Source organism: Pseudonaja textilis, chromosome 2 (assembly GCF_049901715.1).
Source record: "Pseudonaja textilis isolate UNSWEBS1 chromosome 2, rPseTex1.2, whole genome shotgun sequence".
NCBI lineage: Eukaryota > Metazoa > Chordata > Lepidosauria > Squamata > Elapidae > Pseudonaja > Pseudonaja textilis.
The window spans coordinates 171941600-172158862 of NC_141991.1; the positions used below are offsets into that span (position 1 = coordinate 171941600).

Sequence of the window (217263 nt, forward strand, 5' to 3'; positions counted from 1 at the left end):
GTTTCTAGGAGCACATACTTTTCTTGAGAGACACTTAAAGGTTCTGCTAGAATCCTTGAGGCCACTATGCAGATAAAAGAGAATAATCCTGAGGAAAGAATGCCAGTGAGAACACGGGCTGGTTTTTCAGCAGTCCAAACAAATAGCGTGGAAAGGAAGTTGGAAAGCGGGCAAAGTTTGCTTCTCATCCATTTTTAGCATTCAGTTAAATCACTATTTGGAAACCAAAAGTCTCTTGAAAGTAGAGGGACACAAAGAACAGGAAACCCACAGCTTGTTCAACCAAGCTCTGTTGTCTAGAACATCCTTGATGTTTTCACCAACTTGAATGTTTTTGTTCAATTGTACTCTATGCTCTGTGAGATTAAAAAAAATACGTAAAGAAAACCTTAAAGAATGTTTGCTTAGAACCCCAGCAAATTCATTATTTTCTTTAAATAAAGCTGGTTCTGTCCTATCATTGAAGGACAACAATTTTTCCTCAGTACATTTTGCTAGAAAGAGTTGTTTCCAGTAGCTGTGAGAGAACAATGGAATGTGATGTATAAAAACCTGGTGATCCATTAGTAAATAATATTTCTTAGCAACAGTTGTTATCTAATTAAATGGCTTTACTTTACTTTAAGGCTTTACTAAAGGTTTCAATAACCTTCCGTTCCTGCTTAATGGCATGGAAATCTAGTGAATTATATTTTTTATTCAACTCGAAATTCTAATTGGATATTAACCAATTATGGAGACATCCAATGGATAGCAAAGATCTTTGAATGTGGAAATAACATTTAAGCAAGATACTTCGTGAATCAATCCAACCGTTGCTGCAGAAATCTGAATCTTTCCACTAGCTTGTACTGGATTTTACAAAACAAAACCTGCTATAGAAGCTTGGTCAACAAATTGTTTTTCAATCAGAACTCTCAGATGGACAATCCCACTTGGATCAAACCATAGCACAAACATGTCCTGGAAACTTCCTTTCCTGTCCTTTTCTTTCCTTTCTTTTCATTTCATTTCCTTTCCTTTCATACCTGACACATGAATAAGAGTCATACTTTTGATAATGTAGTATCTTCCTTCTTATTCCAACACCAAAGGCAACCTCAAATGGTTTTAACTTGACTAGGTTTTCACTCCCAAGTTCTCAGAGGAAATGAGATGATTGGATTGACAGATCGCAACAGAGGCAGGATAGGGATCAGCCAGGGGGCAGCAATTTTTCATGCTGGTACTTTTCTGTCAAGTCATGGATGGGTAGTACTTCAACTCACCAGTGGGGAAAGGCGTAGAGTAGCTTACTAGATGAAACAGAAAAGTACCTACAATATTCATCATTGACAAAAATACATGATGGCAGGCCCTTAAAATCCCACATGAATTGAATGAAACACTAAAAGCTCTATGAATGATTTTCAATTAACAGCAAAAGCAAAATAAAGAAATCACTAGGAAAACCTCTCTAGGTGAAGAATTCTGCAAGAAGAAAAATGCATTACTGAAGGTCATGTAGCTATCATGATTAGTAACCATTATTGCTTTATTTTCTACAAATTGGTATCATCTCCTTTTAAAGAGGAGGGGGTCCAGTGGTGGGATTCAATTTTTTTTACTACCGGTCCTGTGGCGTGGCTTGGTGGGCATGGCAGAGGAAGGATAGTGTAAAATCTCTGGTCAGAGGTGGTATTTGCCGGTTCTCCAAACTACTCAAAATTTCTGCTACTGGTTCTCCAGAACTGGTCAGAACCTGCTGAATACCACCTCTAAGGGGGTCAACTGTTTTCCAAAGCACCTGAAGGCCAGACAAGGAACAATGGATGGGAAACTGATCAAGGAGAGATTCAACCTAGAAATAAGGAAGAATTTTCTGACAATGAGAACAATCAACCAATAGAAGAGCTTGCCTTCGGACATTGTAAGAGCTTTATCCCTGGAGGCTTTCAAGAAGAGACTGGACTGCCATCTATCAGACCACCATCTGCTTGTGCGGGGGGTTGGACTAGATGACCTACAAGGTCCCTTCCAACTCTGTTAATCTGTTAAAGCATCCATGGTGGCAATAACGTCTGTATTTTGTGGTAGCATATTCTACAACTTAATTATGTATTGGGCAATATTATTGAAGTCATGTCCTTACAGGCATCCAATAAGAATGCAGCAGTAACCTAAATATTTATTTATTTATTTTAGGAAATTTGTATTGCCGCATATTCGCACATGGCGACTGAAGGAGGCTTACATGAATATAAAGACCTCATATATAAAACAATAAAATTAATAAGAGAATAATCACATATTAATAAAATAATAAAGTAATATAATAACATAAAGAGTACCCTTTTGGTATCGTGTCAAAGTGTCAGGCTAGAAACTGGGTGACTGGGAGTTCTAGTCTTGCCTTAGGCCCAAAGCCAGCTGGGTGACTTTGGGCCAGTCCCTCTTTCTCAGCCCTGGGAAGGAGGCAATGGCAAAACACTTCAGAAATTTTGCCAAGAAAACAACACTGACTTTAAAAGGCAACAACCACCCTATTACATAAATAATAAGCTGTTTAATAACATAAGTAGCAATCCCTATTAAAAACAATACAGTTGAATAATAATAACTGTTCAAAGTTATTTGATCTGAGGATGGGCTCCAGCATCACTTCAAAAGCTCGGTAGACTAAACCTTTGGTCTCATTGACTGACCCCGATTGAATCCTGATCAAAGTCTTCCTTACAGCAATTACTATTCAACCAAATTTAGCCATCTTCTTCAGTATTTCAGGAGAGTGGTCTGCTAAAAAAGAAATAAACATTTTCCTCATCCATCTGATAAAGTCAGGCAGCTAACAGGGTTGTATTAGTGTAGAGCACCAAGACTGATATCTGCAACAACGCAACAAGACATGTGGAACTGAGTCTATTGATCCTTCCAAAGAGGAACAGAGATGATCACGCAGAGGGATGTTATTATACCTGCCCTCAGAATCATAGGTGGCGCAGCCTTAACTCTAGCCTGGGGAAAAGCTATTCTGTGCAGAACAAACACAATATTAATAAAATAATTGGCTAGCAGATAGAGTCCCCTGTGCAAATGACTTATTATATTAGGAAGTTATACTTGAGTCTCCCTGTAGATCACAATCAGGCACCCTGTTTTATCTCCAGTCATGCTTTGTTATATTTCTGTTGGAGCAAAAATGGAATGAGTAACCAAAGCAATTTGAGTGTGTGTGTGTGTGTGTGTGCATGTGTAATTTTCCCCTCAAATGTCTTCATAAGAATTAGAATTATGTCCTTGTCAGTATCTTAATCTACAAGGTCTTACACTTGTCTCTATAGGAAGGAGACCTGTTTTCAAATTCAGAGGAGATTTTGGGTCACTGCAACGAATAAAAAGCATTGTTAGTATAAATTTAATCCGGATGACCTTTGATGCTCCTAAGCCCTTATTCAGACAAAATGGTTTACATAACGCACAATCGTCATTCATACTTTACGGAAGATGTGGTTGAGGGCCACTATTTGAGGTGGCTTTTTAGAAACTACTTTAGGCAAACGTAGAACTACAGCTTTCCAGCCAGAGGACGGCAGGTTGGAGAAAGCTGGAAGAAAATTATTTTATGGGGTTAATATGGAGAATCTCTTCCCTTTGATGTGGGCAGTAGACGGTAAAAGTGGATGATTGCACTATGCTTTCTCTTTCATGGACTACTTTTCTCTCTCTCTCTCTCTCTCTCTTTCTTTTTTTCTTCACACAGCATATTGCTAGGGAAGGGATACATTATCTGAATTAAGTATTTGCAAGAGAGACTTGAATTAGATGAGAGTGTCTTGCAATTAGGCCAAAGGTGGTATACGGTATTAGGGCTGCAAAATTGCCCATGCCTGTTTCAAGTATATTAATGGTTATAACCTGGTAGCCTTTTTTTTTTTTTTTACTGACACTGGGCAAAATTAACAAAAGTAAGTTAACATCTTCTTGCCCTGTACATGGCAACTGGTCTGAATGAAACTGATCCAGCAACATAATCCTTAAATCCTATGTTTCAAGTCAAGCCGAAGGCAGACTGGTCATTGGGATCCTTCCCTAGTTGATTGTACACACTGATAAAAGCTCTCCTGAATGAAAGCTTCATAGTACATATAGTCCCATTGCTTAATTCTTCTCTATTTTAAGGGTTAGTGATCCACTGATGGGGGAAGGCCTATATTACCATTGTTGATATCAGGGTTTAGAACACTGCTTGTAATGTTGAAAAGTTAGATGAAATACAGGATTATAGGAATCAATTGAGCAGGTGTGTTAGGAAGCTGGCAGAAAGGCTTGGTTTGAGTCCAGTGCCACTGAGCTGGTCTGAAAGTCTTCTGTGTTGCTCTGCAGATGGCTAGAGCGTGACAGAAGAAGAGGAAAGAAAATCAGGATCAAAAACAGGAACTATTGGGTCACTAGGACATTCTTTCAACATTGAGCATCCTAATAAAACTGGCATCTGCAAACAACTGATCGATCAAAGAATATCTGTTTCGGTAAATTAACCCAATATCCGTTTTGGACTGTCAGGGAAAAATAATTAAGGATTTGATATGTTAAAAACATTTCACTGGGAATTAAAGTATGCCTGCCACCTTCCTTCCCTCTCTCCTTCCCTCCCTCCCTCCCTCTCTCTCTCTCTCTCTCTCTCTCCTTCCTTCCTTCCTTCCTTCCTTCCTTCCTTCCTTCCTTCCTTCCTTCCTTCCTTCCCTTCCCTTCCCTTCCCTTTCCTTTCCTTTCCTTTCCTTTCCTTCCCTCCAAAGATCTTAGGGCAAAGAAAATATGTGTAATTGCTTTCATCTTTTCATCTCTTTAACTATTCTAAGATTCATGACTGATCTGATATTTGAACTCAGGTCTCCTGCATATCCTGCCATCTGTAACTAATTAACAGAGGCTGTACGGGGCTACTTAGGCCCTCTAGACTGTCTCATTACTTTGGCATTGTGATTTATCTTCTTCCTAACCTGTTCTAGGATCTCCCTTGGTTTTGAATTAGACCAGACTTTTGTTCCTGCTCCCCTTTTTGAAGAATGGGGTGACCTTGGCAGATTGCCTCTTCTTTGATTCTCAAGGATTTCTCAGTTCACTCCAGGGACTCTAGAAATGCAGCTGCAAGTTCATTTAGTTCTGCGTTAAGTCCTAACCTCAACCCTGAAGGCTTAGACTCACTCAATGTCTTGTTTTAGCACTTTTGCCATGGCTGCTTTTTTTTGTTTTTTTAACTTTTCCAACACAAGATGATGTCTTTGGATTGAGGTTTTGGGTTTAGGTCTTTGGGTTGATCCATTCTGCTTGCTCCAGTGTGAAGTCAGGTAATCTACCTTTTGAGGAAGCAATGACAGCACCATCCTCAGCCCAATCCTGGGTGAGGTGGCCTCCCTGAAGTTTCCTTGCACCACATCAAACACAATATTCTCCCTCCACATCCCAGTCTCAGTGGTGTAAGCAGGGAAATCCAGTCCATCTGCTGTGCTTCCATTACACTAATGCCTCTGGGCCAATGGGCCAGACTGGGCTTTGCCTTCCATTGCCATTTGCTCCCCATGAAATAAAATGTGTGTTTATAGATTTCAGTAATCAAATAGTAAAATGCCAACCATTTCTTTGACATTGCTCTTTGAAAAGGTTCACCAAAAGAAGAGAAAAATATGGAGTTCCCTTTCCTTGTACTCTATTTCCTTCCTTCCTTTTTTCTTCCTTCCTTTCTTTCTTTCTTTCTTTCTTTCTTTCTTTCTTTCTTTCTTTCTTTCTTTCTTTCTTTCTTTCTTTCTTTCTTTCTGTCTTTTATTCTCTCTCTCTCCCTCCCTTCCTTCCTTTTTTCTTCCTTTCTTCCTTCCTTCCTTCCTTCCTTTCTTTCTTTCTTTCTCTTTCTTTCTTTTCTTTCTTTCTTTTTTCTTTTTTTTCTGTCTTTCATTTTCTCTCTCTCTCTCCCTCCCTCCCTTCCTTCTTTCCTTCCTTTTCCTTCCCTTCCTTCCTTCCTTCCTTCCTTCCTTCCTTCCTTCCTTCCTTCCTTCCTTCCTTCCTTTCTTCTTTCTTTCTTTCTTTTCTCTCTCTCTCTCTCCCTCCCTCCCTTCCTTCCTTCCTTCCTTCCTTTTTCTTCCTTTGTTTCTTTGTTTCTTTCTGTCTTTCATCTCTCTCTCTCTCTCTCCCTCCCTTCCTTCCTTTTTCTTCCTTTGTTTCTTTCTTTCTGTCTTTCATTCTCTCTCTCTCCCTCCCTCCCTCCCTCCCTCCCTCCTTCCTTCCTTCCTTCCTTCCTCCCTCCCTCCCTCCCTCCCTCTCTCTCTCTCTCCCTCCCTCCCTTCCTTCCTTCCTGAGTGAACTTGAAGAGTTCTGTCCAGTCTCCCCTTCAACCTCAAATAACAGAAAATCCACTAAACCTGTTGCCATTTTTTTTCCTACCAATCCTCAAAAGATATACATGAAACAGAAAACAGCTGGTCAGGATTGGAAGGGGAAAATCCTCAGCTGGGGGTTGGGTTAATGGTTATCTAGTCATCACTAGAGCAAAAGCTGAGAAAGGGCTTAAAATCTGGAAAAGGGATTTTTTTAAGCTGGTTTCATTATCAGCCAAGACAATTTCTCTGAAATTTTAAATATTTTTTCCATTTTAGTTTTCACAATTCCTCTTTCTATTCCCATGACTTTCATGTGTATTCATGTCCTTTGATCTTATAGTCTGACCAAATGCCCTTTAGTTAATTTTCAAGGGAAAACCTCATTTCTTTCATATTCTTAAATTTAAAATATATATATATTTGTTGCCAATAATCCATAGTCTGATCCACGGTTTCCACCTGGAAATGTTCTGGCAAATTGGATTGCATTTCTCCATCTTTTATCTTCTAATCACTAGTCGATGATATGTTAAAATTGTACATAAAGTGCTGTCCATGTCTTAAGTCGGTGCTTATATTGCTCAAAGAAGATATTGGCAATAACAAAACTCTATTCATTGTTTCTTGCATAATTGCAATTGTCAGCTGTTCCTAAAATACCCAATTAGAATATTGCATTTCTGTTTTTACAAATCCATTATTTTATTTGGTCCTCACATGGTGGGACTGCTCAGTGTCTTCAAGTAACCTTGAGAGTGATGCCAGTGGAGTGGCCATTCCTTGAATAAATAATCCATGCTGGTGAGGCAAAATTGAAAGAGACCTGCTAAAAGTAATCCATAAAGGGAGGGAGTAATCAAGTAAACTTTGTAGAGATGAGGGAAGTCAACCCACCCCAAAAATGGAACTCCAAAAATCAAACCAGAAGACAGCAAAGGATAGATCACTGAAAGGCATAATTTCAAAGGAAACATACTTAAAATATTTAGACAGGGTTTTGTGGAAGATGATGAGGCCTCATGTGGCAGGCTCTTCTGTAGCTATTGAGGAAGAACAATGAAACTTCATTAGCATATTTGGTGCTGAGGGCTGTGGTCAGATCCCAGCTGCAAGAACATCTGGTCACAGATGGTGCCAATACAGGTAGTCCTCGACTTACGACCCCAATTGAGCCCAGAATGTATGTTGCTAAGTGAAACACTTGTTCGGTGAGTTTTGCCCCATTTTACGACCTTTCCTGTGACAGTTCTGAAGTGAATCACTGCAGTTGTTAAGTTAGTAAGATGGTTGTTAAGTGAACCTGGCTTCCCGATTGACTTTGCTTGTCAGAAGGTCGCAAAAGGAGACCACATGACTCCAGGACATTGCAACCGTCATAAATAGGAACCAGTTGCAAAGTATCCGAATTTTGATCAGGTGGCCATGGGGATGCTGCAACGGTTGTAACTGAAAATCTCATAAGTCACTTTTTTCAGCGATGTTGAAACTTTGAATGGTCGCTAAATGAACTGTTTAAAGTCAAGGACTTACCTGTACTGCATTGGACAAGAAGTACCTGTTGACCCTGAGAGGCCTATAAGATAGTTCAAGTAAATATTTTCTAAGCTCAATATTTATTATATTTGGATGGGGGAAAAACCAGGCGCAGAGATTTTTATGAGTTTCCAAAGACAAAGCTGAGGTAACCACTCACCATAAGTGACCTAAAAACTGTCAAACCAACTGATTTAAATGGGAGACGGCCAGGTGTGTATGTTACCTTCCCACTAAGTGAGACATATGTGTGTTTGATTTGGAGGCACACTGTGCTGATCTCCCCAAACAGGACAGCAATATCAACATTTTTTAAAAAATAGTCAAAATCTAATGGGCAAAGCATTTTGTTTTCTCTGACAACTGTGTCTTTAAGAAATCTTTAAGCTTAGAAACTGGCAATGAACATTTCAGATATGGGTTTCCACAATGCCCAACTATTTTCTGAGCTGAAGTCTGGTTCCCCCACCCCCGCCCAACTCCTGTTATCTAAAGCAGCCTTCTCTAAGCTTAATGCCCTCCAGATGTGTTGGGAACAGTCTCTCCTTGCTCAACGTTTAGCTTCTCAACAGAAAAAAAGGTGGAGTGGGGGCTGGTTTCTCTTTGTTTTTCTACCAAGGGGCTCCTGACATCTCTGTAGAGGGCCCTCCCATTGGCATTTTCGGAATCGCCATACACAGGAAAGCATACGTCAAGCAGAAGCGATAGCCAAGCATATGATACAGCCATAAACGAGCCTGCTGCATAATATGGACACATTTTCTAGTTATGCTTGGCAACACCTCAAGCATTAAATTAAACAAGGGCCACTCTGATGGCTAGCAACACTGCTGGGGATGGGGAGAATCTCAAAGGGGAAGAGAACATGGATTCCATGCACAACCATCTGCTTGATTTAGTTGCCCACGTGGACAGTCCTACAAAGTTCAGTGGATCTAAGTCCAGGTAAGCAAAATACATGCAACACTAGTGATTCTGACTATTGTTTTGTTGCCGTCAGATGGTCAAGATTCTGATCACCAGAAGCCTGAGCAGGAATGTTTTCCTTTCTTTGACATCGTATTTTCTTCCTTCCTAAAAAAAGGTTGATTAGAAACATTGTTTACCTCCCAACCAATATTCCTGCTCAAGATCACAGTGGAAGTTCAGCAATCTGACATGTTCAAATGTAACGATTAACCCTGTGTCAGGATTCCAGCAATCACCCAAATTAAATCATGATTTTTGAGCCAAACTTCAACCAACTTCAAAGGATTTATTAGAGGCGACATACTGGCACTTCCTGTATGAAGCCAACTCTGGAATGCATATTTTATAGTCACCTGTGACCCTGTTTCTCCCCTCCCCACTGGGTGTCTCATAAATCAGATTCTCCAATTAAGCATGTTCATGGGCTGGGTGTCATCATTCACATTCTCCAATTAAATATATTTGCAGACAACAACTCTATTAGTTTAGTTACAATCTTTTAAAGGTAAGTGTTGGAATATACTTTTGGTTTCAAACAGCTGCACTACTCTTCCAGATTTCCTTCCTTTATGTATGTATTTCCTTCCTTCCTTCTTGTATGTATGTATGTATGTCTTTTCCATGGGTTATTTCTTGAGTTATATATGGCGTGTGGGTGTGAGTGTGTAATGTGTGTGTGTGCATGTGTATTTGTTTTCTTAAGTTGTCGCGGGTACTTACATATATGGTATTCAGCTTTGTTCGGGTATTTTCCCACGTCATTATAGTTGTGCTTTTAAAGTTGTAGCAACGTTTCGGCAGAATCTCATCTGCCATCATCAGGCTTCTGTATTGTGTTCATCTTTGAGTCAGACTTTTACAGTTGTTTCAGTTTTAAATTTGGGGCTAGCCTACTGCTGTGCCAGAATGGTTTTTTCTTCATCCTGATTGGTTGGGAGTCTTGGTCTGTGGTTATTGGTCTTGGAGTTTGCTGTGTTCTGCTTGATTGGTGTTTCTAATATCTTCTGTCTGTTTTGTGGCTTTTTTTGTGTCTTGATTGGCTGGCAACATTGTGTTCCTGTATTGGAGGCTTTAGGTGCAGCTTGGCTCCGAGTAAATGGACGGCTATCATTTGTTAGGAAGCTAGGTTTCATCTGGGTGCCTGGTCGGGGTGTGTTTGAGCTGGAGGTATCAGGGGGGATCTATTTGTGCCCAGGTGTTTGCCTGGCTTGTGGTGTGGAGATTTTTTTGTTTGTGAGTGCAGGCTTCCAAATAATTGACAGTATGGTGGAATCATCTCTTCTATTCATGCTTTCAGGTCTTTTTTCAATGTCTATGGCTTCTCTGATAATTCTGTGGCTGGGGTTTTCTATAGTGGCTAGGGTTTGGGTGCCATTGAAGTTGATGCTATGACCTGTGCCTTTCATGTGTTGGACTAGTGAGGAAGTGTATGCAGTAAAAAAGCTGGAACACACTTCCTCACTAGTCCAGCACATGAAATCAAGCAGAACACAGCAAACTACAAGACCAATAAACACAGACCAAGACTCCCAACCAATCAGGATGAAGAAAAAAACATTCTAGCACAGCAATAGGCTGCCCCAAATTTAAAACTGAAACAACTGTAAAAGTTGGACTCACAGACAAACACAATACAGAAGCCTGATGATGGCAGATGAGATTCTGCCAAAACGTTGCTACAACTTTAAAAGCACAACTACAATGACTTGGGAAAATACCCGAACAAAGCTGAATACCATACATCTAAGTACCTGCAAAAACTTAAGAAAACAAATATATATCTATATCTATAGAGAGAGAGAGATATAGATATAGATATAGATGTGTGTGTGTATGTGTATGTGTAAGTTTTTTTTCCTGCTTTTCTTCATTTGTAATGTGAAATAATGGCCTACTTTGTAGTGCTCTGGTACTACTTGTTGAAATCAATACAACCTGGAGATGTTATACAAATGCCACTGATTCCTTTTATCTGGCTGCCTTTTAGTTTTCTAACTAATTTTATGATTTCAGGATGCTTGGTGTAAATAAAGGTGCTACCTTGCTATAATTAGGATGATAAAAAGACACTAGGGGAGAAGAAAGGGAGCAAAAATGGGAGTTGCAGAGGGAAATCAATTTACCTTTCAGGTAAATGATAATGCTTAATTTGCAATCAGATCAGGGGAAACCTGAACTTAAACAATAATTTGCTTATTACATCTTGGCTTTTGTGACTTGGCAGTTAATTACCCCTAGGATTAGACAGCCATTTAGAATATGCTAAATTGCCAAATACATCATCTCAACCTTAGCTGGAGGTTTCTATTATTTGACAGGTGGCTTACGAAGCAGTTCAGGGAGGCTATGTATTCATTGGGTTGAGGAGATCTTTCTGAGCTGTTTTTCAGACCCGGAGTGCAGAAAAACATCCATTTGACTCCTGTCGGCTGGAAACAGGATTAATTGATAGGTCTCCTATGACCCTGGATGAGAAAACAACTTTATTACAATTTTGCAGTAAAGTATCAGTTTCAGGCGCTGGACCTACTGTGTGACAGCAGGCTTCCAGATCTTGACTGAGCTAACTTGTGCTTTTCGAAAAAAGAAAATGACTGACTTCTAAAAGGAAAAACAACAGTTTGAATGATCATAAACAGCCAACAGAGTTTTGGCTGGCTTGAAATCCGTAAGTCCATGGCGAAGAAATATTTTGATGTTAGATCAGTGATTTGGGGAGGGGGAAAGGCATGCTACATTTCTAAAGGAGGACAATAAGATCGAGCCATCACCAGGGGTGGGATTCAAATTTGTTAGCAACCAGTTCTGTGGGCGTGGCTTAGGTGGTGGGCATGGGTTGGTGGTCATGTGACTGGGTGGACGTGGCTTGGTGGTCATGTTATTGGCTGCGTGTGGCCAACTCAATATCAATCACATCGAGGCACGCGTCTCCTCGCCTGGCCTCTCATGACTGTGGGGATGCTGCAACAGTCGTAAGTGTGAAAAAAGGTCATAAGTCACTTTTTTCAGTGCCACTGTAACTTTGAATGGTCAGTCCACACAAGCAAAGTACCAGCAAAGGAGGAGAAAGAAAACTCCAGAGAAGTTCCTGAGACAGGAAGTCTAGTCCTGCCAAGAATGCAATAAGGGTTAACGGAGAGGCAGTTTCTGTAAGCAACACCAGAATGTTTCCTTCCTGCCTTCCTTACAGGATTAGGCCAGTAATTTCTTCTAACATCCGGTTCTCTGAACTGTTTAAAATGTTAACAACCGGTTCTAGCAAATAGGTGCGAACTGGTAAAATCCCACCCCTGGCATGACCCCAAACTAATAGAGTTGGGAGGGACCTTGGAGGTCTTCTAGTCCAACCCCCTGCTCAAGCAGGAGAACCCAGGGGTGGGTGACTACCTACCGGTTCACAATGGTTCGAGCGAACCATTATCTAATTACATGGTCAAATCCCACCCCCGCCAACCCCCCCCTCCCAGAAGTCCCCATGTGGCCTGTTTTGGATCACAGGTAGGCGTGGAGGCTCAGGGAGGGTGAAAAATAGGCCTCCCAGAAGTTCCCAGGGAGGCTGTTTTTGCCCTCCCGGAGGCTCAAGGAAAGCATCTGGAGCCCAGGGAGGGCAAAAAATGCCCCTCCATGGCCCGTTTTTGCTCCCAGGCCAGGGTGGTGCAGGAGACTGACTAGACCATGGCCACCATGGCCACGCCCACCCAGCAACCATGTGGAGAAGTGGTTGCTAAATTTTTTGAAACCCGCCCCCGGGAGAATCTATACCATTGGTGGCTAACCTTTTTGGGCTCCTGTGCCAAAAATTGTGTGTGTGCTTGCATGCTCGCGTTCATGTGCCAGCACTCAGAAGGCAATGCGCCCCCCTCCACACTCCCTCCACATGCACACACAATTACCCACCCACCCACCCAATGCCGTCCCCTTAACTGCGCAGCTGATTTTCGGCTGGTTTGAGGCCTTTTTCAGCCTCCCAAAAGCTTGAGGAAGGCTTCTGCAGGCTTTTCAGGTTGAAAACTAGCCCCGTTTCATCACTGCCGGTATTTTCAGGAAGACAGGAAGTGATGAAATGGGGCTAGTTTTCAGCCTGCAAAGCCTGCAGAAGCCTTCCTCACACCTTTAGGAGGCTGAGAAAGGCCTCAAACTGGCCGAAAATCAGCTGTGAGGCATACACATGCCCAGTGAGGTAAGTTTGCCTGCAGCTCGCATGCCGCACAAATTGTTCTGCATACCACCTGTGGCACACATGCCATAGGTTCGCCATCATGGATCTATACCATTCCAGACAAATGGCTATCCAGTCTCTTCTTAAAAACCTCCAGTCATAAAGCATCCACAATTTCTGAAGGCAAGCTTTTCCACAGGTTAATGTTCTCACTATTGAAGAAATTTCTTCTTAACTCCAGGTTGCTTCTCTTTTTGATTAGTTTCCATCCATTGTTTCTCATCTTGTCTTCTGGTGCTTTGGAAAATAAGTTGGCCTGCCTTTGGCCTTATCTTTGTGGCAGCAGTGGTGGTATTCTACTGGTTCAGCCCAGTTCTGCTGAGCTGGTAGTGGGGATGAGCAGCAGAGACCAAACCAGTTCTCTCCATTGCTCTGCTGTTGGGCCAACCCGCCTGCCCGGGCTCACATACTCACCTTTTTCCTCTGCTTTTGAAGCGCAGCTGCTTTGTGTGGCACAGCAGAGTGCTGCGCAGCAGCTGCTGAAGCGACCGGGAGAATGCAGGCTTGCAGGAGGTGAGTTAGAATTCCTCTGCGCCTGTGCAAACACCTCTGTGCCTGCACAGAGTGTGCATTTGGTATGGGTGCGCATGCAAAGTGTGTGCACACGCGCAAAGCACATCCACCAAGCCACACCCACCGAAGCAGCGGTAAAAATATTTGAATCCCACCACTGGTGGTCCTTTCAGTTCAATAACTGAACAGCCAGACCTATGATCAACATCATAATTCTCCCATCTCATTCTGTGTGCGGATTTCAGCAGTATGAAAATTTGATCTTTCTTTTATTTTTTGCTTCATTTCTATAGTGTGGTATGGAATAAAAAATACAGATGTTAAATACCTTCTTTTAGCTAATAGTGATTAAAGAAATGTCATAGAAGGGAGCCGTGAATAAAAACCATTTGAGAACTCCTGCATCAAATGACATGTGGTGGCTGCAAAAATTGCCTGGAGCACTATTCAGGCCAAGCTAGGAAAGATACTCCTCCCTTCAACTTATGAGCACAGTTGAGTCCAGCATTTCTGTTGCTAAGCGAGACATTTGTTAAGTGGGTTTTGCCCCATTTTATGATCTTTCTTGCCAAAGTTGTTATCACTGTAGTTGTTAAGTTAGTAAGATGGTTGTTAAGTAAATCCGGCTTCCCCATTTACCTCTGAAGATCACACAACCCTTGGGACACCACAACCATCATAACTGTGACTCAGTTGCCAAGCATCTGAATTTTGAGCACATGACCATTGGGATACTGCAAAGGTTGTAAGTGTGATGAACGATCGTAAGTTATTTGTTGTTGGGTTCTTCTGCACATCATTTTCCAGCATAAATAGTTCAGCCTCTGGAAATGTTGTGGGAGAGAGGAGCATTTTTCCAGAGGGAACTCACACCAAAGTTCACAATCCTTCCATATGCTACTATCATCTGCAAATAAAAGGTTGGGTGTTCAATACCAAGTTCAGCATCCACTGAAACTGAAAGCCAAGTGAATCTGTTGATAAGAGTAAGTGCATACAGCATCACTTAAGATTTTGAAGAACAGCTGCAAAAGTTTAATTTCTGGCAAAATATCTCAGCCTTAGTAAACAATATCAGAATCAGGAGAAAACCTGGGCTGTAGATTCCAACAGAAAGGCATGCCTTGAGATAAAATTCCAAAGAAAATTGAGACTAAATGTTCTTAAGGAGAATATTTGGAAAGAAAACATAATTCAGAAAATCAGAGACATATTTTGAACTCAATCAGAAGTTTAAGTCTTAGCCCTAGCAATAAATATGTGGAATAGAAAGTACTTTAAAACATATTGCCTTTTCTCCCTGACTGAGCATGGAATTAGAGGAGGAGGAAGAGGAGGAAGAAGAGTTCTGCTGCTGAGAAAAATGATTTATCTCCTGAAAAGGTAATCTGAGATATTCTGTGTGCTTACTCCTAAATAAATACTTTGCAAATGCTTCTTTTGAAAAGTAGAAATACTCCTTGCACGTATCAGGTCTTAATTGTTTTTCCACACTTTGAAAAAAAAAAAAGCTGGCACTTTCAGAGTGCATCTCTTATTGCTCCTAAAGTTCATCCGTCTAGAAATGGTAAAAGTTACCTAATACAGTATATCTCAAAACTGGGAGATAGCTCTGCATGAGGAAATTCCAGTGTATTTCCAACAAAGTACAAGTTGTTTGATACAAGGAGATGATGAATGTGTAGCTTCTGCTTATGTAACACAACTTTGGTTTCCTCAACTCCCAGTCTTATCCATACTCCAAACTATCATCAATCAGTCCAATACAGCACATGCTGACAACGATCAAGATTGCACTTGAGCACTAAGATGAACTAAGCCACAAAGAGAGAAAAACTCACGGAGAAAGAGCGTGATACTAGGTTCATACCACTGAGACCCATGCTGAGGAAATTATGGAAAACTTCAGTGAAAGAAAGAGGTGGAGAACAGTAGCAGTAAGTCTGGGACTGACAGAAAATGACCAGCTGGACAGCCCAAAGAAATAAGGAGAAATGGGATATACTTCATGGATAGCAATCCATGAAAGATAACATTATTAGGAGTGTTTTGAAACAATTGGACGTGTTGCTGTGGGCTAATTAAACCATCAGGTTGTTTGTTATATGTCCCTGACAAGTGAAGGCAGTCTTTCCTAGACTGTTCATCTAGACTCAAAAGAAAAACTAGGATTTTTTTTTTTGCTTGGAATATAGCTATAATTTATTCCAAATATGGGTTTTTCATCACAATGGATTGAAAGAGACTGCCCTCAAATAGTGCAAGTCATATCTGGATGGACAAAATAATAACATTAATGATAAGAGAAATAATAGCCATTAATATTCTCTTTTTTATGAAATTCAGGAAAATGAAGGCAAAAAGTAAGACTTGAAATAATAAAATAAATTGGTAGATATATTGGTTGTAAATAATTGAAAAATCACAATAAATGACGTGCTGAAAAAATTGTGTCAAATAATTAAAGATCAACATTTACTACACATTTTTGCAGTTGACATGTGGCAAAATTCTCCATATCCCTTGATAACAGGATAGAAAGACTTCCTATTTTATCACATATTTTATTAGATTTTGTTCCAGATCTACTCTGCAATTCTATCACGTTAGTAATTTCAAACCTGAAGTCTTCTGAGGAGGATTCATGGTGAACTAGACATCCTTGAAGGAATGAGGATGGTATTGCGGGGGAGATCAGTGGCCTGAGGGTGAATATTAGCCAGTGCAGTATCTCCACAAAACATGAGTGACCATGAGATTGCCCCCTGTGCTCTGGACAGCTACTCCTCATCACAAACCTGCAGAGATTGGGTTTTTGAGGTCAGTTTGTGAGTTGAGTAGCTGGAAGTCAAGGGAGTTCAGTCAAGCTTACAGCTGTAATGCAGCCCAGAAGGGGATAAGATTTTCATAAGCCTCATTTCTTAATTACTTTGGGTATAACTAACTTACAGATAAAGGGAAATTTTCTTTTTTCTACTTTGGCAATACTTTTATTTCAAGGTTTCAATTACAACAAGAAAAGTTAATGCAAACTTAAAAGAGAGAAAAGAATAAGAAGAGTTCATCAAAGCAAAAAAAATAAAAAGAATGTCCTCTCAAGAAGGCAAATTCTCATCACAAATATTAACAATTTCATAATTTCTTCACTTTCCTCTTAATTAACAAATATAAAACTTTTCATCCCATAATTCATCTCTTAACCATAGGCAAATCAAATACATAGCATCTTCCCCAATCAGTAAAAAGTCTGATCAGATCTTTAAAATAATATTAATTAACATATATTCAACATCTCAGCTCTTAGCAAAACCCCATTTAAAAGACATTAAATAGTTTCAATATCCTGGTATAAACACAAAACTAAATTTTAACATGACAAAGAGGAATGGTATCTCCTTTAAAAAAAAAAAAACCTCCAATACACAATATTTTTCCATTTCAAATGCCAACAGTTCCAAAGAAAACCATCCCAAATAGCAACATATCTCATTCAAATAAACATTCCCTATCTCAGCTCTAAACTATAAACAATTCTACATTTAGCAAATGTAAAGTAATCCCAGTATTTTAATATAAACAAAAGGTTAAAATTTAACATAAGGAAGAGGTATAATTTCTCCTTTAGGAAGAATAAGTTCACAAAATATCCTCACCTTAAGTAAAAAGGCAGTTAGATGTAGATCCAGTTTAGGTGCTGGATTCTGTGTGCAGATGCTTAAACATCGTATTAAATGTAAGCAAATCTAATAAACCACATTTTTCCATTTCAGATATCAGTGAATCTAAAGAGTACCAACCAAAATGACAATATAACCCATTTTAACCCTGGTCAAGTAAAACAACTTTATATTCCTTTGTTCCTTTTTATACAGAACAATCTTTGTCTGTAATCCATTTAGATCCTTGATATGAATTTCTTCAATGCTATAAAACAGCCTTGTTTTTGCTTTTGATAAGCCAAAGAAATTGATCCAATTGCTCTCTGGAATTGTCATATTTATTTCCTTCTTAATTTTTAAAACTTCATCCAATTGTTTCATTATATCTATGACAAATTCAAATTTTCATCCAGTTCTCAGGTAGATTTTGTTGTGTATATTTTTCTATAACATCTTCTTCTGAGAACAGACTGTGTTTCAAGAAGCAACAAGCTGACATAATTGATTCAAAGTTCCAATGCTGTTACCAGCGCAGTTCCTCAAAGATATCTCTGAATGCTATTATATATTACTTGTCTTGTTACTTGTCAAAAATAATTTCTTTTTCCCATAACATGCACTTATTCTTTAAAGTTAATTTCAAAGTCTTAATATTCAAATACAATATTCCAATGCTTTCTGAGTCCTTAATCCACTTAAAATTTTCTGTAGCCAAAATCTTGTCTTGATTTTGCTGTTTATTTTAAATTCCTAAAGATTATAAAGGTACATCTTCATTTTCTTATATTAAGGATTCAGGACAATCTCCTGGTATTTGCAATCTTGTCATTTGAAATTGTCTTTGAAGCAGTTATATTTCTGAAAATAGCTAACAAAGAACTTATTATCTTCTAAACAGGCTCCATATGTGGCTGGAGCAATCATGGTTAATATTTTCCCAATTCCCTCCCCCCCGCCCCACTCTTCTGGACACAGCTATTTTGCTATCTCCTTCTGACAATCAACCATAAGGTGAAGACTTGGGTGATCTCACATCCTCTCTTTATCCAGAGAAAACTAAAGGAACAAATTTACTCATTGGCTCCTATTCATGACCACAAATGCTGGCTCCATTTTTCATTAGTCTGCCATCTTCAGTCTGCCATCTTCCTGGAAATCCCTAAAAATTGGTGTAAAAAAGCTATAAAATTCTGCATTTATATATTGAGCCAGAGGATTGTAAAGATTAATATGCAATTGAGACCAGAATTTTTTCTTTTAGGATTGTTGGGCAATCAATTGGGAAAAAAAGTCATGGAATTTTGCTTTTGAACCTGATAACTGCATTGAGATTATTATATGCACAAAGATGAAAAGATAAATTCTACCAGTTGATGAAGATGATGGAACTTGCTCAAATGTTAACTTATTTAAACAGAGGCAAGACAACATCTACATTTATTACTGAAATGTAGTAATGTGTAGTAACGTGAAACAAAAAAATGAATTTATGATTCATGATTTTGAAGATTAGACAAGGTAGATTATAGAAATAAGAGAGTATGTTGTAACCATAGAGTAAAAGCTAAGTTTGTAATTGTACTTAGAATTTTTGTAAAGATGATTGGGATCTACTTCTTTGTATCTTTTTTCTTTTCTATTTCTTTTTTATTTATTTTTTCTTTCTTGCACTTTTATCTTCCTCTTCCTTTTTCATATATATATGAAAAAGAAAGGAATTGAAGAGGAATACATAAACATATACATATATATATATATGAGAGAGAGAGAGAATATGTTATATGTTAATCTGTGTGTGTGTGTGTGTGTGTAAACTGCCTAGAGAAAGGACACTCCCTATCAAAATAAAAATCACTGCATTGATTTCAATATAGATACTTTTATGAACACTGAAGTATTTGGATATAACTCCAGTGTAATAAACAAGAATCTCATGTAACTAAAAGGATAAACACTGCCAGTGTATTTGTAAATGGTTATTTTAAAAAAAGAATTCTCATACTGAAATAAATACTTTAGTTTGATTTGATTGTGACACAAACTGCCAAGAAAAAGGCCTTACATTCAAATATTAACATTATTTGTTTTTTATTCCAGAAATGAAACTGCCCTCTCATCAATCAACTTATTTTTACGTTGCTATAGCTACCAATTAAACCTGTTCACATTTTAAACTCTAGTTCTTTCCCTTTTTGAGCCTGTAGATTTATTCTTCAAGCCTGCGCAATTGAAGTTGAGAACTCATAAATAACTTTAATTTTCAGTAACATTTTTATTTAAAGGTGACATAGGTTGTTGTTTTTTTTAAAGGCAGTAGAAGAGTTTGGAGGATTAGATACTTCAGAATTAGGTGTTTTATTTATGGCTATTGATTGGGTGTTTGTTTTTTTTTAAGCAGAGTGCATTTCAAAATAATCTGTCCTCTATTTGTTAGAATCTGCAAGATTAGAAGTAATGACCAGAAGGAATGAAGAGCTTAAAACTGACAAAAGTTTAAAGAAGAGGTACCTGAGGATCAATAGAGTCCCTGCTAAAGGAATGAGTAGATAACTTTAAAGTAGGTAACTTTAGGCCAGGGTGTCAAGCTTACTTTCATTGAGGGCCACATCAGGGTTGTATTTGACCTTGGGGTGCCGGGATGGGCATGGCCAGCTCAACGTCACTCATGTCAGGGGTGCCTATGGTGGCCCCAGCGCTCTGCCAGCAAAAACAGGCTCCCGAACTCTGTTTTCGGCTACAGCGGCCTCCTGCAACCCTCTGCCAGTTAAAACAGAGCTCAGGAGGGCTAAACGTGGCCCTCCCAAGCTCCATTTTCACTGGCAGAGGCACCATGGGCTGGTCCCTCACTGTTTCCAGGATGACTCCGTGAGCCAGATCTAAGCACCATGCAATCCAGATCCGGCTCTTGAGTTTGACAACCCTGCTTTAGACCATTGTTGTTCAAATTTGGTGACTTTAAGTTGTGCGGACTTCAACTCCTAGAATGCCCCAGCCAGATTTAGGGTTTCCTCTTATTACATTGTGTGAGGTTGGCAAATGTCTCTTAACACAGATTTTGTGGTCTACTACGAATCAGAAAAATGCAGACCTAGACTAGAGCATCAGTCAAAGAAGAAATGAAAAATAGCAATCCTTCATTTTAACTTATGGCATTTTCACACCATCAGAATTTCCACCAGCATCCATTGCAAAGAACATGTTCAATGTTGACACTGAAATATAAGGAATATAAAAAATACAGTGTGAGACATGAGTTCTCCCCCTCCCTTTCCCCCAACTAATAAACAGGATATAACAAAAAGCAGTATTTAATCAATCGCCTGCCCCCTGACTTATCATCAGTTATAAAATAAAAACATCTACTCAGTCTCCATAAAATAAACTTTTCCCATCCTCACCGTGTACAGTGTTTCGATCTTTTTCAATACTGAATAGCTCTAGGCATTTGATGCGATGCTGCGAATTGAGGCAGAGAAGACTGGTTGTAATAAATAAACAAAAGCAGATTGAAATCTTCCAAAGGATTTAGATCCTCTTCTTTGCCAGCTTTCCTCAGTTGCTTTTAAAAGCCCCCATGAGTTGTCACAGTGAAATGCCACTGTGTGTTGGCAATCGTGATGCTCAGTGCTTTTCCCACTACTGTGACCAAAGTTGTATGTTACTACTGCGGCTAGATTAGTAAAGGAGGTGAGTGCTGAACAGCGTTTGCAGGAAGATTCAACCCCAGAAACTTCTGTTGACTTTCTGATGCGGATATGAGGACAGGAGTAAAAGTACCTGCTTCTGTTAGCCTCCTGGAGTAAACTGGCTAGGTTAGAGTAAACTGGTTTGCAATGAACTGAGCTAATTCTATTTTATGGTAAAGCTACATCAACAGAACCTTGAAAATATGAAAGCACAATTTTGTTCTCATCTCCTTTGTAACCCTAGAAATGAGGTAGAGTCCCTTCTGAGCCTCTTGCCTCACCCACTATCTGATTGTGGACTATGCCTGTCTCTTATCTGACCGTTCCTTGGCAGCATCTCCTTGCCCAATCACCCAAGGTCTTTCCTACATACCATTACAGTTTCTTGGAAAACTATTGAGCCAGAAGGTTCTAAGAAAGAATTTGTCAATTAACAAGGAAATTGCCAGAAAAAAAAACCTAACTAACTGATCATGATTGGCCTAAGGCTGTGATGGCAAACCTATGGCACATGTGCCACAGGTGGCACACAGAGCCATTTGTGTGGGCATGCAAGCCCCAGGCAAACTTACCTCACTGCACATGTGTGCACCTCCCAGCTGATTTTGGGCCCTTTTTCAGCCTCCCAGGGGCTCGATGGAAGCCTTTGCAGCCTTTGGAGGCTGAAAAAAGGCCATTTTCATCACTTCCTGTATTTCCAGAAATATCGGAAATGATGAAATGGGCCCATTTTTCGGTCTCCAAAGGCTGCAGAGGCTTCCCTTGAGCCTCTGGGAGGCCGAAAAAGGCCCGAAAATCAGCTGGGAGGCATGCTCATGCATAGTGCAGGTAAGGGGGCAGCGGGGGGGATCACGCATGCATGCACAGGTGGTGGTGGGGCCCACATTGCCTTCTGGGTGCTGGCACATGAGTGAGCATGTGCGAGCACGTGCACAAATTTTGGAACAGGAACCCAAAAAGGTTAGCCACCACTGGCCTAAGGAATTACAGAAATGTGTTTTTTTAAGAAGCATATTAAATGTAATACCTATTGTTTTGCCATTGAATAAAACACAAAATAGGACCCCAATCAGGGAAATTAGGTTGCCAGTCAAGTGAAATATGACCTGCATCAGATATTAGTGCCATTTTCAGTGCCAACAAGTGATAAAACGAAGTGGTATGGGCATTATTGCAATTTCATGCTTGTACCAAATCTGTTTCTCAGTGAAATTGGCATGATTCAGCTACCTTAAGGACTTGAGCCCACCTTCCCTGACATGGTGCTCTCTAGCTGTGGTGCAATGCCCATGATATTCAGTCATGAAATCATGAGGTTAGAATATCCCAGGTGTAGAAAACGCTGTCTACCAAACTTCTCTAGGGAGATGCTATCTTACTTAACAGAAATAAAATGGTTGTCTGGGTTGAGTATATTTTACTATGCATTGTGCTATATTTCTGTGCATGCAGGTCTAATTATGATTAAATTTCTTTACTAGTTGACAATACAAGGCAAATGATCAAGCTATATCAGATAGAAAAAAAATCAAGCCAGGGCAGATTGTTTATTATAAGGCCATCCATGAAGCCAAACAATTTGTGTTGTCAGATGTTTAAAATTCAAGCTTTATCTGCCCAAGAAGCAGAAGAAAATAAGCACCACTGATCTTAAAAGAAAAAAAACTTTGCAATTTCAGATTAGCAGCACATTTTGATTAATTTGTAGCTTTAATTGATATCGGATTCAGGAGCCAAAGGTCTAACCTCCCCAAAAAACAGCCCATCAATTTTACCTTCCTAAAAGCTATCTTAATAGCTTCCTAAAAGCTATCTTAAAAAGTATCCCCAATTTATTTATACTATATATGATCTTGTGCTTTCCCCGCCTCTTTAATCCTTTCTTCTTTCTATCCAGAAGATCTGCTTAATCTAACATTATACACCTCAAACTTGGAAAGTCTAAAATTAGTTGCCTTAATAACCATGTTGGGTTTATTATTAGTTCCGAATAATGTCATTTGTTTTTAAACTGAAGGCTCACATAGCTAATTTCTATTCAGAAATTTAAAAGAGAGAGATAGAGAGAAAGAGAGAGAAAGGAAGTGGGGGAGAGAGAATTACAAATTTTTAATGTAGTAGAATGACCAGTTGGAAAAGTTCCAAAAGGATTTATTCCTAACAACCTTTAAATACCATTTATTTAGTTAGCTGGTTGTTAGCCATCTATATAAAATTCATAGACCAATGTTCAGTTCTAAATATGTTCTTTTGAAATGTACCCAGAATTTCAAGTTATCTTTCTTTGAGATTTCAACACATTGTGTAAATGGGAATAATTTCTGTCCAGATAACTTTCCTTGAAGACATGTACTATATAACCTTTCTTATCTCTTCTTTCTCTCCAGTATTTCTTAAAGTGTTTATTATTTAAGAGGAACATTCAGACACTTAAAATCACAGAATTTTTGGTATGGCTACTCAGAAGTACATCTCGTTGAGCTCAGTGGGATTACTTCCATATAATTGTATGATTTTTAAAAATAGATTGCTGTAATTTCCAGAGGTAATGACATAATGAGGTCATCAGAGGATAAAGGCAAGATATGTGGACTATTTTGTCCTTTTTAAATTTTTGTTTGAAAGAGGTCAATTTATCATGGGTAGGTTAAACACTTTGGAGAACATAGTGTTTCTTTGTAGTAGATCTTTGATGCACATACTTAGTTACCAGTAATTTCCCCAACTTAGGATGTTTGAGCCACAAGTTACTCACCCTAATGAGTAGATAATTACCAAGAAGACAGATGCAGAAATAAAGCCATCAGGATTCTTGCATCAAGAAAAGGTCCTATAAGCATTCTTGAGATATAAAATGAGAGAGAAAGTGTCTACAACTTTGTGCCCAAGTTCTGGACTGCACTAATTCTGATTACTTTTAGATGGCAACAAACTCCTCACTGATTACAGCTATGTAATAGCTTTCTACATTTCCCCAATTCAGGTCTGGTAATCTTCCTCAAAATTCAAAATGGGTATATCTGTTTGAAAAGTGAAAAACTCTTTTAATGTTCAATGAAAAACTTTTCATTTTAAAATTAGATTTTGGGAAGAATAGTAGAAGCACCAGTTTCTTCAAATATCTGTCCTTTAGATATTTGAAGAATGCTATCGTCATTTTTTCTTTACCTTTATTTCTTCCTACTCCTTCCATTCCCTCAAATTACTTCCATCATTTCTCATACAATTTATTTTGCATATTCTTAATCACCTTCTTCTGAACTTTCCTCTGGTTTTTTTCTGTCTTTGTTAGCGTATCACCTGAAACGCTGACAATATTTCAAATGATGTATGATCCCTTACAATATCTAACAACCTGGAAATTATCCTAACTTCTGCCAATTCTTCTTAAAACCACATAAACATTTTTACAGTCACATTATCCTTCTGATTCATGTTTACCTCCTGAACATTCAAAATGTTTTTACACATATTAGTGCCATAAGAATTTTTGTCATTTTTATAGCGGCCATGTTTATTGAAAATGATAATAAAAATTTACCTCAACAAAAAAACTTTGCATTTGGTGGGATTATCATTTTGTTCATTTCAGGTAAGCTTTTCTGAATCATCAAGGTCGTTTTGAATTGTATTAGTAACTTCGTTTATATTAGGATCTTTGATCTTTATTTCACCAGCAGATATAATAAGGATTTTTAAAATATCAAACTGCATAACTGAGTCTAAAAAAATAAATCAAACAAAAGAAGGACACTGGATTTAGGACAGAACTACAGGATGAAAAAATCACCTTCAATAAAACTTTCTTCCATTATTCTTTTCTTTTTTCTGTTTTCCCCTTTGGCATGACTTGAGATTATGTTTAGTAATTTTCTTTTCAGGAACTCTTACTTACCTTTGCCTGCTGTCTCTATTATTTTATCTTGCCATGATATCCTACCTAGCATTTATCTGACAAATCACTTTTCCTGAAATCTAAGATAGAGGATTGATGTAAGCATTACACTCATACCTTTCTAAAACTCTGGTATCTCCTTGACCAATTCTTCCCTACTGATTAGGTCAAATAAAGAATGTAAACTGATCCTCTCTACTTTATGAAAGAGAAGCTTGTCAGCCAACTGTGCCAAGAATGTATTGCAGGTTCTATATTAGCAGAATTCTCTTTAGCAGATACCAGGTTCTATACATCATTATATGTACAGATAAGAATAGTCCATATTTTCTCCATATTAATGCTGTTAAAGGGAATATTCTTAATTCTTACTAAAAAAAAGAACTGGGAAAGGGGTCCCCCCCCCCTATTTTTTTCATTTATTTATTTACAGGCTGATCAGACCATGAGACCAGGTAACCATGGCTTCTCATCATATGACGGTAATTTTACTATATTTTTCAAGTTTCAATGCAGTACACTCTGCTCCAACTATTCAGAGATAACATGACAAATGTTTTCTAGAATGCACTCATTTTTGAAAATTTGATCTTGAATGTCTCAATGGGGGTGTACACTCACACATTTGCAACTTGTTGCCATAGGAGCTTTAAGAATGGAGCCCTCTTTATTTAACTATAGCAGTTCTTTGATTGCAACTGATCTCAAAAGACTGCATAGCTGATTCCCCCCACCCCCAAAAAATAATTTCCCATGCATCCCTTACAGGACATTTTAATAACTATTTTCGAACTGTATTAACATCTGACACAAACACGGGTGGGATGCTACTGGTTCTGCCCAGCTCTATAGAACCAGGAGCTCTGAAGAGCAGCAAAACTGAACCGGTTCTGTGTTTGCTGCTGTTTGGCCCACCCGCCCGCCTGGGCTCTTACCTGTCCTTTATTTCCTGATTTTTCAACCTCAGCTGCTTTGCACGGCACAACTGACGTTGAAAAAGCAGGAACAAAGAGGCTTTTCAAATGCTGTGCACCTGCGCGCAGTGCTTTTCAGCTGTCCGGGCGGCACAGCTTAAGGTGTTTTTACAAGCGCATGCAGCATGTGTCTGGCACACAAAGCGCAAAGCGCACATGCGTGCGCTAAACATAATAACCAAACCAATAGTAACGCTGGTTGAATCCCACCCCTGGACACAAACATTTGAACATTAAAAAAAGCCTTCTAGGGGTTTTGGTGTGTGTGTGTGTGTGTGTGTGTGTGTGTGTGTGTTTGTGTTTCATAGACTCCAGCTTTGCATTTCATATTTTACTCATTTCAGCTGAAATGCCTTCTGATCTTATAATAGGCATTTAGGAACTATCGAGTCCAATTTGACAGCCACGTCTTTATTTCAGCTGCAGGTGTCTCTCGAAGAACAGTCATTGGGCCATCTTCCATATGCAAAAACTATCAATTATATTCCCTTTTCTATAGTTCGGGGCTGTCAAATCACGGCCCGTGGGGCTGATGTGTCATGTGCTGACCCCACCCCTGCCCGGTTTAGCGAAAAGGGGGAAAAAAATCTCCCGTGATGCCGCCATGACGACATGAGTTGACACCTCTCCTGTAGTTCTACAGGGCTTCTTTTTTCCTGATAAGATTCTTTGAATCCTTCACTTCCTTGTTCTTTGGCATTGGATGGTGGATATAAACGATGAGGTTGTTAAAGCAGGGGTGGGGGGGAAATCCTGAATTCTAAATATTTTTTGCAAATATCCCAAAATCTACCACAATATTAAGAGAGATTACGATTTGCAATCCCTTTTGGCATGTTCTGCTTTGCCATCTAGAATTCTAATGTTGATTACTAATTTTACTTGTGACATTCTCAAGCAATTACTGCTTCTATGTATTTCAAATCATATTCAGCCAGAAGTTTCTTCCAAGCAGTTCGAAGCACTGAAATAATCTCCGTGAGGTGGGGATGGAAGAGGCATTATTTCTCACAAGCTAACTTCTGATGCATGATTATTCCAAGTAAATAGAGCCCTGCAGCTTGACACTTGGTTGGTCCAGAGACAACCCTAGCAGTCAAAGATGCTTATGACTATCATCTTGAGCACTCTTGCAAATGCCTTGGCTTGTCTTTTGCCTTAGAAACTCCAGAAATATGTTGTTTTTCTTTAACCTATTTCAGTTGTTATATGTTTGGAGCAATCTGATTTTCAATTGCTATGAACTTCAATTGCCTCATCTCACTTCCTAACTCTTGACTCCATCGTGACGAGAGATCAGCTATGAAAGAAACAAATAGAATTCAAGATATTCTTAAATGCGTTGAGGAATTTTATGGCTAATATTCAAAAGTGGACAAGGTTGCTTTCCTGCAATATGGATTCTAAGCTTGTATTTGGAGGAAGAGCAGGTGAGGCAAGAACCTGAAGCCAAATAGCAGAAGTCCCAAAGTAAACAAGAACAAATTCTACTGAGAGGACCTGTATGTAACAGTAAAGTTGGTCAGCATAATTTACTTTGTTACCTTCATTGTGTCTTCAGGTAGCTATTTAGCAGAGCTTCTTCAGCTGCTGAAAGGACTATTAAAAACAGTTCCAGTGATCAAAATGGTAGATGGCTCAAATGCTATTTTGTGACAAATTGGCAAAGCACCCTTTTGATCCAGGTTCTTCAGAAGATGGGAAGCTCCAGAAACACTTTGCAAATTATCTTGCCCTGTTTACACTGGTCCAGTCCCAGGTTCCATAACAAATGACCTTGATGAGTTTTGCCAGAAATGAGACAGTATCCTCCTGACTCCAGACAGACACACAGACAGGCAGATAGACAGACACTTTATTTCAGTCATTGACCAATCAAAGTACAATCAATAATGAACAACACAAAACTATCCCCTAACAATCAGAACAAATAGCAACCATTTGTGGGCGAAGCTTACACATCACATGGCAGAATTTTTGCTTCTTTTAGAGAAATACATTTTTCTTGATTTAACAGGTAGTGTACATAAAAGCTATTAGAGCACTCCTGAAATTTAAACAAAAGGTGGCAATTGTCCATGTTGAAATTGGCAATACAGCATTAGCAACAGCACTTTGACTACTATACCGCTTCACAGTGCTTTACAGCTCTCTCTAAGAGGTTTACAGAGTCAGCATACATATTATCCCCAACAATCTGGGTCCTCATTTTACTGACGTTAACCTTGAACTGGTGAAAATCAAACTGCCAAGCTGCTGGCAGCCAACAGTCAGCAGAAGTAGCCTGCACTACTGCATTCCAACCACTGCGCCACCATGGCTCATGTAGAAGAAGATGGGCTCTTGTCTACAGTACCTATATCACTGGGACTGTATCGGAATTCAAATGGGGTTTTCCTTCCAGGACAACTGTGGGAGAACATGAAATTGAAAGATAGAAATTGAAATTCCTAAATTTGGAGAGTCCGATATGTTATAAATATGGCATTTGCTTATTTGCAAGTGTATTATGAGAGAAAGAGGTTTTTGTTTGACCTTCTGTAGCTAAGATGCTTTGCTTTAGTATTGATCTAGCTTGATCTGAATCTAGGGTTAAAATGGCACCATTAAAGAAACCATTTTTCTTTTTTGGACTGCCATTTCACAGGAAGATTGTTAGATGTCCTGTTGAATTTCTTGACCTCACTTTGACTTAAAATGCCTGAGTATAAGATGCTTTGAATCAGACTGAGGAATTTCCAGTCCATCATATTATATCAGTGATTAACTAGATACATAGCTATTTATTTGACTTGGATTTCACCCTGCATTCAGGAACCCAAGCAGAGGTGGTATTCAGCAGGTTCTGACCAGTTCTGGAGAACCAGTAGTGGAAATTTCGAGTAGTTTGGAGAACCGGCAAACTGGCCCGCCCCCATCTATTCTCTGCCTCCTGAGTCCCAGCTGATCTGTTGCCCTGCACAGGAGAATGGAGCTGGAAAGCAGGTTAGTGGGGTGAGGAGGGAATGGGGATTTTACAGTATCCTTCTCCTGCCATGCCCCCCAAGCCACGCCCACAGAGCCATCAATAAAAAAATTTGAATCCCACCACTGAATATGAACAAGGAGGTCATAAATCCTGTTCCACCGGTATTCCCCAGTACCTGGGTTCTGAATGTGTGCCATCTGTAATTCAAGAATTGTAAGACACCAAGAGCTTATCGTATATATGAAACGAATTTGTCTGTTTCCTCTAGTTGCATTTTTAAAAACTAGAACGTCTTTACAATTTCTAACTTGGTGGTGCTGTCATAACTGAACACAATCCAGGGTTTAATGTTGTTAAATATAGGTAGTCCTTGACTTACAACACTTCATTTAGGGACCATTCAACATTACAATGGCACTGAAAAGAGTGAGTTATGACCGTTTTTCATACTGACAACCATTGCAACACCCCCATGGTGACTTGATGAAAATTCAGACGCTTGGCAACTGACTTGTGTTTATGATGGTTGCCGGGTCCCAAGGTCACGTAATCAGCTTTTGCGACCTTCTGACAAGCAAAGTCAATGGGGAAGCCAGATTCACTTAACAACCGTCTTACTAACTTAGCAACTGCAGTAATTCACTTACAGTGATTAACAACTGTGGGGCAAAACTCACTTAACAAATGTCTCACTTAGAAACAGAAATCCTGGCTTCAATTGTGGTCCTAAGTGGAATACAACCTGTAATTTTCTGTATCAGTTTCAATGGATGAGCTCAATTTCGAACAATATAATAGATCAAAGGAAAAAGCCTCTGGCCACAGTATGATTTTATAATCTTTTTGGGTCACATTTCCCTACACAGAACTTGCTTACAAACAAACCCGCAAAGAGCACCCATTGTAGTGTTTCCTTATAAAGGAGCTACTGTGGCCTATTTATCACATTGTTGGTCCTTTATTGCATCTTTTCCAGCATCGCTTTATTTGTACAGGTCAGATACTATCAATCCTGTTCTTTTGCTATTTTATTCTCATTTAATAGCAATAGCATTCAGACTTATATACCACTTCACAGAGCTTTACAGCCCTCTCTAAACGGTTTACAGAGTCAGCATATTGTTCCCAATAATCTGGATCCTCATTTTATCGACCTCAGAAGGTTGAAAGGCTGAGTCAACCTTGAGCCAGTCAGAATCGAACTGCTGGCAGTCAGCAGAGTCAGCCTGCAATACTGCATTCTAACTACTGGCTCACCATGGCTCTTTAACAACATTGACTTTATTTGAATGAATCCCCACGTGATCCTCCTTGCCTACTGATAATAAACTGGAGATAAAATTAATTCAGCCATTACAATTAAGCAATCATGCATAAGAAAAGCGTGAGTGGAGGGATTTTTATGTAACCCATTTGCTCCTCCTCCCTTTCTTTTTCCATTTTTTTCCAAATTTTTGCAACACTTCTCTGAGATTGTAGCTGGAGTGTTTTTTTCTCCATTGTTTCACTTTCTGTTTTGCCTTTTGACACTGCTACTGGAAAGCTTTATGAAAACAATGCCACTGGAGAAAGGGAAATTACTCCATGCTGTGGAACTTTTGCCACAACTTGATCTTAAGATATCAACTGTGAGTTTCATTTCTCTCCTCCTGTTTCCTATAGCCACTTCATTTCACCCACACGTTCACTGTGCATTTGTGCAGGGGTGGGATTCTACCAGTTCGGGCCAGTTCAGGTGAACTGGATTTTAAATTTACACCTGGTTCACCAAACCTGTAGTTGAACCTTCCAGCTCGCCTCCTCCCGTCCCATCCCGCCTCATCCAGGAGTCTCCACACGGCCCGTTTTGGATGCAGGTTAAGTGCAGGGTCTGTGCAGAAGGTCTGGGAGGGCAAAAAGTGCCCCTCGAAGTTCCAGATGTCCAGAAATGGGCCTGTTTCCAGCTTCTGGAGGGCCTCCAGAGCTCAGGGGAGGCTGTTTTCATCCTCCCAGAGGCCTGAGGAAAGCCTCCAGACCTTGGGAAAGGTGAAAAACGGCCCTCCCGGAATTTCTAGTAGGCCATGACCACCGTGGCCCCGCCCACTCAGCAACTGGGCAGCGAACTGGGATTGTTGAATCCCACCTCTGGGTTTGTGTTTCCTGCTATCATTGAGCCTTTGCGAGTTGCGAGTGCCTGCCTCTGCATTTTCCCACCTCAGAGAGCTGAAATATTGCTTCTGAATGGAACCAGGTAATTGTGTGTTATCCCGATGATGATAACGGAAGGAAGGCATGCTGGAATCCTGCTTGGAGTAATGTTACTGATTAGAGAGAGCAATTCAGGTTGATTAAGTGGCCTTTTCACTGAGGCAAAAACGGCTATCTACTTCTTTCTGCAAAGCTACCTTCAGGCTGTCTTAGATTCATGCATAGGAACTGCAGAAGTGGCCTAGGGTTAAAAAAAGAATATTAATAGCTCTGGATGACTATTGTTGGGTGAAAGAATGGGCTTAGCAAAGGAAGTTGCATTGACCGTCCTGCTTTTTGATCGAGGTTTCCAGCGATGCAGTGAGAGATCATTTTTAGATTTTGGACTGAATTATGTTAAAAGGTGGGTACGGACTTGAAAAGGCTCTGTGTATTGCATTACTTTTGTCTCAAAGTATATAAATAGCTTGGGAATAAGGACAGTTTTCTCACAGACAAGAACAGTACATTTAAAACAACAACAACAAAAGGCAGTGGACAGCTCCAACCAAGAGCACCTCCAGGTAGCTCACAATATATATATTTTAATAAGAATGAGGTAAAGGAAATCACCAGCACCAAATGAGCCTTTCTGCCTTTATGACAGTAGACTGTCTATGAATACCTCCAGGGTGGAAAAGATTGCTATCTTTCTAGTGATACCAATATGGAATTGTTCTTGCTATCATTAAGTCTCTTCTGATGTTCACGTGAAATATGGCCTCCTACCATGGCAGCTTGGAAGATCTGAATCTCCCCAGGGCAACAAAGAATATGTCTTTGCTTCAGGTAGTCAGAAACACAATCTTGTTTCCCATTACTTCCTCAAACTCTGTCACTAATGATAAAACAAAGTCTTGGTAAATATTTCCTGAACTTTCATTATGTCTGCTAGAAAAAAAACAAAACCCAAAAGCCCTACTGTAAGCATTCCCAAAACCAACTGGGAACACATGCCCTTAAATCACTGTTGATATGCCAGGCATTTTTTCCCCCTCATATTTTAGTGGTTTATATCCTTTATATTATCAAGAAAATACTGCAGCAGGCAGAAAATGTTTCATAAAAGACATCTTGCATATCAATAGTGAAAGGAATACAAATGTAATTTTATTACCTGCAGACTTTGCATTTGTTAAATATTTGAGGCTTTTCAGACCTATCAAAAGTGAGTGCGTAGAAAGAGAGACTGATCAAATAAATTCCTGAATATATCCCAACTTGAAATAGCGTAGGAACTACACAATGCAGGAGTTTTTAAGGATCCAAGGGCAGAAAAAAACATCTCAGCAAGAGATAAGTTTTTTGGACCTCAGATCTTGAAAGTAGAAATTAATCATCCACAAGGCTCGGATAGCATTGAACAAGCTCATTTCTGCCATCCAGCAATTTGCTGTGTTGTTGTATTCTTCTTCTTCTTCTTTTTTTTTTTGCATCAAAAGCATGTAACACTTTATAAAATGTACATCTGACAAGGAAATAAGCATATTTCTGAACCACACCACTTAGGCCTGTAAATACCTAATCAAATACTCTTGCACATAAGTAGACATACAAATAGTGTTTGGGAAGGCAAACGAGGTCAAGGCAGAAGAAGGACATCATGGCTTCGAAATCCATGCCCTGGGTGACCAAGGAAGTCCAGCACCTCTTGCGTGACAGGACCAAGGTCTTTAGGTCCGGTGATGGGACAAGATACAGTGTTGCCAGAGCTAATCTGAAGAAAGGCATTCGGAAGGCCAAGACTGAGTATAAGAGGAAGATTGAGGATAATTTTTATAGCAATAACATGAGGCAGGTATGGCGAGGGATTCGACAAATTACAAACTATCAACTGACCAATGTCATCCCTGCTGAGGGGGATGCTTCATTGGCAGAGAAACCGAATCATTGCTTTGCTCACTTTGAAGTGGAGACATCAGAGACAGATAAAATACAACCACCAGCCAATTGTAGCCCCCACGTCATTGTGGAGGAACAGGAGGTGAGGAGCATTCTGAGGGCTGTGGACCCTAGAAAGGCTGCCAGTCCTGACAGTATCTCTGGCCAAGTGCTTAAAGATTGTGCTGATCAGTTGGCTGGAGTCTTTACCGGAATCTTCAATTGATCTTTATCCCAGGCCACTATTCCATCTTGTTTGAAGGCTTCCAACATTTTTCTGCTGCCAAAGAAGTTCCCTATCAATAACCTCAACGATAACAGACCAGTGGCACTCACTCCTATCATCATGAAGTGCTTTGAGAAATTGGTCTGCTGGCACATCATTTCTGGTCTTCCGCATACATTTGATAAACACCAGTTTGCATACAGAAAAAATAGATCTACAGAGGACACTATAGCCATCACTCTTCACACTGCTGTGACTCATCTAGAACAGCAAGGGGGCTATGTGAGGATGCTTTTTGTGGATTTTAGTTCTGCGTTTAACACCATTCTTTTACATAGACTAGTGTCTAAACTTCTGGACCTTGGGCTTTCTAATTCAATCGGCTTTTGGATTATGGATTTCCTGTCTGGCCACTCACAGAGGGTCAGGTTAAGTAATCATATCCCTTCAGCCCTTATTCTTAACACTGGTACACCACAGGGTTATGTGTTGAGTCCCTTACTCTAAACTGTTTGTGTGCATGACTGCATTCCCACTCACTCTAGTAATATTGCTAAATTTGCAGATGATACAACAGTGGTGGGACTTATCCCTAGGGGAAATGAGTCTGCCTACCAAGATGAAGTGGACCAGTTGCTTTTGTGGTGTGGAGACAATAACAATAACACCAATAAGACCAAGGAGCTTATAGTGGATTATAGAAGGAACAGATCAGACATCCAGCCCTTGCTTATCAATGGAGACCGAGTGGAGCAAGTGGCCAGTTTTAACTTTCTGGGTGTTACCCTAAAAAAGGACCTGATCTGGGGTGCTCACATTGCAGCCCTGGCCAAAAGGGCCCAGCAGAGATTATACTACCTGAGACTTCTCAGAAAACAACAACTGAATGAAAAACTGCTGGTGACCTTCTACCACTGCACCATAGAGAGCATTTTAACTTACTGCACCTCTGTATGGTTTGCCAATTGCACAGTGGCAGATAGGAAAGCACTCCAGAGGGTTAATGTCATTGCCCAGAAGATCATTGGTTGCCCTCTCCCCTCTTTGGAAGAGCTTTATAGCTCCCCCTGCCTTAAAAAAGCTCAAAACATTCTCAAAGATCCATCTCATCCTGGGAACCCTTTTTTCGAACTATTACTACAGGGTATTTAAAAATTAAAATAATTAAAGTAACAATAATAATTATTATTATAAAACCTAGTCTAAAGCCTATTTAAACATATATTAAGTTAGATAGTTTAAAAATGCCACTTTATACATAGGTCTAAATCACAAATGTACTGTTTGATTTAATTCAAGACAATTGTTGCCTTGGAAAAGAAACTGTTTCTCAGTCTATTAGTCCTCCTTTTAAGACACCTGTAGCATCTCCCTGATGGTAACAGTTCAAAATACGAATGACCAGGATGAGAACGGTCTGTGGACATTTTTGGTGCTCTAGAGAGGAGTCTGGTCACCCCTCCCCACCCCATCCAGGAGTCCCCATGCAGCCTGCTTTGGATGCAGTAAGTGTAGGGCGCCTGTGGAGGCTCGAGGAGGGCAAAAAATGGGCCTCGTGGAAGTTTAAGAAGGTCAGAAATGGGCCCGTTTCTGGCTTCCAGAGAGCCTCCAGAGCCCAGGGAGGCCATTTTCGCCCCCCCGAGGCTCTAGAAAAGCCTCCAGAGCCCGGGGAAGACAAAAACGCCCCCCCCCGGCGTTAGTGCAGGAGGCTGACTAGACCATGCCCACTATGGCCACACCCACCCAACAACCAGGCAGAGAACCCTTTGCTAAAATTTTTGAAGCCCACCCCTGCCCCTAGTCCAGTCTAAGAATAAGCTGGTCTGATTCCAAAGTTCAGTCTTTCTGCAGTGCATATCAACCAATCTTTTGGTTGGGAAGATTTAATTGACAGCAGAGTTTTGCAAAGTAATCCACACTTCACTTGCAATTATCCTTGTGGGTAGGACAGCACCTTGTTAATACAAAAGTACTCCTGCTAGCAGTGGTGGAGGAAATAGTAGCAATAGCATCAGTGTCATTAAATAGTTTGATGATCTATTACTCAGGTCAAGGGTGTAGATATTTCATGACGTACATCTAGCTAATAAGTTTGCATTGCAACCTTGACCAGTTCCACAAGATATGGATGGAGCTTTGCACCACACAATTACGAGTAGTACTATTTTATTTTTGATCACAGTTGTCTCCTGCCCTTCTTTGCACAAAACCTGGATGGAATATAGAGAGGTGACTCATTTTAGCCACACAACAACCCTATGATTAAAACTAGGCTGAATGATGAAGGGGCAGAGGTGGTATTCAGCCAGTTCTGACAGGTTCTGGAGAACCAGTAGAGGAAATTTTGAGTACTTTGGAGAACCGGTAAATACCAGCTCTAGTTGACCCCACCCCATCTATTCCCTGCCTCCTGAGTCCCAGCTGATTGGAGTCCCAGCTGATCGGCTGGGTCTTCTTATGTTGCCCTACCCAGGAGAACGGAGCTGAAAAGCAGGTTAGTGGGGAGGGAATGGGGATTTTACAGTATCCTTTCCCTGCCACACCCACCAAGCCACGACCACCAAGCCACGCCACACCCACCAAGCCACATCATGCCTACCAAGCCACGCCCACAGAACCGGTAGCAAAAAAATTGAATACCACCCCTGTGAAGGGGTGAATCGAGACTTCATTAATATTGCCAGGTGGGACACGCCATCCAGTCAGAGCCAAAGAAGCTTCTTGGATGAGAAGCGAAACATTTTCAAAGAAAAACCAGAAAGTCCAGTTGCCTCTTGAAAAAAAGCACCTTTGGGACAACTATGACCTGGATGATTGAGAATCTGCATCGGCAAATGAGACACAACTCACTTAAAACCCTTTGCTTTCCCCTGGGACTAAACCAAACCAATTTCCACATAAGACACGGGCAACACACACACACACACACACACACACACACACACACACACAATCAGCTGTTCCAGTCTACAGGGATTGTCATCGCCTATCGCCATCTCTGCACACCCCATTTTTGGCCTCTGTGCACTTCGTTTTCAGCCTCCTCACACCCCACAGGATGTGCAGAGGCTGAAAACGGGGCACATAGAGGACGAAAATGGGGCGCGCAGAGATGGCGATAGGCGATGACAATCCTTGCAGACTGGAACAGCTGATTGTTGGTATTCCAGGAAGCCGATCCAACCACCAATCAGCTTCTCATGCTAAATCAGGCTGTGCTGAAGCTGCCCAGGCTGTTAGCTGCAAGGAAGCAAATTGCTGGGAGGCATTTTTTTTTCTTGTTTTGCTCCCCCAAAACTAAATGTGTCTTGTAGTTTGGAGTGCCTTATAGTCCGAAAAATCTGGTAATTGTCCTGGTTATATCCCCTGTCAATTCCAGTCAGTAAATACTAATGTTCTCAGAACCACATAGATGCAGACAAAAGGCCTTTGCTTAAGTGGTGATGGGGGAAGGAGAATTAAGCTAAATTGAAATGAACAGAATTCTTGTCATAAGTTGAAGCGGGATCTGTGGGCTGCTTCAAACCTTAGAGCAGAAATCTGCAGAGGAGCTCAAAATACCCTCTGAAATCTCTGCTATCTACGAGGAATTGCTGAATTGGAACCGATAATTCCATGACGTTGCATTTGTGACAGATCTGTGCTTGCAGGAACAAGTCTATGATTGCATACTAAAACTAAAGCGTGCCCTAGTCTTCATAGGTTAATTAAGTGAGGCAAGAAAAATTTTCTCCCTCTTTGCTCTACCAACATGCAACAGGATGTGGACATAAGACATGATTTCGCTTCTTGAGATATGCACTTAACTGCTCTAATTGTGTACATTTATAACATATACTCAGATGTAAAGATTACTACTAAATGAGTATAAATAAAGATGGCTATTTTATATGATACTACAGTACATTTCATTTCAGCCAGGATTTCAGAATTGGCTACCCTTGCTATTTCTGGTTATGTTTAAAAGCCAATATGTTTAAATTTTAGCAATAGCAATAGCACTTAAATCAGTGTTGGGGAAATTTTTGAGAACAGGAGTGCATGGGCGCAGGAAAGCACCAAAAACTGGAAGAGCAGCTCCCTGGCACACATGCTTGCACGCTGGCCACCTGGTCTTCCCATTTCTGACACACATGTGTGCACCGGGGAGCTGCTTTTCTGGCTTCCGGCGCTCCCACATGTGCGAAGACCAGCTGGGCAGTGCATCAGAACCTGGAAGAGCAATGGGTGATGGCTGGCATGCCTAGAGAGATGGCTCTGTGTGCCACTTCCGGCATGCATACCATAGGTTCGCCATCACAGACCAGTGGTGGTATGCTACTGGTTTGGACCAGTTCAGCCGAACTGGTAGTTAAAAATGCCTACGATCTGTTTAGAGGAGGGAAAAAAAACCCTCCAACAATTAGCTGATAGGAAACTGAAGATAAAAGCGCAGGATCAGCCGTCCCACCCGCCCCTGCGCTTTTCTCTTCTTTATCCTCTCAGCCGATTGGCGCTGCAGGCCTCAGCTGGTGTAGGGAAAACTGGGCGCCCACTAAGCCACACCCACTGAACCGGTGGTAAAACAATTTGAAACCCACCACTGTCACAGACTGATATACCACTTCATAGTGCTTTACAGCCCTCTCGAAGCAGTTTATAGAGTCAACATACTGGTCCCAACAATCTGGGTCATGTAAATCTGGATAGAAGTCTGACTCAACCTTTAGCCCTGTCAGGATCAAACTTCAGGCTGTGGGCAGAATTAGCCTGCAATACTCCATTCTAACCACTGGACCACCATGGCTTAAATTCAAAACTGTGTTTTAGCTCTTCTGTATTATTTGTCATAGATGACTGGGAAAGGCATGGGACAACTGAAATAGCAAGCAATGTAACTCAGTGCCATTGATTGTCACCTGTACATTTAAGCAGATGTTGAAAAGCCATGTAACTCAGTGCCATTGATTGTCACCTGTACATTTAAGCAGATGTTGAAAAGCCAGCAAACTATGTGAATTTTCCAAGTCATCTGCCATCTATTGGTCAACTGGATTTTTGCAGCCTAGATCTAGTAGCCTTCTCTATCGGAGCATTGGGCTTCATTCAAGTGTTTGGATTAACTGTGCATTCAACTTGAAGGAACCAAGTATTTTGGAGAGTGCCTATATCTTCCTCTCTTATGACATTCTCTAGTTCACGTATGTTAAAAAAATCACACAGAAAAGTCCTTTCTAAATATGGGGACACAACGGCAAAGATGGTAGAAAGTAGGAAATAATGATCAGATAAGAAGATGCACTAAGAGTATCTTTTCTTGACCCCTTTAGACTAGCTTGATGCCCTCAAGAGTGATGGAGAAGGATGCGCAATCCTCAAAGTTAAGGTAAGTATCAACTGTCAAGTGTGGTCAGTTGCTGTACCTGGATTTCTCAATCTGGGCATTCCTCAGAAAACAACATGTGATCTGATGTTGCATGTATCCAGCTTTTATGGTTCCAAACCATAGTTTATATAACTAAACTATATAAACCATAGTTTATTCAGATAAATGTGTTATGGGGTATCCTGAGTATAGTGTGCTTCTTGCCCTGCTAGTCCTAAATTGCTTTTTTTAAAAAGTAATTATATGTTCTTCATTTATGATAGTGCTTCAGAAAATACATTTTGAAGATTGGATGTTCTTGCATATTATGGTTGTTAGATATCATATTCCCATTAAGAAAAAAGGAAGGACGCAATGAAATGAACAACCCCAAATAACCTAAACTTAAAATGTAATACTGTCTGCAAGCTCAATGCTCACTGACATATATAGAGAGAGATCAAAGCTGTTTTCTTGGCATGATGTGATTTCTCATTGCCTTCTTCCAAAATATTGTTTCAATTTTCCAAATTAACCAACAGTCTTGAGCTTCTCGGAAAAAAACCACATCAAATGCTAAGCAAAGATGAACCTGTTTAGTTTCCAAACCAGCCATATACCTGAACAAAGATTGAGAAAGAATAAGTCTGCAATAATAGAAACATCCCTTGCATTTCATTTTCACAAAAAAGATTTCTAAGCTTCATGTTAACCCTCCAAATGTGAATAAATGCCTTACTGGCTTGGTGAATCCTCTCATCAGGAAAGCTGAAATGTCACTAAGTGATGTGCCAACTTTGCTTATTCATCCTAATGGGCTGTTAATTGCAGAGGTTCATTTAAAACACTTGGGTGTCAACTGGCTAACAAGAAACAAGAGTAATATGATTCCGTAATGAGGATGCTGAGATATGTCTGTTACTATAGGCAACTCTAATGCCTGTTACAGAACAATCGAGCTAAAGTTAGGATTTTTTTTTTTTGTTTAAAGCCCCAATGCCTTCAAGAGAAAGTTTGTATTTAAAACTTTTTCTTGAAAGCTGTGGGAATTAAATGAGCTCAACTTTAGCTGGCCATTTTTTTCACGTGTCTCTTCCCCTTTCATTAAACAACAGTACAATGAAACTGTAAGGAGAAGGAGTGGCATAACCTAGGGGTGGAATTAAAAGAGGGACCAGCCTAAAATCCCTATGTAGCCACAAGCAAACTAAGTCCACTTGTGGCTATGTAGGGATTCCAGGCTGATCCCTCCTTTATCTCTTCCCTCAGTTCCCCTCCTACAAAAACTTTTCTGCCTATATAGTGGTCTCTAAATATTGGGGGTTGGTGGACCCACATGCGATTTGTGGAGGTTGTTGGGGGTTGCTAAAATGTGGAGAGGGGTCTGCCCACTCACAAAATGGCTAATGGGACAGATATTAGAAGTTACAAAGCACTGATTTGCCAGAATGCAATCTACTGCAACATTTCCTTTTGTATGACATTTACATTTTTTTTCCTTTCTTTTTGCAAGTGGGCCTCAGAAAATTTCATTTGCTTTCCCTTCCTTTTGAGATGTGTATTACTTTATTTTAATTTTTATTTTGGGGCAAAGCTTTGAAAGCTCAAAGCATTCTCGCAAATGAAGATGATGTCAGAGACTAGGGCTGCGCATTGTGGCTGCGCCTCCATGAACAGAAAGCTTTTAAACTGGGAGGAACGAAAAGCAAGACGCAGTGCGAGGGGACAAACACATGGATGCCTTGAAAACTCCATCAGTTGCGGGAGCCAGAGTATTATACAAAGAAGATTAAGAGAAGAAAGGAAGCTTGGGAGAGAAAAGACAAAGATTGATAGCATCCTATGTAAAGCATCAGAGAGTTTTGATGTTGTTGTTTTTCAGTTGTGTTGCTGGAGAAAACAGATGAGAATAACTTGATCCCAGAAGAACAAGCCAGGCTGCTCATGGAAAGCACTACAGCTAAAGTTTAAAAATACTGGATACATAGTTCAAAGGCAAGAGGCACTGGAGGAGATTCTGGAGAAGTTCCTGGTGATACCAGGCTTTTATGTAATCTGAGCATTTCTGGGCTTCTTGATGGTTATTTTTTTTAAAGCACAGTCTTTTTTTTCTCCCCCTCCCCCACCAAATGCTTCACATAAGTGACATTACACTTAGAAATAAACTGTTCTGAATCAAGGAATTGTTTTTTAGGACCACAACTGGTGACACCATCCCTTTCAGACCAAAATCCAGACCTACCACACCTCTGCCTTAAAGTTTCTTTGAGTTTGTCTTTATGCTATTGCTAAAATAAAACCATTGAAACTCAGTAACCCACTATTTAATTAACTAAATACTCAGAAATCAATCTGTAGATTCCTAGAATGATGTGAGCCAGAAAGTGAAAAAGATCTTTTCAAAGCCGACATAATAGACTCTAAAAGATGGGACTGAATGACCCATTTGCAGTTAAGAATGTGTGTCAGCCAAAGTGTAAAAGTCCAAAGTTTAAAAATGTCCATCTGACTAGGAGAGAATTATGCATGATTCTGACTCTTCCTTCAGTCTCATTGGTGTGGCTCCAAAGTCTTCAGCACTGATTATTTCTTCTCCAAAGTATACAGAGCCAGGGAACAAGGCTATAAGAAGAGTAATCTTATCTGAGAATTCAACATTAGTTGATCAATGCTGAAGTAATCTCGGCAACTTAAATTTAGCTAAGACTTTTGATCTGTTTCCACTACTAGTTCTTCCATAAGGAATATGTCTACCAAATCAGTAATCCACAAGTAGACAGTTTGTAGACAGACTATTAACCAGACAACAGTCAGATCTGATTTTTAGATGTTGGGAAGAACTTTGCCCCCAATATTTTTTTTTCTTCTCACTTAAAAACATTCTTGTCCTGATGCTATTTGACCTGAAACTTTTAGGGATGGTTGACTATATCCCATCATCCCCACATAGTCATGTTATGCTGGGGGATGATGGAACAGATAGCCATGGCATGTGGGTAGCCAAAAAGTGGAAAAGATTGTCAGAAAATATATTTACCAAAACTTTCTTCTCAGAAACATTTGACAGCCTTGAGCCTGAATCTGTTCCTTGAAAGAAAACTCTACTATACATAGTAGTTTTATATACAGTATTGGACTGAAACATATATTATTACATCTCTCCGGGATCCAGATGATGTCAGCCTGCTGGACCTTCATGAACCTGATTTTCCCCTTGAGCATTGGACCTGGGGGTTAAGTAAATTTGTTTTTAAGGTGTTTAATTTTGGGGACAACTATATTCACTTTAATTCTCTCAACCAATAACTTGGACTTCATATAAAATGAACATGATCTTGGGATTATTCTGATTTGGTTACCCTTTCTACGTTTGAAATTATGCTTTCAGTTCTAGTTGCTTTTATACCTTATTTGGAAAGATAGTGGCCTTGAAAAAATGTGTGCTGTGGTTGTTAAACAATGTTTGTAGAAAGCACATCTTTGTAAAAAAAAGTTGAGGCATGGAAATTATGTGTTATCTACATCCAGCAAACCATTCTGAAAAATATGAAGAGGCCAAGGTTGAACTCTTTAGAAAGACAATGAAGAGGATCTTCGTAGTTGGATGAAAGAGGCCTTCTTTTCCATGGGGCAACAGTTGAGGCCTCCTTGGTGCAGAAGAAGAAGACTCTGCCACCTTCCAGGGGTCAAAAGAGCACAGTTTTACTCTTCTTGACTCTCTTTTCCCTCTTGCCAAGAGCTTCTTAGTTTGCCTGCTAACAATCACTTTGGAGAAGCACAATTTAAAGCTATCTATCAGTTTGTTTTATAAGGAATTTGGCAGGTACCAAAGCAGATGTCTACACAGATGTTGTGCATTTCAAACATGGTCAATTCTCTTTCATATACAAAAAGAAAAGGAAGGATGCTTATGGATATGTTGTCATTCCCAAACCCTTCCTTTGCTGGTACACTCTTTAGAAAGTTCAATCTCTTCCTCAGGACAGTTCAGCTCTGCTGAAGTTTGTAAAATGCAGTAAAATGTTCAGAACTCTTCCTTATGAAGCAATTATGTTTGTGAATGAGAAACCTGAGCTTGCACCACAAAAATTAGGGCAGAAGATGGAAATGAGGTTGAAAAAACTATATTTAATCTATTTATTTTATTTATATGATTTGTCAATCGCTTACAAGATAATAGGTATAAGTACATACATAGTTATGAATACATGAAATGGGTACATATAAGAAAAATAAAAGAAACAATAGGACAAGGACGGTAGGCACGTTGGTGCACTTATGCACGCCCCCTACAGACCTCTTAGGAAAGGGGTGAGGTCAATAGTAGACAGTCTAAGGTTAAAGTTTTTGGGGTTTGGGGAAGAAACCACCGAGTCAGGTAGAATATTCCAGACATTGACCATTCTGTTGCTGAAGTTGTATTTTCTTCAATCAAGTTTGGTGTGGTTTACCTTGAGTTTGTATCTATTGTGTGCTCTTGTGTTGTTATGGTTGAAGCTGAAGTATTCATTGACAGGTAAGTCATTGCAATGTATGATTTTATATACCATACTTAGATCAGACTGAAAACAGCATAATTCAAGGGTGTTCTAGGTCTAGAATTTCAAATCTGGTGGCATAAGGTATTCTACAACAAGTAGAGGAGTGGAGAACTCTTCTTGTGAAATATTTCTGGACTTTCTCAACTGTGCTAATATCAGATACGTAATGTGGGTTTGAGACTGATGAGCTGTATTTGAGTATTGGTCTAGCAAATGTTTTGTATGCTCTGGTTAGTAGTGTGATATTACCAGAGAAAAAGCTACGTAGGATTAGGTTAACAGCTCTTAATGCCTTTTTGGCTATGTAGTTACAGTGGGCTCTAGCATCTAGATCATTAGAGATGAGTATTCCAAGGTCCTTTACAGAGTTTGGATCATCAACAAGGTCTTGACTATTCAGCTTGTATTTTATTTTCTGATTTTTTTTTTGCCAATATGTAGGACAGAGCATTTATTTGTTGAGATTTGAAGTTGCCATTTGCTTGACCATTCTGATACATAGTCAAGGTCTTTTTGAAGGGTAACAGTATTGTCTGTGATGTTGAATAGCTTTACATCATCAGCGAAGAGAACGCAGTTGCTCTTAATATGATCACAGAGGTCATTTATGTAAAGTATGAAGAGAGTTGGTCCAAGAACACTGCCTTGGGGGACACCACTATTGACAGGTACAGAATTTTAATTTTAATCTAATGTTACCCTAACCACGTAATTCAGTTTGAATTGAATTGTTTTATTTTAAAGGTATTTAAATCTAAATCAATTTAATAAAACATTAAAGGTAATATATTAATTTTAACCTCCCGCTTCTGTATGTATGTATGTATGTATGTATATGTGTGTGTGTGTGTGTGTGTGTGTGTGTACACATAGATATATATGTATACCTATACTATACCTATACCTATATGTATGCATATAGATGAAATATAACTATTCTATTGTGTGAGGACCTTGTACTCTTTGAATTTGGTTGTTTGTTTGCAGACATTTCATTACCCAACTAGGTAACTATGTGAGTGTAGTGTTTGCTCCCTGTTTATATACAGTAGCTTGCCTTGCCAGTTTTGGTAAGGGTGTGTTTCTCCTTTGTAATTGCTTGACTAGAGTATTATTTTATGTTTAATTATTTATCTGGTTTTAATCCCTGCTTATCAGGGTGTTGGTTGCTGGAGGAGATGTATTCTGGCCTTTTGTTTCCTTCTTACATTGTATTTTTTTGTTATTCCATTCCGTTCCATTCCTTATTTAAAAATATTCCCCACTTTTATAAAGCAGAATTTTCAATTTTTAGGAAAGCTCCCGCAGCTGTCCTTAATAACTTCGGGAGGCATTTGTAAACCTGGAGCTTCCAATCCCTGCATTCCTGGTGCAAGGGAATGAGTGTTAATTTGCCAACGTAGGCAGTGTGGACCTCTGGCAGAGTCCAAGGAGGAATTTCCTGAATCAAAAGACTCTTGCCAGGAATTCAGTTTACTAGCTAATTCAGGAGGGTAAAGGGCGAAAAGCAATGGAATCAAAATGGACACGCTGAAATGTGAATAATTACAATGAAAAGAATGTTCTTTCAGATGCAGAAAAAGAAAAACCTTGCCCATTTCCAGATCTCTGAACTTAAGTGGGCCCTCTTTTTTTTCCAGGCCACACTTGTTCTCAAAGCAGACACGGAAGTGATGCTAGTCTCACTATTTGTACATGTCATTTACTTTCAGGAACCAATGTTTAATGACACCAGCCTTCTTCTGGAACCCTCTAGATGTATAAGATTACAGCTCTCAGAATTCTCAGCCCCACCTGTACGAATTTGCATCAGATGGCATGAGGTCATTACTTAAGTGCCCCATTTACCCAATGACATAAACATGCACAAGTCATGGTTTTGATATAATTTATGCTTTTTTTAAAAAAATTATTTTATCCAGGGGTGGGATTCTACCAGTTCGCACCTATTCGCTAGAACCGGTTGTTAACATTCTAAGAGTTTGGAGAACCGGTTGTTAGAAGAAATTACTGGTCTAATCCTGTAAGGAAGGCAGGAAGGAAACATTCTGGTGTTGCTTACAGAAACAGCCCGTTAACCCTTATTACATTCTTGGCAGGACTAGACTTCCTGTCTCAGGAATGTCTCTGGAGGTTTTTTTCCCCTCCTTTGCTGGTACTTTGCTTGTGTGGAGTGACCATTCAAAGTTACAATGGCACTGAAAAAAGTGACTTATGACCATTTTTCACACTTACGACTATTGCAGCATCCCCACAGTCACGAGAGGGCAGGCAAGGAGAAGTCTGCCTCAATGTGAGTGATATTGAGTTGGCCATGCCCAGCCAATAACATGACCACCAAGCCACGCCCACCAACTAAGCCACGCCCACAGAACCAGTTGTTAAAAAATTTGAATCCCACCTCTGATTTTATCATTTATAAAGCGGTGACTAAAAAGCAGAACAAAATGCAAAGAGGAAAATACAGGTAGCCCTTGAATTATGGCCAAAATTGAGCCCAAAATTTATGTTGCTAACGTGAGCTATAGGTTAAGTGAGTTCTGCCCCCCATTTTATGACCTTTCTTGCCACAGTTGTTAAGCGAATCCATCCATTTGTTAAATTAGTAACATGGTTTTTAAGTGACTCTGGCTTCACTTGTCAGAAGGCCGCAAAAGGTGTATCACAGGACCCTGGGACATTGCAACCGTCGTAAATATGAATCAGGTTTTTGGTTGCATGTCCATGAGGATGCTGCAAAGGTGGTAAGGGTGAAAAATGGCCATAAGCCACTTTTTTCAGCATCATTGTAACTTTGAATAGGCACAAAACAAACTGTTGTAAGTTGAGAGCTGCCTGAACCTACATTGTTAAAGAAAATCAAAAAATGCATAAAAATGTGATTGGTGTTTAATAAGGATACTGTTGACCCCAACCTTAGTAATGGATGCTGTTGACCCTGATCTGCATCTAATGTTATTTCATCATTTCTACATCATCAATTCCCTTCCCACAACTGTGCAGATTGAAGATTGCATATTTCACTTCTTGTACCAGAGGTGGCATTCAACAGGTTCTGACCAGTTCTGGAGAACCAGTAGAGGAAATTTTGAGCAGTTCGGAGAACCAGCAAATACCACATCTAACTAGAGATTTTACAGTATCCTTCCCCTGCCACGTCCACCAAGCCACGCCCACAGAACCGGTAGTAAAAAAAAAAATTGGAATCCCACTACTGCCTTATACCTATCTTCTATCCCAAAGGTGTCAAACTCAAGGCCCATGGTTCGAATCTGGCCTTCAGGGTCTGGCCCACGAGGTTGCCCTGGAAACAGCAAAGGACTGGCCCACAGGGCCTCTGCCAGCAAAAAGAGAGCTCAGGTGGACCATGTGCAGTTCCGTTTTTATTGGTAGAGGGCTTGGGCCACCACAGGCACCCGCAACATGAGTGATGTTGAGCTGGTCACGCCTCCTGGCCACGCCCCCCCAAGGTCAAACACAACCCTGATGTGGCCCGCAATGAAATAAAGTTTGACACCCCTGTTGTATCCCATTTATCATGTCAGACCTGTGATGGGTATTATTTTGTGTGAACCCTTCTACCCTGATTTTCCACAACATCACAAACCAACTGGCCACAATTATGACATGATGTGCATGACTCAGATGGTCCTTGACACTTGCTTTAATAATGGCAAAGAGATGAAGGGTTAGGCTGACGTTTGCAATATTAGATTGTGCTGAACCAGCTTCTCTCCCTAACTAAGAAAATCAGTTTCTGGGATCTAAAGACAGTGAAATAATTTTCCTGGCAAATGCTAGAGGAGCTAAAGACTACTCAGAAAAGCCAAAGGTTTTGATAAGGAACTTGTTTCATCTTTTAAAAGACTCAGTTTGGAAAACTAGTTCCCATGTTAACTATGTTAACTATAACTTCAACTTGAATGAGAAAATGACATTTTCTATTAGTTTGAAACAAGACTCGAACATCTGTATGTGTCCTTGAGATGAAGGCAGAAATAGACAGATAGACAGACATCACTTTATCCACTGATATTGATCCTTTCCAGGTTCACCTTTTGATTTTATATGGTATAGATACTTTTTGGACAGTTAGAGGTTTGGGGCATTTAGGTATAAATGGCAACCACATGGTAATTAGAGAGCCTTGTGGGATGTTAATCTTCTCATCACTCCTTATCACCCATCCCCTCCCACTTGTGATTATAGGACTGTAACTTTGTCGCTTGTATCCTTACAATTTATATTGACTGTTTCCTAGTATGATTTGATTGTTGATTGTACCCTATGACTATCATTAAGTGTTGTACGTTATGATTCTTGATTCTTAACGAATGTACCTTTTCTTTATGTATACTGAGAGTATTTACACCAAGACAAATTCCTTGTGTGTCCAATCACATTTGGCTGGCCAATAAAGTGTTCTATTCTATTCTATTCTATTCTATTCTATTCTATTCTATTCTATTCTATTCTATTCTATTCTATTCTATTCTATTCTATCCTAGTCTAGTCTAGTCTGTTTTGTTCTGTTCCTTAGCTGTTGTGTCTTGCAGTCTTTTTCAAGATAATATTCTGGTATATTGGCTATATACTGGCTGTCAATTCATATAAATTTCTTGTTGATGTGTATGGGAATTTAGATTCCACTCATAGGTGGGATGGGCATTAGACCAGTAGAATCTAATGAATAATGACCCTCAAGAACCATTTCAGTATCTAAATATCTATGGAGCTTCTCAGTCAACCAGGTCATGGTTGTCCCAAAAGTGCTTTTTCAAGAGGCAACTGGACTTTCTGGCTTTTTTTGTTTTTGTTTTTTTGAAGATGTTTCTCTTCTCATCCAAGAAGCTTTTTCAGCTTCTTCAGAGCTGAAGAAGCTTCTTGGATGAGAAGCAATATGTCTTCGAAGATAAAACCAGAAAATCCAGTTGCCTCTTGAAAACCACCTTTGGGACTTGGGTACCAAAGTAATTTAATACCAGCATAAGGACATTCTGGGCATTCTAATAAACATATTATAATCATTATCCTTCTGTCCTATACTACTATTTTCCTAGTTCAAAAAACTAACTTTAATGAAGCTGCCGAGGTTCTAGATCAATAAAACAGAAGCAGGTCACAGCTGTTGTAATGGAGAAGTGTTCACACTGAAAAAAATATGTCTACAGCTTAGTGGTGCTTTCTGAGATTCAGGCATGCCTCTGGATGGCCAGATGGCAAAGTATCCAGGAAAATCTTTGGCAGTTTAGATCGGTAAACCAACATACTTGCTTCTGAAGAAGCCAAGTAGCACACTGTTTAGTTACATCTAGATTTAATTACTGCAGCATGCTCTTCCTGGGGCTATTTCTGAAGTGTTTTGGGGAAGTTGCAGTTGTTCCAGGATGCCTCAGTAAAAATGTTACCGAGCACTTATCATGAAATCATTAGATTGGATCTCACAATGTCTGCACTCATCTATTGCTTCTAGGCCTAAATCAAAGTATTGGCAAGTATTTGAAGGACTAAATAGTTTGGGTTCAATTTGGTTGGCAGATCATCTCCAGACATGCTAGAGATAAGATAAGCAGCCAGTTCTCTGTCCTTCCTATAGCAGATACTGGTTAACCAAATCCCTTTAAAAATCTATGTGTGAAAAGAAAACTTGATACTATGCAAACATGGCTATTTAACCAACTTCTATAGATTGTCCGCTAAGCTACACACATGTTAAAAATGCGACTTAAAGGAACTAGTTCTTTTCCAACATTTCTTGCCCACTTTTTTCATTGCTACAGGCAGCTTACATTTCTGATCTTTACCGGATCTTTAATATTCTCCTTATTGGTATCTATTTGTTCTTCTTCTTGCTGCCTTTTAGGACTCAAAACAAGTAATGAAACAAATGGAAAATATGACTAAAGAATAAAATCCACAGTAGTAAAAACATAGGAAAATAGCAACAGTTAAAATTGTTAAATAAGAGAAAGGGCCACCTTCAGATTAATCAACTCCGTTTGGCAAAAATACAGGTTTTAGACCATATTCAAATTAGTCAAAAAGAAAATGAAGCTCTGTTGTTTTTTTCTGGGAGCAAGGGTGAATACGATCACGGAGAAGGGTGTTTCTCTTGGGCTTATTAGAGCATGTGCCTTAGGCAACCCTTAAAGAAAGTTAACTTTGCAATCTGCAGAATACCAGGTCAATGCTTCTTAAGTAAGATGCACCACCAAGCGTTTGTGCTAAGTCTACTGACTTCTAGTTGGCAGAAGGCATGATATGTCGCACGGAACTATGATATTCTGGAAGGATGAATCAGTATTTTAAAATAAAGGGTTATCCGTGACCTTCTTTGAAGATAAAAGTAATGCATTACCTAAGACAATCTGTATATAATTATGCAAGCTAAGGTTGAAGGAAGACAAAATCCTTATGGCCATCTCTATGGAAATGAGGTCAGCTAAAATATAATCTCTGGGAAGATCAGTTTTGATTTTTTCTTTAAAGAGAAAGGGAAAGAAGGATGTGATGAGTCTGAGTTTTCCCCATAGCTGAAGTTCCAAGCTTCCACCTTGCACCAGCCCAAGCGTTCTTATTTTCCAGGAGAACTGGCTGACAGGAAGAGTCAGGATTCATTATTAAAAGACAAAGAGACACATTATCTGCTCTTGTGCTGAAGGTATGTCAAAGACTTTCTGAAAAGTCCTGGCATTCCTTTCATGAGAAGGGATGATTTATTGAAAATTGCTGCCAGAACACATGCACATCCTGGCAGCGGCAAAGTCTACCCCCCCCATGCCCCCCTCTTCTCTAATAATGTTCTTTGATCAGCATCTTAGGTTGTGTCTGCTTTCTCTTGTCTGCATGGAACTATGAGAATCAATACAATATTTTCCAGATCTTCCCTCCCACCTTCCCCCGCCCCGCTTCAATTGATTTTCTAAAATAGGCAGTTTTCCATCTGCTCCCAACCCTCTCTTTCTCATCTTATTTAAATAGTACGGAGTAGAAGAGTTAATTCATGTAGAAGTACAGTGTGAACTGTATGGGAGAGGCAGTTTGGTATAGTGGTAAGGCTAGATACTGGGGGACGGTGAGTTCTCATCTCACCTTAGGCAAAAGCCAGCTGGGTGACCTTGCGCCAGTCCTTTCCCTCAGCCCTAGGAAGGAGGCAATAGCCAACCAACTTCTGAAAAGCTTTATTAAGAAAATCCCAAAGGAGGTGTTTTTCTTTTTGCTTTTTCAAAAAGCAACTGGATTTTGTTTTTCCTTGAAGACGTTTCGCTTCTCATCCAAGAAGCTTCTTCAGTTCTTCTTGGATGAGAAGCGAAACATCCTCAAGGAAAAACGAAGTCTAGTTGCCTTTTGAAAAAGCACCTTTTGGCACAATCCTGACCTGGAGGAATGAGACATTTACTAAGAAAACTGCAGAGATTAAAGGGACCTGCCTGGGATGGGGGGAGGAGGGGAATTGGATGTATTTTGGTGTTCCCTTCAGGCAGTCAAAGGGATGAGATCCAAAAATACGGCATATGATCTACATCAGCTAGCATGTAATGTCCAACCTTATAGGCAGATCTTTTCAGAAGCATATGCCGCTGGAATTTATTTTAATGTAAATACATTTATGATTGCAGAACTAAATACTGTTGCTCAATTGATTTGGCTTCAGTGGGAATTATTTGAATACATATTTTGATAACGTCTATTCATCAGGGATGAGCAACTTGTGACTCTCTTTATGTTTCATTACAAGATCCATCAACTCTTACCAGGATCAAGAAATAAAATTTTATTTTTTTAAAAAAAAAACTCTTACCAGAATCACAATGGTGAAGGATGATAGCCACCTGCAGTCTGCAGTTGTATTATCAACGCACCTAGACATCCTCTGCTTTACTGCCTACTGCACCCACAGCGTGTTCCTCCAGTTCAAGGCTGGTCAGCTGCCTGATCATCTGTCTGATGTTCTCTTCCATCTCCTCTCTTCCATGGCATTCTTATAGACTACCGCTTCCGTGACATGCTGCATGACACCAAACAGTACCAAAATGAGCAGGAACTAGATAACCAACCGTACGATAGTTCCAGGGGTGGGATGCTGGTGGTATAACAGCTGGTGATTACGTGCAGGTCAACACAATGCAAAGGTCCTTACCTACTATGTTACTTCAGGGGAGTAACACAGCTGAGGAGCGGCTATCCACTCTTCTGCGCTAATCAGCTGGGATGATAAAGGTCAGTACAGTGCATGGGCAGGCGGGCAGGCCCACATCATCGCACCAAACTGGTTCAGAGACAGCTGATCTTTGGAGCAAAGGGTTTGCCCAAACTAGTTCCAAACCAGCAGAATCCCACCTCTGGATAGCTCCAAAGGTGCTTTTTTTTCAAGAGGCAACTGGATTTTGTGGTTTTTCTTTGAAGATGTTTAGCTTCTCATGAAAGAAGCTTCTTCAATTCTCACTGGATGGTGGGAAATGGAAGGATCCAGTCAGACCTGAAAAAGCTTCTTGGATGAGAAGTGAATCATCTTCAAAGAAAAACTAGAAAGTCCAGCTGCCTCTTGCAAAAAGCACCTTTGGGACAACTGTTACCTGGATGACTGAGAATCTCCATAGACAGCCATATAATAATCAAATGCAAGATGAGCTTCTCCACTGTACTATGCAATATCACCATATTGCATAGTACAGTGGAGAAGCGTGAGGTGCTGCAACCAAGACTATTGCCATTGTCCTCCTGCAGCAGGGCCATCAACTAAGGAGAGTCACGCCTGCTTCTGGAAGTTAGCACAGTCATGGCCAATCTGCTCTTCCTTCAGCATCCATCTAACACGATTCTCTTTCTCTCATAGCACCCGTTGCTTGCAGCATTGTCCCTGGCTTTCCAATTAGTGGTGCCACACAAAGGTCTTGCACTGAGAACATAGGAGAGTGTCTCCTTCACCACTCCAAGTACAAACAAGTACTACTGTTAAGGAGATTTGCCTCTAAACATTCCAGGAAGGCTGTCTGTGCAGCAGCTGAAGGACCAGGCACACAAATGGCTTGCCCCATGAAAGCACAACTGTGACCTAGACACCACCATGAGGACAACCAGGCATATCATCAACCACTTACATCATGACATCTGGAACACAGCTGCAACATTGCACATTGCAGGATCATTATGCTTCCACTATTAGCCTTCAGATCACACCATTCTTTGTTATAGCGTAGCAGATAGAACAAGCAGGGGGGTAGCCTTATAATCAATGGTGGGATTCAGCTGGTTCACACCGGTTCATATGAATCGGCTGTTAAATTACACACACACCACTATCAAAGTGGATCCTGGGCGCTGTGCTGCAATGGAGTAATGGGCAATAAAGCAGCCGGCGTGAGGGAAGGAGGAAGCCGCTTTCCTTCTTTCTTCTCCCTGCTCCTCCTCCTTCCCTCATGCTGACCGCTCTGTTGCCCATTTCTCCGTTGCAGTGCAGTGCCCAGAATCCACTTTGATAGCAGGGGTTTGGTAATTTAACAACCGGTTCATCCAGGGTCAGGTTGGCCATTGCGGGAGGCTCATCCCACATGTGTGGCGGAGCTGGAAGACGGGGTTGGGCCATGTCTCCCATGACAGCCAACCTGAGCCTGGGTGAACCGGTTGTTAAATTATTTGAATCCCACCATTGCCTGTAATCTTGATGTCCCATACAAGATTTGGCCTGCAGTGGGTTCTTCTGTATCCATATGAGTGGTGTCCATAGGGAGTGTAGATTCAGGGAGTTCTCGACTTACAACAGTTTGTTTAATGACCTTTCAATGTTATAACGACACTGAAAAAAGGGACCTATGACCATTTTTCACACTCACAACTGTTGCAGCATCCCCATAATCATGTGATCAAAATTCGGATACTTGGGATCTGGCTCATATATATGACGGTTGTGGTGTCCCAGAGTCGTGTGATCCCTTTTGCGATCTTTTGACAAGCAAATCAATGGGAAAACCAGCTTCACTTAACAACTATGTTAGTAACTTAACAACAGCAGTGATTCAGTTTAAAACTATGGCAAGAAAGGTCATAAAGTTGGGCAAAATTCACTTAACTACATAAATTTCTGGCTCAATTGTGGTTGTAAGTCAAGGACTACCTATACCACTGCATGATATCTGTGAACAAGGGCCATAGTGTGCATTATTTAGTGCCAGGACTTGAGAGTGATGAACTGCCCAGAGAGTGGTGTAAAGCACTATGGAGCGGTATATAAGTCTAAGTGCTATTATTATTGAAGCCAAAGCATATTATGAGGTCCAAGCAGTGACAGGGCATTGATTAGTTTGGGTTGGTGCTGATTTTCCTACATGTCTGTGCTTGCTAACTTGTACAAAACTTACGTCAAACTTTGCATGTAGGATTATCTATTCCTCCATGTCTCCCCCAACAAACAGCAACTGTGAAATTATATCAGTTCTGTAGGCCCTGCATCTTTTGTTAACCCTACATCTACCACTCAGTATTTCCAAGTGCTATGCTCAGAAGGAGACTACAGGAGCCCATCAGACCCCCTGCACCACAAACATGCTCAACCCTTTGTCATTTATATATTCTACCTATAGTAGGAAAGGGAGGAGCCATGCAACCTGGTATTACATTTTGGAAATCTAGCCTTTATCATAATACCCTACATTGTGTTACAATCAGCACCTTTTACTTCTCAGTGGTAGACAATGGCAGGAGTTGTTCTGTGGGTATCTGTGGGTATACAATCATCCCACCACAACATAGTGCACAACAACACAACTTACCAGTAGTTAAGTTCAGCTTCAACAGAGGGAATCGAGGCAGGGATATAAGCAACTCAGTAATCAGAGAGTGAACTTTCAAAAATTGCCATTGCAAACTATTGTTCATGTTTCATGGCAGGAAGTTGGGAAAAGTTTTCAATTAGCAATATTCACGTCTCCGATTAACTTCATTAAATACCTATGATACTGCCACTGTGCAAAGATGCAATACTATCCAGGGGAAGAAGAGAAACAAAACTAGTGCAGTGCCATCAATGCAGTAGATTATGTCCCAGTGTCACCCCTACTCCTACACATGGAGCAACATTTTCTATATTCTTCTGATAAACTAGACTCCAGGAGTTTTAAGCTTTCAGCAGGAATATGTTGCTTCTGCAGGCTGGTAGATGTATCTGCATGGGAGACCAATATGGAAATTACGTTTCCGTGTACAGGAAAACAATTCTGCTATTAAGCTCACAGAGTCCACTCTTGTTGAAAGGGTCAGGATGACATTGCCTCTGGGAAATCAGCAAGGTAAGATGCCCATCACCCACCACTATACCAAGACGCTATCTTCTGAGATTTGCAACCTTACTGGTGAAAAATGAAACCAAGCCTTTGGGTTGGAATGCAGAGGCCTGAAGTGTGCGGTTGACTGGAGTGGATTGCACCATGTTGGCCTGTGGTGTCGTAGCAGATGGTGAAGACGGTGAAGGAAGTCACCCTGGTGGGTCTGTTTTCATTGCTTTGTCAGGAAAATGTTGGGTCAACTGTTAACCTTCCAAAAGACCCATCATTTCTCAGCTGCAGAATTGTCCGGCAATACCCCCACCCCCATATCTGGCAACTCACAGGACTGTCCAGCATGGTGTTAATGAGGAAGCAACCTCTGAGCTGATCACATGATGCTCATTAGAATAACCTACTGCAATCCTCACCTTCATGAGCAAAAAGGGAGCTCAGGATTACTCTTGGTCCCTGATGTGCTCAGTGTGGGGTATCTCCCAGGGAAAGAACGGAAAAGATAAGATGACCATCTCCTGTGCTATCTTGCCAACTCAATAACCCACCTACAGGGCCACTGTGTACTCTTTCCACTGCTCTCTGTGTGGTGTACAGGGAGGAAACCCTTAGCAGGAATAAAAATATATGGTAAGCAGAAGCAACGTTTGGGCTGTGGCACAAAACATGGTCAGGGTTTCCTCATACAGCAGTTGCTCACTGCTGTTAAAACTGGGAAAGCAACAGCAATGGTACTTAGACATATACTGCTTCACAATGCTTTACAGCCCCCTTCGAGTAGTTTAAAGCATATTGCCCCCAACAATCTGAGTCCTCATTTTACTGACCCCGGAAAAATAGAAAGCTGAGTCAACCTTGAGCCAGTGAATTGTACTGCTGAACTGCTGGCAGTCGGCAGTCAGGAGAGTTAGCCTGCAATAGTGCGTTCTTACTAGTGCACCATCATGGCTCATAAAGCAATACATAATCATGGAGAATGAGGCCAGGGGATACAAAATACATATCAGTTAAGTGACATTCTTTCCAATATGGTCTTCCAGCCTTCCTACCTTCCCTTACTTTATGGTACTTTATGAATAAATGGATGGCTGTTGGCTTTTCCTAATGTCCATGGACAACCAGTCCATCTTTAGCCTTTTAAAATTCATTTTGGGTGTGATATGATAGCCATTCAAAGCTGTCCTTTCCAGATACACACAAGGAAATGCTACCAAACTGTGGCTGGCAAACAGCTGTTGCTGCCAAATTAAAGACCTACCACAGAAGGATCTTGATTTCCTTACATTCCAGTTCTAGCAGCAATGCCATGAGAGAAGAAGAGGGCAGGAAGTCTGTGGGCCTCTCTTATAAACACTTTTGAGCACATAGAAATTGCTATGTTAGTGATGTGCCTGCCTAGAAAGCAGAGGATTCAATGTGAACAGATAGTCTGCAGTGATGATGTTGAGACGGACAGTGGCTTGTCGAGATGGCTGGTGTTAAGAATTTGCCTTCCAGCCTCATTGGATATGTGTGTATTAAATATAGAAGTTTATGTCTCTATCTTTGTCTCTGTCTCTCAGTATTATGTATATATGCATATATAAACAGAGAGAAGTAGATGGGGAGTAACCGCAAAATGACATTTGATGGGCAAAAAAAGGAGTTGGCATGTTAATTGGACACTGGAACATATTGGCATTTCATGCACATAAACAAGAACATACACAAAACAAAGAAACTGATTACATTGGGGAAAACTGACATCAAGTATGGGAATACTTGTCCAATAGTTGGTTACAGGATAAAAAGAAACTTTTTTTAAAAAAAGAAGCAGAAGCAGCAATGGTGTACCAACTAGAGTGGCCTGAGATGCTGACATGACAGCCCCTCACGGTTGGGGACACACACCATCTGGGTTCCTTATAGTACTGCAATGAACAAGAGACGGGGCTCAGAAACTGGGCATGAAGGCAAGTGCACCATAAAAGCCCAAATGCAAAATCGGCAGTGACACAATTACCATCAGCACTGCCTTGAGAATTTGATACGCAGATCTTCCCTAAATTCAGTAGAATTTATCTTATTTAACACTATAGCTGAAGAGTGATGCAATTCTGGTTGGATTTGCCTTTTTCCACACAAAGAAAAAGGCCTTACTTCTGGCATGTCACCTTGTTAGAAGAATTACTATCTCTGACGACAAAGTCAAAATTGGGGCGGTGAGAAGCATCAGCATAGACTGATAGATGTATTAGCTTCCAAAGTGTGCAAAAACAGTTCCCCCAATTATTGTAATATAATATGAAACATTAGAAGGGGTATTGTACTGGAAGCCATTGATCTCATTCAAGATCACATAAATCCTGACAATTTTAGAAGGACTAGGTTTTACTCATTATTAATCATCATAAATTAGGAAAGGAGAACAACATTGAGGACATGATGGAAAATTACAGACGGATATGCGTCCTCATTTTTACTTAATTGATGAATGTTTCTTCCATCTTCCCACTTTCGGGTTTATTCTGTAGCTCCTTAGGCTCAACTATTCTTTAAAGCTTGAGTTGAATTGTTTCTCTATCTTAATTAAATCCACATATTTAAAATAAAAGACTCAGCTTTTTTTTTTCCACAGAAGGTTTCTCATTCCATGGAAGGGGTTCCCTCCCCCATTTTTTAAAGTCCTACCCGCTCTTTGCTCCAGAGAGACTAGTTGAAGGACTAGAGAAACAGAAATATCAGGAGTGCCATGTCTTCCATTTCAAATTGCTTTCCTCTTCACTACAGTGTTTATTGATTTTTTTTTGCAATGTTAACTTCATTTCCCTTCCACCCTTCTCTCCCCAACCCCAGTACTAGATTAAAATCTGAAAGGTATTAAATTTGGCATGAAAGATGCAAGTAGAAGGGGGAGAAAAAGGAGAGAATCCTACGCACACATATTGTTTGCAGGAAGGGTTCAGAATGATTTCCTGGAAAAAATAAAGATCCATGGTTGTAATATCTTCATTTTTTCTCCCTCTCTCTCTTTTGTCTTCAAGGTGATGACACCTTATCATTGGAAATCTTGATTGTCACTTTCCATAGCTTGCGCCTATTATAGTCAGCCAGAGAAGTGCAGACAAGGAGAGGGAAGGGAGGGGGAAGATGGCACCAAAGTTTTATTTTTAATTTTAATTTTAAAGTAGGATCCTGTGGTAGTCAAAACACTGCACAGACCTTTCTAAGGAAGCAGGAGCATTTACCCCTGTGTGCTACAAGCTTTCTCCTTTTGTGTGTCTCTGTTGAGTATATCACACGCACATATACATGTATATACATACACACACGCACACACACACGCTAGGAGAAGAAATCAAACGACAAAGAGTCTTTATTTCCGGGAGAAGACTTCAAAATACGTGCTAGAAATGGACAATTTGAGTCCTTTTTCTCCCCTCAAACGCAAGCTAAAAGAGAAGGGAGGGGGATTAAAATCAACCACGTGGTAGATCTGAGCTTTTCTTTTCCTTTTTATTTATTTTTTTCTTTTAAGATACACTTTGCAACCTCCAGTTCCATTTGTGTTCTTTCACGCTTGCTGGGGGATGGGGGTGGGGGGTGGAAGAAGGAAGGAAAAAGACTAAGCCTCTTCTAGATGGGCGCATCTCAGGGATCAGCTTAGGGGACAGAGACAAGGCGCATCTCTGGAGGCGCTCAAGCCCGGTGGTAGAGATTTTATTAGAACTTGTCAGGTCTGGTGGCAAAGGCTCTGGTGACCCAGCAGCGTAGAGAAGGGGCTTTCTCTCAGCATCTCCAAGACTAACAAGGGTTGCAGTTTACAAGCAACAGTTTAGGATTGGGAAACCTCTCCAGGTCGCTTGGTTTTTTTTTTTTTTTTTTTCCAGCTCTCCCAACCTCAGGAAGCCGGGGAGTGCCTCAGAAATCATATCCCAAGAGGACTCAAGTTTGTAACCATCTTCCTCTTCTCTCATCTTCTTCAACACCACCACCTCCTCCTCCACCATCACCATCTCTAGCTTTCTTTCCCCCTCCTCTTATTCTCTTGCCTTCGGCCCCCTCTTCTTTCTCTCCCCCACGTTGTTGTTGTTAGAAAGCCTTCTTGCACCCCCTGGTGCTCTTGCGTTTTGTGTGGTAGGCAAGGAGATTGTCTTCTCTCTCTCCTTCTCTCGCTCCCTCTGGTTGCTCATTATTCAGAGAGAGACACACAGAAGATTGAGAGAGAGAGAGAGACAGAGAGGGAGAGAGAGAGAGAGAGAGACGGATATCTCAGGTCATCTGCAGCTGCAGCAAACCAGTAAGGGAGAGAGAGAGAGAGAGAGAGGAGGAGAGAGAGAGAGGGAGAGGGGGGAAAAAAAGCAGGGAAAAAGATGGCGATTCTCCATTGCTGAGACCTGGCAAGGAGCACATGAGTCTAGCAAAAACAACTTCCACAACAATTGCAAGCAGGAGAAGGAGAAAAAGGAGAGCCGTGGAAAGCGACCAACGCCAGCGCCAGGACCTTCCTGTTGTAAGTTCTCGCAATTAAAGCCCATCGCGGGTCTAAGCTATGGGAACGGGGAAGAAAAAGCCTTCTTTTGGCTGTCCCACCACCTTGGAAAAGACAGGGAGATAGACCTCCTCTCATAGCCCGTGATCCATTCATTCCGGCAAGCCAGAAGAAGAAGAAGCAGCAGCTGAAGAAACAGAAGAAAGGGTGTGTGTGTGTCTGTGTTTGTGTGCCGGGGGGGGGGGCGACCCGAAGAAGTGGTGAGAAACGATGGTTTTGTTAAAGAGAAGAAGTGTCTTGTCTCTTAATGGGGGAGGAGGAGAGGAGGAGGAGAAGGAGGTAGTGGAAGAGCCGGTGGTGGGAGGAGGAGGAGGAGGAAGGCAGTTAATTAATTTTTTGTTGTTCTTGCATTAAGGGTGGGGGGAGGGAGAGATAAGTGAGAGGAGCGGAGCTCAGAAGTGTGTGGGGGCAGTTGGGGGGTTGGATGTGGGGAAGTGATTGGATCACAGGCGGGAGAGGTGGGGAAAAAAAAAAAAGAGCTCCGAGCTCTGAGCTGACTCGACCCAGCTATGTGGTGACCTCTTTCTTTCTTTTTCTTTCTTTGCTTTCTCTTTCTTTCTCTCTCTGTTCCTTCACCTCTCCTTGCAAATCTGGTCCCTCTCTCTCTCTCTCTCTCAGGCAGGTATACTAGGTCTCCCTCCCCCTCCTACAACCGGTGTGGATATATATATATATGTATGTGTATATGTGTATATAGATATATATGCGTGTGTATGTGTGGGTACACACGAGAGCTCCCGCCTTTCCTGAAGTTGATATAGTGGGGGTCTTCCCTTTGGCTGCGGTTTCTGAAAGGGTTGGAGGAGAACAGCGGTTAAGCTGGAGAGAAGCCATTACACACGTCCTGCTCTTTCCTTTGAGAGACAGAAGGGGAGAGAAGAAAGAAGGGGAAAAAGGGGGGGTGGGAGGACAGAGACCTTCACTTTTTGTTCAGTTCTGTGGTGTCTATGGCTTTCTAGGGAACGAGAAGCAGCTGAGCTTCTCCCCCCCCCCCATCTTCATTCCCCCCTTTCTTTCTTTATCTCCTTGTCCTCCATTTGCAAGCTGTCTGCGTTGGTTCCAGTCCAGATTCCAAAATACAAAGCTACTTCTCTTTCCCGCGCACACACATACACACACACACACACAAACACCGCCTTTTTCCTTTCTTTCTTTTTTTCCCCCTCTCTTGGAGAGACCTCCTTTCTTTCTTAAGCTTGGTAGTTTCTGGGGGAGGGGAGCAGAGGTGTGTGTTGGGGGTGGGTGGGTGGGTGGGAGGAATCTCTTCTTGGAGATCCTTGAGATCTGTTCCTTTTGTACCCTGGAGAAAGTTTTCTCCTCTTGGTTTTTGAAGGACCTTCTGGTAAAGGGGAGGGAGGAAGGTGGCGAGATATGGAGTTGCTTTCTGCTGTTGCTTTGTATGCATGGCTGTTTGCCTCATGAAGCTACTTGCATGCCTAAGAGGAAATGAATAGTTGGACAGAGGGCTGTGATCTGAGTCAGGTAAGCCATGTCATGTTCTCTAGCTCCACCAGAAAATGGAGGAGAGGGAGAGCAAGGACAGGCTTTTAACCACCAGACAAAGCTGAGATGGGAAGTGCTCATGCAATTATGGATGTTTCTCCATTTTTTTTCCTCTGAAGGTTTGTTGGCAAAGCCTGGCTTTGACAAGATTTTTCCTTCAGCTAGCAACATTTTTTGATGTCTCTTCTCTTCCTGCCTCCAGGAAATGGATGATTTGAGGAAGTTTCATAGATTCTTTTCATAGAATCTCCAGAGACAGTCAGAGAAAGAGAGGGAGAAAGAAAGAAAGAAAGAAAGAGACCTGTCTTCTAAAAGGACATGTTTTCTGCCCTGTCTCTTACAGTTTCATTTTGCAACTAAGCCTTTTTATTCTTTCTTTTCTTTTCTTTCTTTTTGGTTGAACTTCATGGCATTCAAGTGAATGTGATTCAGTTGATCAAAGATATGTTTGGATTTTTAAAGAAAAGGAATAGTTTAGTGTATCTGATGAGGCAGTGTTCTTCCTCAGTTATATGACATGAAAATCAATGTCAATCAAATCTCGAGATGGTCTTGCGGTGGTCATTCCAATTTGGGAACCACGATAGTAGGCTGCCTTCTAGAACCATTGTAATTTGGGCCTGTATATCTTATTACAGCTACTCTTGGTATTGTTGCTGGGTTGTTGTTGTTTTTAATCTAAATGGGCCATTGTTAGGTCTCTTGGAATTCCATGAGGCACCTTATGGATTCATTTGTGATAAAGAGGCAAAACCTCAGTTCTGACTCTTACAAATGGTCACATTTCATGTGAATTTCCACTATGAACCACTATGTCTGAATATATTTAAATATGTTTGATTTGAAATCTGTATCCAGGATTAAATCCCACTGAATTGTATGGATCTAGGATAGGATTAATTTTTTACACTCATATCTACATTATTTAAAATGTCTTTAGATTATGAACACAGTTGATAAGTAATTATGGGTTTCTAAGGGTTTTTTAAAATAGTAAGTCAGTACAGACAAAACATGAAGTTTTTGCTCTCCATATTATATCACATGTCAAAGTTTTATTTGGACTACTTTAAGGTTTGTGTGGAAGAAAAATATGTAGCAGTATATATAACATTTAAGTTTACCTTTTAAATTTTCTAGAACTAATGACCATTAGAATTTCCTTATGAGGTTAATTTTCTCTTTCAAAAATCAATAAAATTTCAACAGTAAACTATTGAAAATAAGGTAACCAAAATATTTGACATGTTTAAAGGAGTTTGGGTTTCCATAATGAGCAGTAAAACTGGAAAACCAAACCAGGTAATGCTGCCAGATAGATTTCTGTGCATGCCACTGATAGCTGGGAGTCATGAGAAAATAATGGCTCATTCACCTTGTCAGTATAATTAATTGTAGCTAGTAAACTGACAAAACAATATTCTAAAAACTCTTGTACAGCTCTTGATTATAAATAGATAACTTTTGATGTTGTTTTCTTCCTAAGCTTATGAAAATCATGTTCATAGAGCCATCCTTGAAACAAAGCACAGTGTTATCTGGGCTTTATGCTTAAACTTTATGCTGGGGGTCTTATTCTTATGATGGGGTCTTTGGGAGGGCCTGTTCTGTGGATGCCCTTGAATTTACACCTGGTATAGTGGGCACCATAATTGACACCATTTATTTTAATCATAGTTTTTTAAAACATTTATAGTATTTGGGTTCACACACTGTGCCAAGTCAGAACAGATACTCTGGAGGGAATCTCTGCCAATTAATATATCTGTTCTTGATTTACTTAAAAATATTAAGTCCTGTTTTTTCTTTTCTTTCTGTGATGGCTTCTACTTTCATGCTCCGCTTCTACTTATAAGAAAATGTACCCTTTTAATATTACACAAAATTACATATACTTTTTATCGCACTTTAAGGTAAAGATAAATCAGACATCACTTAAAGGCATCCTTTGTAGACATTTAAGAAAATTGCTATAAAAAATGTAAAGGTCATTTGCATGACAGATTTTAAATGAAACACCATTTATAGTCAATGATGGGTGTTCTTTAAAAAAAGGAAAGAGAAAGACTCAAGTTTCTTCCCATTAAAACTACTTAAGACAACTTCTAGCAGGAATTTAGCAGTTTTCTTTGCTTATCCAAGCAAATATTCCAATTGTACTCTATTAGGAAACTGTGAAGTATTTAAGAGCTTTTACTCTTGACTTAAATTGAGTGTGGGTTTCTTTCCTTTGATGTCATATGATTAGGATGTTTCACCTATTTCCATCTTAAAGACATTGCAATCACCTAGATGAAAATAAATGCACACATTCATATATGTTGGAATTTATCTCTTCTAATTTTGTCCTTAGGCTATTTGGTGATTGAGTCCTTTGATTTTTGGTTTTATCTTCCAGACAGCTGTATTCTTTTTCTTTACCAATAATACGTTATCTTCTTTCTGATTTTTTTTTTTAAATTGTGGTGGCTCAGAGTAGCTGTGGAGTTGGATGGCCTCAAAACTGAACTAATAAAAACATAGATACATCACCTTTTTGGTCCTCTGAAAAAGTGGAGATGTTATTTCTTAATAACATGCTATTATAGAATGTTTTATTATTACAGAATGTTATTCTGTAGAAAAGAATTGTATATTTTGAGGAATTTGATATATGAATAATGAGTAAATATCAGCATGGATAAAAGTGTAGTTTCTTGAAGTTGTATTTTTTTTTAAAGTACAGTGAAGTTCAGTAGGAGGAATGACAGCAAAAAAGGTCATTCAGAATGTATGTGATTGTTATAAATTATATTCCCTTTCTCTTTGTTCTCGGAGTCAAAATAAAATATGGCAAATTCCCACTTAAATTGCAAGCTCCTACAATAAGCTTCTGTAGTTTTTCAACACCTGTCTATAGTATCTGTTTTTCTTAATGGTTCCATTAAAATGGAGTCCAGATAATCTCCTATATAAGCAACAGGAAACAAGGAGCTTTGCATATTTCATGCATTAGGGTGTAAATGATGGGGAAGATGATGAAAATAAAGATTTGAGGGCAAGATAATTTCTCTTAATGTTGAGTTAAAGAGGTGTTAAACATTTGTTGTTTATTCAGACCTTTGCAAGTTTTTGAAACAGAAAAAAATGTATAACAGTGTGAAGAATTCTTTAAAAATTAACAGAATTGCTCCCTAATTTCAATTCTTTATAATAGCCTCCCTGCATTATTAAAACAATTCTAATAAAATTTTATAATTTTATCCCCAGTTGGAATGATTTTAATTCAACTCTTGCCTTAATTTGTTAAAGTATGTTGCATTACCTTCTCATTTGACATTGCAATGTAGAAAAATAAATTATTTTTGATAGTTGAAGGGATGGAATCTTAGGGTGACCATTCATTATAAAATTTATTATATACACTGGAATGCATATATTCAGTTATTCCTTTGTAACACTTACTTGCAAACTATCAATACATTTAACTACCAGAAAGGCATAATTAAATAATAGTGATCCAAGTTTAAATTTTTAGCTAAGGCTGACAGGAAACAAAAATATTTTGTGGAACAGATATTCTTAGTGGGAGGGTGGAATAGATATTCTTAGTTGAGAGAAAAAGGATAGAGTTCTAGCACACTTTGAAAATTAGTAGGAGAAGAAAATACCTTAACCTCTTGTGGAAACATAGCATCTCTCCTGTTACTTAAACCACCATCTGTCCTTTAAGTGTTGCATATATATTTGGGGGATAGGAAGGAAGCTTACGTGATTTGTGAGGTCCAAAGCATTCACATCCTTTAAAAAGAGCAATACTAATTGACGCAAATTTCTATATTGTACAGTAGTATGTTTATACATGCTTTTCAAAAAACAGTTTTCTTTTGGGATAACATTTGTCTTGAGTTAAATTTCTACAGTTTAGGGTTCGGATGTTAATACTTTGCCTTTCTGTCCAACCAACACCATCAGTCGAACTGACAGCACAATATGAATTTTGATACATTGATTGATTGATTGATTTGATCAAACTTGGAGGAAGTGAATGGGCAGTCCTGTTTATGTACAGGTTAACAAAGAGTTGAAAACTCATACTAAAATAGTAGGAATATGTAGAACAGCCTTCCCTAGGAAATGTGAGTGTTGAATTCCAACACATCTAGATAACACTTTGTTGGGATAAGCTGCTAAGCAAGATCCTTTTGCACTGATACCCTAGGAAAGTCCTCCTTTGTTATGTTAATTTTGAAGATTTTGAAAAAATATGTTAATTAGCTGCATTTTCAGTCCATTTCTGGAAAATGTTTCAACAGTTGCAGGAATTGCTCTTGATTTGAAGGCTACCTTTTTCCTGAATCAGACTGTGCTACTGCTCAGATGCGGTAGTGTTGATTTCTGCCATAAGATTGAGTTGCAGAAAAGTATTTTCCAACTTCTGCTATCAGAGACACCGCTGTTGATATTTATATAAAGTATGAAAAAATATTCCACTTTTGCATATGAGGAGACAGAAAAATCAATCAAGTTCCATGGTATCCTTCCATGGTGGCGCAGTGGTTAAAATGTGATATTGCAGGCTAATTCTGTCAACTGCCAGGAGCTCAATTCTCTCTAGGTCAAGGTTGACTCAGCTTTCCATCCTTCCGAGGTGTGTAAAATGAGGACCCAGATTGTTGGGGGCAATAGGCTGACTCTATAAACCAGTTTAAAAAGGCTGTAAAACACTATGAAGTGCTTATGCTATACTTCTTGCTTTGGCAGGAGGTACTGCTGTTGGTGAATCCTGCCCAACTTCAGAACAGTTTCTCAATGACTACTTCCACCATGCTGCAAGGTTGTATACAGTAGTATTTAGAAAACTGCAGGATTATAACTTCTGGGATCTTCTTCACCTGTCAGATTAATAGAAGATACATTAAGGAATCCTGGTGCACTCTAGTAGCAGCCTTGGAATAATGTCACTGTGGACATACTAGTAGGATAAGGTACATATTAGATGAATAAGACCTTGTTTCATCACTTAATGGACATACTGGTTATGATGGCTTACTTTTTCAAGAAGTATTTCAGCCTCTTGTGTGAAAAAGAATAGCAATTTCTTATCTGTTTGGGCCTTTGTCAGTTAATCCTGAAGATCCTGAAATGAGATAGCATTTAAGAAATTCTTAATTGCAAGGGGTGGTAGCAATTGCACTTGGAAGATTTAGAGTGCAATAGAAATATATTACAATGAATTGCTTGGAAAGTCATTCTGCACAGATATGTATTTAAGAAGTAGAACATGCACAAATACTATCTATAGCAAAAGACTGCAACAACTTTAGATGATCTGCTTCTATAAATAACCAGAGGTGGCTTTTCAGACCATATGTTTTGGATGTTTTTGGAAATGTGGCCTTGAAGCTGTGTTTTTTGTATGTATGAGTACTAATGAATTTACTGATGCTCTGATATGAGTTATGAAAGTGGCCCTTTCTCTAAAAATTTGCAAGTTTTAACTTAAATATGAAATCATGCCTACATTGTTGCAATTGTTTATTGTGGTCTTATAGGTCTCTTGAATTTTAGAAAGATTTAAAAATATCTTCTTATGTCATAGAGGTGAACTTTTAGTCATTGTTGAAAAGTTAGAATTAAAACCGTACAGTTTCCCCCATTGTTTAAAAAAAAAAAAAGCTGTTTGGGACACCGAGAAATGTAAAGGTGTTGGGAAAGTCACAGTTAACATTGCAATGGATGAACCTCACCGTGGCAATATTCCAGATGAGTTTACTGTTGAAAGTAAAATGTTCCAGAAGAACTGGGAGAACAGGAAAGAAGTTAAAATAGCATAGTTTGTATGCCAATGCTGAGAGGAGGAGGAGGAGAAAGGGAGACAGAAGGTAATTATCACAACGTTGACAGTCGTGTTGCTTGAAAGAACACAATTTCAGAGGTGCATTTGAATGATTTCTTTCCTTCGCCTCTCAAAATGGTCTCTGAATCATTTTTATGCTACTGTCTTCACTTCCAAACGTAAGGAATTAGAAAAATAGGGGAGCTATGTTGCAATTTAGATCATAGCAAGTATGCTTTTTTGGGGGAGGGGGGACCCTCTTCAACATTCTTTATGATCTTAAGTGGAGCATGAAAAGGTGTAGCTGCACAAATTTATTTTGGGGTGGAAATTATTCCCAGTATTTTTCTTACTATAATTGGTATATTTTGTTCCCTGGCCAATAGAGATGATTCCGGCATTAATTTACTGAAAAGCATGTAATTATTCTTGTTCACCAAAGGATTTTTCTTCTTGGAGACATCAGAAAGTTTTCAAAGCACCATCTCCCAGAGGTTTCTCCCAGGAAATGGAGCGATCTGACTTTTGGCGTCTTATTGTTTGGCCTTTACTAGCTACCAAGCCCAGATGGACCACATGTGGCCCTCACAACCCTAACTAACGTGAGAACTTGTATGTTTCCTTTAACCTATGAAAAGCTGTCCTGTAAGCAATAGGAAACAGGACAGGTTGTCTTTAGAAGTTTGATTTAAAATAGGCTGGTTTGATTTATATGCTACTTTATAACAAGATGATCTGTTATAATTTCATAACACTTAAAAAGTTTCTTAAGCCAGGGAAATTTAAGAGCATTCTTTTCTATTCAAAAAAGTAGCCAACTAATTGATTCTGCTTCATTGCTCTCAGTCTACTGATTCAGCTGCACCTGAAATTTATTCTAGCTATATTGAAATTATACTCCATTCTCCAGATGGGATTCTGAGCCCTATTTCAAATCAACAAATCCTGGGCTCATTCCATTAGTACAGATTTCAGGTAAGCAGTCCTCGACTTACAATTGGACTAGAACTTTTGTTGCTAAGTGAGATGGTTGTTAATTCAGTCAGATCCAATTTCATGATTTTTTTTTGCCATGGTTGTTAAACAAATCAGTTGTTAAAAGATTCTGCAACCATCATAAAGCCATGCTAATTTATCAAGGCTCTGAATTTTATTCATGTGACTGCAGGGCTGCTGGAGATGGTCGTAAGTGCAAGAACTGGTTGTAAGACCACCTTTTAGTGCTGTTCTTAAGTTTGAATGACTGCTAAATAAATGATTGTAAGTTGAGGACTACTTGTGTAGAAAGAGTCCAATATTTTATTGGACTGGTACTATGACATATTCACCTAATAAGACATACTAATGAAACTGTATTAATTTTAATAGGGCACAATCAGAATTGGGGTTAATTGGGCCCCCTATGTTGGTCTAAATATAATTGAAGATTGGAGAATAATGTTAATTTTTTTCATATCTGTATATGATTGTTAAGCTTTTAAAGATGAAAAATAGGTTTGAAACAGCATTCAAGAATATCTATAATTGGCATTATTTACATGGGGTAGAAATGGTGGTATCCTATAGCAATGATGATGTGCGTAACAGATCACTGTTCAATTAACTTACATTTCGTGCAAAGAAGATGCTCCTAGATGGATTATTTATTTATTTATGGACCCTGTCATAATAAATTTTGAAATATTAACCCGCTGGTGTCCACGTATTATCTGCAGTTGAATCTCTCCATATATAAAACATCAGCTAGGTGCCACTTCTCTTGTTCACTGTCCTGTGCTATGGCATTCCGTTCATGTTAAGTGTTTGGGGGAAATGCTCCCGTTTGCTTGGCTGAATCTCATCAACAGTTCTGTAGCAGAGAGTAAGTAATTGTTTCCACTGGTTCCTGTATGTTTTTGGAGCAAACCAGATAAACATTGTTTTTTAATGCACAGCTTGGAGCCATGTGATAGAAGGGGGGGGAGGGTAAACCAAACATATATACACTGGAATGGAGGAGAGATTTTTATGAGGTGACCCAGTGGCTTTTGTACTCCAAGAAGAGAAAAACCTTTGCCAGAAGTTTTAAGTGTTCTAAGAAGCTCCAATTGTTTTTGAGGGAACGTGCAAGTGATTAGTAAAGGAACAAAACAATGTTTTTGATTAGGGGAATGAAATACTTCGCTACTGAAGAAGAATTCATCGGGGACGAAACTTGTGGACTAGTTAAAGTCAATTCTTTGAAACCTCACTAGTAATGAGTATATGGGAAATTACTCCTGAAATCATAATCATAAATATAAAGGCTTTGTAAGCAGTGTAAAATCAAGACAGTTGTGTTTATTACTTAATATTTTCCTTTAAAGCATTCAGAGTGATTTGCATACATTAAGAATTCTTACTGTGGGTTTGCCATGTAGCTCAGCATTAATATTCTTTTTTTTTTTAAATGGTAGATAGGGAATTAAGGCAATCTGCTCCATAAGGCTTCAGGGGAGCAAATGTCTAATACTGTCATAAAAAAGTGAAAGTGGACTAGACCAGCTTTAGCCAACAAACTCTTTGGTTCCTCAGTATTTCTCAGCACTAGGTTGGTCTGTGAAGTTTTTTGTTTAAATGCTCAATGGAAGGAAAAGCTGTCTATTTCCCATCTTGCTGCCTCCTTTTTTCTCTTTACCACTTTATATTACAGTTAATTACTTAGCAATTATCAAGGGAACGGAATTACCTGTGACATAACAGTCTTGTGAGACTGACATCCTGTAAAGCCATCTGACACCCGAAGCATCTAAACTGTCTTGAAAATGAAGATAGGTGATGTTTAAACCCACTGCATGACTATTATTAATGGAAAGTATTAGAAGGAACCTAAAAACTGGAATGTCAGCTTATAGGGTTGGCTTTCAAAGATGCAATGATCGCTGTCAGGAAGCGGAAACAGGAGACAGCGAAGCAGAAGGCAAGCAGAGCTCTTTAAGCAAGCACAAAGTAGGTTAAAACATTCCATAAGCAATATGTAGTGGAAAATCTCTGGTAACAAAGCTATCTGTGTTAGAGAAACAGAGACGGGGTAATTAATCATGGACTATAAAAGAAGGTAGACTTTTATGAAAGATTCTGCAGAAGTAGAATCAGTAGATTTCAAATGAGAAGACCATTTGGTACTAAAATTGGAAATGTCATATGTGGACACTGTCTGGTTCCATGATATTTTTGACAGCTGTTGGCAGTTGAACAGAAAAATAAGCTGTCTTGTTGGTAAAGAGTTAGGAGATTTAAGCTGTGAATGAAATTCTAAAGTTTGTGATTGTGGAAGAAGCTGTAATGTGAGTATAACTCTCATGCTTCCTGTGAAGTCATAATTATAGTAGTGGTATTAATAGGAAAAGAGTACCTATAAAAATGTTGTTCTGTGTCATATCTAGAGATTGTGGCCAAGATAGGTATGCCATTTGGGAACATCAAGATTTTGAGCTCTTACGCAACTGGTAAACAACTACATTTTCCTAGAGGTCTTTTCAAATACTGTTTGGATATGGTGTTCTGCTTTTCCCAAATGGCTTGTTGCCAGATCCACTTGGCTAGAGAGACCGATTATCTTTACCCATTTTATCTCCAATCAGCCAAATCATACAGATCAGCCAAATCATACTGTTTAGGGATGGATATTAGCCAATAGTCCATAACAGACATGAAAAGGCACTCTAACCTCAAGTGTGAATTTGAAGGCTTAGCTGCAGTAGTAGGCCAGAAAATAAAAATATTTCACCGCTTAAAATTAACCTACTTCATTGAAAGTGTTGCTTTAGTGTGTAATTGGAAAGTCCATTAATCATATGGTTTAGCATCCTGCAGGTGAAACGGCTCTACCCATAAAGCAAAAATGGAAGTAATAGACAAAGCTTTTCAAGCATCTTGTCTTCCAGATTTCTCTCTGAAATCCTTTAAAGTTATCTATTTAATTGATCACATTAACCCTATTTGGCAAGATCTTCATTTGTACATCTTAACATATGAGGGAAAATGAGCAATCCCACCTTTCTCCAAGGTGCATTGGTCACTGACGAGCTGTCTCTAAGGGCTTGATGTGATTATTTTTCAAGGAGCCTTTGCAATTTATGCAAAGATTTTTAAGTGAGCGGTAATTCTGAAAATGCAGTACATGTTCTGAAATGGGAAGGAAAGCGCTGTGAGTCTTCCTGGAAGCAATGTTGTCTTGTTTTAGAATGCAGACATAAGGAAATCATCAGATGTGAGCTAGAAAGTCTTTTATTTGATGCTTTTGAATCAGTGCTGATTTCTGGTGATTGCCTGGACTAGTCCTTGAAGTTTTCTTGGCAACATTGTTCAGAAGTGGCTTGTCCTTGCCTTCTCAGTAATTAATAGGAGTTCACGGTCTTTGGTTCAAATCTGTATTTGAGGTATACTTTTGGTGAAACAAGTCCAGGTAACAACATAAGATAACGTAAGATTACATATTATTGCCATTTCATAGCTTTCTCAGGTTGAGATGGCAATGTGGTTGTGCCGGTTGAGTGATTATGGAGATGGACAAGGTCAATATTATCTGAAAGGCAATGGGGTACGGAATTGATTGCATAATATGTATGGTTGATAGTTTCTTTTTCATGCTAAATCCTCATTTATTACTAATGGTATTTAGTTTTATGGCCCTCCCACTTTATTTTATGTGCTTGGTTTTTTTTTTCTTAAATATATTCTAAAATAGTTTTGACTAAAATTATTTGACTAAAATATGTTCTAAAATAGTTCTGACAAAATTATTTGGTACAAAGGAATGAGATAGAGAAGACAATGCGTTGTTCATGACTTGTAGATCATGACAGTGAAAAGTGAAAATCCATACCACAGAGAACACTGAATGCTATGACATTTCTGGCAAAGATGGGTTTGAATATGAGGAAATTTAACTTAATTGTTTCATTTAACTTATGCTACTAGTTTCATATTATTATATTTATCCTGATCACTTAAAAATTAAGAAGGTTTTACATAGAAAAGAGACTACTTTTGGTCTACCATTTCAATCTGTGACCCCCCCAACTGTTATGAGAGAGGAAATTTTCTAGATTACTGATATTTCTAGATATTTCAATAGCACCAATGTTTTCATCAAGTTGATGTTTGTTATATTTTCTTAGAATCTGGGATATTAAAATCATGATAACTCTACTGTTCTGTTAATCTGTAGTGCATATTATGAAAGCAGACGATGTTGGCCAATGCATAACTTAAATGCTGCTCTTGGTCTAAAATAGCTTCCTGTATGTTCCTTCAGGTGGTTCTCAAGTCATTTCATCTATTGTGATGTAGGGTGGGACAGACTCCTGGTCTTCACTGTAGAGTTGTTTATTTTAAGAGTTGATGTCTACTTGGCTTTGCTAATGCTACACTGCTATATCAAATGGTCTATTGAGGCTTCAAGGGGTTGGTAAGCTATTTTTATCATGTCAGTTTGGTAGATGAAGTTTCAGATTATCTAATGGTACTTTGGAGGTTCTGTTACCATATACAGAAGAACGTTGCCACTTTTTGTGTGTGTGTAAGTGCATCTATGGAGTATTGCCATGTTTTGATATTAGATAATCTTGAGCTAGTTTTTTCAAAGCTAAATCCCAACTCTGATGTTATAGACTTTATTTTGGTTTATCAATCTTAGCATTTTGTTAAGAAGTATAGAAAGGACAATGCATTGATTCTGGTGAAATAAGTTGATATTTTATCAAGTTAATTCTGGAGTTATTTTCATCATCATTTTTGAGAAGTACCTGAATGGGAGAAAGGAAGTTTACTATATGTTTGTTGATTTAGAGACAAGCATGATAAAATGAGTAGACTTGAAGTACAGGAAGTGTTGCATGATTATGGGGCTGAAAGTTGATTTCTGAATATGATAAGAGAAGATAAAGCATCTATAAGAATAAACAAAATGCTTAGAAATAGTTCAACACTGAGAACCTAGTAAGACAAGGATATATGACATCCTGGATTGTTTAGATATTTATAGATAAATATATAACAAATTCTTAGAAGTGTTTTGGTTATGGGTGTTTATATATCCTTTTTTACTGATCATGCCTTTCATTTATTTTGTTTCTTTTTACCCTTTTCTATACTTTATATAATATTGCTCATTCTGAAAGGAAATAGTATGATAGGTACTATTATTAGTACTACTGTTATTCTTGCCATCATCCTAGCTAACCTCATCAGTGTGCATTATCCTTTACAGAGTAATATTACTTTATAAAAGTTGTTCGTTCTGTATGTGTGTGTGTGTATAATAATTTTTAAAAATTAAAAAATAAGATTTTCAATTTTAAAAATAAAAATTTTATTTAAAATTTTAACAGTAAGAACTGATATATATTAAAGTAGAACAAAAAAGAAAAAAGCTGAAAGGGCAGAAAGAAAAAAAGAAGAAAAACAAAAAGTTATAACATAAAGTTATAAAGATGTGGCTCCTGATCTACATAGCAGTTATAAGTACAATTACTTGTTAAACTCTCTTTAAAGTTATATCATGCTTCTCTTTCTATAATCTCTCCTGTATAATTATCAAAATCACAAATCATAAGTTTATTCTTGTGTGGGTGTGTGTGGGTGTGCAAAAAGTCCATAAGAGATTTTTAGGCACCCCTAAATGTAGATATTGTCTTTTTTCTAACGAAACAAACCATTTTGACAAGTTCTATCTTCTTCACCAACCATTCCTACATTGTAGGTATTGCCAGATCTTTCCATTTGCGCTCATGGAATAATCTTGCTGCAGTTTTTATATATGAAAAAGAACCATGGCTCTGGAAATCTGTGCTGAGAACACTTCCTACCTTGCAAGAATCAAAAAAGAGGAAAATGGTCTATACTAGTATTCCGAACCCAGGGATTCAAGAAACGTATGGCAGCATTCTAATTTTCATCGTTGCCCTGGTTGGGAATTGTGTGTTAATGTGGGAAACAATTATTTTTTCTGACTATAATAAGTGTAACGTAAGTATGTTCTGACCTAACAGAGGCATTCCTTTTCTTTCATACCAATTACTTTAAGCAAATTAAATTTAAAATTAATTTGGAACTACGATTCTGAGAACATTGTAGTCTCAACTCACCACCATGGCTGATTTGTGCCATAATCTTTCAACTTCAGTTTTCAGATCTTGATACTTTATGATTGTCTCCAATTCTTTGTCTTCTATTCTACTATCCCCTGGTATTGTTATGAGTTATCCATATTTTCTTCTTTTCAACCACAGTAAATCTGATGTATTATGAGCCAAGACTTTGTCCATTTAAATTCAGTAATCCCACAATATTTTAACCTGCTCATTTTTTACTACTTTTTCAACTATCCTATTTTTTCATTACTGGCACGTGATAATTTTTACAGAAAGTACTGAATTACCAGTGAATCATTTTGATAAGTGTGTTATGTTTTTTTATAATCAATTTGTGCAATCCTCTTGCATAAGCTGAGTATAGGATTTACTGTTTCTTCTGCTTTGCAAAATTTGCACTTTGAATCATCTGATTATTTTTCAATTCTGGTCCTGATTGTATTCATTTGAATAGCTTGAGCAGCCAAAATCAAGCTTACAGTTTCTCTTTTTTAAAAGAATGGCTCCCAGTTGTAAACCATTGCCAGGTTTTATCTTTATCCATTTTCCCCTTGATCTTTTGTAGAAATTGAACATGTAAAGTTTCTCCTTTCCAGCATTCTGTCTGTGTTTCTATTACATTATTTCAATATTCATGTTTTGTTTTATGTACATTCAGGAAGTTTTCCAATTTTTAACTTGCACCAATGCTTCTTCTTGGCTGTGTTTTATATAATCAACCAAGGCACATTTTTCTTCTTCAACAGTTTGACCTGAAGTAAACCTCTTCCTCCATTTCTCTGGAGCAGGTATATAACCTATTGATATCACTACAGGCATATAATGCATAATGAATATTCCATCAGTTTTCTTGTTTTTCAGTCCAAACTGTTAAGTTTATTGGAGCTTGTGTCCAGTTAAATAATTCCAGCAGTGCCTTGTATCACAGGTATGAGCCAGGTATTCATGGTTTTGATGGTGTTACTACTATTCAATTTTGTCTTTAGCAGATTTTTCACTCTATATGTATTCTTTATTAATCACACTTTTAACTTGTCCATGATGATTGTTATTCATCTGTAATATGCTTAGGCACTTATTAGTTTCATCCTAATGGCTCCTAATGATTTGGCCATGTGGTATTTAATTCCATCACTGTTTGTGATTTTTAATTGTATGTATGGTATTGCTCCTGTAGCATATTTCCCTAGGCCAAATTCCATTGCTGTTGAAATTCTTGCAATGTTTCTTATTGGCTGAATTTCAATTTCTGATTTCTCATTATATCATGATTGGTTGCACAGTCAGCCAGATGTTTAAACTTGATTTGGCATTTTTATCCACATATCAAGGCCTTCACAAGGACCTGGGATAAGCAAATGTTGTTATTATCTGTTCACAACAATGTGAAGTCACAGCTGCCAGTTCTTTAGCTGGTGTTGGCCTTCATACACATTGAATTCTTTCCAAGAAACTAGGATGTCGTAATATATTGGCGTGTGGATCCAAGCGATATAACCTTTTGTTGTTGTTTTTATTATTATTATGGGTTTGTGTGTGTTTCTTTTGATGAACTTGCTTCCTTTTTCCCTTAACAGAAAACTACGTTGTGTTTTTTAAAAGATATTTCCCCCCCTAAAAAGTTAATCCTAGAGTATAGCAAGATTTAGCATGGTTAGCAATAGGAGAGATTAAACTCCCCCCCCCCAACCGTGTGTGTATGTATATACATATGTATATGCTTTTCAGTTATTTAAATGTATATGTATATATATATATGCTTTTCAGTTATTTAAATGTATATGTATATATATATGCTTTTCAGTTATTTAAATGTATGTGTATATATGTATGCTTTTCAGTTATTTAAATGAACTGTATTATTAAATTGAATTGTAAGCCAGCAAGTGTTAGGATTTGATACCTAAATCCTAATCATATCTATTGAGAAACCCAGATTTTGTGATTACCTGAAGATTCACACCTTTTGCTTAAGATAAATATTTTTGATACCCGGAACAGAACAATTGAGCATTTGCCTAATTTGAAACAGTTGGTGAGAATCGGTGTATATTGTAGCAGCAGAAGTTGTGAGGGCTGGACCTTTTCTCTCATTCCATTCACACTCAACCATATTCTTTTCTTTCATCACCCTTGTTTATATTGATCACTTGGGTAGCAAGGGAATATTACAAAGAGCTTTTGTAAACATGTACTTTGGGTTTTAAAGACTACTTCAGAGGTAGTTCCCTGGGTTTGCAATTAAAATACTGGATATTAGATAAAAGAGAAGTGTTTCCATGGCCTTTTAAAAGAGAAATATGCAGTTGTTCAAAATGTATGTTGTCCGGGTGCTCAATCTGGCACACCACTTCATTTTCATTTGTGTCTCTCTCTGTGTGTGTTTTCCCTGCTAGTGTGAATTACAGCTTCTAGTTATTCTTTGAGGTCATGTTCTTCTCAGCAGTCCAGTTGGAGATAGACCAGGTGCACTGTCCCACGCAGACTCTTAAGTTAGGACTATAGTTTAGATGCTTGGGTTTTTTTTTTTAAGAGATTGCTTTAATGAAGTGAAGTTTAAATGGGGTTTTAGTGGAAAAGAGACCATCTGGCTAACAGAAGGTTAGGGCAGGTAATGTCTTGCTGAGAGTGCCCCACAGATTAACTCGGTGTTTCTGAAAAATGCGCTCTGTGGCTGCTTATGTTCGAGTTTTGAAATAGTGCCTTTCGAATTTGCAGAGCCAGCAGATCTATTACCACTGCTGTGACACAGGAGATAATTCTGTTGGGCAAGCAGTAACATGGGGGTGGTTCTACAGCAGAGGATGTGTAATGTCAACATGAAGCCCTGGAGTTGGCACTAGGAAGGAAAGCAGCCATTTTATGCCAGTGCAGGAAGTCTAAACAGATTCTCCTTACTCCAGGCTCTGCCTCTTCTCCTTTACAGCCTTCCCATTTTGTAATAAAGCTGCACCTTTGTGTTTTATCATCTGAGAAGTTCAGCCCAGGCGCACATTTCTTGGCTCTCCCCCTTTCCCGTCTCTCTCTTTCCCCCTCCTTTCCCCCCTCATCTTTCTTTTTTATTTCTCCTGAAGGAACTGAAGAATATTCCAAAAGCTTTGTATAAATGGAGGCTGGGAAGGGTTGTTGGAAGAGGTTCACAAAATCTGGAGAAAAGGAAGCATTCAGTCATGTGAAAAGTCCTAAGCTTCTGATGAAGCTCCATTGTAATGTGTCGATTCCTTCCTTTGTCTCCAGCCCATAGACACTTTTGTTCCATAGCTGCAATCATCTGAGAACACTGTGTGATGACTATGAAGTGGGGAAGGGTATAGAACACTGCAAATGATATAGAATAGACTGTGCAATTATGCAATTGCCATGTTATAGTAAAAATCCATCACAATTGTCTCTTAATAAGACATTACCATAGATCTGGGGAGCATTTCTTCCTTTTCTGTACATTCGTTGCCATTCATTTAGCTGCTGTGACACCAGTAGGTTCGGTGCTGTTAATTAAGGAGTCTGTAAAAATGGCATATAGGGTGCAGCAGTTTTGTAGGCAAAGTTCTGGGAATGTTCAGAACATTTTCTTTGAGTTCTTCAGAATTTATTGACCAGCAGAGCATTACGGTACACTAAAAATTGGGTTGCTTTTAAGAATAATAATCAGGCTTCTGCTTTGCTAATAAAGGTAATCCTTAACTTACAACAGTTCTTTTAGTGACTGTTCAAAGTTACAACAGCACTGAAAAAAGTGACTTATGACTGTTTCACAGTTACAACCTTTGCAGCATCTCCATGATCATGGGATCAAAATTCAGATGCTTGGCATCTGGTTCATATTTATGACCGTTGCTGTGTTCCAAGTTTATGTGTTCCCTTTTGCGACCTTCTGACAAGCAAAGTCAATGGGGAAGCCAGATTCACTTAATAACTGGGTTACTAATTTATCAGCTGCAGTGATTTGCTTAACAACTGTGGCAAGAAAGGTTGTAAAATGAGCAGAACTCATTTAACAAATATCTCACTAAACAACAGAAATGTTGGGCTCATTTGGGTTGTAAGTCGAGGACTGACTGTATAGCATAGATATTTCTGTGTTTACTAAGCTGAAAGCAGGTTTCCCAAGAATAAGATGTTATCGAGCTTTCCCAAGGAATGATTAAATTGAAATATTATTGAGACCTCAATGTGAAATGTAGCTTGCATTTCTTGGCACCATCTGGGATGGGAGGGCACGCATTAAACTGAAATTACATAGCAAGAACCTTCTGTTGCTTGCCCTGCGCTTATTAATAAGCGCAAGGAAATTGGGGGAGGAGTAATAAAACTGAGTTTTTAATCTAATCTTTTGGTAATTGTTCAAGGTTTACATTTAGGTACCATGAGATAATGGTCACCTTGCAAAAAACTGTTCTGTCATTTTACCTCCCTTCTAAGAGTTGGCACTTCCATTCATACTAACAACAAAGTAGAACTTAACACCTGTGTGTGTTCAAAGGGGATTGCAGTGTATTAATTAGGTTTTTACATGGCTTTTTCTGTCCAGGTTCTTCTGTTTCTTTGTCTCCCAGAAATACTTTGAATAAACAGTGCCTGTGCAGGTAACTTTATAAAGATGTTGCTTATGGCTAATCTTTCCTGTGTAATAAGGAATGGGCCCCAATTTACAATTAGGGATGACTCACAGTTACAGTCAATGAATTATATCACCGGGATCTTTCCTCCTGCTCACCAGAATAAACAGAAGTAGCTCAGGGCTAGTGGAGCCTCCTTATTCCCAAGAAATTAGTTTGGCAACATCTAAAGCAGCGTTCTAATCTTAGTGTTACCCAAATATCCTGTGCTACAACTCCCATAATTCCCCAATCAGAGATGAAATCACATTATGCATGCTGATTAAAAAGATAACCTTCAGTTCCTGTCTTGGTATTTGTATACTTGGGTACTTAGATAATTGGGTGTTTAGAATCGATAATTCTTTAAAACAATAGTCTGATCAAGGTGCCTGTTTTGTCATCTCTTTTTTTAAAAGGTTTTTTTGGGGGGAGGGGTAACAACAAATATGCAAATAGCTTGATTGAATGGGCTGTTTGTGTCTTCCTGAGAAAGCTGATGGTTTCATTCAGCAATATAGCTTTTTTAATTCCCAAGCCTGCGTGATAAGATGTGAGATATTATTCCAGCCTAGTTAAGGGAACAAAGGCAATAGGGTGCATTTAGTGTTCGGTGCAGGAAAATAATACTGCTTTTTTTGGTCAGGCTCCGTTACCCGGATTGATTTTGGCTTCTTGACCTTCGAAACTGGAATCTACTAAAAGTGCCAGTCCTGACCATCCAGATAAAGATTTGGATTATAGAGCTATATTGTATAGATTCAAAACCCTTGCATGGCCACAGAATGGCATACGGCCATTTATATTTTCCATATAACTAATCTCAAGAGGTACTAGAGGGTAGAATAGGATAATCCCATGCAAACTATTCCAAGGAAGGGGGGGGGGGAGATACAATTTTTGACCGTCCTTTGTGTCTGCTGCATAAGAATGCAGTGGTGATACTGATTCCTATAACCGAACTAATATTCATCGCTAAGAGGTGTTGGTGGGAGATATCGTTGAATTAATTACAACCCATTAGACAAAAAGAAGTGCCTAAATATAAAGACTTAGTGCCTGTTTGGAGATACCACAAATCTAAGACTGGTTCTTGTCCATTCCATTTGAGTCACTACCTTGTTGGTGTCTCCAGTTTCAGGTCAATGCTACATCTCATAATTGTCAGTTTTTCTCTGCTTGAAGAAGTTTCTGTACCTTGGAGCTATTTGCAGTACAAGTACACCACACCTGTAGGAATAGGCTGCCATGACATGCTTTGTATTCGTCTGGTTGCCTTTCTTGTGTGAAACAGTACTATGTAAATTTACACCTTATCAGCAATTGGTACATGTGTGTATGGGTAGATATAATCCTCAATAACACCTAGATTGGCCCTGAAGTGATGGTTGCAGAGGAAGTAGCGGTTGAAGCTTCTCTGCTGGCATAATGTTTAAACTAACACTTGCAAAGTTAGATAATGTAGGGACTACTTAGTCATTCCAAAAAAAAAATGTTCCCTGTGTATTCTGCTACCAAATAAGTATTCTACTACTTTGGGGGAAAATGTGATGCTTATGACCACACTTTTTCTTTCAAGATGGAATGCATCATCTATCAAATTTTCAAGAAGCCTCTCCATTTTTAAATGCAAATCTCTGCAACTTCACAGGGTTTTTTTTTTAAATAGAAGTTTTATCCAAAAGCATTACAATAAAACGAATAGAAAGTAAAAGAATAAAGAAGGTGCAGAGAAGAAACAAGAAAAGAAATCAACAAATAAAAAGGAAAAGAAAAAATAAGAAATATTACAGAAAAAATATATAAAGAAATGTCTTCCCCCTTATCACATGTATAATTTTTTTTAATAACTTACGACCTTCTCTTAAAATATATTATATAATCACTTTTCCCCTTATCTGATCTATAAACAAATACTTAAACTCTCATCATTTCAATCCTGATGTCAGCAAAAATCCATTAAGAAACTTAAGACATCAGTCGATTCCTTTTGTGTGTCCAGTTTAACTTCTTTTTCTTTTACTCTTGTAGCCTCTAATTTTTAAACCCAACTTCAAATCAGTTTCAATCTTGTCAACTCTTTCTTTTGAATAACATATTTTAAACATTATCTATAGAGGCACAAATAATTCCAAAATCTTATTTCAAATTTATCTGGACTTTTTACTCCATTTATCATTTTATTTATCCTTTTGCTATTAATTTTAAAAAATTAAGTCCTTAAACATGTGTTTAAAACTCCTTTTGCTAAGGAATTGTGAAAAGCTGGTTTCCTCACCAGATCCTCATTATGTTGTAGTCCTTGGGTCTGGTTTCCGTAGAAGCATCTTGTCCACCATTTTTCCTCTGGAAGTCCCATAATTTCACAGTTTTTGTCTTTGCTCTTTCACGTCCCTTTTCCTTCTAGTCTTTTTCTTTTTGGTCTTTCACTATTGATTAAAAAGCTGGTATATACTGTGATGTTTAACACACTATAATTCCTACACATAGTCATTCATGGGCAGGAGGGAAAATGATGACACATGTTAATGAAGTAATCATAAAAATGCTGTGAATTATGTATTACCAGATGTCTTGCTTTTGCTCTGATTATTTTGTAATAAACAGTCATGCTTTAAGGTATCCGTTTCAGTTTTGATTCATACTATTTTGTTGAGCAAAATAACAGTACATAGTTAATCTCCAAACAAAGAAATGCTTCTCTTCCTAGATGCATAAATTGCACTTCAGTTTCTTTCTGACAGCATAAATAAAGTTAGGGAATGCATGACTATTATGGATCTTTGAATTTAAGAAACCATAGCTAGCTGTGGCTTCTAAATTCACTTTGTTTCTTCAGTGAAATGTTATAGTTTATTATATAAGATTTTGGTTGTCTGAATGGCACTTATTTTTCTACCTATGGCCCTCTGTGGGAGCTCTGCAGTTTTTATTATCTTTATGGCTCAAATTTCATGCTGGGCTGTGTTCGACTTGGCCTAGAGTCTATACTTTTTAATAAAAACTTGATATTATTTAGTTTCTGTTCATGAAAAAGGGAAGGAAGGAAGAAGAGGAGGAGAGGATAAGAAAGGAAAGAAAAAGATTAGTTGACAAGAATATACAATTTTGGGATACTTAATAGCCAGATACGATAGTCACTGAAAAGTATGTATAGATTTGTCCTGCTCACCCATAAAGCTTATCATTTTGGATAAACATTATCTCTGTCATGCACCATCTTCTTAGGAAACCATTATGAAAACATTAGATAATGGATTCCTTGAATGTGATCAGAGTATAAATACCAGTCTCTAAGTTGATTCCTAGATCTACCGTTTGCATGTTTATTCTGAATAGATCATCAGGACAGCAAGCCTATATGCAATTGCCTGGGAATACACATGTTTAAGAATAAAGAACATTTGAATAGCTAAGTATAGAGTTATAGTGCTTGTTTCATTTATTCCATGGATTTATTATTTACTTTTACTGTGATTTATAAATATCAGTATTTATGCTTATAAGATTTATGAGGTAGCAGATACTGGGAAACCATATGGAAATTTAAAAAAACTAGATCTGCCTTATCCCACATTCCGATTTTTTTTTTATTTGCCAACATTTGAATTAAGCCTAAAGGGAGACACCTATGAAGGATCACACTAAATGACTTTCTAATCCAGTTGTTAATGGTTAATTCAGTACCTTGAGGAAATTTGCATGTGAAACATAACCATAATAACTCTTATTCTGACTTTGACAACTCCAACTTTTTGAAAATTATGCTTCCTCCCTATCTCTTTCTACTGCAGAGAAATACTAAATAATAGATACGTATTAAATTTTGTAATATGAAAGTGTTAATTTTTCTGTCAAAATGAATAGTGAAAATCTTTTGCCTGGTGGCAAAACTGGAGTTAGGAAATTTCTCATTTGTAGTTATCCCAGGGTCTGTAGTGCCAGTGACAAGCAACAAAGGAATAAAACTTCTCAAAAGTCTGATAAAACTATATAGTGACTAGTGGTTTTAGCTCCTCCCACTCCAGTGATGTCTAGGAAAGCTATCAAAGAGAAATGTAGGTGAAGCTATAATGTTTGAGCTAGTTGAGTCTTATTGCTCTGATATAAAAAACCTTAGTATTAACTTCTTTTCTTTCATGTTTTAAGCAGGGGTGGGATTCTACCAGTTCGCACCTATTCGCTAGAACCGGTTGTTAACATTCTAAGCAGTTTGGAGAACCGGTTGCTAGAAGAAATTACTGGCCTAATCCTGTAAGGAAGGCAGGAAGGAAACGTTCTGGTGTTGCTCACAGAAACTGCCTCTCCATTAACCCTTATTACATTCTTGGCAGGACTAGACTTCCTGTCTCAGGAACTTCTCTGGAGTTTTCTTTCCCTCCTTTGCTGGTGCTTTGCTTGTGTGGAGTGACCATTCAAAGTTGCAGTGGCACTGAAAAAAGTGACTTATGACCATTTTTCACACTTACGACTGTTGCAGCATCCCCACAGTCATGAGAGGCCAGGCGAGGAGATGCATGCCTCGATGTGAGTGATATTGAGTTGGCTACGCCCAGCCAATAACATGACCACCAAGCCATGCCCACCAACTAAGCCACGCCCACAGAACCGGTTGTTAAAAAAATTGAATCCCACAGCTGGTTTTAAGGGAATATCATCATTTTAACTTGTGGTACCTGATTTTTTTTTTTAACTTTGGATGAATCAGACAACCTTAAAGAAAATCCTTAGATGCTACCAATTTTAACCTGACTGAAGGACATGTTCTAAAGAACTAATTCATTAAGCAGACTTTTGAAGGACATCCTTTATAGAACAACTACCCATTTTATTTGGTTAATGGTTGACCTAATTCCTGGAATGTATTTTAACATAAAGAATGCACCAAACAAGATGGGGATTAAAGCTGCAGAAGTCAACTCCATCATTGAATTAAAATCAATGCCATGCTCAAAGAATGTTGCAGAGTTTGTTACAGTTTTTAAATGGCAAGAACATGTTGTAGAAAATTTTAAAAACAAATATTGTTTGAATATCAGTTAGCAATCCAGCTGCTGTATTTTGAAACAAGTTGCAGTTCCAAAGTCAGCTTTGATATTTAAATTGAAGTAAATTATAACAGGGAAATTTTAGCCTTTACCTTTTTGAACATATCCTAAATAAATAATATAAGAAAAAAATTCTTAAAAAGTATGTTATCTGGAAATAACTTTTTCTTGTGTGCCTTGGCTGGGGATGACTTTAATTACAGAATTTTGATAAACACATTCACAGGTTGTCTCTGTGTTAGCATCTACATTGAACATTAGTTTCTGTGTAGACAGTGGCATTTAAATGTTTGTGAACTGTTTTAAATGTTTCAGCGTAAATATGACCTAAAGTGTTATTTGCTTTCTACACCAGTCGTAAACTAACTAAAGAATCCAAATAAACAAATGAATCAAAAACAACATACTTCTTTATTGATTTATTGAGGAAAACCATCCAAAGCTGCATATTTGCATGTGGAAAAAGTATTGATTGAAACATCTGACTCTTATTTTCTCCATTAAATGAATGGATGATCCTAGAGATTCACATATGTTTGCTACACACAAATATATAGCTTGGGATTATTTTACTCAATAAATCAATGAACATATATATTTAAATCAAATCTTGATTATGGTCATAGATTATGGCATAGGAACAAGTATAATGTTTTGATTCAAATGTTTAATTTTCTTTATATAGTTTTAGGTCTTGTAGGGAGAGCAGATCACTTTTTAAGCCATACTAATACAGAAATATTGAATATTCAGAAAAGTTCTACAAATTTTTAAACTCAGTTGTTTAATAGTCTTATACTGCTTTAATTTTGTTGGAAATGCTGTTTTTCTTTTCTTCAAAAGAAGGTTTTCCTTGTGTGATTGTAGCAAGGTTTTTTTTTCCTGTTTACAGTATAAAAACTTCTAGATATTGATTGCCCTCTATCTTATAAGCAGGAATATTTGTTTTTCCACTAGAATCTACATTATCTACCACTTTTAAAGTGATATTAAGGTGTGGCTTGTGATAGGCCTGTGCTTTATAAAATAAGATGACTCATTCTATAATTCTTTCTAGTATTGAGATTGAATTCCAGAAATTCCTTGAAGTATTGAACTTGGAGCTTGCTTCCATATAATCCTTTCATTTTGAAACTACGCTGAGAGCTGGCTCTCAGATTAATAACTTTAGTTACTGGTTGATCAACAGGTAACTATCTCCTGAAAAGAGATAAGCCGTCTTTCCTTTATTTACACAGTTCTTCTCATTTAAAAATAGATTAATTCCTGGGATTCTTTTTTTTTTTTTTAAATTCCTGAATAAATATTATTCATCAGAGTTCTAAGAAGCATGACCTTTGGGTTAATTTTACAATGCAAGTCGTTGTGAGAGAAATGCAACATATTCATAACATTTTATATGGGCCTATCTAAGTAGTTTTCATTTGTATTCCTTTCCTCACTTTCCTCACTGTTCTTTAAGGATGGAAAAATGGTATAGTATTCAGTTTTTTCAGACTGGAAATTCTAGAAGTAAGTTTGGAAACCCAGTAAGTCTCCTCAGTCCTTTCACAGAAAAATTAGTAACTCCTGATCTCTGCCTCCTTGTTATTTTTGGAATTTAGTTTAGGTTAATGTTGAATGCACATTTTATTTCTGTTGATATACCCTTACTTATCCTCTTTGATTCTTAAAATATCACAGAATAAATTCATATTCTGCCTATACCTTCTGCCTAAGCCTGACTTAAACAATTAACAAGTCTTTTAAGTTTCCTTGAATTTATCTAATTGGACTTTTGAAACAGAATATTCAAAATGCCTAATTGAGAAGCATAAGATAATTCATTAAAAAGTTTATTCCCTCCCTGTTCTGCTGTCCACATACAACATGGCTTTCTAGTCGCTTTCTAAATAGCAGCGTATTTAAGATAATATATTGTTAACTAGAGTTTTAGCAATATATGATTTGCAATTAAGAGATGTAACATACCATGACACACAATAGACTCTCCTCCTCTGTGTTATCCGGATCAGATGGCATAATAACCTTGCATGCAAAAATCTGGACTTCAGGTACTTTTAAATTTGCTGTCTAGTAAGCAATAAAGATAATTTACCTCTGTATGAACAAATTCAATCATATCCAGCTAATGTAATGTAGTTTTCTTTATAGAAAACAAATGTTTATCAGGAAAAAAATGCACATTAAAAATATGTACAAGTAATCCTCGATTTACAACTGGATACTTAGCGACCATTCAGAATCATGATAGACCTCCCCACCAAAAGATACTTATGACCCAGTTCCAAAGTTCCAATTGGCTGCATGTGATTCCATTATTGGGACTTGGCAATTGGCCTTCATTTACAGCTCTTTGCCTTATCCCACATGAATGCAATTTACAACTTTTTTTTGCCAAAAAACCACCCAGTATATACTTCCTTTTTTGTCAAAAATGCCCCAAACAAGCAAACAATGGGCGGCATTTCCTTAACAACTACCATGTTTGCTTACAATTTCATAACATTTTGGTTGGCAGACTCAATTATGGTTTTAAGTTCAAGGAGTTTGTACATAACCCAGAGATCATGTATATTGTGTAATAAAGATTTATTTGGTTGATTTTTTTTCTAATAAAGCTGAGGATGACTGTATGAGTAGGATACAGAAAAATTAACAGTTCATAATACATATTTAAGGATCTGTAGCTGTAAAGCAACTGTTCTAAAATAGATATTGATAGATGGAATTCTAGGACAGTAGGAAAGAATTTTTTACTCTAGCCATGATATAAACCAGGCATATCCAACTCGCAGTCCATAAGCCTTGTGTGGCCCTGGACAGCTAATAATGTGGCCCCATAATTTCATAATAAACATATACAAAAATAAATGTAGTTTGTTGTTTGTATACATTATATTATACTATATATTTTATATATGGCTCCAAATAATTCCACTTCATTCAGTGCGGCCTAGGCAAGTCAAAAAGTTGAACATGCTGATATAGGTTGTGTGATGCCGTCCTCTATCACTGTTAAAGTGCAAAAAATGGCTGTGAAATAGTTCCCAATACATAGTGTTTATAAACATTGAGGTGGCATTTCCTGTCTCTATTTTATCTATCAGTATTGTTGTTTGTGTTAACAGTTTCCCTAGCAATAAAATTCATGGGTTAATTGCTCTGTAAATTGTGTAAAAAAGTATACTATTTCCCTATTTTTATTTTACCCTAAGCCTATTTCAAATTTATACTATGTGAATTCTTCGATTAACTTCTTAAGAGCTGCATTTTTCTGTGGTAAATCCTCATTTATTTTATCTATTTATGATACCTTTAAGTTTTACATCTCTCAGAGGCACTTTTGTACTCCTGTGTAAAACCATTTTATAATATTCTCATTTGTTGGGTTTATTATTATATCTTACCCTGAAGGGTCAAGTGCCTCTAGAGTATTTTTTTGCCCCTGTAGAAAATGTGAATTGATATAAATAGACACAAATTTCCAATGGTGAAGTTGACTTAAACAAAATTCTATGTTTTTAAGGGAAAAATAAAGTTGTCGGCTACCTGAATATAGTCACCTTGTACTGAATAGTAGCATATTACTTATTTAAGTATTACGAACAGATTATATGAGAGACTCCAAAATATAATTCTAGACATGGACATCAAGGTGGATGGGTCTGGTTTGCACCCATCAAGCAGTGACTCCCTGGGTTCTGAGGCTGAGAGCAAGGTAAAAACTTGCAATGTCCTTTAAAAAACCCAATATGTTGAATATTTCACATTGGGAAAGAAGTGATCCTTCCTTCCTTCCCTGCGTGTATAGAAATTTAGCTTAGAAAAATTGAAGAACATAAATATGAGGGGGAAATTGTGGCATTCTTTACTTTCTTTCGAATTCCCAATAAAGCGCACATTTTTTTCTAAGCCTAGCTTAGAATGGAATCTTCACAGCTTCTCGTCACTTTTCTCTCAGTGAAATGTACTAATCTATTGTCAGGCAGACAATAGTTATTGTACAGAGATGGGGAGATCAACCAGCTTGTGTTCCTGAATAAAACACAATGGAAATCTTGACTAAAGTTCGCATAGTGTCGAAGTCATAAACTTTTTGCAGAACAGACAAAGCAAGATGGATCCAATGAGTTGCTTCTGAGGCAAAAGAACTGATTTTTTTTAAAGGTTATTTGCAATTTGCCATCTTTTAAGGGCTTCACAAAGCTGGGAGTTAGTGTTATTTGTTCCTGAAACCTGGGTTCTTTTTTTAAAGTAACCCTAAAACCTTAGAAGATTACTTTAATTCTTAAGAAATAGTTCTTAGGAAAGCAAGGACTATTACTGAATAGATGCTGGACCTAATTGGTTGAGATGTTATAAGGAGAAATACTGTAATAAGAGTCAAGATACAGTGCCTTGCTAAATATGAAAAAGAATTCCTAAGGAAGGCTTCAATATTTCTAGTGGGAATATAACTAATTTTGAGATAAATCTGTTGAACAGTTTCTGCCATAAGGATGTATGCTTATCAAAATGTAGAATTATCTATGAAACACAAGTTTCTGATACAGCATGATAAGCATTTTGATCTTTGGAAGGAAGTGAGTGCAATATCTTTTTGAACAGTGAAGAAGCACCCGTAGACTATTTGACAAGTGAGTCATTAATATTTTCATATATGCATTTCTGATTTTTTAAAAATATTGTAATGTATAGCCTTGAGCACTTGGCTTCTCTGAATCCTGATTTGTGCTTGGATCAACATCAGGCAAAAATTAATTTCCTCTATGTAAATATCCATGGTAAATGACTGGAGACATTAGGAATGTCAGAACTGAGAGTCAAGAAAATATTGAATCATTTCACCAAGTGCTTTCCTATTCTAGTTAATTTAGGGTTTGGGAACAGGTTAAAGTGCAATAAAAAGTTACATTTTCCTGCAGAGAACCTAAATAAGTTTCAGCCAGGGTGGGATTCAATTTTTTAAACAACTGGTTCTGTGGGCATGGCTTAGGTGGTGGGCGTGGCTTGGTGGTCATGTGACTGGCTGGGTGTGGCCAGTTCAACATCACTCACATCGAGGCATGCATCTCCTTGCCTGGCCTCTCATGACTGGGGATGCTGCAATAGTCATAAGTGTGAAAAATGGTTATAAGTCACTTGTTTCAGTGCCATTGTAACTTTGAATGGTCACTTCGCACAAGCAAAGTACCAGCAAAGGAGGGGGGAAAAAACTCCAGATAAGTTCCAGAGGAAGGAAGTCTAGTCCTGCCAAGAATGTAATAAGGGTTAATGGAGAGGCAGTTTCTGTAAGCAACACCAGAATGTTTCCTTCCTGCCTTCCTTACAGGATTAGGCCAGTAATTTCTTCTAACAACCTGTTCTCTGAACTGCTTGGAATGTTAACAACCAATTCTAGCGAATAGGTGTGAACCGGTAGAATCCCACCCCTGGTTTCATCCTGGAGCAAACCAGCAAAATTATAGGCAAGTTCTCATAGCATCTGAAGAAATGGAGGAAATCCTTCACTAGAATATATTAGCATTAGTTCTACTAGAGAGATTGATTTATTTACTGAAAGAAGACAAATTGGAGCCCAAATATAAATTGAACATGGATAACTTTAGCTAACTCTCATTGCCTGATCTCACCAGAAGTTGGAGAAAATGTGTCAAATTCTTCTCTTGTCTAAAAATTAATTTCTTGTGATTAAAGATGAAACATTGGCATATGCCAGACTGCCTGACCTGATAAAAGACAATATCAGAACAAATAAAACTTAAGATTTGGAAGCATATTCTTCTGCTTAATTTGTTGGCTCAGCAACTTCTTTTCTAACTGCGTTTATAGTAAGTGCTACAATAATACTAAACCTGTAAGAGACTGCTATCAAACTCTCAAGAGACTTAACAGATAGCGAACCAACATGTTTTAACTGCACAAATGTTTTAAAAATTGGATGACTTCAGCAGTTTTTTTCCCTGATTACATACTATATATATATATTTAAAATGTTGGATGAGGCATTTTTTTTCTATAAAATTTTAGTTATTGTAAATAGGAATGCTCCCCAAATCCAAATAAGGCTGCAAGTAAGCAGATTGACAGATTGACACAGACGTTCAGTTAAGTTAGTCATTCAGTTAAGTTATAAAGAGATAACCTGAGGAGCTTTCTTTGTCATATTTGCTGTGACAAAATTATTCCGAATCCCATTTCTAGAATCCCATTTCTAGATTTTTGTCAAAATCGATAAAGCAAAGCACTAGGAAAATGAGACCAAAAGCTTGCCCCTCCTACTCTTTTTAACTTTTTGCAGGCTGGTCTTAGCAAAGAATCCAAGAACTAAAGCCAACCTACTTCTGGGACATTAAAAACAGAAATATTTTAACTACAATACATAGTGGCTCCTCTACCTTGACTTTCTACATTTGCTTGACTTCACTCAGGCTAGGAGAGTTATTAGAAAAAGGCTTTTAAAGATTGAAGGACAGAATGAAAAAGGACTCATCCCAAATTTGGTCCAAAACTCAGCTTAATCATTGTTAGGTAGAAACCAGCCAACTATATCAACTCATTCATCTCTCCAGTCCAACAAAGGTTCTTCTTCAGAGACAGATATAATAGTCTACCCTTAGTGCTTTTATACAGTAGATTCAATAAAACCCCCATGATTAAATGAACCTGCCCTTGTGGTAATGGTTCAGTTGAATCTATTCTCTACATGCTGTAGTGCTGCTCCTTTTATGGTTGTATTTAAAGAAGATTTATCTTTCTTCTCAAGCTACATGCACCAAATTCTTCCAAAAAACATCTTGTTAATGTTCTCTTAGCAGATAAGAAAACTGCTACCCCGCCATAACTTAGTAAAATTCTGTATAGTGTTGTGAATGTGCACAAAAAAATTGACTGACTGATGTACAGGACTGACATCTTCATATCTGATTGATTTGTCTTACGGCCATGTGGATACTTTGTTTTTCTCCCTTTTTTCGACTGAAATTTATGTTTTCTTTTATCTTGTTATTGACCGAAATAAATATAGGTAGACCTCGACTTAACAACATTGGTTTAGTGATGGTTTGAAGTAACAATGGCATTGAAAAGAGTGACTTATGACCACTTTTCACATGACCATTGCAGCATCCCCCATGGTCACATGATCAACATTTAGATGCTTAGCATCTGGCATATATTTATGATGGTTGGCGTGCTCCGGGATCACCTTTTGCGACCCTTTGACAAGCAGAATTAATGGGGAATCCAGATTCACTTAACAATTGTGGCAAAAAAGGTTGCAAAATGGGGCAAAACTCACTTAACACAACTGTCTTGCTTTACAGTGGAAATTTTGGACTCAGTTGTGGTCATAAGTCAAGGACTTACCTGTATTGTATTACATGTAGAAGGCCATTTTTCTCCCACCTTTTTGTTTTGCTCTATAACCAAAATATTTTTTCTGAAATGTTTATAAGCCAGGCTAGAGGAAGCATCTAACCAATCTTTGCAGATCTTGATGAGTAAGTATCTGGTGAGTGCTCAGACCACAGGAAGTCCAAGGCAGCAGGCTTTTCTGGGGAATTGGGGGGGAAAAACATTCTGGAAGAAGGCAACAACAACCCTCTTCCTAATTGTTGCCAAGAAAGCTATCTCGATATGTCGTGAAATCACCAGGAGGAATCTAAAGTGAGTTTACATTAGCAGTTTATAAATCTCAGTAATGAGACATCCTTTGCCCTCTGAATTACTGTCTATAAGGAATCCCACATAAAGAAAAAGGAAAGGAGGAGGAGGAAAAAAAAGAAAGTTCAGTCATTCTTTTTGAAAATTATCAGTCTTCTACCATAATGACCTGCTGGGAGAAACAGTTCAGATAACTTAGATGACATTGAAGTATGCACAACACGTGATCGCTTAGCAGACGAGATATCTAATTACCTATGAGAGGGTGTTGGAAAGGTGATATGAAAGGATTGGAAGGACAGGGGGAAAATTGCCTTGATAAAATAAATAATTTTGGGAAGAAATCTTGCCCAGCTTCTGTTGCCTCTTTTAATCATGATTTGGCTCTTTCTGATAGGTCCAGGCTTGGATATGGGTATGGCAATCAAAATGTGTCAAGAAAATTCTGAATATACTAAGGTTAGATATCTAGATGTAAAATATAAAAATTAAAATTTGGATGACTTTTCAGAGATTATAGAGATAATCTTTAGTCTATAAGATGCTCCTTTGCAAGACTACTTTTGAAAAATAGGTTGAAATTTTTGTTTTTTCTCAATAAAGGAACATATATGTACATACTTACATAATACAGTGACAATATTATTTTTAATAAAAAATTATAAATCACAGCCAGTTACTAATACATTCGTTTTAATTTTGTTTAAACTTGCTTAAGTATAACGTTTATTCTAATGTAGCTTCTTGGAAGTTGTATTGCATATGTGTGTATGTATGTATGCATGCATGCAAGTATGTAGTATAAATATATATTTACAAATCAATGAAATGCTCTGGTGCAGATTTGTATTTATTATCTTCTCCTTTCTGAAAATAAACATAAAAGTTAGCTAATCATTAATTCTGCTAAATATGTTTTAAAATCTCTTTTCTTCATGGTCACATGCCTTCCATACTTTGACCTGAATGATCATTTGGATTGGGATAAAATACAGTTGGGACTTTCCCCATGAATATCACTTCTGTAGAAATACACCGTTTTTAGGATGTCTAGGAAAATCAAGAGCATCATGTATATATGCAAAGGTAACCTATCCAAGTCAGGCCTTTCCCTTGAAATTCCAGGTTTTTATCACATATCAGCACACGTAATGCGACTTTTCTGCCAGTTCTGATTAAGAGTTTATGGATCATAATAAATGTCAATGGAAGTGGCCAAATGTGGCCTGCAAAATTAATCATTACATATCTTTTTTGGTTATTTAAGAACAGTCTGGCATAGTCTGATGTTGTTCAGCAGTTGGTAGTGTTGGCCGGGAATAGTAATCATGGGAATTGTATAAGTAGAGGACACCCGTTTGGGAAAAGTGGTTCCATTGCAAACCGCCTTGCTGAAGAAAACTTTGTGTCTGGGGAATCTTATTTAGACAAGCAATAAGGTAATAAAAGAACCAAGCTGTTAAAAAAGTCGTGGATATTAACAACCCACTGAGCCACACTCCAGCATATTCCTAGAATAAAAAAAAAACGAATGAAAGGGAACTTAAAATTGCAAATACTCCCCCCACCCCCATGTGTAGGAGAGAACTGTTTTGTTGTAAAAACTTTGGATTTCAGCTCAACTTTCATCTTATTAAACCAGCTTTCTTACAGTTTCTTTTCACTTCAGTATTTTTAAGGATGGCCATTGTTTGCAACACAATTGCAAAGGCCTGTAAAAGTCCAAGAATGGTCTAACACTTTCTTAATGATAAACCTAGCAAGTTGGTGCTAAAATCGAGTTACCTACAAAGGGGAGAGAAGGCTGTAGGCAAAAATCTCTGAACAGGCTGAAAAAGCTATTTCTGAGAAAATTATATTCTGAGCGATTTGGCCTAGATCTAATTAAATCTTTTGTGGCATCGATGTGGCATCTATTCTGCTGTGAGATTCTCTGGCAGACCTTGACCTGTATTGACCTATTCTTGAATAGGTGAACTTAATTTCTTCTGAGAGCTCGCTAGCTAGGTAGCTACTAAGTGACTTTGGAAATATCACAGCATCAGATTTTGCGTATGTGTTGGTTTCTCACATGTGTATTCTGTTCTGCTATTAGAAACTGAAATATCTTGTTGATTTAAAAAGGGAGGTCTAAAACTACACATCATGACAAAATGGTTATTAGGGTAGTCAGTGGCACAAAGCTAACCATCTTGCTTTTTCCCTACCTGCAGCTGAACTTAGACTGAATGGCATCTGTGTCTTCCCATATCTGTTCATCTGTATTTTTTTAGAAACTTTTTTTTACCAAAGTTGCATGAAACTGAACATAATATTGAAGGCATGGGATTTCCTTGCAAGATCCCTCCCAATCTTAAACATTATAATCCCATGAAAACTTCAAAGATTTTTAGAAGACCCAATTATGTTCTTTATTTTTTATTTTTTTAAAAAGGTCCTTAAAAATAAATAAAACTACTTAGGTTTTACTTTCCGTCATTTTTGTTTCAAGCTCATTAATTTATTGGTTTACAGTATTGTAATATAAGTGTGCCATGAAATAAGGTCTTAGATAGGTCATAATATTAAAACAATTGGAAGTCAGTAATTAATTTAAAACAGCAGTAAAAAATAATTGGAGGGTAAAAATGCAAGACAGGGGAAGTAAAATTAGCATATTGCTGAGGCTGCAGAAATTGGGATGGTCACGAGATGGCAGCAAAGAGTTTGGGTTTTCTGTGTCTTTTAAAAAGACCATTATCAGTCTTCCACTCTGTGTGTGAGATAGATAGATAGATAGATAGATAGATAGATAGATAGATAGATAGATAGATAGATATTTTCTTAAGTTTTCGCGGGTACTTACATGTATGGCATTCAGCTTTGTTCAGGTATTTTCCCACATCATTGTAGTTGTGCTTTTAAAGTTGTAGCAATGTTTCGGCAGAATCTCATCTGCCATCATCAGGCTTCTGTATTGTATCAGTCTGTGACAGACAAACACAATACAGAAGCCTGATGATGGCAGATGAGATTCTGCCGAAACATTGCTACAACTTTAAAAGCACAACTACAATGATGTGGGAAAATACCCGAACAAAGCTGAATACCATACATGTAAGTACCTGTGAAAACCTAAGAAAAAATATGTATGTATGTATGTAAAATATACATTTATTAATATATTAATAAATATTAACAGATCAAATAAAGTGAAGATATGATTTAGGGAGGTGGTAAGATGGGGGTGATTGGAACATAAAAGCAGGTTGAGATGAAAGTATGGATTTAGGGAAAAGAAGTGCAGGGTTATCTAGACTGCAAAGATCTGAGTGACCACTAGTTAACAGCAAGAATTTGGCAAGTTATAGTTCTTTGCTGCTTTCTGGTGCTTTTATGTTTTTGCAACCCCCCAAAATGACTTCAAAGTTACTGCAAAAGAGGTGTTAGGCAAGTCTCCTTGAGGAGAGCAGTCCGAAGTCAACATTTCTTAGTATATCTTAAATGGTAAAAAAAGTAAATTTTCAAATAATATTGACTCAGGCTGTCTCTACAGGCTAAATTCAGCAATAGGAAACAATCCAGAAGCTACAAAGGGAGATGAAAACATCAATAGGTTGCTATTAGTTTGGTTTAGATCTAAAGTGGGCAAGAGTGCTTTGAATCCACATCTTCGTAAAATGTTTTTATGGTGCTCACTCCCAGCCACTTTCTGGAAAACTGAAGTGATTGCAACACATTTATTGATTATGTGCCATTAAGTAGTTTTTGACTCCTAGCAACCATATAGATAGATTTTCTCCATAATGATCTATCCCTAACCTGTTCTTTCAGGTCGCATGAATGATGGTGCACTCATCACTATCTGAGTCCATCCACCTCTGGTTATCCTTTTCTTTCCTTCTACCTTTCCCAGCATCAGATCCTTTTCCAGGCTTCACATAATGTGTCTGAAGTAGAGTAATTTGAACATGGTTAATTGTGCCTCCAGTGAGAACTTGGATTGATTTGTTCAATGAGCCATTGATTTGTTTTCTTGGCTGTCCATAATATTCTCAGGAGTCTTTTTCCAATACCAAAGTTCAAAAATGTCAATACCTCTTCCTATCCTGCTTTGTCAAAGTCCAGCTTGCATTTCTATGGAGTGTCATAGGAAATATATGGCTTGCAAGATTCTAATCTCTGTAGGTATAGACAGATCACAGGATTTGAACACGTTTTCTTCATGTTTACCAAATGCTTGTTTATTTGTTCCTTTATTGTTGATCGTTGATCCTAAAAGAAGCTTCCATCACCTCAGTATCTTTAGTCTCAATTCTGAGGGTGGTTTTGCCCGTTGCTCTCCTTTATATTTTAGTCCAGTTTTTCCCACAATACTCATTGACTTTTAGTACTAGAGCTTACAGATACTTTGTATTTTCAGTTATCAGGGTAGTGTTATCAGCATATTTCAGGTTACTGATGTTTCTTTCTCCTATTTTAAAATCACGCTTATCTTCTTCCTATCCAGCTTCCCTTAATGTAGATTCTTCAAATAGGTTGAATAAACAAGGAGAGAATATGCAATCTTGTCACACTCCTTTGCCAATCTAGAGCCAGCATATTTCACCATCTTCCATCTATACTGTAGCTTCCTGATCTGTATAGAACATGAGGATAATGAGAAGTTCTGGGATTTCCACTTTTCTGAGCACTTTCTATAGCTTGATGTAATCAATATAATCCAAGATTTTTCCATAATTGATGAGTTTTCTTTATTATTCTTTGGCTTTCTCAATTATCCAGATTGCATCAGTAATGTTTCATATTCTTTGGCCGTTTCTAAAGCTAGCTTGACCAACTGGTACTTCTTTTTCCAGGTAGGGCTCTAATCTGTGCTGAATGATCCCAAGCATTCGTTTGCTAGCATGTGAAGTTAAGAATGTTGCATGAGTTTACGTGCTCTGTTAAGTCTCTTTATCTTGGTATTGGAATGTAGATTGACTTCTTCCAATTTGTTGGCCATGGTGTTATTCTCTAGTTTTGCTGGCATGACTTGGTTAGAACTATCACTGATTCTTCTTCTGTTGCTTGCTATATTTCAGTGGGATTCCATAAGTTTCTCTATTATCACGTTTTGACTTGATAATGGCCAGAGCACTGATCTAACATCTAGTAGTAGATGTTTTTGTAAAGAAGGAATATTTTATAAGGTATTTCAGATGTTGAAATATTCTTCTATATAGTGTTTCAGTATACCCCTTCCAACTTCCTTTGATCTCCTTTGGTTTCTGGCTGTCCATTGACTTCTTTAGCACTACCAATTTGAGATTAGGACTTTCCTCTGAGTTCAGAAATCTTTTCAAAGACTTTTTTCCATCTCTAGTGTCTTGTGTCTTCTAACAACTCTCTGAAAATCTTTGTTAAGCTCTTTTCTGAGGCTTTTTGTTGATCTTGGCTTTGGCTTCTCTACTTGGCAATTTCCAGAGTTTGTTCTAACATCCAGTTTGCTTTCTTCTCTTTCTACGTTTTGGCCGTCTTGTTTGACATTCGTCCTTAATAACTTATTTGAACTTCATTCCATAATTCCTATGGTTCTCTATCAGTGAAGATCAAGATTTCAAAGTGATTTCTGATGTTCTTGAAAATGGTGAGTATATGTTCAAGTATATCATATTGTAGAAACTGATTAGCTTTCTTTTTTTTTCCTTTAGGTTCATTTGGAATTTGCACACAAGCAGTTCATGATCTATTCCAAAGTCAGCAATTGGCCATGTCTTTAATGGCACAATTGAGCTGCTTTCAGCAATAAAATAGTCAACTTGATTTCTATATACTATATATTATATATATATTCTATATCTGGTAATATCTATGTATAGAAATGCTATTTTGGTGGTTTGAAGAGTGTTAGCTATGAAGAAATAATTGGAGTGGTCGAACCTAATAAGTTGATCCCCTGCTTCATTTTGGTTTCCTAAACCATATAATCCAATACATTTTCTTTTTTTCGCCATCTAGTCTCCAATCACAAGCGGCGTACATATTATTTGAATATTTTGTTGATTCCAAATTGGACTTGGAAATGAAACTCATCCACTTCCTCTTCTTTTGCATCGGTGGTTGGATCATAAACATGAATCTCCATGGAGATTTTCATCCAGGTCATAGTTGTCCCAAAGGTGCTTTTTTTTTTTCAAGAGGCAACCAGATGTTCTTGTTTTTCTTTGAAGATGTTTCGCTTCTCGTTCAAGAAGCTTCTTCAGCTCTGACTGGATTCCATTCCCCACCATCCACTCAGAGCTGAAGAAGTTCTTGTATGAGGAGCGAAACGTCTTCAAAGAAAACCAAGAAAGTCCAGTTGCCTCTGGGAGTGGGGGAATGCACCTTTGGGATATACATGAACGATTATCATATTAACCGGTTGTCCATGAAGTCTAATCAATATTATTTAATCATTGATTGCATTGTAGCCAAACATTAAAGGTTGCTATATCTTTCCTAATGATCAAAGCAACACTATTCTTCTTTGTTTTTCCATGTAATAAAAGATGGGATCTTTTGACTGAAATAGTCCCATCTCAAACCATCTCAGTTCTCTGATGCTGCAGATGTCAATTTGTAGTTGTTCCATTTCATCTTTCACTCTCTTGAGTTTTCCGGTGTGGAAGCTTCCTACATTCCCTGTTCCTATACTATAATGTTATCTTTGCAGCTTTACATTTCCTTTTCCTATAAGGCAACATGAGCAACTAGATGTCTGGATGGCTTCATCGCAGTGATAATTACAGAATCCGTGTAATCGCTGATTCTTTTAGGGCAGAGTACTGCAAGCATGTGGCAACTTGAGATTCTCCAGGAGTTTGCATCTTTCATTATTTCACGTTGCAAGTATATTCGTTTAGAGACAGTTCAAAGTTACAACATTGCAAAGTGGCTTATGACTGTTTTTCACACTTACGGCCATTGCAGCATTGGCCACATAATCAAAATTCAGATGCTTGCAAGTGGTTCATGTTTATGATGGCTGCAGGGTCCTGGGGCCATATAATCCCCTTTTGCAACTTTCTGACCAGCAAAATGCGTGGGAAAGCCAGATTCACTTAACAAAATGGTGGCAAGGAAGGTCATAAAATGGATCAAAACTCACTTAACAAATGTCTGCTTAGCAATGGAAATTTTGGGTTCAATTGTGTCTATAAGTCAAAGACTACTTACATTGGAATGTGAAGCAGGAGCTGTCAAATTTTTTGGATTGGTACTCATCAGTCAAATAAATAAACCTCCACTAGGATGGACTCTGGGCAGTATAAATAAAGTGCTAAAATATAAAACAGTATATATAAAAGTTAAATATGTGTTTTATAGGTCTGCCTGTCTATCTTTTATCTGACTGCCTACCTATCCATCTTATCTATCCATGCATCCATCCCTATAGATTGTTTTGAATAAACCCCCTTTTGTAGAGAATACTGTTTTGGAGTATCACATGTTTTTCAATTCTTCTCTAGGGGAAAAAAAAGATTGAATACTATTTAAACTACAATTGTTTATTGGCCCTCATCCAATCCATTGCTGCACTCAGACATTGATTTGGCAGATCACCTGCAGAGTAAAAGTGGAGGTCACACAACCCCTGTAATGACGACATACTGATAATCAGTCATGTGAATAATAAGAATCAAGAGTCTCACATGAGCAGAAATTTACAGTAGTATGCATCATGGTCACAACAGACCCACAGAACTAATTAAAACGAACCATGAATTGAACCCAGATTAATATTTAAGAAATAAATGTAATTTGAAATATTTCATTTGAAAGATATTTGGATGTTGCATATTTTAGGATTCTTAATTTAAAATAGCAATTTCCTTCTAAATTCCCTTTTATATTCAGGTGCTTGAAGTAAACATTGTGGAAATGTCCTTACCATCCTTTTAGAGTAGTCATAATATAGTAGAACTTTTGTCAGGCTATAGTCTCCAATATTGATTATTTTTGCTGAAGCATAAATAAAACCCAATCATACATGAACAAATTAATTTACTTAGCAGAACTTGATGATTCTGTTTGAGATTGTTGTTTTGTTCTTGCTCAGATTTGATATTCCATTATCTTTTGGATTTTCCTTTAATAACACATCCATGCAAAGTGGGCAGAGCTTATTTAAAAGGGGTGGGGCTGTTCAAACTTGGCAAGACCAGGTTAGGTTTCAAAGAGGAAATGTTTTTAAAGACCAAAATGATTAAAGAAGTCATTGTTTTCTCACGAGGTTAATAAGCAGGAGATGATCTGTATCCTTGGCAACTGAGAAAAGCCAGAGTTTCAGTGTTTGTCCCAGGGTTGAACAACTGCTAGAGTGGACTAATAAGTATACAGTATATTTTTGCATACTGTCCATAGATTGTACAATCTTTAGTTAATTGATAATTTGGCCCTTTGATTTAATTTATAGAGATTTGGAAGGAAATAAATGTGAATGCAGAGTTAATAATCATGGTTAAAATGAAAACCATCTTTAATGTTCTCTTTCCCGCTCTCAGATACATACACACATTAACATATATAACATTTGAATAAAAGGACATTCCATAAATAAATCTTTAGTTTATTAAAACTATTGTCTAATTAAAAATGAAAATGGTCCTTTCTATCTCACTCATACTCATTCCATAGCAGAGCTACGGAAGTTAAATCATTCTGAGGCTAGTTTTATTATGTATCAGCTACACTACTATGCTTTTTTTATAAATGTATTTTTGTTAAATTTTGATTCTTTGTTACCGTTTCTAAAATCCCAATTTTGCATTCATTTATGAGAGGTTTAGTTGGGCTCTCCAGGTTACGGTCTTTCATATATTTTGGAGTTATATGCTAGTATATCTGGAAACCATTAAGAAAAACTGTTAAAGTTTTTTCAAGAAAGTAAGAAGATTATTACAAACAAAACCTCTTAAATTTATTTTCCTGGAAATGGTGAGACGGAATCAGAAAAAATAACTGCCACCATTCCAAATTCCAAGTTCTGCAAAAAGAAGAAAAAGTTAAGAAAAGGGAAAACCTTATTATTCATACGATGGCCCTTCTTTTAGAATTTTGCCAGACTAGAGAGAAGCAGTTTGAAAGGGTGCAGATTTCTCTATATCACACAAGTAAAATTCAGTGAACTTAACAGGATAGCTTGTAAGAATAGGCAACACTATACCATGGGAATAAACCCTAGTTAATTTATTGGGGTTACGATATGAGTTGAAAATGTTTTTTTTTCCTTTTGGGCTGTTCAAAATTTTTCTTTGTTTTGATGTATGATTCAAATTGCATGATCCAAAGCCAGAATTAACAAAACATTTAGAAATCTTTTATAATATTCATTAAAACTCAATTTCATTGTTGTTTGGAGGGTGGCTTTTTTCTAGAATAGATGAAAGAAAACAAGCTTGCCTTAGAATTAGAATTTGTGTCTTAATGTAAGGATGGGTTACAAGGCATAGACATATGACATTGTCTGACCATGGGATCCCAAATAGTTGCAGAATAATCTCTGCAATGAGAAGCTGCCCACAGGTCTTCCTTGGTAAGAAAATAACTCTGGTCTGATTGGCAGGAAGATCAGTTAAGAACAGATTTGAAAGAGATGGCCTTGATAGCACAGAGTGCTATTGTAACTCCATATAAGGGTTGGTATATTACTTCTTTCCCCCTTTGCTTCTGCAAACATTAAATCCTGCAGTTCCTTGTTGTATTGGTAAAGTTTATACTTGTTTTATTTTATTCTATTAAACTGATGAATAAAGGAAAAGGAATAAATTCATGTAATATAACTTTGTTAGCAACTCCATGTACTCCAAGTCTTCTTCCTTGCACCTTTGATAGTGGTGGGTGGGGAAACCTTATGCAAAAAATAAATCTCAACCATTCATTGATTCATATCAGGTGTAGGTTTTTTTTTCCCTTGGCAGTGTTCAATGATTGTTCTTTAACTAGTAGTCTCCATGCCTGAAAAACCTACAGTTTTTGATGTTTTGATAGATGCCAGATACTGGGAATATAGCCAAGGAAACACATTGTTTGACTTCATTTTAAGATTGTAGGAAATTAATTTCATGTTCCTTAGAGCAACTCTTCACTGGTTAAAAGAAGACATTCACGCTCATGCTTCCATTATTTTTGTAAATAATTTCAAATTTTGTCGCCTTCCTTCTACCTTCTGTGAAAGAGGCTGCCTAGTTTGGAATCCATGAGCCTTTCCTTTCCTCTTTCCTCTTAAATCCCATGCTGTAGAATAGGGATGTCAAACTCAAGGCCCTTAGTAGAGAGCTTAGATCAGGCCCACCTTTGAAATAGCGAAGGACTGGCCTGTGGTGCTACTGCCAGCGAAAACGGAGCTCAGGAGGGCCCTGCGCGACCCTCCCAGGCTCCGTTTTCACTGCAGAGGGCTACAGGAGGATCCCCCCCCAGCCCTGCCCAGGCCACCATATGTGCCCCCTGACCTGAGTGACATCAATCTGGCCGCTCCCACCCCAGCCATGCCCATCCGGCTCCCTAAGGTCAAACACAACCCTGATGCGGCACTCAATAAAATCGAGTTTGAAACCCCTGCTTGTAGAACATCAGAAAGCGGCAGGACTTTTGAACTAGGTCAAATATTCTGTCAAATATGGCCCAAATTAGATAGAGTTTCTATTGTACAGGCTTTTGACCACATTTTGTCTTCCCTGGTTTTTTTTTTTTTTTTTGAAAAACAAACATGACTTGAAATAAAGCTTAAGAAAGACCCATTTGTAATATCTGCAGTTAGTATTACAACTCAAATCTGTTTTATGATATACCTTACTGTTGTGCAGCTGCGGTAAAAAGTGTCTCACATGTCCTGAAGCACTCTTAGTTTAGCAAAGGTGATATATTGTGCAATGCACAACTCTCAGAAATATTGTTTAAAGGAAATACATGCTGTGTTGTTCTTCCACTTCATAGACCATTCTTTCTCTGTTCCTGTTGACACACCATTGGCAAAATTGAACCAGGTTAGTGTTGATAGTATCTTCATTTGACTATTTTTTAAATTTTTGTTTGCTTTTGGCATAATCCATTAGTAAATTCTTCTGCACGTTCCACTTAGAGTATATGGCAACCAGAAAAAAAACTCCAGAAGAGGTAGATGTCTGACTTAATTTATTTTAACTTAAAACACTGATCTTTTTCAGAGATTTCTGAGTTTATTTGATAAAGCATTGAAACAAACTTGTAATAAGATAGATGAACTGTAATATTTCTTCATCATATCCTGGTGATAATTATCTACACATTTCCTCCCTTTTTTGTGTGCATTAAACTAGGTTTCCTTACAGCATCAACATGCGGTTTGTTATATTTCACTGCTCTTACCTATTGTAGACAGTCTACCTGGAATTTACATATTAATATTGGCAGCAGGAGGCCCAGTTTTGTGTAGTGATTAAGGCATCAGGCTAGAAACTGAGAAGTTGTGATTCGTAGTTCCTTCTTAGGCACAAAACCAGCTGAGTGACTTTAGGCCAGTCACCTTCTCCCAGCTAGGAAGGAGGCAGTGACAAACTGCTTCTGCAAAAATGTGCCAAAAACTGCAGGGACCTGTCCAGGCAATTTCCAAGAATTGGACATGATTGAATGGAAGAAACAAATTTGCAGTAAAGTGTTTTTGTTATTGTGATATTTTTCTGAGAAGGTACAATTGATTAATTTTGCCAAAGTAGGCTTGTAAGTTGACTTTTTGCATTCCCTGCACCTTTCCCCCATGTTAACATCCAATTCTTCCGCTTCCAAAATGGGAGATGCTATCTTTTGTTGTAACAAGCGTATTGAAGATAGGTATTATAAAACTACAGATGGTCTTTGCTAGCAGCACTTTGCTATTCTAACAGAGAGTTGAAGGAATGAATAAACCTGGGACTTCCTCTGAGTTCATATTTCATAGAAGGAATGCTAGAAGGAACAATGCATATTGAGCTCTGCAGATAGTTCAGATGCCTACAGATCCTTGTGAATGCTGACTTTTTAAAGAACTGTTTCCAAATCAGGAGAATGTTGGAAAGAAATAATGTAAAAGGAGGTTTCAGTGTGTGTCAGTATGATAATTATCTGAAACATAATGGAATGGGACCAATTTTGGTGTGGTAGGAGAAGCCAGGAAATGATTTCAACTAAGGTCTTTAGAAAAAACAACAACAATAAATACATCCTGATTATCTTTAGAGATTCTTAGTCATCCAAGACCTGATTTTCCAAAGGTGCTTTTTCAAAAGGCAATTGGACTTTGTTTTTCCTTGAAGATGTTTCATTTCTCATCCAAAAAGCTGCTCCAGTTCTGACTGAACAGTGGAGGATGGAAGGGTGAATATTCCTTGCAGTCATCTGGTTGTTAGCACTCTTTCTCTGAGAGTTGTTGAGGTGGTTTATCTGTGCCCTCAGGGTCACCAGTGCAAATGGGTGTGGAACCATCTTGGAACTGCTGAAGGGAATGAACTCAGGGCACAGATAAACCTCCAAGAGGCCTCCAAGTAGCCTCAATGAAAGTGAAACATATTCAAGGAAAAACAAAGTCCTTTTGAAAAAGCACCTTTGAGACAAAATGCATCCTGATGCAAGAAGCCATGGGCAGCAGCTCAGAAAATTGCTGTCTTCTCCATTCAAAGCCTACTTTGGTTCAATCACTCAAGTATATCTTCTCAGAAAAAGTCTGTTTTTTTTAACCATGGTGAGGTGCTTGAAACATTGCATGTGATATTCAAAGCTTGGTTTGATGAAACATGTTCATTCTCTTCCCATGACATTTTTTGTAACCAAAGATGAGCCTGTTTAATGTTTTGATTTGTTTAAAATGGAGTTACGTTTGTATGGATTGTGCTATATTTGTATGTGTGCATAAAGTCTCTGTTTTTCTTTTTTGTTTTAGTACTCTAGTATATTTACTTTAGGATAAGCAATAAATACATACAAACAAAAAAGGTATATCTATATAATATTATTTTGTCCTTTTCATGGCTTGTATTAGTAGAAAACAAAGGACACAAAAATATATTATACAACTAGATGAGATGGAACACTCTTTAACACTATAACTCCCCATCTAAGAACATGAGATGTGACCTTAAAGACTATCTATGGAAAGAGGGACATTGTATTAACTTAGATCTTGAAATACAACTTAAGTCTATGATTTAGCAAACATACCAAGTTGCCAGCCTTCCCACTGGCAATGTTATTGAAGCCTGATTTCAAGCAGAATTATGCTTTAGACATGATTAGACAAAACAACTAGTGAGTTTAATTTTCAGCCTTCCGGAAATTTTAGCAGCTACATCTGAAATCACTCTGTGTTTTGCTGTGTGGAAACGTTGTGGTCTATCTTCTCTCAACTCCATTCGCACTGTATGAAATTCTCATTATTAACCTCCAGGAAATATTACAGATGCTGAAGTGTAAAGGAGAAACTCATCAATAAATTTGTTTACTGTTTTTTTCTGCAGCAGTTTTTTGTGCTACAGATACTTATATTTGTCTCTTCCAGAATCCAAAAAAACACACGTTCACAAATTATATTTGAAAAACAGACACTAGCTTGAAGTGAATAATCCTAGTTATACAGAGTTTCATAGAATAATTGATGGCAATAGTTGAGGGGCCCAGATTGTATTATGAATCAAATATTATAGATGTTGGTTCAGATTGCAGTTTTTTTCGTATTCAAATGCATCCACTCCACAAAACCAGCCGTAAAGAACCATTTATAAGTTTAAGTGTTGTTCTATTATGTTCAAGAAGCATATTCCACAGAGGGGGGGGAAAAGATTTCACCTTTTTGAATTGAACAAATGAGCTTGCTGCCGGATAGCCACACCCTACATTTCTGAAAATTATTTGATTTCTCTTTTGATGTGGTGTTGCTCTTTCTTTTAACTGTGCCATGAAAACCGCAGTAGCTTATTAATTATACAATTAATACAATTAAACTTGACTAATAATGTGTAAATTTCAATCTGTTTTCTAGAGGGCTTCTTCTGACATTTCAGATTAATTTATCCCAGTGTCTTACACACGTTGTAATGTGCAAATATTCAAAAGTGAATTCTTCTGTACCTTTGGGGTTTTTTAGTGTTTTTTTTTTAACTTTCAAGTCAATGTTGAAATACCTGGTCAAAATCCCTTTAGTTTTCTTGGCAAGGTTTTCAGAAGTGGTTTGCCATTGCCTCTTTCCTAGGGCTGAGAAAGAGGGACTGGCCTAAAGTCACCCAGATGGAACTGGCTTTGTGCCTAAGGCGGGATTAGAATTTACAGTCTCTTGTGTTCTAGCATGGTGCCTTAACCACTAAACCAAACTCTTTCTCCATCTGTGTCTAGCTCCTGATATTTGAAGGAAATAGATTTCTTGATTTACAGAACTGTTCAGCATCAGCAAGTATCTTCCTTTCCCTTACTAGTTCATATATAGAAGTGTTCATTCCAACCGTCAGTTTGTTATATTATCCACATGGCCAAATGCAAAAAAAAGTGTGTTCTGTTAGTTTTCCTTTCTTTCTAATTCCCCCCCTTTTTTTTTGCTCTGTGTTGTTGTTCCACCCAACTCCCACAAGACATATGGCCAAATTGTAAAACTGGTGATGGCCCTAGGTGGCTGAAATAATTAATGAGCTGTTTGGAAATGTATTAGCATCTGCTATTCTAATTTGCTATTAAGCACAGCTGCGGGTAGAAAATTTCAGATAGAAGGTATCCAACTGCATATTTGCTTCCCTCCAGCCTAAGCTGAAAGGTTCAGTTTTTAAAATTTTAATGAAATAATTTTGCCATCAAACAGGGTTAGGTTTAGTGTGCAAAGGCTATAAAACAAAATATTTTTCCCTTTATGGCTTTAATGCTTGATGTGTTTGACAGGCAACATGATCATGTATACTTTTACTCAGTAGGAGGGCCCATTGAATTCTCTTGGATTGCCCCCAAGAAAGCATACATAAAATTCTCTACTACGAACATTAATAAATAAAATGCATGTAATTAGTTAGCCTATATTATATGTATCAGTGTTCTTCCTAAGTACACCCCAAAGACGTTGGACAGAATCGAACACAGTTGTATACATTGCATATATATCAATGTTCCTGTTAGATTTAGGTGGACAGTTGAGGCGGAGTTCTTGAAAAGGCCAATGTCATGTTCTCTGTGAGCTACCCTGATTCTCTAGTGTGGTGATGGCTCAAATATTGTTCAGAATCTTTTTATTTTTAAGAAAAAAGATGTAAAGAACGACATCTTTTAAGATTTTTTTAGAAAAAAAAGACTCTTAAAACTGCTGCATTTTTACAGCGCTTTCCTTGATCATGTTTGGGTATGCATGAGCTGATGAATAAGAAAGGAGGGGATATGAAAAATGAACTTAAGTTTTGTTGACCTGTCGTTTCCTTTTTTCTCTGATGTAGTGGCACAGAATGGACCACTCTAAAGGGCTTTCATAAAATTTGTTTTGGCTAATTACACTTTTGATTACCAATATTTATCTAGGCTTTATAAAGAGCACTGGGAAAAAGAGCACTGGTGAAAGCAATAGAACTCGGTATAGGTAGTCCGTGACTAAACACTGTAATTGGCCCCAAAATTATGGCCATAAGTTGTGCAGGTTATTAAGCAGGTCACCTTTTTTGTGGTGGTCACTAAGCCAAAAGAGCAGTTGTAAAGTAAATCTACCCTTCACTGTGGGTGTTTGTTTTTTAACTTATGGAAGTAAATGCCGGTTTCCAGCAAAAACATTGCAAATTGTGCTTATGGGACTATGGGACACTGCAAACCGATGTAAATGCATGCTAGTTGCTGAATGGCCAAAATGTGGTCACATGACCACTGAGAGGAACACACCCAATGAAACTGAATCTGAGTCACAGCCTGAGAAAGGTCCATCATAACTTCAAAAACTCGCTGAGTGACCAGTCATAAATTGAGGATTACTTGTATAGTATCTAACTATTAGAAACTGCTATAAGAATTTTATCTGAGGCTGTTTTAAGAAAAGCAAAACAGGTGGTAATGTATTCAGGGGGTGGGGTGGAATAAGCTTTAGGCAGCTGTTAACATTTTTTAAAAAAATTATAATTTGAAAAAGTAATCTTAAAAAAAAATCTAATAAGTGTACTTGATTAGCAATAAGCAAATATAAGAATAAATATGTAGAGTACTTCGGGGCACCACAACAAGAAAGGTCTGTCTACGCTACAATCCAAATGGGGGCAGGAAGAAAGACCTTAAAGTAAAACAAAGTACATTCTTGTAGCCATGTATATGCAAGGAAGCAGAAACAAGCAAGTCGAATTTATCCTTTAAACAAAAGAAAGAAAGAAAGAAAAGACATTGGTATGAATGTGCTAATTTCCTATGCTGAAAAACTGGGCGTTATATTTGTTTTGACTCATTTACACATGAACTTTACCAGTGTTCTTTGAATGCAAACCAGGCATAGATAGACAGACAGACAGACAGACAGACAGACGGGGGGAGGTTTAGGTAGGTAGGTACTGCTTAATCCGGTGGTTCTCAAACTTTGTAATGTTCCCCCAAACCATAAATGAATTTATGTGATTACCCATTAGTAAAACTAATGTTAGTTTAATAACTAACTAATGAATCACTAATAATGATGTTATTAGGTTTCAGTTTGTGCAGGAAAGCCACCCCCTGCTTGTCTTCTATCATGACCCTCAAAATTGGCTTTGAGAGTTTCCCAGTGATTTCCCATCTCAGACCTGTGCCCAATTTAAAACCTGTTTAATTACATATTGACAAATATTCAAACAATATATTTAGGCTAATTTCTTTGTGAAAACTTTAGAAGACCAAGTCATCTTGGCTTTTCATATTTAGCTAAGGTTATGGCATTGTGCTTCTGGAAGCCCAGATGTTTTGGAAATCGGCATTTCATACCTTGAATGTCAAATGCTAGACACCATGTAGTTTATAAATGGACTAGTCTGTTTTTAGCTATATTTTATTAGCTGTGGAAAACTCTTAACTCTGCAAAGTTTCAGGAACCTTTAATGCAGATACTGAAAACTGATGAGCGGGAAATACAAGGTAGTTAAATGTAATTAAATCATGTATCTTGGATAAAATTTACATTCTTTCTTTTTACCTTTTTTTGGTCTGCTTTCCTTGGCATGGAACCCAGTTTGTTTCCCCAGTTAGATCTATTCCTGAATTTCAATTTTTAATTAATCTTAAAAGGTTAAGATGGCAATAACCAATTACTACAGATTATCCTTGGGTTAAACATGATATGTTAAGTACCATGAGTTCAGAATAGTGGGGCAGCTTGCAGATGCATTAATCATATTTTCCTAAATTATAAAAGAGTCTTGAGCTGTTCTAGTCTAGGCAAGTTATTACTTCCAACTCTGTATGATGAGCTCCTTAGAGGATTTTTTTTCATTAAAAAGCATCCTGCTATATATAACTAGATTTACTACCCAATAGAATTGAAACTGTCCTGACACCAAGTTGAAATGTAGCGAGAGTATCAAAATTTATTGTCTTAGTGAAAAGTCATAACAAATTCAGAAAGGATATTGAAAATTAGTTCTTAATGTTATGCCCACTAATGCAAATACACAGAGAAATGTATTTTTCAAATATATGCTTATTATGAATGTGGCTTATAAAATGCTCAAGTTTCTTCCTCTTTCTGAATTTTTTATACAGAGGAACTTACGCTATATGTGAGTCCAACTAAAAACATAAATTTTCTGGATCAGTTAAGTTGTTCTTTATACAATTCAAATGTCATACAAAACAAATACCAACTAATGGGAACAACTATCAGTACAAAATAGAAATAATGGGCTAGATCTCTAAAGGCTAGGATAATGGTTTTAATCAGGGGTTAACACTTTTAAATTTTAGGAGGATTTTGTCTCTTGCTCAAGAGACAAAGTGTGGGTGCCAAGAAAGCCTCCTTGAAGAAATAGAAATTTAAAGAATCTGGTAGTAACTTTTGAGACTGATAATTTAAGGCAGGGGTTGCCAACCTTTTGGACCTCAGGGACCACCAAACTCATAATTTTATGTTTTAGATCCCAGGGATCACTAATCGGTTCTATGGGCATGGCCTAATTTGTAGGTGTGGCTTTGTGGCCATGTGACTGCCTGGGCATGGCTTGTATGTAAATATTATAAATATTTATATAAATATTGATTTTTTTATAAAAAAAGAGCAACTTTTACCCAAAATCAGGCAAAGCAGGCAAATTGAGTTGCTCACAGAATCATTCAGTGATCTATCTATCTGCCGTCAGCTAGCTCAGTCTCTCAAATTTGCTTGCTGTGAGTCTGCACTGAATTTGCTTGCAAGCAAACCTTCAGTCCTAAGGGAGGTTTGGCTGTGCTGAGCTGAAGATCGAAAGACTAGCTAGAAAGCAAGAAATCCAACCATTTCCTGCTTCCTAGCTAATCTAAATCTCCTGACACAGCAGAACAGATGATGCTCAGAAAAAGGAAAAATGGCAATTTAGCAGGCAAGTTTACTGGGTAAAGAGTGAGTGAGCGGGGAGGGTTCCCGCGGGCCATGTGGATGGCGCAGCCTTGTGTTTCTGCACAGCCTGGATTAATTGCTTTATGAGGGTGCTCTGGGGGTGAGATTACTCTGCGGCCCACCAAACTTTTCTCGCGGCCCACCGGTTGGCGACCGCCGATTTAAGGCATAAGCCTGCATCTGATAAAGAAAGCTGCAGCTCATAAAAAAATTACGCCTTAAATAGTATTGTTAATTTTAGTTATGGAACCATCTTTTCCCTGTGGTTTCTACCAATCCCGTTTGCCTGGAGAAGAGGCAAGACAAGCATGAACTGAATCCTATCTACAAGAAAGTCATATGTCAGGAGCCAGGATGAGAGATTGTTTTTTGCCATGGCACTTGCCTTTTGGTACATCATCCTCCCCAGTGGTGGGATTCAAATTTTTTTTACTACCGGTTCTGTTGATGTGGCTTGGTGGGTGTGGCAGGGGAAGGATACTGTAAAATCTTCAGTCAGAGAGTGGTATTTGCTGGTTCTCCAAACTATTCAAAATTTCCGCTACTGGTTCTCCAGAACTGGTCAGAACCTGCTGAATACCACCCATGATCCTCCCTGAAATTGGACTTATGCTGAAGAGGCACTAAAAGCCTGGCTTTGCCATTAAGCTAGGGCTCTGATGACATAAGTGAGTCCATGTTGTGGCTCATTGGAATGTGAGTCCTTTCAGCTCTTATTTATGTTGTCTTTAGGTCTGGTTGTTTTTACTGTTTGTTTCAGTTGTGGGACACCTAGAGTCACATGAATGAGATGAGCAGCCTACAAATTTCTTCAATGAATAAATAAAATATATAATAAATCATCTCAAAAGATATTACCAGATTCTCTCTGAATATTGGCCACCATTGAGTCCACATGATTCTTCTTCCACAATATCTTCTATAAATGGAGTGACACAGATTTCTTTGTGATAGTCACCCAATAGCCAAGCACTTGAGAGAAAGTAACTAAAAGCTCTGGGGAGTTACATCCCTTAGATCTCTAGCTGAGCTAGAAATACAATAAATTCATTATTGGTTTATCAAACATGGTTTAGTCATTGGGACTTGTGACTTCGTTAGTCCATGTATGGTGCATGCGTATTATTGCACGTATTCATATTATTGCATATAACAAAGCAATTAACTGTTACAATTAGAAAAGTCTTTTCAGGGTGATGACAACCCAGAGGTGTGATGGCCAAATATGCTAAATGAATCACTTTTTATGATTAGTATCTTCACTGCAAACAGTGAGTTGCTTGCTGGTCTGTCAGCAGTAAGATGGTATCTAAAGGTATTTTTCTATAGCATCTGCTATTGGTGTATTTAACAGGTTTCCATTGAAAGCGTAGCATTACTTATTTTCATGGATGAATAGGATCCTTATGTTTGTATATTGTATCTTTGCAGGGAATACATCAAGTAGCTGCAATGTATGTACAGTTATTCCTCGACTTACAAAAGTTCATTTAGTGACTGTTCAAAGTTATAACAGCACTGGGAAAAAAATGACTTATGAATGTTTTTCATACATACGATCATTACAGCATCTCCATGGTCATGTGATCAAAATTTGGATGCTTGGTAACTGACTCCTACTTATGACGGTTGAACAGCCCTGGGGTTATGTGATCACCTTTTGTAACCTGACAAGCAAAGTCAATGGGGGAAGCCAGATTCACTTAACATCCATGTTACTAACTTAACAATTGCAACGGTTTGCTTAACTAGCAAGAAAGTAAAATGAGACAAAACTCATTTAACAATGGTCTCATTTAGCAACATAAATTTTGGGCTCAGTTGTGGTCATGTTGAAGACTTCCTGTAATTCTGGGGAAAGAACGAGATTTTTGTTTTCCACTAGATATATCTCTGGTTAGTAAGATTTAATTTAATTCTCTGTCTCTTGTGTGTGTGTAGACATGTATATAGTAAATTGTTTTAATCATCAGTGGTAGGGTCAAATACTTGTTTCTCCATATTGAATTGTTTGTTATGTGAGCACACCTGTGCCTGCCAAGAATAATCTTGTCTATTATAAACCAATTGAATTAATATCAAAGATGCATTTTCCTGTTCACAGTTAGCCTCGTTCACTATGTATTAGTAGTTCAGTTCAAAGGAGCAACAGGAAGAACTGGCAGGCAGTTGTAGACAATCCAATTTATCATAGTTCCCTCCGACCCTATGCCAGACCACACATAGCTGTAAATAGTTATGTTTAAAGTCCCTCACAAAAGTCCTACTTTGCATAAAAATATTTTTTCCTCCTGATTTTAGCCAAGGCTCTCCAAATATAAGGAGCACATTTTTATTCCTGTTGTTTTCTCTTCCTTCCTGCGCTATGTGAAACAATTAGCCTTTAATACAATTATGGCAGGCTGGTTGTGGTTGCTACTGTCTAAAATTCATGTTTATGATGCTCAGTGGCTACATATCCCAGTGCTATGCACTGAGGGCTCAATATCTTCAAGCTGAGATGGCCTTGAACCAGGAGAACTAGTCCAAGATAGTATTTCCAATGGGTACCCTGCAGGTTTGTTGGTTCCTGCTCCTGTCAGTGAAAGCTAGTTACAAGCCAGAGAGAATCAGCTTGGCCATAGCTTGTCTACAGGGATTAAGACTGTAGCCTTGTTTTCCCTAAGTGACCCTGTTGGAGCTTTGAAATTATTCCCTACCTACGTGCTATTAAGACACCATGATTTGGGAAGTCTACTAAATACACAAGGCTGTCATATGGACAAAGAATTTTCTTCAGCATATTTGGTTTATTTCTTCAGGAAAAAAAACCCTGAGCCAGATGTAATCTTTCTATTTTCTTCCCCAAAGATATTAATTCAGAAACAATTAAGAAGAGAAAAGAACACACAGCAAAGGCAGCTCGAGCTGCATATACTGCTTGGCATATTAGCTGGCTATGGAAGCAGAAATGAAGAGCACTGAGCAGGAAAAGTGTAAGGAATGCATATTTTATGGCAGATAAAAAATTAAAACATAGGAACATGATAATTGGCCTTCTGCATATTCATGTTATACATATGCAGTTCTTGTGGCAGAATATATTTAGGAATGTTCTGGAGTGTTAAATCATCAAAGTATAAAAATATCTTTAATAAAAGTTCAAATAATGTTTTTGAAAGTCATTAAATTTACTCAATTTTTATTGTCACAACTGTATCACAAAAAAGCAGACCTAGAACAATTGTTAACAAATGTTTAAAAAAAAAAAGGAGAGACAGGAAAATCTGTCTTCTTGGATTGCTGAAAGGAAGAGAGAGCTTGAAAAAGCCCATTAGAGTCACCTCATTATTAGAATCCAACAGAAAACACATTTTTTTTCAAGAAATTCACATAGAAACAAGAATGATCTATTAAGCATTTTAAATATATAATTATTTAATATGTAATTAGGCTTGGTAGAATATTTGAGCGAACTCTGTTTTTCACTGTACATAAAAAATATCATCTAGAAAATGAAAATGTTCTCCTTTAAACATTTGTAACCTGCTACCTATCATATCATGAATACTTTTTATGGGTGAGGGTCTTTTGTCTGTCCGTTGTTCCTTTATCCTTGTTATTTAGTGATGTGCATTCCCCCCCCACCACCCTTTTCTTTTCCTTGAGCTGCCTATATCTTTCTTCCTTTCATTGTAACCTGGCTACAGAATGTCTAAGCAAGCAGATTACTGACAGAGAAAGAATTGCCATGATTGGATGTCTGCCAAGTTGTAGTCTTCATGTTTAATTTTTGCTAGGTTTCAATTTCTGAATGTCTTGCTAGTGAGGGCAGAAGGGACTTCCAGTAGTTCCAGTTCTCAAGGCCACTGGTGAGCCACACTGGGAATTGTAATTAAGCAACATAAGATGGGGTAGGCTCCTTCTCCGGAGACAATTCCTATTCCAGTTAACTTGGTTTGCCCTTCCTGCCTTCCTTGCGCTCTCATTTTGTTATTGTTGTCAGTATTGTAAGGATGAGAAAACGTTACTGAAAGATCCTGTCTGCTGAGTTGAGTCCTTTCAAAGGACTCGGCATCTAAAGTAGATGTTTTCATTCAGATTTTTAATCTTTTGCTGGGGACGATTTTGCCTTTTTTTTTTTTGCAATATGTACCTAACCTTGAAACAATCTGTTTTAAGCTCATTGTATTTCCAGCATTAACCTTTATTTTCTGTTGCTGTCCAGCTTGGTCATTTCCAGGATTTTTTTTTTTTAAGTCATATCAAAGGCCAGAGAATCATTTCTTGGGTTAGGGTTAAAGTTAGGTTAGGGCAGGCTTATTAGATCTTGGGAAGTAGAAGAAAATCCTGCTATGTTCAATTAATTTAACTGCATGTCAAATTAGGGGTTCTCATTTATTTGCTCTCTCTGGGATTCCATGCTGGTTCATATTGCTACATTTAGTGGGCCACCAAGATTGTGCAATTGCAACTTGTTTTTATGAGGTAATATACGTGAAACAATTAGGCATTTTTAGGAATACCTGGTAAGAGCTACTATGCATTTATCCTATAATCTTACAAAGTATTACAATGTCCAGAAAGCCGATTAAAAAAAAACATTCCATTGGTACAAAAGAAATTTAGGGACTATCGTTTTCCAGGGATCAAAACAATCTGCAGTCTAAATGGAATGTAAGTTTTAACCAAACTGTACTTTCTCCTCCTTGTGTACCATTTTAATGCCCTGGGCTTTCCCTATTGAATTTTGGAACAAAAATTAGTATGTATTGCTCTTTCATTATATACAACTCTTTCATCTTTAGGGTAATGTTTTCAGAGTCAGAGAAGAAGCTTGTTCCCAGAATTCCTTGCAGGAGAGTTAGAGTCCTGAAATTGGGATTAGCAGTAGCAGTGGGTAGATGGGATGCATCCTAGGCCCAATAGTTCCAAGTTCTTGGATGAGTGCAAGGAAAGAAAGTTGGAATATGATAAATGCAAATAAATAAAATATGACTGCGTAGAGCAGTTGCATCAAGTTGGTCCTTTAGGAAATTAAGTCTGATAAATCAAATTCACAACCTCCTCAGCAAAGCAAGGAAAAAATGATCAAGATATACTTTGCTCTCTACAGAAATTTTATTGGTAGGAAATATCTCTTATAATATCCACCCTGTTAAACTTTGCTTATGAATTCAAGGAAAAAGCTGTTCAGGTAAAGTAGATTCAGATGCTGCATTAATTATTTTTATTAATGCAGTATGATTTATTCTCCATTTCTGACTGCAAATGCTTTAGTAATGCTTACCCTAATTTGTTTTGTAAGATACTCCTTTTGCATTTGTCTGGGGCTTTTGCCTATCTAGGAGGAAATTGCCATCACATTAATGAAAATATTTAATTCATATAATATAATGAAGTTATTCTGGATTTTCTTCATATTTAAATGTACTGAGTTAGCTGCTATCATTATTGAGAGGAGACATATGCATGCAAAAGAAAAGCCTGAAATCTGTTTTGACCATGGCCCTAAATTGCTCCAGTAACTCAAAGCAGGACTGGAGAAAAAAAATGCAGTCTTTTCTTTCAGTGCTGACTGTGTTCATTGTCATAATATAAGTGCATAAACAATGGCCTGCTGGATCAGACCTTGGGGCCATCTAGTGCAGAAGTCTGTTCTCACAATGGCCAATCAAGGGCACAAGAAGCCTACTAGTCTACCAGTAGGTGGCTTTTGGTGGCTGTCCCACTGCCCTCAGGGCTAATGGCCAATACCAGAGAGTTGCCCTAAAGAACACCGTCACTAGACCCTTCATCCTACAGCCTGCAACGGGAGACACTGTAGGATTTGGTGGCATTCCAATAATAGGACATGAGGCCTCCTAGGCCTAATTGAGGCTAATTGCGTTTCCTTCTATGACTGTTGCTTGTTTCTGACTCATGTAACATGGGGCTGTGCGTAGACTGCATTACAATTGAATTATCTCAAACTTTGGCCTTCATGTGTGGCACACTGCCAGAAAGGTTAGCCAGCACTTTCTTTTCCCCATAAGCTTGCTGATAATAAATTCCATTCTTTAATGTGCTCAGACTGAATTCAGTTTAAGCATTTTACATAGTTTCTTTTTTTAAAAACAAACAAACAGTGCAAATCTTAACACTGAAGCATGTTCACTAGCATTTCAATCCAGCATTTTATGACATCAAGGAAGGAGCTTTATAATTCTTAGATAACAATTTTTATTCGTTTAGGAAAGAGCAGGTAATGCTTCTTATTTGTGACAGATTTCAAGTTCAGCAGAATAGGAATTCTGTTCTTCTTCTGCACTTGATGGTCCTGTCCTTTTATTGTCTTACACGTTCTGGCTTACTTGGCTCACTCAGCTCCAGCAGCATGTAAAAACAGAATAAACTGACCTCATCTAGTCTGTGTCTTTACAGAACTGATTTTGGTCAGGATAACGGAAACTGGAAGTCTATAACTTTCAAAAGTTCAGAACTGTTAATTAGCCTGGGCAGAATTAGTTTTGTAAGATGAAAGACAGAATACATTGGCAGCTTTGCATGAATATAATTTGATTCATTTTCATATAAGTGGCTAGTATAAGTTTGTTTTGATCATGATGAGACTTAATTATAGCTATTTTCAATTGATAACAATTTAGTATTTTTGATGTGAAAAATTAAACTACAATCCACACCTTTTTTTAAAAAAAATAGTTCCATTTTTAATAAAAATCATTGATTATTATATAATTTGGAAAAAGGTAAAGTTTTGGAGTCAGGTAGAAATGCTAATGTACTTAACAGACCCAGTGCAGTGTGTGTGTGTGTGTGTGTGTGTGTGTGTGTGTGTGAGAGAGAGAGAGAGAGAGAGAGAGAGAGATTACATCCAAGTACAAAATATGAACCCATGGGAAACACCCCAACAAATGGGTGTCCATATGACAAGATTAAGAAATACAGCTTAGGCACAATACAATTCTTTGCATATCTATTCTGAAGTAGATTGGTGCTGAAATGGAATTACTTCACACATATGTATAGGATCAAAATTTTACATTTACAAAATAAAGCAATAGAGATTCTTTCCTTACTCCTGAACTTTTACACAACAGCTGTTGGGATCAAATTGGAGTTTCATACTGAATGCAGTATGATGTCCAGGTCCATTAAACTATTTTTTATCCTAATATCTCGACTTTCAAGGGAAGCATCACATTCTGTTATATTTTCCTCATCTGAAAAACAAACACTGTAAAAAAATCAAGACAGTCACTGAACTTGAAGCAGTATTGTCCCTCTAGAGATCTGAAACCTATTTTCATACTAGTTGTTTCAGTGTTCACCAATTATCCCACTGCAGTCACAAGGCTAATTTCCTTGCAACAGACTGGTCAAGTAGTGTTTTCTACCGATATGCTATACATGCCAGTCTTGCGTAAACTGGCACCATCCGAATATATTGAATTAGACCTCAATACACCCTTGGCATAATAACTATGGATATCTATTATAACTGGAGTGCAACAGGTTTGGGGAACAGTGGTCTACACTAGTGGTTCTCAACCTGTGGTCCGTGGATCCCTGGGGCCCCCACGATATCATAGGGGGTCCCCGAAGGCATGAAGAAATGTTATGATTTGAATCTTGAATTAGGTCTTGGGAATCTGTGGTCACAAAAGGTATTTAAAGGAAGTTTGTGATGAAAAAAATGTTGAGAACTGCTGCTCTATACCATAGTTGTTATAACAATGCTATAGGGCATGCTCTAGAAATTAATTGGGTTGACAGCAAGCAACAAGCCCTGTCTCTCAAAGGTGTTTAACTTATTAAAGTTTAACTTTGCTTATAGGTAAGAGAAGCACCGGGACATTGAGTAATACTAGTTGCACCAAATTTTATGATTTGTAAGGAGGTTTCAACTCTTCAAATAATATCTGGAGAATAGAATTCTTCCCCTCTTACAGCAAAAGGCAGGAGTAAGTCTGTATAAAATACCATTAACTGACAAACCAGAAGTTTTTAATGAACATTTTGAACATAATCAGTTTTTACGGTTGTTTCCAATGTCTTATTTTATTGGTGTCTAGAGGAGAGCCCCCTATCTTATATATCCATTAAGTTAAGATTTTGAGGCATTTCTCTCCCTCTTAATATTATCTGATCTGTATTCTCCTTTGGTGCTTTTTAGCAGATGCAGATTAAAACATTTGTTTTACTTTCACTCTGTAAAATGATATTAAGCTACATTTCATACCTTTTTAAAAACAGTTCATTTTAAAATCAAAATTATATAGTTTAATAATTGAAAAGCTCTGGAACAAGATTTAAAAAATAATGCAATGAATAGAACACGGTGCAAAATATTTGAGTGGTAAAAACATGAGATTAAGATGTCAAGCCACTAGGCATCAGTGAATCTACATTTTTTCTTATTTCCGACATTCTTTAACATTCTTTATCTCCCTTTAAAATGCTAATCGATTGTATTAACATTTTTGTCTTTCTTTTTAATTATATTGGCCTTCTATGGGAAGAGGTTTATTTTGGGAAAGCAAAATAAAAAGTAATAAATTCCTTTGGAAGAGAGGAATCCTGAGAATCCTTTCCTCACTTTGGACCCAAAATGGATTTGTACATCTTAATACATCTTGTGAAATATTAGAATAAAACATTGATTCATTTCTTATCTTCCCATCATGTTTATAATCATGTATCTTTAACCATATATCACCTGCGTGAATAGATTTCCACTTGCTTTTTATCTACTTTCTTGTCATGCAACACAAATACAATTCACACCCATGTTATCTCCAAGCCAGCACATATTGCACTCATTGCACACATTGTATTATTTGCTCCTGTTTGTATGGTTGATGGCATCCAGTAAAGCTCTCCCAACCTTTTATGCAAATCTTAAATCTACTCTTTTGTCCACCACTGCCGCTTAAAATTGTTCTCTGATGGAGGTATTGGAATTTTTCTTTAAGAGCTGAACCATTTGCAAGTTAACCAGAAGGACATCTTGTAATGTTGGAGTGATCTCCTGGTTTTGTAACAGTGTTTTTAGAGGTCTGCTGAGGAGTCTCAAGTCTGTGTTGAGTTTGTTTTTATGTATACATGCAAAAACCTCTTAAATTCTTTTTTTTAGTAACCAGATATTCAAATATGATCTTCTTTATGTATATATATCTTAGGAAATTTCAACTCCCTCTCATGAAGCCACAAATTGCAGCTTGGTAGTTACTCCAGTATTCATAAACTTTTTTAACTAGCCAGGCATCAATCTACTTCCTTCCTTACTTCTGCTCCTTCGCCACATAAAACCTATCGGAGGCAGTTGGCCTCCACATATTAAAGTTTCTCTTGGGCTCAAGGTCACTGCATGAAGTCTAGTTGCTCTTCTATCTATATAGTCACATCCTGTCACCCATTTCCTCTGTTCCTCTCAGCACTACTACAAAAGTCTATTTTCCATTACTTTCATAAAGGCATCAGACTGAATATTTCTCCTAAATATTTCATGCCCAGAAGAACTTAAGGTGAGTTTATAATGAGAAGGTACAATTAACATTTAGTATGGCTATCATTTGTTGGTTTTGTGCAAATTAAACTGAGATAGGCTTCTATTAGTTCTTTACTTGTGAAACATTCTAGAATTGCACACACACTAACAATCACAGTTAACACTAACCATTAACCATTGTTTCTCATTGTGATGTTCTTCAGTTGAACTTTGGATTGGAGAAGATTTGCAAATGATATTGAGCAAATTTGGTAGCTGCCTATGCATAGAACTAGAACATAGTTGAAATTAGATAGCAGCAGGAAATTCCTTACTAAAAAGGGAGCTGCCCACTGCAAATCTAGTTTCTGATTGGCCAGTTTTCAGGAGATAGTGCTGTGTTTAGATCTAATATGGATGGTAGAGAGATAACAGTTCACAATATTTTGTAAAGTGTCAAAATAATTTGTTCTAAAGACACTGTATGTAAAATAGTTCACTGACAACCTAAGGTAGCAATAGAAGGCTTTCAATTAGAACTGCTACTGTTTCCTGATTTAAAATAAAAAATCCTGTAGCAGGGAAATTGTAAAAAAAAAAAAAAGAATATGCTTGGTATGATGTTGCTTATGGTATTTCAGGTTCTATTTCTTGAAGGTTTTGTAAGATCTATAATTAGTTGGCTGTTGAATCACATTGCTGTTTCAGTGCTTATTTTGGGTAAAGTAATCTCTCTCCAGCATAGAAAAAAAAAGAAAGAAAAAAGATGAGAGCAATGCTAAGGCCTTCTGGATTCTATTAAGAGATATTTGCTCAGGAGAATGCAAAAGTTTTCTACAAGTGTATTTTTGGAGGATTCATAACAGTTTTTCTTCCACAAAGGATTGTTCCTTCGTTCCTTCCTCGTCTTCCTACATGGAACTTGAGATCCTTCTTGAGCTAGATATTAGAAAAACGTCCAGCATATTTTTTATTCAAATAAATTGTAATTATTCCCCAATCAATTCTAATATACCTGCTAATACATATGTGTGTGTTGTCATGTTAAGTAAGGAGACCTATGTTTGAAGGTTGAAAGATTTCACATATTGAGTTATTTTAAACAATGGCTGGGATACATAGAAGTCTATCAGGCTTAGGAAGTTATATCTTTTTATTTCCCTCCATGAAATCTCTGATTTTTTTTAAGTTACATTACAATATTCAAATATGTTATCTTTTAAAAGCAGAAAAAAAAGTTTCTAAACTTGGAAGCAATTTTTCTATTCTTTAATCTAGAATGCAAATATAATGGAATTAAAATTTTAGAAAAATGCCGTTTTAAGTATTTATCTGAATGCGTGGGGAGACCTAAATGTTTTTTGTGTTTGCTGGATTATAGGCATAGCTTTCTGTGTGATCAGGAATTGAAATACCGCAAATAAGAGTTCTGAGTTGCCTTGATTGGTCTACTTACATTGGAGCAAATAGAATTTCCTTTTCAGATTTCCCACTTGGGAACTTGACTGATAATGAAGCTGAGCTCTCCCGTTCTTCACACCCTTGACAACATTAAGCTACATGAACTTCAACTCACAGGATTTCCTACCTAGTCATTGGGGAATCCAGGGAATGGAAGCCCATATGTCTTAAAGTTTCTAAGATTGAAAAGCACTGCTCTAGACTTTGAGTTCTCCACATTAAGTGAACATCTAAATGGGATCAGAAAGTATGTGGTATATTCAGCTCTCATACATGGTTGTTTCAGCATAGCTCTTTGCAACTCTCTTTAATGTCTCTTCAATCCTTGATCCCTCCAAAGATGTTTCTTAATGCAAATTATTAGAATAATTCCATTAAGAATAAGCAAGTAGTTTATTCAATAAGAGTAATTGAAAAATCAGGCCATAAGACAACCGTGGTGGCCCCAGTGGTTATTGGCACATTGGATGCCATACGAAAAAATCTTGGTTGGCACTTAGAAAATCTGCACATTGACAGAATATCCATCTGCCAGTTGCAGGTCACAATGCTTGGATCTGCATATATATACTACACTGATCAGAGGCGATATTCAGCAGGTTCTGACCAGTTCTGGAGGACCGGTAGCGGAAATTTTGAGTAGTTGAGAGAACCGGCAAATACCACCTCTGACTGGAGATTTTACAGTATCCTTCCCCTGCCATGCCCACCAAGCCATGTCCACAGAACCAGTAGTAAAAAATTTTTGAATCCCACCACTGTACACTGATAATCTCACAATATCCTAGGTTCCTGGAAAGTATCTGATGCATATGAAGGTGAACACCAGTTAAGTTGGTAGCTGTAACTTCACTTTGTTTTGAACAACTGTAGGAAGTTAGCACCCACCCCTCTTCTAGAAAAATGAAATATCCTGGGAAATGTTAAAAAGGCAGAATATTTCCCCTAAAAAGAGCAAAGTAGAAACTCAGAGAAGCAGAAACTCAGCCCCCCCCCACCTTTGCTAATGGGCCATTAAGGCCTAGGCCAGAGTATTCTACATAATAAAGGGTCTACCCATCTCACCACCTGTCCTGGGAAGATTGTATCAGCCAACACTCAAGTGAAGCCATGTAGTCCAGACGAAGCCTACAGAGATAGCTAAGGCCCCAGCCCCTGGGAGTCTGACAGCCAATGGGATATATTTCTTACACTGGAACAGGAAACACTAAGGTGGGGCCCAACAGAGGTTATATAAGGGTCTCTCAGCATCTTGGTCTTCCCTTCTTGACCTTCTCGCCTTGAAGTATGTGATCATCCTTTCTTTTTCACCTTGGAGCTCCAAGCCATGTGGTGTCCTGCTGTCCACCATTAAACCATCTTTCCAAATAGCCTCCATGTTTCCAGTGTCGTTTTCCCCACTTGGAACTGAATCCAGAAGTATTTTTCTTTCAACACAACTAATAATGATGCTATTTTTATGTTTGCATAATTTTCCTTTGGATATCAAATTTTGAACATTTTGTTTGGCAGCTAGATTTGGAATAACTTTCTTAATCTTTTGGGTTTCCTTTTTATTTTTTTTACTGTATAATCCATCGATAATCATATGGACAGTATGCCACTGCTGCCTTTGTCACTATGGACAAACATGCCAATATTGTTTCCATATATCTCTCTTTCATGTGCATCTTGACAGCATATTAACATCATCAGTGAAAAGCTCCATTCTTTGGCTGACAGATGGTTCTCCCTGCTCTCTTATCTTCCTGAGACAAAGAAAAATACAGACACTCTATTTTGACCACTTAAACCATGTAGGGCCTTCGGAGGAAGCTCACGGATACCTTCAAATGTTCTAGAAGTAGCAAATAAATAAATAATAAGGAAATGGTTTCTTCAGATTTTGGTGAAAACATGAAACCAAAGGCCACTCAGATGTAACTGACCATAAAGTTATTAAAGGCAGAGGCACTGTCTTAAAAGTTAACAGATTATATGTTAAATAAAAGCGTGCACAATGCAATCCTCCAGGAAGGCTTCTTTTATTTTCTTTTGGGGAAAACCTCCTTTGAAATGAACAAAAGCTGATCCAGCAACCTCTTGCTATGAGAATCCAGGTGTCAGGTGTGCTTTTTCTTCAGCTCAGAGCTTCGCTCAGTTCAGCCAGATCTGTCCTGGGACAGTTGTCCTTGTTAATCGTTGACAATTGCATAGCTCTGCCTTCTGTTTTGTGACAGAACAAGTGGAGTGTTTGGTCTGAGTGATTTACTCATGGGCAAGCCAGAGTTAATAACCTTTAGAAGAAGCTTCAAGAAAAAGGCGACCATGTGGTACGGACAACTCTCGCTTGCTTTTTTTTACCTTGTAGGGAGATGTTTCATTTGTTATTTCTCCCCCTCCCCTCTTCTTCCTTCTGATTCCTAAGCTGATGTGAGAACTTTCAAAACAAGGAGGAACACAGCAGAGAAAATCTTGCTTCTTTCTTCCCCCTTTTTTTTCTTTTTTTCTTTTTGGTTTCTTTCAGGCCTTAAAGGAAGACTCCATCCGGTATGTAAAGGAAGAGAATCTCCGCCTGGATTTTTTCCCCCCCTTTCCACACACAATGGAGCTTTCAAGAGAACCTCTTTCCAAAGGAATAGCTCCAGCCTTTGTGTTGAAGGGTGTGCCTATTGGCAAGGCTTGCTAAGCAGACAGCTTGGCTGGTGATTAACAAAGGTCATTAGACTTTGGAATCTGGCAGGCAGAGTCAGATGGTATGTCTTCTGTGGATAGAAGAATGACTCCCATGAGGTTAAAGCACATACTGTGGAAGCCTTTTCTCCTCTCTTTGCTTCTTTTCTTTCTCCCGTTCTCCGTCTGCCTCCCTTTCTTCTATCCATCCTGTCTTAAAATAATAGCAATAGTAATAAGAACCTGGTTGCATCGCTGCTTCTTGCTTTGCTTCAGACCAGGAGGCCACCTGGCCAGATCTTTCTGCTTAAGCAAAGTCTATTATTGATGGATCATTGAGGGTTGGAAGAACCTTCAGAGATATTTTATCCATGGCTTTGTTTAAGGAGAGGAGGTAGGGGGAGAAAGCTGGTTTGATTGCAACCTTGAAGTCTTGGGCATCTATTCTTTCCCTTTCAAAGGGGAAAAAAATTCTGGTTTCTAACCCTGGTCTTGGAAAGCAAAGGAGAAGCTGGAGAATATTCTGTGGTGGAGATGAGGCTGAGATAAATGAAGCCATGTTGTGTGCAGGCTAGAAGCTCTGAGCCTATCCCTCCCTTACTTAATACATGGCTTGTCTGAGCTAAAATGGCTGCTCTGTCTCTCTCTCTCTCTATCCCCCTCTACCTCTCTCTCCCTCTTAAAGCTCAGAGGACTAGGACAGCTTAGTGAGTCTTAAAGCGTCAGTGACGCAGGAGCTCATATCTCTTGAAAGTGTGATAAACACATTCAGAGAGCTGTGGCTTGTTTGACTTAGATGAAAAGACTATGCTGGTGGGGGGGGGAGGAAGTTTAAGAAGATGGACAGTGAGAAGATCCGTTTCATTATTTTCTCTCCTGCTTTTTCCTCTGGAGCATTCTGAATTCAAGAAGAGTCGCCTGCTGCACCATGGCAAAAGGGGGGTGATGGGGTGGGAGAGAAGAGAAGAGAAGAGAGATTGTTTTCAGGTCTAATGGACTGTGCAAAAGGAGACTTATGGGGTGGGGCCTCTATGTTCACTGCTGTAATTTGATCCAGAGCAGATAGCAACCTCTTCCACACACAGTCTGATCTGGTGCTCGCACATAAAAGATTTTGAGTCTCCTGATTGTTGTTAACATTGTTAGCTGAAAAGAAGGCAGGGCCAGCATTCAGTCTTTCAGGGCAAAGAGGAAGGTGAAGTGGGACACCAAGAGATTGCCGTGGGTGTGCGTTTTCTGCTCATTGGGTCCACATTTTTAAAACCATGCCACCGAGAGGAATTTTCTTCTGATGCAGGATCCCGGTAGCGCTGCTTTTTCTTTGTAATATGGGTGAGAGAGTGTTTGGCTTTGAACATTTGATAAACATCACCTCATGTTACATGACAACGAGAAGATGGGATTTTGCTCAAAGCTCATTTGGGCTGCTGTTCCATCTCTTGGTCTGGTGGAGCTCCTAGACTAAATATGACCTGAATTGTGTGAGGAGACTTTAAAATAAGCTGTTCATTAAGGTAATAGCTGCTGGATTAGTCAAAGCTAGCATACAAGTTGGTGTATGAAAATAAGTAGGTATCTTATCCTAGTCTGCTACGTATTTTCAACCTATTCAGGTTTGGAATTTCACAATTGTGGCTCTACACATTTTGAAAACTCTAGAGTTGAGACGAGTTATATAAAACAACATTCAATAATAGCTGGTAATATCAAAAGTAATAAATTTGGAAATGGGGAAGTAGCTTAAAGACTTTTTGCTTAAAAGCTTGGACTCGCCATGGGAGATGTGGCGGCTGTACCAATTTAAAACTCAACCAGTTGAACTTAAGCAAGTTGAAGATGTCAGCCTAGCAGGGTTGTTAAGAAGGTTAAAATTGGATAAGATATAATATGTGTGCCACGTAAGCTTGGAGGAAGCATGGGATTAAAAGTCTTAAGTAAATAATCTGCTTGGCTTTCTAAAAAATTTTCAACAATAGTTCCCATGCATTTTATTGTTGATGGCTTTCCAACATATGCTTCCTTGTTCTTTAGATGAACAGGTAGAGTGAGAGTAGAAAGGGCAATTGGGCAAGACTTCTGCAGTAATTATGAGTCACATATTTGAATGTATCAAAAGTACATCAGGTCCCAGATTTCTGTAAAAAGAACTGTTACTGTTCTGATATGCTGTACTTTTTGTGCTTGGAGAATATTTCTTCTCCTATGATGAATCTGCTGCTGTAACAGTTTTGTGAACGGTTCTTATAAGCAATATGTTTCTTCTCCATCTTTTTTCAGGTTTTCCTAATGTAAAGCTTAGCAACAAAGATGGAGGTGCTGCAGTGTGACGGCTGTGATTTTCGAGCACCTTCCTATGAAGATCTTAAAGCTCACATCCAAGATGTTCATACTGCATTTTTGCAGCCCACTGATGTTGCTGAAGAAACTCCTAGCCCATCGAGATTTGGTTCCATGAACAGTGACCAGGCTGAGGTGGAGTATTCTTTGGTAAAAGATGAATTTGCAGTGGCAGATGGGATGGCAGGTAACTTTCTATTTGGATGTCATTCTGACAAGTTATCCCATTGCAGCATTCTCATATAATCATCCTAATTGCCATATCCAAATCTTATGACAGATAAAAATAACCAGGAATTGCTTTGAGGACAACCAACACTTGTGTTACTCAAATTCAACAGGAAGCAACCATACCCTGTGGCTGAGAATGTAGATTCCAAGAAGTATTCATCAAGGAATCTGTTACTTGTTCATCATGGGTTGGTTGAAAAGGGGGGGAAATAGCCACATATAGTAGATTGATCCCCCCAGGGCTGCTAAGTTTTTTTCTTCTTCTTTTGTTACATTCAGAATTTACAACACAATGTCTAGAAAGCCATTTGTGCGTGAAACTCATAGTATGCATGCATTTCAGGATAAATATTTTATGGAACAGCTTAAATAGTTTATCTAGTTGTTAGTGGTCTTTCATTGCTAACAATGTTTGAGGGGTGTGTGTGTGTCTAAATTGTACTGAAATTTTATCCTTGTTCGTTAACTAGTATTTGGGGGTGGGGGATGGTTAAATTATTTAGAAATAGTATATATGAATTCAGCACTCTAACTAACATTAAAAATGTGTATCTGTGTATGAATTAATGTTTGCATTTCAATTTCAGTTGTGCATTTATTACTAACATTCCCTGGAAGATAGTTGTAAAGGATAAGGTGGTAGGGTGTTGTTGTTCTTTTTTGACATCCTATCTAGTATTTATGAACCAAATACCTTGGGAGGAAAGACAGCTTTGAAGGGGGAAAAGAAAAACAAAGAATAGGCAATGTAATAAGCATACTTCACAGATAATATTTAGTATGTTTTCTTCTCTTTTAGGGCAAAATGCAGCTCAGCTGGGAACTGGCAATTACTATAGCCATAGCCAGGGTTATTATGGCCAACATATGCTCTCCAAATCAGCAAGCAAGTTTTTCCAGTGTAAATACTGTGTACGTTATTTCCGATCCAAAAACCTCCTCATAGAACATACCCGGAAAGTCCATGGTGCTCAGACTGGAAGCTCTCCAACTGGATCCACTAGTGCTGGTTCCTTAAACTACAACATCATGATGCACGAAGGCTTTGGGAAGGTATTTTCGTGCCAGTTCTGCACCTACAAATCTCCAAGACGTGCACGGATTATAAAACATCAGAAGATGTACCACAAAAACAGCCTGAAGGAGAGCTCAACCCCTCCTGCTTCTTCAGCTGCTATATCTGAATCAACCTCTACGTCTGTCTCGATGCAGGATTCGTGCAAGGAGCTTCCAGCTGAAGTTGTTGAGCGTAGTATTTTGGAGTCTATGGTCAAGCCTTTAACCAAATCAAGAGGCAACTTCTGCTGTGAATGGTGTACCTACCAGACACCCCGAAGAGAACGTTGGTGTGATCATATGATGAAGAAGCACCGAAGCATGGTGAAAATACTGTCCAACCTGAGGCAGCAACAGGATGGGACCAATATGTCAGATGTTGTAAACAAGAGTCCCCCAAGCCCTCCCCCAAACTCTAACTATATACCCATGAATGCTTCTGGGCGAGAGATGCCCAACGCAACTGTCCCAAACTACAGGAGTTCAGTAAACAATTCTCTTATCAGGTCCAACGCCTCTTCAAAATTTTCCTCTGCTTCCTATTCTCAGATGAAACATAAGGCTCCTCACAACTCGGGCATTGTTAATTTGTCTGACCGATCTCGTTATGGGGTTGGTGACATGACAAATTCTACTGATCTGGATACCAACAGCATGTTGAATGACTCCAGTTCGGACGATGAGCTCAATGAATTAGACAGCGAGAATGGGTTGAACTCTATGGATCACCAAAGCTCGGGACTAACTGCTGAGCAGCTGATGGGATCTGAGGGCCACAAGTTACTGGAAACCAAGGGGATCCCCTTTAGGAGGTTTATGAATAGGTTCCAGTGCCCTTTCTGCCCTTTCCTTACCATGCATCGGCGAAGCATTTCCCGCCACATTGAAAACATCCACCTCTCTGGAAAGACGGCCGTCTACAAATGTGATGAATGTCCTTTCACCTGCAAGAGCTCTTTCAAGCTTGGTGCTCATAAGCAGTGTCACACTGGTGCAGCATCGGACTGGGATGCCGTGAATTCCCAAACTGAAAGTATAGCTTCTTCTTTAAACGAAAGTACCGTATCCTATGAAGGGGGAAACATAAACGGCAGGAAATCCGGCGGGATCATGGATTCCATGCAGCAGCAGCAACAGTCTCCGCAGTCCAATTCACAGCACCCGTATAAATGCACCATGTGCAATTATTCCACCACGACTTTGAAAGGTCTTCGGGTTCATCAGCAGCACAAGCACTCGTTTTGCGATAACTTGCCAAAATACGAGAGCCCATCAGCAAATACTCTGCAAGACAGCGAGCCCGATGCTCATGCTTCTCCCAGCACTGTGAAGAAAAGCCAGACCTCAATTCTTGGACTGTCTTCTAAAAACAACTTTGTAGCAAAAGCCTCCAGGAAGATGTCCAATGACTTTCCCTTAGATCTGTCCCCAGTCAAGAAAAGAACCAGAATTGATGAGATTGCCAGTAATTTGCAAAGCAAAATCAATCAGAACAAGCAGCAGGAAGATGCGGTCATTAATGTGGAGGATGATGAAGAGGAAGAGGATGACAATGAAGTGGAAATAGAAGTAGAACTGGACAAGGAAGAAGAACAAACAGAACCACTGATGGAAATAGCGGCATTTGCTTCCCAGCAGATATGGGGAAGAGACACAGGTGATCTTCAGAAAGAGCCCAACTACAGGAATATCCCCCATGATTACAGCTCCACCAATGGGGCAGAAATTGAGCTAACTATATCTGAGGATGAGGAAGAATATTATTGTTCTTCGGTGGGTTTGAAGGACCCAGGACTGAATTCATCTATTCTAGGCAGCCAGGTAAGCCTATATGGATCTGATCAAAACAATGAGAATTCAGATTTTGGTGATTCTGGAAGGCTTTATTATTGTAAACACTGTGATTTCAGCAACAAATCTGCCAGGAGTGTTAGCACTCACTACCAACGGATGCATCCCTACATTAAATTCAGCTTTAGGTATATTCTTGATCCCAACGACCACAGTGCAGTGTATAGGTGTCTTGAATGTTACATTGATTATACAAACTTTGAAGATCTGCAACAGCATTATGGGGAGCATCACCCAGAAGCCATGAATGTATTAAATTTCGATCATTCAGATTTGATCTATCGCTGTCGCTTCTGCTCTTACACCAGCCCCAATGTTAGGAGCCTAATGCCGCACTACCAAAGAATGCATCCGACTGTGAAAATTAACAATGCCATGATATTCTCAAGTTACGTAGTGGAGCAACAAGAAGGGTTAAGCTCAGAATCGCAAACGCTGAGAGAGATACTGAACTCTGCTCCAAAAAACCTGTCCACTTCGACCCCAGTTGCACGTGGGACTCATGGTATACCTGCTGCTTTTAACAAAAGTTCTTCAAAGGGCAATAGCCCCGAATCTGAAAGCCAAAAAGAGTCAACAGTCAACAGTGTTGTCGTTTATGATTGTGATGTCTGCTCCTTTGCAAGTCCCAACATGCATTCCGTCTTAGTGCATTACCAGAAGAAACATCCCGATGAGAAGGCTTCGTATTTTAGGATTCAAAAAACAATGCGTGTGGTGTCAGTAGAGAGGGGGTCTGCCCTGGCTCAGATGGCTTATGAACTGGGGTCACCTGGCTCTCCCAAAATGTCACCGTTACCACCTCCACCACCTCCAGACCTTACCACGGAGCTTTACTACTGCAAACATTGCTCTTACAGCAACCGGTCAGTGGTTGGGGTACTAGTGCACTACCAGAAAAGGCACCCAGAGATAAAAGTGACTGCCAAATACATTAGGCAGGCACCCCCGACTGCAGCAATGATGAGAGCTGGTGGAGAGATATCTCCTGGTGTTCGTAGACCTGCCGTTTCTATGCAGCACCTGAACAGGGACGGCTCTGATGGTACTGTAGCTCCAGCAGAGAATGAGATGTTCTTCTGCCAGCACTGTGATTATGGAAACCGGACTGTAAAAGGGGTCCTTATTCATTACCAAAAGAAGCATCGTGATTTCAAAGCCAATGCAGATGTAATTAGGCAACACACCGCCACCATCAGGAGCCTCTGTGACCGGGGTCAGAAAAATTCCCCTGGTGGCTTACAAATTCCTACTTCTGGTTCCGAGCAAGAAAGGGCTAAGTTAAGAGCTCTCAAATGCAGGCAGTGCTCTTATACATCTCCTTATTTCTACGCATTGCGGAAGCACATTAAAAAGGACCATCCAAGCTTGAAGGCTACTGTCACATCTATTTTGAGGTGGGCATTTTTGGATGGTTTAATAGAAGCTGGATATCACTGTGAATGGTGTATCTATTCTCACGCGGAGCCCAGTGGCCTGCTTGTGCATTACCAAAGGCGACATCCTGAACATTACGTTGATTACACATATATGGCAACAAAACTCTGGGCAGGGCCAGATCCTTCACCCCCAGCCTTACTAATACCATCAGAAATGAAAATATATAGGTGCAGAGACTGTATTTTTGAAGCCTCTTCCATTTGGGATATCACTAATCACTACCAAGCTTTTCACCCTTGGGCTATGAATGGAGATGAATCGGTGTTACTAGATATTATCAAGGAAAAAGATGCTGTTGATAAAATGAACCCAGTATCTGATGGTATTGGTGCCAGAATAATTTCAGAGGATCATTTAGGATTGCCACAAGGGGACCCAGATACGGAATATGCAGAAGAGTCAAACCTTATCCAAGATAAAGCTCTTCAGCTCACCTCTGTGAATCCTGCAATATCCTCTACGCCGTACCAGTGTACAGTCTGCCAGTCTGAATATAACAATTTGCATGGACTTCTCACCCATTATGGAAAAAAACATCCCGGGATGAAAGTTAAAGCTGCAGATTTTGCACAAGACATTGATATTAATCCAGGAGCGGTGTACAAATGTAGGCATTGTCCTTACATTAACACACGCATTCATGGCGTTCTTACCCATTACCAGAAGAGACATCCTTCTGTGAAGGTTACGGCAGAAGATTTTGTGCATGATGTGGAGCAACCCGCTGATATGAGCCAGAATGACGTGGAGGAAACGAGCAGGATTTTCAAGCAAGGGTATGGTGCTTACAGGTGTAAATTGTGCCCCTACACGCATGGCACTTTGGAGAAGCTCAAAATTCATTATGAGAAATACCATAACCAGCCTGAATTTGATGTATTTGCACAGTCTCCTCCAAAATTCCCTGCCTCCATGGAGCCCGAAGTTCTTGCTGAAATTAAGCCCTCCCCTGAGATGGTCCCAGAAGATCTCCTGGGGGACGATTCACTACCATCATCCCACTTCTCTAGTTCCCATTTGGTTTCTCATACTGTGTTCCGCTGCCAACTTTGTAAGTATTTTTGTTCTACCCGAAAAGGGATAGCTAGGCACTACCGAATAAAACACAACAATGTTCGGGCACAGCCAGAAGGCAAGAACAACCTGTTTAAATGTGCCCTGTGTTCCTACACAAACCCTATTCGTAAAGGTCTGGCTGCGCATTACCAGAAGCGGCACGACATTGATGCTTACTACACACATTGCTTAGCAGCCTCAAGGACTATAAGCGACAAACCCAACAAAGTGATCATCCCCTCACCCCCCAAGGAGGACTCTCCTCAGCTAAGTGAGGAACTGAGAAGGGCAGTGGAGAAGAAGAAATGCTCCCTCTGCTCCTTCCAGTCCTTCAGCAAAAAAGGCATAGTTTCCCACTACATGAAACGCCATCCTGGAGTATTCCCCAAGAAACAGCACGCCAGCAAGCTTGGGGGTTACTTCACTGCGGTGTACGCGGACGAGTATGAAAAGCAGCAGCCTCCCCCGGAAGAGAGGAATGATTTTGAGAAGCCCGAAGTGGAGGTGGAGGCTCCAGAGATGGAGTGGCTTCCCTTCCGGTGCGTCAAATGCTTTAAGCTGTCCTTCAGCACGGCCGAGCTGCTCTGCATGCATTACACTGACCACCACAGCAAGGACCTGAAGAGGGATTTTACCATCCTGGGAAGTGGGGCCCGTTTCCAATGCAGGCACTGTGACAGTAAGCTGCAAACCCTGGCGGAGCTGACCACCCACTTGAACGGCCACAATGAGGAATTCCAGAAACGTGCCAAACGCCAAGAGAGGAGGAAGCAGCTTCTGAGCAAGCAGAAATATGCGGATGGTGCTTTCGTAGATTTCAAAGCAGAGAGGGTAAGGATCTGATTTTACATTACTTTTTTCCTATTTGATATTATTATTTCCTCCTCCTCTTCCACCTCCTCCTCCTCTTCTTCCTCCTCCTCTCTTCTCCTTCTCCTTCCTCTCTACCCTCCTCACTCAGCCAAGGTTACTCATTTCTTATTATTGTCCTTGGTAACTGAAAAGCCACAGGTTCTACAGTCATTGGGTTGTGCCAGTAAGTTCCATACCCATTGTTTCCTTGTTTCATTGCTTTCCTCCTTTATACTCCTGGCATGCCGTTTCATTTCCTCCTCTCCTAACTTTTCATTTCAAAGTGAATTTCTCTTTGAATAAGAAAATCATAGTTCTTCTTCCGATCTGTTCCTCTTTCCCCATGTCAAATATATTTCTTGTTCTTGACCAAAAATACCAAGAATGCAAGGAAATAATTGAGAAGAAAATCCAGTACAAAGCCCTTTGTATCTGTGGCTGTAAACCAATCTCTTTAAATGAACTGCATATTATATTAAACCCTTAGTTTGCTTGATGATATATGTGGAAGAACGTGCCTCTTTTGGAAATAGTCAAAGAGTGAATGTCACGTGGAATAAAACTTGCTCTTAGTGGCATTCTGTCAGACACCGAGATGTTTCAGGAAGTTGGTGCTAGAGAGAAAAAGGAAATGATAAACGCGTCTCATTGGATCCAAAACTACCTTCTGGTTTTGCAGGAGAATAATTTTCAAGTGGGATCCCAGTGGAATAAAGTCTTGAGACTGATTGTCAGATTAATGGGGATCTGAATATTTTTTGGTGAGGGAAGAAATAAGAATATGGCAGATTACAGAAATGATGATGGCTCAGCAATCTGGAAAAAGGATCAAAATGTTCAAAACCGGGAAATTAGGAAAAACTTAATGGCCACAGCTTCTGAAGAGATTGTGTTTGATTGGAATGATTCAGTGTTTATCAGTTTTACAGCAAATTCAGTCATATATCTGAATTTCTAAAATTTGTCTGAAATGTCTGTACATACCACAGGTAGCCCTCGGCTTACAACTGTTCATTTAGTGACCATTCAAAGTTACAGAGGCACTGAAAAATGTGACTTATGACCGTTTTTCAAATCTTTGCAGCATCCCCATTATCATGTGATCAAAATTCAGACGCTTGGCAACTGGTTCATATGTATTACCCTTGCTTTGTCCCAGGGTCATGTGATCACCTTTTGTGACTTTCTGACAAGCAAAGTCAATGGAGAAGGCAAATCCACTTAAAAACTGAGTTACTAACCTATCAACTGCAATGTTTTACTTAACAGTGTGGCGAGAAGGATTGTAAAATGAGGCAAAATTCACGTAACAAATGTCTCACCTCACAGAAATTTTGGGCTCCATTGTAGTTGTAAGTCAAGGACTATATTAGCTATTAACTCTCTGCCTTCAGGTGCAAAAGATTCACCTTATTTTAAAAATCATACATTATTTAAAAAACAAAAAAGCTTCTCTTTGGTACTTCCATTGACCACGCTGGTTGACATTTAAATAATTGGGAACTGTACTCCAGCAGATACAGAGAGCACCAGATTAAGGGAGACTTCTGTGAATAATTTTATTTTAAAAAATCCTTACAAAGGACATAAAGATTCTCAATTAAATTTCATGGTGCTTACAGGTGCTCACAAACGTAACTGCTAGAGTTGCTCCCCATAGAGAAAGACATTAATGTCCTGTTGGTTTAGCATAGCTGCAGCTAAAAGGATGTTATTTGAGTGGAGGAAAACTCAAATGATTTATGTTTTTATTTTCTTTCTGTATACAAACTCAAGGTTTTGGCATCCCATTTGGTATTGCTAGTAGAAGAATGTTGCAAACTGAGGTTGAGTTTTTCTACATGCCCCAAGGGTTTGAATCAATATTGTAATAGCACGCTGTATCTATTTTGGGACTTTTAAACATCAGTTTTTAAAATAAACTCATGCCGCCTTAGAGTTTTACTTATTCCAAGGAGCAGCATAATGTTGCCTCTCGTATTTAAATCTACAAATTTGTGACATTGTTTAGAGCAGTGTTTTTCAACCTTGGCAGCTTGAAGACATGTGGGTTTCAGCACCCAGAAAATTCTCAAGCAGCCCTACTGCCTAGGGAATTCTGGGAGTTGAAATCCGCAGGTTTTCAAGCTGCCAAGGATGAGAAGCACTTACTTGGAGAAGGAATGCTTAATTAAGTTTCACGTTTTATTGCCTTGCAGCCTTTTGGCAGCTTGGAAGAAGTTTCGAAATTGAAAGAGAGGAAAGTTGTAGGATACAAATGTAAGTTCTGTGTCGAAGTTCATCCAACTCTCCGAGCCATCTGCAATCATCTTCGTAAGCATGTGCAGTATGGGAATGGTTCTTCAGTCTCTACTGGAGTCAAAGTGAGTTTAAAGGTTTGTTTTGGGGTTAAATCCTTGGATTCAGCCAAAGGAGGAAGAAATCCCGAACCTCTTTTGTGAATCGGACACGACCGCAGTTAGAAATAATATGATAATATAATGCTAATAATATATCATTTATATCAATCATTTAACATGATTTCTATGTAGCTTTCCCTTTTTTATTGGACTTAAGCCTAGTTCCTTGTGGGCAGAATATATGCACCCATATTAATGTTATTATAACACAATAATGTGAAATCATAGTTGCCAGTTGTTTGCTGGCATTGGCCTTCGCATCAATTCCCACCCCCCAATAATCTGAGATGTTGTAGTGTATCAGCATAGCACATGTGTGGATCAAACAATGTAGCCATTTGTAACCGCAGCTGGAAATTTTGTCAGCATTTCTAATTCAAATTTTTTGATGCGGCACCCTTTGCGCCAATATTCACTGGGACCTCCATGACTGATTTGTGCCATAATCTTTTAACTTTAATTTTCAGATCAGGATACTTTGCAATCATCTCCCAATTCTTCTATTCTATTATCTCCTAGAATTGCCACATCAATTATCCACACTTCCCTTTCAACCACAATTAAATCTGGTGTGCTATGAGTCAAGACTTGATCAGTCTGTATTCTGAAAACTCGCAATGATTTAACCTGCTCATTTTCACCTACTTTCAACTCTATGTTCCTACCATTTTTTTTCATTACTGGCCCAGATGTCCCAGTGAATCATTTTGGTGATTATGTTATGTCGTTGTTTATAATCAGTTTGTTTGGTCTTCAACGAGCTGAGTATATGATCTACGTTTTCTTCTGCTTCTTTCCAAATCTTCACTTTGAATCATTCAATGGTTGTTGTTTTTTAAATTCTGGACTTGATTGCGTTAACTTGGATAGCTTGCCCCTGATGTTATCATCTATTTACAATAATGTAAAGTCAGTGCAGCCAGTTCTTTAGCTGGTGATGGCTTTCATATGCATTAAGTTCTTCCAAAGAAGCTAGGATGACATAAGGTAGCATATGTGCGGATCCAAGCACCATTATTATTAAATTTATATGCTGCCTGCCTTTCAACGACCCTCAGCAGCTTACAACAAATAGACATGCTAAATTGTTATTGCTCTTTTATGCAACCTTGAGAAAAGGTTTGGACTAACATCTCTAAAAGCTTTATACTAATATAGCCAATCTGTTTTCTGAAAGCTACTAATGGAGGTCTTGGTATATGCTGCCTTAGGATCCTTTGCTTTGAACTGTTTTCTGTCTTCTTAAAAAAAAACCAGTTATTTGCTTCCTTTTATATGAGAAGCTGCTCTTGAGTATTAGATGTAAAAACCTCAGAAGCCAGAGGAATTGGCTGCATAAATTTTCCAAGGACAAGGCTAAAGTCGGTGTTGCTTCTATAGCATTCTTCCCATGTTTTATTTTTAAATAAATGTTTTGTATATAATGTTATCATTTCTGTTTAGAACATTACTGCCAATTGTGCATTTATTTATATAAATTCTTTGTAGCTATAAATTATGAAAAAGTGTGGAATCAAGGCCTACTGGTCCATTGCACATAGTTTCTACATAATTCACCTGTAATTGCTGCAAAGCATGAACTTCTGTTTTTAAGTCAAAATATATCCACTCTTAAGTTTAAATTTAGTTTTCATTTAGAGACAACTTCTTTAATTAAATTTTGGTATGAGATATGTTAGTATATTAAATGAAACTTACTGCAAATGGCCCCTTATTTGCATTCTGCCATGTGTCCTATCTTTTTATGATACATGCTATTGTATGGAAAAATGCTTTTTCTTCAAATATGGCAGTAAATATTTTCTATAAGTTTATTTCCTTCCCAAGTTTTTACAGGCCACGACCAGAGTTTACATGCCTTCTGGTAATGGCAGTTAGTAAACCATCTGTGGATCTTTATTTAAGGCTGACAGATTGATATATTTTATAAATTAATGCAAATAAGTTGAATGTGCCCAGTAGGTGAGAAAAGTAATGAATACTGTGTAGTCTTTTTAATATTCTTCTTATCCCCTGCTCACCCCCGCCTCCTACCCCAAATTAAATCTAGATTACTTTACTCAAGCTTGGACTTTTTGAAACAGATCTGTAGAAGCCAGTATGTACTGTAGTTGCCAGTTAAATAGTTTGAAAAATATTTGTTTGGGCAAATCTTCAAAAAAAATAAAATAAAATAAAATTGAAGGCTTGTAGTGTAGTGTCCTTGTGCCAGTTTTACACCAGAAAGCCAAAAGAAAGTGAGGAAACAGTCCAGTAATCTTCTGAAAGGAATATTGGCATTTCCGCAACATTGGGACTATTCTACCTAATGAAGTGAATTATTTTTTTTTTTGGGGGAAACGGTTTTAGCAACAGTGTGCTCCAGCCATGCTAATCACCACTAACGGAACAGCCGTATGTCGCTTTTCAAGACATCTTTGCTCAGATTGCATGGATGTCTGCTCATAACTGGATTTCAAGATTACTGCTATCAGAAGAGGTTGTTAGGCTTCCATAGATATAATGGTAACCATAGGGCAGAAGGGAGAGAGAATTGATGGCTTTGGGGGGGATGTGTGTCTTTTAGCAGGAAGCTGAAGATCCTTCACATGCAGCTTTCTTGGAGGGTATTGAGGGAGCCAAAGACCATATGGCCACTATGGAACTTGCAGAAGCTGAATCTGGACCATCACTGGAAGATGAAACCAGACCTGGTGGCTACCATTGCAGCCAGTGTGATCGGGTTTTGATGTCTATGCAGGGTCTACGATCGCACGAGAGGAGTCACTTGGCCCTGGCCATGTTTACTCGTGAAGACAAGTACAGCTGCCAGTACTGTTCCTTTGTTTCTGCATTCAGGCACAAGTAAGTCTGTACTGTTTACTATTTCCGCTTCTTAATGTTCATCTGCCCATAATCTGAGGACCATACAGATTTACCAAAACCGAAGTAAATGTTCTTATTTTTCACATGTACTACTTTTACTGGGTGGTGCCCCAATTAATACCAAAGGTATTATATATCGATGACAGTAAGCCCCCAGTAATTCTTAATAAGCAGTTCTTATTATTTTGGCCTTTCAACCCTTAAACTAGCCAAAATTACATTATGGAAATACAGAAATTGAAACGTAAGCCCCATAAATTCTAGATTTTTGGTTATAAACTGCAATCTACATTGAAACTAGGTCATACATTTCAGGGATATTTTTTTAAAAATGTTCTGAGTTTATAACCCTCAATTTCTTACCAGCTAGACAACAACAGATTGAGTAAAGTAGTTTATTCCATAGAGGTTATATTTTATAAGATGTAGAAATGGAAAGCAGAACCATCCTTTTTCAGTCCCCACCTTCACGGAACCAAGCTTATGTAGGCCTGCTATATTAAACTTCGATTTCTATTGGATTTCTGCATTCATCCTGTGGATAAGTCCATTTTTTTTTTCTTGCTTGGTTTCCTTGGTACTTGCTATAATACTTGCCTGAAAAACTATTGATGAGTGAATGTATGATTGATAGGTTAATTGACCAGATCAGAATTGTAGATGCCTGTAAAACATTTTTGCAATTTCATACTAGAATGTTGCAAACATGTATGACAGAAGAGGTAAAGAATTAAGGATAATTCTCCATTAGGAGTCTGTCCCCTCAATTCCGTTTCTGTGGCATGTCACTACTGAGTTGTCTTGTGCTGGAAGTCCCTTCTTGCCTTTTCTGTTTTCCTGTTCTCTATGGAAAACACTGATCACCACACTTTTATTGTACTCCGATTGCAGCTGATGAAGCAAAAAAGGGCAGCTATTGTGAAGTATAATTTTAAACATACTTACTCAGAAGTCCCTTTCAACAAAATACAAACTTCTGAGTAAGCTGGCTTAAGATCAGGCTTTAGTAAACAGTAGGAACCAAAAAACTAAATTCTTATATTTCCCACCAAAGTGGAGAGGGGAGGAATATATTAAAAGTTAATCTTATATTTTATCTAAAAAACTTAAATCAATTAATCCATTTCTTTAAATCAAACTGAAACTATTTAGAGACATACACCCCATATACATAGTAATGGTGGAAAAACAGCGTATTTTGTAAAATTGAAGATGCCAAAAAATAAGGGAGAGAGTCAAAACGTACAGGTGTATCTCCTGAAAAAGTCAAAGAGCAGGCATATTTTGCAAGATAAATTCAGGACTATCTGCTTTTAGATGAGAACTAGAAAGCAGGGAGAGAAAACAAGTCTACGGTGCTTCCTTTACTGGTAGTTCTTTTTAACATCCCAAATAATCTAAGGCAGGTATGTCCAACCTTGGCAATCTTAAGACCTGTGTACTTCAACTCCCAGAATTCCCCAGCCAGCATTAAAGTCCACAGGTCTTAAAACTGACAAAGTTGGACATCCCTGATCTATAGCAGGCCTGTCAAACTGGTGGGCTGGATACAGCCCACACAGGCCACGCCCACCCCTGTTCCACAAAGGCAAAAAACATTGTGATATGTCACGATATGGCCCGTGATATGAGCGGGTTTTAAACCCCTGATCTATAGTGTAACTTCATGTCTTTTACATTATGGAATTGGGTTTCTATGAAAAAAATAGCCTGATTTATAAGGTTAGGCAGATCTGGATTGAAGTATTGGACTGTGGCTTATTGACTGATTGATTGGTTGATTGATTACAGATGCGTTTATGCCACTTGACTCATCAAGACGCTAAGCAGTTCACAGAAGCAATGTTACATGTAATAAAACAAATGTACAAATTATAATTTTTTATTAATTACTAGCAAATAATTAAAGCTATATGACATAACAATGAAAACACTTAAGAAACTAGTCATACTTTTTTTTCCTTCCTAGCATTTTCCAACAAGTATAGGGTGTGCATTTTTTTTCAAATCAACCAAAAGTTGATTCATTGGTTGCAACAGGAATTGTCTATGTGGATTGAGAGTGTGAATGACCTGCCCAAAGTCACCTAGTCGGTTTTCATGTCTAAGGTGGGAGTAGTACTCATAGTCTCCTAGTTTCTAGCCTGGTTCCTTAACCAGGAGTGTCAAACTCATGCCATCACGATGGCGTCGCGTGACGTATCATGACTTTTTTGCTCTTCGTGAAACCGGGCATGGGTGTGGCCAGCGAGTGACGCATCTGGCCTGCGAGTTTGACCGCCCTGCACTAGACCAAACTGGGTCTCCTTAAAACTAATTATAAACCTTCTCATGTCTCAGTTCTCTAAACATACAGGTTACAGCTTTCTGAAGGGGATGGGAATATAGATCTTGTGGGATGGTGTTCCACAGAAGAAATATATTGGATTAGAAAGAAATCTGTTTATGGTGATGCAAATATGTCATGTTTTATTTGCTTTAGTTATAGAAAGGGATGGCAGAGAAATAGGGTGGATCAAAGGACCATAGCTTCAAATTTAGCTGTAGGCAGTAAGGTCTTAGATGAGATGGAATGGATGCAAGAGAGGTCAGGAGATTCGGGTTGAGGTATGAAGTTTAAGGAAACGAATTAAGTCATCGACAAACATAGATGGTAAAAATGTCCCAATTGGAAGTGGAAGCTAATTAATACAAGTCTTTCAAGTTCATCTTGTCCACCTGTCAGTCTAGAAAGTTCCTTCCTTGTTTAGGTTCTTCCATAAGCCCACAGAAATAAATGATGCATTGTTATTTTTCTAACAGGAAATGAAATATTTGATGGAGGTAAATAATCTGTAGGTCTGACCCATTGGAATCTCATGATAGTATTTACTGAATAATTCGTTTACATAAAAACCTTTTAAGGACACAGTGTTTATAATACCATCAGGTTTGTACTTTTGTAAACATGAGGCACTAAATTTAAGATCACCTTAAACTATTATAGTCAGGCTAGAATTTTGAGGCAGAATTTCATTGTCAGCTTTGTCATTATCATCTGGAACCAAAACAAGGCAGTCTTAACTACAGCAGCAAAAACTTTCCATTTTATGATTTTTTTTTTCTGATATAGATAAAAATCTGAGATCCATCCAGTGAAGAGTCTAATGCTGTTAGGAACATGCTGAGGTTCCACTGTCAGTGGAAATGTTGTTCCTTGCAAGATCTTCCCAAAGTCTTTAGTTTAGACTTCAGTTTATAGAAAACATGAGATCTTGCAGGTATCAGGATAGGTGCAAATAATTATCCTGCAGTTTGGTATCTTGTTAGTACTGTCTGTGGAGATCTTTAGCAGGGAACCCATGTTAAGGTACCCATCCTTAAACTGCTCTGCTCCTAAGTTTCTGAGGAGATGTGAGGGATGCACTGTTAGTGTGTACTAGCTAGAATTCTTCTGGGTTCAGCCTTTCTACCAACCATATAAATTGACACATTTTGCTTCAGGTGCACTGCACAATGAGACCATGCATTTCTAGAAAAGGATGCTTCAAAGATCTGAGAGAAGCATTACCTTGAAGCTATTTGTGAAGCAACAAGCCATTTCTTGTAAAAAGAAGTGACCTTGTTGTTCCAGACTGTTCCGCTTTGCAGCCCTAACCTTCCTCAGCATCCTTCAGCACTTGGGGTGCATGTAGCTCCCAGAAGCCTATTTTGGCATTTGCGGAATATTGGAGAAGACTAGAAGGAAACTGCAAGAGAAAGTAGTCCCCTCAGCCTTCTCCAACGCTGCTGATGTCATTTTCTTGAGTTTCCTGCTGAGAAAAGCAAGATACAACAGGAAGCCTTCAAATGGATGCCAAAAGCTTCCCTAAGGCAAGTCATGTTGCCTCCTTGCTCAAACAAAGAGGACATTGTGTCTGTAATGCACCTCTAGGTCATCTCCACAGGCCTACAATCTGAATAATACTCTTAGGCATAAAAGCTGGCTGAGTGACTTCAGACAAGTCATTCCCTCTCAACCTAAGCCACCTCACAGGGTTATTGTTCTGGAGAAAATCAGAGGCCAGAGGAAAATCTGTGTGTGTGTGTATGTAAGTCTAAAGGGTGGAATAAAAATATAATAATAATATTAAATATTATTATATTAATGACATCAATGATAATAATTCATGACTGCCGTGCAGGCTCCCAATTTGTATTGTTTAGCTATTACTAGATTTTCCTCAGTTTCTTTGTTTTTGATAGCACCACCTTTTTGTATTTTAGTCCTCCTGGGTCAGTCTCCTAGGTCAAGAGATTTTAAAAAAAAAAATCCTTTTGAAAAGAAAAACGAGGCCACTAGGGGGCTAATTTTATGGGAAGACAGGGATGTCCTTTTCAAAACGATTCTTTAAAAATATTTCAAATAAAAATTAAAATAAATTCTTTTCGGCTCCACTTTATTATTTTAAACTTGTACTTTTTTCGGTTACAGGATTTCCTTTAGGATAAATCTCCCATTAATAACTTAAAGCAAATTGTGGAAATACTACTCTCAGTATTTTAGTAAAGCACCTGAGATAATTGATTTGTCCATTCTTCAGTATCTTTTTTTCTTCTTTGTTAATGTACTTATCCAAGCCAAGCATTAATCAAAATTATATTTTGTATTCTGTGAATTCAATGAAAAATAATAATGAAATAGTCAGGTTTTTAATTTTATACTTATAGTCTCACCTCAGTATTGATAAAAGTTATATTACTTCCAATTTATCCTACCAAAGAATGAACGAATACACAACACACACAAACACACACACCTGAAGTGATAATACAGGAACAAAAACCCTAATCTTATTAGTGAATAAAAGGATTAAAAGTAATTTTCACTCCACATGGTCAGATAAAAAGTTTGAGGAGATTAGCCATACTTTTTAAAGTACAAATATCTACATTAGAAAACAGAAATGTAAATGGTGTTATAAAGTAATGACTTTGATTCTGAGCTAAAATGAAATAGAAACAAAGTTGTGTAATTTGGTATTTCATTTATTTTGTTGGCAACTGGTGTTAAAAGTGATAGCTGAACAGAGAAAGCTGTGCACAGCAACATAATACTTAAGTCAATTTTAGTGATCTATTAATGAATTCTTTCTTAGCACTTTCTCTGGTCATTTGGTGGAATAGCTAAAAACTCAGAATGTTTAACTTCTATATTTGTTCAGCCATAGTTTATTACATCATCTAACTTTAAATTGTAGTTAAGAATTGCAGTTACATTTGCTTAGTGAAAGTTAAAGTAATAATACCAGACATAAATAAGACTAATCCCAATTCTTAGTTTGCACTAACGATAAACTATTGTTAAGTAAAAATACAAACTAGACTTTAACTGAAAAGTTAAAGAATCAATTCTCAACAAATGAACCAGCAAACATGTGGAAAATTCTTAAAAACACCACTGGCTTCAGCAAACCTCCTTCCCGGGCAGAAGGAAATCAACAACTAGCAGATGTCCTGAATGTGTTTTACTGCAGATTTGAAAAGAAACTACAGCCACCTATCTCCCCAACCCACATCTCAAACACACCAACAACAGCCAAGCCTCCTACAACTGGCCCCAATCCATTGGGCTCACAATCTCTGGTGATCACAGAAAAAGAAGTACAAGATCTATTACACAGACAGAAGCCAAGAAAAGCATCAGGGCCAGACAAGATAACTCCTTCTTGCTTAAAAGTCTGTGCTGACCAATTGGCCCCCATCTTTACCCGAATCTACAATAGATCACTAGAGATGTGCTATGTTCCTTCCTGCTTCAAACGTTCTACCATCATCCCAGTGCCAAAGAAGCCCTCCATCAGGGAACTAAATGCCTACAGACCAGTTGCTCTAACATCTGTAGTTATGAAAATCTTTGAAAGGCTTGTGCTGTCCCACCTGAAAACCACCACGGATCCACTGTTAGATCCCATGCAGTTTGCATACTGAGCAAATAGATTAACAGATGAAGCTGTTAACATGGCTCTGCATTACATCCTACAACACCTTGAACCTCCAAATACCTATGCAAGGGTCCTCTTTGTAGACTTCAGTTCAGCATTCAATACCATCATTCCAGACACTCTTCTAAATAAATTAAACCAACTAGCGGTACCTGAACACACTTGTAAGTGGATCATAAGCTTCCTAACAGACAGGAAGCAGCATGTGAAGCTAGGCAGGATCACATCCGATACCAGTACAATCAGCACAGGGCCCCCCCAAGGCTGTGTGCTATCTCCACTTCTCTCTATATATCAATGACTGCATCTCAAACGATCCATCTGTTAAAATAGTGAAGTTTGCTGATAACACAACAGTGATTGGTCTCATTCGAGACAACAATGAATCTGCATACAGACAGGAGGTTATACAACTTGCCTCGTGGTGTAACCAGAACAATCTGGAACTGAACACACTCAAAACCATAGAAATGGTGGTAGACTTTAGAAGAAACCCTCCCATACTACCACCTCTTACAATACTAGACAACACAGTATCAACAGTAGAGACCTTCAAATTTCTAGGTTCTACTATATCACATGACCTAAAATGGACACCTAACATCAAAAATGTCATCAAAAAAGCACAACAAAGAATGTTCTTTCTGCGCCAACTCAGAAAGCTCAAACTGCCCAAGGAGCTGCTGATACAGTTCTACAGAGAAATTATTGAGTCTATCATCTGCACCTCTATAACTGTCTGGTTTGGTTCTGCAACCCAACAGGACAGACATAGACTTCAGAGGATAATTAGGACTGCAGAAAAAACAATTACAAACCACCTGCCTTCAATCAAGGACCTGTATACTGCATGAGTCAAAAAGAGGGCTGTGAAAATATTTACAGACCCCTCACATCCCAGACATAAACTGTTTCAACTCCTTCCCTCAAAACGACGCTATAGAGCACTGCACACCAGAACATCTAGACACAAGAACAGTTTTTTCCCCGAAAGCCATCACTCTGCTAAACAAATAATTCCCTCAACACTGTTCAACTATTACAAAATCTGCACTACTATTACTGTTAATCTTCTCGTCACTCCTTATCACCCGTTCCCTCCCACTTGTGCTTGTAGGACAGTAACTTTGTCGCTTGTATCCCTACAATTTATATTGACTGTTTCCTAGTATGATTTGATTGCTTATTGTACCCTATGACTGTCATTAAGTGTTGCACGTTATGATTCTTGATTCTTAACAAATGTACCCTTTCTTTATGTATACTGAGAATATTTACACCAAGACAAATTTCTTGTGTGTCCAATCACATTTGGCCAATAAAGAAATCTATTCTATTCTATTCTATTCTATTCTAATATTTCCTATTTCTTTTCCCTGGCTATCGTCATCTGAAGGACCCTAGAAAATTGTTAGGTTTACACGTACCTCTGGCTGTTTTCTCCAAGTTGGTGTTTTCCACAATAGTTGTCAAAAGATGACTTCAGAATGTATAGAACACACTTTGTTCAGGTGTGCGATTTGCACTTTTCTCAGTAAGAGGTTATATCTGAATGTATAAAGTCAGCCAGAAGCAACTCGATGTGGCTGCTTGGAAAATATGAGCTTCAAAGAGGTTTTGGGATAGTCTAAAATACCAGTGTCAAATTCACTGCGTCACGTTGCCGTCTCGTGACGTTTTTCCCATTCGCAGAGCTGGGGTGGGTGTGTCCTGTGCATGATGTATCCAGGCTGCCAAGTTTGACACCCCTTCTCTAAAACACTCATTTGAAAGGTTTTGAAAAAAATCCTGCTCTTCATTTAGATTGACATTACCAGCCATTCTGGTTGCTGACTGTTTTTATAAAATAATTTTAATTACATATTTACTTCTGTGGTGATCATTCTGCCCAGCAGAGAATAATTAAAAACACTGGAGGTACTTTTCACCTGGGGATGAAAATTTATAGTAAGGGCATTTCTTACTGTTCAGATACATAGCCCAACAAGGAAACCAACTTCTCCCACGTATTTGCACGATCTTTGGGAGATACGGCTTACTTTTGTTGGAATCAGTATTTTGAATGGATTTGTTTTATTCATATTCTGCAGATGGCTATGACAATCCTAGTTTCATTTTAGTTGTTCAGGTTTTTTTTTCCAATTAAATACAAGTTGTGGATCTAGCATCCCTAGGAAAATGTCTTCTTTTGTGCAAAAATTCACAGCATTTGTTTCTCCTGGTAGGAAGGAGGGATTTCAACTGTCTGCTGACTATTTTTATTTCAGCTAAAAAGATTGAAATAAATGAACAATGGTTAGATGAAAAGAGAAGTACTTAATGCTACTGCATATTTACAAAGAGGCTTAGCTATTGAAAGTCACCTACCTCTTCTCACATGCTACAGTCATATTCATGTATGCAGGCTACAAATAGAATTATAAACTTTGATTTCAACCTCTAAAATTCTGCGTGTGTAAAAAGAACAAGCATTAGATAAAGTTCATGGCTTCTTTAGTCTTGGTACTTAGTGTGTGTGTGAGAAACACCCCCTGGCTTCTGCAGCAACATTTGTGCAGCAGACAGTTGCATCTCCCCTTGATTTCCAGAAGTCTCCTGAAAATCTCCTGTGTTCCTGGCTTGAAATTAAAATGTTTGTAGAGCTCCTGTTAAGTTTTTTATTTTTTTATTTTCCATGTTGAGAATCTTGTTTTGGTCCAGACAGTCATGTGATTTTTAGTTATGTTTTTAATGTATGCATTGGACTTACAGTATGTTGCCAAGAATCTTCATAGAGTTAGGTGGCCTTAACAAGTCTAATAAATGAATAATACACAGCGTCTCAGTTTAATTATTTTCATATTATCAATGGTGTAACTATAGTGGTGGTGCAAGTGGTTAGAATGCAGTATTACAGGCTAATTTTGCTGCAGTTTGATCCTGACTGGCTCAAGGTTGACTCATCCTTCCATCCTTCCAAGATGGTTAAAATGAGGACCCCGGATTGTTGGGGGAGGGGAAAATACTGACTCTGTAAATGGCTTAGAGAGCGCTGTAAAACATTATGAAGCGGTATATAAGTACTAGAAGAAGTGGTTACCTTGGGTCTTGTGGGCTGAGACTTCGGTCTTAAAATAAAATAAAAAAGATGGACCTGGCCACAGGCAGGTATAGGACCCAATGTACATGGTCCAATGAGGAGAAGCTAATTTGACCAGGGAGCATATCGGATATAGGTGACCACTTTCTTCCTTTCCTCCTCAGCCCTTCAGGAGACTCAAATCTACTCTTCTGGCAGAGGTACAGTTGTGTGATGCTTCTCCTTTTCTTCTTTCTTTCTGCCCTGAATTGCTACTGCTTGAGCTTTCTAACCCATCAACGGGGCCACTGGAGAGATCTGGCTTGCAGCTCAGGGGGCTAGTGGTGGTCAAGGTATTAAATTAGGAGAGGAGAGACCAGTTTCTTGCCCACTCTCAGTTGCGTAAGCTCCCTGGTGACTTTGGGCCCATCATTCATTCTCTGTCCTACCCAGCACATGGTGGTGCTATTGAAGGGGAAATTGGAGGAAGGAGCTCTTAAGTATGCTGCTTTCAGCTCCTGAACAAAAGGCAGGGTATAAATCCAATAAAGAATATAATATTCATGCTCCTCCACCTCTTCTGCAGAGCACCTTATCTGTGAAAAGAAAATGAATCTGTGTCGGTGCAGGCGGTATACAGTAGATGTCTTTCAGTCATCCCATACTGGTTGAAATGATTGATATTTTTTGCTTCTTTCTTTTTTTGCTTCCCATTGCTGCTTTTCTCCTGCCAAAGTTTGGATCGCCATATGCAAGCACACCATGGACATCACAAACCATTCCGCTGCAAACTCTGCCCTTTCAAGTCCTCCTATAATAGCCGGCTGAAAACGCACCTCCTCAAAGTCCATGCTGGTAAGTCTCTTCCCGAGATTCATAAAAAGAAGGTCCCCTTCCTTTTTTTCTTTTCTTTTTTTAACCCTCCCTCGCTGTTTCCTGCTGCTGTAGCCTCTTCAATTAACAGTAGCTTGCAGCCTTAAAGTGAGCCTTGGGGCCAATTAGGGGGAAAGTGCTTAAGTTAAGCTAATTCTCCATTCAGCAAATCTTAAGCTGGAATTGAACCAACTGAGTTAGGTGATCCTAAATTAGACACAGGCTGGAACTTAATTCCAGAGCCATAATTAAACTTCTACTAGGGTGGAAACCAGGGCAAGAGGTTGAATTAAGAACTTAGGCTGCAGCAAAACAGCCAGCCCCTTTGGATAGCAAATGTTAATCAGGTTGAAATAAAAGGGCTGTGCCAAATGTTCATATTCGGATTATGTGGTGTAATTTTACACTTTGTTTTTGAGCCTAGTCATAGCCATTATTCCTTGCGTACTTTGTCATAATTTTATGTTTACAGTCTGCTTTTTTGGTAACTGTGCAAAGATCCCATATTGGACACTTTTATGAGGATATGGACATATATGATGTCGCTGTATGGTTCAGTGAGAATAAGCAACAAGAATGGAGTGCACAATTTAATAAACATTCACGGACCGTTCGTCATGCTTAAATGTACATTTTGAAGCATGTGTATCCTAAGAAATCACATTCAGATAGGAATCCCAGATAGGATCAGATAGGATTCTGATAGGTGTTATGTACTAACCCAAGGAGCCTTGGAGATCTCCAGGGAAGACCTCTGAATTTATGGTCTCCTTTAAAATTGTGGGAAACCATGAATATTTTAATAAGTAATATTTAGAAGCCTAAACTCTAGTAAGTATTACAATATGTAGTCTGTTCAGGAAAGCACAGAGAAGTTAGGTGAGTTTATTAAATGAGAATTTAATCTGACAGTTATAATTTTGACTGTGTTCTTCATCAGCAACATAACTAACAATAACTTGAAAATAATTAAGTACCGCCTGCCAACTCATTAGTTTATGGACATACATTTCAAAACCAAGAATTTCAATAATAGCTGTGGGCTTTAGAGATTTCTCTTCAAAGTTAATGTTGTTGAGAAAGATACAAGTTTGTTAAAGCAAACATAGTTAGAAACTTCTTACTTAAAATAATATTACCAAATACTGGATATGGTAGTTGCAAATTTTATTTTTTATAGTTGTACCAATGATCATTTTTGTAAGTCTTAGTTCTTTGATAAGTATAGCATAGTCATTGTCATTGATTGGCTGTTTTGTTCTGTCCTATTACAGGTTCGTCTCTGATAAGCTTTGGTTTCATTTATCAATTAGTCCCAAAAAATTTGGGTGGGGAAGAGGGTAGCTTTGGTTTCATGTGTCAATTAGTCCAAAATAAATTGGGTGGGGAAGAGGGTAGATTGCCCCCATCATTTAGATGTCCAAGCTCCTTCCAGGTGATAATTGAGTGATAACTCTCTACAATTTTGAGATTAGATCTTTAGGAAATTATATTGCTGAAGGTGTGCCCTGAAGTCAATAATTCCAGTTTATGTTCTTTCAGGAATGTTTAGCCAATGTTATAACCTGAAAATACTTGCATGAAATTTTCAATGTTTGTGTTCCTCTTTTAACATAGCCATAAGTATCAAGATGTGGTTATGTGATCTTCATTGTGTTCTGTGCTGCTACAGTTTTACCAAAGTTTACACATCAGGATCATATGACTTATTTCTACCTTGACATTTTTTTCCTCTGTGATTACATTTCTATACAAAACTGGTATTTTATTTCAAAGCTAGACATGACAGAGGTACTATTTTTATTCAGTTCTATTTTGATTGAGTACAGAATTAACTTGTGGAATTTTCTAGCACTAGATACAGTATTGGTCACTAGCCTAGATGGTTTTAAACATGGGTTAAGCACATTCATATACACGGCTAATAATCTTGATAATTAAGGTAACTTCTGTGCAGTGTCTCTGAATGCCAGCTCTTTTATCTAGTCAGTAGAGGAATGGTGGCTGCTTGTACACTTGTTTTATCCTGAAAACATTTATTCAGCATTATAAATGGACTTGTACACTAGAATCTTATAGTTGAAAGGAATAGTTTTAGAATAAACTAGATTAGCCCTTTATTCTAACGTAATAAAGTTGTACTTGAGAGCCCAGGTATACTCCACTGTATATTTTTTAATATTACTAGGTGTTCATTTCAGTTGACTCTTAAATGGAAAATGATTTGGGGATTTCTTTTGAAACTTAAAAAAAAACCAAATGAAGTTTTTTTGAAATGCAATTATATTTCTTTGTAGCCACGGATCCTACTTAGGTTTCTTCATTTGATTTGCTACTGATATTTTCTGTAGATTTTCTGAGATTCTCGACCTAATGTATATAAAGCAACTAATCCTTCTGAAAGCAGTTTAGGCCAGTTAATTGTCTCTTTGTAGAATATCTTTTGTTTGGTGTTTAATGTCAAAGGGTTTGTTTGGATTATTGAATTATTAGCTGCATATCCAGAAGTATAGCAGGAGGGCTGGAAGCATTTAGTGACTCTTGCTGAAGTATATTTTGGGGTTATATGCTGCGGTCTTAAAGGAGGAATCAAATGATACCTTTCTGTACTAAAAAAAACCCTGAGCCTCTTATAATATTCTCTGATGACCCCCATATTCTATTTTCTATTTTTATTCTAGATAGCTCACTTTGAGGGATGCAGAATTGTTTTGTTATTTTAACATTTACCCTAAACATTCACATCTATGGAACTTCTGTTTAGTGAACGAACTTAGAATATGAATGTTATATGTAAACCCATGCTCATCCTGCTGTAGACTTTGGTATTTTTGCCTTTAGTATTTAAGCATTTGGAAACAATCATTTTTTCTATCATCAGTCGGCTGATGTTCTTGTTTATAAATATATTTAGCAAAGCATTTTAAGGAACTGTCATTTGTTTTCCTCTTGTCAATTCTTATTCTCATAGTCTCATGTTGTAACTTCTGGCTGAAGTGTGCATTTTGGTCTACTGGGATTGTACTTAGAAGAAACACTAGAATCAGTTCATGGTGGATATTCTTATTCACATGAGTATCTCATGTTTCCTGGTGCAGAAAAAGTCAGCAGCTCATTTATCTGAATGTACAATGAAGGATCCAATCTGGGTCGGTCACCGAGACCAGAGGTTGAATCTTCAGAGCTTTCAGAAATGTGCTGGGGCCCAACCTCAGGGAATTTCTGGTGATAGAGAACCATGAGGATGGACTCCAGCACAAGTTCAGAAGCCTGAAAGAACACTTCTGGTCCCGGTTGGATCCGGGACATTATCCTAGGACATGATAATGTAAAATATACAATCTTTCACATTAGAGACAGTTCTGTATAGAACAGGGGTGTCAAACTCAAGGCCCGGGGGCCAGATTCAGCCCATGGGGTACTTAGATCTGACCCGCGGGCCTGCCCTGGAAACAGCAAAGAACTGGCTCATGGTGCCCCTGCCAGCGAAAAGGGAGCTTGGGGGGAGTTACACACGGCCCTCCTGAGCTCCATTTTGGACCGTGGTGGCCTCCTGCAACCTTCTGCCAGCAAAAACGAAGTCTGGGAGGGCCGTCATAGACAAAAACGGAGCCTCGATGAGTGACATTGAGCTGGCCATGCCACCTTTGCCACGGCCCCTGGCCCCTGAGGTCAAACACAACCCTGATGCGGCCCTCAATGAAATCGAGTTTGACATCCCTGGTATAGAGGTTAAGGCACAAGGCTAGAAACTGGGAGACTGTGAGTTCTAGCTGTGCCCTAGGCAGCGTGACTTGAATTTTGCACCAGTCATTCTCTCTCAGCACTAAGAAAAAGCAATGACTAACCAGTTTCCAAATCTTTTGCCAAAAAATGCAGTTCTTGTCTAGGCAATCACCATCAGTCAAAACTGACTGACAGCACAGCAACAAATATTCCATGCAATAAGTATCCTTTCAATCGTATTGTTTTGTGAGTTCCTTCCCTCTCATCTTTCCCCTGGCGAATGGCAGGAAGGTTGAATGGGCAGACCTGATCCATAAATGTTAGTCTGCCTCAGTAGAAAGAAAAATGATTTGTGTTCATATAGTAGTTCTTGAAAACATCATTCATACTTTGTAATGTCTTGAAACAGCCATTTTTTCCTCCACCTAAATGTCATTTTGCTTTTTAAACTGAAATTTTGTTCATCATAAACAATTACCCTAAATAAGCATTATTATATAACATCCGCCAGATCTTGGAGCAGTCTTGCTTTCATGTCAAAGACAGTGTCCTTGTAAAATTTGAAACCCCTTTATCACTTAATTCCTAATTGCACTCCTTTTCGTCCTTTGATCCTTTTGCACATTTTTCCATCTAACATCATTACATTCACTTATTCGTGCATCTTCAAATGGTCTCAGTTGCTCAGGCACCAAAACTAGTTGCCCCATAATTCTATTATGTTGCGTTAGATCTGTATAATGAAAGATGATCAGAATGTAAGATGGGTTAGAAGTCATAGAATCATAGGGCTGGAAGGGACCTTGGAGGTCTTTTAGTGCAACACCGTGCCCAGGGCAGATGTCTTTATTCCATCCCGGACAAATGTTTGTCCAGTCTTTTCTTTAAACTTCAGCGATGGAATACCCACAACTTCAGAAGGCAACCTGTTCCATTGATTAATTCTCAGGAAATTTCTGCTTAATTCTAAGTTGGATTTTCCTCTGATGAGCTTCCATAAATTGCTTCTTTCTTGCCATCAGGTGCTGAATTGGCTCTTTGGGAATCAAATTGAAGACAACTAGAAAGTAGAAATTATTTCCAGTAGGCCATCTACATGAGGCTCATTCCTCAATGACATATACTTCATTGTTCTATTTTTCTATTTTATTTATATATGCTGCTCTTATGACTTCAAAGAATTATAAATGTCAGGTGGTGGTAATGGTGGTGGTAATGGTGGTGGTGGTGTGTGTGTGTGTGTGTGTGTGTGTGTGTGTGTAATTGAAGTAAAAGAATACTGAGAATTTTTTTTTAGAGAATTACACGAGAAGAGTATTGATATGCCAGACAGTGAAATTGAAAAGAATGTTATCATTGTTAGTGCTTAACGAAGAAAAAAATGATGACAAGCATTTAATACATGCTATGAGAATGTTTGGAAAACAGTAAAGCTGCAAGTATAGATGGTGGAACTGGAGAAATGTCAAAAGAGGGATGTGGTTTGGAGTGGCTGTGCATTTATATAATGTGTGTGAAGATTTCATTTGTGTCTGATGATTGGAAGACTGCCATTATGTTCCTTTGTACAAAGGGAAATATAACAAGAAAGAATGCAAGAATTACACAGCAATTAGGTTGTCTCATATGTCTGGGAAAGTTTGGACAGAATTCTGATCTCAGAATGTGGCACTGAGCAGAATTTGATAAATGTATATGGTGCTCTGCCAGCCAGAGGTTTAGAAAGCAGAAGTTTTGTTTTTGAGAAAGAAAGGTTATAATACTGATTGATGTATAGAACAATGCTAAATATTGAATTAATTAAGGGATATTTTATAAGAATATAGAGTTGAAGGCTGCTGAAAACAGTCTGTTGCATGTAAAGTATGTTCAAGAATAATAAGAATAATGAATAATAGAAGAATAAGAAGAATAAATAAATGCTTAAAAGATTAAAAAAGGTTGTGATATTCCTTTGGTTATTTAATACACTGCTCAAAAAAGTAAAGGGAACACTTAAACAACACAATGTAACTCCAAGTCAATCACACTTCTGTGAAATCAAACTGTCCATTTAGGTAGCAACACTGATTGACAATCGATTTCACATGCTGTTGTGCAAATGGAATAGACAACATGCAGTTAGCAAGACATAGCAAGCATAGGCAGTTAGCAAGACATCCCCAATAAAGGAGTGGTTCTGCAGGTGGTGACCACAGACCACTTCTCAGTTCCTATGCTTTCTGGCTGATGGTTTGGTCACTTTTGAATGCTGGTGGTGCTTTCACTTTAGTGGTAGCATGAGATGGAGTCTACAACCCACACAAGTGGCTCAGGTAGTGCAGCTCATCCAGGATGGCACATCAATGCGAGTTGTGGCAAGAAGGTTTGCTGTGTCTGTCAGCATAGTGTCCAGAGCATGGAGGCGCTACCAGGAGACAGGCCAGTACATGAGGAGACGTGGAGGAGGCCATAGGAGGGCAACAACCCAACATCAGGACCGCTACCTCGGCCTTTGTGCAAGGAGGGACAGGAGGAGCACTGCCAGAGCCCTGCAAAATGACCTCCAGCAGGCCACAATTGTGCATGTGGCTGCTCAAATGGTCAGAAGCAGACTCCATGAGGGTAGTATGAGGGCCCAACGTCCACAGGTGGGGGTTGTGCTTACAGCCCAACACCGTGCAAGACGTTTGGCATTTGCCAGAGAATACCAAGATTGGCAAATTTGCCACTGGCGCCCTGTGCTCTTCACAGATGAAAACAGGTTCACACTGAGCACATGTGACAGACGTGACAGGGTCTGGAGACGCCGTGGAGAACGTTCTGCTGCCTGCAACATCCTCCAGCATGACCGGTTTGGCAGTGGATCAGTAATGGTGTGAGGTGGCATTTCTTTAGGGGGGCGCACAGCCCTCCATGTGTTCACCCAGAGGTAGCCTGACTGCCATTAGGTACTGAGATGAGATCCTCAGACCCCTTGTGAGACCATATGCTGGTGCGGTTGGCCCTGGGTTCCTCCTAATGCAAGACAATGCTAGACCTCATGTGGCTGGAGTGTGTCAGCAGTTCCTGCAAGACGAAGGCATTGATGCTATGGACTGGCCCACCCGTTCCCCAGACCTGAATCCAATTGAGCACATCTGGGACATCATGTCTCGCTCCATCCACCAACGCCATGTTGCACCACAGACTGTCCGGGAGTTGGGGGATGCTTTAGTCTAGGTGTGGGAGGAGATCCCTCAGGAGACCATCCGCCACCTCATCAGGAGCATGCCCAGGCATTGTAGGGAGGTCATACAGGCACATGGAGGCCACATACACTACTGAGCCTCATTTTGACTTGTTTTAAGGACATTACATCAAAGTTGGATCAGCCTGTAGTGTTTTTTTTTTCATTTTAATTTTGAGTGTAACTCCAAATCCAGACCTCCATGGGTTGCTAAATTTGATTTCCATTGATAATTTTTGTGTGATTTTGTTGTCAGCACATTCAACTATGTAATGAACGAAGTATTTAATAAGAATATTTCATTCAATCAGATCTAGGATGTCTTATGTTTGTGTTCCCTTTATTTTTTTGAGCAGTGTATATTTCTACATATAAAGTATATATATGAAATACATTTGTTGACATTAGAGATACATTTATTGGGAATGTGAATGTCTGTGTACATTTCTGTAGAAATGATGCTGAGCTGTTGGCTGAGGACCCAGATGATTTGCACTTAATATTGTGAATTCTAAACTTTAATGTATTAAAGATCAAAGTAGTTATCTTTGAGAGGAATAATAAAGTTAAGCACTGCAAGCTGTGCAAAAATCATGAAAAACAAGAACAAGGATTTTTTAGATGAATTTGTGGGCCTTGGTAAAATATTTATCAAAGATGGGAAACTGAAAGTACATAGAAGTCCAAAACAATGAATGAAGTTAGGAACAAAAAAAAAGTGGGTCAAGAGAAAACAAAACACTGAAAAGGTAATTTTTGATAACGTTGAAAAGATCTTCAAAAAAGAGAAATTTAAAGAAGAAAATACAGTGGATAGATGTGGTGGATGCAGGGATGAATCCCAAGTATAGAAAGATAAGGAAAATTACGGTGTTACAGGTGAATCTTTATTTAACAATGGACATTGGGACTAGATATTCCATCACTAAGCTGTCCATTTGTTAAGCACGATGTCATACAACTGTGGTGGTTCGTGACAACAATTCTGGCTGCCCCAGTTGCCATCATTAAGTGACAGCCACACAGTTATAAAGCAGGGACATCACATGACTTGTGATTTACAACTTCTGGTTGGCTTTCCCATTGACTTTGTAAGAAGCCGGCAGGGATGGTTACAAATTGTGACCACGTGACCATAGAACGCTATGATGATTGGAAATGCAGGGCGGTTACCACATGCCCTAATCGCAATCACATGACTGGGGTTGCGCTGTAATGGCTGCAACTACAAGGACCAGTTGTAAGAATCACGTAAAAGTGCTATAGCTTATTAATGGTACTTAACACCTACCAATGAACAAGCGGGAACTACTGGTCTAAGAATTAAAATTTCCTTCTCCTTTTGATATCTGTGCTTTTAATTCCTCTGGGTTATATTTTCCTGTTCCTTTTCTGCACTTACCTCGCTTCCCCGGGAATGAAATAATGTGATGGGCATGTAAGTCTGTATGTATGATGCCCAAATGTCAAGTTCAATTCAAGTAAAAGGATTAATTAATAGTTACCAGTAGACACACTAGGAGAGTTTACAGTTTCACCCCTGGACTCATGACCTCAATCAACACGGTACAAGTAACACATCATTAATCATGTTAATGAGGGTTATTATCATTTAAGTACTGTTTGGCATGAATATTACGTTTTCACTGTGCACTTTAGCCCCTGGTATTTCCCTTCTTATCTCTTGGAGATTGACTTGCTTCCTCAAGCGAAGCTGCTCCACCCCCATTTTCTGCCCCTTCAAGCAATTTTTGTTAGGCTTTGCTGTCCCATTGATACGCCATGCATATAGGGAATTTTCACCATGGTTAACAATCAGCAGTTCGTTTATCTGAATGTACAATTTCTCATATTAGAGACTCTTTGGCACAGCGTTTAAGGCACCAGGCTACAAGCTGTGTTCTAATCCTGCCCTAGGCAGTGTGACTAAGACTTGGGGCTCATTGTCTCTCAGCACTAGGAAAATGCAATGACAAACTACTTTCCAAAACTTTTGGTTTGAAGGAAAGAACAGCTTCTAGTATGTCAACCAAATTTCAGCCTTGGTCCTGAGACTAAAGGAAATAGGACATTTCCAACGATTTTATTCTGTAGGATTACCCAAAGGAGGATCCCATGGAATTTCGTTAGGACCCATTGCTGATTCCATTTGAAGCAAAATATCCCCCTCCCAAGCTTCCTTTCTCACCCCTCTACTTCCCCCTCCCCCTCCTGTTATCCTTTGAGCTGATGACTTGCTTGTTGTTTTGCTCAAACAGGTGAACATGCGTACAAATGTTCCTCCTGTTCATTTTCCACCATGACAATCAGCCAGCTAAAAGAGCACTCCCTGAAAGTGCATGGGAAGGCATTGACACTACCAAGACCACGAATTATCGGCCTTGTAACCTCGCATGCCTCCAAGAACCACACTACTGCTGAAGAAGCGGAAGACTCGAATGGTAAGAGGTGCTCTCAGCACCCCCCCCTTCCCGCCCTAGGGTTCTAGAGGGAGAATCTGTTTTCTTCTCTTCATGGGGAAAAAGTCTAATTCAGAGGTAATTTTTTTTTTCACTTATAAAGGGGGGAAAAAATCCCTTCCTACCTAAGCAAATTGGATGTTGATAGGCATAGAAGAGGAGTGCTCGTTCACGCTTTTATCCCTATAATTGGCACGTAAACAATTTAGATTTCCCTGCGTTTCTTCTTTAGTGTCTTAGGATACTGCATTATCAATATTTTGCAGCTTTAAAATGAAGAAGCAGAAGCATTACAGACTTTCCCTAGTTGAGGATTATGTTGTTGTGGAAATGAGGCTAAAATATTTGTTGATCCTTGGCTGTCACCATTCATACATTAGCAGCAAGAGGTGTTTGGGAAACAAATTTGTTGATTCATTTTTAAGCAATGCCATATGGGAACCTGAAACGTTAGCCATAGTAAAGAGCTGCGCCCTGCTATCCCTTCTCTCAACACATATTCTCTTCCTTATAAATTCTGACATTTTCTGAACATTTCCTGTGAAAACATCTATAAAAACCAGATAGCAAGTCTCTGAGGTAGCTTTATCAAAACACCATAAAGATTAATGCTGTGAACTGGTCCACCGCTTCCGCTATTGGGGTCAATGTATGTTACAACTAAGCTGGCCTCATGATTTTTGTGTAGCAAATGTGGCACCTGTGAATGGAATAGTATGGCAGTAATGCTTAGTACAGTTAATTTCCTAGAATTCTATGACTTTTCCATAGAACAGATCATTTAGAATTTGATAACTTATTTTTAAAAGCATTATCAGGTTACACACGTTTAATAACTTTTGGTTAGTTTATTGCGTGTTAGATTGTGTAAATTTTGGCATCTAGCTTAATCTTAGGTCAGGCAAGTTCTTTAGTACTATATCTCTCTTCCTCAGACTGTTTTAGTCGATCTTTCTGTCAAATGACAATTGTATTTGGTTTTTTTTTTTTTTCTGGTGATTTCTAGAGAGAATAACTAATCCTGATTTAAACTGAAGTAGTGAGTAAAAGAAGCATTTTTTCCTAGCATGAGGCAAAAGGGGTGTGAGGGGTTGCATCTTATTCTTTATTAGGGACTGACATAATTATCTTTGTTTTTATAAAATATTTGTGAGAAGAGCAAAATAAATCTAAGGGCTTTGGCTCTTGGAAAAAAAAAAAGAATCTTTATTGATACTATCAAAAAGCAATTTCTTATATAAGCAGCAATATTGTCCGTGTTTGCTCTCAATTATATATGAGTTCAGATATGCCAGGAGTGTCAAACTCACGTCATCATGACACCATCACACGATGTATCAGGACTTTTTTCCCCTTCGCTAAACCGGACGTAGGTGTGGTCAGCGCATGACGCATCCAGCCCACATTTGACAGCCCTGAGATATGTGATGGTGAAATATACTTTTTAAAAAATATATATAATTATATACCAAGAGACTATTAAGCGGAGGTGGGGGGAGTATATTCCCAAACAACTTGATATTGGCCAAGGGGTTGGGGAATTCATTTATTTTAAATAATGTTCCTAATAATGAGAAACCAGCCCACGTATTAGCAAAAAGGATGTCTCTGTTAGCCAGATCAGCTTACAGAATTAGAAGGACTGTTTTGTGGATATCCACTCACCCTTTACTAATGGGTTTATTAATCACATTATTTTTGACAATTATGGAAACAGCCGACTAAGGGCCTGTCAGAGTACAGGTGCTGGAGTAATGAAATGGACACCCTCAGCCTCATTTGATAAAGGGAGAAATCCCACCAGTTATTTTTCTAAATTTTATACTGCTGGACATATTAACTTCATTACAGGTAGTCCTTGACTTAAACCATTTTTTCGGCAACTGTTCGAAGTTATAGCTGCACTGAACAAAGGCAATTATGACTAGTGCCTGAAGTTTCTCTCCTTGCAGTGTCCCTGTGGACACATATGATAAAAATTCAGGCCCTTGGCAGCCCACCTGCACTTACAACTCACAGGAGCACTTCAACTTCCTCTACCAATCTATTTTCTCCTCACATCTATGCCCTGCTTGCTAATCAATATGGTCACTTGGCGTTCTATTTATGGTTGCATAGACATAGACGTAGAATAACAGAGTTGGAAGGGACCTTAGAGCATTACTTAGCCACCGAAATCCCAGTCCCAAATATGGTTATAAGTTGAGCTCTACCTGTACTTCCTTGAAGTGATTTCAGTTTCTAGAAGGGTTTCGTATATAGAACAAGCTCCACAAGTTCGTTTTACTACTAAATTGCTCGCCATTGCTCATTGGTATATAAAGTTATTGTCATGGCTCCATCAGAGGCTGGGTCCAAGAAAGAGGAGGAAATGGATCCGGGGCCGACAGTGGAAAATGGTACAGCTTCTCTGGCCGTGGAGGAGTGACTGGAGGAGCAGGACGAGGCAGCCCTGGGTCCCTCGGGCCTGGGAAGGGTCGCCAGAGAGGAAGAGAGGGCACAGGACAACCGAGCAAGGGGGGAGGAGATGGAAAAGACAGGCAGCAGAGTAGAGGAGCGACGGAGCTCCAGAGAAGAGCAACTGTCTCTCCCGCCTGATCCCTGAGAATGGAGAGGAGGCAGGATCAGTATAGTGCAACTCGGGAGGAGGGCGCCCCGCCCCTCATCCCCAGGCTTACCTGGAGAATAGGATTTAAGGAGATACTGGGGAGTGGCGTTCGTCGGGAACAAGCATTGTATTCTTCCAGGCACGCTTGTGAATACCGACAACTTGCTGCCTTGCTTTGCTTTGCTTTGCTTTCATTCAGCTTGCCTAGCCTGGCTTTGTGCAAGCGCACAGCAACACCACTCTGCTCTGGGATTTTGCTGCAGCCCCAGTGAATTTTCCGAGCGACAAGGATGCCCCACGATCAGATTTTACGTACCGCTTCTGCTCCCAGGGACACCGTGCTGCTCTTCTGGATGTATAGCAACCAAGAACTATTGGAAGCCTGTAGGCGTGTTTAGAGCTCTGCTCTTGAATTTGCAGTGAACTGTGAGGATTTGGGGTTGGAGCAAGAAAAGGGAATTCAGCCTTCGCTTCGGTCATGTCGCTTCCGTGCCCAGCCTGGGTCATCACAGTTATATGGTTGCGTAAAAATACAGACAACTTTATGCATGTATGGGACCAAGGACATAAGTGTTTGGGACCTCTTAACATTTATAACTCCTTGACTTACAACAGTTTGTTTAGTGACTGTTTGAAGTTACAATGAAAAAAGTGACTTAAGACCATTTTTTCTGTAGCTAAGCAAAAGTCACTTAACAACTCGCTTAGCAACAGAACTTTTGGTCTCAATTGTAGCTGTAAGTCGAGGACTACCTGTAATTTGTATTACTTTTTTAAAACATTTTTTTAAATTTTCTATTGTTTACATTTATTAGTACTTAATGAACATCGTGTTGTCTGGATATTTAATTTGCTTAACAATACAGATTACATTCTTAATCTCCACCCCTTTTTTTCCAACCATTGATAAAATAAGTTCCGTGTTTGATAATATTCTGTGTCTTCTTTCAGCTGTAATTTGTATTATTTGTCAGACTTCCTTAGATATGCAGATTACCGTACTACCAAGCCATTCGTTAGGTTCCATTTAGTTCTAGTATCTCTAGCAATGTAACCACATTTCCTTTTAGGAGTGAGACTGGTTCTTGTGTTTTAGTTTAGTTGTTTAGTTTAGTTTATTGTAATTGTACCTCGTACAATGAAATTAAATACCATCTTCAGAGTACATTATGACTGAAAATAAACACAAAAATACATCCTTTCCATTCTATACATTGAACTGAAAACCCCTGATATTGCATCAATATTACACTGTACAGTTTTCTAGAGCAACGGGCCCAACCTTTTGGGCAACAAAGACCAGTTTCATGGAGAGTGTTTTTTCTGCAGGCCAAAGGGGGCGTGGTTTCACCTGCTGCCTGTGGATGGGGCATCTCTTGTGTGTTGCAGCCCGATTTCTGGCATACTGCGGCCAGAGGTGGGGGATCCCTGTTCTCGAAGAGTGTGGAGCTATGTCAGTGAACCAAAGGGATTATCGAGAGCAGACCAAAAATGATTATATACCTCTTCCATTTCAGCCAAAGGCTGTTGGCTAGCAAACAGAATAGCCAGAGAGTGAGATCCAGCAAGCAATTGAACTTTTGCGGTGGGTCAGTATTAAGCGGCTGTCTAGAATGGCTGATTATATGGTGGAAATGACACTCGTAGCTAGGGAAAGGCAGATCTAACATACAGTTTGTGAAATCCTGTTGTGGTTAAGCACTTCGCAAATACTGTTTGCAAATACATGGTGTCTGAGATTGTAGAAAGGCCTTTGGTGGTTTCCGCTTGTTGTTTTTTGCCTGAGGTGTGAAGTAGAGTCAGAGAGGGTCAGTGTGTGGTGTGAGGATTTGTGCAGAATATTTGTGCACTCAAGCTACTGTTTTACTGGAGAGTGGTGTTTAGTAATTAAATGTTAGACAGGTTTCTTCACCAGGTGCTCCCTTCACTGCAGCACTGCAGTGTGGAAATGACTTTTGCAGCAGAGAGAGCTTGTAAAAGCAATTTATATTACTGCAAAGAAATTGTATATTGACAGTGGATATTTTTAGAACAGTGGGATTTATGATTGGGCGTAGCCACAGCTAGGGATACCTATGGCAGCTAGTAAAATTCTGGCTGGATTGAGAATGTCTTATTAATACTCTTAAGAGCTATAGATTCATGATGAATGTTCAGTATATTGATGTATAATATATTCTGGGTTCTTCATTCCAGAAAAGCTCTTGCTGTGGTTTGTTTATTGAGATGTCGGAATCAGTAGCTCTAATTCTACCTCCCTCGCTACCTCCACAAGCCATAGTCAGAAGCTGTGATTAGTTGCAGTCTTCACCATTCCTGACGTTTTGAGAGGTGAGGGAAAATCCATCTAAATTAAAGTATCACAGTTAGTAAATTGTGGAAGGCAATTTTATCTTTTTGGAAAGAAAAGCAAAGTGAGATGAACAAGGAAAATATACTGGCATATTGTTGTTCACGATAAATGTTTAAAGTTTTGGCTGTAGATGACTTGGGAAGAAAAATTGATAAGAAAGGAATGACTAGATGGAGAGGAAAACTTATCTACCTCATTACCATATTTTCAGCAAAACTTAGATTGTTGCCTTTATGACAAACTGCAAATGGCATCAAAATTTGGATATAGGTGTGAGGATATCTTTGATGGGTCATCATTCTGCATGCCTACAATTATAATATGAAACGACTCACTTGATTATCTGGGATGTAAGTGAAGATAGCATTATTGGTCAGTGGATGATGAAGGATAATATGTTATGGGTGATTGGACAAGTTTCCTGTCTACCCAATCTATGGAATAATGCATTTATTTCTGTTTCAACACCTTAGATGTTTAGGTTGCTTTTGGATTAATAGTGATTCTCTTTTTAAAAAATTAGGAAGAACCTAATTAAAATAACAGAGCACCTATACCTACTAGCAAACCAAATATTTAACACAAAAGTTCTCACTCCACAAATTTTGCACGTCAAATTCATACCTGAATAAGTCTGGGAACGTTTCAAGAAAGTTTCACCAAAGAAGAGATTAGAGAGAGGGGGGAAGGGGAGATGCATAATCCTAAAAGATTTTGCATGCCAAGAATATATCATTTTAACTTTGCATTCTTTAAAGCTGAAACAAGGTGTTACATGTATTCTAACATACACAGGTAAATTCTTATTTAACATTTGGCTTCAGTATAAAGAATTTTTTTAAAAAACTTATAGGACATCACAAGTTTAACTTTGCAATTCATAATAGTATTTGAATTACAATTTGAAAAATCTCCAACTCTACAGATAATAATAATGATAATTTATTAAACTTGTATGCAGCTGACCCTGAGTGGCTCAGAATATCAAAAAAATTGAATCAACTCAATAAAATATAAAAGGAACATACACTAAGATATGGCATTATATACAAGAACTGTATGCAGATTCATAAAAATAACTCACTTCTTGACCTATATTCACTTTGAGAATGAGTATTTTGAAAGGAGAGTGTTTATTGGCAATTACATGTATTGTTCAACTTTTTTTTTAAAAAAAAGTAGTGATTTCATTTTGAAAGCTGTTGAAGGCTCCTCTAGAAATACTTTATGGAGTACTGCGTGTTTTATTTTCTCCTCTGAGGCTGTATTTCACAGGCATCCACATTAGAATACGAAGGTCCCTTTAGACTAGGGAGGAAGCAATTTCTCATGTTTGAGGCTTTAGCTCTCATCAAACTCCAGGAATCTCGGAATCTTCCACAAGCTTAAAAATCAACATGCTGTTTGTGATGCGCATAAGAGTCTTGGAAAGAGCTGCCCACTTCGATTTTCAAAAATGAAAAGTTGGCCAGCTTCCTGAGTATAGCGCTTGGGAGCTTCCCTTCTCTGCTTTTGTTGAGTGTTATCTAAGGTTAGCCTTATATCTCATTGTCCTTTGTCTTAATTGAAAGGCCAAATCATGTTTTGCATTATTATAGGCAGCCAGATGTTTGGATTGGGCATTTTTGTCCACTATGGAGTCCTTCCTAAGACCTGGGATGAACAGGTTGTTGTTATTTGATGGTGTTAAATGTACCTTCGCAGGATGTAAGCTATTCCATGTGAAGCTGCCTTTTGCAACTGACTGGTGCTGATTTTGACAATGCCAATCGTGTTCAGCGGCGCACCAGTTATTTGGGAATAGTACCCAAGGTGCCTACCCGTATTGGGTGCTACCTTTGTAGTTCGTTCTACTTCTATTTGTAGATCTTTGTATTTTGTGATTTCTCCAGTTCTTTCTCTTTTCTTCTGCTATCACCAAGTTCCTGCAACATCCACTCTTTAGACTTTTTTTTTCCTTATCATGTGTTTCTTGTTGACTATTGTTATTAAAGTTGGCCACAAATCAGCCAGATGTTCAGACTGTCTAAAGGACCTGGGAGAAGTAGAAATTGACCTTTGATTTTTATTAAGGTTCACTGCAGATGTTTTTGTTTAACCTTGATACAGGATGGTGATGGCATAACAGGATGTAATCTATTCCAAGTAAAGTTGCTTTTGTAATTGACTGTTTTTGTCAATGCTGATGGTGGTCAAATTTGAAGGACAGCGAAGAAGATGCCCTTGAAGCTTGTATACCACAAAGGGATTATTATTGTTGGTCGCACAGTCAACCAGATGTATGATTATTATGTTTGGTCTCATAGGTAGCCAGATATTTAAACAGGATTGGGCACTATTATCCACCTATTGAGTCCTTTCCAAGAATCTGGAATAGACAAATGTTGGTATTGTTGCAGGATGTAAGCTGTTCCAAGTCAAGCTGCCTTTTGCACTTATTATTATCATCTGTTCAGGATAATCTGAAGTCACAACTACCAGTTCTTTAACTGGGTTAGCCTTAATAGATGTCAGATTCTTCCCAAGAACTCCCAAGTTGTAATGTATTGACATAGTATATGTGCAGGTCCCAGCAGTGTGGCCTTTTGCAGTTGACAGGTGAAAAGATTGTCAATGTGCAGATTTTCTAAGTGCAGTCCAAGCTTTTTTGGTAGGGCCCCCAGTGTAAAATTGATTGATAACTACCATATTTGAAAAGACTCTGGGCAGCTGTAGTTCTCCTCCATGGTGAAAAAGATGAACAGGGATTTGCAGTCATTGGGTTATTTTTAACTATACTTTATCCAGGAACCAAAAGGAATAAAAAAACGCCAGGATTAAAAGAAGGCCCAGAGTTGGTTTGAAGTTGCCTGAATTTAAATAAATGATTCCTTTGCTGGATGCTTCTCCTCTTTTATCTTTTACAGTGTCTGGATCTAGGCTGCATAGAATCAGCTATATAACTGACTTGTGCAGTCACTGGAAATAAGATTAACTGGATTGTTCCTTCAGTTGAACCTGGTGCACTCTGCTAATGATTAGTAAGACATCTCTGGAAGCCAACAGTATTACTTTTATTGATTCCAGTACATAATGCATGTAGTAATGATGTTTATGTCATATTGAAAATCTATTCCTTTTGCCATAAAAACTGCTGTACAACATCTGTCTGAACTCACCTGTGAATACCATTGTACTTTATCTTTGTTTCCAAGTGGTTCTTTCATTTCTCCTGTTACCTCTGAAGTGGCTCTTTAAATTCCTCTGGTTTTATGATTGATTTGGGAATTCCATTCAATTGCTTTTAAGAAAAGAATAGTCTTCTGTTCCATCATGAGACTGACATAACCCTTCTGAATTGCATTCCCTTTCTTTCTGCTTTGGCTTTGTTTGACCTGCAGTGGTCTTGTCTGCCTATATATAGAAAAGAATGTGATGGCTTTGTAGCTGTAGCTAAAAGCACATAATGGTTTTGTTGCAAAATAAGTAACAATTGTGCATCAATTCTACATCCCTGAGAAGCTTTGAGATGCTTCTTTCCATGGAAAAAGGGGACAGTCTAGGGAAGGGGTCTTCAAACTTGACTGCTTTAAGACATGTGGACTTCAACTCCCAGAATTCCTTCTCCAGTCATGTTAGCTCAGGAATTCTGGGCGTTGAAGTCCACAAGTCTTAAACTTGACAAGTTTGAAGACCCAAATTTAGGATGAGGAGTGTTGACACTAGCCACAATTGTGAATGTCAGGATTTGGGCATTCATTGATACAGATGTAACCTAAATTTAAAATTGCAGTAGTGAAGGATCATAACGTGGCAGTAAAGCTCTTACTTTCTGTGGAGTAGATGACAGGGTTCTTCAATTAAGGCTTGTGAAATCAAGACTGAAACCTTAGAGCAGGGCTCCCCAAACTTGGCAACTTTTAAGACTTGTGGACTTTAACTCCAAGTCTTAAAGTTGCCAACTTTGAAGACTTCTGCCTTAGAGAGCTGCTGTCATCCAGTTGTATGGTGGCTGGACCAATGCCTTGATTCATTATTCAAAGCTTTCTATGCTCCTATGTGCTTTTCTCTTGCTACCGTAGTGACAACCTTGTTAATCATAAATCTCTTTTCACACTGCAGGTGTAGAAAGCAGGAAATGACATGTTTTTTCCCCCTCTAGGAATTTGTAGTAGACAGGAATAAAGAGGTTAGGTCTTGTCTGAAACATAGTGGGGGGAAAAAGGTGGTTCTATGATGTTGGAAAAATCTGTCCATTGTACTTAACAGTCTAATTGATCCCATTTTTAACTAGAAAAACTGAGAGTACCTTAAAGCGGGGACATATTCAGCTTATCTTAAAAAGCTTAAAAGTTGTACACCTATCGTACTATCCTTGAATAGAATCCTCATGCAATGCTGCAAGAATCTTAACAGGATAGGAGAATGTCGGGAAAGCTGATAATTTCTTATTCTCACACACACACACACACACACACACACACCAAAATTGGAAATACTAGGCATGCCCAAAGCTCTTTATTTATTAATTACAATTTCTGTCAAGTTTTTCTACTTTAAAAGCTCTCCGTTCTTTTCTATCAGTGGAAGAACCTGTCAGCAGAGCCCAAAGAGAGAATAGCGAGTGAGCTGTTGGAAGCACTATTTGCTTAGCGACAGAACAAGCATCCTTAGACAGCTGTGTGATCTGAAATACAGTTTAAATTAGTCTTACTTTAATCATCTCAAATTTCTTCTGCAATATCTCTTTCAGTGGCTAACAGCGCAGATCCCTAAAGCTTTGCCTCATATATCCAGGGGGAAGCAAACTCTACCATAACTCATACTTCAAGAGGAACTGAAATAAAAATCACCTGTAGTGATAGATGATTAATTTAAATATATGTAGCTAAGCTTTTATTGCTGCACAGCAGGGGTGTCAAATTTCACTGAGAGCCACATCAGGGCTGTGGTTGACCTTGGGGGGAGCGGGAAGCATGGCTGACTGGGTGGGTGTGGCCAACTAGGTGGGCGTGGCCATCTTGACACCACTCCCCAACTTCCTGGCATATTTCCTTTTCCCTTTGAGGAAACTGGGCTGAAGCCACACTGGCCTAATTGGGTAGACCGGACCGAATCTACATTTGCCTGACCTTTCCCCTTCACACCAGGTAGACTGGGCTGAAACTTTGCTGGCCTGATTTTTCCTCTCTGCGTTGGGTAGACTGGGCCGAAGCGAAGTGAGTAGGCTGGGCTGAAGCAATGCAGGTAGGCCGGACAGCCCCACAGGCCAGTTCCAACCATCTCGCAGGCCAGATCCAGCCTGCGGGCTTTGAGTTTGACACCCCTGCTGAACAGTTTTGCTAAAAGACAATAAACCTGTTTCTTATATAGCATAGTGTTTCCTATAAATTGTATGCTCTTAACTCCTTGGAATTTAAGAACAGGATATTAGTTAACATGTATATTTTTTGGAGAGAAAAAAAAAAATCAATGTAAACTTTGTTAGAGAATGTGGTACTTGAGCAAATGTAGTTAATGCTACTTCTTAATAGGAGATTTTTCTGAGTTAACAGGCAGGCTTTGGTGTCTGTGGAGATTTTCAATCATCTGCGTCATGGTTGTCCCAAAGGTGCTTTTCAAAAGGCAACTAACGGGACTCTCTTGTTTTTTTTTATTTGAAAACTTTTCACTTCTCACCCAAGAAGCTTCTTCAGTTCTGGCTGAAGAACATGCATTACCCACTATTCAGTCAGAACTGAAGAAGCTTCTTGGGTGAGAAGTGAAAAGTTTTCAAATAAAAAACCCCAAGAAAGTCCAGTTGCTTTTTGAAAAGCACTTTTGGGACAGGTAAGCTTGCCTCTTTTCTTGATCCTTAGAGGATGCTTAGAGCAAGAAGTAAAGTATACCATTCACTTGAGCTCTACTTTTTATGTTTCTGATGTTCTTAAGCATCAGCACAAACAAGCTACTTTCGTACCTTCCTTCTAAAATACTTTAAGTTTCATATGATGGTCTAGATCATATGAACTCATCCTGATAATATTGGATATCTTGCATGCCAGTTGCTGATAATAAAACTAAAAATGATAATTCATAGGAATAGAAGGACTGTGATCGGAGCTTCAGGAATCATCATAGCAACAAGGAGTAGAGCCATTTAGGGAACAACTTACCACAACTCACATTCTAATCTTGATATTGTAAAAATCGAGTTACTGTTTCCTTTCCTCGAAGGAGCAATGCATTTGAGGAAAAGATGGCTGTGGGTCTGGGGAAATAAGGAAGTTGACCACTGCATAAACAAGTAAAAATATAAAATATATTAGTGGGAAAATTTTCCATTATTTCTGATTCCCCCCTGGCAAAAAGAAGATACTTGATTTCTGTTTATCTCTCGTTTTTCTGTTGTGCCGGATGTGTTGATTCAGCATCTTGGTGATCTGTTGACTATCTCCTGGGGCTTTTGGCGGGGGGCGAGGGGACAGGGAAACAAAAAAGTAAAATGTGTGGATAAGTTAGAGTGAATTTTATTTTGAAGTGATCAAAGTAAGAAATAAGAGAAGTGAAGAAATAGAAGCACTTCCAAAAGGGCCTATCTTTTGTTAATGCCATGGTCTCTCTTGGGAAAGTAAACCAACAATTGGCGTGTATGAAAAATAATAGGAAAACAAACACACAGTGTGAATGTAGAAATGATTCAGTGAAGTTTAACCTATGTCTGTCCAAAGGATTTTATGAAGGGAAGGTTTACAAGCGTACTGAAGTTCTTTCACTGAAGTCGGTGGAAATTTAAAATGTGTGGATGTGAAAATGCTACAGGTAGCGTAAGATGTGTTATTGTCAGGTGTCTTTCTGTTTGAACACTTGGAAATGTGTGTCTGGTAGCTAAGAGCTACTGTTTCAGGTTCTTACAAAACTGCAATACAGAAATCACACCTTTCCAGTGTTCTTTATTATTGTATTGTTAAGTTATTCTTAATCTCTCTACAATGCGATCAAGATTCAGAAGACAGAATAAAACTGGCTGGTGTAGTTTTGAAACGATATTCTTGTTCTATCCTCTTTTGTTTAGGTTTATGGTACTGTAGTTCCAAATAGGTTTCTTCATAATTATAGTGCAGCAAATTGCCATTTTTTAAAAGAAGGTCTTCTTTAAAACAAACAGAAAAAAACCCTAAAAAATAATTGCAGCAAATAGAACGTTATGAAGCTGGAGGGTCACCAAATTCATTTAAACTTCTGTTTTGTTTAAATTCTGAGTGAAATTGACATATGTGAGTTGTTGCTTAGCATTTGTCTTCTCTAAACCATTCAAACTTGAGTATGTACATTGTATAATTTAACAAAGGAGAAAGTGAGTTTCAAAGAGACATAGATAACATAATAGGTAACATTCTTATTGTCACCTTTTCTTCTTTCCCTTTACAATATTCTCTCTCCCCCTCCCTCTCTCCCTCTCCCTCATATTATTCCAGTGTATTTTAAAGACCAGAGCAGTTGCAAAAGCCAACCTTGATAGGCTTCCATGCAATTTCAAGGCAGGTACAAAAGAAGAACTAACCTATCATTCTGAAAGATCACTGCTTCTCTTCAGCTTCCTGAAAGATCACTGTCTTCTCTTTGGCTTTCTCAATAAAGCTTTGTTTTATTGTTTTTCACACCTTTTCTGATACTTCTTTTGTAACCTATAAAACTCACAACTTCTGGCCTTTTGGATGAATAGGGTGGACTGTATTTGAACATCATATTGCTCACAACATTGCTTCCTTTGCATGCAACTTCCATTCCCCTTTTCTTATTCCCCTTCCCTCAATGTAGTTTAGTCTAAAAGGCCTGGCTGGTCCCATCCTGGATAACAAGTCATGTTTTCTTCCAATCTTGGTGACCTTAAGGACCATCCTTGTAGTTCCAGCAATGAGCTTTAAAAAATATTTTACAATACAGAGTTGTACTGTTTCAGCCTCCCATAATAAAAACCAGAATGCTCTGTTTCACAAAGTTTAGAGCCATGTTCGGGGAGTTGTATCTGTGTCTGTTTGTGCCTCTGTGTGTGTTAAGGGATGCCTGCAGCTTTTGCTGGATTGGTAGGGGTTAGGCGTAATTGTGGTTTCTCTCATTTGATTTGAGAATAGAAGCAAAGCTAACTCCTCTCCCTGGAATTTGTGTTGCCTACTAGTAAAAGGGATTATGCAACATAACCAACCACTTGTATTTAATACTTGGATTTCGTAATGATTAGCCCATACATTCACCTAAAGAGCCTCTTTGTTATCAAACTAGCCCAAAGGTCCTTGAAAAATGTCATGTCTAGCACAAGGTGAAAAGATTTCCTCCTGAGCATTAGAAGGGAAAATCCATTTTTTTGTTCTTTTTTTTTTTAAACAAAAAGTCTGTTGCTTCTGTCAATAGTGTCTTGGCATTCTGCACCTTCTAGAGCAGAGGTGTCAAACTCGAGTTCATTGAGGGCCGCATCAGGGTTGTGTTTGACCTCAGAGGACATGGCCAGGGTGGGCGTGGCCAGGTCGATGTCACTCATGTTGGGGGCGCCTGTGCTGGCTTGAGCGCTCTGTCAGCGAAAACGGGCTCCTGAGCTCCATTTTCAGCTGGGATGGCCTCCCTCAACCCTCTGCCATCAAAAACTACGCTCTCAGCCAGGATGGCTCCGGCAACCCTCCGCCGGTGAAAACAAACCGTGTGCAGCCCTCCCGAGCTCCATTTTCTCTGGCTGAAGCACTGCGGGCCAGTCCTTTGCTCTTTCCAAGGCGGTCCCTTGGGCCATATCTAAATACCCCACAGGCTGGATTTGGCTCAGGGGCCTTTAGTTTGACACCCCTGTTCTAGAGAATGGAGTTAGTCGATCAACCCAACTTCACCAACCTGTCTCCTCATTGCCGAGGATTCAAATCAAGCATTTGTTCTTTTCCCCTTTAGAAATATATAGGCTGGGTTTTTTTGCCATTCTGCTTTAACTGCGAAGACACTCAGTGTTTAGAAGTAAGAATACACAGAAAATGTACTCTTGTTGATATATTTTGCTCATCTGACTTTTGCTCAGAACAGATGCATGATAGCTGAATATTAGAACAGAGCTCTGATTGAAAGGCTTAGCTGAAATAAGCGGTTAGAGGTAGTCCTTGACTTAAAACAGTTCATTTAGTGACCATTCAAAGTTACAACAGCACTGACAAAAGTGACTTATGACCCTTTTTTCAGACTGATGAACGTTGCCACATTCCCGTTGTCACACGATCAAAATTTGGGTGCTTGGCGATTGGTTCATACTTAGCACCGTTGCAGTGTCCCCAGATCGTGTGATTTGGGGCCTTCTGACAAGCAAAGTCAGTGGGGAAGCCAGATGCATTTAATTAACCGTGTTACTGATTTAATAACTGCTACGATTCACTTCACAACTGTGGCCAGAAATGTCGTAAAACGGGCAAGGCTCACTTCACAACTGTCACACTTAGCCACAGAAATTTTGGGCTCAGTTCTGATCGTAGGCCGAGGACTACCTGTAGTTGTGATTTCTGTTAGTTGTGCACCGATATCTTTTGTAAGGAAAGCAACTAGATTGAAGAGTACTGGGTCATTGGTGCCTAGGAAGTATAGTCCAGAGCCATACTAATTCTGGAGCTAAGCTAGCCTGGTTATGTTAGCAGCAGTCTGGATTAAAAAAAAAAATCTCTTGCCGAGCATATGTAAACTTGTCGGAACTTTCCAAAGACAAGGCAGTGTGTGATTTTAATAAATACAGTAAATCCCTCTTCCAGAAACTCCCACCCCATTCATGAAGTTCCCAGTGGCCCCCACCGCTCCTTTGACACCTCAGCAACTTCCTTCTTGCAAAAGGCAGCTAACCTTCCCATCATCCCTGACAGTCAGAGCTGACTTGGAGTCCCCAACTTGCGTCTTACTCTTGCAAACAAGTCAGAAATGCAATCATACAAGAGAAAGCGGATGAGACACATAGAGGGTCTCTCCCGCCCCCCACTTCAAGAAGTTTATTGTGCTGTTGATGTTGGGTTATGCGGAAGAAAAGACTGTAGGTCTTTATAGCCTTGTCTAGTTGTAACATATGCATTCAGGCTCTTGACAAAATAGGTCAGGGTGTGAAATTGCCGGCCTGCGGGCCGGATGTGTCACAAGCAGGCCACGCCCACTTCTGTGAAGGGAAAAAAACGTCATGTGATGCCATGAGTTTGAGACATGTGAAATAGATGCTTAGAAGTGTGTGTGTGTGCTGGGGCTATTGGATCTGGACTGCAGACATCTGGAAAATTTACACGGCAGAGAAAAAGAAACAGAAAACTCTTTTCTACTCTCTAGTGGTTATCTGGATTTTTGCAGTTCAGCTCTTGCAATCTACCTACCTACCTACCTACCTACCTACCTACCTACCTACCTACCTATGTAATTAGAGTAACTGGGTTGTTTACAGCTAAAATAGTTATGTGTACTATATGATTTTCCTGCAGTAGAGAAAAAGAAACAGAAAATTAACTCTTGCTACTCTAGTGGTTATCTGGACTTTTGCAGCTCAGACCTTCCTGTCTGTCTGTCTGTCTATCTATCTATCTATCTATCTATCTATCTATCTATCTATCTATCTATCTATCTATCTAATTAGAGTGACTGGGTTGTTTACAGCAAATTAATAATAATACTTGCACTGTACGATTTTCCTGCATATCCTACCCTTCTGCTAATTTTCCATTTGAGTTTGTTTGTCTTTTCTTTGGGTTTGCTTCTCCCTCCCGTTCTCTCTGCCTGTGCGGCATGAAGTGAGCAAATCTTTAGTGCTCTTGAACTCTGCTTCCTTACCTCTCTACTTCCCACACGGCTGCCACCACATTTCTCACTGCTGTTGATTTCAAGTGAAGATTTTCAAACTGAGAGATTTGTGTGGGGAGAAAAAACAAAGGCAGTGTTCAAGGCAAGCAAGCAAGCAAGCTGTGCGTTCGCTTTGCTGATGCGTGGAAACATCTGAAGGCTTGAGTTTTCCCTTTACCCAATTTTTGAAAATCCCTTCCCACGACTTACATCCACCTGTTTTACCAATCAAATTAATACCTTCACGCTCAATTCTCTTTGAGCACTCACAGGTACACCACACTTATGTATATCCTATAGTTTTAATAGATGTTTCCAGATGGGGAGGTTTTAGCCCTGTCAATCAAAATGCATTAATGAAGGGTTCTTTTTTTGCAGGATAGAAAAAAAGATAAGCAGTGGGAACACACAAGGGAATTACATGGAAAAGATGATATCATGATAATAATCCTTCATACAAGGCAGGGCGGATAAACCAAACTTGTCTTAGAGAATAACAGTTGTAGGATATAATTCTTCCACCTTAAATGATGATTTGTAGGATAATTGCCTTCAGTGGTAGGTGGACTTACTCACATTTCCTTTACTCTGGTTCATGCAATAGTCATGTTCAGCGCAGGTAAACCCCAAATGGGTTCAAAATCAGGACAAGAATGGAATGAAGGACAAGAATAGAATGAAAAATTAATTGAAGTAGAATTTGATTCTGATTTTTCTTTGCTTTTCCTTTTTGGGTAGAATTTTTTTCTTTAAATGTTAAAGGAACTCTTTTATACATGACATGCTGCCATCTCTACTTCTTGTTCCTTATTTAATCAAGTACCATTATCCTGTACATATCATGTACTGGATTTTTTTCAAATTATATCTCTAGTGTGAAAAAGATAGCAGCCAAGCTTTTGGGAGCGTCCTTCTGACAAACACAATAAGCCCTCAAAAAGGACTTTTTGTTGCATTAAATGAGTTTTTAAATTCCAAGAAGCATACATAACAGTTCTTAAATCCTGCTGTCACTGATTTTGCAATATAGGCTATTCCAACTCTCTATTAAATATTTTATTTACATTCTTTTTTTAATTGATAATTAATATTAATAATAATAAATGTAGTTTGGTCTCTTTAAAAACCTTCTGCAATGTATCCAGAGCTTCCACAGTTTTAGAAGCTGCTCATTAATGCATTTTGCAAAATCTGAAGTTAGCAAATGATTTAATGTGTGTATGTGTGTGTGTGTGTGTGTGTGTGTATAGTCTTGATTGTGTGGGTATCTTTTTAGTATCACACTATTAAAAGATGAATAAATGTGATAGTCTAAGACACTTGTACAGGGTAGTATTGACTCAGTTTAGATCTCAGTGATCCAACCATACAGACACTCCAAGCCAGTGTCAATATTTGGCAGAGAGAGACAACAGCGTGCACAGCTTTTGGGTACCCCTTCCATGTCAAAAGGTCTCTTTCTTGCAGTGAGTAATAAGTCCTGTGATCTCACTCCTCCCATATGTTTTTATTTATTGGTTTGTTTGTTTCTTCTTATTTGCCACCATCTCACTGTGGGGGCTACTCTGGATGACTTACAACAGTAAAATAGAACAGATGATAAAACAAAATGGTAACATAACAATAGCAAAGCAATGAAACAATTAAAACAGTAAAAGTGCAATAATAAGTAAAAAAGAAGGGCAGAAGGGGAGCAGGAAGCACAAGGGGGTAGTGGGGTCAGTTAATTAGTCCAGAAGTCAACTCCCATGTGGTACTTCCCTTTGGGTTCCCAGGCTAACCAGCAGAGCCAGTCTTCAGGGCCTTACGAAAGATAAAGGGTCGGGGGGGAACTTTACCCCAGGGGGCAGGATGTTCTAGCGCAGGGGTCTCCAACCTCGGCTACGTTAAGACTTGTGGACTTCCAATTCCCAAAATTCCTCAGCCAGCTTCAATTCTGAGAATTGAAGTCCACAAGTCTTAAAAGTGGCCGAGGTTGGAGACCCCTGTTCTAGAGGGCTACAGCAGAGACGGCTCTTGTGAATTCCTCAGCCGGAGTTCCTTGACCAATGGGATCTACAGTAGGCGTCCTTTGTTGGCATGAGTAGGGCAGGGTCATCTTTGCACAGGGATAAAAGGGCTATAGTTCCCCATCTCAGATTTAGCAGGACAAGACAGCTCATCAATTAACCTGGATCTGTGCCACGGAGGGTTTTTAATTGTTTATTTTTATTTTATTTTTGCCAAATTTTCACAAAGTAGCAAGTGAGATCAGATTAGTCAACCTCTTCCTATAATTTCATAAGAAGACTCGACTTACCGCAACGAATTACAACATAAATTCTGGTCCGAATTGTGGCCGTGAGGCAAGGACTACCTATAGGTCCTTTGATAAGCAGCTGTTTCATTTGAGTGAGCAGAAAACTGTGGTGGGATTTGGAAGGGTTGTTTTGTCATTCTTCTCAACTAGAGAAGCAGTTGCCTAGTTCCTGGAGTTAAGCTGATGACTCTCCCCTGTGTGTGATGCCCAGAAACTATAATGAAGAACTATTGTTCTTCAAGTGGTCATCTGTGCATTCACAGCTCCTCCCCTATGTTCCTTTCTTTAGATGCTTACTCATCAGTCTTGGGGAGCTGGGGGGAATGTTGGAACCCCATCTTGATGCATGTGCAGAGGGCCAGGCTTCCTTCCAAAAGTCTTTGCTGTAGAAGAAGAATCACAGTTAGAGGTAAGAAAACCTGTTCTTGCAGCACCAATGGAGAAAAGCAACAGTGGTGCCTTTATGAACTTAGGCAACTGCCACGAAAAATGTCCTGGAAATAATGTAGCGTTGCTTAGGAAGAGAGTTGGTCATTCTAAGGAATGTGCTGCCATTTTGTCACAAGAGAGCCACAGAGAGATGGGTGGAGAAGAGTGGGGCTTTACTTGGTTGTATAAGACATTTTGTTCCTCTCGCTTTTCCATCGACTTGTTTGGAACCAGATTAACTGAGAGAGGTAAAAGCGGTTAATGCCATATACCCTCCGTCAAGTTTTTCTCAAGTTTCCTCCCATCTAATATCCCTCATGTGCTGTTTAAGCTGCAATATACCCAGTTGCCCATCTTAGTTCCTTCACCATTTTTGGATGCAGCCTGGCTATTGTGAGCAGATTATCCATCCTTGGCATTACTGTCCGTATCGCCTTGCCATTCACCACAGCCACAATGTTCAGTTTTATCTAGCAAACCCAGTTAACAGAAAAGATTCTGAACATCTCCCATGTTTAAGAAGGAGCTCTTCCTTGGCCATTTCATTGAGTGCCACGGCATGCCACAAAAGAGCAGCAGAGAGAACCCTGGCATTGTTATCAGCAGTAGTTGGTAGTCTACTACAGGGGTCCCCCACCCTGGGGCCATAGCCCACTAGTGGGCCACATAAGCTGCATGTGTACATGCACACAGCTCCAATTGCGTGAGTGGCGGTCAGATGCCTACTGCTCACATGGAACCATCCTCCCCCCACACACAATCCACCGGGCCATCAAGGGGGAAAGGTTGGGAACTGTTTTATTATGTTACACTATATATGATTTTATAGTATAATAAAATATTATTTTATTATATTATACTATATGAATTTATTTGATTCTTTTTATTAGTTTTATTGTTTTAAATGTGGTTTTATATTCTATAAGCTGCCTTGAGTTGCCATGGGCGAATAGGCGGCAATATAAATTCAATAGATAAATAAATAAACTACTGGTCTACTAGTACAGGTAGTCCTTGACTCACAGCTTTTTGTTTAATGTTAATTCAAAATTACAACAACTTCCTCTGAAACAATCACAACTTAAATTCACACTTAATGGTCATCGTACTGTGTCCTCTCCACCCACCCACCCAATAGTCACATGATCGCAGTTCAGGTGCTTGGCAACAGGCTGATATTTACATCCAGTTGCAACATCCTGCAGTCACATGATTGTAATTTGCAACATTCTGGCAAAAAAAAAAAAAAACCCAGCAAAAAATGCGATTTGGAAAGCTGGATTCGCTTAACGACTGAGAATTTGGGCAAATTGCTACCTTCTGGCACTATACTTATAAGAAACCCTCTGTTTACAATAAGGATTCTTCTGCTTAAATTGCTTATTGAACTACATATAAGAGCCTAGTTCCCTATCGATTAGCATGTAGACTTACAGCATTTTTATATGTTTAAATGAAATGGGGGTTTTTTTTAAAAAGAAGGAAATTTATGATAGCTTATTATGGGGAATGTTTTGATGCTGTGTGTGACTAACCACTAATTGTTGGCTATCATCTGCTTCTGTAGAGGAAATGCTAGCAGCATTACTATTGTACTGCAATAGTAAATCATCTTTGTTTCTCATACGGTAAATCCTAGAGTTTCCAGTAAAAGTATAGATATATAATTCCTCTATTTTTCTTAACAGATGGATTGGGCCGACATCCTGAGTATCTGTCGGTACATTTTATGTATCTCCAAATTACAATCTGTGGGAAACATGTAGTAATTGCTTATTCCACCTTCATTACTTTATAAGTAATTCAAAGTGGAGAAAATACTTACCAGTCCTTGTCTTGTTTTTCTTTCTTTGAGGTGAATTGGGCTGAGAGAGAGAGAGTGACAAACTCAAGGTCATTTAGTTGGCTCTCATGCCTAAGGTGGGATTAAAACTCAGTCTCCTGGTTCCTAGGCCAGCACCTTAACATGTAATAATACTCCCTTTTTATGACTCTGTAATCTCTTAATTTGAGATAGTTGGGGCAACTGGACAGAGCTGAGCATTTATTGGCTAGATGCCCTTCCTGACACCATGCAGAGAGTTTGTAGCAGATATTTTTTTCTTACACTACATCTTACGCTACCTAGGATTGGGCTCTTGACCTTCTGAGTGGAAGGCAAGCGTGTTCACCAGTAGGCCATCACTCTGTTCAACCTTAATGTGTAATAATATATATATATAACATAATTAATACAATGTAGCATATAATAGGGACGCAATGGCTCAGTAGCTAAGACGCTGAGCTTGTTGATCAGAAAGGTCGGCAGTTCAGTGGTTCGAATCCCTAGCACCGTGTAATGGCGTGAGCTCCCGTTACTTGTCCCAGCTTCTGCCAACCTAGCAGTTCGAAAGCATGTAAAAATGCAAGTAGAAAAATAGGGACCACTTTGGTAATAATATATAGATATATAACATTATTAATATAGCATATAATAGTAATTTATATAGCACCTGAATTGTCAGAAGTCAGGCAGCACGTTATGGTTCATTACACGGTCAGCCAGATGTTTAGACTGGATTTGGCATTTTGATCCACCGATCAAGTTTTTCCCAAGGACCTGGGATAAGCAGATGTTATTGTTTGTTGTGTTAAAGTATTGTCTTTATGCAAATTGTCCCAAGTAAAGCTGTCTTTTGCAAATGTCTGATTGTGGTTTTGCCAATGCTCAAGGCATTCATTACTGTTATTATTATATACACAACAGTGTGAAATCACAGCTATTGACTCTTTAGCTGATGTTGGCTTTCGCATGCATTGAGTTATTTCCAACAACCTAGAATGCCATAAGATATCAGCACAGCATATGTGTGGCCTTTTGTAATTGAAAAGTAGAGAGTGCCATCCAAGATTTCATGATACGGCATCCAGTGTGCCAATAACCATTAGGACCACCATGGCCGATTTATACCATAATCTTTCCACTTTGATTTTCATACCTTAATATTATTAGTATGTATCTTGGTACAATGACTAATAAAGATTGAAAAACAAATGGAAAAAAATTAAGATACATAAATGCAGGTTGAAAGATACCGGGTAGTATGTGTCCTTTTGCCAGGAATGAATATTTATTAAAATTAGTGAACATGAATGCATATATAATAGAAGAAGAAGAGGTCAAAAATGAATGGATTAAATACAAAAGTGAGAGACAATGTAGAAGAGGAACAGGTTGCTTGTATAGAGAGAATGGATGTGGATTCACAAATTATGAATGGGTTGAGAAGAATGGAAAGCCCAAATGTAATTGTGTAGAGTTTATAGGATCCTGAGAAAGAATAAGGTGTGATGATTTAAGAACAAAAGATAATGTATGAAGCAGCAAATGACTTTGGTGGAAGCAAGGATAGGAAGGTATGAAAAAAAATGCCACAAACGGTATTTATATAAATTAGTTCTAATTATTTGTCGTTTTATTTTCTCTTCTAACATTTTAAAATTTGGTTGGCTCGCTGATTCTTACTCCCTTTCTGCATTTTGCATATCACTGCTCCTCGAGTGTAGCGTCAAGGCCATCTATGAATGGGACTGAGCCAGCAGCTCACTATTGAGAATGTGTCTGTTTGTTCTAACACTCTCCAGTTGGTCCAGCAAACCTTCTAAAGACTCAAGACTTCTCCTTCCAACAGAATGTAGAAAAAGAAATTTAAACATCCTCATGGTTACCTTTTCTGTCTCCTCACTGACACGAAGTGCAGCCTTTATATTCAATACACATGGGCACTTCTCTTCCTTCTTTAATTTCACTTCTTGCTACGATTTTGGGATGACAATACAGGGGGGCTTAGGCAGGCTCAGCGCTTTCCATTTGTATTGGAGGAGCTTGGCTCTCTTTATTTCTGGTGGTTGGAAAAACAGACCCACCATGGGGCAATTAGGCACGATAGATCAAAGCTGCACCATGGGTTTAAGAGCTTTGAGCCAGTGGTGCATTTCAAATAGTTTTACCACCGGTGGGTGTGGCTTGGTGGGCGCGCTTTGCATGCACGCACATACATTGTATGCATGCGCATGCCAAATGTGCACCTCCTGCAAGCCTGCACTCTGTTGCTTCAGCAGCTGCCGCCTGGCACTCTGCTTGCTGCACAAAGCTGCTGCACTTCAAAAGTAGAACATAGAGGTTAGTATGGGAGCCCGGGCAGGCGGGCGAGCCCAGCAGCAAAGTGCCGGAGAGAACAGGTTCAGTCTCCGCTACCGGCTCGGTAGAACAAGGCCGAAGTGGTAGAATACCACCATTGCTTTGAGCAATCCACCTGCCAAATGGCTTGTTTTAGGAAAGAAAGGAAGGTGAAGGACTGCCCCTCTGATATGTAACCTCTGCCAAAAGATACAAATGAAGTTGCGGTCAGCAAAGCTTATTTTCTCTGGATTATTACCCTGGCCGGTCTAGGCTTCTCCTTTCTCAGATTGTTCTATTGGTATAAATTAATCCTTTCTTCTCTATCCTCTAATTCATGGTATGTATTGTGAAAAGGGCACCTTTTTAAAAAATCATTTAAGATACCTTATACTATTCTAGCAAAGTCTGTTAAACACACATTCTTTGGAGGGTTTAAAATATCCTGACACCAAACTGTAGGCATCAACGTGGAAGGGGATGCTTACTAATTATAGACTAGTTTCAGTGGAGAAAGAATTTCCTGGCTTTCTCTAGTAGTGTTGGGATCATGGGATTCCTAAGCAGAGGACACAATTGATGTCACTGCTGTTTTAAAGCCACAATTCAGCTGAACCCTTGGCTCTGTTCCATAGTCTGCTTGATTTCTCCCCTGGCTTGCCTTTGGGTTACCATATCCAAGACCCAAAAGACATGTTGAGAAGGTAGATGAGCATCATGATGAACAGTGAACTTCAACTCTGGAAGCCTAGATTTTAACTCTCTACTGAATCTTGGCATTCACTGGTTTTTCTTGCCTGCCTTAGTAGAGCAAAAATAGAAAGGAAGGAAATCTTTTTGATATTTGAATGGCTTTTAAAGCAAGGTTTTTTTTTCCTATTTGGAGCCGTCACCTTTTTCTCTGATAATACTTCACCTGATTAATAGTAATATTAGTTCACTGTTATGACCCATTATTATATTTTATTCAGAAGGATGCTTTCTTTCCTATAAAATTAAAGCACAGTATTCATTTGCCTTAAACTGACTTGGAAAGGCTTTTAACAAGCTCTTCATTTTCTTCAGTATATCCAGAACAAGGGAAATGTTTACAAGGGGAAAGATTTCAAGGAGCCTGGCCTAGACCGAAGTCTTTTGAGACTAATCTGCAGTTCACACATGAAGATACTAAACTGAAACCTGTTTTTTTACATCTTTGCTACTGTTCCAAAACAGAGCAAGCACTTGTGAGTTTTAGAGAGAGAGTTGTTGGTCCAGGATCTTTGCTTGAAGAGCTCTTGGAGATAAGATTCATCCTTTGAGAGCAAAACGAGGTTGGGTGCCTTATGGATTGTTAGAAATGCTTTAGTGTGGGCTGTGGTATAATTTCAGAAATGTAGAAAATGCCATTCCAAATTAAAATAGAAATGGTTCTTTCATGATTCATAAAATGTAATGCACAGGATGCTATTGTGCATATGTAAAACGAGGCCCATGGTCCAGTTTTGTACTGGACCTCTAAACGATACTTGAACCTCTGACTATAAACACCTAATAGCAACAACATACAAAGCATGAACATATATAAGAAGATTTCAAAGAAACAATAAAGAATTGAAAAATCAACAGAACTGAAAGAACATTGACAGCTGCAGGTATTAAGTGGATTAGTTAGATAAAATAATTTTGTCTCTTTCTAAAGGCACTGAGGTAGATCTTAGGACAGTGCAGAGATAATTTGGAAAAGATAATTGGGTGGTTGAAAGGAGGGTAAACAGCCACTGTTTGTAATTGTTTAAAGCAGCCATATCTCCTAGAAATCATGTGACAGTTTTGCCCCACCTCATGATCCCAGGAAAAGATGCAGTTGCTTTCAAGAGTTGCAGCCATGCGCTTAATTCACAACTCCATTGAATGGTACTAGTAGATGCTACTTTCCCAGATTTTTCTGGGAAAGGCATTTGAGGTGATGGCACATTGGTTAGAATGCAGTATTGCAGCTAACTGCCCATAGCCAGGAGTTCAATTGTGACTGGCTCAAGGTTAACTTAGCCTTCAATCTTTCTGAGGTTGGTAGAATGAGGACCCAGATTATTTGGGGCAATATGGTGACTCTAAACCGCTTAGAGAGTGATAGAAAAATACTATTGAACAGTATACAAGTCTAAGTGCTATTGCTGGTTGGCATGCTGAATTGAAATAGTGCTTTCTTTTCCCTCTGCCTGTCTTAGATGTTTTGCTGGGAGCACATATTGTGTGTTAGAAAACTCAAGCATTTTGTGTGGACCTCCCACTAAGTCCACACTCACTTAGTTCCAATAGTTTCGCTCTCAGATTCATAGCAAGGCCAATTGAGTTCTTCGATTTATAAGCTCTCACTTCTAAACTGGGGTTTTACATATTCTGATTAAATGTTTCCATAAAAATTAGCAAAAGTTGAAAGAAACATTGCACAAGAGCAGGGCAAAATTTCAGGAGGAAGCTGTAAAAAGCATTAGCTAAAAACACGAGCAGGTTTAAAACTGATGGTATTTGCAGATTTGTGGAGAGGGATACAGCTGAATATTGAGTTGTGTACTGTTGAATGCATACTGACTATAAGAAGCATGCCTTTTGTGGTAGAAATTTTCATTTTTACTATAGGTAGTCTCGACTTACAACCATAATTGGGACTAGAATTTCTGTTGTTAAGCAAGGCAGTCATTGAGTCACATGAATTTATTTATTTATTTTTTGCCACAGTTGTTAAGCAAATTACTATAGTTATTATGTAGATCATTGCGCTTGTTAAATGAATCATTAAAGGAATCCGGCTTCCCACATTAACTTTGTCTGCTGGAAGCCAGCTGGAAAGTTCATAAAATGATGACCCCATGATGTTGCACCCATCATAAATACATGCAGGTTGCCAAGCACCCAAATTTTGATCACATGACCAGGGAGATGCTGTGACAGTCATTCGTGCATACATCACTTTTTTCTTTCTCAGTGTCGCTGTAACTTTGGTCACTAAACAAATGGTTATATGTCAGGGATTACCTGTGTTCCCTTTTCACCTGGAAATGGAAACTGAAGTGTTTTAAGTTATATAGCAGTTTTACATATCCTACCTCAGTCTATTAATTCCAGGATTAAATTTTGGCAATTTAATTTTCTTTGTCTTTATTTTAAGGGAAGAAATTTAAATGAGACAACTAGACCCAAGGGAAGAAAGCAATATATTACACTGTGATTTAAACTTATGGCCCATTAAAATCTCTACATGACCTTGCTTTGCCCTGTACTCGCACAATAAATAAATTAGAGAAACCAGCTTAAAGACCTGTGTTTTGCTTGTGTGGATGCCATTTAATTTATACCCCTTGTACTATAAAGACTAAGAAGTGTGACCTAAAACTTTCAAAAGATAGCATTCTTGTCCCAAACATCAAGGCATGTTTTTTGGTGCTGTACAATTAATTTTAGTGTCACGTCTAGTTGAGCAGAGACAAACTACGTAGTAGCATTTTGAACCCACAATTGACATTCATAGTGCTTATGAGCAGAGGGAGCTATCTGAAAAACACCTGAAAGACTTCATTATGGGGCATCCCTCTAAAATAGGGGCATCAAACTCACGGCGTCATGTGACATATCGGGACTTTTTCCCACTTTGCTAAACCGGGTGGGGGCGGGGCCAGCACGTGGCATATCCACCCGTGGGCCGTGAGTTTGAAACCTCTGCTCTAAAATCCTATGTATTTGAATTGTTAGAAGCCGAGAAGTGTCCCATTCAAACATTATTATTTCTTTTATCTTTCATTTTATTGTTTTGTTCTTCTATTATTCTTTCGGTAACAGTAGTTAATTAAAAAAAAATTCTTACCAAGAATTAGATAGAGCCAGTTGGCACAAGTCTACCTTAATGAATGCTGTAATTATGCTTCAACAGTTTTTCCCACAAGCAAATAATGTGGTTTGTTCAAACAGATTCTGGGTTATTTCTCTCAGGACAAGCCCCAAAAAGAAGCCACAATCCATCTATAGTTTATTACCCACTCCCTGAATGAATGAAGCACAGACTAGCAAGCTCTTCATTCATCAGTAACCTTAATAGGGTCATGCAAATCACTTCAGAAGGTTTTTTTTTCCCCTTTTGGTGATTTTACAAATTGGTTAAATATCATAAACTTAGCTTGTAGCAATTAGACATCTCTCCTTTACTTCAGATTGTAATTTATATTTCCTCCTTTTATTTTCCACTTTTTTTTCTTTCAATTAAAAGTTCTTTTTGTTTGTAGTTATATTGATTTGATGCAATATGAAGTTTCTAAATATCTTTTTCTTTTTGGAAGTATAATTGTTGTGGTAGTTTTGATCAGCACTTGCAGCCTCCCACTTTAATTATGCCTGTATTCCCATATAGAGGTAGTCCTCGACTTACAACAGTTCATTTAGTGACCGTTCAAAGTTGCAACATCACTGAAAAAAGGGACCATTTTTCACACTTAACAACTATTGTAGCATCCCCATGGTTGCATCATTTACATTCAGATGCTTTACTGACTCATATTTATGACAGCTGCAGTGTGCAGGAGCCTTTTGTGACCTTCTGACAAGCAGAGTCAGTGGGGAAGCCAGATTCACTTAACAACCAACAACGGCAGTGATTCACTTAACAAATGTGGCAAGAAAAGTCTTAACAAATTTCTCACTTAGCATAAATTTGGGGGTTCAATCAGTGGTGGGTTTCAAAGAAGGTTACTACCGGTTCGGTGGATGTGATTTGGTGCGTGCACGCACATACTTTGTGCATGTGCCCCAAACGCGCACTTTGCACACGCTCAGAGGCGTCCCTACTTACCTACTACAATCCTGCACTCTCCCTGTCACTTCAGCAGCTGACGTGCAGCAATCTGCTGTGCCACGCAGAGTAGCTGCGCTTCAAAAGCAGGGGATAAAGGACAGTATGGAAGCCCCCCGGGCCGGCGGATGGGCCCAACAGCAGCTCCTCAGAGAGAACGGATTCGGTCTCCACTGATCTTTGGCGCTACCGGTACGCTAGAATAGCACCACTGGGATCAATTGTGGTCATAAGTTGAAGGCTTACCTGAATAGCACAAATTTTATAAATAAAATTAATTTGCCTGCTGATACCGCATAGTCCTTTTTCCTTCCTCATTGGGCTAAAATCTGCAAAAAAATACGTTTCATATTCCCTTTACCGACTCTGGAATAAGACTGATGTTTTCCCTGTTGCAGGCAGAAGCTCCTTCATTTTCAACCTTCGTACAGTGTTTTCCAGACGTGTTTATTATTTCATACAGTTAATCCTCAACTTGCAGCCACAGTTAGACCAGAATTTCCACTGCTAAGCAAAGCAGTTGTGAAGGGAGCCGTGCACAATTTTGTGACCTTTTTTGACACAGCTGTTAAGTGAATCGCGCAGTTATTGAGTAAATGCAGCTTCTCCCCTCGACTTCGCTTGTCAGAAGTTAGCTAGGAAGATTCAAATGGAAATCACATGACCCCAGGATGCTGCAACCATCATAAATAAAATGCCAAATGCTCAAACTATGATCGTACGATTGTGATGGTTTTATTGAGTGATGGTTGTAAGTCACTTTTCCACTGCCATTAGAAGTTGGTCACTTAATGAATGGTTGTAAGTCAAGGACTACCTGTAAAGTTAGGGCTCCCAAATCTTCACTGCCAGAATTGATCTGATAATTCAGTGGCAACAAAGATACAGAAAACAATGGAAAAACTCCCTAACTCTCATTTTTTGCAGCCCAGATCCAATATTCCTAAAGGAAAAGGTAGATGTGCATACTTTAAAAAAAAAAAAGAATTATATTATGTGTACTTGGATCCTCCTTTTGGTGGCAATTAGATTTACTTTAAAAAAAAAACAAGAGGCATCCAAAGAAAATTCTAATTTCCACCTGAAAGCTAAGTTATGAGGCAGTATTCTATATGCTGTAGGTTCTATACTGTGACTGGTAGAATTTTCAGGGGTAAGACCAGTAACTTCAACCCACAAATAATGTTTATACTATGGTAGTTCCAAACAGTTCACAATGCGACTGCGATACTCTTTAGTATTTCAGTAGGTGGCAGCACTTGGCTGATCTTATCTATGTTTTGAAGCTAAGCCAGGTTGGACTTGGTTAGCATGTGGACTATTTAGAAAATCCCAGGGCTTTAAGATGGATTGAAAGTTGAAAGAACATCTCAGCAGAAGGCAAGGATAAACCTTTTTTTTTTTTCTACTGCTGCCAAGAACCCTCTACGCCATAACCATGAGTCAAACTCAACTTGAAAGAGACTGTATCTTTTAGATTTGCCCCAATTGTAGCTTCCGGATCCACTTCAAGAACACTTTCATTTTTAATACCCTGAAATAGGCTATGTTATTTTTATAATGTGGATAATAAATATGAACAGCTGGCTCATGAGTTGAAATCGATAAAATTCACTGTGTGCTACACCTCATGTTACATACCTTAGTTTACATTTAAAAGTATGTTTAACCACCTTTTGGGACCCAGTCTGCCCAAGCAGCAAATGAATACAATAAACCCATAATGTTGATTGCCAACTATGTTAAAACAATAATTCAACCAATAAAAACCAACTTTCCTAGAACCAATTGGGGGGGAATTAGAGCAGCATTGATCTAGCGTTGCAGTTAAATTACAAACTCAGTTCCTTCTTTACCCTCCTTTCCTTCTCTCCCCTTTTTGTTATTAATATTAAATAGTTGTTTACTTTCCCTTTCAGATTCTTCTTATTCAGAACCTCCAGATGTCCAGCAACAACTGAACCACTATCAGTCCGCAGCCTTGGCAAGGAATAATAACAACATTAGCCCTGTCCCACTTTCTGGAGGAGACCAGAAAGCTGAAGCCATCCTTAACTGTGAATTTTGTGAATTCACTTCGGGTTACATACAGAGCATTCGGCGTCATTATCGTGACAAGCACGGCGGGAAGAAGTTGTTCAAGTGCAAAGACTGTTCATTTTACACAGGCTTTAAGTAAGTTGCTACACTGGAGAGTTAAGGGGTTGTTCTGTTGCCAATTAAGCAGCTATTCATTCAAACCTGGCCATTTGTAATGGTCTGTTGGAATGACCTTGGGAGATAGAACGCAGAGCTGCAATCTAGACAAGCAGGCTGGTAAGTGAGTCCAAAGAAGGGATAGGTTGGAGAAGGCATCTCAGAAGGGACCTTCCCTGGTCTTCAGGAGAGTAAAAGTAAGGGAGGGGAGAGATATTTTCAGACTTGCAAATATTCTATTACTCTAACCTTAAAATAAAGTTAATGTTAGTGCTCAATGTTGGTGCTTCTTGTCTGAACTACCTGAAGGGCTGACACAACTTCTATTCCCTTATATTGTGACTTCAACTTCCATATCTTGTTGTTTATGTCCCATTTACAAAATGTGGGGGGGGGAGGCGCTTCTTGGACTAAATACTGCAAACACACCCACTTGTTTATTAGCAGTACTAAGGTGTAACGTGCTTCTAGTCCTCGTTGTGGAAAAGTAGACAAAAATATTTGCTTTATTGTGCAACCCGATAAATATCAGATCAGAAGGATATTACATTGGATTCATTCCTAGATCAGTGATTATGGGATTGCAGTTTTAGAGTCTGAGATTAGACGGTAGAAAAGAGTAAGGGAATTGTAATCCACATTGCTAGAAATACCTACAAAAATTTGAACACTTAATCCAATAGACTACATATGCTTAGAATTATAACTTCACTCTTTTCCATGGGAAGTGTGGAAAGCAGTAAGCTGCTTCCTCCTGAAATCCACTTTGTCATCGGTGGAGGCTGATCCTGTAAGGGCTCTTTACCTCCCCAAAACATACAAAATGTCTTTAAATGGATGTGGTTTTTATTTAGGGTCCTTGGGATTGTTCTGTCTGTAATCCAGGAACACAATCCAGTGGGCAGCACAAACTGCAAATCCACAAGCTTACGGATAATCTCTGTCAGCTGAAATGTGCATAGGACAGAGAATGTGTAAACTATTGGTGTATGAAGCATGCACACTTCCGCTAACAGCTGCATAGGTTGGTCCTCCTATGGTCCTTGCTCTAACATGGTCTTCACTCTGCAACACAAAGATTGCAGTTGTGTCATGTAGAAATAGCCTAGGCCACGGGTGTCAACCTCACCATGTCACGTGGCCATCACATGACATATTGTGATGCTTTTCCCTTTGTAGAGCTGGGGTGGGCGTGGCCTGCGTGGGACGCATCCAGACTGGGCCGCCAGTTTGACACCCCGACCTAGGCGCTGCCTATGCTGCAGTGGTATATTTGCAGCTTTAGTAAAGTTGTGTGTGCTGAGGCTGAGAAGGGACTCTGCGAACACAGCTCTTCCAACAGCGCCGTTGCCTTATCTCTTTAGTTAAAGTTGACATTTGCCCTGAAGGGAGAAGAATTTAGAAACCTGCCTGGGGGAATATAATACTGAGTTCTTATTGACTCTCTGTAGGGTTCTGCAGTCAGCAAAATCTTCCTTCTCTTAAGTTTTGAATTCCCTAAAGTTGGTTTTAATGCTTTTCAAAAGAAGCTTCACAAATGGTTCCTGGAGTTTTTGGATAAAACTGTGAAAATGGAGTTGCATTTGGCTAGGTGTATGTCCTTGGGAAGAAATGATATAAATTATATGAACCTGCAGTTATCCTGCATGAATATATCCTAGTTCATATACAGTCTGCATACAATTTGGGTAACTTATACTTTGCAAACAAAATTTGGTGCATCCCAGTATTTTTTGTGTGTAAACACATGTTGACAGCCCTGTGAGGTACGTACAGATATCTCAAATCAGGAGAATATGGTCTTTCCATTCTATTTGGATGGATGGATAGATATTATGGATTAATGGATAAGTTTTCTATTTTGAGATGAATTCCTTTATTTCCTTAAAATGCTTCTCTGTGGCCATATTGTAGGATGTTCCACCCTGTTCCCTTTGGAATACATGCTGGTTATCTATACTTTTGCTTTAAATACATTTGCGATTGGTGCCAATGTAACATTGATCTATTGAGTATAGGTAGTCCTTAACAATAGTTCATTTAGTGACAGTTCAATATTGCAACAGCACTGAAAAATGTGACTTATGACCATTGTTCACAGTTACGACCTTTGCAGCATTCCCATGATCATGTGATCAAAATTCAGTTTGGCAACTGATTCACATTTATGACGGTTGCTGTGTCCCAAGGTCATGTGATCACCTTTTGCGACCTTCTGACAAGCAAAGTCAATGGGGAAGCCAGATTCACTGAACATCCGGGTTACTAACTTACCAACTGCAGTGATTCGCTTAACAACTGTGGCAAGAAAAGTCATAAAATGAGGCAAAACTCACTTAAATGTCTCACTTAACAACAGAAATTTTGGGCTCAATTGTAAATTAAGGACTACCTGTATTCAAATATTCATTAATATAATTCTAATTAGGTTTAATCTGTATTGATATTGGTTAACATAATATTTAATTCTACTTTTAAAAAACTGCGAGCAAAGATATTTGTAAAAAGATAAAGTAAAAAATGTGGCTGAGTTCATTCATCAACTAAGCTATGGTTTGCAGTCACTGTGGTTTGATGAATAAACAAAAAGCTAATTATAGTAAGCCATAAGCCATGATTTACAACATAATGTCTGGGTTGACACAACACCCTTACCGTTTAATATGAGTCAGACCTAGCTTTCATTTGTATCAGTTCCTGGGAATACTAAAACCCACTGTTCCTTAAGTCGAAGAAATTTGTCTTGACAAATGTGTGCAGCATGCCTGTAAATGTTGATATCTGTAGCTTCTGTCACAAAAAATATTATTCAAAGTGTTAAGGTTCTCCCCACTTATATCTGAGCCTGTGTACTACTCTTTGATTTTGTAGATCTGCTTTTACTATGCATGTGGAAGCTGGGCATTCAGCAGTTCCCGAGGAAGGACCCAAAGATCTCCGTTGTCCTCTCTGTCTCTACCACACCAAATATAAACGGAACATGATCGACCATATTGTCCTTCATAGAGGTAAAGAACTTTACAAGAATGTATCACTGATCCTTCCAAGATCTCTGTATGTGGCTCCTCATTACTCTCTGGAAAACATGGTGCCTGGGAGAATACAAGAATTGCAACATCCATGATCACTTGCCAATTTTCAGCATCCAGATAATATAGGGATGGCATACACATATGGCTTATAGCGCTCTCTTTTTTTAATGCTCTAGATCAGAAATGGGGAACGATGGCTCCTTTATGACTTGTGGACCTCAACTCCCAGAATTCCTCAGCCAGATATATCCCCATGATCATATGCAATCAAAATTTGGATGCTGGCTGGAGAATTCTGGGAGTTGAAGTCCACAAGCCTTAAAGTTGCCAAGGTTGGGGACCCCTGCTGTAGATCAGAGATGGGGAACGATAGCTCCTATATGACTTGTGGACCTCAACTCCCAGAATTCCTGAGCCAGCCATACTAACTCAGGAATTCTGGAAGTTGAAGTCCACAAGTCATAAAAGGGCCACCGTTCCCCACCCCTGCTCTAGATCATCCTCTGGCTATCATTGCTCACAACCATTCTGAGACAGGAATCACATGAAAACATAATTAAAAAAAAAAAACCTAAGAAAGCTTAATCAGGATAGAGCTGGAAGTGACCTTGGAGCAGTGGTCGCCAATCGGTGGGCCACGGCCCACTGGTCATGGCCCACTGAGAAAATTTGGGTGGGCCGCAGAGAAATCTCACCCCCAGAGCACCCCACCAAAGCAATTAATCCAGGCTGCACAAAAACACAAAGCTGCTCAGCCCCCATGGCCCGTGGGAACCCTCCCCGCCCACTCACTCCTTACCTGACAAACTTGTCTGCTAAGTTGCTATTTTTCCTTTTTCCGACCGTCATCTGTTCTGCTGTGCTGGGAGATTTAGATTAGCTAGGAAGCGGGAAATGGTTGGAATTCTTGCTTTCTAGCTAAGCACAACCAAACCTCCCTTAGGACTGAAGCTTTGCTTGCAAGCACATTCAGTGCAGACTCACGGCAAGCAAATTTGAGAGACTGAGCTAGCTGATGGCAGATAGATAGATCACTGAATGATTCTGTGAGCAACTCAATCTGCCTGCCTGCTTTGCCTGATTTTGGATAAAAGTTGCTTTTTTTAATTAAAAAAATCAATATTTACATACATGGTGTGTTGTGAGTTAATTTTGTGAGTTTGCTTGCTAGCAAATTTTATGAGTTTGCTTGTAAGGAAATTTTATGTGACAGACTGAGCTAGCCGATGGCAGATAGATAGATCTCTGAGTGAACCTGTGCTTCTGTAAGCAACTCAATCTGCCTGCCTACTTTGCCTGATTTGGGTAAAAGTTGTTCTTTTTTTATAAAAAAATTCAATATTTCTATAAATATTTATAATATTTACATACAAGCCATGCCCAGCCAGTCACATGACCACCAAGCCACACCCACAAATTATGCCACGCCCACAGAACCAGTTAGTGGTCCCTGGGATCTAAAATTATGAGTTTGGTGGTCCCTGAGGTCCAAAAGGTTGGCGACCCCTTCCTTGGAGGACTTCTAGTCCAATCCCCGCTCAAGCAGGAGACCCCATACCATTTCAGACCCATGCTCATTCCAGACAAGTCTCTTCTTTAAAACCTCCAGTGTTGAAGCACCCACAACTTCTGACGAAAAGCCGTTCACTGTTAGGAAGTTTCTCCTTAATTCCAGATTGCTTCTCTCCTTGATTAGTTTCCATCCATTGTGTCTTGACCAGACCTCTGGTGCTTTGGAAAATAAGTTGACCCCCTCCACTTTGTGGCAACCTCTCAAATACTGGAATACTGCTATCTGTCCCCCCTTGTTGTGGTTAGCTGGCAGCAGGTGCAGATGGCTGAGGAGAGCGAGGACTCAGATGAGGGGCCAAGACCATTAGGGAGTGGACTGCTGCCTTCAGAGATTGTGGGGGCTGGCAGCAGTGATGAGGAGGTTCCCGAGGAGCCTGTGCAAATGCGCATGCGCGCAGGATTGCTCGGAGGAAAGAACAGTTACAACAGCACAGGGGACTCGGGAGTAAGGCTGCAAGGTAATGGCTCCTCCTTCAAGAAGATAAAAGCCAGCTGTGAAATTAACCTTCTTTGCAGAAGGCAAAGACGTTTTGAACTCAGCCTCATGGACATTACAGTTGGTATTTGAAGACTCTTGTATTGTAAACTATTTCTTATCTGTTGTTTTTTGTCAGACTTGAAAAAACCTGGCAAGGCTCTTTCTTGTCAGAGCTAATTAGTTGGAAGCAGCCTTTTATCTGTGAAGAAACAGGATTCTTAGCTGAAACTTAAACATATTATACTGCTGCCTTTGTCCTGTGTTTGCTTTCTTGGAATCAGGTTTGGGTCAGAACACCCCTAGTCCTTTTCTCTAGAATAGCTTAACCCAAATCCTGCAACCGTTCTTCTTACATTTTAATCTCCAGACCTTTAATCATCTTAAGTTGCTCTTCTTTGACCTTTTTCCAAAGTCTCAACATCTTTTTTTGTAATGTGGTGACCAAAACTGGATGCAGTATTCCAGGTGTGGCCTTAAAAGCGGTTAAGCTTCCAAAAACCCTCATTGGAAGTCTTGAAATGAAAGAAGGCCCTGGCCTGTCCATTGTGGCTACCAGCCTTCAAAAGCCTGCTCGTTTATGTGATATATAGAAATGTGAATGCAATTCTTGTGTTCTCCTAGGCACCAAGAAGTGTGCTGATTTGCTGCCATCCGCAACTCAATGCTTTCCTCATTTGTACTCCGGATGAAGACTGTCATTACAAGCTCTGTAATTGTGTGCCTATCCTAAAAATGCTCACGGGTCCTGTTTCCATATATCACTTTAGGCCTAGGATGTCTTTCTATGCCTGGCATCAGACCTTACCTAGTCTTTATAGTGTTGGAAAGCATTTAGCCTGCTGAAAAAGTAAAATAATATCTGATTCTCTTGGCTGCAGATTTATATGCTCTGAAAAGACAGCTGCTTAGAGTCCTCTTGGCTGGGAACCTTGCCCATAGTTATCAGCCTTGATGCTTTGAGATGGTCTATTGGCTATCGAAGCCACATACCCATGTGTTGGGGTGGAATTCTGCCTTATTGCACGCTGAGTAGCGTTCCTCAGCAGGATAGTGGCAACGAAGCAATGAGTAGCATGTGCCATCTCTCCGGGAGGAGATATTTTTCCTTTCTTGTGTTTGTGTCGCAACTTACACGGTGGCTTGCCACTTCTTTGTAAGCTTCTGTTGCTTCTGAGAATTTGAACGGGGGAGGCAGAAAAGCCAGAGCTGCTTCTGTAGTCGTTGTCTCTGAAAGTAGCGGAAGAGCAGATTAATGACTTTCACAGTTGCCCTTTTGATAGCATCCCAAAAAGGGGGAATATCTTTGGTGTTCAGATCCATCTAACAGAATCGTGAAGCTGAAGTGAAGAAAACCGTTGCTGTCTCAGTTGAGCTTTAGATCTATGGGAGTTACAGGGCCATAGAGCCTGATCCTATGGGTCTCCCAAGCTTGCAAAAAGGCTTTTGAAGATTTAAGAGTGGGATTTGGAGGAAGGGCGAAAATAGGAATATGAATTCGAACCCGTGTGGGTTTTGTGTTAACGCTCTCTGAGAAGCCGATCTTGTTGCATTCTAGGTTTCATTTCTGCTGTTACTACGAAGGATAGGCTGCTTAAATAATTCCCAAGTTACAAATATGTGTGACTGGAATAAGAGCCAATTTGGTGTAGAACTGAAAGGCCTCAGACTAGAAACAAAGAGATTGAAATGTTCCAGTCTTGCTTTAGATATGATGCTAACAGAGCGACTTTGATACACTCCCAACTTTCAGAAAAAGGCAACAGCAAACCACTTCCAAAATTATTGTCAAGAAAACATCATGGGCTCATCCAAGCATTGGCCAAGAGTCACCTATGAATCAAAGGGACAGAGGTCTGAAATAAATCCTGTTTTTTCCCCTCTCATGGATTATGAATGTTTTAGCTAAAAAATATTCTTCATCTCCCTGAAGCAGGAGTAGCAAAGGGTATATTGACCTGCTGAAGGGAACTTACTTTCCTGCATCAAGGCTTCCTTGTAATCCTCATCTTAAGGTCCTCCTTCCTGTTTTGGAGATGCAATCAATTTCTCCCATTGTTTAAATAGATGTATGGTTGCAGAAAGAGTTTTTATGTATTCATAAATATTTTTATTAATTAATTAATTCATTCATTCCTTCATATATTTTTCTACTCTCAAGGCTCTAGGGCAGGGGTGTCAAACTCAAGGCTCGTGGGCTGAATTTGGCCCGCAGGGTGCTTAGATCTGGCCCGCAGGGCTGCCCTGGAAACAGTGAAAGGACCAGCCTGCAGTGCCTCTGCCAGCGAAAACAGAACTCAGGATTATGAGGGCTGTGTGTGGCCCTCAGAGGCTGTTTTCAGACCTCACACAGCCCCCTCCCCCAACTCCATTTTTGCTGGCAGAGGGTGCAGGAGGACACTGTGGCCAAAAACAGAGTCCAGGCAGGCCAAGTGATGTCGAGCTGGCCATTACCCCCCCGGCTATCCCCCCCCCAAGATCAAACACAACCCTGATGGGGCCTTCAATGAAATTGGGTTTCCCTTAACCCCTGGCTCTAGGGAGTTAAGCAAGTCATAAAAAATCTTAAAATTAGATGTAGAATAAAATCAATGCAATATTGAAAAGCAGAAATCGTGCTAGGTTTCACTTGGCCTTGGCAATTATTTAGTCAGTGTCATCGGAATTTAAAACTATATCAATTAAGGGTATTTTAAACTAAGTACAGTAAGTCTTTAGATGGAAGCAGTTGTGTTCTATATGGTGCGGCTATATTAGCACTACAGGATCAGGACCTGGCATTCTGGATGATGAGCTAGAGGCAGATGCACTTTTGCAGCACTGAGAAGGATTAGCATACCGTTTCCCTTTGTAGCATAACAATTCCTGAAAAAATATCCTTTTGTACTTGGGGTGAAAACCAAGCAGGCTGTCCAAAGTAACATCCAGCGTTAATTTATACAGAGTAATATGCAACATTATTTTCTAGTATAATGTTGATCAATACCTGTTACAACACAGGAAAAACCGATGCCATCATACTTATATGTATTCAACTCTGAATGCCAATTCTTTCCAAACGAGTAAAGCTGAAGATAGCTAACTCGGATTCCGAGGTTTTTAAAAATATTTTGCTTTTTTTTGGCCTATTTCTTTTTTCCTTTTTTTTCTTTTTGGAATCTTCTGAGATTTAGGCGTTTTCACCCACAATCACGTGTATTAGGTAATCTCCCAGGATTTCTAAACTCAAAAAAGTTTTGCAAGTAGGGAGAAGGGGAAAAAATGGCCACAGCAACTGAAGGCCATGTTATGCTTTCTTGGTTTCAGAATAAGAGGAAATCTGTTCTATTCCAGCGGAAATCAGAAATAACAAATTCAGATATGTGCTAGAGAAACTTAGGTAGAGTTTGGATTAAAATGCATACATTCTGTTTCCATTCAGATCCAATTAAGATACCATGTGGAATTTCCTATATAGCCAGAGTTAAGTATCCTTGTGTGGAAGCAAAGATCTCATAGAAAAAGTTATAGACTGTTTCTCATTAAACAGGATGTTATCAATCTGCCTAAGCCAGTTCCAAGCTGCTTGATTCGGTCATTCAACTGGAACACCAACCTAAGCAGGATTTCAAGTAACCTCATACGGGCCTAGTGGAACAGGGATTCTGTGTACTTTACAAAGATTTGCAGGGTGATTTTTAAAGTAGTTGTTGCATGGTTGTGGTGGTAGTTAAGGAATTACTTCTGACTTGTAAACGAGCTTGCTTTTCCTAACAAACTAGCTCTCTTGAAGCCTTTGGCACCTTTATTCTCAGGGCGGTTGAAATCTCAGCCAAAGGTTAACGTTTTCTCATTTAGTCCACATAATGTAATTAGCTAGCACCTTCTAATAAATCAAATTTTCATGCAGGCTTTCAATAAATGCCCTGACATTTTTTCCAGTGCTTCTTGCAGTTTACCAAATAATATATACCAGAGGCTTTTAATTTTTTTTAAAAAAGTGAATATCTTGAATCACTTTTTCACTTTGGTCAGCAGAATAAAATGATAATTATTTAAAAGTATGAAGACTATTTTTCTCCCTCGCCTGCTTTTACTTCCTTTTTAAAAAAATATCAGGACAGTAAATGCAGAGTATCAGGGCCTTGATTTTTCAAAGATTAGAGAGCGATAATAATTTCAGCATTATTCGAGGCAAATCTCTCTATATATAAAAGCGAAATACCTCATACGCTTCATCACAAAATCTCCAGAACCGTAAAGCCTATAAACGTGAAATTTGACACATATGTTCCTCTTGGCTTGCAGGTGCTCACTAAGAAAGGATTTTTTGAAATGATCGCCAGAGCATTAGTATTTCGTATATTATTATTAACACACTCTGATGCTAAGGAGTTCTACTTCCCCTACCCACCTGAAAAGAAATCTGTTCCAAATGCAAAACACAAGCGGAGGAGAGGAGTTCCAGTTTTAGTTTCACAACACCAAGCAGCTTTAGTACAGAACAGTTGAGCTAAGCCACACCCAGGCTCCTTGCTGTCTCTTTCTTGCTCACACAGAAAATACTGTTTCAGTTTCCAAGCAGCCCTGAACTCTCTTATACATTGACAGGACGCTAACCAGATGAATACCGATAGATGCTGGTAGGCGGAGGCACAATTTTCTCCCCTTTATTTTCCTCCCAAAAACTTGCCCGATCAGAATAGTTTCATAGGGAAGCACAGGTACCCTGCTAATGTAACTATATATTTACCATTGGAATCTCATTAATACAATTTTTCTTTTAAATTCACGGAAACACTTCCTCTGCAGGTATAAGCAGCAAATAGGAAATTCAGATTCCCCCAGACCACAATTTGAAATGAAAGGTGCATTTGATGATGAGCTAAGATCTCTGTGATTAAAGAACCGGCCATTAAGTTCAGATGGCTACAGAGTGATTTCTGCTTTCATTGTAGCAAGGAGGAGGAAGGCATGCCATCCTTTCCTGTTCTGTGCACAGGAAATGCATCGGGTGATGCACTTATATCATGCCCTGAACTCAGGCTGTTCTTAATGGGAAGAAAGGGGAAATGAGTGCTTGGGTCACCCGTGACGTGAGGTGCTTTGACAAGGCAAACCAAGTACTTATCTGCTGCCCAGTAAATGTTTGATCTGGCTTTTGAATTACAGTTACTGTCAGACCTACCACCACTTAAACATCTAAACAGAACCGATCCTTGGCTCCATTTTGGGAGAAAGGTATACTTTTATTAGAAGTCAAATGTAGTGCAGTAATGCCTAGCCAGAATGGAGAATCGTGCGCCAAAATCCCTAAGTCCAACTTATCCCTCCCTCCCATCACTTACCACCCCTCCGTGACCAATCAGGTTCATGCAAAGTGTTTTCGGAACGGTCAGTTGGTATGCAGCTGCCTTCTTTTCCCAGTCAGGTGACCTTGAGGCAGCTTCTCAGGGAGATACAGCAGTTACTTTCATTTTCCCTAAGCATTCATTTTCATTTTTTCCCTCCCAACTACTCTCCTGGCAGACTATCTCATGGTAGACTATCACCATGGTAGCGAGGCACAAGCAAGCTTAAAGCGGCAGCTAACAGTTAACTTTGTTTAAGCTTTTCTTGTAGGCTACTTCTCAGATAATTAATAACCTACATAGGTGCCATGGTTCCATAGGAGACCTTGAGATATAACATTTGTTGATAAAGTGCTCTTGACTGAACATAAACTTCCGCATTATTTGGGGCTGTGAATCCCAAGGGTGGGATTCTACCGGTTCAGACCGGTTCTATAGAACCGGTTGTTACAATTCTGTGCAGTTTGGAGAACCAGCAAATTGTACCCCTGGCTGGCCCCTTCCCTCCCCGCCCAGTCAGCCCTTATCGCACATGTGTGACATCGCACGCATGCCCGACAGATGATTGCATTCTCCCCTGCCCAGTCACTCCTTAAGGTATTTGGTGTTTTTTTTCCTCCTCCCGATAATCAGCTGTTCCGACGATCGGCTGTGCTGGGATTCCCCTCTCTGTCTTACTGCTTTGCCCAGGAGGCAAAAAAATAAAAAAAATGGAGTGCAGGGGGGGGGTGCTGCAAAAAATAAGCCACGCCTGCCCATTCACATGACCACGCCCACCTAGCCACACCCACAGAACTGATTGTTAAAAAAATTGAATCCCATCCCTGGACATGACTCAGGAATAGCTTATTTGTTTGACTTCTTTCAAAAGATGAACATCATTCTTCCTCTTTGCTACTGGGCATGCATGGTAGCTTGCTTGCTTACAGGTTGTCCTCGACTTACAATCGTTCGTTTAGTGACTATTTGAAGTTACGATAGTGTTGAAAGCCAGTTCTTATGATTGTTGCAACGTTCCCACAGTCACGTGATTACCATTGGCGGGCTTCCCAGACAGCTTCCAACAAGCAAAGCCAATGAGGAAGCAGGAAGGGAAGGTTGCAAGTCACGATCATGCGATGTCTTGCTTAACAATTGCCCCACTTAATGATGAATTTTTCAATTCTAATTGTGGTCTTAAGTCAAGGACTACCTGTATTTATTTACTTGTTTCCTTGTAACCTTTTATCCCAATGATTTTCTTAGAGTTTGCTTGTTTGTATCCTGCCTTTATTATTTTTACAAATCACTCAAGGGGGTGAATATATCTAATACAACTACTTCTTCCTATATTCTCCACAATAACAATCCCGGGAGATGAGTTGGGCTGAGAGAGAGTGACTAGCCCAAGATCACCCAGCTGCCTTTCCTGACTAGAATTCATAGTCTCCCACTTTCTAGTCTGGTGCCTTAACCATTCTTGCCACCTCCATAATTTTAATCGTTTTTCTAGTAGTTTAGACTTTAGTTCTTCCAAAGAAGCAGCACAATTCAAACTTATTAAAGCACACAATTTTTTTTCCCTTGTAAGAAATGCCTTTATTTAAACTTAGGAATTGCACACACATTATTACTATTTATATCAAGAACCTTAGAAACAGATGCATGTTCTTGCAAATAGGCCATAAGAATTATTTGCTGTGTATTTTCTCTGCCCCCCCCCCCCGCTTCTTCCATGAAAGAAGAAAGGAAAGGAAAGTTCTGCTGGGTTTTGCATGAAGTTGGTAGATTTCAAAGAGTCTGTCATGGCCCTGTTGGAGCTTGTCCATGGAGGAGGACGAGCCAGAGATAGGGCAGGTTAAGGTTGAGGAGGTGGTCTCGTTGACTTTGGAGGAACTCAGGGAGAAGCAGTACGAGGCAGCTCTGGGTCCCTCAGGTTTGGGGTGGCTTGCCAGCAGGGAAGAACAGGAGCAGGACGACCAAGAGAGTGGGGAAGAGAGGGCAGGCAGTGGAGATGAGCAATGGAGCTCAGGCAATAAGCAAGGACAGACCCCCTCCTGATCCCTGAGCACGGAGAGTGGAGATGAGGCGGGAACAGCACAGGCTGACCTAATGACTCCACCCCTCTTTACAAAGCACGCCTGGGGACTGAGACTTAAGGAGACACTGTGGGGAGGGGCGTTTGTTGGAACAAGCACTGTGTCAGCTTTAAAATTCAGCTGCCACATTTTTTTTTCTCTCACAGAGGGTTGGAGGAATTGAAAAGTTCAAGGTTATTCTGTATGTCGTATTAAGTAATTCCAGTGGCAGTTAATTGGTGCCCGTGATTTATGAAGTGTACACGTGGGAGGAGAGAAGGTGGATTCTGTGTAAGGCGCGAAAATAATTTTACTTGGGAAATTGCCTTTGACATGCTAGATCTGTTTCTAATAAATTCAACCTTGGAGAGAGATGTCTCGGAGTGATATCATGGATACTTTCTGGATGCCTAACACACTGAATTTATGGATTTTGGTGTGCTGTTGCCAGTGTCTGGAGTCTTGTTCCTTTGCTTCGTTGGATTCCTTGACTGGTTCTCTTGACCCGCTGGACTTCTTGCCTTGAAGCTATTGTGCTAACAGCATTTTGCTGGACTACTCACAGCCAGAGGCTGCTGGAAGAGTGTGTGTGTGATGTGTGTGTGTGTGTGTGGGAGAGAGAGAGAGGGAGAGCTCTTTGCTCTGGGACCTGCCATAAACGTTGGAGCGTTTGAGGGAAAGATGAAGCAATAAAGGGGCATTTTAAACTATCAACTGACTGTGTTGCCTCTGTGCCTTGCCCCGGGTCATCACCGGGTCTTCCTGTGTGCTGGTTCTTTCGAAGCTCGTTCTAAGGAGTTGCTCTTAATCTTGATAGCTACAATGGGGATTTTTGAGAAACACCTTAATAACAACAAGGCATTTCATCATATCCCTGAAAGGCTGTCTTCAGTTGGCAAATATACACAGGTGAAGAAGAAGAGGGAGAAAAGCTATTAAGAGACTAATCGAAGACCAATGGGATCCAAAAAAACAAAGTGGCAAATTTGATTAGAACACCATTTTATGCCATCAAAAAAAAAAAAAACCCAAAAAGCCCCACAGCAACCACTCATTGCAACAATAATCGACAGTATAAAGTCTTAACATTGCTAAACAAGCATCTGTTTTGGAGAAAAGCTGTTGCCTGTATTGTAATCAAGTCAAAATTTTATTATTTCTGATTCAGCTACTATGCACTAGCATCCAATTTCAAGTCCTTCTGTCGAGGAATAATAGTGTTCAGGCTCGCAGTAACTTCCAGTAGAAATAAAAATGTCCTCCTACAACGATTTTGAAGTCCGATGTAGCCAGTTAATATGTTTATTGTTCCACTTTGCCCTGTTGCATTCCATCCTCCCCCCCCCCTTTTTTTTTTAAAGGCAAAGAGCAGCATTTGGAAAACACTTCCCATTTTTCAGGACCGTCTTTGGGGAATCATGGCTAGAACAAAAAAAGAAGTGAACAGCCTTTGCATTACCTGTTCCATCTATCATGAATGAATTGGCTTTATGATTCAGTAACTAACTGGATAAGCTGCTGTGTATGCACTCAAAAATAATGAATGAATTGAGGGAAATTTACTCCCAAGGTCACAGTCTGGCCATATTTGCAAAGCTAGAACCATGTTCCTAATTTGTATGGCTCTGATGAGAATTGAGACAAAAAACGGGCAAAAGGCGGCATTTTAATGACAATAGCAATAGCCGCCTATAACCCATTTTCTGTCTCAGTTCTCTGCTTTCCAGCCCCCTATAAGCGGTTTACAGAGAGTGAGCCTATTGCCCCTAACAATCTGGGTCCTTATTTTACCCACCTCGGAAGGATGGAAGGCTGAGTCAACCTTGAGCCTGGTGAGATTCGAACTGCCAAATTGCAGGCAGCCGGCAGTCAGCAGAAGCGGTCTGCAGTACTGCAGTCTAACCACTGCACCACCGTGGCTCATCACGGATAGCGCTTGATTTACAACTGCAACTGAGCCCCAAATTTCTGTTGCTAAGGAAGACAGTTAAGTGAGTTTTGCCCCATTTTACAACCTTTCTTGACACAGTTGTTAAGCGAATCAGTGCAATTCTTAAGCTAGTAACATGGTCATTAAGTGAATCTGGCTTCCCTGTTGACTTTGCTTTGTTAGAAGGTCGCAAAAAGGTGATCCCATGACCCGGGACGCTGCAACATGATTATGAGTCACTTTTGGGTGGCGGGAGGGTGCTGTTGTGACTTTGAACGGTCCCTAAATGAATGGTTGTAAGTGGAGGACTACCTGTACTAGAAAAATAAACTGAAGTGACCATCCCTGGGCATCTGGAGAAATAGCAGAAATAACTCTCCTTGTTAATGGTCCTTTCTCCTTATCATCTCTTTTTCGCCCCAATAGAAGAGCGAGTGGTTCCCATAGAAGTTTGCCGTTCCAAGCTGTCCAAATATTTACAGGGAGTCGTTTTCCGCTGTGACAAGTGCACCTTCACCTGTTCCAGCGATGAGAGTCTACAGCAACACATAGAGAAGCACAATGAGCTGAGACCTTACAAATGCCAACTCTGCTACTACGAGACCAAGCACACGGATGAGCTCGATGCTCACCTTCGCGATGAACATAAGGTGAGTGGTGGTTTCTGCTCGCTGAGGCCCAGGCCTTTTGACCTGGGGGGGAGGGGAGGAAAAGGGAGGGGTCTCACCTTACTTGAGATGTCAGCTGGCCAGCCTCTTCTAAAGGAACTCGGTTTTTTTCCATATGCACCTAATGAATTGAACACATTTTTCCATAATTAAGGGAATGTTTGTCACAGGGTGCAGACCTTGGGCTCTGGGCCTTTAAAATGGGTTTAGAGGTAAATGCAAAGAGGAAAATCTATCAATCATTATTAGGCGAAAGAAGTATAACCTGCCATTAAACGTTGCACTGTGGAGACCTCATTCCATGCCCCTCATCTTGGTTTTCTGAATTTATACTCCAGTAGCATGCTAACTGATTCAACAGCTTGTTGAACTCCTTTTCCTCTTTGCCTTTGCCCCCCTCCAAGAAAACGTTTCACTTCTCTAAAAATAATAATAATATTAATTGGGAGTGAATGTACTCGCTGTTGGAAGTGGATCTTTATACCCAGACAGTAAACCTGCTGTTAGCGTGTGGCAGAAAATAGATTAGCATAAATCAATCACTGTTTTCTGATTATCAGTACTTTTAAGGCAGCAACTCCGGAAACACAACAAACAAACAAAAAACACCTGCCCTTCTATATTGAGCTGCTGTGATAAAATGGGTGGAAAACCATTGCCTTAACTTGACTGAGTGCCTGTTTCTAGTGTAAAGAAACAAATCCCAGTGCTGACTGTGTTGAGTGTCAGCTTCACTCTTTACGTTTAACAGTACGAGCTACCGACTTCACCGCTTCGCAATCTGGTTCAGGGTGATGAGCTTCCAGGAACTTTAGCTAAAAGGGCTGTTTTAAATGGTTAGAAATGGCAAAAGGCGGTACAGGCCTAAAATCTCACCCCCTACAATCCATCAGATGAGAAGATGGGACCTCTTCTTTTCAGAAGCTTTCTGCCTCGGAAGATGGGCTGTTGGGATAGGCTGCAAGCAGCAGGCAGTAACAAAGGTCTCTGCACACATTTGTTTAATTGTGTACTCATTGAGATGCAAAGTGAAACACCATATTCCAGATGGTAACATGATACATGACATTAGGAAGGTGTTCTGTATTCACCACCCTTGCCCAAGCTGTCCTGCCAATGTTTTGTTAGCAGGTGTCTCATCCCAAAGAGTCACAACGTTGTATAAATTGAGTTGCGTTATGAAGCATGCAGCGAAAGGCCCCCTTGCAAGTTTAATTGTACAGAGGACCATACTTATTCCTATCAGATGCCTTAATAATGGTGATACATTCTGCTCAGTTAAATATATGGAACAAAGAGGATGGTGTATATATTATCTCAAGCTGGTCAAAACAGTTTATTTTTCCCCCCTGCCAGAAGTGAGTCAATTGAAGGCTTCCATCTTTGGTTCCCATGCCCTATAGTTGTATCTCTAAGGTATTGTGCAGGGCCCCCAGGTTTTTCACCATTCCTTCCCATGATGGCTGCACTGGGTGGCGAGCCAACAACATTGTAAGAGGTGGAGGTGTTGGTTGCGTGAGAAATAACAAGCCTCTCTGGAAATCCAGTCATTATACACAGCCTTTAATTAATCAACCAATTAATCAATGTAGGGAGATCCAATTAAGCTCTCGGTATGTTCTGTTGCTCGACTGTGCTGGGACTTGGAAGTTCAGAATGGGTATGTCCGCTTCCTGCTCCACCCTATAGAAAGTTATCAGCGGCGTTTTCTGGGGTTTATAGAACAGAGGTCTTCAAACTTGGCAACTTGCGGTTTTCAACTCCCAGAATTCTGGGGACTGAAGTCCACAAGCTTTAAAGTTGCCAAGTTTGGGGACCCCTGTTATAGAATGTATAGAGCTGCTCAACTTTGCAACTCTGGATGGCGTACAATAGTGTCCCAAATCAAAACAAGATGAATGGTTTCAATTAACTTCTAAGAGATTAATCGGCAACCAGAAACTTGCATTCATATCTTGCTCCAGACAAGAACTCCAATTTTCCCACCCTGAAGAGAAAGCACTTTTTTAAAAATTGCCTTTCTAAAGGCCAACAGGGTCCAGGCCAATGGTATCTTGGGAGCAGATCGTTCCAGAGGGCATTGTTTCTCTTATCTCTGCCTTTTCTCTCATCAGCACTTCCATCTTTCTTCAAATAAGGGCAAATGTAAGCCTTGCCAGAAGAAACCATCTGTCTCTGTTACTTAACCCTTTTCAGATATTCAACTCTTTGCTTTGTTCCTATGGAGCAGATTCCCTGTTGTGGAATAGTGCGAAGAGTATTGGTCTGTGGAATTTCAAGCATGTGTAGTGTTATCACAGTTGTTTTCAACCTGTTGTTTCCATACCTGGCTACTATACAGTTGTTTTGGATTCTTCATTCCTTAGAGGAGAGTCCTACTCCCAGGAAAAACAAGCAGCCACTTTAAAAGAGTAGCACTCACAGTGCCGTTTTTTTGCAAATACGCTGTATTGTTTTCTTCCCCAAAGGTGAGTCGCAATTTTGAGCTGGTTGGACGGGTTAACTTAGATCAGTTGGAGCAAATGAAAGGAAAAGAGGAGAGCTCCAGCAGTGATGAGGAAGAAAAGGATGAGGAGATGAACCCCGAGACAGAAGAGAGAGGTCAGTGTTGCGGTTGTCTTGCTTAATTCTCCGTCCAGCAGTCCCAGGGAGAAACATTTTGAAAGCTTCCAGTCATGTTAAGATACAAACTGACTTGCCTTTCCTCCAAACAGGAGCCTGTTCAAAGGACAGTTTGTTCGGGAAAACCTTTACAGTCTGTTCATCATTCCACGAATATATCACCATGGGTTTGGTTTGTTTCTTTTTTTGCAACCGTCCAGGTATAACAGATCCCCAGTTCCTTATGAATAGATCTCAGATTTGAGGAGTATAATTAAACATTAACCTCTTTGAAGCTTAACTCATGGGTCTGATCCTCCGTAAATAAAATTAATTTTTCAACAAAAAGGAACTGCCGATGGGCATACGCACTCACTGTCCCAAAGTATTGGGTTTCTTAAAGAATGTTTAAATCTGTGCACATGACCAGAAGGAAAATGTATTTGTGTAACACCATAAAGATTACGTTGATATCAAGTAAACTTTTTTTTATGTGGCGGGGGGGGAGAAACAAGGCAAAACAAGGTGGCGTGGCCGTTGTCTTGAGGACTTGCTGTTTATCACTTATGTCCTCTTTTCACCTGAAATGTGCCCGTTTCCTGCACTACTGATCTTTGATTGTGAATTTGATCCTCCCCGATGGCAGGCAGACAGTGAGTGAGAAGCCACAATCTAATTCGCTGGCATTTCACATATGCTGGTTCATAAGGGAATCATAATTAACTGTAACAATATCTCCCTTTGTATTGTTACATTCCATTCTTAGCTTGTCTGACTTACAGCTGTTGATAGACCTGTTCTCCACAAACTTAAGTCTCAGCTTTTATTCCTTTCTTTCTTTGATAGGTCCGTCCCGTTCCCCCCGCTTCTCATATGCATAACTCTGGGCAGCTAATTAAAAACATAGCAAAAAGCCATAGAGATTTAAAAACAGCAGGAATGGCATAAAACAATATAGTAATTGAGAACACTGATTTAGCACAACTGTGACCATGAAATGGTTCACCCACTCTATCTTCTGTCTTGACGACAAAACCAGGTTCTCCATGCCTTGCGAAAAGCCAACCGGCTTGGGACAAGTTCAGTCTGTGGGGAAACCATGTTCCTGGGGATGGGCACCTTGATAGAAAAGGCTTTGCTCCTAAATCAGATGGCACTAGATCGGGGGTCCTTCAAACTTGACAGCTTTAAGACTTGTGGACTTCAACTCCCAGAATTCCTCCTCCAGTTACGTTAGCTCAGGAATTCTGGAAGTTGAAGTCCACAAGTCTTAAACTTCTTCAAACAAGTTTGAAGACCTTTGCATTAGATCAGGGGTGTCCAACCTTGGCAACTTTAAGACTTGTGGACTTCAACTCCCAGAATTCCTCAGCCAGCTTTGCTGCATTAGATCATGGGTAGGACCTGGAATATGCTTTTTCTGTTGGATCCCACAACATGGGTAAACACCACTAGAGAGAGATAACCTGGTAGGTAGTCCAGCCCAGCCATTAAGGCCTGAAGAATACCTTGAATTGCACTCAAAAGCATCCTGATAGCAATACAGCTCTTAAAGCAGAGGTAGCACAGATACCGATCAACTGGCACCCAGAACTGGCTGTGCTGCTATATTTTGGGCCAAGCAAAACTTCTGAATACTCTTCAAGGACAGCCTGTTGTAGAGCGCGTAGCAGTAATCCAAGTAGGAGATGACTAAGGCATGATTATGAAAAAGACCTCACAGTCCAGAACAGTTACGTGATGCATAACGCAAAGTTATGGCTGCCACCTGCTCTTCAAATAGAAGCTGCAAATCCAGGAGGGACCCACAGGGGATCTGTCTGAGGTAGGGCAACCCCACCCAGAACAAAAGATGGAAATCACCAAAACCAAAGCACCCTCGAACCTCAGGGACAGATCCCTTTGTCTTACTAGCTTTGAGCTATGGACATTTTATAAAGATTTTCCAGTACTGGGTCCTTCAAAAACCTGCGGGAAACCCTAGGAGAAATAAATTGTTAAATGATGGGAGTTTATCTACTATGATTTACCTTTCGACAGCAAAGTCTGTAAAACTATAGACGGCCTTCGCCTTTCTCTCCAAGAATTTGCTTGCTTGGAGGACCCAAACTGAAGCGGATAGATTGACATTTGGGGAATTTAAAAAAAAGTATAACCTCCAAAGAACAAGAAGTCTTTTTTTAAAAAAAATAAAACTGTTTGAGGATAGTTTAAATTGGATTTCAGAGAGTTGCAGTCCAGTATCCTCTGAAACCAAAACACATCGATGTGTTTGGAAAAGTCTTGGGAAGAATTTGACAATATTTCTCCCAGCCATCCCCACAAAAAAACAAAACTGTAGAGAAAGAAGGGCATGCAATATACATGTATGAGATCACACAGAAAAGCAAAAGATGTAAATTTTAAGTGGGTTAGGTTGGCTCATGAGTTGTGTGCATAGCATAATATGAAGTGGAAATGAGGCAAGCAAAGATCAGCAGTTAAATGAAGCAAAATCCGACTGTTTTTCATTATATACTTTGAGAGGACTCTGGGAAGCGAGAGACATTGGCATTCTGTTCTTCTTTTTACTCAGGATAATCCCCACTACAGAATTAATGCTTAGAGCAGATGGTACTGTCTCGTTTTCAGTGAAAAGAAATCAAGCAAGATAGTCCAAGTAATTATTTTTAATGGCCTGTGTGGCAATCGTCTTAATTTTGTGAGAAAACATTTCATCTTTTGTTTGGCAGACAGCTCTCTGGTTCACGTTGGTCTCCCGTATTTCAGCCAGGAGGAATGTCCACTGTGATTTCAGGGTCTTGGGAATGCTCCATTATGTTCTGCAGAACAACATCCAGCCAGAGCTTAAGCCGATAATTAGCGCTTCCCCCGTTAGAATCAGTGAGAAGCATTTGGCTGGTCTACTCTCGAAGGGTTGATTGGCAGGGCATTCTCAGATTAATAAATACTTTCACTGAGCGTTACTCTACAAGGAATGCCTTCCCTATAGGTGGAGATCATATGGCTGCAAACCTGTGGCTCTGATCTGTCACTGACATGTGGCACAATCGCCATCCAGTTCAGTGGAATCAAACTCTACTCTGTATTCAGAGGAACTTTTACTTCCTTTCCAGTGAAGAAAAGATGCTCATGGAACATTAGAACAAGTAAATTTAGCCCCAGTGAACTTCTAAAAATCATATTTCTGTTAAGTGACTCTTCAGTTGTTATAACAATAGGTTCATTCACAAGTAACCAGTAGTGCTGGCTTATTTGATTTGCTGTCAACCAGGCAAAGAGGAGGCATTTCCGCATTTTTGTATCTTCTGTGCCTTATATTTTACAAAACAATTCATACAAGTGGAAAGAATTATCATTAGAGACTGATAGTATCTATATAAAATAACAGTTTTAGAAGTTAGGAGATCCTCCATAATTCTCCCATAACTTCTGGGATTGTTATTTTATATAGGGACTATATAACTAGCTAACAATAATTAAATAGTAGAATAGTAAATCGTTAAGTAATAGAGTATGGCAGGTACTAACAATAGTACTGCGCTTCCCCCAAAATATGAACTACCCCAAAAGTAAGTCCTAGCTTGATTTTTACACATGCACCTAATATAAGCCCTACCCCCCAAATAAGCCCTAATTAAAACCCCACCCACTCCAGGATCCACGGGTGAAAATTAAGCTAGGGTGGGGATGGGGTGGGGTGGAGCTGCCCTACTACTTACCTTTGGACAGTTGCAGCCAGGCCTTGCACACCCTGACACGTGCCTTGGCGGCCTATTTCTTCTGCAGCCGGCAAGGCTTTCCTGAAGGCCTTTGCAGCCAATAACAGAACTCAGGATGGCTGCAGAGGCCCTCAGGAAAGTCTTTCTGGCCACAGAAAAAGTTCCTGTAGGCCTCTGACAGCGAAAAGGAGTTGGGGGCGACATGCGCATCTGAGATGAGTCCGTGGATGACATCCCCCTTGAAAATAAGACGTGGTGCCTTTTTTGGTGGCAAAAAAAATATAAGACAGGGTCTTATTTGGGGGAAACATGATAGTAATTGTTCTAATAATAGTATAAGTAGCTAACAATAGTTAAAATAGTTGAGCTGCGGCAGTAAAATCATACCTTTGGAACCTATAATTATTTTCAAGGCTATTGGAGGAGGAGGAGGAGGAAGAAGAAGAGGAGGAGGAGGAGGATATCCATTGAGTTGAGTCTGGCTCTTGGCAATTCTATGGTCCAGGTCTCTTCACATCTTCCGATCTTGCACTATTTCTCTGAGCTTTTCTATGCCCTGTCTGGTGCCAGCTTTGATAGTGAGGTTAATGAACAATGAGGCAGGTATGATTGGTAATGTACAAGTGATGCATATGCAAATATGTAGCTTTGGGTCATTATCTTCAATGGAAGTGTGTTTGTTTAATTGGGTTCTCTGTGTCTACTTTTAGGACTTGTGTGGAGAACAGGTCACATTTTAGATCCTATTTATGCAGAAATATTGAAAATTTAAAAGGGTTCAGAGACTGTTAAGCACCACGGTAGATATTGGTAGTCCTCAAATTACAACAGTTACAATGGCAAAAAAGAGTGACATGACCAGTTTTCACTGTTACAACCTTTGCAGCATTCCCCATGATCATGTGATCCAAACTCAGATGCTTGGCCACTGTTTCATACTTACGACCATTGCCGTGTCCGGGGGTCCCCTTTGGTGACCTTCTGGCAAGCACAATCAATGGGGAAGCCAGATTCACTTAAGAACCATGTTACTTGTTTAACAACTGCAGTGATTCGCTTAACAATTTGTGGCAAGAAAAGTCATAAAATGGGGCCAAACTGACTTGACAAATTTCTCACGTAGAAACATCAATTTTGGGCTCAACTGTGGTCGTAAGTTGAGGACTACTTGTATAAAAAGTGGGAGACAAGACTGGTAAATCGGAAATGTTCTATTCCTGAAATGAAATGTTGCCCTCTCTCCCATTAAACCCATTAAACAAAATCTGGACTCTATAGATCTATCTATCTATCTATCTATCTATCTATCTATCTATCTATCTATCCATCTATCTATCCATCTAATCCAGATTTTGCTTAATTGGGTTTGAGAAAGGGTGACATTTCATCTCATGAATGTCTATGTCTCAAAGAGGAGCACGAGATATTCACATTCTTTGCCCAATGAAAATGTCCCTCTCTAAAGATATCGGATTCCCATATTCTCACGGGTGCTTTCAAGGAGGGAAATTCGTGACGTGTTTTTCCCTATTGGACTTTCAGACTACTTTCTGTTTCTGCCTTCTGCCTCCTTCAGAGAACTGTGGCTTATTCTTAAGATTGATACATGTCTATGTGCTTCTTTTCCTCCAAGGGGACATGAGGTTTTCAGAAAACGGTCCTCCTGAAAAACGCTTCCCCTGTGAATTTTGCGGGCGAACGTTTGCTGAAGGTTCTGATTGGGAGCGGCATGTACTGAGACATGGCATGTAAGTGGATCCAGAAGCTACCACTTCTTCTACCAGCAAAGGGAAGACTGGGGCCTTTTGCTGGCATGCTGCATATTGTGAAGCAAATGCTACAAACAAAGCATGTTTATTATCAGCCAGCTGAAAATAAATTAATGCTGACTGTAGGAAACTGTATTTTTACCGTATATAGCTTTGGGTTTTACTGTAATGAAAACAAAGAACATGTTGGGTTATTGGACTGTCGTTTCAAAACTGTGTTCTGTTTACTAACAGTAAATAGTCAATAATATTTTCCTTCTAATACGTGAATCTCTAATATATAAGCACAGTGATACTGTTGAAAATTAGAAAAATTAAAGCCACCCTCAGCATAGCTTACCAAGAAATCCTGTGTATTTTTCCTTCCACAAAATGTAATTATTAACATATTTATCTGTATCGAATATTTGAATGGGACTAAATACACAGCAGTCTTGATACAAAAGTCTTAATTTCTCCCTACAGACTTAATAATATTTTCATCTGCCTTTGAATATCCTCCTTCATTGGGAGGATAACATTTTCAAATGTTCTTATCCATTAAACTAGATAGTAATTCCCAACGTGGATTGTATAGTAGATATTTGACTGTATTCTATATTTGGGGGCAGGGGTTCTTGGACATTATTTGGATATATGCATTATATTCTAGAATGGAATTGTTTCTACTGTGTAGTTGGCAACATGCAGACACAACCCCTCCACAAAGCAAGCAACTCTCAAATTGTATTTTATGATTAACCCATGAACCCAGGGAGTCTAGGCAGTCACCAGGATCTGATTCAAAGGCAGCATTCTTTATGTATGTGTGTATATATGTATGTATGTATATGTATGTATGTTTTCTTAAGTTTTCGTGGGTACTTACATTTATGGTATTCAGCTTTGTTCGGGTATTTTCCCACATCATCATAGTTGTGCTTCTGTATTGTGTTCGTCTGTGAGTCAGACTTTCACAGCCGTTTCTGTTTTAAATTTGGGGCTAGCCTACTGCTGTGCCAGAATGTTTTTTTTTCTTCATCGTGATTGGTTGGGACTCACAGACGAACACCATACAGAAGCCTGATGATGGCAGATGAGATTCTGCCGAAACGTTGCTACAACTTTAAAAGCACAACTATAATGACATGGGAAAATACCCGAACAAAGCTGAATACCATATATATAAATATCTGCGAAAACATAAGAAAACACACACACACGCACGCACACACACATAAAGAATGCTGCCTTTGAATCAGATCCTGGTAACTGCCTAGACTCCCTGCAGTTTTCCCGTCAAAATTTTTTAGAAGTGGCTTTCCATTTTCTCCTGGCCTAGGAGACAGTGTAACTGGCCCAAAGTCACACAGCTGGCCTTGTGCCTCAGGTGGGACTAGGACTCATAGTGTCCAGTTTCCGGCCTTGGCGGGCACTTTAATCCCACTATAACAAATTGGTTCTCTTCAGCGCAGGTACTTTTAAGTCCCACAGATCGCCATAATCTCGCAAAGTCTAATTTGTCAGCCTTATTAAAAGGAAACGGAAACAAAATCACAGGAGCCTTGGGAACCAAATATCTGTATATTTTAGTCCCCGACGCTCCTCCAGGTCAGCGAGCGCATGAAGACAGATGCTTCTTGATGCCTTTGTTCCTCTACCTCTCCTCTGATTTAAGGGGGGGCTTGTTAACCATTTGGAAGAAACAACACCCACCTTATTTTGCCCTGCACAGGTAGTCCTTGAGTTATGACAATTCACTTAGCAATGGTTTGAAGTTGCAACACTGCCCCCAAAACCAGTTCTGAGGTTACAAACGTTGCAGCACCATGGCAGTCATTCACTCTTACAACCAGCCGCGGAGATGTTCTCCCCGTCCCTCAGGGTCCTTACAGGCACTGGTCCTGATGTGTGCTAGCCCATCGGCTCCGCCCTGTCTCTGATCCACTCACTTACCTTTCAAAGATCTGCAGAGCTCAGGGCCGCGTGGCAGAAAAGTGGCCATCTTCCCAGACCCTGGTTAAAGCTGTTTTTCATGCCCATCTGTCCCCTTTGGAAAAAGCTTGTCCCTCAGACAATGGAGGCCTGCAGGGGCGCAAGACCGCGCCCCCGAAGGCTTCCACCCCCTTTACAAAAGTTTTTTTGATGTGGAAGAAAGAAGCCTGCAGATGCGCGAGATCGCCCCCTGCAGGCCTCTTTCCTCTGCGCCAAAAGCTTTTGCAAAGGGGATGGAAGCATTCGGGGGGCGGGATCTTGCACCCCTGCAGGCCTCCATTGTCTGAGGGACAAGCTTTTTCCAAAGGGGGCAGAGGAACACAAGAACTAAAGAGAACAACTTCGCCTGCATCTGAAGGCCATTTTTTCTGTCACATAGCCCTGAGCTCTGCCGACCTTAGAAAGATAAGTGCACAACTGAGGTGGCCCTAAGGGATGGGAAGGGGAATATGAGATACCTCAGTGGTCATGGGGAGGCCTTGGGTGGCCAGAGCCAGGTGGTCCTTTCCTGCACTGGCTCCCCATGGTTTTCCCCATCCCTGAGGTATTTCATGAGCACTTAACGACCCGTGCATTCGATTAATGGGGAGAGGAGAGATGGGGTTCATTTAAAGTTCATTTTTGTTTAAAGCGGTTCCATTAACGTTACAACCGTCACGGGCATTATGCTCCCTTAGGGTCATAATTCGAGGAGTGCAAAGGTATCATCTCATCCCTAGGCTCAGAGGCCATCTGATCTGGCTAAGTTATTCCTAAGACCGGTGTGGGTTTCCTCTTCCAACTTTCTGAGTCATGTTGCCTCTGCCCTAGCAAGAAGAGACGAGAGGTCCCCGGGATGCCCAAATTGTCACCTTTTTTAAAAAAAAAAAACCCTTCCTCTGTCTCCCGTGTCCAGGGCAATGAATGAAACCAACCGGGTCATCAGTGAGGAAAGCCAGGCCAAAGAGAACGCGGAAGAGACGGTTAAGGTACCCTTGGCAGAAGAAATGGAAAGCAGCCTGAAGAGACTGGGGGACTTTCCCCACCAGAACGAAGCTGCCATCTGTGTCACTGCTGCTGCTGCTGCTGCTGCTGCTACTGCTGCTGCTTCTGATAATAAATCACTCCCAGAGATGGCAGAGGTCAAAAGTGAATGAGCACCTGGTGTGATTTCCGACAACCTACTTGAACAGTGATGAATGGGGAGGGGGCGGGCAGGGGGACAAGGAAGAATCAAAGCTGCTTTTAGGACTGAATGATCTATTTTCAAAGCACTGGTACCTGTGTGTGGGTGTGTGTGCGGGTGTGTGCGGGCGTGCGTGGGCGTGTGTCTGTATATAGATTAAATTTATTTAATTGAGGACGGTGGGATCCATGGCTCCATGACACCCGCACGACTCTTCTGGATCTCGACAACGGGGAAGTTACACGGTCATAACGTTGGACTCGCGAGAATCGAATTCCCAGATGTGTCTTGCATTATTTTGCCTTTGTGCTCCGCCGCTGGAGACTTCGGGGTCCTTTTGGCGAGAGAGGCGTCTCAAGGATGGAAGAATGCAGGGGACAAACGTTCCGTGCCCATCTTTGGGGCACTCTTTTTTTTTTTCTTTTCTAGTTTTAATATACATACTACGCTTTTCCAGAGTGACAAAAAAAACAAAAAACCAAGAAAAAAGAAAAGAAAGTTAAAGACTGCTTTGGCTTAAAACAGTCACCTGTTTCCTAGTACCTCAGAATTAACCAAGGGAAATTAAAAATGAAAAAAAAAAACACAAAACAAATCTCTGCATTTGTGAGTACTACCTGTTGTCATTGTGGTTAAATATATATAGAAAGACAGACTGCTGGGCAAGATGGTGAATGGAAGAAAAACCACAAAGTTTTAAAGAGAAAAACACACACAAAAAAACAAAAACAAAATTGTGCTCAAAAATCCCTGTGGGGGGTTTATTTCTTAAAATACTGTGATTTTTTTAATTATTTTAGTAAAAAAACAAAACAAAAAAGAGAGAATTCCTAGATACCTGTCTGTGACTTGTCATCTTTTATTCCAGGTAAGCTGTTTGTTAGCGTTCAGCTATGATTTTAGGGCGTTGGGTTGCTTGGTTGGTTGGCTTTTTTTTTCTTTTTTAAGACTCATGTGATTGACTCTGTGCCGTTCTTGTTTGCCCCATGTCTACGTTGGCTCAGCCTGTGGGATTACAATACAGCACAATTATTTTTTTTTCCATGTAAAGTAATGTCCCCGCCACCACCCCGCATTTCTCCGTTGCTCTCTCATCCAATGAGATAGGGCTGGGAAGGAGAAGTAGTTCTTGTGAATAGATGATGATGATGATTGATGATGATTTAGTTTTAAACATGTGGAGATATCAAAGAAGGTAACTTTTTTAAAGAAACTCAAAAACAAAAAAACCCTTTTAACTAAAGAACCAAACTTACAGCACAGCTATGCAGATTGTGGACCCATCCAAGAGTCCTCAGAATCATTCTGTTGCTCGTCCAATTGAACATTTTTTCACTGGTTATTATTTTGGTTACTTAAGAATGGTTGCCTTTTTTTAAAAAATGTGGTGTCTCGTTTTGGTACAAGGAGGGTCGGAGGGGGAGGGAATCGATAACCACATAGTTCTAAAGTTCAGGTAACCCAGTTTTGCAATATTAGGAGCCTAGAGATCTACATTTTATGGACTTCAAGGAGGGAGAAAATTCATTGCGCCACCTCGCATTCTTCACATGAGGGGGAACAGCAGAGCCTAAACAGGAATAGAAGTTGTGTTTTTGAGTTCCTTTTTCCATGTAAAAATGTTGGGATATCTTGCATGAACCTGAAGCAGAAGGTCCAGGCCCAGGGAAGAATGGTCTGATAAATGGGGTTACTTTCCAAAAGTAGAAAGTACTTGAGTGAAATCTAGTTTTAGAAATGCATGTGTCTCTTTGGGTTGCTTTTCTTTTCTTTTTCCTTTTTTCTCCCTTTTTTCTTTTCCTTTTTATTATTATTATTATTTTTTTTTACCTTTGAGGGAAGGGGAAGGGGTGAAGCTGCCGAGAAGCCGATATCCACACAAAAATTCTCAAATGGATGGTGTAAAAGAGGCGAAAAGAAAAAAAACAATGGCTGCCATTACATTTGTGGAAGAAGTGCTACTTGAAAAAAGCATGATGTTTTGAATTTTGCAGATTTCAGTTTGTGAGGGTGGGCTTTCAGTTTTGTTTTGTTTTTTTGGTTTCCCCCCCTTTTTTATTATTATTTGGTGGGGGAGGGAAAGTCATGCGATGAACACATTGGAAGGAGAAGTATAAATAAACATTTTGTGTCTGAATGTTTTCTTTTTAATTGGCCTCATATCAAATGTATTTAAACAGTTCCATACCTGGATTGGATGTTTGTAATGGTTACCAAAAATGAAAAAGAAAAAAAAAAGAAATGATTGTGACATGATTTTATCACTACTTTATTTTTCGAATAACATGTAAATATTGTAATCCATTGGATTTTTTTGTTTTTGTTTTTTTGGTTTATTTTTTGCTAACCTGTTAATAAATATATGGGACCATTATCCTTTTTAACAAGTCTAGAATGTCATATTTTTTTCCTTGTGTTTTTCCCCCCTCCCAAATGTATCCCTTGATATATTGTGGACACACATTTTAGATGCATTATTACGATTCTGTTGGCTGTAATGATGACCTAGGATTGAGAGTAACATCCTTTTTTTTATTTGTTTAATTTATACAGAGGACTTTTTTCAGAGTTTGAGAGAAGGAAATAAATAGCAAAATGATAACCCACTGGCTTCAGAACTCAGTATTTCCTAATTAAAATTAACTACTGCTCAGTGTTTGGTGGGTGAGGCGTGGATGTTCTGAAATGTTGCACTGATAACTTTTTTAAGGCAAAAGAAAACGAATAAAAAATTTTCAAACAGAAGTGTGCGTATGGTTCTCTCAAGTTCAGAAATGTTCTGCCTTTTTTTTTTGGTCTTGTTTTATCCTGAAATATTGGCCCTTTCATTTGATGTCATGGTTATCAGCAGTGAAAAGCAAGTATTTTTTTTAATCATTATCAGACCTGGCTAATTTTTTTCCCAATGAATAGTTTGGTTGGATTATTTTTAACATTTTTTTAGAAGTTTGTCAATGTTTTTGTTTTTTGTTTTGGTCTTGTGAAAATTCTTCATTTGGAAGCTAATCCTACAGGGTTCAACGCATTAGTTTCTTCAAGAGACATCGCCAGATCTTCCATTAAACTCGGCAGGTTTGGAACTCATTTTAAGGTTTAAAGGTTTTCCTCTGTCCAGACATGACCGCGACTTGGGGACGGTGCTCATCTCAGATTCTCAACCAAGAGATCCTGGGTTGTCTGAGAGACATTTTCTGTCATGTGGCCAGAATGAAAATATAGAACACGGTATCCTTTCCCGCCAAAGTGGTGCCTATTTATCTACTCACATTTCCATGCTTTCGAACTTCTAGGTTGGCAGGAGCTGAGGCGAGTAATAGGAGCTCACCCATCACATGACACTCGGGTTGCAAATCTGGGCTGTCTGCTTTCCAGATGACAAGTTCAGCGTCTTCACCACTGAATAATTATGCCCCTTGGAACTCATTTAGCTAACGATAACCGTTACATAGTTCTTCCCAGAGGTCAGTCATCTAGGTTAGTGAAAACTAATATTCCTAATAAGAAAAAGAGATATGGTGTAAACCTAGCAAATACCGATAGATGTAGGTTCCAGTAGTCTTCTCAAACAAAAATGGCATAGCTGTTCAAACTTCGCCTCTAATGTCATCTAATAACACTTAGGAGGTAGGATGGGCAGGGAAGGATAGCACACAATAGCAATAGCGCGTAGACTTATATACCGCTTCACAGTGCTTCACAGCCCCCTCTAAGCGGTTTACAAAGTCCACATATTGGCCCCAACAATCTGGATCCTCACTTTACCCACCTCGGAAGGATGGAAATCTGAGTCAACCTTGAGCCTGGTGAGATTTGAACTATCGAACTGCTGGCAATTGGCAGTTAGCAGAAGTAGCCTGCAATACTGCATTCTAACTGCCACCACGGCTCTTTTGTGGATTATCACAAGATGCTCTTGTTTGATGGCTATGCTATCTGGATATTCTGGGAATATCTCCAAAATTTAGGAAAAGAGGAAGGGTGTTGTATTTCCAATCTCCATGCAAGTAATCCTCAATTTACACCTCATATAATCCCCATTCAAAGTTACACCACCACTGAAAAAAAGGACTTGCAGTCAGTTTTGAGACATTGCAGCATCCCTATGGTCATGTGATCAAAATTCAGACACAGTCACAATGTCCTGGGGTCAGAACATCTGCAATATTCTGACAAAAGTCAGTGGGGAAGCCAGATTCACTTAACCAAGTTAATAACAGTTGTGGCAGGAAGGGTCGTAAAATGGGGGAAAACTCACTTAACAAATGGTCTCTGCTGTTCTCCCTCCCCATACCACTTGGGTGCTATCTTAAAGGGCTTTCAATGAATCATATTGCTTACCTAGCTTGCTTATTTTGGTGATAATTATGAACCTGCAGAGTTTATATACAGGGAATATTAGGAAGGAAAAATCTACTGGGGGCAGAAAAGCAATGATAAGGATAGAATAAGAACAGGAGCAAAATACTTAATCTCAGTGCAATTAAGAACCATGAAGATAGGGAATTTTTTAAAGATATTGTTGACCAACAACTCTCATTATCCCTAACTATTGGCCATGTTAAGTGGGTCTGTAGCAACTGTTAAACTGTGTGTATTTCAACTCCCAGATCTGCCACTGGTCTTAAGCAGAGGTGTCAAACTCAAGGCCCATGAGCCGGATCAGGTCCACAGGCTGTTGAAATCTGGCCCCCGGGGCTAGCCTGGAAATAGCAAAAGACCGGCCCAGGGTCCCTCTGCCAGCCAAAATGAGTCACAGGTGGTGCACACACACCGCCACCGCCCTGTTTTCAGCCTGGACAATCTCCTGCAGCAGTCTGTCATCCAAAACAGCAGGGCAAGGCTGTCCAGGCCAAAAATGGCGCAGGGAGGGCCACACATGCCCCGGCACCCCATTTTGACTGGCAGGATGCTGCAGGAGGTGTCCATCCCATCTCTTCCCCCCACCCCGGCCAGCCTGTGGAGGAGAACTGCAATGCTGATCCCCGAACAAATCCAATTTGACAACCCTGGTCTATAGTATTCTATAGTGGTTTTTTTTTTTAGTAAACAATCATTATTTTTTGTTAATTTAAAAGAGTGTATGGGCAATACATGAAACTATACATAAGCAATGTCCTCATACCAGTTAAAGAACTTTGAAGTGCACTTATTTCAATGTAAAAAGAAAATGCACATAACTCTCCAAAAATGAACATGGTAAATCATTGGATTGAATAGTGAAAAAATATGCTCAGAGTGATTATGTGCTCTTGTATGTTCTCCTGACCTATAGTCTATGATTTATAAAAATAAAAGTGGATTATTGATGG

At 39.2% G+C, this 217263-nt stretch overlaps 1 protein-coding gene and 1 non-coding gene across 26 annotated transcripts; one reads left to right on the top strand and one right to left on the bottom strand.

Annotated features, from left to right (window-relative positions):
• Positions 1-53805: 53805 nt before the first annotated feature.
• On the bottom strand, positions 53806-53957 carry LOC113448042 (U4 spliceosomal RNA). Its single transcript, XR_003375689.1, has one exon. It is a non-coding gene; the product is annotated as a U4 spliceosomal RNA (small nuclear RNA).
• A 4380-nt stretch (positions 53958-58337) lies between these two features.
• On the top strand, positions 58338-214696 carry ZNF462 (zinc finger protein 462). 25 transcript variants are annotated; one of them, XM_087926467.1, is made up of 15 exons: positions 58346-58749; positions 124906-125152; positions 125996-131430; positions 133650-133826; positions 136420-136694; positions 145922-145957; positions 146473-146591; positions 155802-155984; positions 174343-174462; positions 185383-185638; positions 188531-188667; positions 200482-200705; positions 203192-203324; positions 208680-208794; positions 211685-214696. In XM_087926467.1, the coding sequence occupies exons 2-15, from the start codon at positions 124936-124938 to the stop codon at positions 211923-211925; spliced, it is 7668 nt and encodes a 2555-aa protein (XP_087782593.1). In that variant the 5' UTR covers positions 58346-58749; positions 124906-124935; the 3' UTR covers positions 211926-214696. The 25 variants fall into 25 exon arrangements, with proteins under 25 accessions (XP_087782604.1, XP_087782606.1, XP_087782603.1 ...); XM_026718581.2 differs by having other exon boundaries at positions 133650-133814; XM_026718575.2 differs by having other exon boundaries at positions 58347-58749; positions 133650-133814; positions 136417-136694.
• Positions 214697-217263: the final 2567 nt, after the last annotated feature.

Excerpts from the sequence above, each read along its gene's own strand:
- ZNF462 (XM_087926467.1), top strand. The coding sequence starts at position 124,936 with ATGGAGGTGCTGCAGTGTGACGGCTGTGATTTTCGAGCACCTTCCTAT. Across the intron at positions 131,431-133,649 it reads TAGATTTCAAAGCAGAGAGG|CCTTTTGGCAGCTTGGAAGA; the intron begins GTAAGGATCTGA and ends ATTGCCTTGCAG. Across the intron at positions 185,639-188,530 it reads TCATTTTACACAGGCTTTAA|ATCTGCTTTTACTATGCATG; the intron begins GTAAGTTGCTAC and ends TTGATTTTGTAG.